The sequence below is a fragment of the Eptesicus fuscus genome, chromosome 3, assembly GCF_027574615.1.
Source record: "Eptesicus fuscus isolate TK198812 chromosome 3, DD_ASM_mEF_20220401, whole genome shotgun sequence".
Lineage (NCBI taxonomy): Eukaryota > Metazoa > Chordata > Mammalia > Chiroptera > Vespertilionidae > Eptesicus > Eptesicus fuscus.
Genome location: NC_072475.1, coordinates 41,604,833 through 41,874,981, shown reverse-complemented (window position 1 = coordinate 41,874,981; position 270,149 = coordinate 41,604,833). Strand labels below are relative to the sequence as shown.

At 44.6% G+C, this 270,149-nt stretch overlaps 3 protein-coding genes, 1 long non-coding RNA gene, 4 other non-coding genes and 1 pseudogene across 9 annotated transcripts; 2 read left to right on the top strand and 7 right to left on the bottom strand.

The window, feature by feature from the left end:
- Nucleotides 1-21,822: 21,822 nt before the first annotated feature.
- On the bottom strand, nucleotides 21,823-32,093 carry LOC114231823 (uncharacterized). 2 transcript variants are annotated; one of them, XR_003617817.2, is made up of 4 exons: nucleotides 31,926-32,093; nucleotides 28,210-28,376; nucleotides 26,575-26,708; nucleotides 21,823-21,968 (listed from the first exon to the last, which is right to left on the bottom strand). It is a non-coding gene; the product is annotated as an uncharacterized LOC114231823 (long non-coding RNA). The 2 variants fall into 2 exon arrangements; XR_008555538.1 differs by having other exon boundaries at nucleotides 26,606-26,708.
- LOC129148628 (small nucleolar RNA SNORA63) lies at nucleotides 25,446-25,576 on the bottom strand. Its single transcript, XR_008555630.1, has one exon. It is a non-coding gene; the product is annotated as a small nucleolar RNA SNORA63 (small nucleolar RNA).
- Nucleotides 26,109-26,293, bottom strand: LOC114231850 (small nucleolar RNA SNORA81). Its single transcript, XR_003617838.2, has one exon. It is a non-coding gene; the product is annotated as a small nucleolar RNA SNORA81 (small nucleolar RNA).
- On the bottom strand, nucleotides 26,794-26,924 carry LOC114231839 (small nucleolar RNA SNORA63). The gene has a single exon (XR_003617830.1). It is a non-coding gene; the product is annotated as a small nucleolar RNA SNORA63 (small nucleolar RNA).
- Nucleotides 32,094-82,040: 49,947 nt separating the features above from the next.
- Nucleotides 82,041-82,603, bottom strand: LOC114231822 (prothymosin alpha-like; annotated as a pseudogene).
- An 8,394-nt stretch (nucleotides 82,604-90,997) lies between these two features.
- On the top strand, nucleotides 90,998-240,672 carry MCF2L2 (MCF.2 cell line derived transforming sequence-like 2). The gene is given in 26 exon segments (XM_028146668.2): nucleotides 90,998-91,122; nucleotides 93,661-93,780; nucleotides 105,074-105,190; nucleotides 107,670-107,819; nucleotides 113,806-113,930; nucleotides 114,509-114,623; nucleotides 115,070-115,189; nucleotides 124,742-124,933; nucleotides 127,652-127,843; nucleotides 133,627-133,804; nucleotides 140,557-140,648; nucleotides 154,013-154,098; nucleotides 190,970-191,036; nucleotides 192,041-192,156; nucleotides 193,288-193,357; nucleotides 198,757-198,849; nucleotides 200,911-201,003; nucleotides 204,154-204,225; nucleotides 206,222-206,347; nucleotides 212,391-212,606; nucleotides 213,171-213,263; nucleotides 213,420-213,498; nucleotides 227,776-227,820; nucleotides 230,549-230,637; nucleotides 231,088-231,223; nucleotides 240,563-240,672. Coding segments are annotated over 26 exon segments (2,982 nt in total). The 5' UTR covers nucleotides 90,998-91,032.
- LOC114231845 (small nucleolar RNA SNORA38) lies at nucleotides 145,227-145,357 on the bottom strand. Its single transcript, XR_003617835.2, has one exon. It is a non-coding gene; the product is annotated as a small nucleolar RNA SNORA38 (small nucleolar RNA).
- On the bottom strand, nucleotides 160,121-161,278 carry B3GNT5 (UDP-GlcNAc:betaGal beta-1,3-N-acetylglucosaminyltransferase 5). The gene has a single exon (XM_008142349.3). It carries the CDS (start codon nucleotides 161,273-161,275, stop codon nucleotides 160,142-160,144), a length of 1,134 nt encoding a protein of 377 aa, XP_008140571.2. The 5' UTR covers nucleotides 161,276-161,278; the 3' UTR covers nucleotides 160,121-160,141.
- Nucleotides 240,673-242,756: 2,084 nt separating the features above from the next.
- Nucleotides 242,757-261,236, top strand: LAMP3 (lysosomal associated membrane protein 3). Its single transcript, XM_028146666.2, has 6 exons — nucleotides 242,757-242,805; nucleotides 247,639-248,390; nucleotides 250,403-250,531; nucleotides 256,625-256,682; nucleotides 258,907-259,077; nucleotides 260,663-261,236. Exons 1-6 carry the CDS (start codon nucleotides 242,757-242,759, stop codon nucleotides 260,806-260,808), a joined length of 1,305 nt encoding a protein of 434 aa, XP_028002467.2. The 3' UTR covers nucleotides 260,809-261,236.
- Nucleotides 261,237-270,149: the final 8,913 nt, after the last annotated feature.

The following is a 270,149-nucleotide window of genomic DNA, read 5'->3' as shown; positions in this document are numbered from 1 at the left end:
GAGAAACATCCATCAGTTGCTTCCCGTATGCACCCCAATCCGGAATTGAACCCAAAACCTCAGTGTGTGCCCTATACCTTTTGTGTATGAATCAACAACCTTTTTGATGTATCGGATGACACTCCAACCCACTGAGCAACCCTGCCAGGACTGACCAACTTTTCTTGATGGCATGCACTCAATTTTTTAGATAGTGATTTGGGTCCATGTCCCTGAGATCCCACCCTCCTGGAACCTTCATTTTCAGGGTCCTTTTAAGCCCTTCTGTTTGCTTTTTGGATCTGCTTGGCACAATTTTGATTCAAAGAACAGAGTCAATCCTTCACTCTAAGCACTAGAACTTTCAAATGAGCTCACTGGAAATTCATTCTAATCCCCAAGTTGGGGGAACAGATTAAGAGATCCTGTTTCATACGCTGTATTTAAGCAACAACAATGGTAACAACATAGTAACTGCATTACCCAATGTGCTTTATTTTCATCATATGACTTCAAATCTCTTTATAGAGTTTTATTTCATGTCAGATGTGGCACACATATTGTGCTTGTACTTCTCGGCAGTTTGAAATTTGATAGTGGATTTAATTTTCATAGAAAAGTTATGGCTAGAAGGAGCTAAAATTCAAAGCAGGTAAACAAGACTTGGAAAATTACAAGATTTGTTTCTGCTTAGATTATTGAGGATAAATATAAAGGCATGTTGGTGTGTGCAAAGCTCTGTGCCTTAGGGTCACATGTGATAGTTCCCTACTATGAAAGTAAGATGGGAAAATACAAGCATATTTGTGGAAATTTAGAACACACGTATCACTTACTCATGAGCACTAATAACCTTAACAAAGCTCTCAATTTAATTTAGTTCAATTCAGCAAACACTCAAGGAGTTCTTTATGTTTGTCCAGCCTTGAGGACACCAATGAATAAGACAAATCCTTACCGTGAAGACACTGAATAAACAGGTAAATAGGCCACTTGAAAATATAATTTTTTTCCATCAAGTTAGCGAGAGAGAAAGAGAGAGAGAGAGAGAGAGAGAGAGAGAGAGAGAGAGAGAGAGAGAGAACATGTATGTAAAGCTATGAGGCTACATCCAAGTCTTTATTGTCCTTCTGAGTGGTCTCTCTGAAAAGCTGTGCACTTAGGTCAACGATAAGGCCACTGCTTACGCGTTTGTCTTTCTTTGACACTGCCTTCAGAAACTATTTCTGAGCTATAGTCATATTCCAAAAATGGTTTCAGGGAAGAACTTCCAAATAGGATATCCAATGGCAGCATCACAGCCACACATGAAGGGCCACCTCAGAAAGAGAACAGTCCTTGTCTTGGCAGTCCTTTAAGAAGAGAAGCCAGCAAATTTTGAGACTATCAGTGCTAGGAAAGTGAAGATTTAGGACCTCTGTGTTATCAACCTGGTTCTAAATGCGGGACCCAAGTTTCAGGACTAGTTCAGAACACCCAAATGAAGACAAGGGAAGAACTCTATATAATGTTTATATCATCAGGTACGCAGGTGACTTGGGGTAGAAATCTCAGGTGCCTGGCTCTCAAGAAATAGGGATTCTTGATAACGGCATGGGTCAGTGGGCAGATAGATCCATTAAGATGACCCAGAGTTCTGCACTTGAAGCTGCCAGTCTGTAGCTTTTAGGGAACGGGAAAAGTTCCAGTCGTTTTTGAGAAACTTGGTAAGTATAAATGTCCAGGCACTAGCCAGGGATAGAAGCTCTTAAGATCTAATTTTCATTCTCAAATAAACAAATATCTAGTGTGTTGCAAGTTAACTGTCATAATCCACACCACCAGCAGGGGAATGAGGCAGATTGGTGCCCTGTGAGCCACAGCAGACTGGATCTTGAGGCAGGTCTGATGGACAGAGCACCTCTGGATGGGAGGAAGAGGATGAGGCAGGAGGAGTCAGGTCTGAGAAAAATGATATGAGGATCCCTGGAGTTTGTGAGCATGACTCCATTCTCAAGAAGGGAAAGAGGTGAATAAGGAGGGGTTCTGGCCAAGGGGGTTCCAGGAAGGAATCCACTTCTTAGAAATGAGTCACAAGTTAAAGCAGGACTAGCAATCAGACCCATGGTAACCTCCCTGGGGCCTCTGAGCTGCTTGATTGGGTCTCCTACCAAATTGGACCTAGAGAGAATGAGGCCCAGAAGCTCGGGTGGGACTTGAAGGGCAGGTTAATGGACCCCAGTTGACAAGGCTGGTCTAAAATGGGCATGGAGCTAAGCTCACCCAATCATCAACAGGTAACTGTTCTCTTAGCTTTCATCACATTCTGCTGTCAATGACTTCACCACCACCCCTCCCCCACCCACCCCCGACACACACACACACACACACACACACACACACACACACACCTTGAACCCAAAGCAAACTATGCTCTCAGGGAAATACGAATACCCTTTGCTTATAGCTGTGAAAAGTGTAGCTTTCCTATTTATAAAAGTCTTCGAGGTACTGTTGTTATTTACTTATCCTACTTGATTTTGGAAAAGAAAAATACTCAATAGAATTTTCAAAGTGGTTAAACAGCACTGGGATTTCTTGTATAAAGTTCTAACTTGGGATTGCAAAATAATTTTGTCCCTTAATATCTGACCTAGATGTTGTAATAAATCTCATAACATGAAGAGTCAATCTTCATGAAAATTCACAAATATTTCAAACATGTCTCTGCAAAACCAGTTTTGAAAAGTTGGATTTTCATATTCATAGGTAAAAATAGCCCACACTTAGTTAACCGAATCCTTTAAGTATTTTGGTTACATAGGTTTGTATTTTTTTTAAATGATCAAATTAAGGATATTGTTTTTGGTAAATACACAAATAAAGTTTTTATTTATTCAATAAAATGTGTTTGGAATGTATAAGAATATGTTGTAGACAATTACAAGGTGATTTTTTGGGTGTGTTTTGGTTGACATGAATAAGTGGTATCTGAATAGAAATTAATTTAGGAGATGGAAATTTAAAACATTTCAGTTGGTTCAAGAGGATTTAAATAAATTCATAGGATAAGCTTAATCAGATTTGGTTTATAAAATGGCAAAAAGTAGACAGCATTTGTCCCTGAGCCTTTCATTACTTCTCTGAAGAAGCTTTACCAATCCATGCAAACTGTGATTCTCAGTCTGCTCAGTCTTAGCTCTTGTTACAGGAGGCTCCCCTCTGGCTTTCTGATTTCTGATCTGTAGGGAGCAGCTAGGGTCAAGCCTCGGACTGACCTGTGGCAGAGCCACATACAAATCCCAGCTTGGAGGGCAGAGACCTCCTAGCACAATTAAGCTTGACCCTACAGTCCTCCCTTGTTCCTAGGTAGCTAATGGGAGGTGCAGCAAGTGCTGCAAAAACAAGGCTTGAGTAACGAAATAGATTTGAAACTCCCAAGAACATTGTAAACATGTTGACTTCTCTCCTTGTTTTGCTTTGTGTGCTCTGACGATAAAAAAAAAAAGCTTCGGCTTACAGGCTGTGTCCCTGTTTCCTCATCCAAGCACAGTGATCCTACCTAGCCCCAGCTGTATTCTCTTGTCTGTCTTCTTTAATCCTTCACTGCCCCTCCTCAGGTTCATCCCTGGCTGTGCTGGGTGCAGTTCACTGGTCTGACCTCTCAGCCTGTGTCAGCCAACCAGTGTTGTCTCTGCAGCCTTATACGACCTGTTCTTTTCAGATCAGAGCCCTGGAACGTGGCATAAGAGACAGAGCTGTGGTTCTCAACCACTGGAAACTTGTCATCAATTTACCTTGTTTTTGATTATGATGAAAGGTCCTATGCAATTGAAAAAGAAAATCCGAGGCTTTAAGGAAATGTGGGGTCACTTGAATAGCTTTAGACCATTCCACCTGGACCTCCTTAGAAACAGAGGTTACTTGCTCCTTCTGGGTGGAAGCCCTTGGGAAGCAGCGCCCCATCTCACAGTGGGTGCATTCTGGAGTTCATCTTGGGCTATAGATCAGACAGCCAGTATACCCGCTGTGGTGAGTCAATTGGAGTTTTGACCTAGTTTCACTGCTGAGATCCTCCAGTTTCCCTGCTGGATCTAAGTGGTAACCTGATGCCTGGTTAGCTGTGCTGGGGCCTGGCACCTGCCCAGTTTTTTTTGGCTCCTTCCCTGTTCCTGGTGCTCTCTGCTGGTGTGTGGTGTCCCAGACCAGCCTAGCCTCCCTTTCACTTGGACCTCCTGTAGGATCTCAGTCCTCTTCTACCTCCTGTGGGCCCATGCCTCCTTTTCTGTTCCCGTATGCCACCATGATTAAAGACGCTTGGTGCTGAAGACTAATTCAGGTCAGGCCCACCCACCCCCATGCTGCCCAGCATCAGCCTGCCTGCTTACCCACTACTCTGGTTTCACTTACATGTTTGTTTCTAGCACCAAGAATTTGTCTTTTCTTCTGTACACTCAGATGTCACCTATCTTATGGATTCCTCATGCCAGGCTACCTTGACATCCATGCCTACCCCATCTCTGGTCATCTGCCTGGTTCCCTTGCCTGCTGCTTCCCTTGTGGTCTCTGAACACAGAAACCTCATTTCCCTCCTTGTCTTGACCTCTGGCACCATAGTGTCTCTAGGGTGTCCTAATTTCTGAGGTTTAGAGAAAGAACAAAGAAGGATATAGGTCTTCCTGGCTACACACATACACACACACACACACACACACACACACACACACACACAAATATATATATATATATATATCTCCTGTATAATAATAGCCTACTATGCTAAGTGTCCAGTTGTCCATTCAACCAATCAAAGTGTAAAATGCTAATGATATGCTAAGGCCACTCAACCACTTGCTATGACATGCACTGACCACCAGGGGGCTGACAGTCGACCAGTCACTATGATGTGCACTGACTACCAGAGGACAGATGCTCTGACAGGTAGGTTAGCTTGCTGCTGGGGTCTGGCTGATCAGGACTGAGCAAGTTGGGACAGACAAACCCTGGAGCTCTCCTGCAGTCCCTCCCCAGCTGGCCAACGTCTGGTGTCCCTCCCCAGCCCCAATTGTGCACAGGTGGGTCTCTTGGCCTGGCCTGCGCCCTCTCGCAATCTGGGACCCCTCGGGGGATGTCAGAGAGCTGGTTTCAGCCCAATCCTGCAGGCCAGGATGAGGAACCCACTGGTGCACGAATTCGTGCACCGGGCCTCTAATATATATATATGTTGATTTCAGAGAGGAAGGGAGAGGAAGAGATAGATAGAAACATCAATGATGAGAGAGAATCATTGATTGGCTGCCTCCTGCACACCCCACACTGCGGATCGAGGCCACAACCCGGGAATGTGTCCTGACCAGGAATCAAACAATGATCTCCTGGTTCATAGGTCAGTGCTCAACCACTGAGCCATGCCATCTGGGCCTGGTTCTGTATTCTTTAGGAAGGTTTGTGTGTAAGGAAATTTTTCTGCTCCCTTAGTCAAACTAGCCCAGTTCCTCCAAGCTTGGCAGTAGAAGGAGAAGCTCCCAATAGGGACAGACTTGGATCTCATAGTCCCAACTCTTGTCCCTGGAAGGAAAGAGTCCCGTACATGACTCTTCACTTAATTTCCCAACGGATGTCACAGACCAGGCTGGATCAGCTAAGTGAGACTTTCCTGGGGACTTAGAGATGATACAGGGAAATAGCCCAGGAAGGAACAATCTGGACAATGAGGATGACACGATTCCTCCATCCCTGAGAAGCAGTGTTTGTCCTGAGGAGGGTGTGTGTGTGTGTGTGTGTGTGTGTGTGTGTGTGTGTGTGTGTGTGCTGTCACAGATAAGCTATGCTGGACATTAAAGTGGTGAAAACAGATTCTATTCAGGAACTGCTGGCAGTAGGGGAAGCTGAGTCCCATTCTGATTTGTGCAGAGCTCACAGGGTGCTTGGAAGGGAAAATGAAGGACAAGGGAAGGGAGTGAGCTGGGGCTCAAGAAGAGTCAGGGAAGTGACAGAATGACAAAGGGTTGGTCAGTAAATGGGATTAGGCAAGCTGTGAAGTTGGGGTTCTGCCCTCCCACAGAAACTGGGTGACAGAGGCCCTGTCCTTCTTGATGATGACATTGCACAGGAATGGCTTTCAGGACCTTGAGAAAGACTCCTGGAGCGGGAGAGACGTACAGACATACCTCAAAGGGCAGAGGTGGGTGTTAAACACTTCTCAGACCTTCTTAGTACATGCTTGAAGAAAGGGAGTCAGGGGCCTATCATCAGGTCTTGCCCAGAACAGATGGTAAATTCTTTTGACAGCCTTGAGCTTTTCCAGACAGGAACTCAAAGGGGGCCTGGGTCCCAGGGATGAGCTTTTCCAGACAGGAACTCAAAGGGGGCCTGGGTCCCAGGGATGAGCTTTTCCAGACAGGAACTCAAAGGGGGCCTGGGTCTTAGTGCAGGGGCCTGGATGGAGTGTTTGTACAAAGAGTTTTTGCAGCTCTCAGTGCCCCACGTGACAGATACAGTTAAAGAGACAGGTGTGCCCACTGCTGCTGGGGATATCTTAACAGAGAAACAACATTTTTCTACAACCCAACACAAGCTCACTATGAGATCAAGCGTGCCAACACCCCACCTTCTAGAATATTCTGAAGACAGCTAAAGAGAAAAATAATACTAAAAACTTCTTTCAACCTTTATAGACATAAATTATTTTCAATTCTATTTTTTTTAAATTCTGTTCACGACCCATTATATTAATTTCATCCCCCGCCAATGGGTCACAAGTCACAGTCCACATCCGAAGAACAGAAATTTGGGGCCGCAGATCTGGGCAAAGGTAGAGCAGGGCGAGGGCGGGGAGGAGGTTGGTTTCTAACATAGCAGAAACTCCAGGGTAAAAATCACAGACTGATTTGTGTGTGTGTGTGTATGAAATTCTATTCTTTCATAATAAAGATATAGTAACAGGAGCAGATGGTCCTACTAGTATTGAGTAATTTCCCAGAAATGTGGGCCAGAGCAGGAAATGTTCAAAGAGCCTGGGACAGCGATGAAAACAGTCTAGGTACAAGTGCTTCCTGGTAGTAGATTGTTGCATTCCCAGAAACGGTCACTGGAGAAAAAGACCATGTGTTTGACTTTGTTCTGCGGAGTCATGGACATTAATGAAGAAAGTAATGGGGTGGGTATTTGAGCAACAAAGACTTCCTGAGCCCTCTTCCAGATGTGACTCGGGGGCATCTGCTGTGACCCCAAGAGATGCCTCCTTAGGGTGATTGTCCAGCCCGGGACCCCTATGCCAGGAGCAGATGGTGAGGATGAGGAGTGGTGGTTCTGCAGGAAGCCATAGGGGAGGATGGGAGCAGCCATGCCCTTGACCACCCACCCCTCCCTGTGTGAATGCAAGGGCTGGGTCTCTAGGGTCTGAAGCCACTGTGCCCCAGAGAATGCCAGGGGCCCCAGAGCCACGGCTAGGAGGGTGGGACTGGGACCTGGCTCTGGCCTCAGTCATTCACAGAACACCCACAGCCTGGGGTAGGCAGGACTGCAGGCAGCTCTGACATGAAGGACCCACCCCACAAGTTCTAGCTACTTTGCAGGGTAAGTGGCACCTGGAGTAAAGTGATGACCTGGCGCTGTAGGCTGCTGCCTCCTCTGTCCTGTGGGCCCTGCAGGAGGAGGAAGGGCTGCAGCCTGGCACGGGGGGCTGACTGCATTGTTTCAGGGTCATCTGGGACATTCCCTGCCTCCAGGTGAGGATTTTCCTGAGCCTGGAAAGAGGAAGGATCCTTCCAGCACTGCCAAGACTCAGATGCCACCTCCCTGCTGGGGACTGTCAGCGCCCAGGGCTTTCTCGGCTCATGGTGTCACAGGTGAGGGTGAGGGACACCTGGGGCCTCGTAGGGCCCCCAGTGTGGTCTAGAGCAGAATTTTCCATACTCCTTAGAGTGCAACCCAAGAGAGATGCAAATTTTACATCTCAACACAGTGTGCCCACATAAATATATTCATAAAATTAAAACGTAAGTTTAATACTTTCAACAATAAAGATATATTAAAACAAAACAAAACATGTTTATGGACCAATATTACCCTCACAGTATCTATTCTATTCTACTATTTTATTCTGTTCTATTCTATACTATTCTCCCCTACTCTGGGAGATAGAGGAGGAAAGGGGCTGTGTCACCCATAATCACCTTGAAAGACCTTTTGAAGGAGAGTTTAATTTTTTTATTTAAAAAAATGCTTTTATTGATTTCAGAGAGGGCAAGGGAGAGGGAGAGAGAGATAGAAACATCAATGATGAGAGAGATCGGCTGCCTCCTGCTCACCCTCTATAGGGGATGAAGCCCGCAATCTGGGCATGGGCGCTGACCAGGAATCGAACTGTGACCTCCTGATTCATAGGTTGACGCTCAACTACTGACCCACACCGGCCGGACAAGAGTTTCTTCTGAGACCCACTGCAGATGCTCTGTGTGTGATCTCAGGTGTCTCCCCCAAGGGCCCTGGGCTCTGGGCAGCAGAGACAATGCCCTATTCACCCCGTATCCCCCATGACTCCTGGGAGAAACCAGACTTGGTAGGACCTGGCAAACCTTGGAGAAAGCCCCTCCGTCAAAGCTCCTGGTTTTACAGGGAGGAAAGTGCAGCTCGCGGGCTGCCGTTGCTGTACCTCTGTCACGTCCACATTTCACCCCTTCCTCCTGGGCTCCCTGGCCATGGGCTCTGTGGCACTGAGCGTCTTGGGTACGAAGCCTTGGGTACTGCAGAGGTGGCAGCGCTGAGGGGACCCCAGAATCTCGGGCCCAGGGTCTGGCAGGTCACAGGCACATGACGGAACAGGTGAGACCCCCAGTGCCCGGTGGGGGGAGCAGGGGCTTTGGAGTCAGACCCGAGAGCAGTTCTACTTCGCCAAGCGCTCACGGCTGTGTGATCGCGGGTAAGCCACTTCACTTCTCTGAGCACCAGCTCCTTGTCTCTAAAATGGGGGTGATAGTTTCTCTTCTGTAGGGTTGGTGTGAGAATTAGCAAAAATGTGTACAACGTAGAGCGCCTGGAAACTCAAAGTGGGCACGTGCTGTGATGATGGTAGTAATTATGACATTAGCTAGAGGATCTAAGAGCAACTCTGGGTACTTCAGCTGTGCTGCTATTACTTAATCTGGGGGGAGATTGGGCTGCTGTTGTTTTCATTCTAGACAAAAAGGTAAATCCTCAGAAACACCTAGAGGAATAATGTTAATGTAAGAAACATTCAAACCTGTAAAGAATTTTTGTGAGTTTATTTGAGCCAAACTGTCGACAATTGCCGGGAAGCAGAATCTCAGCTACTGAGATAATGTTCCAGAGAGTGGCAGTTTTTCACCTTGTTTTATACATTACAATCAAAAGAGGAGATGTAAGTGGGTAACATGAAATCCATTGGCGATAGGTTAGGGAGGCAGGAGAAAGCAAAGTAGGGAACCTCTGGGATTGGATAAAAAGTAAAATGATAAAATGATAGACACATGCTTCTTTTACATAGGTGGGTACAGGATAATTAACAGTCAGCAATTAACACGATAACAATAAGTGAGGGAATTTGTGGTCTGGTGCATTGGTTGTGCCCTGAGAGGTCCAGAAAAAGGGAGGTTACCCTGACATTCCAAAGGTATGTTATCATAGATGCAAAAAAAACAATAAGCTCAGTTAAGATCAAAGTTGATCTTTGTCAGGGAAGATACTGGCCTGGGACATGACTACCCACCATAGACTGCTTTTACTTAAAGTTCTAATTTCAGACCATCCTTTGTGGTTACTGTAGGCCTATGAGTTTGCAAGGCCACCACGCAGGCCTTTCCTGAGCTTGTCAGGTTAGCATGTGGTCCCTTTTCGTCCAGTCATTAGCAGCCTTGATAATAAAAGGAGAGGAAAAACACACCCTCACCCACCCTGACCCCCTTCCCCCCAACCAAACCAGGGACACAGGCCCTTGCCAAGTAGCCAACCAGGCTACAAAGGATAGTTGCATTCTTGGAAAATGAACTGAATGACTCTGGTCCCAGACAGTGTCCAACAAGGACTGTCTGGAGCGGTCCTTGTCCACAGCCAGAATAAACACAGAGTGTGCTGACAGAGAAGGACCACATGAATGGGAATGTGGACCATGCAAATTCATGCTCCTATGACCTGGGGAGCATTCCCCCTTCCCTCAGCCGACCTTCTTCATCACTATGTGATTTAGGAAATTTAGTTTCAGGGCTTAGTGTTTAAATCCTAGTATTGTCTTTTTGCTTTACTAATACAATGAAATCTTTTAACTAGAAAATATAATAGGGAGTTTAAAATTAAATTATGCTGGTTAGAAAACATTTTTCACGAATTACAGACTTTGGAAACCAAATCCTGACCATCACTTCTTTTGCTCTAAGTTTGGCTTTTCCCTTGCTGTCCACTAGATGGCAGGATGGGACTATTCTAGATCCCACTAGTTCAGCGGCAACTCCTCCCACACAGATTTAAATTGAGGACACTATTTTTGTTTTGATTCCATCTAATTTTTCGTTCAGAAAAGACAGGTAAACAATTTATGCACAACTTTTTAAGGACCCTCTCTTGCACATAAATGGAGCTTCGCCGTTTCCCTGTCTCCCGTATTCAATCTGCACAGGGAGACTAGAGGTGGTTGTTCCCATTTTGTTACGGAAAAAAACACCACTATCATTTTGTTGCAGGGACAGTTTGTAGGTAAGAGCTCTGACATGTGAGTTTCATATGTGACTACACTGGCCAAAGGAAGAATCTGGCTGAGAGAGAATCTAGGGAAGCTAGCCTCCAGAAAGAGACCTCTTTGGGGTGGGTGCCCAGGTGTTCGTTCCTGGCGGGGATGGCTGCTGTGACAGAGCTCTATGCTTCTTACACGAAGAAGCAGGAAACATCTGGATAAACGAATCCGCACAAAGCCTGGTCCAGAAATGAAAAGCAGAAGCTGTGGGATGGAGAAGCCGAGATTACAATCACCAGAAGCAAAGGGGTTCCTTCCTTCCCAGTCTGATCAAGGACCCAAATAAGTCAGCCCTGGGGCCCTGTATTCAGCATCTACCAGCTATCTGGCCCTTTCCAGAAAAAGTTTGCCAACCCCTGAGTCAGACCAGTGTTATGTCCCTGTTTTCCACATCTCTCGTATTCTAATCATGCTCCAGTGTTCAGTTCCAATCCCACCCTTCGGTAAACCTCTCATGAATTCAGCCAAAATCAGAATCACAGCTTTGGTCTTGTTTCCCTGTCAAAATAATTAATGCATTCACCAAATATTTATTGACTTTCTGCTATGAGCCAGGCATAGTTATAGGTAGTTAGGATAGAAAATTGAACCGGATACACTCCCAGTTTTTCGTGAATTCATAATAATAGACAAGATAAGAAAAACACACACAGTACAACAGAGAGTGAGAAGGTAATAGTGCTGTTTACACAAGACTTGACACAAACTGGAGGGACATCTAATTTAGCCTGGGGTGGGGAAAGCCACTGGAAATATTTAGTGACTGAAGTTTGAACGGAGTCTTGGAAAAAGCAGGCGAGGGGAACAGGCGTGGTATGTGTGTCCCAGGGGAGGAGAACAGCGTGGAGGAGGGATCAGAGATGTATGTTCTCCTGGTGGTGAATATCTCTATTGGTGAATATCTAAAATCTTACTTGCTGGCAATGAAAGAAAAGCCAAAATGAAACTAGTAGGGTGTTACAAAAATACTGGGATTCAACAGACCACAGTTCCAAGTCTATTTCTACAACTAAATGCTGGATAGCCTCGAGCAAGTCACTTCCTTCCTCAGCGTCTCAGTTTCTTTATGTATAAAAGAGCTGGACTAGATCCTCTTTACTACTCTTCCTTGCTCTATAATTATTCCCTCTCTATATTTCTATTTCTAAAAAATGTTACAATGTGATCTTTGGTCTAATAGCGCCTTGCTTTTTCTTTCTCTTTTTAAAAATATATATTTTTATTGATTTCAGAGAGAAAGGGAGAGGGAGAGAGAGACAGAAACATCAATGATGAGAGAGAATCATTGATCAGCTGCCTTCCACACACCCCCACTGGGGATCGAGCCTGCAACCTGGACAACCCGGGCATGTGCCCCCGCAGGCCAGATTCCAGCAGGCGCATCCAAATAACTACATAATGTTCAATAAAGAGAAACATCCCGAAATGATCAATGTGCTTTCACCTGGGTTACATTGAAATACAGGCGGGTCTAGTGCAAAAGCCCAGAGGGTGAAAAACATGAGTATTTAATATTCAAAGAGCCACAAATGTTTAGAAGAGCCCACCCCTTCTCTAGGCCTGTTTTCATCTTTACGAGCCCCGCAGATATTCCATTATTATACTAATGCCTCTACTCCCAGGAAGAATGTATTCCACTCAATGTGAGTGTACCTCTGTGGGACATTGTTCAATTTTCCTAACAATCTTTCCCTGCAAATCTGCAGGGTCAATAAGGTGTTATTATTGTGCTTTAGACCATTTGACCAACCAGGATTAAAAAAAATAAATTACACTATTTCATATCCCCTGCATGTCACAAGGGCTTTAGTTATTGGCTCTTAGGAAGTTTTAGCATAAGAAAATTCTCAATGTGGAAAAATATTTTTAATACTCAACCAACAGTCCACTTAAGAAAAATGCTTATTATGAATCCCAGGCAGGCTTATAACTGCCTTTGAAATTGGTTTGAGTAGGATTTGAGTCACATATGCTCCATAAAGGAGGCAATAAGCAGTTAGCAATTGTTAACCAGCCTAGTAATTACTAACTACAAAATTAGTAATTGTTAACTTAGTAATTGTTAAGCTGAATAACTAAAGTAGGCAATGAGCACTTAGAAATTATTAACTAACTAGTGGCCCGGTGCACGAAATTTGTGCATATTAAAAGGGGATTAATTAGAGGAAATATTTTAATATTGCTATTTGCCCTTTCTCTATAATAGAAGTGTCAGAGATGAAAGAAAATTAGTAAAATGCATATGAAAATCTTCCTCCTGTCAGAGTCTGGGGTGCACCACGGGACCCAGAGTCAAGTCCCTGCCTACCCATGTGCGCCTCAAAACTGCACGAGACCCAGACTCGGCCAGCCCCTGCATCCCCAATTAGGCTAGATCCAGACCCGGCAGGTCCCACACTTGTCAAGCCCTGCCGGGTGGGGGGCACAGCCTAGGGTCCCCTGTCAAGCCCCACCAAAAGGCGGGCACAACCTCAGGTCCCCCGTCAAGCCCTGCTGGGCAGGAGGCGCGGCCTTAGGTCCCCCGGCCTTGCGCCAGGGTGGGGGGGGGGGTGCAGCTTCAGGTTCCCTGGCCTGGTGCCAGGGTGGGGTGTGCGGCCTGAGGTCCCCGTCAAGCCCTGCTGAGTGGGGGGGCACGGCCTGAGGTCCCCTGTCAAGCCCCATGGGGTGGGGGGGGGGTGCAGCCTCAGGTCCCTGCTGATTGCTCGTTAAGGCTCGTTTTGGGAACTCAGCCTCCGCTGTGGGTGCAGCCATCTTGTGTTACAGAAACCCCCGCCTCCACTGTGGGCACCACCATCTTTGTGGTGGAGTGATGGTCAATTTGCATATTCCATCTTTATTATATAGGATAAGAAAAGGAAAATTGAGAATTCTATTCCAATTGTCCTTAAAATATCAGCACAACAAAACTTAAGTGTAAATTTCCAAAAACAAATGGTTGCATCTGGGCCAGGTCTGCAGTCCCCTTATCATAGTCAGTAACTATTTTCTGGGCACCTCCTGTAATTTTCTTGGTTCTGCCCCATCACAGGACCCAAATTGTTTTACACAGTTTAGAGAACTGTAGCAAGGATGATACTAATTGTCTTTTATTTATTTTTACTAGAGGCCCGGTGCACGAAATTTGTGCATGGCAGGGGGGGAGAGGGTGTCCCTCAGCCCAGCCTGCTCCCTCGCCAATCTGGGACCCCTACCGGGATTGGGCCTAAATGGGCAGTCGGACATCCCTCTCAAAATCCAGGACTGCTGGCTCCCAACTGCTTGCCTGCCTGCCTTACTGATTTCCCTTAACCACTTCTGCCTGCCAGCCTGATCACCCCCTAACCACTCTCCTACCAGCCTGATTGATGCCTAACTGCTCCCCTGCGACCTGTTTGCCCCTAACTGCCATCCCCTGCAGGCCTGGTCACCCCTAACTGCCCTCCCCTGCCGGCCTGGTCCCCCCCAACTGCCCTCCCCTGCAGGCCTGGGTCCCCCCCAACTGCCCTTCCCTGTAGGCCCAGTCGCCCCCAACTTCTCTCCTCTGCCAGCCTGGTCACCCCTAACTGCCCTCCCCTGCTGGCCTGATTGCCCACAACTGCCCTCCCTTGCAGGCCTGGTCCCTCCCAACTGCCCTCTCCTGCTGGCCATCTTGTGGCAGCCATCTTGTGTCCACATGGGGGCAGCATGTTAGAGTGATAGTCAATTTGCATATTACTCTTTTATTAGATAGGATAGAGGCCTGGTGCATTGCTGATTTGCCCTGAAGGGTGTCCTGGATCAGGGTGGGGGTTCCCTTGAGGCATGGGGCAGCCTGGGTGAGGGGCCTATGGTGGTTTGCAGGCCGGCCATGCCCCCATCGACCCAAGCGGAGGCCCTGGTATCTGGGATTTATTTATCTTCTATAATTGAAACTTTGTAGCCTTGAGTGGAGGCCAGGGACGGCCAGAGCGGGTGGAAAGCCTGGTTTCCTCCATTGCCGGGGAAACCCAAGCCTCCTGCTCGCTCCATGGCCGGCCACCATCTTGGTTGGGTTAATTTGCATATTCATTCCTGATTGGCTGGTGGGCATGACTTGTGGGTATAGTGGAGTGATGGTTAATTTGCATGTTTTATTAGTGTAGATTGATTTCGGAGAGGAAGGGAAAAGGAGGGATAGAAACATCAATGATGAGAGAGAATCATTGCGTGGCTGCCTCCTGCACGCCTCCAACTGGGGATCAAGCCCACAACCCGGGCATGTACCCTGACTGGAATTGAACCAGGACCTCCTGGCTCATAGGTCAATGCTCAACCACTGAGCCATGCTGGCCGGGCCCAACTGTCTTTTAAAATATAAGCCCTAGTCAGACAACATTCAATATCATCCCTGCACAGATGTCATCGTTCACTCAAGTTGGCCGTGCCCTCCTGTACGAGGCAGGAGATGGAGCTAGAGGCAGCCCCCGGAAACGTTCCCAGAACCCTGATGGCCCTGGGAGTGTGAGGTGTGTGTCTGATCTGCAGCTGGGGAGGGGAGAGAAATGCTGGCAGGACCACTGCCAGGGAGTGGGCCCAGGCCACTGCCACTGGGGCTGCCTGGGCATGTGCAGCCTGGAGGGAGAACTGTGCCACCTCACTCCACCCCAGTCCTCTCTCCCCACCCCTCCCCCAGCAAGGCTGCCCCATCCACAGCACAGCTCTGCTGAACCAAGGAGGGTCCCAGCCCCTAGGACCTGCCTCTCCGAGGCTGCCCCTGTCCGTGTGGGGCCCCCGCTGAGGTTAGGTGGGCACATAGAGAGGCCGTGTGTGTGATTAGGAGATGATCGGTGCAGCAGGCCCCTGCCCCGTGCAGAGGAGAGAAAGCAAGACAGTGGGGTGAGCATGGCCTGCAGTGAGTGCCTGTATCCTGGGCTCCCTGCATCTCCCCGTTCCAGGTGTACCCGTGTGGCTTCATGCAGCGGCCAAGCCCTGGAACGGAGGGAGGATGCGGAATGTGCCAAACCACAGGAGCAGAGGCAAGACTGTGGGGGAGGGCGAGTGCCCCAGTGTCAGCGTTGGGGCTGCTGGCATCAGGGAGGAGCACACTGGGGCCATTGTCCTGCGGGCGGGCTTCCTGGAAGGGAAGTTTGAATGTGTGATGACCGTTGGAGCGTTCAGCACACATTCAACTCAACCAATGGTCAGTACATACGTGTCCACTCTGTGCAGAGCCTGTGGGGGACTCTTCCTGGGAACTGGAGACGAGCAGGACGTGGGCTCCCCCCTCAGGAGGTCTGAGGCCTCTCAGAAGAGCGGGGAACAGATCCGCAGACAATTTACACAGCGACACAGTGCCAACCGTTACTGACGCGCAACGCCCTGGGCTGGGCCCGCTGGTGAGGAGAGGATTCTGGCCCTTCGGACAGTCAAGTTCCATCCAGTCAGCGTTTCACAAACACGTGTTTGGGTCATGCATTTTAGACGTGTCAAGCTTAGGACTTGTGTGACACATGTAAGTGAAGACATTCACGTGTGGAGCTCAGAATCTATAGAAAAACAAGTCAGGGATAAAGGCCACGGACGAGACCACCAAGGAGCAGGTGTGGGAGGAAAGCCCAGCCAGAAGGACTGGGTGGAGTGGCTGGCGGGCAGCACAGGAGGAGGCAGCCAGAGACGGTGCGTTATGTGAAGGGGCGATGCTGTATTGACAGAGACGTGAAACACAGCAGGTCCTTCTGCAGCCATGGTGATGGGGTGCAGCATGAAGGCGCCTCTGCCAGCTCACCAGTGAGAGGCGTTTTCTGCAGCCGAGGTGGCATAAAACGGTGTCCACCCAGCCCCTGAGGATTGCTGAGCTCGGCCCTTCGCGCATGTAATGGTTATTGCAGTCAGGCCTCACTGCACCCTTCCAGGCAGGAATGGCCGTGCGGTGTACAGAGGTGGGTCACTTGCCCAGATCCTGTGGCCGGCAGGAAGGTCAGGATTCCAGCCCATCCCTCTCGCAGCTCAGGCCTTGCATGAACACTCACCATTTTAGAACACAACCTGTGGTGTGTCTGAGTAGGACAGGGCCTGTACAGAGTCTGTGAGGATATCTCCTACCTAACAGAGTCCAGAAAGTGCAAATTACCCGAACCAGTCAAGCCTGGCTCTGTGCTTCAGTGGGGTTAGGCGCGAAGCAGATCAGCTATCAACCCTGGTATGATGTTCTCTTGGTTTCAGGTCTTGGTCATCTCTTTTCACAGCTAATGAAACTCACCCTATTTACTGAACTTTTCCCCTAAGTCTGCTTCTCTCCACCACTTCTCTGCCTTATCTATCCCTCCTAACTCTGACATGCAAATCACAGCTCCTCTCATCTTGAAGCCATCACCTTGGTGTTACAAAGTTCTTTTCTAATAGTTCTGTGGTTCCTTTTGTGCTGCAAATCAAAGTCTTACCTTCCTTCCTTTAAAGCAGCCATGGTGCCATCTGCTATCCTCATTTTAGTCAAGTTACCATCATCACTGTTCTCTGTTTATTTCCACTGTATTTCAACATCTTTGTGTCCTCTCTCCCAATAGAAGTAACGGTACTTTGTTCTGAACCATGAAGCCTTCTGCTCTTTTTTCCTCTTTCAGGGGCTTCCTTGGGAACGCAGGCTGCTGCAGGAAGCCGCCCCAGACTGCTGCCCCTCCGTGCGGTGTGTATACATGGGCACCAGGGCCGGCGTTCTGGGCCACTCTCATCCACGCCCTCTCCCCTCCTCCCAATAGAAGCTCCACATCCTCGCACCAATGACCTGACTTATTATTCAGAGAATGTTTATTTATGTGGGGTTTTAAGACTACGTGAAGTTTTTGTTTGTGTGAATGTCACTTTGGGGGTAGGGTGTAGTTCTATATGGTCTTTTGAGCGCAAGTCTGACACGGGGACCTGGACTATAGACTTGTGTGAGCATTTGAACATACACAGAGTATCTAACAGAGTGGGCAGAGCCAAGGAACAGATGTATTTGTTCTCTCACAATGAATCAGCTTATTTGTGGGTTAATGCCAGTGGGTTTTTAACAAAATACCAGCTATAACTTATTACTCTCTGAGGTTTGATGGGCAAATAGCATTTTATACTGAGGCAAAAAAAACCTGTCTATTTTGTACTGGGACCAAATAATATGAGTACTAATTCATGGGCTCTACAGAAAGAATGGAAGGATTGAAATATACGATGCAACTGTAGAGAAAAATAAAAGAAAAAAATAAAGCAATCGTAGATTTAAAAGCAGTTTTCATTTTGCTTGCTAATAACTGAATGAATTGGTGGGGAAGGGAGGGAGAGCGATCAGCAAATAAGGTTATGTAGATAAATTTCCTCTTGAGACATACCTGATTAGTGTATCCCTTTCTCTGCTCTCCCAGTTCTCTCACTCTCTCTGTCCCTCAGCAGCATTTGCCACTTCAGGTTCCCATCCCCACGTGGACCATTTCTCTTCCTGGGGGGAATCCGGTGTGTACACAGTGGAGGACAGCTTTGCCCCTTATCTAGTGAAGCAATGTTATTTAGCAAAGTAGAGATGGAGGGTCAGGAAAGGGGGATGTTACAAAGGAAGTGAGAACAAGCTCGGACAAGATGCAGGCGGGAGGGAGCAAAACCTAAGTGACTCTAAACTTCAGACAGTGAAGCAGGTTCTCTGCCTTCTTGGGTCACTTCTCTTGGCCCTGCCCCCCCTGCTCCCCTGCCCTCCCATCCTGGTGGGAGCTCCCGGAGGGCAGCCTTGCCAGGGCCGGGAAGGAAGGGTGGGGAGGAGCTCAGGGAGGGACCAGGATCTCAGCTGGAATTTGTGGAGGTTACGTGGTGAACCCCAAGTCTCGGGACTTCAGTTCCTTCTGTAAAATGTGGAGATGATTTCTCCCTCATAGGCTGTTGTGAGAGGTAAAGGGTTAGAACATGTGTAAGGCATTCCAAACGTGCCTGCTGTACAGTGAACACACCCAGGTTAGCCACTGTTGCTAGAGTGGGCAACGGAGAAGTCTGCTCCTTAAGTGGGCAAGCACAAAACAAGGATTGTGTCTAAAAGAGCAGGCAGCCCTGGTCAACCAACAATTGTGCTCAAGAATGAATACAGAAGGCCAAGCCTAGGAAAGCAAATGTTTGACCTTTACGAGGCCTACTTTATAGTTCAGCTTCTTTGTTTCAAAATTTGCATAATCAAGCTCGTTAATGGAAAATTTTAATGTTTTAGCATAATGTCTTTAAAATATAACAGTACTCTATAATCCCCACGGAACCAGTATCCTTGGCAAAGACTCAGGGCTTGTCTGTGTGTGTTTGTTCATTCAGCATTTCTGCCTTTAGTTTTCCACACCAGTGAACAGAAATCCACCCCCACGTGTAACTGGTGAGGAAAAGGAAACACTTGGTTTATGTCCATGAGGATCTTGTTGCTGAGCGCACACAGATCTCAGGTGGCCAAGAGTGAGAAATGGTAATGTAACCCATTTCCCCTGTGCCCACATCCATGCCAAGTTGGAATTTAAAGTCTTTGGACTATCACTGAATCAAGAACTAACTTATTCTTTGTGGAGGCATAACCCCAAAATGGCCCTAACCACAGCGTAAGCTAACATTTCATTGCTAAAGTCATAGTCACGAAACACCCAAGACAGTTACTGAGTAGAATTTTGTCTTTTCTAGGAGTCATATTATTGAAACTCCCTCAAATTTGAATTAATAAGTGATATAACACTAAGAGCATCCTTAATTTCCCATACTTAAAAAAATGAGTTATAAATTCAACTTCAGGTTGTCCCCTTCCTATGGAGGCAGATAGGATTAAGCCAGTGGTCAGCAAACTGCGGCTCGCGAGCCACATGCGGCTCTTTGGCCCCTTAAGTGTGGCTCTTCCACAAAATACCACGTGCGGGCACGCACATACAGTGCAATTGAAACTTCGTGGCCCATGTGCAGAAGTCGGTTTTCGGCTCTCAAAAGAAATTTCAATCATTGTACTGTTGATATTTGGCTCTGATGACTAATGAGTTTGCCGACCACTGGCCGATAAGCAATCACTACTACACAGCAACCATTTATGCTTTTCAGCACCAGGACAGTGGATTTACTGAGACAATCTACCAAGTTGAAACACAAGCTTTCCAGTAAATTCTGAATGATTTTTGATTTCTTTGAACATGCCCATTTGGCTCCTGGACTGGTTTTAACAGGGGCACATTTGTTTAATGGGGAGCAATAGATCTCCAAAACAAGCTAGGAAAAGAAATTTATAGAATGTGGAAACTGATGTAGCTAGCATAAAGAATTTATAGGTAATTTTCTCTTTCCTTTGCCAACCTTGGGACAGACCCAAGAATTATCCTACCATGGGACTTGAAAGATTAAAAGTAAAAGGTACAAAATAGTAAAATGGACTCTTACTGTAACTGCCTAGAAATCCTCATCATGGGGTACTTTGAATATTGGATTTTTAATGAGACCACAATTCCTATGAAACTAATCAAACTAGAATAAGAGAACTAAAATTTGAATGTATTTCCATACAGAAAATATAGGGATATTCAGAGGGGTAGGTTTCATTATAATACTTTATTTCCCCAATAAGGAGGAGCCTGAAGTCAGAATGGAATATTAAATTATTTAGTTATTTTTTTCCCCTGATAGTCCTAGTCCTACTCCTTTAGTCTTCCCTTTGGATTACATCACCTACTTCTATGAACATTGGGGTTTGTTTTTGTTATGGCAATGCTCAGAAGGGAAGATGGTCCTTTTACAGTAGGAGAGAATTTCGGATCCCTCTACTGGTTGTTTCTTCAAATTGCAGGTCTGCACTCAATGGGTCAGAATTTTTTTTAAGTGAAAATCTGTATTGGATATAGTTAAGTGTAAGTGTTTTTCAGTGAAACCTGTTTCCATTATGTATAGATGAATGCAGAATCGAGATTACTTGCCTGTCTGAAACATTCAGCACCCGAGGGCTGCATACAGTCAGCCACAGGATTAGGGTGAGGCGAGTGAGGCAGGTTAAGTAAATGTTGGGTAGGATCCTGTCTCTATTTAAATTCTGATATTTTGTTTATTGTGGATTTTTGCATTAATTTTAATTTTTAAAAAGAACTTCACATTTAAATAGGATTGATTTTTATTACTACACTTTTTTATGTCCCCTTAAATGTTATGCCTCAAGTGAGCGCCTCGCCCTGACCTTCAGTGTGCCTCAGAGAGGGAATGGAGGGTGGGAGTCTGGGAATCCGACACACATGGGAATGAGAAGCTGACACTGTGTGACTCTTCTCCTTTCTCTCTGAGGCAGGAAGTAAGTGCATCAGCTAAGAGTGAGGAAGACAGGCCTCGGAGACGGGGAGACTTAGCAGGGCTGGTGAGGAGACTGGGAGAGGGAGAAGGTCGGGACAAGTGGAGGACAGCCACACAACATGGAGTGCCCTGCCCACAGCTGGGTATGGCCATGGGCAGGGATGCTGCCTGCCTGGGTGTCACACCTTCCCCAGCAGCCTGGCGGGTGTTGTAGGAGCCGAGAAGACGGGGTGACCTGAGGTCTGGGGCTGTTGGGGTGGGAGGACGGGAACCGAGGAGAGGAGGGTGAAGGTGCCAGATGGTTACTCATCCAAGACAGGGAGGTGGGACAGGGGCTTGCTGGGTGGGGTGAGGGAGTTGGGGGCAGGGAGGTGTGGGCAGAGTGTTCTAAATGAATATATAGAGGTTGTGGTTGAAGATGAGTGTACTGGAGAGTATGTGGATTAGAATTTAGAATTTAGAGGGAATGAAGTTCCAAGCGAAGCCACATAAAGAACTTTCTTGCTGATAAGTTGTCTTGTATGTAGGGGGGAGGAAATGTGAACACACTGGTGTGTACATCATAAAATAAGGGTTCCTTAAACTTCCGAGTGCCTTTTAAAAAAAAAAATATGTGTTTTTATTGATTTCAGCGAGGAAGGGAGAGGGAGAGAGAGATAGAAACATCAATGATGAGAGAATCATTGACTAGCTGCCTCCTGCATGCCCTCTAATGGGGATCAAGCCTGCAACCATGTGCCCTTGATCAGAATTGAACCTGGGACCCTTCAGTTCACAGGCCGACACTCTATCCACTGAACCAAACCAGCTAGGGCATAATGCGATGTTCTGATGATATATCATAGACTTGTATACTTGAAATCTACATAATTTTATTAACCAATGTCACTCCAATAAATTTAATTTAAAAAAATTTCCTCCACTACAGTGTGGTGGAAAGTCTGAGTGTCGTGAAGAACGCTCGTCTTCTTCAATACTTATGGCCACAGTTTTCCTCCCAATGTTCCTCCTCCTGCCAACTCTGAACAGAAGAAAAGTTATTCATGTGAATATTACTTACCAAATCCTACGTGAACTACTAACAATATGAGCTGCTTGTTAACCATCAGTGGTTATTTTCTTGCCAAGTTTATACAGAGTACTTGTAATTGGAGCACTAGATGCTCATCAAAATATCTAGGGAAAAATAAAAGTCTTCTTTTGTAGTTAGTACCAAAGAATTCATCTGGCTGCAAGAGCAGATTCTATCAGGCATCTTGAGTATTATTATTTATAAAACAGAGGACAGCATTGTGTTTGGGGCAGTGAAATTAAATCCCATACCAAAGTGGGCCAAGAGCAGGTGTCAGCCTGGGACAGATGTCAACACCAGGGACAAAACAAAAAGAACAGTCATGCTACCCTTTGAACATATTTGGAACTATAAACTGCAAATACAAATTCTGGATTGTTAACTATCATTTAGGACTATGCTGTCCAATATAATAATCACTAGCCACATATGGCTATTTAAGTTTAAATTAATTAAAATTAAAAAATTAAATAAAATTCAGGTCCTCAGTTGAATTAACCACATTTCAATAGCCACATATGGCCCATCACTGCTGTGTTGGGCAGCACTGACAGAGAACATTTCCATCACTGCAGAAAGTCCTATTGGACAGACCTGATACAGCACTTAAAACTTTTCCAGTATATGTAGGGTTTTTTTGGGGGGAAGGGGAAACTCCAAAAATTTTCTATGGTAACCCATATTTATCAGTGTTTTCTGATCACCTCATACAGTATAACATAACACAAATCATTGAAATATGTTTACCATCACAGCTCTCCACTCTACTGATACACATAATACAACCAATTAAAATGTGTTGGCTGGATCAAATAACCAGGACAAGAGAAAAACAAATATGGAAACACTAACTCTTTATCCAAATATATTGTTGCACTTATGAATGCACTAGAGGCCTGGTGCACGAAACTCGTGCATGGAGGGGCGTTTGTCCTGCAGCCCAGCCGGTACCCTCTCCAATCTGGGACCCCTCGAGAGATGTCCGACTGCCCGTTTAGGCCCGATCCCACTGGGATCGGGCCTAAACGGGCAGTCGGACATCCCTCTCACAATCCAGGACTGCTGGCTCCCAACTGCTTGCCTGCCTGCCTTCCTGATTGCCCCTAACCACTTCTGCCTGCCAGCTTGATCACCCCCTAACCACTCTGCTGCCAGCCTGTTTGCCCCCAACTTCCCTCCTCTGCCGGCCTGGTCACCCCTAACTGCCCTCTCCTGCAGGGTTGATCACCTCCAACTGCCCTCCCTTGCAGGCCTGGTCCTTCTCAACTGCCTCCCTTGAAAGCTGGGTGCCTCCCAACTGCCCTCTCCTGCTGGCCATCTTGTGTCCACATGGGGGCAGGATCTTTGACCACATGGGGGCAGCTATATTGTGTGTTGCAGTGATGATCAATCTGCATATTACTCTTTTATTAGATAGGATAGAGGCCTGGTACAGGGGTTGGGGCCAGCTGGTTTGCCCTGAAGGGTGTCCCTGATCAGGGTGGGGTTCCCTTGGGGCGTGGGGCGGCCTGAGCGAGGGGCCTGTGGTGGTTTGCAGGCCGGCCACGCCCCCTGGCAACCCAAGCTGAGGCCCTGGTATCTGGAATTTATTTTCCTTCTACAATTGAAACTTTGTAGCCTGGAGCGGAGCCAAGCCTGGGGCTCCCTCTAAGGCAGGCAGCCATTTGTGTTGGGGTTATAAGTGCGGAAAGCTTTGCTTCCCCTGTTGTCACCGGCAACCCTGGCCTGCTCTCTCAAGCTCTGTTCTGCCGCCATTTCTGTTTGAATTTGTTTACCTTCTATAATTGAAACTTTGTAGCTTGAGTGGAGGTTTAGGCCTGGCAAGGGCAGGCGGAAAGTTTGGCTTCCTCTGTTACCTAGGAAACCTTGCTCTCTGTGGCTGTAGCCATCTTGGTTGAGTTAATTTGCAGACTCGCTCTGATTGGATGGTGGGTGTGACTTGTGGGCGTGGCTTGTGGGTGTGTCGGAGGTATGGTCAATTTGCATATTTGTCTATTATTAGATAGGATGCCCCAAATCAGGCCAATGCCATTTCTGAGCCCCACCTTGTCACCTATTCTCATCAACTATTATATATTTTTATTTTTTAAAAAATATATTTTATTGATTTTTTACAGAGAGGAAGAGAGAGGGATAGAGAGTTAGAAACATCGATGAGAGAGAAACATCGATCAGCTGCCTCTTGCACACCCCCTACTGGGGATGTGCCCGCAACCAAGGTACATGTCCTTGACCGGAATCGAACCTGGGACCCTTGAGTCCGCAGGCCGACACTCTATCCACTGAGCAAAACCGGTTTTGGCAACTATTATATTTTTTTAAACAAAGTTAGTTTTACATTAGTAGCAAGATATAATTAAATTTATGTAATGACTCTGACTGTGCCAGAGTCAATAAAATTGCTACCAGAAATGGTGAGAAAATCCCAGTTATAGAGTAATCACCAAGAAAGCACAAGAGTTGAGCAACATGACTAAATAATAATAATGATGATGATGATAATAATATATAAAAAGACTTGTGCAAGTTAAGACAACCAGATCTAATAACATTATTGATTTTTAAAAAAAATATCAACTGTATAAAGTCCACAATCTAGACGTTTTATTTCACATTTGCTTTCCCTCTGTGTTCTGATCAACCATGAATCTTCCAAAAGTACCATTTTAAATACATCTTATCACATTATTAGGTGATATGATTATTTTCTTGATTCTTTATCTGATATTCGAGGTTGTATGCCCAACAAAAATCACACTTAAAAAGCGATACATGATGGCAATTCACCGGAATAAAAACAAGTTATTCAATGAAGATGGCAAATACTTAACTAAGAATATAGTTTTCACAAGTAGTGGGCAGATCATAGTTTATAACCATAGATACTAGTTGTACATAAAAATCATGAGCCTGAGACATGATAGCATATATACACATTCTGATTAAAAATAAACTGCTGAGCACTCTTCTGGGCCATGGAAGAGTCATGAACTGCACAGCCGGCATAAAGCTCGCTGTGGAGTGCTGTCTTTATCCTCCCTACATAGCTTGAACTGACAAAGGTGACTTAAAATTTTCCCCTCAAAGCCAACTGTTGGGAGATATTATAATTAAAAAGGAATTGAACTCCCAATAAGTCATAGTAATCAAAATGTGGTTTGTCCCTTATCTCAATTCCTTCTTGAAAATGTTTCTTTCTGTTACCACCTGCAAAGTATTAACAGACTTAATGCTCAAGAGTCGCTGGTTAAACAGACAAGAATGGTGAAGACCTGGGAGGGGCGGGTGCGTGGAGAAGGGGTCAATGGGGAAAAACAAACAAACAAACAAACAAACAAACAAACAGGACATCTGTAATACTTTCAACAATAAAGATTAAAAAAAAAAAAAGAGTCCTTAGTCCACTCAGCATTTAAGCTGGGAAACATGTGTGAGACCACACATCCCTGGCGGCTACAGCACCACGGCCACAGGGCTTGGAAGGAAACAGTTTTATTTTGAGCAGAGTGCAAAGACAATGCAGCACTTCGCAGCTACACTGTAACTAGATCCTGCTTCTATTTATTAAGGAAATAATTAGATATTAACAGTGTCTTAATTAGCAACAGCCCTCTTATCACATCAGAAACTGAAATTCCTGGCACATATTTTTCTCAGAAGCCAGTCTAGCCAATTTGGCTCAGTGGCCCGAGGACTGGCCCGAGGACTGAAGGGTCCTGGGTTCGATTCAGGTCAAGGGCCTTGATCCCTGGCCCTGGTGGGGAGAGGGTGGCAACCAATTGAGGTCTCTTTCTCCCTTCCATTCTCTCTAAACTCAATGAAAAAATATCCTCTGGTGAGGATTAACAAAACAAAACAAAACAAGAAGCCCATCTACCTTTGCCCCGTGTTCTGAGAAAGAACAGCCCATGTACTTGCTGGTCTCTCATAACGCACAAAGAACATACAATTTCCTTCCCTACAGTATTTTAGAGTGAAATCTCAGAGTTCATCTCAGAGTCACAATAAAAAGCCATTTGATTTCTCTCATCCCTACCATTGGAAGAGACCAGTTAGAAATTCATTCTGTTAATTTCACCTAAATACAGATATTATTGTATCTAATCTAAGAATAAAATACCCTGGACTTAAAAAAAAAAGTTAATCTTAGTTTTTCTACTACCTGATACCATTATTTTCCTTCTTACGTTTACTCTGCTAGCTTTACTACAAATACTATACATAGACACGATACTAGGTTCTGCTATTTTAGCACAGAGCTTAAATAAGAAGGTTAAAAAAAAAAAATCCTGGCTAGGCCGGCTGGTGTGGCTCAGTGGGTGAGCATTGACCTGTGAACCAGGAGGTCATGGTTTGATTCCCAGTCAGGACACATGCCAGGGTTGTGGCTTGATTTCCAATGGGGGGTGTGCAGGAGGCAGCTGATCAATTATTCTCTCTCATCATTGATGTTCTATCTCTCCCTCTCATTCTCCCTTCCTCTCTGAAATCAATACAAATATATTTTTTAAATCCTGGCTATAATTTTTAAATATATCAATTAAAATAACATTACCCTCTTTCAAAATTATTATAAAATGTTGAACCTTTCAAGGGTCAATTCTTCCTTCTTCACCAGAATTTGAAATGGATCTCATGAACTGATGACTTGCAACAGATCGACTGGCATCAGGCAGAAAGCAGCACAACCTTAAAAAGAGACAATAACTAATTATGTTGACACATTAATTAAGCAGCTATAATAGTTTTCATAAATAATACTTGGAGAAAAAAAATGTTTGAGACCAAGCGTCCCTGTCTTACTACGGAAATGAGTCAGACAGAGATTGTAGGAAACACTTACTCTCAGCAGGGGGAGGGACAATATAGCACTTCACAGCTATATTGTAACAATTAACCCAACCTGCCAGCTACAGAAAAATCATGTCATACCTCAATACTTGTATTTAATTTCTGGTAAATCTCATGGATTTGATCTTTTCTCTCTTGGCTCAACATATTTATTTGCCTCATCCAAAAACAAGCATCTTGATCCATTTTGGAAAATAAAAAAATAAGTCTTACTTAAGTGTGGGTTGTGCATAGAGCCTTCCTTCCAAAAATTATGGTATGGAGCAGGAAGGGAAGAGGAATGTTACAGTGGAGAAACCTCACAAATACTACCTAAGCCAGGTGATCAAGGTCAATACCAAATCAAACCCTTGATGTAATGAGAAAATGGCACTTTAACTCTGTGGTCTTCCTCTCCAAAATCCCTAACCCAAGTCTAACCTTAAGAAAAACATCAGGCCCTAACTGGTTTGGCTCAGTGGATAGAGCGTCGGCCTGCGGACTGAAGGGTCCCAGGTTCGATTCCGGTCAAGGGCATGTACCTAGGTTGCGGGCACATCCCCAGTAGGGGGTGTGCAGGAGGCAGCTGAATCGATGTTTCTCTCTCTTCAATGTTTCTAACTCTCTATCCCTCTCCTTCTCCCTTCCTCTCTGTAAAAAATCAATAAAATATATTACAAAAAGAAAAACAGCAGACAAATTTCAAATGTAGGGCATTCTAAAACTATCAGACCAATACTCCTCAAAACTGTCAAGGTAATCAACCCAGGTGGGATCCTGGAACAGAAAGACATTAGGTAAAAATCAAGGAAATCTGAATAAACTCTGGACTTTGGTTCAAGATAATGTACCAATGTTGGTTCATTAATTTAAACAAATGTACCCTACTAATATAAGATGTTAATAATATGCATAACTGGGTGCAGGGTATCTGGGAACTCTCCGTACTATTGTCTCAATGTGTCTGCAACTCTAACACCATTCTGAAAAAATAAAGTCTATTAAAGAAAAGTCTTGCCAGATGGCGTGGCTCAGTGGTTGAGCACTGACCTATGAACCAGGAGGTCATGGTTTGATTCCCGGTCAGGGCATATGCCCAGGTTGCGGGCTCAATTCCCAGTGTAGGGCGTACAGGAGGCATCCAATCAATGATTCTCTCTCATCATTGATGTTTCTATCTCTCTCTCCCCCGCTCCCTTCCTCTCTGAAATCAATATAATATATTAAAAAAAAGTCTTAGTATTACCTCTAGATATTCATGCATGGCAATTAGTTTAAACAATTAAGCTAATTATTTTTCTTTACCATATCCCACATATGATGGTAAAAAATGCCCTAGGAAAAACATGGTAATACTTACAAAGATATCCTCTATTTAAAGTCTCCTGTTCTCCCTGGAGTACCAATAACCAGTATGTGCTGGGACAGTCTGCATTTTTGCATTTCATTTTTGAACACCAATTCCACAAAGCAGGCATGACAAGTTGTTCCCAGACAGTATTCAAGAGCCAGATTTACCTTTTGGATCTAAAAGTCAAAAGCTTTAAGTTATTATGCTGCAGAAATAAAGGCTCCATCAAATGATTTCCGAAGCACATGGCTAAATGCCGAACTGTTCATATTTAGTTTAAAATTCTGGTCTGCAAACAGCTTTTATACAGCACAACACAGAATCACTTCCAAATTTACAACTAATCAAACTGCTTCATGATAGAATCCTTTTAAGTGTCTCATTTTTAATGAGATTTTTGTGCCTTTTCAAACTTGGGATCCTGTTTCTTAAAGATAATTAAAGTATCAAAACGAACATTTCCTATATTATTCTTCTATGTGTAAGACATGTAAATAGAGAACAAGCTCTGATTACAGCTCCAAGGCAAGATGTTCTATATGTATCATTCACTTTAAAAATAAGTACCTGTTCAATAGGAAACTATAGAGCCTTGATCTAAATAAAGCCTACAACTTTGTTGGGGCCCAGGGCAGGCCACCCCAAAGTGTTCCACATGGCATACTGATTACTTTGAATTAAAGCTACTTGACAAGCAGCTGGTGCAAGAAGGGCCCACTGACGCTGGCTTGTTGCCTTGCATGCAGGAAATACACCTCTGCAGTTAGAGGTGCACTCCTTGCTGCAGGGAAGCTGAGGGAGACACCCTCATCACTAGAGGTAAGGAATCCAGGGCCGAAAAGCTTACATAAACAAACCGTGTTACTCCTTCACTAACTTACTGCCCAAGCCCAAACTCACTAAGGAGCACCCCAACCTAAGTGTATTTATCTTGTCACTTCTTAAAAATATATATATTGTTTCTTTGTCTAAAAAAGTAAAAAAAAAAAAAAAAAAGCTGGCTGGTTCATCATTTCTCAGAGCAACTTTAGAGTGGAGAGTCCTCACAAATATTATTTCAGACAGGTGGTCAAAGTCAATACCAACAGTCAAACCCTGGATGTAATGAGATCCCTGTGATGGGAGAGGGAAAGGAATCAGAGCATAGACTTTGATGGAAGTTGGATGGGCGCAGATGAAGGTGGATGGGCAGATTTCCTGGCAGGAAGCTTAGCTCAGGTATTCTATTTTTCTCAATAACACTGAGATCTTTGTTGAGAATGGCTTGTAGGAGATATCAGGGTTTTGAAAAGAGTGAAGAGGATTTGATACAGCAGTTGCATAAAATGGAAGAATGAAAGCCCAGGTGAAGTTGACTACCATGAACTAATTTTTTTTTAACCAAATTTTCCCAGTGTACCAATTTCTCCAGCTGTAGGCACAAAGAAGACATATAGTTGGATTCATCCATGGTTGAAGTTTTTCCTGGCGGATAATCTAAGAGAAACATGCAAATTAACCATCACTCCACTACGCCAAGCCATGCCCACCAGCCAATCAGGAGGGAATATGCAAATTAGAAGGCCAAAGATGGCAGCTGCCCAGCTGTCCAGGCGTGGGATGGCTGGGCTGGGCAGGACTTCTGCTATGAGAGGGAGAGCAGGGGAGGGGGGGCGAAGGGATCTACAGGAGCAGCACTCTGGTCGCAGACAAGACGAAGACGGCAGACTCTGGCCTGAGTCTGCAGCGAAGACGAAGGGGCCTCTAGTATCTAATAATCACTGATAGCATTTATAAATCTTGGGGGTGAGGGAAAAGGTTTTTGTTAGTTATGATATTACAAATAAACCAAGGGCCAGATATGTTAAGGGACATGTTTATGATCACTTGGGTAATAAAGAGTGGTTGCAAAAATTAAAACTTGAATCTTCAAAATTACATATTCCTTTCTAGGTGGTGAAAATGTTTTGTAGTTTTTTGGAGAAAAAAAAATGAGAAAAGTTCCCAAGAGGAATTTCAGGGAATAGTTTATAAGAAAACTACTTTAACAATGTACACACTGAGGATATAAAACAATATACAAAAACATAAAAATTCTAAAAGCTTGGCCTCTAGTTTTTAAAATATACTCAGTATACCTCACTAAAAACAGCCACTGACTATACACCCATTTTCTGACTTCAACCATAGCCCTGTAGTCATTTTTGATGCTGATAATGTTTCTTCCTATTTACATAAAACACAATAAAAATGAAACTATATAAATTACACATGAGGAGCAAGAAAAGATACAGATATATAAATATTTTTTATATTAGCCCAGCTTACAGATATTTGATCTGATAAAATTGTTATATTATAGACTAAAATATCTGCTTTAATTATTATTAAACAGTATGTTTCTTTTCCCTGAAGTTCAAGATATCCATAATAATATCCTTAATTGCTTGGCTTTTTTCAACTTAAAATTTAAAAATGTAATGATTATCTAATGATTTATGCCAAAACCCCACACTTATTAAAAGTCCAATTACAATGGCTAATAACAGGTAAAATTACTTTTAATGTCCCAGACAATGGACAAGGATTTAATACAACAATCCCATGAAGTGGAAATTATCGTCTCTATTGCAAAGAGGAGGTAACTAAGGCCCAGTGAGATTATATAATTTGCCTACTGCCTCCAAAGTGCTGGAGCTGGGCTTTGAACCCAGGTGTGTCCCATTCCACAATTTGAGCTTCAGCTTTTATACACTATGCTACTTCAACCCTACCTTTACAGTGATGTATGGATCGCTTGCAACACATATGAATATACCCTTCCCCACTGACATCAAAGCCAAATGACATGCCACTGTGATTTAATATATAAAATATATTTTCAAAATCACATAGTAAATAACTATTCTTTGGCAGTTTAATACAGTTACTTCTTCCCAAAAATATAAAGTAAATGCCACGGCGGGGAACTTGAATATAAAACAACTCTTCAGCCCTTCTGAACGATAAGTTCGCTTTCGTTAACTAGATTCATTCCAACAATGAGGAAGAATTCCCCAGGAGTCTTCCTGTGAACCGCACCCTGATGAAGGACAGCAGAACTGAAATGGGCTTTGAAGGCGTCCTGGCCGCCCGCTTCAGGTTTCATCAGAGCATGGATGAGCACCGCACTCCCCACACAGGGAAGGCTTACTCTGCAAATGGTTAGGGCGTGTCCAAGTGTCATCATTCTTGCCTGGGGTTGCCAGGTACACAAGAGGACGCCCCGTTAAATTTCCGACAAATAACACTGTTTTATATTTTACTTTTATTTTATATCGGGGACATACTTATGCTAAAAGATTGTTTGGTGTTCATCTGAAATGTAACTTTAAAGAGCATCCTGTATTTTTATTGCTAAAGTTGGCAACCAACCCATGGCGAGGTGCGCATAAAAGATGGCAGGCCCGGCGCCATTCCCCGCACCTCGTACATGGAGAAACTGAGGCCAACGGCAGGCTGAAGGGTGGCCGGTGGGAAGGGGAAGAAAGGGGAGGGCTGGCTGTAGGAGGACTCCCTCCCGCAGGTGGAATTGGAAGCAGACTTCCCCGACTTGCAGATTCTTTCCTCTCCTCCTCCTCCCCTCCCACCCTCGGGTACCCGCGCATCTCTCATTGCTAAAAGGGGGCCAAACAGCACAGGCAGGAGCCCTACCTCCCCGTCTCCTCCCCCACTTCCCCGCCCCCCCCACCCCCCACCCCCAGTACCTCGGGCGCAGCAGCGGCAGCGGGCTCGGGACACGCTGCCGCCGGGTCCGCTCAGTCGCCACCAGCAGCACCGACAGCACATAGGTGGCCGCCATATCCCTGGATCCCAGCCGCTAGTAGACGTGCAGCTCAGACGTCCTCCCAAGTCGTCCCTCCATCCCGCACCGAAGCCTCTTGTCCTCCTCTGGCCACCATCCAGGTCTGGGCCGAGAAACAGGCCAATCCGAGCGAGGCACTCGAGAGGGCGCGTCGCCGCTCGAACCAATCGGAGGACCGAGCAGGTTCAGTGGCGCTCGGCCAATCGGACCGCGCGCCCGTCGCGTGTGGTCCCCGCCTCCTCCGCTGGGCTCCTGCTCCGAGGGGTTTGCCCCGCCTTCAGCCTCCTGAGCGCCCTGGGTGCCGGTCCCTCTGTCCTGCGGTCGGCCTGTGGGTTCTTGCTCTCTTGGGCTCCACGGCGAGGAACCCTCATGACCTTTCATCTTTAGAGCCGCTAAAGCACAGAGGGTGGCTGTCGTAGGGTATAAAAGAGTGTGGGATAAGAATACAAACTTTTGTATTTTCAAGAATGTGAAAGGCATTATTTTTAAAAATTCTCTTTTTAATCATCTCAAAAACAAAATTACAGAATTTTAAGACAATTTTTCTATAATGCTATTTTAAAAAACTGAGACATAATTGGTATATATTGTATAAGTTTAAGTACGTATACAATGGATTTATTTGATACATTTATGTATTGCAGTAAGATTATCACGATAGCCATAGCTAACACCTCTATCGTGTCACAGATTTATTCTTTTTTTTTTTGTGGTAAGAATATTCAAGATCTAATCTCTTAGCAACTTTGAAGTATATAATACAGTGTTGTTGACTGTAATCACTATGCAGTACATTAGATCTCCAGAACTTATTCAACTTCTAGTTGCAAGTTTGTGGACTTTATTTTTTTTTAACCTTTTTTTGTAGAAAGCATTACATATTGGACTTAATTTTTTTAATAGAAGTTTTAGGTTCACAGCACAATTGACCGAAGATAGAGATTTCCCATATACTACTTGCCACCACACATGCATAGCCTCCCCCATTACCAACATCCCTCACCAGAGAGGTGCATTTGTTATGATTAATGAACCCACATTGATACATTATAATCACTGAAAGTTATAGTATATATATATATATAGTTTTTGTTTTAATAAATCTTTATTGTTCAGATTATTACAGTTGTTCCTCTTTTTCCCCCCTATAGCTCCCCTCTACTTGGTTCCCACCCCCTCCTCTGTCCTTACCCCCCCCCCTCACTGTCCTCATCCATAGGTGTACGATTTTTGTCCATTCTCTTCCCGCACCCCTCACACCCCTTTCCCCTGAGAATTGTCAGTCCATTCCCTTTCTATGCCTCTTATTCTATTATATTCACCAGTTTATTCTGTTCATCAGATTTTTTATTCACTTAATTTTTAGATTCACTTGTTGATAGATATGTATTTGTTGTTCATAGTTTTTATCTTTACCTTTTTCTTCTTCTTCCTCTTCTTAAAGAATACCTTTCAGCATTTCATATAATACTGGTTTGGTGGTGATGAACTCCTTTAGCTTTTTCTTATCTGTGAAGCTCTTTATCTGCCCTTCAATTCTGAATGATAGCTTTGCTGGGTAGAGTAATCTTGGTTGTAGGTTCTTGATATTCATCACTTTGAATATTTCTTGCCACTCCCTTCTGGCCTGCATAGTTTCTGTTGAGAAATCCGCTGACAATCGTATGGGTGCTTCCTTGTAGGTAACTAACTGTTTTTCTCTTGCTGCTTTTAATATTCTCTCTGTTTCTTTTGCTCTTGGCATTTTAATTATGATGTGTCTTGGTGTGGTCCTCTTTGGATTCCTTTTGTTTGGGGTTCTCTGCACTTCCTGGACTTGTAAGTCTATTTCTTTCACCAGGTGGGGGAAGTTTTCTATCATTATTTCTTCAAATAGGTTTTCAATAGCTTGCTCTCTTTCTTCTTCTGGCACACCCATAATTTGGATGTTGGTATGCTTGAAGTTGTCCCAGAGGCTCCTTACACTATCTTCATATTTTTGGATTCTTTTTTCTTTTTGCTTTTCTGGTTGGGTGTTTTTTGCTTCTTTGTATTTCAAATCTTTGACTTGATTCTTGCGATCCTCTAGTCTGCTGTTGGATCTCTGTATTTTATTCTTTATTTCAGTCAGTGTATGCTTAATTTCTAGTTGGTCCTTTTTCATATCCTCGAGGGTCTCACTAAATTTATCAGCGGTTTCTAGAAAATTCTTGAAAAACCTTATAACCGTGGTTTTGAACTCTATATCCATTAGTTTGCTTTCCTCCATTTCTGTCATTTGTGACCTCTTTGTTTTTGCATTTTGGCTGCTTCCCTGTGTTGACAGAGTGGCTTTGTGTGCTAGGTGTCCTATAGGGCCCAGTGGCTCAGCCTCCCCGTTACCTGAGGTGGACACTCTTGGTGCACCCCTTTGTGGGCTGTGTGCACAGTCTTGTTGTAGTTAAGTCTTGATTATTGTTGGTATCACTGGGTGGAATTGACCTCCAGGCCAATTGGCTGTGAGGACCAGCTTAACTATAATGGGAGAACTGCTGTGCTGAAGACATCCTTATGAGGCAGGACTTGCTTCAGTGGGGCTTTGGTGCTCACTGAGTCTTCCCCCTGAGTGTGTCCCTTATGGATCTGAGGAGTTGTAATCTGGAGGGTCCCACTCTGACCCCTGGGTATACTGGCTCTTGGATCTCCAAGGAGGTGCTAATTTAGCCTCTGCCTGAGGCCACCTAGCAGGAACTATGGAGAGATCTGCAGATTCCTCTTCTTTGTTTGGGGTTTGGAGGTGCCCAGATGAGCTCCAGCTGTGAAGCAATGCAAGCTGCTGTGGGGCCTTGCGCCTTCTTTTGGATGTTCTGGGTCTCTCTGACTCAGCTGCAGTTTGTTAGGTAATTTTAGATTGCAAAGGGCCAGGCCATTCATATGCAAAATCTTCTGGGCACAGCTTGGGTGGGGTGGGGTCTCAGGGAATCGACAGGGCGGAGCAAACAGCTATGGCTGATCCTCAGCTCTGCCCTAAGAGGCCCCGGGTCTCAGTGTCCCATGGTAATCGCTGCAAGCACCTCTGAGAGAAAGCCGCCCTTGAGTTCCGCCCGATGCCAGATAGTCCAGTTTCTCCCCTTATAAGTCTGGGTCCCCAGAGTCTCGCCCAGAACTGGAGTTCAGAGCAGTTGGGAGTTTGTGTCTCCCTCCCGATTGAGAAAGACAACTGCGTCCTCAGTTGCCAGCCCTTTCCATGCACGTGTGCACGCGCTCGCACCTTCGTACCTCTGCACTTCACTTCTGCACCTCCTCTGAGTCTCAGTGTGCTTTCCTCTTTCCTTCTAGTTGTAGAATTTCCACTCAGCCAGCCTTCCTGTGGTTCTGGATGATGTCCGTTTTGTCTTTTAGTTCTAGTTTTGAAGTGGTTGTGCGAGGCAGCAATTTCAGGTGTTTACCTATGCTTCCATCTTGGTTTCTCTCTATAGTTTATATTAAAGTTCACTCTTGGAATTGTACTTTTATGGGTTTGGACAAAAATTTATAATCCTATGAAGAGTAGTTTTACTGCACTAAAAATGGGATCTAAAAGTCCTGTGTCTGACTATTCTTTCCTCCCTCCCTCCATAACCTCTGGCAATCACTAATCTTTTTACTGTCCCTATAGTTTTGCCTTTTCCAAAATGTCATATAGCAGGAATCATATAGTAAGCAGCCTTTCAGATTGTCTTCTTTCACTTAATATTTATGCATTTAAGTTTATTCCATGCCTTTTCATGATTTTTTTCATTATTATCTTAATTTTCATATACAAAAAAGATAAAACTTGAAATAGTTCTAGATTTTTCCTCCTATTCTGTTGAGGTATGGCTGCTTCTTCACACATCGGAGGGGGAAGAGGAACTACATTCACATCAGTTTATTTTAGGACCCAGTGCAGAGTTCAAGCAGCAAAATCCCAACTTAGCAGAGCTAATTTCAAATTTGACACTCATTTCTAAAATTACCACCGGAAAGAGGAACAAAGAGCCACTGCAAATGAATGAACTATGATACAATGTTCTTCCCCAAATGTCTTCATTTTACAACTGTAATTACATGGATGTCTGCTTTAGGCCATTTTCGATGTGTGTGTGTATATAATCTATGATATAATATATCACCTATATCACACAAATATAGTCAACTAATCTTTGAGCAAAGGAGCAAAGGCAATTCAGGCTGATTTTAGGAGACAGAAGATGACAGTGGAATGACCGTCAGAATGGTGTGAGCTCAGGTGACTTTTTTTTATTGTTAAAGTTTTACATATGTCTCCTTACCCCCCCCACCCCCCGCCCATTGACACCCTCCCTTCCCACCCCCTCCGCAGCCATTCCCACCTCCAGGGGAAGTCCCCAATGCCCCAGTGTCTGTGTCCATTGGTTATGCTAATATGCATGCATACAAGTCCTTTGGTCGATCTCTAACCGTTCCCCCCCCCCCCCCCGCCCTCCCCTGCCATTTGTCTCTGGATCTATTTTTGTTCATCAGTTTATGTTGATCATTATATATGAGTGAGATCATGTTATATTTATCTTTCTCCTACTGGCTTATTTTGCTTAGTATAATGCTCTCCAATTCCATCCATGTTCTTGCAAATGGTAAAAGTTCCTTCTTTTTTATAGTGGTGTAGTATTCCATTGTGTAGATGTACCATAGTTGTTTTTAAAAATATATATTTTATTGATTTTTTTACAGAGAGGAAGAGAGAAGGATAGAGTTAGAAACATCGATGAGAGAAACATCGATCAGCTGCCTCCTGCACACCTCCTACTGGGGATGTGCCAGCAACCAAGGTTCATGCCCTTGACCAGAATCAAACCTGGGACCTTTCAGTCTGCAGGCCGACGCTCTATCCATGGAGCCAAACCGGTTAGGGCCATGTACCATAGTTTTTTAATCCACTCATCTGCTGATGGGCACTTAGGTTGTTTCCAAATCTTAGCTATTGTAAATTGTGCTGCTATGAACATAGGGGTGCATATATCTTTTCTGATTGGTGTTTCTGGTTTCTTTGAATATAGTACTGGAAGTGGGATTACTGGGTCAAAGGAGAGTTCCATTTTTAACTTTTTGAGGAAACTTCATACTGTTTTCCACAGTGGCTGCACCAGTCTACATTCCCACCAGCAGTGCACGAAGGTTCCTTTTTCTCCACATCCTCGCCAGCACTTGCCATTTGTTGATTTGTTGATGATAGCCATTCTGACAGGTGTGAGATGGTACCTCATTGTTGTTTTAATTCAGGTGACTTTTTCACTTATTGGGTTCACCTATCCAGTTATTTGTGTAGTAGGTGGCATGTGGTGTGACCCTCTCAGACAAGGATCACTGTCTTGTCCTGCATATTAGAACAGTTGGGCTCACAACTCAGGGTTATCCTACCAGTATTTATCTCATTTATTCTCTTTGGTAGTTGAAATTACTGACAATGGCATCTCATCTCTAAAACTTCAGTATGTATCTCTAAGAGAATAAGGACATTTTCTTACATATCTACTATACCATACTTTCCAAATACAAATCTCCGCAATTTGGACCAGTTTTGGGGGGAAAAAAAAGAAAAGAAAGAAAGAGAATAGAAAGTATTTCAGGGTTTCAGATGTAGTAAGGAAAAAATTGTTCCATATAACTTTTCTTTTAATTACATGTATGTATGTCTACTGTGTCATGATATAAAAGTTGTATCACACTGTGGTGTGCAGTCTAAGAAGTTTGAAGAGCCCTGCTGTAGGCCAGTGGTGCCCTAACTGTGGTCCTAGGACCAGCAGCATCAGTATTCCTGGGACTTGTTAGACATGCAGATTCTCAGGGCCCATCCCACACTACTGAATCAGAATCTCTGGAAATGGGATTAGGAACCTGGATTTTTAAAAAATCACCTGGACAGTGATTCTGCTAGTTTGAGAACCACTGATCTAGACTAAACTAGATGGCCTCAGTGGTGCCTCAGGCATCCCTCATCCTCACATGTGGCACCCAAGGGGGGTCCTTTGTCTTTTTCTTCATTGTCAGAGGCAATACTGATAGTCCACTAACAGGGAGGTGGAATCTACCTTGGCAGTGTTTGGAGGATGGTTTCTCTTTGCAAACTCAGGTGAACCCTTACCTGAAAGAAGAGAATGGTCTAGCCGAAATCGGTTTGGCTCAGTGGATAGAGCGTCGGTCTGCGGACTGAAAGGTCCCAGGTTCGATTTCGGTCAAGGGCATGTACATTGGTTGCGGGCACATCTCCGGTAGGGGGTGTGCAAGAGGCAGCTGGTCGATGTTTCTCTCACATCGATGTTTCTAGCTCTCTGTCCCTCTCCTTTCCTCTCTGTAGAAAATCAATAAAATATATTTTTTAAAAAAAGAGAGAATGGCCTAGATTCAGAAGATGCAGTTTGTACCAGCAGTATCTGTAAATGAGACTAAATCCCTTACAGAGTTATTGTGAGGCTTAAAGGATGTTTGTGAAATACCTACCATTATAATAAGCACAGAGCAGTCCCTTGTCATATAGCGGTGGTAGTTGCTGTACTTAACACTGCCTTTCACAACTCTGGGCATATAATTGATGTTCAATAGATGTGGCTGATTGTTGGTAATTAATTAATTGGAGAGGGAGGTGGGCTATTCTGGCTTGTTCCTTAATCTTGCCATATTTTAGAGGAGGGATGTAGATCACAATTAGGAAGGAGAAAAGGAAGTAAGGAAGGCAGGAGGGTGGGGAAGAAGGAGAGACCAGGGGCATGTCCACATTTATAAGAGCAATGGAGATAATGACTATTTTCTTGGAGGAACGAGTTATGAACTATTGAAAGCTATGAGCTCATTTCTTTTTACAGGACCTCAGAACTGGAGAAGGGAACTTTCAGATCACAGACGACATCCCTCGCACACACAGCCCCCAAGACCCAGGTGAAGCAGTTCAGGCCCTGGGAGAGCATGTGTTAGAGATGTGGGACAGAATTGGTTTCTTTCTTTTTTAAAATATATTTTTATTGATTTCAGAGAGGAAGGGAAAGGGAGAGATAGAAACATCAATGATGAGAAAATCACTGGTCAACTGCCTCCTGCACGCCCCATACTGGGGATTGAGACTGCAACCTGGGCATGTGCCCTGTCCGGAAATCGGACCGTGACCTCCTGGTTCATAGTTCCATGTTCAACCACTGAGCCACGCCAGCCAGGCCAGAATTGGTTTCTGAGGATAGGCACTGCCTACTACATCTTGCCATGAATTCAGCCAATTCATTTCCGTGGGAACCTTTGAAGAGTGTGAAGGTACAGGTGTAGGAGAGGATAGCAGCACTCTGAGTGTGATTTATTTTCTTTCTGTCTCTTTTTGCTTTCATTCCCATTCAACTCCATGGTGTTTGGAGTTGGGATTTATTTATTTAACCAGAGGCCCGGTGCATGAAATTCATGCACTGGCGGGGGGTGTCCCTCAGCCCAGCCTGCACCCTCTCCAATCTGGGACCTCTCGGAGGATGTCCAACTGCTGGTTTAGGCCCGATCCCTGAAGTGGCAGTCGGACATGCCTCTCACAATCCAGGACTGCTGGCTCCCAACCGATCGCCTGCCTGCTTGCCCCTAACCGCTTCTGCCTGCCAGCCTGATCACCCCCTAACCACTCCCCTGCCAGCCTGATCGATGCCTAACTGCTCCCCTGCTGACCCAATTGCCCCCAACTGCCCTCCCCTGCTGGCCTGGTCGCCCCCAACTGCCCTCCCCTGCTGGGCCTGGTCACCCCTACCTGCCCTCCCCTGCCAGCCCGGTTGCCCCCAACTGCCCTCCCCTGCCGGCCCAGTCGCCCCCAACTGCTCTCTCCTGCTGGCCATCTTGTGGTGGCCATCTGTGACCACATGGGGGTGGCCATCTTGTGTGAGGGCATGACGGTCAATTTGCATATTACCTCTTTATTATATAGGATACTAGAGTCCCAGTGCATGAAATATGTGCACAGGTAGGGTCCCTAGGCCTGGGCAGCCATCAGGGTGGATCTGAGCCTTCTTTCCCCTGGCTGCTGGCTGGGGCCTTCCTTGTTCTGCCCCGCCCCCTGGTGGTCACCGCACCACATAGTAAGAAGTCGAACTCCCGGTTGGTCAAACTCCGGAGGGGACAATTTGCATGTTAGCCTTTTATTATATAGGATGTATATTGTTTAGTATTAAGTGGAGAGCTGAGTTTTCTGGCATTTTCAGAACACGTGGGTGGCCCCAGTACTCTGGCAACTGGATATTCAGGGTCCCCAGTTATGGGGTATTGAGGGACCACCAACTGACCAGATTGGGTTGCGTAGGCTCCCCTCCCCCGCCGCGGGCTCTGCTGACGGGGATTTTTTTCCTTCCCGCCAAGCGGCATCTGGAGCCACCTAAGGAGGCCGAGGGACAGCATCTCCACCCGACAGCTGCTCGGAGAAGCGGCTCCTGGAGGGATGGGGGAGGAGGGCCGCATGGGTGCGGTGCCAGGCCTTTGCAGATGGAGCGGCGGCGCACGGCCCAGCCGCACGAAGGGAAAGGCCCGCGCGGTAGAGACGGGCACCCACCCGCGTGCCCAGCCCTGTCCGGGCTCCAAGTACGGGGGTGTCCAGTGGACGCTATGACTGCGTGAGAAAAACCTCCAACCGAGGGGGGAGCACAGACGCCAACCGCTCCCACCCCTCCGCAACAGCCCCGAGCCGGCTGCCGGCCACCCCCCAGCCCTCCTTCCCGAATCCTGGGGGGCTGGCCCGCCTCTCCCACTCAGCGCCTTCTCACCTCGGCTCCTCCGCAGACCGTGGAGGGAAGGAGGGGCGAGCCAGGAGGGCGCACAGCGGGCGCTCCGAAGCCGGTGCTGGCGCCAGCGCCCAAGGTGCCGGCTCCTCTCCCCACTCCGGGTCGCAGCCCCACGCGAGAACGGGCTGCGCTCCGGCGCGTGCGCGCCTCCCCCGGCGCCCTCCGTGCCGCCCGCGACGGGGAAAGGTGGGCGCCGAGGCGGGAAGAGCCGGGCGCGCGGCCGGGCGTGGGGTGGGCGGCGCGGAGCAGCGGGTCCCGCGGCCACCTCCGCCCTCCGCCCTCCCAGGCTCCGCGCCGCCCCCGAGAGCCGACCGAGCATCCCCACCTCGACCCTCCGGAGGTGGCGCCGGCGACCCGACGGCCCAGGACCGCAAATCCAGAAGCCGCCCCGCTCCCTCGGCCCGGGAGGGAGGCCCGTTGCGCAGTTACAGGGAGACTGGAGCGACTTGCTCTTCCCAGCTCCGGAGCTGCCATTCCCTCTCTCCAAGCCAGACGTCGCGTTGGGAGAGCTGCCCGACTTAACCTGTAAAATAATCCCCCGGCGGGCGTGGCTGGCATCGCCCCCGGCCCTGGAGAGGTGGCCTGCCTGGCGGTGACTCTGGTTTGTGCCCGAGGAGAGCGAGGAAGAGGGTGAGCGCAGAGCATCCTCCGGAGGAGATGCCCTTTGAAAACCATCCAGAGCCGCAGTAGAAACAGTTGTTTGGCCAAATGTTATTGGGGTTAAAAGAAGAAATGGCTCCCCAAGAGCTCACCCGGCGACTGGCCACAGTGACCACTCACGTCGGTAAGTGACTTTTTTTTTTTTCCTTTTCTTTCTTGCATTTTATTAATGAAGGGTGGGGGCGGAGTAGGCTGGGGTCTCTTCTCCCCCTGCCCTCACCCGCAGCCCAGGGGCGGCGCCCTCCCTGCGAAGGCCCTGGGGCGCGTGCCCCCTGCGCCTGGGCCTCGCTGCTGCTTGGGGCGGCCGGTCCCAGGCGTCCCTGGGGGTTGTCCAGTCTGTTGGGTCTTACACCGCGAGCTCTGCTGAGCTGTTGAGTCTCCATTACCTGCTTCTGGCCAGGGCCGGGGATGGGGATTTGTGTCGTAGTTTACCAGGTAATGGGAACAGGAGGGAGGAATGCAGGTGTTCCCCGCAGAAACCACTGCCAAACCGCTGGAGGCTTGTCGTGAAATGTGGGTTCTTCCTCCACCCCTTCCCTGGACGCATCCAGGGTGAGAGCCTTTGGATGGGTGTGACTAGAATATCGGGTCATTTTCTCTGGTGCTCCCTTCACTTTGAGACCCTTCCGTGAATGCTAATCAGTTTTCACTGTAGCGTCTGGAAGTTTTTAACCTGTGTTCCACGCATTTGTTAGAACTGCCTTCTTGGTGATTATATGTGAAATCTTAATTGAATGACTGAGTCATCATTGCTCTTTGAGGGCCCAGGCTAGCGCGTGTTAAGTACAAGAATGATGGCCCTAGCCGGTTTGGCTCAGTGGATAGAATGTTGGCCTGTGGACTGAAGGGTCCCGGGTTCAATTCCGGCCAAGGGCACATGCCTGGGTTGCAGGCTTGATCACCAGTAGAGGGCATGCAGGAGGCAGCTGATCAATGATTCTCTCTCATCATTGATGTTTCTATCTCTTTCTCCCTCTCCCTTCCTCTCTGAAATCAATAAAAATATATTTGAAAAAAAAGTACAAGAATGATGTACATCTTGAATGATACACATGTGGGGATATACTTTGTGAAGATGATTTATATGGAAAGGCCCAGTTTTGATGATTTTGTTTTCAAAAGTGTGTCTAGTGCCAAATGTGGCCACTGAACTGTTTCTTTCTTTCTTTTTTGTCTTTGAGAGAAAAGGTCAGTAGAGTCTTGACAAGGAGGGCTGAATGTGAAATATTGCTGAAGGCAGGATGAAATAAGGAGAGAGGTACCTTCTAAGAAAAGAGAATTTGTCATTTGCAAGATATTGAGTGCTGAAATGACTGTGTCAAATACCAGCCCATGCATGAAATTGTGGTGTAGAGAAAGATCAGTGGTTAGGGGGTATGACCTGTTGGATTTGAGTCCTTCCCTGGATAAGCAATTGAATGTCAGGCTGAAAAATGGGAGGTTTAATAATTCTTTCTTACTCACTCCAAGGCTATTTGTAAGATAATGTGGGTAAAAATACCATCTACACTGTGAATGTGTTATTGATCATATCCCTGTGCCACTAACGGTCTTGGGCAGGTCACTGGGCCTGGAGGGAGACCTGGATGATAGATCTCGAAGATCTGGTAGGCAGTATTCCTTGGCTAACACTAGGCTGCTTGTGGGGTCAGGCTATGGTATACTTTGCTCACCTTGCTACCTCCCTCCTCCCATAGTCAGCTCCGTATAGGATACAAACATGAATTTGTGTAGTTTCTGCCCTCAAAGAACTACTACTGACCCCTGGCATTTGTGCCCTTTGCAACATTCGGTCTCCTGTGTAATCTCACAAACCTGTGAAAGAGGTGGAGTATCCATTATCCCCATCTTACAAATGAAGGGATTGAGACTTTGGGAGGTTCATATTTTATGGTCTCAGGGGTAACACAGGGTAGGCTTGGGACCGGAAGGCAGCTCTTCCGATGCTCTGTTTGGGGCTCTCATTGAGGGGGGTCTCTAACCCTGCAGTAGCCCCTGTCTTCATGGGGACTTGCAATAAGTAGCCAGTAGAACTTCTGCTAGGATGGATGGGCTCTGCATTTGAGGTGTGTGATCATGAATTGGGGAAGGGTTGGGAAGAGAGTAAGGTTGTGGGGAAGAACATTCTCCTGGTCCTATCCTACTCAGCTGCATAACAGTATGAAAGCACCATGTGACTATGGTGTTCTGCCGAGTCGGGGTCACCGTCCTCCCCATCAACCACAGCACCGAGGGCAAGGTCCTGGTGGCTGTGGAGATCTCCATCTTGGCTTCAAGTGCTGGATTACTGGGCTGCCTTTTTACCCCAAAGTACTGTATTATTCTGGTAAGACCTGGTAATAACTCTTCAAAAGGTTTAAGGAATAAAATAGGTCCCAGGAGAAACAGGCATTCAAGTTTTATCTCATAACTCTTTACCACATTTTTAGACTTTTGAAAAACAAACCACTGAAATGTTATATCTCAGTTATATATTCCAAAAAATGTGCTTCCGTATTCATTGTCCACCTCTATCTCTCAGCCAGTTCCTCCTCCAGTTGGGATTTCTGCTCTTTCCATGATCCCTGAGATTTGAAGATTCGGGTCTGGGTCCTGTTGATTCAGTTTCTGAAATAGCTAATGAGTCTCTTTCCTCATGTCCATTCCCACAGCTACCTGTCTCTGACCTGCTTCAGAAATGCATTTCCTCCTGACTAACCATTGTGTAAGCCTCTTGCCTCTCCTGTGTTTGCCTCTAACCTATACCAGGAATTACTGGTATGAAAACAACAACACGGCACTTGTGTATTACAAAACGTTCATGATACTCTTACATAGTTATTCTCTGTAGCCTGGAGTACAAGCTCTTTATTGTTTGGCACCTTTTAGTCTTCTCTCCTAATACTTGGCTATCTCTGTATCTATGATTGGTCAACTTGGGCTGAGTCCTTCAGCTTTGTTCCACTATATTTTCTGCTATATGTGTTCCCACCTCCAAACATTTTCTTCTGCTTTCCCTCCATTTGGAATGACCCTTTTCATATATTTCTCCTCACAGAAAGAGTACAAACCTTACAAGTTCTGAAATTCATTGCTTCCTTCTTCAGGTATTTCCTTTCATCCTGTCAGTGGGACACAATGAGCCCCCTTTCTGATTTCCTAAGTAGGTTTTGTTCTATTCACATGACACCTCTCATACTCTTCCTTGTATTATGGTTAGTTGATTATTTGTGTGCTTATCTCGGCTCCTAGACTCCTCATTACTTACCTGTGTGGCCTCGTTACCTAACACAGGGTCTCCCTCTATGAAGATGCAGAATAAATATTTGCTGAATGTATGAAGGATTGGTTGTGCCTTCGACTGGACCTTGAGTATTCAGTAATGTCAGGCAACTTTTAGACTTTTAAGGACTGAAGTATTTGTGGATAATTCTTTTGCTTCTTAAGCTCCATTTTTCAAGTAAACATTAAGCCCTTCAGATTTTTTTTTTATGTGATGTGGCTCACTCCTTCTTTGGATTTTGTTAGTTTGTCAGGGACCCTCATAAAATATGCAGTTCACATGTGAACAGTGTCCAGATGTGTTTTTACCCATGCAGGACACAAGTGGGATTATCTTCTCCCCTTTATTCTGGACTATAGAGTCACATTGGTTCAATTACAGAATTTCAGAATCAGTAAAGAGTTTGATTTTCCCCACCTCGTCCTTTTCAATTCTTGAATCCTCTCTGCAAGTTTTTGCTGTACTGCTATTTATATGCAGAGGTGCTGCCTAAGTACACGTGAAGTTTCTAATACAGCTCAGATTGCTCTAGGGTTTTGATAGACAGACTACATATTGCTCACAGGGGGCTTCCAGTCAGTGGAAAATCTTAGTCATCTAGCTGACTGGTGTGAGTAATCCCCCATTCAGGTTTCAAATTTCAAGTCCAGTTCACTCTCTCAGATTATCATCTCATATTAGAGGTAATGATTTTGATCTTACTCTATTATTGTTCTAAAATAATTTAATGTGTTTGGCTATACCCAATTAAACTGTGAGGCAGAAAGGAATAGCCTTTGAGACATTCCTTATATAATTGGAGATTGGATTGGTGGCTGTTTTGGTGACAAACTCACTACTTTTAGGATGAGACTGGCATTGATAATATGCAACCAGAAAAAGAACAAACTGAGAAATTAAGCCCATGACTCATTTTTCTACAATGGAATAATGACTGAAATGGCTAGGATCCTCAGCTGTTGGTGCTGTAGGCAGGATCTAATTAGAGTATTTGCTGCTTAGATAGGAATGAGTCCAGTGGGGACAACTAGACATGCTGGAGTAATGACTTCATCTATCCCAAAAGTGAATTAACTGCATCTGAGTGATTTTTTTCTATTGGGCTCTCTAGACACTGTGTCTAGGACTTATGGATTCTTCAGGGTCTATTAAAATTTTTGGAACACAAAAATTGATTGACAACTAAATTGCAAAGTGCAAAATAAAATTTAAGAAATGCCTAATTTAAATATCTATGAAAGTTCTATTACCCATAATAAAATCATATTTCATTGCATTAAAAAACAATACATAGTTACAATTCTACTATAGATGTTCCTCAACTTATGATGGGGTTATATCCTGATAAGCCTATTGTAAGTTGAAAATGCATTTAATACACCTAACCTACTGAACATCATAGCTTAGCTTAGCCTACTTTAATGCTCACAGAGCATTTACACAGAGGAAAATTCAACATCAGATACCCTCACTGGTGAATTATACCAAACATTTAAAGAAGAATTAATACCAACTCTTCACAAACTCTTCAAAAAAGAAGAGGAGGGAATATTCCTCAGCTCATTTTATAAAGCCAGTATTACCCTAATACCAAAACCAGACAAAGACATTACAAGAAAAAAAACACAAAAAACTACAGGCCAATATCTCTTACGCATATAGACACAAAAAGCCTAAACAAAATACTAGCACCAAATCTAGCAACATATGAAAAAGAATTATACATCACGATCAAGTGGGATTTATCTCAGGAAAGCAAGGTTGGTTTCGTATCTGAAAATCAACTGATGTAATATACCTTAATAGAATACAGGAAAAAAACCCACATACTAGTAAACATCTCACTAGAGGCAGAAAAATAATTTGACAAAATTTCATACCTATTTGTGATTAAAAAAACACACAACACACTCAACAAACTAGGAATAGAAGGGATTTTCCTCAGTTTGATAAATGGTATTTAAAAAAAAGCCCACAGCTAATATCCTAATTAATACAAAATGACTGGAAGCTTTCCCATAAAGGTCAGGAACAAGGAAAGGATGTTTATCCTCACTACTTTCATTCAGCATTGTATTAGAGATTCTAGCCAGTGCAATTAGGCAAGAAAATGAAATAATAGGCCTCCAGATTTGAAAGAAAGAAGTAAAACTACTATCTGTATTTGCAGATGACATTTTGTGTACAGAAAATCCTAAGTAATGCACTAAAAAAAAAATACAAAAATACTAGAATTAGTAAATGAGTTCAAGGTTTCAGGATACAGGGTCAATATTAAAAACAAACTATTTCTAAACAGTAGCAATGAACAATCTGAAATGAAATTAAGAAACAATTCAATTTATAATACCATCAAAAAGAACAGAATACTCAGGAATAAATTTGATAACAGAGGTGCAACACATGTACTCTAAGAACTATAAATCATTGTTAAGTGAAATTAAAGAAGCCCTAAATAAATAGAAAGGCATTCCATGTTCACAGACCAGAAGACTTAATTTGTTAAGATGGGGTATATTCTCTAAATTGTTCAACAAAGACTCCAGAGTGAAAGTATATACTGATTTTGTAAGTGAAAATTACTTTTCTTTAGGAAGGCTTATTTAAATGGGACGTATTCTTGTGATACAACATGCCTAGTAGGCCATGAGCTTTTATTGTTGCTGTTGTTGGATAGTGTTTTTGTGTTTTATTTGTTGATGGGTAATAAACCATTCCCAAACAACCATGTAATTATATCTCATGATTCCCTCAAGTGGTTGTAATCAGATGGCAACTGGGGCTGTATGGCTGTCACCACGATATTCCCTCAAGTGGCCTCTCTCTACATGGTGGTATCTCATCTTTCAGGGTCTCCCCATGTGGCCCTTTCTCCAGCAGGGTAGTCTGTACTTCTTACCTAGAAGCTCAGGTCTCTGATAGCTACAAAGCAGAAGCTGTTAGAACTTTTTTTTGTTTGATTGTTTGTTTGTTTACTTTTGTTAATCCTCACCCATGGATATTTTTTTCATTAATTTGTTTAGAGAGAGTGGAAGGGAGGAGACACAGAGAGAGAGAGAAACATTGATGTGAGAGAGACACATCAATTGGTTGTCTCCCACACGCATCCAGACTGGGCCAGGGATCAAGCCTGCAGCGGAGCAAGGTATATACCCTTGACCGGAATCGAACCCGTGACCCTGCAGTCCAGGGTCTGACTCTCTAACCTCTGAGTCAAACCGGCTAGAGCAAGGACTTCTTGATAATGGCCTTCAAGTCTCAAGTTACTTCCTCCAAAGCCTACTGGTCAAAGCAGTCCCAGGCTCAGCCCAGATATAAGGGGAGGGGTCATTCCTCCCCTTCTTACTGGGAGGATGAACATGCCCACCCAGGAAGGGGTGGAATTGTTGTTTTTTTAAAATATTTATATTTTCTATATTTATTTTCTATGGCCACTTTAACAAATACCACAAACTTAATGGCTTAAAGCAGCACAGATTCATTTTCTGGCAGTTCTGTAGCTCAGACATTAATACAGGCCTCAGTGGTCTAAAACCAAGCTGTCAGCATGGTGGCATTCCTTTCTGGAGGTTCTTTTTCTTGCCTTTTCCAGCTTTTGGAAGCCGTCTGCAGTCCTAGGCTTGTGGCCCTTTCCTCCATCTTTAAAGGCAGCAACATCTGGTCTTTTTTGTGTTGTCGTCTCTAAGGTTCTCTCTTTCATTTTCCTCTTCTGCTTTTAAGGACCTTGTGATTATATTGGGTCATCCTTATTTTAAGGTCTTCTGATTAGCAGACTTTAATCCCATCTGCAACCTTCATTCCCGTTGCCATGTAACCTGACCTACACAGCTTCTGGGTATCAGGACACAGATAGTTTGGGGATGGGGAGGAGGAAGGCATTTTTCTGCCTACCATAGTTGCCACCTTGGAAACTAGCTACCTCATTGCTTCACTGAGCATCGGTGATGACTGTGACTTATGCCTTTGAATTGTCCATACTTGTTTTTTTTTTTTTTATTGTTTAAAGTATTATAAATAGTAGTACCTATGTCTCCTATGTCTCCCTCTTTTATTCCCAATTGTGAATTGTCCATATTTGGATGGTGAAGGCAGAGAAATGGAATTTCAGTTTATTGGTAACCTGAGTTGGGTGTTGGATTTACTCAGATATAATGTGGTACTTTAAGGTCTGAGTAGATGCCACTGTATTTATGATGTAAAATGCCACCAAACAAAAATTAACCCAAATGTTGTCATGATAATAACAGCTACTCATGATATAGAGAATGGTCATTTATTAAGTCAGGATTCCTTAGAATCTGTGTAAATAATATTGATTCTAGAGGTGATCATTTTCTGTACTGTGGAGAATATCAATGATAATTCCTGCCTTTCCAGAATGAAGTAAGGCTGTACCCAGGCTTTGCCAGCAAACAGCTGTGTAGCTTTTAGCACATCACTTTGCCTCTGAGTCTTGGTTCTCTTGTAAAGGAAAACTATCATTTAAAACTTGAGGATTTACTTCCTTGTCTTTAAAGTTGTAGACATAATAAGTATGTAACACTTAGGAATAAGACTTTGTTAAGGAAGAAAGTTTTAGGAGACCTGCCTACTTGTACTTCCTTAGGGAAAAAAAAAGTCCGATAAAGTTACAATGGCAAGGTAACAGCACCACCGTGCACTTTTGTTTAGTATAGAAGAGTGCCTATATGTAGAGGACTTTACCATGAGGGAGGATCAGGTACAAAATATACATGTTTAGTCATGTGGGTCTTGTCCAGCTTAGAAGAGTTACTTCTGGATTTCTCTGTCCAGTTATCTGATCCCAAATCTTGCCCAGCCCAGGTTTCGGTTTGTGTGTCGGTTTTCTGTTTGTTTGTTTTTACCCATTATCCGATCAGTTTGAATTCATTTTAACGCTTTTCGTACCCAGGAAAGCTGTAATTAATCCAGTGACTGAGGAGATAGAGGCCCTCCTGCAGGCTTCTCCTTATTTACATAACCAATTTAAGACTAACCACCTTTACTGAGGGCCTCCCTAGTCTTGACATGGCCAGGTACCCGTGTCTTAACCTGGGGACAGGCTGTGAAGGAGTGGCCATGACCCCTGCCTGTGGCTATAGGCCCTGTGAGGGCCAGATCCAGGCCTCTTCCTCCACTGCTGCAGCCCTAGTGCCCTCCCCTGCTCCTCGGGTATCCTGGGGGCTAGGAATAATGAATGGATGTCCTCCTAGCGCTGACAGAAGAGTGGGGAGGTTGCTGTTAAGCAAACATAAGAAAACTTTAGGCAGAGTCAGCCATCTGTCCATCAGTTCCCAGTCTCTCCCTCATTTCATTGGGTCTTTGCTTTTCTGACTTCTGCTTGTACTGCCTTGCTTTTGCATCGGGGTGACCCAATTGTGAAATTTAACTCTTTTCCCCAGTATCTCAAAACTTATGTGTATAGAAGATTGGGAGGTGGGGTACAGGGGAGTCTGTCTCCCTCCCTCCTTCTCTCCCTCCCTCCCCTCTCTCTCTCTTTTTAAGTGTTTTTATTGATTTTAGAGAAAGAGGAAGGGAGAGAGAGGTAGAAACACTGATGAGAGAGAAACAATGATCAGCTGCCTCCTGCATGTTCCCCACTGGGGATTGAGCCCGCAATCCAGGCATGTGCCCCAACCAGGAATCGAACCAGTGACCTCTGGTGCATGGGTTGACACTCAAACACTGAGCCACACTGGCTGGGTGAGGGGAATTTTCTGAAGATGGGAGTTGAGATGTTTATGGTCTAACACATAAACATGAGTGGTTGGCAAACTGCGGCTCGCAAGCCACATGCGGCTCTTTGGCCCCTTGAGTGTGGCTCTTCCATAAAATACCATGTGTGGGCACACAGGTACAGTGCGATTGAAACTTCGTGGCCCATGCACAGAAGTCGGTTTTCGGCTCTTAAAAGAAATTTCAGTCGTTGTACTGTTGATATTTGGCTCTGTTGACTAATGAGTTTGCTGACCGCTGGGCTAACATACAGATACTTGAAATGAAGCTGGAGGCATCATTATTTTAAAATGTCCACTGGCCACCCAGCTTCTGGGAGTTTCACAGGCTCTTCTGTTCACCATTTGACTGGCTTCTTCCTTCCCCAATGGCTCTCTTCTCTTCCCTCTTTCTCCCTGCTTCCCCCCCCCCCTCGCCGCTGCCCCCACATGTGAGGAAGATCTGACACAGGCCTTAGACTAGAAAGGTGGGTCTCCTGGACCCACATCCCTCTACTTTTTATTCCACTTTTGTTTCCATTGCAGTATTTCTCTCTCCAGCAACCAATAGAACTCTTGCTTGCAAAGGAGGAAAAATTCCTCAGGCGGTGAAATGGGATTTTAGATCTTGACATATGGTATAGAAACGAGAAGGAAAATTCCACTACTCAAGGGTTTGCCCTTCAGGTATGGTGTGAGCATTTTTTCCCTAGTCCTTTGTGAAAACTAACCCAGATTTTAAAGAGAAAGAACATGTTCATAATTTTCAGTAGCTTTGTGGTATAATCTTTTTTTAAACATGGTAGAAGAGCCCTAACCAGTTTGGCTCAGTGGCTAGAGGATAGGCCTGCGGACTCAAGGGTCTCGGGTCAAGGGCATGTACCTTGGTTGTAGGCACATACCCAGTAGGGAGTGTGCAGGAGGCAGCTGATGGATGTTTCTCTCTCATCCATGTTTCTAACTCTCTATCCCTCTCCCTTCCTCTCTGTAAAATTCAATAAAATATATTTTTTAAAAAATGAAACCCATGGTAGAAGAATTGAGAGCAGAATGAGCATTATGTGGTACTTCATAAGGACTTTAGAAACTATCCTTGTAAAAATAATACATGGTCTGTATTTAAAGTTTGGAAGAATCAGTATTAGATTTCAACTCTCCCCAAATTGATCTATAAATTAAATATAACTACAGTCAAAAGTTTATCAGGTTTTTTGGTAGTAATCAACCAGTAGATTCTAAGATTTAGAATTAGCTAAAAGATACCAAAATAGGCGAAAAAAACTATAATTTTTGCTTAAAAAAAAAAAAGAACAATGTTGGAGGACTCACAGTACCTAATTTAAAGACTTACTATGAAGCAAAATAATCAAGACATTGTGGTATTAGGGAAAGGACAGAAGCATAGATCAATGGAAAAGAATAGAGAATCTAAAAATAGTCCCACACAATATGATTAATTGATTTTTGACAAAGGTGTGAAGGTAGTTCAATGGAAAAAAGTATAAATGCAATTTCAACAAAAGGTGCTTGAAAATTAAGACATCTGTGTACAAACAAACAAACAAAAAAAAGTACATTGACCTGTACCTCACCCCATATACAAGAATTAACTCAAAGTGGATCACGGACCTAAATGTAAAACAGAATTAGAAATCTTTTAGAAGACATAGGAGAAAATCTGTGTGACCTTGGTTGGACAATGAGTTCTTAGGTTGACACCAAAAGTAATATTCATAAAAGAAAAATTGGTTGCCCTGGCCAGTGTGGCTTGGTTGAGTGTTGTCCCGTCCACCAAAAGGTCACCAGTTTGATTCCTGGTCAGGGCATATACCCAGGTTGTGGGTTTGATCCCTGGTTGGGGGTATACGGAGGCAACTAATCGATATTTCTCTCTCACGTCAATGTTTCTCTCTCTTCCTCTCTTTCTAAAATCAATTAAAAAAACATAAAAAAGAGAAAAATTTGTTAGACTTCAGTAAAATTTTTGTTCCACAGGAGACACTGTTAAGAGAATGAAAACACAAACCACCAACTGGGAAAGAATTGGGGAAATCACCTATCTGACAAAGGACTTGTATCCAGAATATATAAAGAACTCTTAACAATAAATAAAAATGAACAGCATAATTTTACAATGGGCATAATTTTGAATGACTACTTTACCAAAGAAGATATACAGATGGAAAATAAGCACATGAAAATATGCTCAACATCAGCAGTCATTAGAGAAATTGCACACCTATCAGAGTGGTTAAAGAAAAAAGACAATAAAAAGTCATGGTGAAGAGGGAGGGACTGGATCTCACACAACTGTGGGTGGGAATGTGAAATGGTACAGCCACTTTGGAAAACATTGGGCAGTGGCTTACAAAGTTGAACACTTACTATACAACCCAGTAATCCCACCCCAAGAGAAATGAAAATTTACAGTCACGCAAAAATCTGTATGTGGCCGAAACCGGTTTGGCTCAGTGGATAGAGCGTCGGCCTACGGACTCAAGGGTCCCAGGTTCGATTCCGGTCAAGGGCATGTACCTTGGTTGCGGGCACATCCCCAGTAGGGGGTGTGCAAGAGGCAGCTGATCGATGTTTCTCTCTCATCGATGTTTCTAACTCTCTATCCCTCTCTCTTCCTCTCTGTAAAAAAATCAATAAAATATATATATAAAAAAATCTGTATGTGAATATTTATAGAAGCTTTATTCTTTATTGCTGGAAACTGGAAAGAACTTAAATGTCCCTCACCTGAGGAATGGATAAACAACCTGTGGACCATTTGTACAATGGAATACTTAACAATAAAATTATTGATACACATGACAACATAAATAAATCTGAAATGCATGATGCTAAGGGGAAAGATGCCAAACTTAAAAGGTGCATACTAAATGATTCCCTTTATCTGACATTCGGGAAGGGCAAAATTATAGGGATGGAGTGGTTACCAGGGATTAATGGTGGGAAGGAGTGATTTGACTACAAAGGGATGATGGAACTATTTAGTATACTGATTGTAGTGATGGTTAAATGACTTCATGCATTTAAAATTATACACCAAAAAGAGTGAATTATTCTGTACTAGAGGCCCAGTGCATGAATTTGTGCACAGGTGGGGTCCGGCCGGCCTGCCCACGACCGGCAGGATCGGCCAGGGGGAGGGGCTGCGGGCAGTTGGCCAGCCTACTCTGCCCCTGGTTGAACTCCTGGTTGAGGGGACAATTTGCATATTTGCCTTTTATTACATAGGATATTAATTTAAAGACAAAATTTAAAAAGCACTACCAAACAAAACCCAGAAATTTTTCTTAAAGTACTTTACATGCTTTTAACACTAACAAAGAACTGTCTATAACAGTGATGGGCAATCTTTTGAGCTTGGTGTGTCAAACTCCGCCAAAAAACTGAGCATAACTCAGGTAGTGTGTCACTTTGAGGAAAAAACATTATTTCGCAAATGTTTCATCCTCAGGAGCAGCAAATGTTTCATCCTCGGCATGTGGCCGCCTTAGCGGCCGCGTGTCATCAGAAATGGCTACGCGTGTCAGTGCTGACACGTGTGTCATAGGTTCGCCATCACTGGTCTATAATCTTCAAAAGCCTTCTGATATAACCTATTTGAGAAAAGATTTGGCAGTTTCTTACAAGTCAAATATACACCTCTCCTTTGCCTTAGCAATACCATTCCTATGTGTTTATCCAAGAGAAATGCAAACATATGTCCACACAAAGACCTTTACATGAATGTTAACAGCAACATTATTCATAACAGCTTGAATTGGTGGTGGGGCGGGGGGGGGGATCCCTGAATGTCTATGAGCAGGAGAATAGACAAACTGTACCATCCATATGATGGGATCCAACTCGGCAATAAAAAAATGAATGAACTACTGATACAACATGGGTGAATCTCAGACATTATCCTGAGAGACAGAAGCTAGACACAAAATAACATATATACTGTAAGATTACAGTATATGAACTTTTTGAACAGGCAAAACTAGTCTTTATTGAAAAACGAATACAACAGTGGTCAGTCGCTTGGGAGCTAGGTGTGCCCAGGAAAGAACATGTGAAGTCCTTTCTTTTCTGTGGATGGAAATGCCTTCTATCTTGAAAGGGGTATGAGTTATATGGATGTATCCAAATTTTTATTTTTTAATAAAAAGGGTCTTCCAGTTTCTTCTTGGCCAGCTACAAGTCTTACTCTGAACTTTAAGCTTGAATCATACGAATAAAAATTAGAAGTTTGTATGCAAAATTATTTATTACTTATCTGACATTTCACATTGTGCTCTTTCTTTAAATATTAGAGTACAACATTAATAAGCAAAACTATTAAGCTTGAAGGACCAAAATAAAATGCATTATGAAAAAGTGGCCTCCCTCTGAATATACCACATTCTGCACAGCACGGTTCTGAAAGGTGAACTCACTTTTCCCCAAGAGGTAGTAAGTTGGGGAAAAGTTGTGGTCAGATCAAAGAACTTCCTTTACTACAGTCATGATAATGTATTTGCACCTGATCTAGAAGTAGTTCAGGAGATAATCTGCATCCCATTTTAGGATTTGAACCTTTACCATTGTTGTGCTAAACCGTGTTGCACAGATAGTACAACATATCAATGTTGCCTAGACAGTGATTTCTGTTGGCTGCATTGTTAATTCTCTGGATTGTATTCCTTGGCTGCCTGAAGAGGTTGGAAGAGAAAGAGGGGAGAATTGTGGCCTTGAATAAATTTTCTTCAGAGCATTCTATAAAAAAAGTATCCCTGTCTATTATTTTATTTTATATACCCAGTAGCCTGCTGTATGTCTCATGATGTGATCCCTCTAAAAAAAAAAAAAAATCTGATTCTCATGGACTTTAGGATTTCCCTCTCTATCCCGACATCCTCATCCCCCAGTTTTCCTTTTATTTCCAAATGAGGAAATCTGGTAATCTGTTGGGCCTGTAATCCTGTGAGCACTCACCAATCCAAAGGATCAACTCTCAGCAATGAAATGACCTTGAGTGAACTTGAGAGAGATTAGCCAGGAGAAGGGAATGAACAGATCTGTGTGAGTGCAGTGCTGAGAGGAATGGAGGGAGAGTGCTGCGGGCACCATCCCCTGGAATCCAATGGCTTCCTGGTGTAAGAAGTGTGGGCAGCAGGACCCGAGACACTTACCTTACACCTCAGTGCGGATAACAGAAGCAGAGATGAGGGCTTACCACCATTTCCTAGAAAGCTGCACTAGACTAGAATATATGGCAACAGAAGGTACTGTGAGAGCAATAATGCTTTTCTTTTATGTACGTTTTGTTATTTAGCCTTATTCTCAATGGAACAATAGCTTAACTAACAAATTTTACATTAAGAAAATTTACTTTGCAATGCTGCCTCTAGTTTCCTAAGAAGTTTAAAAAGTACTTTAAAAAAAAAGCATTATTTTTTAAAAACTATTAAAAATTTTGTAGATGGTCGTTTATTGAAAATTTATAATAAAAAGAGATGTCCAAATATTCTGGAAAAAATCAGTCTATAAGATGAAATGTGTAAGTCTGAACCAATTTCAAAAGCATATATGTCTGTATCTGTACATATTGACTATTCTATAGACATTGATATAACTAATTAATTTTGGAGGAAGGAATAATATGGAGTTTTACTTTTCTTATTTTTGTTGTATTTTTACATTAAAAAAACAGCAGCACTCCAGCATATATTCCTGTTTTAAAATGAAAATAAGAATTCAGATTATGAAATACATGTTCCTGAAGAAAATGTGAAATCTGAAGAGAAATGTTAAGTCTGAAATGCTAAGGCTTCATGTTAGACATATGAGCTGATAACAGCCTGGTGGTTTAAGAATAGAAAAAGGAGAAAACACTTCCCTGCAGTGGGCTGCGTGAGAAGAAACACATTTCTAAGCCTGCCTTACATGTATTTGGAAGCCAGTGCTCTAAGAGCTAAAGCAACGACTTTTTGTTTCTAAGACTGCTGCTTTTACGGATGGGCTTATTAATATACTCTCACTTTTTTTTTTGCCCTGAAAATGTTAATAATTCATTCTCCTCCTTGCCCCACCAACCCCACCCCTGCCCTGGATCACAGGCTAGGAAAGGTGATTAAAACCAATGTCTTTGTCCTTCTCATTACTCTTGCTTTATTCTTGGAACCTATTTCTTCAAGAGAAAAGAATTATTGAATGGAGAAATGTGCTTTTAAAATAAATTAACCATTCTTGCCACATACTCTCTTTTTAAAAAAAAATTTTTTATGGTTGACAGTCCCCTATCCTCCCCTGCACACGCCTTTACCCCCCCTCTACCCAGCCGCTGCCCCTTCCCGGCCTTCACCACACTATTGTCTGTGTCCATGTATTGCTGTATATACTTTCTACTTGAGACATGATTCATGTTTATACTACATTCTATACCATATAATTGTATTCTCAAACGCAAGGGCTACTATGTACTTGCTACTTAAGAAAGAACAACTTGTTAATCAGATTTTGCTTTCCACACTTAAAACACTTACATAGGTGCTCGCCTATGCACTTGCATAAATCCTTACAGGGCTTGACTTCAGGTATAAATTACTGCCTTAATTTTCCTAAAGTTAAATCATAAGAGCTTTACAGCTTTGTTAATAGTAAGGAGAGGAAGTAATTTGAAAGAAGAATATGAAGAATTTCTGAATCCTAAACTCACCGCATTACATATACTATTGTTGCCTTTCTTCTTCTCCCCACTATAAAAGGTTGTGAAAGGTTCACCTACAGGCTTTGGCTGTCAATCACTTTATTCTGTCTGTGACTCAAGACAGTAATGAAAGTCTGAGTATCTTAATGCAAGTTTTAGGAATGTGTAAGTGGCCTTTCTGACATTACTGCTATTGTATATTTATGGGGTGCTGTTAGTCAACTTCTTGGCATAATACTGCTATCTTGGGATTAAGGGAACGAAACTCAAGAGATGACACACTGATTGAGATGTGTGTTGACCAAGACCCATATTTCATTTAATTGTTGGGGGCCAGGGAGAGTCAGCAGTGGAGGTTTGCTTTTTCCCCTTTTTATTTTTAAAAAGAATGAACAAAGTGTGTTTAAAATAATATCATAAAATGAATTCATACCTGTATGGTAGGGTAACACAACTGCAGCAATCCTAAATTTCAGTGAATTTATGCACTCGAATACACTGTCCCATGGTCAGAGGGCCACTTCCCTCAGTGTTTTGGGGACCCTACCTGCTTCTATTTTGTGGGTCTGCGGTACTCTAGCTTCAGAATTGTCACCTTGCAGCTGCAGGAGGGAACGAGACAGTGCTGAAGACACATCCACCTCTTAAGTACCCTGATTCAAAAGTAACACATCATTTTTATTCATTTCCCATTGGCATTCACTAGTCACAAGGAGATAGGGTGTGTGTGAGGGAGATGGAGTCCCTGATAGGCAGTCACCTTCCAGTGGTAATTCTGTTGTATAGGAGAGGAACTGTGAGTTTTTGGTGGGCAGTTAGCTATCTCTGCCCCAATTGCTCATTGCAAAAATTCGAATAAGTCCCTCTCTTATGTATATACTAGAGGCCTGGTGCACGAAATTCGTGCACGGGGTTTCGGGGGGGTGGGGGGGAGTCCCTCAGCCCGGCCTGCCCCTCTCACAATCCAGGACCCCTCGGGTAGGGTCCCTAGGCCTGGCTGGCGATCAGGGCCCATCGGGGCTTTCCTTCCCCCAGCTGCCAGCAGCTGGCCCTGCCCCCACCACTGCCACTGCTTGCCATCTGTGCGGTGCTTCCCCCCCATCCTCTGCCACCATTCGCCTCCCTCTGCGGGCAACAGGCATGGGGTGCAATCACTTAGCTGGCCTGGGCCTTTCTCTGTGGGGCGATCGATCGTGGGCTCCACGATCAATTGCTGCACAGAGGGTGGCCTGACCCTCCCTCTTTGGGGCAATCGCGGAACCCCCTCCACCCCTCCCGATCACCTGCCTCACCAGTCGCAGAGGGTGGCCTGGGCCTCCCTCTGCAGGGTGATCATGGGGCAATGGCGGGGCCCCCCTGACCAATCACATCGCACCCACTTGGCTGGCCTGGTGCCAGTGTGTGTCATAGCATGGTCGTCTGGAAGGTTGTCTGGATGGTCATTCTGCTGTTTGGCCATTTGGTCTATTTGCATATCACACTTTTATTTTTTTTTTTTAAAGAATTTTTTTTTTTTAATTATTGATTTTTCTTTCTTTCTTTTTTTTTTTTTAAGTATTTTATTGATCTTTTACAGAGAGGAAGGGAGAGGGATAGAGAGTTAGAAACATCGATGAGAGAGAAACATCGATCAGCTGCCTCTTGCACACCCCTACTGGGGATGTGCCCGCAACTAAGGTACATGCCCTTGACCGGAATCGAACCCGGGACCCTTCGGTCCGCAGGCCGACGCTCTATCCACTGAGCCAAACCGGTTTTGGCAACACACTTTTATTTTTTAGACTAGGGGCCCAGTGCACAAATTCGTGCACCTTGAAAGGAACTATGGGCTGTGAGGCTGCGGTGGGCTCAGGGGCGGGTCTCGGCTCATCCTCCATGCCCCTCCCGCCATGGTCCCCAGTCCCTTGTCTGCCCGCAGCCCCATTCCCGCCACCGCCACTCCCATATGCTGACGGTGCCAGCCCCGCTCACACCCGCTGATGGCACAGAGCGATTGGGGCGGGCGCCAGCAGCGGGTGTGAGTGGGGCCGTTGCTGGCAGCGGGTGTGAGAGGCGGCTGCCAGCCCTGCCAGCCCCTCAGGAGACAGAGAAGCTCTGAGGGGCAATTGGAGCTGGCAGTCGCCCCTTGCACCCGCTGACGGTGCTGAGTGATTGGGGCTGGTGCCAGGCGCCAGCTGCGGGTATGAGCAGCTGTTCCAGCACCGGCAGTGGGTGCAAGCGGGGCCAGCACCAGCAGTGGATGCGAGCACTGGGCGGGACCGTGGGAGCAAAGAATTTTCAGTAATCACCAGAGGCTCGCTCTGATGACAGCGACCAGGGCCCCGCCTTGATCTGGTGCCCCTGCTCACCTGCTCCACCATCCTGCTGCGGCCAATGCCCGCCATATTCCATGCTCTGCCACCTGCTGCCGATGCCTGCCATGTTCCGTGTGCGACCCCTGGTGGTCAGCGCATGTCATAGCGACCGGTTTTTCGGTTGAGTTTTTCCGCCGTTTGGTCTATTTGCATATTACCAGTAGGATTTTATATATATACTAGAGGCCCAGTGCACGAAATTCGTGCACGGGGGTGTGTGTCCCTCAGCCCAGCCTGTACCCTCTCCAATCTGGGACACCTTGAGGGAAGTCAGATATCCATCTCAAAATCCAGGATTGCTGGCTCCCAACTGCTCGCCTGCCTGCCTTCCTGATTGCCCATAACTGCTTCTGCCTGCCAGCGTGATCACCCCCTAACCATTCCCCTGCCAGCCTGATTGCTCCTAACTGCCCTCCCCTGCAGGCCTGGTCCCCCCCAACTGCTCTCCCCTGTAGGCCTGGGTCCCCTGCAACTGCCCTTCCCTGCAGACACGGTCGCCCCCAACTTCCCTCCTCTGCCAACCTGGTCACCCCTAACTGCCCTCCCCTGCAGGCTTGATTGCCCCCAACTGCCCTCCCTTGCAGGCCTAGGTCTCCCCCCGTAACTGCCCTTCCCTGCAGGCATGGTCACCCCCAACTTCCCTCCTCTGCCGGCCTGGTCACCCCTAACTGCCTTCCCCTGCAGGCTTAATCACCCCCAACTGCCCTCCCTTGCAGGCCTGGTCCCTCTCAACTGCCCTCCCCTGCTGGCCTGATCGCTCACAATTGCCCTCCCCTGCTGGCCTGATCCTTCCCAACTGCCCTCCCCTGCTGGCCATCTTGTGGCGGCCATCTGTGTCCACATGGGGGCAGCCATCTATGGCCACATGGGGGCAGCCATCTTGTGTGTTGTAGTGACGGTCAATTTGCATATTACTATTTTATTAGATGGGATAGAGACTTGGTGCACAGGTGGGGGCCGGCTGGTTTTCCCTGAAGGGTGTCCAGGATCAGGGTGGGGGTTCCCTTGGGGCATGGGGCGCCCTGGGCGAGGGGCCTGTGGTGGTTTGCAGGCCGGCCACGCCCCCCGGCTACCCAAGTGGAGGCCCTGGTATCTGGGATTTATTATCTTCTATAATTGAAACTTTGTAGCCTTCAGCGGAGGCCAGGGCAGGCCAGGAACTTGGCTTCCTCCATTGCCAGGGAAACCCACGTCTCCTGTTTGCTCTGTGGCCGCAGCCATTTTTGTTGGGATTTATTTATCTTCTATAATTGAAACTTTGTAGCCTAGAGTGGAGTCCAGGGCCGGCCAGGGTGTGCGGGGAAGCTTGGCTTCCTCCATTGCTGGGGAAACCTAAGCCTCCTGCTCACTCTGTGGCCGCAGCCATCTTGGTTGAGTTAATTTGCACACTCACTCCTGATTGGTTGGTGGGCGTGGCTTGTGGGTGTGCGGTAACCACTAATTAGATAGGTTAAAGACTGCTGGGGCGTGACTGGTGGGCGTGGCTTGTGAATGTAGTGGAGTGATGATTTGCATATTACTCTTTTATTAGATAGGATGATTACATAGTATTTTATTGTATGGCCATATCATAATTTATTTAATTGATCCCCTATTAATGGACATTTGCACTAGAAGAATAATACTGTAAAAAACATCATAGTAGCCAATTACTTTAAATTTGTGTTAATATTTCTTTATATTAAATTTCTAGGCATGAAATTTCTTGGTTAAAGACTGCATATTTAACATTTTGAGATATTCCCAAATTAATCAACTTTTAAAAAGTGCCTATTGATACTTTTACTTAGCAGAGGTATGGTCAATTTGCATATTACTCTTTTATTAGATAGGATAGATATGTAAATTTCACATAAATGATAATGTTCTGCTCTGTATCTTTCTTTTTTTAAAAACTTAGCATATTTTGAATTTCCTTACCTGTTAGTACATATAGATTTATCAGATTATATTTAACTAGGGGCCCGGTGCACGAAATTCGTGCACTGGGCAGGGGGGTCTCCTCAGCCCAGCCTGCCACCTCTCACATACTGGGAGCCCTCAGGGGATGTCCTACGGATGGCTTCCCTTTGTGGGAGACAACCAGACTGATCAGGGAAAGGCACCAGCCACATCACCCCGCTGCTGGAGCCACTGCCAGTCACTGCAACCACCTTTAGGCATTTTCAAGATGTGTCTTTCATAGGATATGACATTTCTTTCTTTCTTTCTTTCTTTTTTTTTTTTATCCTCACCTGAGTATATGTTTCTATTGACTTTTAGAGAATGTGGAAGAGAAAGGGAAAGACAGAGAGAAACATCAAAGTGAGAGGAACACTTTGATTGGTTGCCTCCTGCATGAACCCTGACCTGGGCCCCAGCCAGGGAGGAGCCTGCAACTTAGGTACATGCCCTTGATCAGAATTTAACCTGGACTCTGCGGTTGGCAAACCTAGGCATTATCCACTGAGCCAAACCATGTAGGGCAGGTTATGACATTTCTTAGCCCTCCAGCAGCGGACCTTTGTTTTTTTTCCCCAGGAGTGTGGTGGAAAAGCCCTAGATCACCTTTTTGGATTCTTATACCCAAGTTACGAAGAATATTACCAGTGGCATACAGGGAGCTTAGCCAATGAGCTGTCAGAAAAGGTGTTTCCTTTGTAGTTCACACCTATCTCCTCTGATCTCCGGCTCCGCCCCTGCCAAGGCCTAAAGCCTCCAGCCCTTGGCAGGGGACCCCCAGCTGGCTCCGCCCCTGGCCAAGGCCTCACGCCTCTGTTTGAGGCTCGGGCCCTGGGAAGGGACCCCCAGCTGGCTCTGATCACCCGGCTCCACCCCCAGCCAAGGCCGCAAGCCTCTGTTTGAGGCTCGGGCCCTGGGCAGGGACCCCCAGCTGGCGCAATCGCCCGGCTCCACCCCCAGCCAAGGCTGCAAGCCTCTGGCCGAGGCTTGGGCTCTGGGCAGGGACTCCCAGCTGGCTCCGATCGCCTGCAGGGGACCCCAGCTGGCTCCGCTCACCCGGCTCCACCCCCAGCCAAGGCCGCAAGCCTCTGTTTGAGGCTCGGGCCCTGGGCAGGGACCCCCAGCTGGCTCCGATCGCCTGCAGGGGACCCCAGCTGGCTCCAATCTTCCCCTCTGATCTTCGGCTCCAATCGCCCAGTTCTGACCATGGCCGCTCTCCGAGGCTGCAGCCATCTTGGTTGGGTGTATTTGCATATCGCTTCTGATTGGCTGGTGGGTGTGGCTGGGGCGTGACTGGTGGGCGTGGCTTGTGAATGTAGTGGAGTGATGATTTGCATATTACTCTTTTATTAGATAGGATGGTTACATAGTATTTTATTGTATGGCTATATCATAATTTATTTAATTGATCCCCTATTAATGGACATTTGCACTAGAAGAATAATACTGTAAAAAACATCATAGTAGCCAATTACTTTAAATTTGTGTTAATATTTCTTTATATTAAATTTCTAGGCATGAAATTTCTTGGTTAAAGACTGCATATTTAACATTTTGAGATATTCCCAAATTAATCAACTTTTAAAAAGTGCCTATTGATACTTTTACTTATAGAGAATCTGCCTATACTTTTGCCAACTCTATATGCTATTTATCTTTAGAATAACTGCCAATTCATCAGGCAGAAAAGATCTCATTCTGTTTTAATTTACATTTGTTTGTGAGGTTAGACATCTTACATGTATATATTCTTTGACTGTTATTTCTTCTGTGAGTTGTCTGTTCTTTGTCTATGCCTATTGTTTTAGTTTCCTAGGGCTGCTGTAACAAATGACCACAACCTTGATGGCTTAGATTACAGGGTTGGGGAACGTCCAGGCAGCAGGCTGTATAAGGCCCGCAAGATCATTTGGTCTGGCCCTGCCAAGGCATTAGGGGTGAATTAATTAAATATTTACACGGCACTCACCATATACGAGAAATTTTTAAAAACTTCTCTAGCTATATTAACTCAATTTTTACAATAACCATACTAGGTGGATATATTATAATTTCCCCTATTTTCAGATCAGGACATTAAGGCACAGGGAAGTTAAGCAACTTGCTTGAGGTAACTCTGCTGTAAATGGCAGAGCCAGGATTTGAACCCAGGCATTGTGGCACCAGAGGTCATGCTCTTAATCACTGCACTTGATGTCCTGTTATGGCCAATAGATTGACCCAATTCCATTTGTTAATAATCTCCCCAGACCCCACTTGAAATGCCACTCTTTATCATATACTGCTTTCCAACATATAATCTCTGTCCTGCTCCTGGGTCTTTCTAAACTCACAAGTTCTATCAAAGTTACTTCTAAATATAAGAGAAAGAGGTAAGATGATGTCAGTGGGGCATTTGTGAGCAGAATTTCAAAGCAAAACACCAATGCATGACAATAACATGGGTGTTTGAGAAAAATCTATTGTATCCTTGGGATCATGGCTCAAAGAAGTGAATGATAAATTTAGTTGGCTTCCATTTGAATTGAATCTATTTTATTCAAACTGCTTCCACATGTTATTTTAAATTGGGTAATGCATGTAAACCTTATAGCACAGCACCTAGTAGGTAGTAAGTGCTCAATAAATGGTATATTAATCCTCACATCAGCCCTCTAAAGAAATATTATTAATTATTATCTGTTCCCTTTTCATAGAGGAAGAACTTGAAGGTGGAGGGGCTGGTCAGTGGCAGAGCTGGGTTGAAGTACAGTTATTTTCATAGTATCTGAATGAATGAATTAATGAGAGAGGAAGGAAGGAATGTTAGGTCAAAGTCTCCAGGGCTTTTTTTTTTTTTTAATCCTCACCCAAGGATATTTTGTCCATTGATTTCTAGAGAGGGTGGAAGGGAGGGAGGAGGTGGGGAGAAACATTGCCTCCCATGCACGCGCCCCTACCAGGCCTGGGGAACCTGCATGTGCCCTTGACCGGATTCAAAACCCTAATCCTTTGGTTTGTGAGCTGTTGCTCTAACCACTGAGCCAAATCAGCCAGGGCTACAGGGCCTTTTTTTAGAACAAAAGTAAAGTTGATATCCATCATATTGCTCAAATGTCTAAAATGCCGATTAATTTATGTTAAGATATTTTTTTCTATAAGGTGCTTTAAAAAGAAATGAAACTCTTGGAAAAATGCCCTGTTCAGTGATCATTAGTCATGTTGATATAGTAGGCAATTAGACAGACTTGAGCAGAATAGGACCGATAGGCCAGGTACAGAAGGTCACCAGGGCAGAAAGCCCCAGGTGCCTAGCTAGGGGAAAAACTGGGAAAACAAGTATTGTAGGATGGGCCCTCACCCCCAGGGTAACTTTTCCACCCCTACCATATCACTAGTCATGAGGTGTAGATCCCCTTAGAGGAGCAACAAGGGGGCCCGTGCACAACCACTCCCTTAAGCATTAAGCCCTCAGGGAAATAAGGTTCTGACCCGCATCAAGTAATCTTAGGAACAAAGCCTTGGGTGTGCTGATTGCAGAGTCAGAGTTTTGGTCAAACTAGAGATAACATCTAGGTCTCAGTGGTGTTTTAGCTCCAGACCCAGAAAAGTAGCAAAACCAGATGAAGCTACACCATGGCTGACAGCAGGACCAGCTGCAATTGTTACCATTGCAATTAACAAGTTATTAATAATAGGAAAGGAGCCAAAGGGAGGCCAGACAATATATGCACGGCCATCTGGGCAGCTTCACCGGGAAGCTGCAACTTCACCCTCCCCGGGGAAACACTGGTTCATTCCCTGCACATCACTGGGGGAAGGGACCAGACAAACGGGAAGATGGGCGCATGCACAGTCAAGTTGGGTGACATAGGGAAGGAGCCTCTCAGTCTAACCTGGGACAGAGGTCCATTGGCTGTGGGGAAGCACGGGACTTGTTTGGAAAGTGTGTAAGGAGGATTCTCCGAAAGGTCAGGGGCCTCTGGGGGGAACCTTGCTGAAGGCGGCAGCCCCTACCTTGACTTTTCTAAACAAGTCCGAGCCCCCCCCCCCCCCCCCCCCCCGGTGTTTTACTGGAATCTCTACGTTTAGTCTTTAAACCCAACCTGGTAGAAGCATGTGCTTTCTCAAGGATACTTACCCTGCTGATTGTATCTAGAGGTTAATTTTAATTCAAGCTGTTGTTGCAATAAAAGCCTAAGGAGGCAGGCAAGTGAGGCTGCTTTGTTCCTAAAGCAAAACAGCCCCTAAGCCTTCTCTTTCACAGAAACATGTGTCAGAGTAATCCATTCATCCATCGCTCAGGGTCTGCTGGTCAGCCCCGGCAATTGGCCAGAGTAAGTGGGGCCACTGCAAGCAACCAAAATCTTAGAAGGTTAAAATCCCCAGACAAAGGAATTATCTCTCTCTTGTTCCTCTGGTTTTGCTCCTGTTTCCCTGCATTCGCCCATGTTCCTAGAAGCCCCACACAATGGACTGATGCAGACCCCACACACAATGGGCTGATGGACTATAGCTAGGAACACAAACTAAGTTAGCCTGATGCTAGACTGCACTGTGCTCCAACATGGAATAGAAATTCTGGGCAACAGATTTAATCCTAGCTCTGCTGAAAGCAAAACAGGACTTTTTTCTTGGAGGGTGGAGGGAAATGGGACCTTGGAAACACAGGGGTTTAATTCCACAGAAATAAAGCTTTCTACAATACCTTATTCTTCTGTGCCAGTCTTAGAAAATTCCTTTTCTCGTGACATCACAAGAAGCTCACTTCTTCTCACAACTGGTGGGGAGAAGGAGGCTCCCCACTGATAACACAATCGCTAATGACCCTACCCTAGGGCTGACCAATCGGTAGAGACCATGACCCTGAAAGACACACCTGGAAAGCTGATGAATATTCTATTGAGATTCTCCCCGGAGGCATTCCCCAAAACAGTGATGGCGAACCTATGACACGCGTGTCAGCACTGACACGCGTAGCCATTTCTGATGACACGCGGCCGCTGAGGCGGCCGCATGCCGAGGATGAAACATTTGCTGCTCCTGAGGATGAAACATTTGCGACTAGACTAGAGTCTTGGAGTTAGTTTTTTCCTCAAAGTGACACACTACCCGAGTTATGCTCAGTTTTTTGGTGAAGTTTGACACACCAAGTTCAAAAGGTTGCCCATCACTGCCCTAAAATCATCACCTTTGAAAACCCTCAGCATGAAGATCTCTCTCTCTCTCTCTCTCTCTCTCTCTCTCTCTCTCTCTCAGATGTCCATGCCTTTCCTGTTCCTTTCTTCCCTCAAGGTGCACACCTTTGCTCTCTTTGTCCTAAGCTCTAAGGGCTCTTCTTTTTCCTCTGTAACCTATTTTCTGAGTCCACGCAGCCCTACTGGCTCACTTCTTCCCCTCTGGCTTTCCAAATAAACTTCCATTGCCAAACTCAAGGACTGAGGTCTAACTCTGCCAGAAATATCTGGTGCTGTTTCCCCATTAACAATATCAAGTCTTCTCATCTCTTCATGTTCTACCCAAGACACTGTTTCCAGTTGATAGTCTTGATTGGATCCAAGGCTGGAAGTGGGCTAAGCATGAGATAATATAGGCATTAAGGGGCCTACACTGAGATAGGGCTTGAGGTGTGCTGGGTGGACAGGTAAGCAGGTGCTCGAGCCAGGGTTAATTTGTTTCCCAGGGTGCAGACTACAAAAATAACACAGAAGAAAACGTTTGGCCAAAATTTACGCCATCTAGGCCTCAGTTTTTTTTTTTTAAATATATTTTATTGATTTTTTACAGAGAGGAAGAGAAAGGGATAGAGAGTTAGAAACATCGATGAGAGAGAAACATCGATCAGCTGCCTCCTGCACACCCCCCACTGGGGATGTGCCCACAACCAAGGTACATGCCCTTGACCGGAATCGAACCCGGGACCCCTGAGTCCGCAGGCTGATGCTCTATCCACTGAGCCAAACCGGTCCCGGCTAGGCCTCAGTTTTAAGAATACCTTGGATGCATGTGGATGATTATTTTTATTGAATGATAATAGAAGCAGACTTGGACCACCCAAATAAAACCCTTTTTCCCCCTCTTTAGCTGCATTTTCATAAGCAACAGGAAAGGGCCAAGAATAGCCTGAGGCCTTGGAGTCCATGTGTGCTGGCTTCTCTGTAGCCCCAGCCTTAGGAGGGTTTGTTGGAAAGGCCCCCTGCCCAAGCCTCTCCAGGGAATCAGAATCTGCATTTAAAACCCAGGTGATTTAAATATTCATTATCATTTGAGGAGCACTGCTCTGGGGGAGTATTGATAAAAATGCTGGTGGGGCACTTTGAAATCTAGTGCTAAAACTTGAGGGCTTTATGGAAAGGAGGAACTTGGTATTTTCACAGAATTTCTTAATTTCCCTCAGGGCATTTGTTGATTTCCTTTTATTCAGAATAGCCCAGGCACCAGAGCTGGTTGCACGTCTTCAATAGTTCTGAAGGGCTACAGGAGAACATTGCTAATGAAACTCTTTGCATAGAAATGTCCACCTCTGTAGTGCTTGTCTTACACAAGGGTACAGAGTGAAATGTCAGTAGAAATTATGAACCTTTTTTTCTGTAATGGAAAAAAAAAAAAAAAAAGGAGAAAGGGGACTTGGATAAGTATTCAAAAACATTATACCTAGTAATGTTTCACCAGTTCTCAAAGCAATTTTAAACAGGCATTTGCAGAGCCTGGGGCAAGAGTACAAATGGAGGCTCACATACCACAATTCAATAAAATATATTCTATCTTCTTACCTTGACAAACATATCCCTCATAATGGTGTAGGCGGTGGGAAGGGCACCAGGTGTCTGACTGGTGGGGTCAGACCAAACCTGGGTTCAGCAACCTCGTTGGTACTTGGGTTCTGGCCAAGCCCAGACTGTAGGAGAACAGGTATTGGGTAAATCACAGAGGTGGAAGTAGTTGCTAGAATTAATGGGCTGAGGAAACAAGTTATAGAGGAAAAGGAAGGGCCCTTGGAGCTTGGGAGTGAGGAAGGTGATGGTAAAGGTGCCCGGGACACAGAGGGGGGAGTAGGAAGAGAAAGAGAAAAGAACTGGTGTGCTCCCAGGAGGGAGAGCACACTGGGTCCTCCGTCCTAAGTATTTTAAGGGTGGGCATTTTAGAGGAGCTCTCAGGGGAAGATCGCAATAGGATATGCAGCAGTTTTCCTGGTGAGTCCTTTCAGGGTTGTGGTCTTCACTGATTGGCCAGCACCGTCCTTCAATGCAGCTGGTCCTGAGGCTGGTTTTGTTGCTTTCTGGGCCTGGAGCTGACATACATCTTGAGGCATAGATGTTATCTCTAGGGAAGAAAGGTCAGGAGGTCCAAACTGCATGATCAGTGATTTACTAAAGATTAAAGCGTCATCCTGGGGGTGAGGTCCTACCCTACAATTGATTGTCCATTGCTAGGCACCTGGGGCTTTCCACCCTAATGACCTTCTGTACCTGGCCCATCATCTATGCTCTGCGCATGTCTGTCTAACTGCCCACAACAATAAGAACAACATTAAAATATGTTTAAAGATATGGTTTATATATGACTAAAAATCAGAAAAGGGCAAATTGACTAAATTGAATTATTGTGTGTCTGAATGTCATGTTGATTATCTGGTGAAATTTGGATTAGCAATAACGATATGCACAATCTGTCATTAATTAATCCATAAAGCATTTTTTTTGCCTTCATCTCAGCAAAAGCACTATATTGTTAGCATTGAGATTTCCACATAATTTGAGCTCTGTTGAGAGCAGTGATCTGAAGTAAATGTGATCTAAATCAAATGTAATTGTGTCCAAGGAGTTCAAAATTTGAATGTTTGCATAACGAATTGAAAGGAAAAAAAAGAATGTTGATGCTTGGAAGTATTGGACATGATCTTTCATTATATAAGAATCTAAACACTAATGCCACATGAGAGGATGAATTCAACAAATTAATTCATTTGTCTTTTCTCTTACCTAAGCACTCCCACTGCTCAAATCCTCACCGCTCACATCCTCCCAGCATTCTGAAGCAGTGTCTGTCCCTGATAACAGCAATGGCACGGCTGGAAAACCTTCGTAGCATTGGGATACAGTCACCTTTTCTTTTGATGATATAGACCAAGAGATGTGAAGTATTTCCCTGGGGAACCAGTGCTGTTAAGACAGTAGATGTTTAGAGCTATGGTGTGCTGTGCCAGCACTGAGGTCTGGATTTTGAGTAACAGAGGCACCCATGTGGTCTTTAACTCATCTCTTTATGGGAGGGAGGGTTGTGATATGGCGAGCTCTCAAAAATGTGGGGCCTGGAGCAGGGGTCACAAGGAAACTTTCTGGGTTGATGGAAATGTTCCATATCTTTTTTTTTTTTTTTTTAATATATATATTTTATTGATTTTCTACAGAGAGGAAGAGAGAGGGATAGAGAGTTAGAAACATCGATGAGAGAGAAACATCGATCAGCTGCCTCTTGCACACCCCCTACTGGGGATGTGCCCGCAACCAAGGTACATGCCCTTGACCGGAATCGAACCTGGGACCCTTGAGTCCGCAGGCCGACGCTCTATCCACTGAGCCAAACCGGTTTCGGCTGTTCCATATCTTGATCTGTGTGATGGTTACATCCGTGTAGATGTTTGTTAAAATTCATCAAACTATGCACTCAAGATCTGTGCATTGTACTGCATATAAATTATACTTCAATAAAGTCCTGTTATTATTAAAAAAATAAAGGCTATCAGAGCATGCTTTTGTCTATGTGAACTAAAAGGGGTAACCACAGTATGATTCCATCACTCTAACACAAGTATTTCATGTACTCCTTTTTCATATGCCTGCATGCATGTACATAAACACACCACATGCTTTCTTCTTTTTTTAATGTAGCTGCAATCCCACCACATGTATGATTTTTATATCCTTGATATTATACTTTAAATCTTTCTCTGTGGACATAGTGCACATAATTATTCAGTGGTCCTTGACTAATGATGGTTTGACCTGATGATTTTTTTACTTTAAGATAGTCATTTTCTGAAGGCAGCATTATCTGGATACCAAAACTAGTTAAAGACATTACAAAAAAAGAAAATTACAGGGCAATATCCTTGATGAACATAGATACAAAAATTCTCAACAACATATTAGCAAACTGGATTCAACAATACATTTAAAAGTTTAGACACCATGACCAAGATGATTCATCCCAGGAATGCAAAGATGGTTCAACATTCATAAATCAATCAATACAATATATCACATTAACAAAATAAAGGATAAAAACCATATGATCATCATAAAAACCAATAGATGCAGAAAAGCATTTGACAAGGAACATATCTTAACATAGTAAAGGCCATATATGACAAACCCATAGCTAACATCATATTCAATGGTGAAAAGCTAAAAGCCTTTCCTCCAATATTAGGAATAAGATAGAGATGCTTACTATCACCACTTCTAATTCAACATAGTACTGGAAGCCCTAGCCACAATTATCAGGTAAGACAAAGAAATAAAAGACATCCAAACTGGGAAGGAAGAAGCAAAACTCTCATTATTTGCAGATGACATGATACCAACTATAGAAAACCCTAAAGACACCACCAAAAAACTATTAGAACTAACAAATGACTTCAGTAATGTTGTAGGATACAGAATCAATATACAGAAATCTGTTGTTTCATATACCAATGACAGACAATCAGAAAAAGAAATCAAGAAAACAATCCTATTTCAATTGTATCAAAAAGTATAAAATACCTATGAATAAATTTAATCAAAGATGTGAAAGACCTGTAGTCTGAAAACTATAAAATATTGAAGGTATAAATAAATGGAAGGATATACCTTGCTTATGGATTGAAAGGATTAATATTGTTAAAACTTCCTTACTACCTTAAGTAATATGCTGATTCAGTGCAATCCCTATTAAAATACCAATGGCATTCTTCTCAGAATTAAAACAATGGAATCTTAAAATTTATTTGAAATCACAAAAGACCCCAAGTAGACAAAGAAATTTTGAGAAAATGAAGTGGGGGATATCATGCTCCCAGATTTCAAACTCTACTACAAAGCTACAATAATCAAAACAGTATGACACTGGCATAAAAACAGATATATCGATCAATAGCATAGAATAGAGAACCCAGAAATAAACTCTTGCTTATATGGTCAAGTAATACATGACAAAGGAAGCAAGGGTATACAATGGGGTAAAGTCAGTCTCTTTAATATGTAGTGTTGGCAAAACTGGACAGGTACATGCAAAAAATAAAAATTGACCACTTTCTTGCATCATATACAAAAATAAACTCAAAAGAGATTAATGACTTAGATGTTAGACCTGAAACCATAAAACTCCTAGAGGAAAACATAGACAGTAAACTCTGACATTGCTCTATTTATTTATATACCTCCTCACGCAAGGGGAACAAAGGAAAAATAAACAAATAGGACAATATCAAACCTAAAAGCTTTTACACAGCAAATGAAACTATCAACAAAGTGAAAAGACAACCTACTGAATGAGAGAAGATATTCATGAATGATACATCCAATAAGAGGTTAATATCCAAACATATCAATCCAATAAAAATATGGGCAGAGGACCTGAATAGACATTTCTTCGAAGAGGGCATACAGATGACCAACAGACATACTAGTATGTAAAGATGCTCAATATCACTAACATCAGGGAAATGCATATAAAAAAACATAATGTGATAACATCTCACACTTGTCGGAATTGCTATCATCAATAAATCAACAAATAACTAGGTCTGGCAAGGCTGTGTAGAAAAGGGGACACTCATGCACTGTTGGTGGGAATGTAAATTAGTGCAGACACTATGGGAAACAGATGGAGATGCCTCAAAATATTAAGAATAGAGCTGCCACATGATCCAGTAATTCCACTTCTGGATATTTATCCGAAGAAAACAGAAACACTAATTTGAAAATATATGAACTCCTATGTTTATTGCAGCATTACTAGTAATAGCCAAGGTATGCAAATAATCTAGATGCCCACCAACAGATGAATGGATAAAGAAGATATGGTATATATACAATGGAATATTATTTAGCAACTAGTGGCCCGGTGCATGAATTCATACACATTGAAAGGAAATTAATTCGAAAAAATATTTTAATATTGCTATTCGCCCTTTCTCTATAATAGAAGTGTCAACTAAATTCACAATCAACAATGACAGATCGAAACACACGCGTGTGACTGGCACCAGTGAGAGCTTTATATGTATCACGCATGCACGAGTCAATTTAGCCTTTTATATGTATAGAATAAACTTGCTTAATTAGACCTGCTTTCTGATTTAGCTAAACTTTTACCAGTCCAGTGAAGCACCCCAACTTCTCTTTCATGTAATTGTCAGCAACACAGCAATAAATATCAACACGAAGCAGATTATTATTGTAGATCACACAGGGAGAACAAAGGGTAAAATATTTAACTGTAGCAGTGTTTGCCTATATTCTGTGCAGTGAGGAAACCTTAAGTCATTTTCAAGGTCCACCATTTCTTACTTCTTTTCAGTTGGGTCAAGTTTCTAAACTTTCTAAATCTCGGTTTTCTGGCTAATGAAAAGAAAATAGAATTCTACCGAGTCTCCTATCTACCTACTCCAGGACTTTTGTAAGGATCAAATGAGATGAGGCCCGGGAAAACGCTTCACAGACATTTGTTTAAAGTGTAAATGTTTCCACCTGTGTTCTTGGGTTGAAAAAACTGCAAGGAGGCTAGTTGCTAGGGAGAGGAAGTCGGGTGTTGCTACATGACGTCATTACCTTGAGCCCACAGTGACCGTTTCTGGGTTGGGCTGGGCTGTGGGCCACATTTTGCACCAGGGGGTCTTGGCAGCATTGGCTACGATTTGGTGGGGTGTCGCTCCGGGGTGGTGGGAGGGCCTGTGTCCCACTTGGTGGAAGCTGAGTGTTGGTTTCTTGGCGCCAGGTCCATGGTGCTGGCCAATGCACATCATGGCAGCTCCTGCATTGAGCATCTGCTCCCTGGTGGTCAGTGCCTGTCATAGTGACCAGTCGGATGGTTGGACACTTAGCATATCAGCCTTTTATATATACAGATAAAAAAGAATGAAACCTTGCTATTTATGACAACATGGATAGACCTAGAGGGTATTATGTAAAGTTAAGTAAGTCAGACAGAGAAAGATAAATATGTATGAACTCACTTATATGTGGAATCTAAAATAAAAACCCAAATAAATAAACCAAACAAAACAGAAACAGAATCATAGACACAGAAAACAAGTTGATAGTTACCATAGGGGAAGGGACAGAAAAAAATGAGATGGGCATGTACAGGATAGGGAATATAGTCAATAATATTGCAGTAATCTTTTAAATGATGACAGATGGTTACTAGATTTAGCATGGTGATCACTTTGTTAGGTATATTAACCCTATAATAAAAGGCTAATATGCAAATTGTCCTCTTGGGAGTTCGATCGCTTTCTATGACATGCGCTGACCACCAGGGGGCAGTGTGGAACATGGAGGGTGACCAGCGGTGGCAGAGCACTGAGGGAGCAAGAAAACGAGGAGGTGGGGAGGCTGGGAGGCGGGGAACTTGATCGGCCCTGATCACCTCAGGCCTAGGGACCCTACCTGTGCATGAATTTTGTGCACCGGGCCTCTAGTGTTGAGTAACTATGTTGTATACCTGAAACTAATATAATAATGTGTGTTAACTATATTTTAATGAAAATAAAAATAATTAAAAAACAAAATGGTGCAAGGGATGGTTGGCTTACTCGCTTCTGTTGTCCCCTTCACATCTTACTTTTTTAATTTAAAGTGTTTAATATAAAACACACCTTAAATATTGAGGTGTAACAATAATAAATTGCATTTATGATCTTAGTTTTCTCTGAGATAATTGCCTCTTAAATATGTTCCCTCATGTATGAAAAAATAATAATCTATCTCTAATTTTGAGTAGACTACTGGGCAATTGTTTTCTGTAGCTAAATACTCTTTAGCTACATAACCCCTGTTAGTGCTTAAATTCTTTATGTGGTTGTAATACTTTAAAATTGTGTTTGAAACAGGTGAGAGAATTGTATAATGAACCCCCATGGACCCATCAACCAGCTTCAGTGATTATCCATATTTTGTCAATCTGCTTTCTTCTCTCCTGCTCCCTGCACATTTTTGGCAGGAAGGAATGCTGGAGTACTTTTAAGCAGGTCTTAGACTTCACATACTTTCTCTGTTAAATACTTTACTTTGTGTATCTAACAGGGAAGGCCCTCCCTTTGTGTAAAATATAACGGCAATGCCATTATTGCACCCACAGAATTAATAGTAATGTAGGAGTTCCTTGAATTTTTGGTGAATTCAGAGTACAAAGAGTATTGGGCTGAAGGAACTCTGGCCTGAGTTTACCCCCTTTCCTCTCCCCGCAAAAAAGAGATGTAGAACTCATTGAGGAAGGGTCTTTGGATTTAAACTGGCACTTGCCCAATCCCTTATATGACTTTCAGGAAGCAATTATGGGAAAGACGTGTCCAGAGCAATGCAGATAGCCAGCATTTACTGGATACCTACTGTGTACACCTCCATATGCATCATCTCCTTCAACCTTCACACCAAAGCTGAGAAGTAGAAACCATGGCTCTAGGAGGAGCTTCCCAACTATAACCTCTGATTGGTCAACATTAGAATATCCCAGACTGCATATGAATTAATAGGAGATTCCTATTTAGTGTTGGTGCACAGGTTTGTGCCTTAATCTAACCAAATGTTTAACTGTGGTAGAAATAATTAGTTCATTCTTTGAGATTCCCTGGAAACAATTACATGAGGATAATAGTATCTCAGGCAGAGAGAACATGAAAATGGCTTTCGCTTCCCCGCCCAGGCTAAGGGATTCCGCTGAGTCTTCCCCTCTCTCTACTCCCCCTTTCCCTAATGGGTAGAACGCAAATTATAGGGCTAGAGGACATTTGTAGATTTGAATTTTTGTCTTGGAAACCTATAACCTTTTATTCAGTAAGGATCATCTCTAAATAGCAAAATAAAGAAGTGCCTCCTTAAACATGCTTGGCCATGGGAAGAGGCCCCTTGAAATATTCCAGAAAGAAAGAAAAAATGGAAGCAAATATAAGGGAGGCAAAAAGGAAGGAAGGGAGGGAAAGAGGAGGGAGGAAGGGAGGGAAAAAAGATCAAAGAACCTTCATAAATCTAGACTGATTTTATGACCCAGCTTGAGATGAACTCTGATAACTTAAATTGTGTTCAAAATATCCTTCTGGCCCTAACTGGTTTGGCTTAGTGGATAGAACGTCAGCCCGTGGACTGAAGGGTCCCAGGTTTGATTCTGGTCAAGGGCATGTACCTTGGTTGCGAGCTCGATCCCCAGTAGGGGTCATGCAGGAGGCAGCTGATTGACATTTGTCTCTCATCGATGTTCCTAACTCTCTATTCCTCTCCCTTCCTCTCTGTATAATCAATAAAATATATTTTTAAAAAATATCGTTCTGCAGACTCAAAGGAGTAAGCAGACACCTAAGTACCTCCCTTAGTAATGAGACCATTAGCAGGTTAACTGTGAAGCTACTGAAGCTTAAACTTCAGGGCCCAATCCTTACACTGATCCCTCCCAAAACCTTGGGAGAAGCTCTAGAAAGGGGTTCCTGTGCTCATGTGTATCAGCTTCAAACCACTCAAAACCCAGACCCATGCATGCATCTCAGGAATAGAGTTTTCAGGAGAATCATGTGTTCATAACCAACTCTTGATTCTTGATAAGTCTCACATTTCCCTAGTAGTAGAGCTTTCTTCCTTTTACTTTCTCTTTGTAATTTGCAAGGATTTAACCTAATTTGTATTTCATTTATGCAGATGAAATTATGCAGCAGGAAATCAGGCCCTTGTTGGCAGTGGATATAATTGAACAGCTTCACAGACAATTTGCCATTCTTTCAGGTAAGGGGCTAATTCATGTGTATTTCTAGATTTTATTGGGGGTTCTGCTCGGAGGGCCCAACCTCTTGAATCTTGGTGAACGTTATACTCGAGTCTCAGTCATCCCTTAAGCCTCACTCAGAATGGAAGGAACGGGGGACCATCCAGCTGCATTGGGGGTGGGGGTGGTGTGGGGGTGGGGGGCGAATCTCATGGATGTCATTCCTTTAGCTGTTGGGTGCAATTTGATCTTTCTCGAGGGAGTACATTTCTTCGAGATTGTAAAAGAACAGAGCTGAAAAGATTTTGAGGAAGAAAAAGAAATAATTACTGACAATAGCTGCCACCATGATGTTGTTCTAAGATCCAACCTTAAGAGAGTCTTGGTTTTAAGGGTTCATGAATATTGCTAAGATTGTTTGTTCTCTGAGAGATTTGTCTTGTATCCTTAGCTCCTAGGACCTAATTTTAATATGTTGTTGTTTTTTTATTAAGCATTTGATTGGGAATAGAGAGAGGCTAGTATGGATAAAAGGCTAGAAATTTCCTGAGCCTGGGCACAGCGCTGAAAAGTTGTCATCACTAGATTATTATTCTTTCTTATTCACTTAGTGAAGGGTGATATGACATTAATTACTGAAACTGGAAGTACATACCAAACCCTAAAATATAGTTAGACCAAACTTGGGAAGCATGGGATAGTGAGATTAGATGTCCTTAACACATATCCCAGAGGAATAAGGTAACAAGTCACTATCCTTATCTTTTTAAAATATATATATATATTTTTATTGATTTCAGAGAGGAAGGGAGAGGGAGAGAGAGATAGAAGCATCAATGATGAGAGAGAATCATTGATTGGCTGCCTCCTGCATGCTCCCCACTGGGGATGGAGCCCACAACCTGGGCATGTGCCCTGACTGGGAATCAAACCGTGACCTTCTGGTTCATAGGTTGACACTCAACCACTGAGCCACACCAGTCGGGCACTACCCTTATCTTTTATAGCTCCTCTGAAAAAAGCAACAAAGCCATCTTAGTTACATTGTAGATAGAGTATGTAGTTAGTGTCAATTTTATTCTACAACATGGGATGTAAAAAAAGTCACATTTCTTTCTTTTCCTAAATTATATTTAATCTGCTCTAAACTCATTCTACTGAGTTTAAGGGAAATTTAAACTTTGTTTTTTAGGTATGTTTCCCATCCCAGAGTAGTATCCTAGGTGGGGACATCTTATACAATCCAGAATACCTGGTGAATTCTCTGGTCTTTCCTCCACATTGGTCACTACTCACATAGTCACTGGGAGCTACATATGTGCAGGGTGTTCATGTTTCTTATTTCTGCCTGCTTCACCAGTGCTTCGAACAGAGTCTGAAACATATCAAAATTATCCAAGTCCTCCTGGTCTGTCCTGTGAAGTCGGACTGTCTGATCATTGAATCCCCACTCTAGGCACCACAGTCTTAGCCCTGGAGGGAGTGCCCAACCACCCTCCTGAGGAAGCCCTCTCATAGCTTCCCACGGGGAGCCTAGGATTGTGCAGAACCAAAGGCAGGATGGGAACTGTCTCTGGGTGCTGGGGTTCTTGTCCCAGCATTAAGAAGTGTTCAGCAACCTGGAGAAAGGCTGTGCTAGATCAAGTAGGAGTCCAGAGATGAAAGATAGTTTTGAGAGGCATGGGGGTCAGAGGAGCTTCAGCTAAAGGAGCTAAAGTTTCCCCTTGACTCAGGACCCCATGCTTTTTGTTAACACAAATTGTCCTAAGGCAAGGTGGAGATATACACTTCAAAGGGTAGGGTACAGAAGCATTGTCAGATTGGGAAATAGCTTACAGCTGTTCAGGTGTTTGGCCAACAGGAGGCAATAACATGTAGATTAAGATGCCCTGACCTGTCTAGCAGCAGAAAATTATCCTATTCAGGTTTGGGGAAAGTGCCTTCTAGCCACTCCAACAGGTAATTACATATGTGACCCAGCCCTTGTTGAGCCCCCAAGTTTCATCAACCTTTTGATAAAACTCTTGTAATTATGACATGCTGAATTGGCTCCTGGCATCTGGGTTTCTGGCAACTGCTGCTGTGGCCCTGCACCACAGAAGACCCCTCGGCCACCAGTGTGCATCAAGGTCTGGAATAGATGATGGGGTGGGACAGGGTGGATTCCTACAGCTTTACACCCAAACTCTAAAGCCTCAGTATATCCTATCTAATAAAGAGGGAATATGCTAATTAACCCTCACACCATCGCAAAGATGACGGCGCCCACAGCGAATAAGGAGGAATATGCTAATTGACTGCCCTGCCCTCAAAGATGGTAATACCCACAGCCAATAAGGAGGAATATGCTAATTGATTGCCCCGCCTGCAAAGATGGCAGCGCCCACAGCCATAAGATGGTGGTGCCCAGTCCCATCAGCCCCCCAACCACCCAGAGCTGGCCTGAGGCACAGGCAAACCTTGAAAGGCACAGGCAAACCTTGAATGGCGGCTGCCCAGCCACCCAGGGCTGCCCAAGACTCAGGTAACCAAGGCTGGCCGAAACTTGTGCTGCCAGCAGTGGCAGCAGCAGAGGTATGATGGGGCATCACCTTCCCCTGATTGCCGGGTCACCTCCTGCCCCCGAGGGCTCCCGGACTGTGAGAGGGGGCAGGCTGGGCTGAGGCAACCACCCCTCTAGTGCATGAATTTTCATGCTCTGGGCCTCTAGTGAGTATATAATTACACAATGGCTCATCTGGGGAAGGAGTCCAGAGAATGATTAACTTATATGTTTAATGATCCAAAGTGATCTCCTTTGAGTATTATTGAGGCATTTCTTTCTTTTCTAATTTCTTAGAGGCAGAATAGGAGAAACAAACTGGTACCCAACAGCCCTAAATAAGGATTTAGATTCTGCTACTGACTAACTGTATCACCTTAGGCAATTTTCTTCTCAAGGCCTCTGTTTCCTCTTATGAATAATGAATGGAATCATTGAAATTTTGAGGATTAAATGACATAATGTATGAAAAATGCTTACTATTGCATGTTCCAAATACATGTTTGACCTTTTTATTCATGATATATTTTAATCCCATAGCAATGTTTATTTTAGTATATTACAAAAAATTGAATCAACAGAAACAGAAATCAGATTGGCGATTGCCAGAGGTGGGGTTGGGAGGTGAGCGAAAGGGGTGAAGGTGGTTAAAAGGTACAAACTTTGTTATAAGTTCTGGAGATGCAATGTACAGCATGGTGACTAGTTAATACTGTACTGTATGTTTGAAAATTGCTAAGAGAGTAAATCTTAAAGTCTCACCACAAGGAAAAAAGTTGTAACTATGTGAGGTTATGGATGTTAACTAAACTTTTTGTGGTGACCATTTTGTATTATATACATATATCAAATTATTATGTTGTACACCTTACACTAGTACAGTGTTGTCAATTATGTCTCAATAAAACAGGAAAAAACATAAAAAACCTTCGTGATTATATGTAAAGCAGAGTTAGAGTCTAGGATCAGATCACTATAAATGGGTTTTTCACTTACATTGAGATTCTAGGAGGACATTCAGAAATCACATAGGGTGTGGGACAGTTCTTGATTATGTAGGACAGATCATTTAGTATCCTAGGCCCCGAGACTTCCAAAGTGCCTCCCAGAGAGTGGGGCGGCCATTGTTTCCAGTTAAAATCTTTTAGGAAAGAGAAAGGGAAAATAGATACTTGAAGGCAAAGGGCAGTAACTGCCTCCATGTCTCTCCCATTGTTGATCCTCAACGTCTTTCCATAGGATTTCCTAGCATTCCAAATTCTCTTCTGTATGATGAAGTCTTTGTGCCATTTAACGAACAGGTAAAATTTATACTAGGAGCAGTGAAGTTTATTTTATTTAAGTAACCGTTTTACTCAGTTACAAGGCGTTTGGTTTTCTTTATCTTCCTTGAATGGGACTTTGGCACTTTCTTCCTTTGGTATTTCCACGTTTCCTCACCAGGTGGCACTGAATGCTTTGTTGTGGGTTGTCCATGCTGTAGGGAGGCTCAGCTTTGTTTCCTTAGTGCTTCTGTCTGTTAAGACTAATAATATTCAACAGCAGGAGGTGTCCTCAGTTGACCTGGGGAGGTGGTGGTGGGCCTCTCTTCTCTGGTGTTCAGTGTTGCTGTTAACCAATCAACAAGAAAACTCCACCTACCTTTCTCCATTTAGGTGTGAATAGCTTTAATTCATAATTAACGATAAAAAGTGAAGTCATGACACCATTTAATGACTTCACTTCTTGGTTCCCTGGAATGTTTTAGCATTCTTTGGGCAAATATTGGTTATACAGTTCATACAGTGTTATAATGCGTCTAAATTTAGCATTCCTAGAAATGCAAATTCTCTTCACTTACGTTTCTCTGGAGCCTCCTTTGATTGTGAAACTGCAAAGTGGAAGAATGTTAGGTGAAAGCTGATACTACCCTGATCTAAATTGTTTTCAGTCACCGTAAAGAGGTAGCTCACTCTCCTTGTCAAAGCTTGATATTTCGTGTAAACTTTCAAATAAGCATACAGGATTAATAAAGAGGGACTTCCTGGAGAAGAATGACTAGCCATCCAGACAAATCTCACACGTTTCATTTGTTAGTGATGTATCTCTGAGAGCCCAAGACTCACTCACAAAAACAAAACTCACAAGAGACTTGTGTAACCACATTGCTGACTTTCTCTTTATGTGATATAAATAGTCATGCTTGCTCAATAGCGCATTCTCTCCCTTGAAGCAGATTTAAATGGAATGTTAGAGTGTAAGCAAAAGATGCCTATCAGGCGTGGACTCAGAGCAGCAGGTGGGTTCATGTAATGGTGGAGCCATCATATAGACTGCCCCTCTTCGTTTCTCTTAGTCTCTCAATTTCTGTAATTTCTTCATTGATCCCACACCCACGTTAATCTCACAATCCTCACTAACCACACCCTGCACTGATACCTGTTTCTTAGACATGTGAAATACATGCAATCATTTGTAGCAGTTGGCTATGCTTGGGAGCCATTATTCCTCTTAATGTAGTTCCCCTCCACGGGCTTAGCCTGGAAGGCGCTCACAGCTCACCCCTGTGGCTAGGGCACAGGTTTCCCCGTTGTCTCTGTTCTCAGTGCCTTTGTATTGCAGTAATTTTTTATTTGTTTGTTTTTTGTTAGAACAACTAACTCAGCAAAATAAAATTCCCATTTATTGTTGGACAACATTGTTTCACACATACATCAAACAAGCCAAAAAAAGACCAAAAATAGCAACTTCATAAAAAAAAAAACACCGGGGGCGGGTGGGTGGGTGGGAATGAAACCTTTTTATCTTTGGTCTTTTTAATCATCTCATACAAAGCAACTACTTATAGTACAGCTAAGTACATACACAAAAAGTTACTGGAATGCTCAGAATAAGATGGTGGGTTTTTTGTTGTTGTTGTTTTTGCTTTTTTTACAAGGTTTTTTTTTTTCCTCCTTTGAGATTATAATGAACATGGTCACACCACAAGTAAAGTCAGAAGTAGGACAGAAAATGCTCCAAAGGCTGGTTTGGTCATACCAAGATCATTGAAAATGGCTGATCCCTACCAATATGTACAAAAATATAAAATGTAAATAAAAAATACAAACAAATGTTCATTTATAGAATACTTTTAAGAAAAAAAGTAGGGCCTTGGAAGTTTTTGGTTCTTTTCTCCTCCCCTGTTGCAAATTCACGTGGTTTTGGTAGGGTGGTGGCGAGTGCGTGCCATCTGCAGGTGGCGGTGCCCCAGGTGGGTGGATGGGTAGGCTGAGGGACTCTCTCCGAAGGTGACCACCTTTAGATTCTGAGACGGTAAGTGGAAGGTGAATAGATCACGAAGGCCTTTTTTTAAAAATGTTTGACTTTTCCTCTTTTGCTGTCTAGTCATCCTCTCATCGGTCTTCTGCTTCTTGGTGTCAACATCGTCACCCTCATCATCCTCAGCTGCCCGTTTGCCCGTAGCTGCCTCAGCCTCCTCACCTTCATCTTCGTCCTCTTCCTCCTCCTCCCCCCTCCCCTTCCTCTTCTTCGCCTACCTCATGGTCAGCCTCCTGCTCCCCATGTTCCTCATCAGCGTTCCCATTCGCAGGTGCATCTCTTCCATTCTCTGCCTCCTCACAACGTCCTTCTTCTCCTTTAAGTCCTTGGTGGTGATCTCGGAGCTGGTGTCCTCAGCCGCGTCTGACATATGGGGCACGACGGTGATCCGACGCAGCGGATTTTTATAAAGCGAGAGATGGAGGACTCTGGGAAAGAGAGAGAGGCAGCTACAGGAGCAATGCAAAGATGGCTTTTCAGAGCAGCCAGTCTCAGGAATTTTTTACAGCCCTTTTTGTCCAAAACCAATACCAAACAGTTAAAACAACCAAGTCTACACATTTTAACAACTCAGTAGCTGTCTGAAAAAAAATAATAATACTAAGAATTTCATTCTTTGGTAACTACAGTGATCTCAAACTTTGGAATCAAACTAAACATCACTAGCCTCCCTTCCTGTTCTACACTCACTTTCATCCTGCACTTGCTTTTATCCCAGCAGCCACCTCAAACCACCTCCACAAAGATACAATGCTATTCAAAAGAATTTAGTGTGATTTTTTTGTTGAAACTGTGAACTACCTCAAGCTAATATCATGCAGAGCGGGTGACAGATGCCAACTATTGTTTTTCCCCTAAAAATTTAAAATATTCATGGTGCCTCTGTGAGTTCACTGTGGTTCCCTGGGTACCTGACGCACAGGAACCATGAAGCTAGAATCTAGTTGCTAGGAGATGGGGAAATCTATTCAATTTAACCTGGTAGCCTCTGCTCCAATGAGCTAAATATTTAAATGTTAATTGTACATTTTTATTCTCACAGGGATGTCTTATATTCCTGTTTATAAATTATCAAAGTGCCGGCAGCTTATTGTGCCTTCATTAATAGTAATAACCATAATGGTCACTATTTAGTGAGTACCTATATGCAACAAGCACTCTGCTAAGGAGCTTTTCTTATGTTTTCACTTAATTCTCACAACACCTTTTGAGGTAGGTACAAGTATTACATATATATATCCTACGTAGGTTAAGTGTCTTGCCTAAAAAAACATAGAAATTAAGTGGCAAAGTAAGATTTCAACCAGGTTACTGATTTAAGAGTTAACTCTCTTAACTACCATTTTAACTTTTTAATTTAGTGACTACAAAAAAAGAACAGAAGTATTATGTATTTGTGCTGGTGTTCTTTACTATTCTACCTATGTTAAATAATTAAATCAATATTACCTTTCACACAGCAACTACCTTCAAAGGATTCAAAAATCAGATTCTCACCATACCACCGAGCAAGCATGAACAACTTGTTTAAAATAGTTCAGTGTCAGACTTCCCACATTCTACTCTGAAGTCATATAGATAGAAAATGGGAAGCCAATACACATCTCCTGACTTGATATTAGTCAGAGTCTTCTGTCTGCAAGAGGCATGACATGAAACCACTGTGCTAACATCTTGACCACCCACTTTTGTTGCAGGAGGCCGAGGGAAAGATGGTGCCCCAGTCATCACTTTTCCAGAGTTTGTGGGCTTCAAACACATCTCAGATGAGGACTTTCTGAATGTCATGACCTACCTGACTAGCATCCCCAGGTGAGCTGGACACAGTGTTCTGTTGCCTTCTTCGTCACTGGCTTTATTCCCCATTCCCCGTGTGGCAGGGCTGGGTTGAGATGTAATCTCCCATGAGCACAGCTTACACTGGCATGTAGAGTGGTCCATTTCTCTTATCCATCAGTCACAGACAAGGGATGTGGAATGAGACTAGAAAACAATGATAAGCGAGTATCAGTTCTGTTCATACAGTGCACAAAGGAGGTACTTAATAAACATTGTTGAATGAATGAAATATTGATGGAACAGCCCTGGCTGGTGTGGTTCAATTGGTTGGCCATCGTCCCATGCACCAAGAGGTCGCTGGTTCGATTCCCAGTCAGGGCATATGCCCAGCTTGCGGACTTGATTCCCAGTAGAGTAGGGGGCATGCAGGAGGTAGCCGATAGATGATTCTCCCTCATCAGTGTTTCTCTCTCTTTCGCCCTCTCCCTTTTCTCTCTCTTAAATCAATAAAAACATACTAAAAAAAAAGAGAAGTATTGATGCAACTGCTGAAGCTGTCTTTGTTCCTTCAGGTTCATTGGTCTAGATTAAGTTGATTCTGGCTTCCTGGGTCCTGTTATCTGGGATACATGGCCATTGCTCAAGGAGCTCAAGCCATGTTAGGAGTTATTTCATTTATCTCCACTAAATAAGGAATTTAGGGGCAAATTTTATAATTGTCATTGTCAGATGGAGAAACTGAGGCATGCGGCAAGGAAATAGAAAGGCCAGGAATAAAAATTGTGTTATAGCAGAGACCATGGCAGAGATGTTTTGGGGCATCTGCTACTTCCACCCTTTGCAACCCACGTCACACTTTTTTTTTTTTGGCTTAAGTAGCAGAAATTTATCATCTCACTGTTCTGGAAGCTGGAAGTCCAAAATCAAGGTGTTGGTAAGGTTGGTTCCTTCTGAGGGCTGTGAGAGAAGAATCTGTCCCAGGCCTGTCTCCTTGGCTTGCAGATGGCTTCTACTTTTGTCTCTTCACTTTGCCATCCCTCTTTGTGTGCCCATGTGTCCAAATCCCCCCTTTTTATAAGGACACCAGTCTTACTGGATTAGGGCCCACCCTAATGACTTCACGTTAACTTGATGAGCACTGTAAAGACCCTATCTCCAAATAAGGTCACATTTTGAGGCACTGGCGGAAACACAACTTAGTCCACAAAAGGAACATAGCAGGTCTCACATCTTTATGCCAAGTGAGTTAATATACCTCCCAAGGGATAGAATGTGGGACAGAGTTCATATTGCTAACAATCATTTTACAGGCAGAGATAGAGCTGGGAATTCTTAGATAATGCTGTGTCTATTCCCCAGAAGAGCAGACTGGCCCCACTCTCCATGGGTTTGTATAGTTTATGATATAATCTCTTACTTAACTGCTGTGTGGTTTGGAATCTAGACAACAGTGTTTCTCTCTCTCTGTCTCTCCCTCCCTCCCTCTCTCTCTCCCGCCCTTCTGCCCTCCCTTTCTCTGTGTGTGTGTGTGTGTGTGTGCGCGCGCGCGTGTGTGTGCGTGTGTGCTATTGCACTTGCTTGCCATTTGTTGTCTGAGATTTAGAGGTCAATGCCTGCCTTGTGATTGAAAGGCCACCAGAGATTAGGAAGTTGCTTAGTTTGCTTTAACCAAATCTACTCCAAAGATGATTTTTTTTTTTTACCCTTCTTACTTTTTGAGAGAAGGCTATGGGTTTATTTTTAATGCACTTCTTTGAAGTTCATTACTTACATTTTATTTCACCATTTCTCTCCCTTTCCTCCTCCCATCCCCACATATGGTGTCCATTAGGACACGGCTTGGCTGGTGCTGTTCTCTCTGTAGGAATGCCTTTCCTATCCTTCTAGGACTGGCTTAACTCCTACACATTCGTCAACCCTCAGTCTGATGTCATTTCTTCAAGGAAACCTTCCCTGACCCCAACCCTGCTCACCCAGACTTTTTATTTCCACAGAACCCAAAGCTTACCCCTTGTAAACACCATAGTAGATGGAAATGATTTCTACCTCTTCCATTAGACTGTGAACTACTCCACTAAATAAGGAATTTAGGGGGAGGGGGGTAATGTTTTCTTTTCTTTTCTTTTCTTTTCTCTTCTCTTCTCTTCTTTTCTCTTCTCTTCTCTTCTCTTCTCTTCTCTTCTCTTCTCTTTCTTTCTTTTCTTTTCTTTTCTTTTCTTCTCTTTTCTTTCTTTTCTTTTCTTTTCTTTTCTTTTCTTTTCTTTTCTTTCTGTAGCCCTAGCATAGTGCCCAGCACATAGTAGGTTCTCAAGAAGTTATGTTGGTCAAATTTCCAGTATGGTATGATTCATTCAATCTAAAAGTATTTTTATGGGGCGAGAAGGTGGACACTGACAGAGAAAGAAGAACCCCATTCCTCACTCCTGCATTGACCTCAAGGGTTTTAGGGAGTCGAACTTGGTCTCCCTCCTTGGCTCAGTTGCATCCAAAACGATCACCCATCAGCTTAGTACTTTCTCCTTCTGTGGGGAGCAGTAAAGAAGACAGTGAACAGGGAGGTGGGCAGCAGGTAGACACGGCCCCCCCATTATATTTGTTTCAATCTCACTGTCTAATTTTACTGAATCCCTGGATGTAGTCATGTGCTAAAAGAAATGGGTGACTTTCATTTTGTACTTGCAGCCTTTTTGGAGTCACACGAGGACCATACATTGAATGCCATCTAAACCAGGGTAGAGAGAAGCATCGAGGGGTAGAAAGCCTTATCTCACAGATGTAGAAGATAAGACAAAACAAGGGGCTACTTTTTGGCCCTTATTTCTTTGTTCTGCTCTATGTTCCTTATATAATTGTTAGTAAACTTGGGAGTATTTTTCTTTCCTGGAATGCTGTTTGTCCCTTGAGAAAGAGTGCCCACTTGACCATTCATTCCCCTTTCCTCTTCCTAGCATTTGCTCAGACTGTCTCGCTGCCTCACCCTTTGGTTTCAACATAAAACAGAGACATGGGAAAGCCTGAAAGGGCAATTTGACCTTATTGTCCAGTTTCCATTTCAGGTTCCTATTTATCAAAATTCGTAATTGCTTCAATGTCACAATGGTTACCAGGCATCAGAGCCCTGCCTAGTTGCAAAATCTTTATGGGCAGTTGGCAAAGGCTTCATGACACAGAACCAGGAAGAACTGGTACAGTCAAAGGAGAGAATGACAGGATATGTAGGACAAGAAACAGTGTTCAGATAATAGATCTATTGCTTTCCTCTTCTCTACCTTATTCATTTCTCCTCTTATCCTTAATATCTTCTTTCTTGTACTTTCTTTCAATTTGCTTAATTTTTGTCATTTTTTTGAGTTGAAAATTATATTTTCATTTTTATTTTATTGATATAAATGTTTAAGGTTATGAATTTTCTCTGATCTCTCCCTGTTTGTAATTATTTGGAGAGCTATGTTATAGTATGTGTTCATTTGCTTAAAAACTAATTTTTTTGGAGGAATTTTTATTATCTAAAATGTTTTTATAAAATAGACTTTTTTTTTTAGCAGTTTTAAGTTCACAGCAAAATTGAGTGGAAAGTTCAGAAATTTCCCATCTATGCCTTATCTCCCAAGGCAAACCTTCCTCATCATTAACATCCCACACCAGAGTGGTACATTGTTACAACTGATGTACCTACATCGACACACAAAGTCTATAGTTTATATTGGTGTTCACTCTTGATATTGTACACTAGAGGCCCAGTGCACAAATTTGCACACAGGTGGGGTCCAGCTGGCCGGCCCTGATAGGGGCCCATTGGGCTAGGCTAGGGGGTAGGGGGGCTGCAGGCGGTTGACGGGCCAGCCCGGCCCCCTGATCAAACTCCCAGTCGATGGGACAATTTGCATATTAGCCTTTTATTATATAGGATACTATGAGTGTGGACAAAAGTATAATGGCATGTATATACAATTATAATATCATACAGAATAGTTTCACTGCCCTAAACATTATCTGTGCTCTGCCTGTTTATCCCTCCCACGTCCCCAACCTTTGGCAACCACTGATCCTTTTGCTGTCTTCCTAGTTTTTTTGTTGTTTCCAGAATGGTATATAATTGGAATCATACAGTATATAGCCTTTTAAGATTGACTTTTTGTTCATAATCTCAGACTCCAGCCTGGCAATTAACAGAGTTTATTGAGGAAACTGAAATATGAGGTGTGTCTCGAGCAGTGGGGACTTGAAGTCACTATATAGAATTAGAGAACCATAGAATGACAAAGCTGAAAGGAGTGATTGAGACACACTTGTGCCAGCCTACCATTTTGCCGATAAAGATGCCAAGAGATGCTGAAAAACTGGAAAGCATCATGAGTTCTTTACGTCTCAATTTAGAATAATATTAAACACAAACAGATAACAAACCATAGGTCGATCATTTTTTTTTTTTACTCCTATACCAGGAACAACCTTGAGCACTGCTCTTCAAAAGAGCAACTGTCAATAAACATGAATGATCCTAAAGAGTAGTTTGATTTCCTTCCGTAACAAGCCCCATAAGCAGGAGCAGTGACCATCATATTAGTGTTTGGAATTAGGTATTTGAATTATGGTCCCCAGTCATGTTTGTTTTCCAGGTTTAGCACTGAAAGTGGTGTGTCCCAGGAAACTCCTCAGTCCTGGACGAACTGGGATGGTGGGTTGCCCTACATTGGACTCAGTTCTTATTTCACTGTTTGACCAGTTCTTTTTTTCCACAACTTGAATTTATTGGATTCTTTCAGTTTTTAAACTGAGTTAAAATTTGCATATAGTAAAGTATACAGATCTCGACTGTATATATTTACCTGTTTACATACCATGTAGTTAAGAAAAATACCACATTCACCATGAAACCTTCCCGGCATTTTGGAGTCAGAACACATTCGTCTCTTCTTTTGTGTTCAGTCTGCTGTTAAACAAATCTGAGTTCTTAATTTCAGTTGTTGATGTTTTGTATTTACAGCAGGTCTACTTGGTTCTTCATTATAGATTTTAATTATGCTCTGTTGAAATAATCCACTTTGTTTATCTACCAATATGGCATATTGACCATAGTTATTTTGAAGTTTTTGTCTGCCAGTTACAAAAACATACATGAGACAGTATCTATTGACTATTTTATCTCTTGATTATTGGTTACTTTTTCCTGCTGCTTTGCAGTACCATTCATTTTTTTATTTTATGCTGGATATGGTGGATGATATGTTGTGGAGGTTTATCTACTTACAAATAATTTTAGATTTTTATTTGCCAGGCAGTTAAATTACTGGTGGATCACCTTGATCTTTCTGGGACCTGGTTTTAGGTTTTCTTAGGGCAACTCCATTTCTGTTTTGTCCTTACTCCTAGAGTATGGCCTTAATCCTATGGCAACTCTGATGGTGTTTCATTTATGCTAGAATGCAGTCTTTATAAGAGTTTCACCTGAATACACAGGGTGTTCACCAAAGTCTGTCCCTTCTGGCTGGGCCTAAACACCAGTTGTCTATCTCCAGAATGTGCACGTTTCAGAATTTCTCATCAGTTCTCACATGTGCAGTAGCTATTCTCTGCCAGCCTCCTGGAGTCTCACCTAAACTTGTGGGGTACAGGTCACAAGCATTAAAGTGGAATTTCCCTGAAGTCTTCTGGCATTCCCTCTCTGAGGATTTTCTTCTTGACAACCACCCCCTCAAATCCTGGTCACTTTTCCACTCATAATCTCCAATCTCTGCCTCTTCCACCCAGTGAGACCACCCCTCCTTGCATCATTTCCTGGAAAATGTTCCCAATAAGACAGCCTGGGCCAGAATGGGGCTGTGGTAATGGGTTGGCCTAGTGATGCTTACATCAGATATGTACTCATATTTTCTTACAGATTTTGCTTAGATCTTCTGCCTTATTCACCTACAGAAACTTTTTAGAGCAAAGCTCACCTTTTCCCAATATTAGAGAATTATTGAAGGCTTATTCTAGGTCAGATACTTTTTGTATACTTTATGTCTTATATTCTCCATAACATGCACATAAGAAATAGTAATAATAGTACTTATACAGTATTACCAAATGCCAGGCATTGTTCTGAGCATTTTATACATCTCATTTAATATTTTACATATTCATTTAATCCTCACATCAACCCTATAGATAGGTACTATTATTGTTTTACAAATGGGTCGTCTGAGAAGCTAGACTAAGTAATGTCCCCTCCAAAATACACAATCTATAAATGGGAGAAGCCCAGGGTTCAAACCTTGGCAGTCTGGCTTCAGAAAATGTGCTTTCAGTCACTTTACTATTGTTGGTGGTGTTCTCATTTTACCGATGAGGAAACCGAGCCTTAGAGAGGCTAAGGGATCTCCCCAGTGTCTCATTGCCAGTAAGTGGCAGCACTAGGATTGGAACCAGGCCCCAAAGCCCTTGCTCTTTCCTCTCTACTTCCTCCCAAAGAGAGAAAAAAAAGTTTTCCCTAGTAGGACTTTATTTTAAAAGGATTTTGTGAGAATACTATTGTGGGGTCTTAAGAGGAGACCAGGCAGCTTCCTTTTGGTCTTCATAAATATCTTCTCACGCACATGGTTTGCTGGCCGTTTATGGCCAGGCACTGGGAGGGAGTCGTTTTTCCCACTGACACGTGTTATTTCTGAGCACCTCTCGGAATGACTCCTAGGGGAGGACATTGACAGCTCCCTGAATGCCAGTCTTGGGAGTGGGGCGATGGCAGAGCTCCGCCTTGAGGTCCTCCGCCTACACTGGGACAGGTGGTACTCAACTGACACGTGCATCTTCTTTCAGGCATGGGCACGTGTGCTCTTGGGTGTTTCACACTTTGCCAGCCTGAAGCAGAGGCCTTGAGAGGGTTTGAAACACCAACCATCTCTGTGTTGTTTAGGCTGCCAGGTGAGAGGAGGAGATGGTTCCTTTGTCAGGGAAGCCAGACCCAGTTACTCCCTTGTGCTGTGCAGGGCGTTTACACATGATCCTGGAGCGCCATGGAGGCTGTAGACTGCATCCCCTGAGGAAGCCGCCCAGAACCTGTGTGTCTCACCTGGTCTCTGATACTGACCACCCTCTTTTGCAGCATGGAGGCTGCCGGCATCGGGTTCATCATTGTTATAGACAGACGAAGGGACAAGTGGAGCTCCATAAAAGCATCCTTGACACGAATAGCGGTAAATATTTATTTTTGTGCTTTTTTTAATAAAAGTAATTTACGTAGTCTATCCAATTATTTCATATCAAAGTCACAGGGAAAAAGGTGATTATTTTATGCCAAATTTTGGGAAGGTCTTTGTTATGTCACACCCATATCCCCTCTGCTACCTGAAGGTCACTGCAGAGAATTCCTTTCCATGTCAAAGGCTTCCTGAGTCTCTCTACTTCTTTCTCTGGTCACTGAAGAGGGATAGGTAGAGAATGCTGGGAAGTTAATGCCCCAGGAGTGACCTACAGCTATTGAGTCAGAGAAGTTGGTGGATAGATACCCCAGCTTCAGTGGGATACTTCTGAGGTATATTCCATATAGTATTTCAGAGGCTCCCAACCTTTAAAAAAAAACAACAACAAAAACACACACACAAACAAACATTTTTATTGATTTTTAGAGAGAGAGAAAGGGAGAGAGACAGAGGGAGAAACATCGATGTGAGAGCAGAACATCTATCCGCTTGCAACCCAGGCATATGCCCTGACCTGGAATCGAACCGGCAACCTTTTGGTGCATGGGGATGACACTCAACCAACTGAGCCACACCAGCCAGGGCCTCCCAGCCCTTCTTGCCCACAGCAATCCCTGTTTTGATGTATTGGCTCTCTAGCCATCACTGTCTCACCCCCCACCAACTTCCTCATGTGCTGCCTGGGATCACCTCCTCACTAAACTCTTTATACCCAAATCCTGTCTTAGAGTTTACTTTGGGGGTCACCCACTTTAAAACAGTCTTCTTTTCAGTATTCAAATTATTTTTTTCACATATTAGAAAGACACAAGCTAAACCAGACAAAATGATATTTAAGTAGCTTGATTGAAGGTGGGCTTACTTTTGGCATTAAATTGTACAACCTTGGATGGGCTTCCTTTTGATCTTAAAAGCCTGATTTTTATCCCTGTTTGTTGCCTTTTAGCAAGTAGATGTATCCTTTCTCTGTAGGGATCTCAGACCAGAGAACTCAGTCACATGGGCAGGCAGAGACACCTCAGGGCAAACCATACCAGCATTTCCACCAAAGCATGGACTCCCTGGGGCAGTTGGGACTGGCTGAGGAGGATGGGATATGGCAGGGTGGTAATGTGTGTAAAGAGGCTCAGACAGGAGAGAGACATTTGAAATCTCACTTATGCCTACGTGCAGAGGCAGCCACACACACAGATCTGCACACATCCCTCAGACGGCTTTAGAGCCTCAGCCATACACAAGGAGTGTCTCAGCTCATTTCCTGCCATGACATAACAAAATGCAAGGTTCTGTTTAGGACGTTGCATTTCAAACATGGGAGAAGGGAAGTCTCCCTTCCTTTGTGCATGGATTGTTTGACCCCTTTGGTTTAGTTTTGGTTACAGGATTTTTTGGGGGAGATAACTACAACGATGGTTGACGACCGGAGGATTTGGACACTTGACAGTGCCCATGACTATTCCAGAGGTCTGACCTCTGGGGAGTTCTGATTTCCCAGGATCCATATAAGACACCTGAATCATCTAATACTTGAGACTAATTTGTCCAAGAAAAACATCAATCACTTATGCATAAAAGATACCATAGTGCAGGATCCCTGGCTACCAATCAGAATCTCTTCATGTACTCATTGAAAATACAGATACCTGGACTTCATTTAAGTCCTAAGGAATCAAAACATTCCAGGCAAAGACCAGATTTTTTTTCCTAACAAACACCACGGGAGGTTGCTTTTGGGAACCACTGGAAGAATAGAAAGCCATGAGGAAAGGAAGAGTTGGATTCCTAACTTGGCCACTAAGTTGTTATATGAATCTGAGTTATCTCATTTCTCAGGACCTCGCCACAAGATGAAGACAATGCTTCCGGAAAGCAACATAGCAATAATATGTATCAGAAACCCTAAAATACTAGGCCTTTTACTCAGTAATTCTTCCAGGAAGCTATCTTAAGAAAATGTTCCAAAATACGGGTAAAGATGTTCATTTCAGTGTTATTTTAAAGCAAAAATGTGGACAAGCCTAAATCACTAGCTATAAGTAATAGTTAAATAAATTGTGCACCCATGAAAATATTTCTAAATAATTTTTAATATCAAGCATAAAAGCTCATGGTATTAATATCTAGTGAAAAGAGTAGGTTACAAAATATTTCTATAATATGAGTTTAACCATGATAAAAATGTTTAAGCAGAGAAAATAGCTTATAAGTAATGGGGTTAAAATATTAAAAATGGTTATGAGATCATAAGTGGTTTCCTTTTTCTAATGTATAATTTTATTTCCCAATTGTTCCATAAAGAGTTTGAATTGTTTTTTATAATCAGAAACATTTTTTGTGTGTTTGATTTAGTTTGGTTTTTATGGAATGGTTTGGATTATCTGATCGCTAAGATCTCTTTAGCTCTGAAATGTGAAATATATTCAAATTCTTTGGCATCCATGGTGTCCACTTTAACTTTGTCATTTGTGATCTTAGGCAAGAGGAGTCCAATGGATGTGATATTTGCCCTGACTCTTTTCATGACCCTTCCAGGTAGCATTTCCTGGAAACTTGCAGCTCATATTCATCCTTCGTCCATCTCGCTTTATCCAGAGGACAATCACTGACATTGGAATTAAATACTATCAAGATGAATTTAAAATGAAAGTACCGGTGAGCATGACCTTTTATCTTGTCTTCATTTAGTTGGAGCAAGTGGAAAAGATGGCACTGGAGCTGTTTTTAAAATCTATATATATATTTTTATTGATTTCAGAGAGGAAGGGAGAGGGAGAAAGAGATAGAAATATCAACGAGGAGAGAGAATCATTGATTGGCTGCCTCCTACAGGCCCCACACTGAAGATGGAACCTATAAGCTGGGTATGTGCCCTGACCGGGAATTGAACTGTGACCTCCTGTTTCATAGGTCGACGCTCAACCCCTCAGCCATCCTGGCCAAGCTGGAGCTGGGTTTTTAAGAAGGTAGGACTCCAAAGGTAGAGAGGGAGAGAAGGACAGCTGGGCAGAGGAAGCAGTATGTGTAAGGACTTGGAGGAAGGAAGTACACACTTTCTGTGAAGTTCAGGGGGAAGCCCCTTGTTGTAATATATATATATATATATATATATATATATATATATATATTCTTTTGAAAGAAAAAGTAGAATTAATGAAATAGGTCTTTCATGTAAGGATAAGGGTCTGGATTTTATTTAGTAGGCAATGGGGATCCAGTGAAGGTTTTTGAGTTGAGTGAATTGGGTAAGTGGTACTGGAGTCACATAACTCTGAAGGTGGGTGTCCAAGACTGTAGAAGGAGACTGAAGGATGGAGGGAAATTGTAGTAGTATGGGTGAAAGAAAATAAGGATCTAAAATATGGGGGTGACATAAATATAGGCAACTGTAGAGTGAAAATAAAAACCAACATTGTGGCACTTACAAAAGGAAATCAAACTAAAGATTTTATCTATAATTTTAGTAGAGATGTGGGGATAACAGCACTTTCATGCTTTGCTGATAGAAATGAAGTTGGTAATAATGAAAATGAAGGACTAATTGGCAGTATTTATAAAAAATTACCGAAGATAATTCAATGGAGTCAGGAACCAAGATGGCAGCAAAGTTAAACAACTAAACTGCCGCCGCGCACAACAATTTCAAAAATACAACTAAAAGACAAAGCGTCTACCACCCAGAACCACAGGAAAGCTGGCTGAATGGTAGATTTACAACTAAGAAGGAAAAAGAAAGAACAAACGCGGAAGGGCTGAGACACAGTGGGTCCTCACAGCCAATTGGCCTGGAGGTCAATTCCTCCCAGTGACACCAACAACAATCAAGACTTAACTACAACAAGGCTGTACACACAGTCTAAAAAGGGGTGCACCAAGAGCATCTACCTCAGGTAACTGGGAGGCTGACCCGTTGAACCAATAGGACACAATAGGACACAAAGCTACCCTACCAATTCAGGGAAGCAGCAAAAATGAAAATGAGGAGGCAAAGAAACAGATCCCAAACAAAAGAAATGGAGGAGAACAAATGACTGGACATAGAGTTCAAAACCCGGTTATAAGGTTTTTCAAGAATTTCATGGAAAAAGCTGATAAATTTAATGAGACCCTTGAGGATATGAAAAAGGTCCAACTAGAAATGAAACATACACTGACTGAAATAAAAAATAATTATACAGAGACCCAGCAGCAGACTAGAGGAACGCAAGAATCAAGTCAATGATTTGGAATACAAAGAGGCAAAGGACACGCCTCCAGAAAAGCAAGAAGAGAAGAGAATTCAGAAAGTAGAAGATAGTGTAAGAAGCCTCTGGGACAACTTCAAGCGTACCAGCATCCGAATTTTTGGGGTGCCAGAAGAAGAGAGAGAACAAGACGCTGAAAACCTATTTGAAGAAATAATGACCGAAAACTTCCCCCACCTGGTAAAAGAAATAGACTTACAAGTCCAGGAAGCACACAGAACCCCAAACAAAAGGAATCCAAAGAGGACCACTCCAAGACACATCATAATTAAAATGCCAAGGGCAAAAGACAAGAGAGAATCTTACAAGCAGCAAGAGAAAAACAGTTAGTTACTTACAAGGGAGCACCCATACAATTATCAGCTGATTTCTCAACAGAAACTATGCAGGCCAGATGGGAATGGCAAGAAATATTCAAAGTGATGAATAGCAAGAACCTACAACCAAGACTACTCTACCCAGCAAAGTTATCATTCAGAATTGAAGGGCAGATAAAGAGCTTCACGGATAAGAAAAAGCTAAAGGAATTCATCACCACCAAACCAGTATTACATGAAATGCTGAAAGGTATTATTTAAAAGGAGGAAAAAGAAGAAAAAAGTAAAGATAAAAATTATGAACAACAAATACATACCTATCAACAAGTGAATCTAAAAGTCAACTGAATTAAAAATCTGAAGAACAGAATAGACTGACGAACATAATAGAATCAGGGGCATAGAATGGGACTGGATCGATAATTCTCAGGGGAAGGGGGTGTCTGTGTGGGGGGTATGGGAAGAGACTGGACAATATCATACACATATGGATAAGGATAGCGAGGGGGGGAGGTAAGGGCAGAGGGAAGGGTGGGAACTGGGAGGAGGGGAGATATGGGGGGGAAGAAAGGAGAAACAATTGTAATAATCTGAACAATAAAGATTTATTTTAAAAAAATTACCATGTAAACACTCTTTGACCTACCTATAAAAGTTATTCTACAGATACTTTCATACATGTGCACAAAGCTACAGATACAATGATGTTCATTACCAAATTGTTTGTAATAGTAAGTAATTGGAAACAGCTTAATTCCAAACAACAGGGACTGATTAAATAAATTATAGTCTACCCAATTGGTTAAATACTTTGCAGCTATTGAAAGTAGTAAGGTATGGTACAAGCACAGTGGAAACAGTTGGCAGTTCCTTATAAAGTTAAACATATACTTAACTTATGACCCACCCAAGAGAAATGAAAACATCCTATCTAATAATAGACAAATATGCAAATTGACCATACCTCCGACACACCCACAAGCCATGCCCACAAGCCACACCCACCATCCAATCAGAGCGAGTATGCAAATTAACCCAAACCAAGATGGCTACAGCCACAGAGAGCAAGGTTTCCTAGGTAACAGAGGAAGCCAAGCTTTCCGCCTGCCCTTGCCAGACCTAAGCCTCCACTCAAGCTACAAAGTTTCAATTATAGAAGGTAAACAAATTCAAACAAATGGCAGCAGAATGGAGCTTGAGAGAGCAGGCCAGGGTTGCTGCTGGCAACAGGGGAAGCAAAGCTTTCTGCACACCCTGGCCAGGCCCACCCCCTTAAGGCAACAAAGTTTCAATTATAACCCCAACACAAATGGCTACCAGCCTCGGAGAGAGCCCCAGGCTTGGCTCCACTCCAGGCTACAAAGTTTCAATTGTAGAAGGAAAATAAATTCCAGATACCAGGGCCTCCGCTTACGTTGCCAGGGGGCGTGGCCCACCTGCAAACCACCACAGGCCCCTCGCTCAGGCCGCCCCACACCCCAAGGGAACCCCCACCTGATCCAGGACACCCTTCAGGGCAAACCAGCTGGCCCCTACCCCTGTACCAGGCCTCTATCCTATCTAATAAAAGAGTACTATGCAGATTGATCATCACTGCAACACACAATATAGCTGCCCCCATGTGGTCAAAGATCCTGCCCCCATGTGGACACAAGATGGCCACCACAAGATGGCCAGCAGGGGAGGGCAGTTGGGAGGCACCCAGCCTGCAAGGGAGGGCAGTTGAGAAGGACCAGGCCTGAAGGGAGGGCAGTTGGAGGTGATCAACCCTGCAGGAGAGGGCAGTTAGGGGTGACCAGGCCGGCAGAGGAGGGAAGTTGGGGGCAAACAGGCTGGCAGCAGAGTGGTTAGGGGGTGATAGGCTGGCAGGCAGAAGCGGTTAGGGGCAATCAGGAAGGCAGGCAGGCAAGCAGTTGGGAGCCAGCAGTCCTGGATTGTGAGAGGGATGTCCGACTGCCCTGGGATTGGGCCTAAATGGGCAGTCGGACATCCCTCAAGGGGTCCCAAATTGGAGAGGGTACAGGCTGGGCTGAATTTCGTGCACCGGGCCTCTAGTATGCTTATAAAAAAGCATGTACAAGAATGTCCATTAGCAGGTGAATGAGTAAAGAAATTGTGACATAGAAAGGTAAGTACTGTAAGATTTCACTTATATGTGGAATCTAAAAACAAAATGAATGAATAAACAAACAAAAAACACAGAAAACAGAAACTGACTCATAGATACAGAGAATAAACTGATGCCAGAGGGGTGGTGGTAGGGCTATTGGTGAACAAGGTGAAGGGGAATAAGAGGTACAACCTTCCAGCTACTAAATAAACAAGTCATGGGGGTGCAATGTGTATAGCACAGGGGAAAATAGTAAAAAATATCATAATAACTTTGGTGACAGATGGTTACTAGACTTATTGTGGTGATCACAGTATAAGTTATATTAATGTCTAATCACTATGTTGTACACCTGAAACTAATATATTGCATGTCAACTGTACTTTAACAAAAAATAAATTAAAGCCCTAGCCGGTTTGGCTCAGTGGATAGAGAATTGGCCTGCAGACTGAAAAGTCCTGGGTTCGATTCCAGTCAAGGGCACATGCCTTGGTTGTGGGCTTGAACCCTAGTAGGGGGCGTGCAGGAGGCAGCCAATCAATGATTCCCTCTTATCATTGATGTTTCTATCTCTCTCTCCCTCTCCCTTCCTCTCTGAAATCAATAAAAATATATTTAAAAAAAAAAAATAAATTTAAAAAAGAAAGTGTGGAATATTCATATAATGAAATAATATTAAGTAATAAAAAGGAGTGAAGTACTGATACATGCAACAGTAATGGGCGAATCTCAAAAATATTCCTTTGAGAGAAAGAAGTTAGACATTAGCAAATACATACTCTATGATTCATTTTATATAAATGAATGAATATAAAGTTCAAGAAGAGGCAAACTAAGCTATGGTAGATAGAAAATCAAACAGCAGCTGCTGTTAGGGTATGGGGAAGTAGAGATTGATTGGAAGGAGGTGTTAGGGAACTTTCTGGGAAAATGTACTATATCTTGACTGGATGGTGTTACATGTGTGTTTACATTTGTCAAAACTAATTTAACTATACCCTTAAAACCTGTACATTTAAAAATGTAAATGATATATCAATTGAAAAATGTAAAAACAAAAAATAGAAAAATAAATAAGATAAATCTATAGTGTTATAAAAAATTTCTAATATATATTTTTTGTTTAGTTGGGAATAATTTCAAACTCATGAAAACAACTTTAAGAATAAGAATAGTGCAAAGAATATTTCATGATCTTTACCCAGATTCATTTACCTGGTAGCATTTTAATCCCCATTTGCTTTATTATTTATTATTTGCTTCTCTATGTGCATTATTATATAGATATGTACATCTCTTTATATATAGTACATATTATATTATGTTTTTTTAAAATATATTTTTATTGATTTCAGAGAGGAAGGGAGAGGGAGAGAGAAATAGAAACATCAATGATGAGAATCATTGGTTGGCTCTCTCCTGCACACCCCCTACTGAGGATTTAGTCCACAACCCTGGCATGTGCCCTGAGAGGGAATCAAACCATGACCTCCTGGTTTATAGGTCAAAGCTCAACCACTGAGTCATGCCAGCCAGGCCATATTATATTATGTTAATATATCATACATGCATTATATTAATATATAATATGTTAATACTATGTAATATAATACATGATATAATACATACATAATATATTTATTTCTATATACTGTAAATAATGTATTACATATATTAATATAGCGAGAGGTAAATATACATATAACGATCTATACATACATATATGTAGTAAGTGATTGAAAAAAAATACAATGCCCCAAAACAAGGAATTTGAACTTGTTTGGTCAAATAAGCATTTGACCAAATGTCATATGTGTTTGTTTCCCTGGTTGTGTATAAAACACACCTCTCCATGTGATAATATGTACACAGATACTAGTACATATGTGATTTATGCCCTGCTTCTCACATGGTACATCTATATACTAAGGAGAGAATGAACACCTGCTTTATCTTGATACTATGTCTTTTTAGCTACTTCTGTTTGTGGTAATGTATTGATTCCCTATCCATTACACTTTTAATTTTAAACTAAAATCAACTTTTTAGAAAACTCTTAGTCAGCTAAACTATTGGCACATTTAGCAGGGTATTTTTTAATGCAAAAAGTTTATTGTATAAGATAAACTTACAGAGAAGATTGCATTCCTCTCACAGCTCTGCTGTGCCACAGAATTCAGAGTCCTAGGTTACTATGCTGATGGACTCAATCTTCAAAATATATTTTGTTCTTTTTATGACAGTTCAAACTGTTTGTTGTCTTCTTTACTTTGTTAGTGAAACATGATTGTGATATTAGCACTTTACTTTGTAGCATCCTGTCCTCTCTTATTATAACACTAGAGGCCCGGTGCATGAAATTTGTGCACAGGTAGGGTCCCTAGGCCTGGCCGGTGATCAGGGCTGATCTGTGGGGCGACTGGCAGGCAATTTGGGGGTGGACGGGGGGCACTGGCACCCACCTTGGCTGGTCTGGGGCCTGTGGGCTGGGGGAAGCTCCTGCATTGAGCATATGCCCCCTAGTGGTCAGTGTGCATCATAGTGGCCGGTCATTTCACCATTTGGTCGATTTGCATATTAGGCTTTTATTATATAGGATCTCCCTGCTCATTTCTAGTGAGATAATAGTTATATTTTCACAGGTTGAGTGAGGGGAAAGGAGTTCATTTTGCCTGATTCTTACAAGAACCAGGTAGACCGGGATATAATAGTAGTTAAGTGACTTAGCCTCGCTGTACCTTTAGCCAAGGAGAGGGTTGCTCTGAAATAGCAAAGGGTTTCTGAGAGCCAATTGCTGGCACCGATCTATTCTAGAACAGCTATCCTCATAGCAGCCTGAGAAAATTATGTGAAGTGGCTAAGGCTATGGTCATACAAACTGGTTTCTTAACATGGATTGTGTGACAGAATACAGGAAGGGCTTCTTTCATAATGATAAGATCACAGATCTCTCTGAAAGAACAGCTTTAAGCAATTATACATAAGAGCATAAATGTATACTGAAAAGGAATAGATAGGACATTCTTAATCTACTAGAGGCCCGGTGCACGAAATTTGTGCACGGAGGGGGGTTGTCACTCAGCCCAGCCTGTACCCTCTCCAATATGGGACCCCTCAAGGGATGTCCGACTGCCCGTTTAGGCCCGATCCCGCCGGGATCAGGCCTAAACGGGCAGTCAGACATCCCTCTCACAATCCAGGACTGCTGGCTCCCAACTGCTTGCCTGCCTGCCTTCCTGATTGCCCCTAACCACTTCTGCCTGCCAGCCTATCACCCTCTAACCACTCTGCTGCCAGCCTGTTTGCCCCCAACTTCCCTCCTCTGCCGGCCTGGTCACCCCTAACTGCCCTCTCCTGCAGGGTTGATCACCTCCAACTGCCCTCCCTTGCAGGCTTGGTCCCTCTCAACTGCCCTCCCTTGCAGGCCGGGTGCCTCCCAACTGCCCTCTCCTGCTGGCCATCTTGTGGTGGCCATCTTGTGTCCACATGGGGGCAGGATCTTTGACCACATGGGGGCAGACATATTGTGTGTTGCAGTTATGATCAATCTGCATATTACACTTTTTTTAAAAATATATTTTATTGATTTTTTACAGAGAGGAAGAGAGAGGGATAGAGAGTTAGAAACATCGATGAGAGAGAAACATCGACCAGCTGCCTCTTGCACACCCCCTACTGGGGATGTGCCTGCAACCAAGGTACATGCCCTTGACCAGAATCGAACCTGGGATCCTTGAGTCCACAGGCCGACGCTCTATCCACTGAGCCAAACCGGTTTCGGCTGCATATTACTCTTTTATTAAATAGGATAGAGGCCTGGTACAGGGGTGGGGGCCAGCTGGTTTGCCCTGAAGGGCGTCCTGGATCAGGTGGGGGTTCCCTTGGGGTGTGGGGAGGCCTGAGCGAGGGGCCTGTGGTGGTTTGCAGGCTGGCCATGCCCCCTGGCAACTTAAGCGGAGGCCCTGGTATCTGGGATTTATTTTCCTTCTACAATTGAAACTTTGTAGCCTGGAGTGGAGCCAAGCCTGGGGCTCCCTCCGAGGCAGGCAGCCATTTGTGTTGGGGTTATAATTGAAACTTTGTTGCCTTAAGCAGGTGGGCCCGGCCAGGGTGTGTGGAAAGCTTTGCTTCCCCTGTTGCCCGCGGCAACCGTGGCCTGCTCTCTCAAGCTCCATTCTGCTGCCATTTGTTTGAATTTGTTTACCTTCTATAATTGAAACTTTGTAGCTTGAGTGGAGGCTTAGGCCTGGCAAGGGCAGGCGGAAAGCTTGGCTTCCTCTGTTACCTAGGAAACCTTGCTCTCTGTGGCTGTAGCCATCTCGGTTTGGGTTAATTTGCATACTCGCTCTGATTGGATGGTGGGCGTGGCTTGTGGGTGTGTCGGAGGTATGGTCAATTTGCATATTTGTCTATTATTAGATAGGATAGCAGCTCTTCTAAAAATGTACATGCTGGTTATGGTACAGTAAAGCTGGTGGTGCCCAGTAGGAACTGAGAATGACCTTGAAGGCGGAAGTTTATTATACTCACAGGTCTCAGAGAGGAAGTCACCTCCTGTCACCCAAGTCCCTCGGGGGATGCCCAGGTTTTGCTCAGAAGGCAGAAGCAGGATGAAGGGGGAAACCTAGATCAGAGTCTTTATTGGGGTTTCCTTGGGAAAGATGAGAAAGCAGAGTCCTGCCAGTGAGGTGGCATGGAAGACCTGGACCTGGCACGATAGGTTTCTGAAACTCCAGGCTGTGGGGCAAAGTTATTTCTGCCCAATACGATGTTGCATAATGCTATTAAAAAAATCCCAATATTACCAAAGCTGCTACTGTTCTGAGAAGAAAAAAGTATTTTTCACTTGATAATTTCCTGTTATGTGTCCTACTAGAGGCCCAGTGCATGAAATTCATGCACGGGGGTGGGGGGAGGTGGGTCCCTCAGCCCAGCCTACACCCTCTCTAATCTGGGACCCCTCAAGGGATGTCTGACTTGGTGGGATCGGACCTAAACAGGCAGTCAGACATCCTTCTCACACTCCAGGACTGCTGGCTCCCAACTGCTCGCCTGCCTGCCTTCCTAATTGCCCCTAACTGTTTCTGCCTGCTAGCCTGATCACCCCCTAACCACTCCAATGCCAGCCTGATTGATGTCTAACTGGTCCCCTGCCAGACTGTTTGCCCCCAACTTCCATCCTCTGCCGGCCTGGTCACCCCTACTGCCCTTCCCTGCAGGGTTGATCACCTCCAACTGCCCTCCCTTGTAGGCCGGGTGCCTCCCAACTGCCCTCCCCTGCTGGCCATCTTGTGGTGGCCATCTTGTGTCCACATGGGGGCAGCTATCTTTGACCACATGGGGGCATCCATATTGTGTGTTGGAGTGATGGTCAATCTGCACATTACTCTTTTATTAGATAAAATAGAGGCCTGGTGCAGGGGTGGGGGCCAGCTGGTTTGCCCTGAAGGGTGTCCCGGATCAGGGTGGGGGTTCCCTTGGGGTGTGGGGCGGCCTGAGTGAGGGGCCTGTGGTGGTTTGCAGGCCGGCCACGCCTCCTGGCAACTTAAGCGGAGGCCCTGGTATCTGGAATTTATTTACCTTCTACAATTGAAACTTTGTAGCCTTGAATGGAGGCTTAGGCCTGCAACAGCTCGCAGAAAGCTTGGCTTCTTTTGTTACCAGGGAAACCCAAGCCTCCCTCCTGTTCTCTGTGGCTGTAGCCATCTTGGTTGGGTTTATTTGCATACTCGCTCTGATTGGCTGGTGGGCGTGGCTGGTGGGCGTGGCTTGTGCATGTAGCGAGAGTGATGGTTAATTTGCATATTACTCTTTTATTAGGTAGGATAATTTCCAATTATAGAAAGATTAAAAATCTTTTTGAAACTCCAAAAAGTGGTTTAAATTTTTTAGGAAAGGAAGACACAGATGGATTCACATTGTTTTTCTGTTTTCTTTTTCTCATATTATAAAAATATTTTTAAAAATTCCCCAACTCTTTTTCAGAAATGAAGGAGAAAGTCCTGGGCCAATGAGTTAACAGAGTGCTCTGTGCAGTCATATCCCACTAAACCTTAGTTCCGTGAAGGCAAGGCTGTCATGCTTGCTATTTTATCCCTCAGAGCCTGGCGTTTATTAGAAGTTCAATGCATATTTATTGGATTAATACATCAGTTTCGTTTTTACCTATAGACTTTAGGCCCTAACTTAATATTGTTTTCATTCCAAAGTGGACTTACCACTTGACTAATATGATATGATAATAGAAGAAAGCCTATATTCTTTTTAAAGATTACATTTTTATTGATTTCAGAGAGAGGAAGGTAGAGGGAGAGACAGAGAGAGAAACATCAAACGGGTGCCTCCCGTACGCACCCCGACTGGGGATCAAACCCACAACCTGGGCATGTGCCCTGACTGGGAATCTAGACGATGACCTTTCCATGCACAGGATGACAATTAACCCATTGAGACACACCAGCCAGGGTGAAAGCCTGTATTCTTATGTTCTCTGACCAAGAATCAATTTTCAAAATAATCAGCAAGGAGTGAAGAAATATAAGGTCATTAGGTAAAGGCATCAGAGGACACATTTCAGAGATAGGAAGGAGGGATCCATGCTTCTGATCAGGAGTGACTAGGAGGTGTGGTGTATTGCCTGGGACAGAGAGCCAGGGCCCTGCCTGGGGGCAGTTTGGACGGTGTCACCTTCCTCTAGATGTGTGGGCATTCACTCACGGGTGTGTTCATCAGCAGGATTTTTAATTTATGAAAACCCACTCCCTGTTACCTCCAGACCTCCTCCATAAGGGTAAATTGGGGGTACATCAGCATTCTTCATGGGAGTGCATTCGTGTAGTGAATCTTCTCAGTACGCACTCCTCAGTTGGTCCCTGTTTTCTAATTTTATTTTGATATTCACCAGCCCACCCGTTATTGGGGTTCTCATCACGGATGTTTAGGTCTCGGTACAGCACCTGATTTCGGTGGCTAAAGAGTAGACCTTAACCTCAGAACTTGGGACAAAAATTCACTTCAAGCAAGACCTGACTTCTAGGCAGCTTAGAACGGAGCTCCCTGATCCCAGTCGCCGTTTTGTCACAGACTATTCCACACTTTGGCTGGCGTTCTTCTCTCAAAGGGGGAAAGTGGCAAGGGACTTCCTCTGCTGGACATCATAACCATTTTGGATATAAATCTCCGAGAAGGCAGAGTTGACGTACTACTTAACAGTAGAATCCAGAGGAGCTACTATTTAATCATCTGTGAGGAATATATTAATTTGTTTCCTCTTATAGATCGTTATGTTAAATTCTGTCTCTGACCTTCAAGGCTACATTGACAAAAGCCAACTGACAGAGGACTTAGGGGGAACTCTGGAATATCGCCACAGCCAGTGGATCAATCATCGAACTGTGAGTACCAACTTGTGTGCCCTTTTCAGCGTCTCTCCTTGTTTTCCCGAAGACAGGGTTGTTTAAGATCAACTGTTGGGAGGTCATTGCCTATGACTACCTACCACTGGGGAGGTTGGGTTTCCCAAGCCTCAGGTTGGGAGAAAAGTAGGGTGAAGGGAAAAGGCTGGAGTTTCTCCTGCTGACTCCCTTCACCTCACCTGATTGTCTGGCATGGGAGTCTTGGGGACTCGACTTAGAATGCACCTGGGGAATTTTCAAAGAACCAATACCTTGCTACAGCTCAGAGAAATTAATTTATTTGAGTTGGGATGGGTCTCGGTCATTCGTGGCTCATGGAACTCCCCAGGTGATTCTAATGTATAGACAGACAGGAAGCTGTGAAAGTACCTGACTTATATAGGGTTTTACTTTCCCTACTTATTCATATTTGTGGCGATTATGCTAAACTAGAAGGGTCAGAATAACTGAGGAAAAAGTAAAATTGAACCTCACCAAATAATGTGTTTCTATAAAAAGTTGTCATGTCCATTCCCCTGCTCTCTTAGCCCCTATGCCCTTGAAAAAATTAGGTTTTCTAAGCAAAATCAGAAGCTCCATGCCCACCCTGACGGCAGCGTCAGCATACCTGTCTGTATCTGGTCACTTAGGAAACAGGTTGCCCAATACCTGAACTACATTTAATTAGTAGTTCAAATTAATTGCAATTTTTTTTAAAAGGGAAATTTAAGAATGAAACAAAATAGATTTCTAACAACACAATTTCAGAGCAACATATTCTAGTCCCTCCCTCACTTCTTCATATGCCATGTAATTCCAAAGAAGGCACGTCCCTTCCCAAAACGTAGAAGAGAGCCCATGAACTGGGCAAGAACCCTTTAAACTTGTCATCAGTTTCACCATAATGATGGTGACTCCAAGAGAATCTTATTAAAAAAAAAAAAAAAGAACGTAAAGTTCTTCACAAACATGTAATTCTAAATAAGCCTAAATATGAGATATGGAGGGAAACTAATGTAGAATGTCATGTATAAATGTGATGAAGGTCGTCCAGGATGCAATTTCTTTAAATCACATAAAATGTGGAACTTGGAGTGCTTCTAGGCTTTCTTTCTTCACTTTCTAGAGTTTTAATACATTACTTTAAAAATTAAAAGAACTTTTCTATTGCACCAGCTTTACTGGGCTAGCCAGCTCTCCCTTTTGCTCTGATTTCTCTATCTGTCCTTTATTGTATTATGCTGTTCATTTTTTCCAAATTGCCTTAGATTTTATTTTATTTTATTTTTTGAAATAACACAATCTCTTTGCTCCTACCATTCATCCATTCAATAGTTGTTTGGGCCACCTGTTTGCCAGGCACAGTACCATGCCCTGGGGGAAGAGATGAATGTGGCATTGTGCTTAACCTTCAGGGACAAAATTGTCTCAGGAGCAGAGGGAAGTGGGCGAGGCAGGTCCAGTCTGGCTGAGTGGAAGGACTTGGGGGACTCTGAACAGTTGCTCACCTTCAACTAGCTCTTCTGATGGTCAGTGCCACTTTTTCTAGGTTAGGCCAGGTTTTCTACAGCACTCTGCTAAAATGCAGATATCTCACCTTGGATATTAGCTGCGAAGTCACTAACTCATTAGCAGGTATTCCTTTAATGGCAGAATAGGGTCTGTGAGTGGAAGGGACACAGGATAAGGTACATTTTTGTAAAGGAAAAGGCCCCCGTCTCTCCCCACATGTGACAGAAATGACTCAGTTAAAGGTCATGAGAGGCAGCCTGGCTGTGTGTGTGTGCAGGGGATGGGGCGGATAGAGAGCCATGTAGGGGCTAGAAGAGAAGGAAGGGTTTATTAGAGGAGGGGTAAGTGGTCTTGCCCTTTATAGCGTTTTATCTAGTGTAAATCCTGAGCCAGATTTAATGTTACATGTTTTGTTCTTTTTTAAATATATTTTTATTGATTTCAGAGAGGAAGGGAAAGGGAGAGAGAGATAGAAACATAAATGATGAGAGAGAATCATTGATCGGCTGCCTCTTGCATGCCACCAACTGGGGATCGAGCCCACAACCCAGGCATGTGCCCTTGACCAGAATCAAACCCGGGATCCTTCAGTTCACAGGCCAATGCTCTATCCACTGAGCCAAACTGGCTAGGGCTAATGTTACATGTTCTTAAGGTAACAAACAGAATTCTGAAATTGAAAGAGCTTACCTTGTTTGAATACTGCTTTCCTTCCTTTCTTACTGCCCAAGTAATAGGATTTTGAGCAATTCACTTGACCTGTTGAAATTCCCTTTTCTATAAAATGGAGATAAAATACCTTCCACTCTGGAGTTTTGAGCTGGTAGACAAATGTAGAGCACCGAGTATAATACTTGGTCCTTTGTAGGTACTCAGGAAGTGGTAGCTAATTCTACTGTCCTTCCATTGATATAACATAGTGTGAATGTTAATCCTGCCACACTGTTATGATTGTCTGACCTTCCAGGCCATTGAAAACTTTGCCTTGACATTGAAGACCACTGCCCAGATGCTTCAGACGTTTGGGGCCCACCTGGCCGCGACAGAGCTGCCCAGAGGCGTGCCGTCTACTGCAGAGCTGCTCATGTCCCACACAAAGCAGCGGGACAAGCTGCAGGTGAGTGGTCAGTGGCCTCTCACAGTTCAGCCTTTGTGCCAGCAGATGGTCAGCCTCCTGGAGAGAGCTGGGAGCAGAATTAAGTTATCTTCTTCCCTCTTCTCCAGTGACTTGGGAACCATCGAACATCTTCAGCCTTTGGGGTGGGCGGTATGTGAAGAGAAAACCTCTTTGAGACTGGATGGTGCATGTAGAAGGATTGCAGTTAAGGCCTGTGAGAAGCATACCAGCAAAGGGAAACTCATTCCAGCTTTGTGCTGGCGAGATGAGGTGGGCGAGCATCCCTTTAAGGGCAGCTCAGGACAGAGCAAGATGCAAGAGGCTGAAAGTGCAGTGAGAGCAGGAGTCAGCTTTTGAAGCATAAGCTTTTCTGGGGCTGTTGTGAAATCTGGGGCTGCCTACCAAGCTGACATATTGCTTCACTTTCCAGGGATGTGTCTTTTTATTTGGGGATTAACTTGAGGAATAGGACTAGGGAAAACGCTCTGAACTGGGTTTAAGGAGAGGCACCTATTAAGTGATTCACAAAAAATACGTCAGAACTGTTTTTATGAGTTGCTGACGAGGGAGCTTAGCAGGTTCTTTCATGCAGTGAAGGGAAGTCTTCATGGATGGGTGTCAAGCCATTTTCTGCCTCCAGAAACACAAACAGACTGAATACGGAATCTATTATTTCATAGAAGACCAGAACTCAAGTGGGCAGCAAACTGAGGATTAGCAGGTTGAGACAGCTAGGCATTGCTTGTACTCCTGCTGCATGGAGCTTGGGAAGACCTGACCCAAAATCTGCAAACATGCTTTGCTAAGTGGTTGATTTATTTGTTCATTTATTCAACATTTATCGACTACTCCACACTACATGCCAGGAAAACAAATAAACAAAGACTGCAAACTCAAAGAACACATAGTTTAGTTAGGGGAGTCTCAGAGTCTCATTAATGAGGCAAATGAATTCTTCCATGTGTCGGGGAGCACTGTTTAATTCTATTTTTAAGGAGGTTGCTAGCGAAAAAAGAGTTCAAAATCTATCCCAAGATAACTCTGAGTCACCTAAAGATCTGGCTGGGAACTGTGTGAAAGCCGGAAAGCATCCTGGAAGCATTTAGATAATCTTCCCTAAAAATATCCCTTAAACGTTTGACCTTTTTCTTTACCCAAGTTCACCTCCCATGATTCTTGGAAGAGATGGTATGGGGTGCAGAGGCCAGGTCTAGGGTGCCTCTGTGAAGTCTGCCAGAAAAGGGTTGGTGGTCCCGGCCCACAGGTCATAGACTCTGGGAGCCTGTAGAGCGGTCAGCTAGTATACCTATGTGATGTTGAGAATGTGGAGCATGGCAGGAAGGCACTGGGCACAGAGCTCCGGGCCTGGGCTCATGAGCAAGTGTGCTCTCTGCCTCAATCCAAGGATGGTTTGGAGAGGTTGTAGAAGCACTGAGATGACAATGTGGTCAATCGGGGAGGTCTCTGGGGAAAAGGTAAAACATTTTCCATTTAAATGAGGACACGTATCTGAGGGGTGAAATCAGCTAGGGAGGTCCTGCTGTATGCGCTGTGAGGGTTCCCGGGAAAGGCAGATGGATGGGTGTTCCATCATGTCTACACAGGCGAAGCGGTCCACAGAGGGAAAGGGGGGAAAAGAACCACCCTCCAAGATTAAATAAGGCCACTTCCTTGGGCATGGCAACAAGCTGTTGTTGGTATTAAAACACAACCCTGCACAAAGAAGGCTAAAACTTCCCTCTGATTATGTGGTGGAATAACTTTGTAGATCCACATAATTTGCAGTATTGTCTGACATTGGTAAGAAATTACTTTATACTCTGTCTTATCTGAATTTGGTTAAACACCCATGTCTAACCAATAAGACAAAAGAAAGGAATTTAGGAGATTCCACTTAATTAGCCTTTTAATAAGAAAGTAAATGCAAAGTCTTACATAAACTAAACTGTTATATTACATTTATATTCTGTGCTGCCCTAAAATCATGGAAAAGACCTATAATTATTTTAAGATAAAATTCCCAGAGTTTAATTTGTCCAAGTCTTTATCTTGAGTAAGAATATTAATTGAATTTAGATGAAAATATAATTATTCTGTCTTTATTTTGCCAAGTAGTATTAATATCCCTTTAAAGACAATACAGAGGGTTTTTTAAAGCCTTTTTGTGATTGCTAATTTTTGGTCTAACATAAATTTTGATTTCTTGGTTCCTTATCTTATAAGTTAGAAGCAGAAATACCAAGATAATTAAACTAGGGTTACATTTTTCCTTTTTTTCCATCCAAAAATGCTTTAAAGAGAGAAAGGGTTTATATCTTGAAAAATAATACGTTTAAACTTTTATTAAACGCTTAGTAACTTTTATGGTTATTTATACATATTATTTTATTCTTATTAGAGCATATTACTTATCAAACATTCTATAACTAATTAAACAGTTTTTCCATTTGGAAAGCACCTTTTCCAAGTGAAAAACCAATATAAGATTCATTCCTCAGAACAGTGAATTTTTAAAGCTACTTAAATAGATATGTAAGTTATAGTGTATGATTTACAGCTTTCTCCCAACCTGGAAAGTTTTTGTCTAAACAGAACAGCATTAAGAAATTTGGCTTGATAGCTTGATTCCCTTTCTCCTGGGGACTTTTGGGATCCCTTACTTTATTTTTTAATTTTTTTGTTAATCCTCATTTGAGGATATTTTTTCCATTGATTTTCTTTTTCTTTTCTTTTCTTTTTTTTTAGAGAGAGTGGAAGTGAGGGGGAGAGACAGAGAGAGAAACATCCATGTGAGAGAGAGAGACACATCAATTGGTTGCCTCCTGCATGTGCCCTTACTTGGGCTGGGGAAATCAAGCCTGCAACTGAGGTACGTGCCCTTGCCCAGAATCAAACCCATGACCCTTTGCGGATGCTCTTACCACTAAGCCTGTGGTCGGCAAACTGCGGCTCGCGAGCCACATGTGGCTCTTTGGCCCCTTGAGTGTGGCTCTTCCACAAAATACCACTGGCCTGGGCGAGTCTATTTTGAAGAAGTGGCGTTAGAAGAAGTTTAAGTTTTAAAAATTTGGCTCTCAAAAGAAATTTCAATTGTTGTACTGTTGATATTTGGCTCGGTTGACTAATGAGTTTGCCGACCACTGCACTAAGCTAACTGTCTAGGGCTTGGGATCCCTTATTTTAGATCCACATAAGCACCTAGTTGCCTCTAACAATCAACCAATCAAAATAGGAGGGTCATCGAATTTGAGAACTTTTGCAGCCTGGCTTCATTTACTGAGTCTTTATGGAATTAGAATAATTCTAATATACTTATTTTGACTTCTTCAAAATTATCTTCCAAAAACATCATCTCTTCTCTTTTGGCTACACTGGTATATCAAACCTTGAAATAACTATATGAAGTGAAAGAAGCAGACACAAAAGCCACATATTGTATGATTCAATTTATATGAAATGTTGAGAATACACAAATCCCTAGAGAAAGCAGATAGATTGGTGGTTGCTAGGGGCTTGGAAGAAGGAGAAATGTAGAGGACTGCTAATAGGTATGGGATTTATTTTTGGGGGTGATGAAAATGTTTTGGAAAAATAACCCACGAAATTATATACTTTAAAGGGTGAATTTTAAGGTATATGAATCATATCTCAAGTTTAAAAAGAAAAGATCCTTGGGCCCTAAGACAACAATATGCTAACTACAAACCCAGTGCAGATATGTACTTTTCTTACCCTATTTATGACCCTACTGTCTTATTCTGAGCTGCTCTTGGAAGCAGTTCACAGAAATAGGCAGTTTCCCTCCTGAGCCCCCAAAAAGGTGATTCTCACCTCTTTTCTGGTCTTATTTAGGCCATAAACACAGGGCATTGGCCTTCCACACTTAGGTGCTTTAGTCAACTAAGACACTGTACCATGTGTTCATTTAAAGAGGGTCAGACTCTCATTTTTGTTGTTGTTGCTAAAATAAGAAGTTTAACAGACCCATAGGCCTTTTTTCATCATGCAAGGAGAGAGGGGAAAGTGCCAATGGTCCTTCAATCATGTGATAAGCAATCTTTACAAATATGAATACTGCTTAGTAGACAGTATTTGTTCCATTCAGTATTCATTCAGTTTTGTTCAGAGATGACAATTCCATCAATATTACCAAAGTAACAAATAGTCAAGAAGACAATCAGAATTTCATAGCCTCTAGAAATAATCTAATAGTCTTAGAAGTTTTTAAGAATCCTTGGTTCAGGCATTAGCCTGCAGCCTGCCTGGTGCCTGGGCACTGGTCTTCCCCTGGGACCCCAATCTGCATGAATTCACAGAGACACATGAATGGATAACATCAGCAAATGGTACTGGAACAGTGTATCTCTCTTCCTATCTCCCTCGGCAATATGCCTCTTCTTTGTTGGGCCCCTCCACGTTTCCTCCCAATTCTGTATCATGCACACACACACACACACACCCCTACAGACTATATATATTTCTAATAATGGCTAATGCCAGAATACTGCAGGAATGCTAGAAGCTCGGGGGCAGTTAAGAAACTGAGTGAGAAAAGAAGCCAGGACTCTTTTTAGTGGGTAAGAAGAGGAGGGAAAAGCTATGAGTACTACTAATGAGTGCTTCCCCCACTCCCAGGCTTATCTTGTCTATTCACCTGTAACCTGGTTTCCTTTAGACTATTATTAATTCATCCAACCTACAAATATTTCATGAACATTGGTGAGATAAGAAGAAATGAGGGCTGATACCTAGAATGGAAAAGAAGGGATATATCCAGTTCTCAGGCAGAAATACCAGCCAAGTGGCCACCTTGAGGCATTACCTGCAGTGGACAGAGCCACAGCGGGGCTAGATCAGAGAAACCAAATCTGTCATGAGGCTGAGAGTGGACAGTGGAAGCCTTCAAGTGCGTGAATACTGGAATGGGGTGGGAGACAAGGAGCAAAGGCATGCCGTTGAGAGTGCCGGACTTCTTTGTGACCAGAGTGAAGAGTATAAAACTCCTCCCACAGGGAATAAGCTGGAGGTTGTGTGAAGGCTGGAGGTGGCTAGGCCTGGAGGAAGAGAGTCAGTGTTTATGTGCACAGGTGTGACTGTTCTGTAACCATGGGACTTTCACTCTCAGCATACCAGACTAGCATCGTGTGTTACCCAGGAATCAAAACCAGAACCCCTGGGAGCAAAGTTCTAGGCCAGGCTTCACCTCTTTTGCCTTGCCCCATGGTTAATGTTCAGGGCATTGAGACACCTGCACTGTGTGAGCAGGGGACAAGAGCTGTTGGATTTGGAAGGAGATAGCCTGACGCTTCCCCAATTGCAAAGCCCTAGGTCTCCATGTACAAAGAGCAGAATAGAGTTGCCTTGGAAGTATGAATCTTTCCACATCAAACTGAAATTGCCATCCACCTCTGCCAAGCTTTTTGGAAGGCAGCCATGCTAACCACTATACCACCAATGCTCTGTGCCAAGCTTTTTGGAAGTAGGTGGAAGGAGAGCAGGTGTTCATTGATGAGACCAAATGAAGTTTGTTTGTTTGTTTGTTTTTTCTTTTTTTCTGGTTAACTAGCAATTGTTGCGTTATTATGTGTGACAGTTCCCAGCATTTAACATTCATTATCTGCCATTTTCTTGTTTCTGGTCACTGTCTTGGATTCGAACCATTTTTTATTAACTAACTTTGCTTTTAATTTACAACAGCTTGAGATACACACAAAATTTAACAGTTGTAGCTTTTGGAGAGGGAAAGTAGATGGGCTGTGGACAAAAAACTAGCTTTTTCCCCATATATATCCTTTTGTATATTTTTAATTTTGTCATGTGTAGTATTAGCCATTACGAATAAATAAATTAATTTTATAAATAGGCAGCTTTAATTGTTAGCATTTAATTCCCTGAGTGAAAGGTATACCATTTTCCATACTCCGAATCTACCAAGAATTTTTTCCATTAATTTCTTATAAGAGAGACTATATTTCTCTTTCTCTAGGATGAGCTAAAATTACTTGGAAAGCAAGGGGCCACATTGCTGTCATGTATTCAAGAACCAGGAACCAAAAGTCCCACCAGGAAGCTCAATCCCAATCAACTTGAGAATGTAGCTACCATGGAAAGGTGAGTGAAGGTGGAATATACTTTTTTAGGAGAGAATAGAACTAGATGATCTGAAACAACCGAGGACAGACTAGAACAGATAGTCTTGGGTCTTGGTAGGGTCAAGAAAGAATAATATTAGAGGCAACAATGGGAAAATGATGGTACCCATCTGGCATCCAGCTATAGAGATATTTTTACGAGAATGCCATCCCGTCCTCTTATGAAATGCTGTCATCCCAGGATTTCAGGGGAGATGGTAGTATTGGTTGAGTTTCATTTCCAAATTACAGTTTGTCTGGGTGATGTGCTTTGTCAAAGAAAAAGCATGAAAGTAAGGTTACCGGGGGCATGTTCTAAGCACAGCCGCTGAAGCAAAGTTTCTGCCTGGCAGGGAAGGTGTCCTGGTAGAAAAATGGAAGGTATGGGAAGCCGTGGGACCATGAGAAAGCCATAGGTGACACAGACTTTCAGGATAAGGACATTACCACAATTTAAAACACTGACTAAAGACATAGATGTTAGCTACATAAACCTACACAGACTCCTGTGGAAATGAGAGTTAACCACAATGTCGCTTTCTCATTCTTTCTTGACAGGTTACTAGTTCAGTTGGATGAAACAGAAAAAGCCTTTAGTCAGTTTTGGTCCAAGCATCACCTGAAGCTTAGTCAGTGCCTACAACTACAGCACTTTGAGCACAATTTTTGTGAGGTATTCTTTCCTTGTTTCATAGAACTTCCTTTTATGGTTTGGTGACCTCCAGTTCTCTCTTCTGCCTTGAACTCTGTGTGTTGGGGTTTCTCTCCCCCCCCCCCCACTATGCCAGCCCCCTCCTTCCTCTCAGACATCCTCTTCTCACTTTTTCAGTGGGATACTAATGTTCTAGAATCCAGTTTCCCTACTGGCATCCATGGTATTTCAGTGGTAGCTTATCTTCCTTTCTGATTGATAATCTGTTGAATGTAGCTTTACTATTCCATCTACATGTGTCTCAGCAACCCCACCCCACCCCTGCTTCATCTGAAAGCTAATGAGTTGTATATCCATTGGTCCTGAATCCTTTTAGGACTTTTGAGTTTTCTTAGAATACAGCAAACCTCTACCTCCAGGTGGATGCTCATTGGCTTACTTCTGGACTGTTCTAATGTGTCTTGTAGGTTAAGCTTGCCCTGGACAACTTGTTGGCAGAGCAAGCAGAATTTACAGACATCGGAGACAGTGTGATGCGTGTGGAGCGACTTCTTAAGGAACACAAAAAACTGGAAAGAAAAGGCCAGGTTTGTTTTTTTTGCCCTTTTTTGTGGACTGGGAAGGTAGTCACTGTGGACAGTGACAGATATGCCCACTCATTGTCGGAAGGTTGCCAAAGGACACAGGAATGTCCAAAGCCTGGCCTGTCAGTCACCCCACTCCAACCCATGGTCTCCAAGGAGATGTGCACATGAACACCTATGATGAGTAATGCCTGCCGTGCAGAGTTCCCTTTAGGCTGCAAAGCACCCCATTGAGACTGGAGGCTCGGATGGGGTGAGAGCTCTGGGCGGCCCTGCCCTCCTCAGGGTATCCCTACCAGCGGAGGAGCAGCAGGGTGGGGGGGCAGGTGACAATGGGCACATTACCCACTGGGCTGGATATGGAGGTCTGGGCTGGGGGTTGGTGGTAGGGAGGGGAAACTTCAGAAGGGGAAACCAGAAAAAAAAAAAAAAGAACAACTAGTTTGAAACAAGCAAGACAGTGAAAAGGGGGAAATGGGTTCACATAAGTTCTGCTGCTAACAGAGTTGGCAGTGCTTTCTCCTTTCTCAGGCCCCAAGAGCTGTAAATATCAAACTTGCAAAAGAGAATGTATTTCTCAATTCTCTTAACAGAATTAAACAACTTTCCAGATCTTCACACAGGTCGGCACTCAGCAGTGATTCTATTTTAATATATTAGTCTTAATGTGACTCAAGAACGCTCAGTCGTCTCTTGCCAGAGAAGTTCCTTTTTGCTTTTCTTTGATTAGCTTCTCTGTATTTTTGTCTCTTGGGGAGCAAGTACTCTATGGTTAGCACTTACTTTCTGAGCTGGTCTAGAGGCGTGTTTCCTGGATAGTACTTTTGTAGTACTAGATAGTTGCTTTTCAAGGTGTAATCCCTCTGGCGAGCAGCATGGATATCACTTGAGTGAGAACTTGTTAGAAATATGGAATTTCTGCCCCCATCTCAGAATTGGAATCTACATTTTCATAAGATCCCCAGGTGATTGACATGCACAGTATAGAGACACACTCCCTTATGAATAGTAACAAATGTAAGCTAAGGCCACGCTGGTTCTAAGAGCTGTCAGCTGTGGATGCTGAGCTGGAGGTCTTCCGCGCCTGCGCAAACACCCAGACCCACCTGTGCACGAGCTTTCACTCAGGAATCCCATCCTTCCCTAGTGTGCAGTTCTTGTGCTATCCGTGACCACTGATAGCTACTCGTACACACTTTGGTGTTGGAGGCACAGTCATCAGAAATGTTTGTCAGCCCGGGCTGGTTTGGCTCAGTGGATGGAGCTTTGGCCTGTGGACTGAAGAGTCCCAGGTTTGATTCCAGTCAGGGGCATGTGCCTTGGTTGCGGGTACATCCCCAGTGGGGGATGTGCAGGAGGCAGCTGATCTATGTTTCTCTCCCATCGATGTTTCTAGCTCTCTATCCCTCTCCCTTTCTCGCTGTAGAACATCAATAAAATATACATTAAAAAAAAAAAGAAATGTTTATCAAACAATGAAGGGATACAATTTCATGTATCTGATATGCTTCAGTTTCATATGTTTGTGAGGTGTTCTTTCATAGAACACAAAAAAACAATTTTATGTAATTTTAGTTTTTTCAAAAGAAATCCTTATTAAATGTATATATGTATTATATATATATACACACACACACATATATATATATGTATATATATACATATATATATATATATATATATGTATATATACATACACACACACACACATTTGTATATTAGAAAAAAAAGCTTCATCAAGCAAGCCCAGTACCTTTATTTTGGGCTTGAAAAATGTGGCCATAGCTACCATGAAGGTAGCTTACCAACTTACCAGGTATTCACCAGGTATTCCTTGCCCAGGGTTCTGTGATTACCAGAAAGTCAAGACCCTGCTTTCATTGAGCTTACATTCTACTGGAGAGAGACAGAAAAGGGAAAAGTAATCCTATATAATAAAAGCCCAGCAACCAAACAGGCGAACAACTAGAAAAACCGGAATGACTGCGGCCCCTCACCCTAGCCAGCCCTGCCCCCATCGGGGCGGGCCAGCTGGACCCCACCAGTGCACGAATTCATGCACTGGGCCTCTAGTCTAATAAATAATGCTATTAGATAGTAACAAGTGGTATGAAGAAGATAACAGGATTTCATAGAAAGGGATTGGAGCTGCTACTTGAGCTAGGGTAGTCAGGAAAGGCCTGTCTAAGAAGGTGACTTTTGATCTGAGAGCTGGATAGCCATGCAAAGATTTGGGGGATAGCCTTCAAGGCAGAGAAGCTGCAAGTGCCAGGTCTTGAGGCAGGAATGAGGTTAGTGAGTTCAAGGAATGCAGCTGGAGCAGAGTCAGCCAGGTCAGAACAAGGTGGGAGCAATGGCTGTGAGGATTGGGTTTTATTCTCAACCTAGTCAAGTTTCTCAGCCTCTCTGAACATTTCCCCTCATCTGAAATAGTAATTCCCACCTCACAGAGTCCCTGGGAGGACAGAATGAGTTAGGGCTGTAGTGAGTATGTGGAACATAGTAAGTGGTCAGAACTCAGAAGCTATTATTATTATTCATTCATTTCAGTAGAGTGACCTTCCAGCCATGCAGCAGTGGCTCCTAGTTTATATTTATGGAACGGGAAGCCACTGCTGGGTGCTCTGGATTGTGTTTTAAATAGTGGGTTTGGGTCTGCATGACTGCATCCACATTCTCTCATCTGCCCACCTCCTTGGACTTGTGATCCTTGGTACATACTTTAAAGATCGCTGACTGGAGCTGGGCACAACCTATGGTCACGGGACATAGGAATACTCTGTGAAGCTATGACACATCTTTCCTGGACAGAGTTCCGGAACCAGCTGGACTAACCCACTGCAGGCAAGCCCCCCATTTGGTTTTACCCATCTGTGCCTTGCTTGCCCCGTCTTGTACTTATTTTCTAAAGGATGCAGTAGATCTATTCCCCTGCCTTTGGGTGAACTGAGTAAAGCTATCTTCTCATAACCAGGTGCTCAGTTTTCCAAGGGGCATTGTTTCTTCAGATGAGAAGGCCTTGGCTAATCTTTGCCTTTGTTCCGTCAAGTGTTAAGGAACAAGGTGATATCTGGCTAGAATCTGTCGAAATTTGCTTAGGGTTTGCCCTTCACTCAGTACTCAGGAGTTGACTTCCCTCCTGACATAGCCACACACTGGTTTCTGGCTTTTTACTAACTTCCTTATTCTGTGCAGTGATATCATCCTCATGGGGAACCTCGGAGCCAGCTCACTCTGCATTCCTGTTGCATGATAATTGAGCCTGTTTCTTTATCTTGTTCCAGTTGGAGGGTGTAGCAGTTCTTAGAGTGCTCCTTTTTTTATTCTGAGAAACAATGGCCCCAGCCCCGTCTCCTACTTCTAAAAGCAGAATTTGCTGTAGAGTTTTTGGCTGGGAGGCATGCTGGGGCCTTGGGTGATTAACTAGACAGGAACAGACCAGGACAGGGCAGGTAGAACCAACCCGATTTCAGCCTTTACCTCTCCCCGCAATGCTAGGGGCCAGCAGTTACACTATTGTGTCCAAGAAGGCATGTAATCCAGCTTGTTAACCTCTCAGGGACATATTCTAGCATGACTCTGTGTGTGTGTGTGTGTGTGTGTGTGTGTGTGTGTGTGTGTAAATTTTCAAACACATGCAAAAGTAGATTGACTAGAACAATGAACTCCCATGTATCTATTGCTCAGTTTCAATAGCCATTAATGTTCCACCTTTTTTGTTTCACCCGACCCACTTCCCCATACATACATTCCATCCTATGCCATTATCTGTGGGTCCATCCTGGGCTCCCTGATAAGACAGCATCACCATTTCTCACCATTTTCTTCCACAGTAGACACGCTCATCTTTCATCCATTGTAGCAGTAGAGTCCTTGGGGGAGAAAAATAAGCTGCAGTTATAGTAAAGATTTTTGAATTACATATTGCAATCTGACTAGCCGGCATTCTGGAATTTTCAGCATCTAAAAGGTTTGTGAGCAGAGCGCCATATTTCAGCAATTTCTTTCTCACTATTTCCTTTTTACTTTGGTTTTATTGCCTATTTAACATGAGCAGGAGCTGTATAGACTAAAAAATAAGCTGTGGTTTGGAGGTTTTACAGTAAAGTTCTTTGGAGGATTTGATAGTCGTGGTTGTACAGCCATTATTCGTAGCATATGTGGGAGGCCAACTGGGCTGGAAAATGGTAACACAGGCTGTTAGAGCCAGACCGAAACAGATTTTAAAAAACTCAGCTCTAACAACTACCCGCTATGCGACCCTAGGAGCCTAGTCAAGTTTCTTAGCCTCTCTGAACATATCCCCTCATTTGAAAAAATAGGCAATACTAATTTCTACCTCACCGAGTCCCTGTGAAGACAAAATGAATTAGGGGTGTAGTGAGGACTTAATGAGTATCTAGTACGTAGTAGGTGGTCAGAACTCAGAAGCTATTATTGTTATCCATTCATTTCAATACAGTGATCTTCTAGCCATTCTCACAGCTTTCCTCAGTCTCACATGTTTTAAGAACAGTTCTGGAGGGTGAGATGCCACACGCCAAGTGAAGGGCATGCTGTGATTGCCACAGGGCTCTTGGAAATAGCCTGTGATGCAGTTCGCCATTCCCAGAAAACTGGGGCCATTCTTAATAAAGTAGGCAGCTAAATGTTTTGTTTTGTTTTTAAAAAGTCAACAGAGATTTCCTTGGCAAGTTTTCATGCTTCTATACTGACTAAAGTCAGAGAGGTTTAATCAACCCCATGAGGTCTCTGAGCTTAGGCAGCACCCGTGTGGCCATTTTCCTGTGTGTGGTGGTCAGAGCCAGATTCTGCAGCCAGGCTGTCTGAGTCTGAAGCCTGGCTCTGCTCTTCCTCCCTGGGTCACCTTGGCCATTGTGCCTCCACTCCTCTCTTGTAAAGCAGCACCCATATTAAAGGGTTTGTTGTGACAAGTGAAAGAAATAGTTTAAGCGTTCAGATCAGTGCCTGGCAGGTAGTCAGGTCTCATTGAATGTTAGCTGTTGTCATTGACATCACAGAAGTGGTAGAGTCCATCCTATGCTACAGGATGTCTCCCAGGTTCAGTGTGCAGTGGCCGAGCAGTCCCAGTAAGAGTGTCTCATTCATTCTTTGCTGGGGCTGAACAGCAGACACCGAGTGATGGATGAATGATTATTCTGACACAGGATTGCTGTGAAAGAGAGGGCTAAGGGACTGCCTGGCTAAAGGAACCTGACAGCCTCATTTGCCTGCCTCTTCAGGCTTTTATTGTAATAGCAGTTTGAGATAAATTTATCTTTTAGATACAATCAGTAAGGTAAGTAATCTTGTGGGGGACACGTGTGTGCAGTGTCCTTTAAACAAGGACACCTAAAGATTAAGCATAAAGATTCCAGTAAACACCTGGGAGTCTGCACATGCACAGACTTGTTTGGAAAGGTCAATGAACAAATTAGGGGTTCTGCCTTCGGCCAAACTCCCCTAAGTCAGAATTCCGATAAACAGGGCGGATTGCCTTCAGTAGAGAAGCAATCTCCTTTTTTCAGAATTTTCCTCCTTACAAACTTTCAAACCAAATCCCGTGCTTCCCCACAATTCTTCATTCGTTCTGCAAGTATTTACTGATATCCTGCCATGCCAAGCACTGTTCTAAGTTCTGAGGGCACAGCAGTCAGCAACACAATTCAAAATCCGGCCTGAGGAATCCCCATCCCAACCTTCCCTCAGGGATGGTGACCAGTGCATCTGGACCTTTGTTGTTCAGAACTATCGCCCTGGGTGTTTACCCCAAGTTCTTTTAAATAGCCACTGCTTGATTTGTATACCATTGCTCCTTGTGTTTTGCACAACAATTATTTATATTTAAGTACCTAATTTGTGCTTTGTACCGTTTTAAGTTGAATAATAGCTGGTATGTGCCTGCCAGGGTCTGTGGCATGGTGAGGGCAATAGATAAGTAATCATAATACAGTGAAATGTGTGCTCAGATCAAGAAAGGCACAGAGGAGGGGCATCAGAATAAAATGGTGGAGTTAGAGAACATATCCTAGAGAAGATGAACTCTAAAGGATATTTTAGATTTAGCTCCAGAGGAGTGTGAGTTCCACAGGAGGGGGGAGGCAGAGCAGTTGGGGGCAGGGGTGATGAGGGAAGGATGAGGCTTTCTAGGCAGAGAGAGCACGGAGAGAAGGCATGAGGTCTGAGCTGCCTGAATATTTGGGGAACTACAAATGGGCTGTTAGTGGGGTTACAGCAGAGGATGGGGGTGAGGGAAGTGGAGGATGAGGAGGCACAGGTTTGAGCCTGATAATGAAAAGCTTCTTATGCATTGCTCAGGAGTTTGAATTTTCTCCTGAAGACTGTAGGGAGCAAAAAGGACTTGAAGCTTGGGAGTGATGTAGACATGATAAAATTGGAATTGCTGCTTCGTCAGTAGTGTGGAGCATGGTTTGAAGGAGAACAAAGAAGCCAGCTGTCCAGGCAGAAAGCGTGAAGGCCTGAACAGACAGTGACAAGGAGTTGGTGGAGAAGGGCTCAGAATTCAAAAGTTATTAAGAAGGATGTGGGCCCTGTAGGGCTTGGTGAATGACTGGCTAGGTAGGGGGAAGTGGTTTTGAGATTGTTAAAACCATGAGCCATTGTAAGTTAAGAGAGAGGCCAGTTGTCATCACCAGGAGTCATCATGACTCCTTGTGTTACTGTAAAAAGTTAAGCCAGGGCAAAAGGTATACTGGATGCTCACCATGGTCAGCAAGGGTGCATATGATCTCTCTGCTCCCAGAGACCTCTGGGAATGTGGCAGTCATCTGCGGTGACTCACAGGTCTGTGTTATTTCACACAAATCCAGCCAAGCAGATGACTGCATCATCTAGTGCATTGGCCCATTCATTAATTCATTCATGCATTCATTATATTGAATATTTATGGAGCTTACATATTGGTGGGAATGAGTAAAGGAGGGATAAATTGTACGTTGAAGTAAACAGAGATACTTTCAGATGAAGGAAAGTGTAGTTAGAAAATGAAAACAAAGTGAGGGAGAGGGTCTGGGTGGGTGGGTTGCAGAAAGTGGCTTTAGAAACAGCAGCTAGAGAAGGGCTGGCCAGGAGGTAAACTGAGAGCTTTGAACGGAAAATATGGCACATGTAGTTAGAACAAAGCAAGCCATGCAGAGAGAGGGAGATGTGTTTGCTGAGCAGATGAGGTCAGAGCAGACAGTGAGCTATGGTTACAGGAAAGGGTTTATAGGAACATATTTCTTAAACCCCCATAGACTTGTCCAAACCAGATCTTTACCTTTTCTTATCTTCCGCTCACTCCCTGCTCTCCTCAGGAGATCCCAGGGGATGGGACTGAGGCAGGAGCTGGTTTGGCTGCCAGCCTTGTTGAAGCCACATCCTTTACCTAGATGCCTACAGTAGCCCCTAGCTGGGCCCCCTGCTTTGGGCCCCTCTCCTCAAAACCTCCAGTGCTTCCATGTCACAATGAGTAAAAGCCAAAGTGCTGACAGTGGCAGCAAGGTCCTCCCCAGTCTGGTCCCTCTCTTTCCTCACTATTGCACCTCCTACGCCTTTCCTGCTTACTGCTCTGCTCCAGCCACAGTGGCTTCCTCCTGCTACCAGAACACGTCAAACATGCCCAACCTCTAGGCCAAGTACCGCATGGCTTGATCCTCACTTCAGGTCTTGGTTCCTGTGTCAAGGGTTCTCAGGATTTGAAGATTTGCTAGGAGGACTCACAGAATTCAGTATACCCATGGTTATAATTTATTACAGTGAAAGGACACCAAGCAAAATCAGCAAAGGAAAGGTGCAGGGGGTGAACTCTGGAGGCTGTCAGGTGCAAGCTTCCAAGAGTCTTCTTCCTGTGGTGTCCCATGGGATGGACTTAACGCTCCCTGCAGTGCATTGGGATCACACTGTAAAATGTTGTCTACCAGGGCAGCTCAGTGCTCAGTGCTCAGAGTTTTTATTGGCAGCTGGTCACGTAGGCAGCCTCTGCCTGGCATATACCAGAATCCAGACTCCCAAAAAGACAGCAGGGGTCCAGCATAAAGCATATTGTTTGCCCCGTTTAGGTATGGTGAGCCATTCTCCGTGGGGATGATAGGAACCCTCCTGATGTTCCTAGAAGCCATCCAAGGCCAACCTTGCAAGCAGGCCTTTCCTAGGATAGTATTCTTTCCTAGAGAGCACCTGCTCAGTGGGCCCTTCTCCCACCGTCCTGTTTAAAATAGCAACTGCTCCACCTGCACTCCTTGTCCTCCCCCTCCCTGTTTGATTTTTCTTCATGGCACTCATCACTATCTAAGATATTTGTTTATTGCTTGTGTCTCCTATTAACATGTAAGCTTCATAAGGGCAGGGGGTTTTGCTTGCTTTGTTTCCCACTGAACTCTCAGTACCTGGATGGTGCTTGGCACATGGTAAGCCTCAATAACCTGTGAGGATTGAAAATGGGAAAATATAGCACATGTGGTTAGAGCAAAGCAAGCCATGCAGAGAGAGGGAGATGTGGTTGCTGAACAGATGAGGTCAGAGCAGACAGTGAGCTATGGTTACAGGAAAGAGTTTATAGGAACACTAGAGGCCCAGTGCATGATTAAATCATGCACGTGTATGGTCCCCTAGGCCTAACCTGCCATCCAGGCCATATCCACTGCCCCACAAAGCCTAGCACGCTCCGCGGACACTGCTAGCAGCCTGCTCCCCGCTTTTGATGGCAGGGGGTCCGCTGGTGCCGGAGCGGACACACAGCTCCCCGCTTTCGATCGCGGGGGAGCTGGGTGCCTGTCCGCTGGTGCACCAGGCCTTTCAGAAGCCTCCAGCGCTGTGGAGGCTTCAGAAAGGCCTGGTGCCGAAGGGGACAGGCACCCAGCTCCCACGCTTTTGATGGTCCACGGCGGGATGTGGGCTCGCTGCCCCAGAGGCCCCTTCTGTGCCGCAGCACAGCCATGGCGCAGACGCCCCGAGTCCCGCCCGCCCCCCGCGCCTCCTGGCCAATCGTGGGCATAGCGAAGGTATGGTCAATTTGCATATTTGTCTATTATTAGGTAGGATATTTCTTAAATCACATGACTCCCCATAGAGTTGTCTAAACCAGATCTTTACCTTTTCTTAACTTCAGCTCGCTTCCTGCTTTCCTCAGGGCCATGTGTTTGTCCTTTTTTCTTTTCCACTTAGTTGACAGTGGAATTCAGAGTCTCCTATTCTGGGCAGTATAATACCTCTGCCCTAGAAGTTATCACATTGTAATCATTTAATTATTTGTATAATTTATTTAATATGTGAGTTCTCCATTAGGCTGAAAGTTTCTGGCTTGTTAACACTGTCCTCAGTGCCCATCCCAGAACCCAACAAATACTTGAATGAATGACTTGTTTTTCTTCATAGTGACAATGGCCCTGGATTAAGCCAGATTTCTTGGGAAAGGAAGAGCCTGCCCAGATTCCCCAGCCCCAGATTTTCGGCCTAAACCCTGAACCAGCATCTCCTTAGCCTCCCTCTAGGATTGGAGCACACAGTGTCAGGCAAATATCAGCCTCGTCATGACTTGGCTGTAATGCTTTGCAGGAGTCCTTGGAAAAGGCCCAGCTGCTTGCAGTAATCGGGGACCAGTTCATCCAAAGCCACCACTATGCAGCGGACTCCATCAGGCCCAAGTGTGTGGAGCTCAGGCACCTCTGCGATGACTTCTTCAATGAAAACAAGAAAAAATATGACATTTTAGAAAAGTCTTTGGAATTACATAGACAGCTGGACAAGGTGAGCAAAACAAAGCTGTGACCGTGATGTCCGCAGAATTTTCTGTAAAGCAGTCTTAACAGACTTGACCTCCCTGACCCACATGGATGCTGAGAAGATAAAGAACTTCATGGAAAACAGAGCTCAAGAGGCATTACAAGTTGCAGATTCTAGGTCAGAGGAGTACTGAAGGTCAAAAGTGCCTCAGTCATCCCACCACATCCTATTAGAATGAATTGAGTCTGTTTCCCTGGGTGTGGACCCAGACTTAGAGAGTATGCTCTGGCCCTAGCTGGTTTGGCTCAGTGGATAGAGTGTCAGCCTGCAGACCAAAGGGTCCCAGGTTCTATTCCAGTCAAGGGCATGTACCTTGGTTGCAGGCTCCTCCCCAACCCTGGCCCTGGTTGGGGCACATGCAGAAGGCAACCAACCAATTGATGTGTTTCTCTCACATCAATGTTTCTCTCTGTCTTTCCCTCTCTCTTCCAATCTCTCTAAAAATCAATGGAAAAATATCCTCGGATGAGGATTTAAAAAAAAAAAAAAAGGGTGTGTTCTGGCTTGGCCCTGTGGGACATTTTTTTGATTCCCCCTCAAGCATACAGAGACTGAGCCCTATATTTGCAGAGTGCTTCTTCTCATCTGAAGGCCTCAGATTGTGAATCCTTTGGGAAAAGCTTAAGTTATAATGACCATTTGTACATTCCTACCATTTATAGAGGACCTATTAAGTTCCCAGTGGGAGCATAATTATGTCATCTATTTAATCCTCAAGACAAGTCATGAGGAAGGTATTAATGGCCTCATTTTACAGAGGCGGAAACTGATATTCAACGTGGTTAAGTCCAAGGGTTGCAACACTTAGTGCATGAGAATTGTCAGGTGAGCTTGCTATCTTTCAGATTCCCTGGTTTACCACTCTGGAGACTGAGATTCAGTAAGTCTGGGGGCGATGCCGTAGAATCCGTGTTTTCAGCAAGGGCCCAGGTGATTTTGGTGCAGGTGGTACAGGGACACACAGAAACCCTGGGGTAAGTGACGGCCTGAGACCGCACATGGAGGAAATAGGGGATTGCAGATTTGAAGTCAGGACTGCCAAGTTCAAACCCCAGACTCCAGAGACGAGACAGCAATGCTGTGTGAGCAGAGGGCTCACAGGGAGGGAGGGAGGCCTCTGGTGCCCTTTGGCAGTGATCTCTTGGACAAGTGCCCAGGCAGCAGGGGCAGTGACTTTTGGAGCCTTCCCTGTCAGCTGTTCCCAAGCAGCACGTGGTTCATGGCCATGAGTGGGGGAGCTCCATTCCTATAGCTCTTTCTCTGCGGTGACTGGGGGCACCTACCCAGGCTGTTTACATCATCCCATTGCCAAAGGGATTTTAATGTCAGTGAAATCCAGCTGTTCCAGAAGCAAGCGGCTCAGAAGGACCCAGTGCGCAGTCTGCTCTGTGGGCTGAACTCTCTGCAGGATCAACTACTGTTTCCCTCAGTCCACATCTGCTCCAGAGATAACAGCCTAATGCTGAGCTGAGTGTGTGTGTGTGTGTGTGTGTGTGTGTGTGTGTGTGTGTGTGTGTGTGTGTCTGGGAAAGCAAGCAGTTGCTGTGACTGCAGAAGACCCCAGCTTAATGCTTTCTGCAGATCTAGGCATGATGTTTCAAGACAAAGTTTTCACAGTATATATTAAAGCATGATTTCCTATTACTTCGAAAATCCAAAAATGTACGAAAGAGGAGGGAAGAAGTTACTGGTGGATGCCTACACATCCTACTTCCCTTCTTATCCCCACACAGTGATAATTATTAACCTTTAAATATATTTATTGGTGTGTGTGTGTGTGTGTGTGTGTGTGTGTGTGTGTGTGTGTTATTCTAAAAGTAGTACACATTCAATGTAGATAATTTAGGGGGGAAATAGAAGACAGATTTAAGTTGCCTGTAATTTCCCACTTAGCGGTAACTCCTTTGGAGTGCTTTTCCCCTGTATAGTTACTTGACGTAGCCCTTCAGGTCACCTGGAATGGAAATGCAGGTGTACTTGCTCTGGCAGCTCATGTAAATATTCAGGGATCACCAGGGCCCTTGTCTTTCTGTGCACATCTTTAAAAAGTTGAACTGTTAGAATTCATCACCTACCTGGTTTCATCCCAGCATTCTGGAAAGTGTGAGTACTGCTGTTCTGAGTTACAGAACTTTTCATTCTTGGATGCTTCCCTGGGAAAGACAAATGACAATAAGTGCAAATGTGGACAGAGGAAAGTCTTTTTGTTAAAAGGACAGTCCCTCCTGCAGCAAAACATGTAGGGGACAGGTCTGATGCTTCATTAGTTACCTTGTGCTCTTGTAACCAGTTAGGAGGTAAGACAAGTGGCCTAGAAGGTCAACCCGAAAAATCATTGGTTACATTTCTCTGTAGTGAGACCAAACTTAGAAGTACTTGCCTTTCTCCTCCTGGAGGGATAGTAATTACTGTCAGTAGAAAAGGGCAGAATGTTTACACGATTCATTTTATTGGTTGGGTGACATCCCTGAGAAGTGGGCAGATGTAAAATTGGTTTGGGTTGGTCCACCTCTACAGCTGTATTTACAGGGGTTAGACCTCTCGACTGGATGCTGTCCCACAACAAGTTCCCAGTTCCTCAGAATCCTGGTAGACCCAGAGGAGCTCAGACCTCCCAAGGGACTGTGGTGGCTGAGCTGTGGTCAGGCTAACTGCACAGGGCACTGTGTTCCTTTTCCAAAGGTCAGCCGGTGGTGTGAAGCGGGAATCTACCTCTTGGCTTCCCAAGCTGTAGACAAGTACCAGTCTCGAGAGGGTGTTGACGTTGCCTTGACCGACATTGAGGCATTCCTGGACACAGCGAAGGAGTACCAGCTGCCCAGCCCCAAGGAGATTTACAACCAGTTTGAGTTGATTCTCACCCCTGATGTAAAGGTAATGTTGGTGGGTTATTTTCATCCTGTGGTTTGGAAGGAGGCACTGGGGGCCTTTGCCTGTTGCTGAAGAAAGTCCAGGCAGGATATCCTGAGCAGGTTAACCAGTTCTTGAGCCCTCAGGGGGCCTTTTAGACTCCTGGCAAACTGCTTCTGGGCAGACTGACCTTCCACAGTCTGACTCAGTCATTCATTTCCCTACAAATCTTCACGAGCATCTCTCATGTATCGTGCACTGTGCCAAGAACCAACAGCAAACAGAAATAGACACGGTTCCATCCCGCATGGAATTTACAGGGTAGTGGGAGAGGCTGACATTAATAAATGTCAAACACAAAAACACAAAAATGTGTTCGAAGCTGAAATGAGTGCTCTGGAATTGGGATTCAGGGTCCTATCGGGTATGTGACAGCGGAACTTGACCTGGACCGGGGGTCACTTGAAGCAAGGCCTAGAGAACGAGTAGAGAAGATGGGGGTCCTTTTCAGTCCGAAGGAGCAGCGTGTGCAGAGGCCGCAGGGCTGGAGGGAGCCTGACGCAACTGCAGAACTCAAGGGTCAGGGTGGCTGGAGTACAGAGAGCAGACAAAGAATGTTTGGGGTAAGATTAGAGAGGGAAAGACGAGGTGGGGCTCTGTGGGCCATTTTAAGGAGCTTGGCCTTTCTTCTAAGAGCAGCGGGAAGCCACTACAGAATTTAAGCAGGGGAATAACTTGATCTGATTTGCATTTGAGAGGAGCACCCTTCTGTGAAGCCAGCGAGTTTTGGCTAGCAGGCCTTTCTCTGACACACCATCACTTTGCATGTACCTCTGCTCGAAAGGCTTCTTCACCTCTTTTGAGTCATGGACCCTTTTGAGAATCTGATTCACCTATTTTTAGGGAGCTTGATGTAGGCAGTTTTTACAAAGACACAGGCAGGATTTAGGGAATCCAACAGGGATGGTGAAGCCCCTTGGGGCTAGCAAGAAACAGGGAGCAGTTACCACCCCTAATCCTGAAAGGCAAAGGGGACCTAGGAAGTGATGCAGCTGTGACTGTAAGAGAGGCAGCTAGTAAGGGCTGTGGCCTTGGGCAGAGGAATACTAGACACTGGTGGAGAAATATATGCCACTACACTGAAAGGTCACAGGTTCGATTCCCAGTCAGGACGCATGCCCAGGTTGTGGGTTCTATCCCTGGTCAGGGTGCATATGGGAGGCAACCGATTGATGTTTTCTCTCTCTCCCTCTCCATTCTTCTCTCTCTAAAATAATTTTTTATATAAAAACAAACAAACAAACAAAAAACCCCGGCTGTAGCCGGTGTGGCTTAGTGGATAGAGCGTTGGCCTGCAGACTGAAGGGTCCCGGGTTTGATTCTGGTCAAGGGCATATGCTTGGGTTGTGGGCTCGATCCCCAGTGGGATATCTGCAGGAGGCAGCCAATCAATGATTCTCTCTTATCATTAATGTTTCTCTCTCTCTCTCTCTCCCTTCTCTAAAATCAATAAAAAATATATATTTTTAAAAAAGAATAAAATAGACCAAAATATCCCCAAAGCCCATCTATTCTTTTAGTTTGAAGTAAAATTCTGTTATAAGATTAAATATCCTATGTGTCAGAGAATGTTTTATCCACTTTGTTGTCAAAACTGGTACTTGACACATATAGAAATATTCCAAGATATATGTATATATACAGGTTGGTATAGACCCATGGTTCTCTTTACTTGGCTAGCAGAGAGGGCCTAGAAACAATGAGACACCAATAGCAATGAGCACACCTAGCTCCCAGAGCTTGGTTTCTAATACTATTCTCCAAGAAAAGAGGCTCCTTGGAGATATGACTGATTCTAGGACTGGGGCAGAATATATACAAGGTGATCTTGGAACATCTTATAATGTCAAAAAGTAAGGAATTGCTAAAAAGCAAAACAAACCACAGTGACGGGACATAGGAGGCAATCGAAAGAGCTCCCCATGGCCAAAGCCGGAACAATCTGAGCAACATGATCGATAGAATAGTATTGGATTACAACCCAAAGTATAAAATAGATCTCCATGAATCCATGCTGATATAAATAAATGATGGAATACATAAATAAATAGATAGGGGGGAGGAAACTAATCTCACATGCAGAAGAATTCCAAATTATTTATGTAGATACTTAGCCCCCATGGAGATGGAGCAAAACTTCCCCATCCTTAAGTGGGGGCTACACGTAGTGACTTTCTTCCAAAGGGTACAGTATGGGAAGGGAGAGATGGAAGAATGACTTCACAGTGGAGAAAACTAATACACGACCTCAGCCAGGTGATCAAGGTCAACATCAACAGTATTAAGTCATGCACATGGTATGATGTGATGTGATAAAAATGGCACTTCTGTGGTCTTCCCCCCCCCAAAAAAAAACACACATAATTTCAGTTTAATCATGTAAAAAACATCAGATAAATAACAACCGAGGGACAGTCTACAAAATAACTGATCAATACTCCTCAAAGCATCAAGGTCATCAAAAACCAGGAAAGGCTGAGAACTGGTCACAGCCAAGAGGAGCGGAAGTCATGACAACTAAATGTAATATGGAATCTTGATGGGACCCTGGGGGAGAAAAAAGGCACATTAAGTAAAAAGTAAGGAAACCTAAATAAAGTTTGTACTTTATTTAATAGTAATGTACCTTGTTTAATAACTTTGTACTTTATTTAATAATTTTGTACTTTATTTAATAAAGTATATACTTTATTTAATAATTTTTTAAAAATCAGAATAATGTATCGATATTGATTGATTAATTATAACAAATGTACCATAGTAATGTAAGCTGTTAATAATAGTGGAAACTGAGTGTGGAGTATATGGGAACTCTTTATACTATTTTGCAATTTTTCTGTAAACCTGAAAAATTCTAAAAAATAAATTCTAAAAAATAAAACTTGTTTCTAAAAAGCTGGTACTCTAAGTCTAAAAGGTTGAATCTGCTACGTTTAAGACATAATGATTATCAACACAACATCAGCCATTACACTGTTGTTCTTGTAGCAGCCACCTGTCTCTGAGGCTCCTCGAGGCATTTCCCTAGTGCGTGGCGATTGAGCTGCCCCCTTAGTGCCGCTGTTTTGATTTTTCTTCCTCATTCACTCTCGGCGCCCCGTGTAGAGAACGAAACAATCTCAGTAGCAAGTAGCAACATTCAGTTCTTCAGATGTTTACTGGGTACCCAGTTTGTGCTTTATCCTGAGAATACAGTCCCGTACAGAGCCCGCAGTCATGGTGCTGACAGTGGAGTAGAAGACAAACGTTTCCTCAGCAATGCTCCCAGGTCCAAGAGCATATAAGATGGGAGGGACAGAGGGGCACACAAGGGAGGCAGTGGTCAGGATCAAGTATGAAGAGGCAGGTGCTGCAGGATGAGGCATGAGGTGTCACTGCAGGGCTTTTTGAGCAGGTGAGTTACATGATCAGATTTAGATTTCAGAAAGATAATTCTGAAAAAAAGAAAAAAAAAAATAATTCAGATTGTGGTGTGGAGAGTGGACTTGCAAGTAAAAATAGGAGAAAGGGGGAAATGCAGTTGTTAATCTTGTACCCACCTCCCCGTGGTTTGAGCTTAGGAATTTAGGGTCTTTTCTGAATGCCTCAGTTTAATTCAGTGAACCATTTGCAGGGTTCACTCTGGGGTCTTAAGGGATAGATGCAAAAGGGCAAAGATGATTCAAGTCCTGTCCAGTCCACATGGTGAGTCGTTGGGGTCTAGCATGTGGCACTGGCCTCACACCAGGGCTGCACAGCGTCCATCACCAATTTGAGAGTCATTCATTCCGTCAGATTTCTTCTTTCTGCAGCAGTTAACACCCACGTCTCAATTTCCTCACACTCATCACTGGGCCACAAGGGCAGGTAGTAGTGGCTGATCACCAATTCTAATCACCATCAAACTGACATTGCCATCACCCTGACATAAGGGAATTTGGTTTCTTTTGGGACTTGGACTCATAGCCGTGTTCTCAGAACCTCCGGTGCATTGTTCAGCCGTGCTTCCTGAGGCCAGGGGCACATTCTCTGAAGAGACTCTTTAATCACAGACCCTGAACTTAATCTAGTCCAGGGGTCCGCAAAGTATAGCCTGTGGCCAGAGGGGCTTGCCATCTACTTTTGTATGTCAAGTTCCATCAGAACACAGCCACACTCATTCGTTTCTGAATTCTCTATGTTCTATGACTGCTTTTATGCAGCAACAGCCAAGTTCAGTAGTTACCTCAGGGACCAGATGGTCTGCAAAGCCTGAAGAGTTTTACTGTTTGGACCTTTACAGATAAGTTTGCCAAACCCTAGTCTAGACCAACCTGTCCAATAGAAATACAGTGCAGCCTGGCTGGTGAAGCTCAGTGGTTGAGCATCAGCCCAGGAACCAAGAAGTCACCGGTTTAATTCCCCGTTAGGGCACATGCCAGGTTGTGGGCTCGATCCCCAGTGTGTGTGTGTGTGTGTGTGTGTGTGTGTGTGTGTAGGGGTGTGTGTGTGCAGGAGGCAGCCAATCAATGATGCTTCTCTCTCATCAAAGTTTCTGTTTCTCTGTCTCTCTCCCTTCCTCTCTAAAATCAATAAAGAATTTAAGTGTTATTCAGTGTGACTCCTTCTCTCTATGTAAGTAGGAAAGAAATAAACTGAAGAAATACCAGGGGAGAAATGAAACTCACAGACATTCCAAAACTGACTATGTGTTCTAAAGCAGGGGCTCAGGAAATAAGAAACAAGACCCAAATGTCTTTGAGTTTCACCAAGGCCTGAATTCAGCTGAATGTTTCTTTTGGCCTCACTTGCAACATGACATCCCTCTAGCTCTGGTGGATCAAGGAGAGTGGGTACCTTTTCTTTGTCCTGCTGACTCTGGCATCTGTCTCGTGGATGATTTTAACCATCAAAAAAGGGACCCAGAATTAGAAGAGTTATTCAGGGTGCTTTGAGGATGCCTAATTCTGAAAGTACAAGCTCAGCACACACCCACAGAGGTTGCCACATTTCGCAACTGGAAAAGTAAATTTGTCTTTTTTTTTTTTTTTTTTTTTATGCTGGGCCATCTTCTGAGGGAAGGAGCCAGTATCTCGGAGGCAGGCCAGAAGTGTCAGTTATAGAAAAACTGTTGATGAGAGAAACATCAACGATAAGAGAGAAACATCGATCGGCTGCCTCCTGCACTTCCCCTACTGGGGATCGAGCCTGCAACCGAGGCATGTGCCCTGACTGGGAATCGAACTGTGACTTCCTGAGTCATAAGTTGATGCTCAACCACTGAGTCATAACAGCTGGGCTGTTGTGTGTGGTTGTTGTTGTTTTTTTTTTTAACTAAAGGTGCCTGTGGTTTCCTTGACCCTGTTTCAGAACTTACCCAATTCTTTCCCCAAGAACACTTAAACTCTTTTTCTCCATCAAGGCCTTAATTCATGGTGCATTCCTTATTTTTAAATTCCCCTGTTCTGTAAGTTGGCCTAATGCCCTTCATCCATGGCCTATGGTATCCTTTTCTACATTAATGGACAGGGCTGAGTGAACATTTACCCACTTACCATGTATTTAGTGAGTACTACCCTGTGCTGGACATGCAGTAGTGAAACACAGTCGTTGCCAATCAGTGGGAGATTCAGACTCCGAGAAGCACATTCTGGTGCGAGGTGAGACATGGGATGACTTGCCTATAAGGGAGGTTGGGCGTGGGGAAAGGGGGAGAAGGGTGAAAGGGAATGAGTCATGTCCTCAGGCTCAGTGCAGAGCAACCTCATGATTTGCTTTTGTTCCCGCAGGCCAACACCCAGAAAGTCCTGCAGAAGCTGGGCGATGTACAGGAAATTTTTCAGAAGAGGCAAATGAGTCTGATGAAACTGGCAGCCAGACAGACTCGTCCAGTGCAACCGGTGGCGCCCCATCCTGAGTCCTCCCCAAAATGGGTGTCACCAAAAACCAGCCAGCCTTCCGCCTTGGGTAGGTGGTTTGGGGAAGGAAGCTTGGTGGCTTTGTTTCATCGATGCCCATAGGGTAGACATTGTTTAAGATGAGCAGTGGTTGTTGTTTTGACAGATAGTATTTAAAACAAACCACAGGTATAAAATACTACAGGCATTGAGGACTCATATAAAATTTGATAAAACTAAGTGCCTAGATGCAAGGAGAAGCTCACAGTCTAGCAGAGGAATAATATAAATGCGCAAGTAACATCTGCATAAAATAAACTCCATTAAGGACCTTTAAAAAGTCCCACCAGATTCTATTAGCAATGGAGTGGTAAAGTTGATTCTTCGAAAAGATTAAAGAAATAGATTAAGTCCTTATTACAATGCCACATAGGTTTCTTTTTGTTTTTATTTAATTTATTAGAGGCCTGGTACATGAAATTTGTGCACGGTGTGTGTGTGTGTGTGTGTGTGTGTGTGTGTGTGTGTGTCCCTCAGTCCGGCCTGCACCCTCTCCAATCTGGGACCCCTCGGGGGATGTCTGACTACTGGTTTAGGGGCATTAACTCTAGCCATTAGGAAAATCACACAAAATGTCCTTGACATACAAACAGTGTGGTTTTATGAGTTGTTTTAATAATAATGGCCATTCCTTTCAATAATATCTGCTTACATACAATACAGCTGGTACTATGTGAATTCAGAATGTTAATATCACAAAATCATAGAAGGTTGTAGTGGAAATAACCTTGAATTGTCTAGTCCACACTTTTATAAATATTGGAATTCCCTTTTCAAATATTTTGAATGCTTTTTGTCCTAAGAAGCTTAACCAACTTTTGTGGCAACCCATTTTCTGTGAAAGGACTGGGGGACTCTGGCAGCAGGCGCATGGGTCCAGCCGCACTGCGTGCCTGCCGCCCTCCCCTAGCGGAGCTGAAAGGACTGGGGGACTCCGGCGGGGCTGAGGGGACTGGGCGCTGCCACCTTGTGGCTATGGGCACCTCCATCTTTGTGATGGTGTGACTATCAATTTGCATATTCCCTTTTTATTAGATAGGATTGGGATTCGAAAAACCATACAGGTTTCAAGTGTACAATTTCATAAAACATCATTTGCATATTGCATTGTGTGCCCATTGCCCCAAGCAAAGTTTCTTTCCCTCCCTTTTCCCCCCCTTTGCCCACCTCCACCTAGCCTCTGGCTATCACCACACTGTTGTCTGAGTCTATGGTTTATCCCTTTACTTTCTTTCATCCAATCCCCCAACCCTCTTCCCCTCTGACAGCTGTCAGTCTGTTCCATGTAACCATGCCTCTGTTTCTATTTTGGTTCTCATTTATTTTGTTCATTAGATTCCACATGTAAATGAGATCATATGGCATTTATCTTTCTCTGACTGGTTTATTTAACTTAGCATAATAATCTCCAGGTTCATCCATGCTGCCACAAAAGGTAAGAGTTCCTTATTCTTTACGGCATTCCATTGTGCAAATGTACCTCAGCTTTTTTTAAAAAAAATGTATTTTTATTGATTTCAGAGAGGAAGGGAGAGGGCGAGAAAGATAGAAACATCAATGAAGAGAATCACTGATTGGCTGCCTCCTGCACGCCCTCCACTGGGGATTGAGTCCCCAACCAGGGCATATGCCCTTGACCAGAATCAAACCTGGGACCCTTCAGTTCTCAGGCCAACACTCTATCCACTGAGCTAAACCAGCTAGGGCCACAGCTTTTTTTATTCACTCATCTACTAATGGGTACTTGGGCTATTTCCAGATCTTGGCTATTGTAAATAATGCTGCAATGAACATAGGGGTGCACATATTCAATTTTGTGTTTGGGGTTTCTTAGGATATATTCCCAGAAGTGGGATCACTGGTTCAAAGGCATTTCTATCTAATATTTTGTGGTAACTCCATACTGTTTTCCACAGTGGCTGCACCAGTCTGCATTCCTACCAGCAGTATACTAGAGTTCTCTTTTCTCTACTTCCTCACCAGCACTTGTTTGTTGACTTATTGGTGATAGCCATTCTGGCAGGTATAAGATGATATCTCATCATGGTTTTAATTTGCATATCTCTGATTATTGAGGATTTTTTCACATGTCTATTGGTCATCTGTATGTCCTCTTTGGAGAAGTGTCTATTCAGGTCCTTTGCCCATTTTTTGTCTTCCTGGTGTGGAGTTGTATAAGTTCTTTATATATTTTGGAAATTAACCTATCAGATGTATCATTGACGAATATGCTCTCCCATTCAGTGGATTGTCTTCATTTTGTTGATGGTTTCTTTTGCTTTTTAGTTTGGTGTAATCCCATTTGTTTATTTTTTCCTTTGTTTCCCTTGCCCAAGGAGATATGTCAACAAAAATATTGTTATGAGAGATGTCTGAGATTTTACTCTCTAGGCTTTCTTCTAGGGCTTTTATGGTTCTGTGACTTACAGTTAAGTCTTTTATCCATCTTGAGTTTATTCTTCCACATGGTCTTGATTACTATAGTTTATTACTAAGCCTTGAGATCAGGTAGTGTAGATCTTCCAACTTTGTTCTTTTTCAAGATTGTTTTGGCTATTTTAGGATCTTTTCATTTCCATATACATTTTAGAATCCTCTTTTGATTTCTGCTGGGCTCATGATTGAGATTGCACTAACTATATAGATCACTTTGGGGAGAACTGTTATTATACCAATATTGAGTCTTATAATTTCATAAATATTATATAATTTTCCATTTATTTAGGTCCCCTTTCATTTCTCTTGGCAACATAGTAGTTTGTAATGAAAAGATATTATGAATTTAATGTTTTTTAACCCTATAGTAAATAGAATTACCATATATAACTCTTAATAGGAATATATTTCTAAATGGAAATACAATCATGTTATCTATGAATAGAGACAATTTTACTTCTTCTGTTTCAATCTCTGTGACTTTTTCTCCCCCATGGCTTATTCTAATGGCTAGGACCTCCAGTATAATGTTGTATAGAAGTGGTAAGAGCAGACATTGCTGCATTTTCCTAATATTAAGGGAAAGAGTTCATGTTTCACTTAAAGTATGATGTTAGTAAGTTTTTATAGATATCTTTTATCAGGTTAAGGACATTCCCTTCCATTCTTAGTTTGATGAGAGTTTTCATTATGAACGATTGTCAAATTTTTCAGATGCTTTTTTTTAGTACTATATATGGAGATGATTATATGATTTCCTTCATTTTGTTAATATGGTGCATTACAGTGATTATTTTGAAGTGTTAAAACAATCATACATTCTGTGAGAAACCACTCTTGGACATGATGCATATGTTATTTGTTGCTTCATTATTTGAAATGCCAGTTACTAAGAAAATGCACATTCATAGTTGCTTTATCTTCCCGATGTACTGGCCCTTTTATAATTATAAAATGTCTCTTCTTTCCTCCTTATCTTTAGAAAAGCTATTTGTCTTAAAGTGTATATTAATACAGCCATCACAGCTTTCTCATGCTTAGTGTTTTCATGAGACACTTTTCCCATTCTTGTATTTGTTTTTCTTTTTAAAGTATATTTCTTGTAGGCAGCATATAGTTGGATCTTGCTTTTTAAATACATTCTGTCAACTTCTGCCTTCTAATTGGAGTGTTTAGTCTATTTATATACAATGTAATTAAGGACACAGCTGGATTTAGAGCTACTATTTTGTTATTTGTGGTCTACTTGTCTCATGCTTATTTCTCTATTCCTTTTTTCCTACGTACTTTTGGGTTAGCAAATTTCTTGTAGTCTTCCTTTTTAATCCCTCTATTGACTTTTTAGCATACATACATCTTTGCATTGTTTCCCCCCAGATGTTTCTCTTAGGGATTATCATTATGCATCCTTAATTTGTGTCAATCTACTTTGAGTTAATGTTGTAGTAAAATGTAGGAAATTTGCAGCAGTGTAGTTCCACACACCTCCCACCCATCCTCTGTGCTATTCTTATCATAAATTTTGCATCTACATATGTTAAATCCCCAATATTGTGTTATAAATTTTTGCTATAAGCAATCATGTATCTTTTAAAGAAATCAAGAGAAAGGAAAAAAATATATATATTATTTTATATTTACCATCCTAGTCACCATTTTCAGTATTCTTTATTTCTTTAACTGAATTACCATCTTGTGTCATTTCACTTTAAGATGAAAAACTTCTTTTAGCATTTCTTGTTGTGCAGTGCTGTTTGCAACAAATTCTTTCATTTGTTATTTATCTGAAAATTATGGGAACTTTTGATAATTCTCCATTCAGTACAACTGTCTCTTATATATTCCAATTTTCAGAAGTAAGCCTTGTAAACAGTTTAGTGCATTTCTTTCCTGAATTTCCCATACACACACACATACACAACACACTCAACACACACACTCAGACACACTTACAGGCACACACCACAGATACACACAAACACTGACACCCATGGAGACATCCCTCTTGGATGGCTGGAAGCAGGACTTGATTCTCCTGATCTCTCATCTAGGGCTCTTTGCCAAAACTAAATTATGTTTACTTCTAAATTATTAGGAGTAAATAACTTTGCCTCCACCACTTTGTCTCTCTCCTTATTTTAAGGGATATGTGTTTGTTACAAATAAACAAAGCAGGAATGATGGATTATTTCTCAGCTTTTCAAATACATGATTTCAAAATAGGTAATGACCCTCCTCAAGTAAATAGATCTTCATCACGTCTGCACGGGTACCGTTGGCCTTGGTCCAGCAGCGTGCTCGTTCTGCAGAACAATCCTCTGCTTTTGTTTTGGAGAGTAACCGCTGAGCGTGGACTCTACTCAGGCAGGTCACTAACCGGATTTTCAAACACATTTGTCTTCATAACTGAGTCTGTGCCAAGATAAACTCATTTCACAATGTAAGGAACATGGGTAGGGAGCTTAGAGATGGGAGCTGAAAGGTCAGCTCTGACTCTTGTTAGCTGGTTGTCTTGGGTACCACGTTTAACCTCTCTGAAAGGAAATAAGGAATGTGAAAAAATATTTTTAATGCCATATAGCTATAATAATAGCTAAAATGTACTGAGTGCTTACCATGATCTAAATACTTTGTACATATTAACTCATTAAAGCCTCCTAGTGACCTGATCCAATAGGCTTTCTCATTATCCCCCACTTTCTGGTTGAAGAAGCTAAGGCACAAAGACTCCTCTATAATGTGTGTCTCATAGATGAAAGAACAAGATGTAAATGATGGCGGTATGGCTCCCACATCCCTGCCCCTAATTTTGCCACTGTACTTAATAGTGTTAAGGGCAGGTGCTTCTCAGTCATGGGTTTTGCCAGTTATAGTGAATGCGTCCCTGGAATCACTCAGCTTTCAGAGATCCTGCAGAAAGTGAGGAGGCCAGAGGGTTGTCCATTGTTGTAGAGTAGCTTCCGTGGTCACATAACCTGGGGCCGCAAACATGTACTTCACTACATAGTTCAATGTGACCTCCATGAAAAAGCCATGGCAAGGCTAAGCTGCTTCCAGTTGGCTCACAGAACCCGAGGGTAGCCAGGGGCTTCTGAAAGTTAGATGGTCAACCTCCATCAAGGCCACCACAGAGAAGAACCAGGATGATACAACTGTGACATGAGATGGATGGATGGCATTCTGACCGTGGGACCTAGAGATGCCCAAATCCTGTCCCAGCTTAATCACCTGTGTCCTGTGAGTTTCTCCAGGGAACTATAGATACAAGGTAGTGACGCTGACAAATAAGAATGGAAGTACCACTTTCCATATGAGCCGTGTAGCCATCACCCGCAGTGCAGTCCTCTCAGTAAGTTCCAATCTTACTGCCAGTGGCCATAGAGCCTGAAAAAAAGTTATCTCCCAGCTGTCTGAGAAGCCAGTGGGAAAGGGAAGCAGGGAAATAGAGTGACGGAGAGCGGAAAGCCAGAGCAAGGAAGCCGAATCCCCCCCTGGCTCAGCCACTGGTTCTTCCCACGGTCGTGTTATCCACTAATAAATGTGATTCCATCTTTTCTGGAATCTAACTGCCAGATCATCACATTAGCAACAACTCCTTCTGGCGAAGGCATGCATGGACATCCCCTCATAAAATCATAGTATGAGTGTGTGTGTGTGTGTGTGTGTGTGTGTGTGTGTGGGAGAGAGAGAGAGAGAGAGAGAGAGAGAGCGCAAGAGCATTTCAAAGACAATTATAAGGAAATATACCAAGTGGTAGTGTTCAAGTATAGTATGATTTTAGTAGTATTCAAATTTTCTATAATAAGCACAAATTAATTACCTGTACAATGGAAAAATATATTCAGTAGTATGTGATACCTAGACTTGAATCGGCTTTTCAAATCCAAAAATGACATCAAATACAGTACAAATGATAAATGCTCAAGCAGCAGTGCATAAAAGAATTTGTGAAGTTTGAAAGTCAAGGAAGATTTCATAAAGAAAGTGATACTTTAGCTGGCCTTACAAATAGGAATGAGGGAAGCTATGGTTTTTACCGCATCACATCATTTACTGATTTGTCGTGGTTGGATGTTTCAAGTGGTGTTGGATGTGACTTTGTCTCTTCAGATCAATGTCAAGTGCCCGGGGTCAAGGACTCTATTCTACGTTTGTATCTCTCCTTCACCTCCACGTTTCCCTACCACCTCAGAAACCATCACAGCAACTCAGTTTAGTCTTGCTTATCAACTGCCTCAACACAGTCCAGCTGTTGTTCAGGCTAAGCGCTGAGTTATTTATAAGCCAAATCACCAAATTAATGGCCAGTTTTCTTTGTCCCTTTAGCTTCTCTTCAGAAAACATCTGAGGAACCTTTTGCAGAGACGGATTTGGACTCCCTGGTAAAGAATGATGACAAGACTAAATATGAAGGCAAGGTAAGATCACCTTCCTTTTACCGGTAGAGGTTTCTGACATGAGAGAATGTTGCTGCCATAATTATTAATAAGCCAGATTTCCCTGTTTCATGCCTATCATCAGCTCCAGAAAATATTCCTATAAAGGCATGTAGCATGGACTAGTGCTCCCAAGAGCTGAGGTTTGTAGGATTTCTTCCTTTTCTTTCTTAATTACAACTAGATATGGAAAACTGGTCATACACATAATTGTTGGTAGATATTGTTTTATTGAAGGAAGTCATTTTATTCATTCTCATAATCTGACTTCATATTTAAAATTGGTAGAACAGTCTTGGCCAAGTGGCTCAGTTGGTTGGAGCATCATCCCATACACCAAAATGTTGCTGGTTTGATTGCTGGTCAGGGCACATACCTGGGTTGCGTGTTCATTGCCCAGTTGGGGTGCGTGCAGGAGGCCGCTGGTTGATGTTTTTCCTCTCTCTTTCTCTCTTCCACTCTCTCTAAAGTCAATAAGATATATCCTCAGGTGAGGATTAAAAAAATGGTAGAACAGAGTATAGTTTATGTATAAAAAGCACATGAAAAAAATTGCATAGAGCTTCACACACACACACACACACACACACACACACACACACACACAGAGTGCATGTTTAACTGGTGAACTCTGAGTAAGCTCTATGTATTGTGCCAATGTTATTTTCTTGGTTTTAATATATTCTATTTATGGGGATGCAAGGTTGGTACAATATCTGCAAATCAATTAATGTGATACACCACATAAACAAAATGAAGGATTAAAAACCACATGATCATATTAATAGATGCAGAAAAAGCATTTTATAAAATTCAGCACTGATTTATAATAAAAACTCTCAGCAAAGTGGGAATAGAGGGAACATACCTTAATGTAATAAAGGCCACATATGACAAGTCCACAAACAACATCATCATATCAATGGGCAAAACCTAAAAGTGTGTCCCTTAAGTTCAGGAACAAAACAGGGATGTCCGCTTTTACCACTCTTATTCAACACAGTACTGGAAGTCCTAGCCACAGCAATCAGACAGGAAGAAGAAATAAAAGGCATCCAAATCGGAAAGGAGAAAGTAAAACTCCTTTAGTTAATAAAGGAATTCGGCAATGTAGCAGTATACAAAATAAATATCCAGAAATCAGTGCATTTTTCTACACCAACAGTGTTCTATCAGAAAGGGAAACTAAGAAAACAATCCCATTCACAATTCATTCAAAAAGAAGAATACCTAGGAATAAATTTAACCAAGGATGTAAAAGACCTGTACTCAGAAAATTATAAATCATTGAAGAAACATTGAAGAGCAGCAGTGGGAGTCTTATTCAAACAGCTCATAGATAAAACTAGTAATTCTTCCCATATAGCCCCAAGCATACTAGTCTGTCTTTACACCGTTAGCCATAGACTGGCCCCTGAGTCCCACAGCTAAACCTTTGTCACTCAGTCTTGCTGGTCCCAGATCACTTCCACTGGAAACCATGAGCTCACTTGCTTGTTTTCCTCAGTGAAGGTGGTATGCCTGTCCGATGGGAACCTCGTGGTTGCTCAGGTTGTTGGGGTGCCAGTCCCATTTCCCATCATGACTCCCATCCTGGTGCTCCAGAAAGTGCATTCCTTGGAGGAAGCAGAGCAGAGTTTCAGGGGAGAAGCTGTGTGTGGTTAGTAAATGCTGAAACCTGAGGAAGCAAAGAAGCTGCAGTTAGAAAACAATGCCTCCCAACCCAGCTTGGTGCAAGGCTGCCTGGGACAGGACAGGCAGTTTCATGCCATTGACATTTGTTATATTTCTTCATTTCTGTAAGCGTTTAATTTCTTTAAGTCAAATAAACAGCTCTTTTTATCCAGTCCTGAAGAATGCACTCCAAGGAGCTGCATTCAGGGATCAAATTTGAGTTTCCCATAGCCGGCACATTTACATATGAGACAAGCAAGGCCAATGCACAAAGAATACCAGACCAGGGATTGTCACTCAAGGATGTCTTGTATTGTCCTGCAGGCATTCTTCAACCCTCCAGACTAAGATATAGTTTGGGCCCTTAATCCGGCATCCTGGAGGCAGTGTCTGTCTGACCAACCAGAAACCAAGCGACCCAGAACCAAAACTACCTGGTGGTCAGTGCACGTCATAGTGACCGGTTGTTCCGTTGTTTGGTTGTTCGACCGTTTGGTCTATTTGCATATTAGCCTTTTATTATATAGGATTCACTTATGCTTATGAATTAAAGCAAAAGTATATTACTCTGATGGAAATATGGGAAATCTCTCATTCAATGCAATATACAGGGGTAATATTCAAGTTAAAGGGGGAAAAAAACCCTACTCTTCTTACTTTTTTAATGCATCCATATGTAATCATTTACATGACCAGAGCATTGATGGGGAAACCCATGAAGTGTCCCACAGATCAGATACGTATTTTCAGTTCATCAGAAGCACCTGGTCATCTACAGCTATTTGTAATTAGATGGCATTTCCATAAAAGCAAAATGAGCCCCACAAGTTCCCATAAAGAAAAGCCTCCAATGGACTAAGGAGCAGCGGGGAGCAGCAGCGGTGCCAGCGGAGAAAGGCGGCCCCTGTTGACTTCTTTGCAGTTGGCTACATGTATCTGATTGGGAGCCTGTCAGGCTCATCCTGTTTTCATCTGGTCTGCAAAGTACATTTTAACATTTAGCAAAAATAGCATTTGAAAGAAGGCCCAGACCTGGACACCCTTGTCCTCTCTAACACATAGGTTAGTAAGAGGGAGAGAAGGAGGTGGACTGACACGAAGAACAGTCATTGCTGCATGTGTCCTGTGGCCACTGTCCAACACAGATGACCAAGACGGAGCGAACATGCATCGGACTCCAGGCGACAATTCTGACATCCTTTTGGCTTTCAGCCTAGAACTCAAAGATGAAATGAAACTACAGCCAGTCTAGAAGCGTGAACCATAACATTGTGACAAATGCCCTTCCTTGTCCTCAAGACTAAATGTTCACAGAAAAAAAAACAAATCTATAAACCAACACCATTCATGATTGCTACTAGGGTCCCTGATACTCACTGCCTGACACATAATCACGATCTGATTTTATCATCATCGGATTCAAAAACGGTGTTCCGTCAGTGATCCTTGTCATTCAGGTTCGCAGGAACTTGGCAAATTAAACGTGACAACGTTGCCGAGACTCTCTGGGGACCATGCGGCAGCCGCGTGGCCATGCGCTGACCTGGTCTGGGAGAGCCCTGCGGCAGAAAGGTGGAGCCTGGCTGTGGTTGCTGGCCGTGGTGATGTGGTACTTCCTGTCCTTCCCGTGGCCAGCTGGAAGCTGAAAGCATGACTCATGGGGCTGCTTTCCCCGGCTGCTCACATCACATCACAGCCTCTGAGGAGCTGGAAAGAGGCCAGAGGCAGATGAGAATTCCTTGTTCCTGAGGGAACCCTCAGGATGAAGGAAGTGCTCCTGGCTGTGAGTGCCAACAGTGCCCCTGGGCACCTATTAGCATGATTGAAAGTAGCAGAGGCCTTTTCAGGCTCTGAGCAAAAACTTACAAGAACAAAAAAAGCCGAGGCTGGAAGAGGTGAGGGAATGGCTGCTGACACTGACTGAGGGCCCGACATTGTGCTGGGCGGTGTAGGGGCCCCATGTCATCGCAAGTCCTCAGCACCTTGTGAGTGAGATGATGTGTGTCCCTGTCTTATCCCTGATGCTGTTGAGACTGAGAAGTTCAGTGAGTTTCCCCAAGGGTCATGCAGCTAGTATATGGTGGAACTGGGATTTGAAACTAGCCATTTATGTAATAGCAGTTTACTTACCTGTCTAACTTAACCTATCCACCTGATTACTTAATCTACTTACCTAGCAGTTTGCCTAAACTCTCATACTCTAGATTTCCTCATCTGCAAAATGGGGATTAGAAAAAGTAGCCCTAGCTGGTTTGGCTCAGTGGATAGAGCGTCGGCCTGCAGACTGAAGGGTCCCAGGTTCGATTCTGGTCAAGGGCACACGCCTGGGTTGTGGGTTCGATCCCCATTGGGGGCATGCAGGAGGCAGCCAATCAATGATTCGCTCTCATCATTGATGTTTCTATCTCTCCCTCTCCCTTTCTCTCTAAAATCAATAAAAATATATATTTTTAAAAGTAGCCTCACAGATGGTCTATTAAATGAGAAATATATGGAAAGCACCTTGCACGATGCCTGGCATCGAGCAGGTTCTTGGTAATTTTAGTTTCCCATTTAGTCTAATGTTTATAGATAGAATGTTCTGTGTAAAAGATGAAAAGGAGCTGAAGGAAAGTCAGATGCAGGTCCTAAATTGAATATCTTTTCCTCATCTCAAATATGTACCTTTTTGCCCAAAGATAACAGATTAGGGCCCAATTCAGTTACTTTCTTTCTCATTCCTTTGAATCCCATGAGCTTTCATTTGCCTTTCTACTTCTCAGCAAGAGAACTATACGAACTATAAGTACATTTCAGTGTTCACCTTCCATGATGTTTGAAGTGTAGTCATTCTTAGAGCTAATAAGAGATTCAGAGAATCCACCAAGTTCTTTTTTTTTTTCTTTTCTATGTGGGATGGTTGATCTTGAGCCTGCAGGGAGCAAGCTGGCTCCAGACTTCTCAAAGTCCACATTTCTTTGCCTCCAATTCTTACGTGTCCAAAGAAAGGGAACCACAGACACGCCTTTGTAGGAGGGTTCCACGAAATTCTTGAGGCAGTCCCCAACCAAGCTCTCTGAAGAATTTCTAGAATGAAGATTCTCAAGGTTCCCTATATACTGCAGCCCTGTGAAGCTTATTAATAATGCAGCTTCTCTGGCCCCATCCTCAGTGATTCTGACTCAGGAGTAGGGTCCAGGAATCTGAAATTTTAACTTGCACATTTGGTGGCAAGAATGCAGGTGCTACAAGGACCACCTTTGGTCACATTGGCTGGAGGCTATATTCATAGGCCATGAGGACTTGGGATAAAGGTGAACTCATTAAGGTGAATATGGAACTCTTCGGATAAGATAGAATCCAAAATTCAAGGCAGGAGGTCATGATTAGATTAATATAATCTATGAGAATGTATTTTCACTAAAGGAACTAAAAAAAGAGAAAATAATAGTAAGACCACTGTTGGCTTTTCTCTTTGACCAATAAAAATTTGACATAACTGAAATATTTGATAGGTCCAATTAGGGTAGCTTACTCAGCTCAATTTAATATATAACAGAGCAATGTTCTGGGTCATGTGGAAACAATTCTAACATGGGCTTAAACTTACGAAACTTACAAGTTTCATGAATGAAACAACTTATTTCCAATAATTATAAAACAAAATGATATATCTCTGAGAAAAAGGAACATAACATATTAAAGGGCAGTGCATAACAAGTATATTTGGAATGTTTTTAGGAGGTGGCATTTGAACTTAACTTTAAAGAATAAATACAACTTTGAAAGATAGATAAGATGGAGAAGGACATTCCAGGAAGGGGCACAGGCTATTCTAGGAATGGATTGAGAAAGCTAGGAAGATAGACCAAAGACAAGTTGCTGAAGGCTTTGGTGGATGGTTGCTGCCAGGGAGGGCACCTATGTATTGGAAAGATAGCTCTGGTGGGATAATGAAAAGGAGATTAGATGAAGGTAGGCAGACTGACCAGCTGCCCATGTTTGTCACGGTCTAGGTGAGTGTTGAGAGCCTACTAATGGCAGCATCAAGAAGGGAGATGGACAGGGTTCATACCCAGTAATCCAGATGTTCTCCCAAGCACCTGGAATACACTGCATTGTCAGAGAAAGTTTGATGAATGAAGAAGTAGATCAAGGCAGAGAGGAAAAGGGAAAAGACTTACTAAGGGAATAAAGGGAGATATTGAAAATAACGTTGAGGTTTTCATTTGGATTCCTCATTGGATGAATTTGTTGACCACTATAGAGTATTCAGGGGGAAGAGTAGAAAGTGAGGTTTTATGAAGGCTGAGTCCAGCATTTGTAGAGTTTTATAGATCTACTAGAGGCCCGGTGCACGAAATTCGTGCACGGAGGGGGGTTGTCCCTCAGCCCAGCCTGTACCCTCTCCAATCTGGGACCCCTCAAGGGATGTCCGACTGCCCGTTTAGGCCCGATCCCTAGGATCGGGCCTAAACGGGCAGTCGGACATCCCTCTCACAATCCAGGACTGTTGGCTCCCAACTGCTTGCCTGCCTGCCTTCCTGATTGCCCCTAACCGCTTCTGCGTGCCAGCCTGATCACCCCCTAACCACTCTGCTGCCAGCCTGTTTGCCCCCAACTTCCCTCCTCTGCTGGCCTGGTCACCCCTAACTGCCCTCTCCTGCAGGGTTGATCACCTCCAACTGCCCTCCCTTGAAGGCCGGGTGCCTCCCAACTGCCCTCTCCTGCTGGCCATCTTGTGGTGGCCATCTTGTGTCCACATGGGGGCAGGATCTTTGACCACATGGGGGCAGCTATATTGTGTGTGGCAGTGATGATCAATCTGCATAGTACTCTTTTATTAGATAGGATAGAGGCCTGGTACAGGGATGGGGGCCAGCTGGTTTGCCCTGAAGGGTGTCCCTGATCAGGGTGGGGTTCCCTTGGGGCGTGGGGCGGCCTGAGTGAGGGGCCTGTGGTGGTTTGCAGGTGGGCCACGCACCCTGGCAACGCAAGCGGAGGCCCTGATATCTGGAATTTATTTTCCTTCTACAATTGAAACTTTGTAGCCTGGAGCAGAGCCAAGGTATGGTCAATTTGCATATTTGTCTATTATTAGATAGGATAACAGCAACCAACACCCTTTCTTTCTGTTAGCTGGGCTAACTCTACCCCAGAGGCTGTGTCCTTCCCCACAGCAATGAGAGTCAACACGTTGGCTTTGAGGTTATGTGGAAAACATTTGTGAATTAAGTTAGGGACCAAAGATTACTCTAGTAAAACACTTTTTCCAAACTGGTGATTTTATTTCGGTTCTAAGATTTACAGACATATAAAAATTAAATTACATTGACATTTATGCATTGAGGTTAAAATTACATGAAATCAAACAGCCAAAGAAAATTCCCAACGTATTGGGGAACTTCTTTTTAATGTTCTGATATACTTATTTCCTTCACATTTCTTGGTTTGGAAATGAGAGAAAGGTACCTTGTGATGTGTTCCTCACTTTTTGATAATTTATTCAGAATTACAGACTTGCAAATCATTGTTAAAATAATGTTGCAACATTTGCAGTTTTTTAAGGAGTCATTTTCCCCATAAACAAAATACTACAAATAGTGTTTAGAATATTCATTCAGCCTATAAAAACCAGCTTAAGTGGTAAAACGTTGAACTACTTACTAGCAATGCTAGCTGGGAAATTTAAGATTATAGGTAAATCAGACCCTGGAGAAATTTTGAAATAGGCAATGTTTGCATGTGGGACCCATTCCCCTATCTCTCTCTAATCATTTCCCATGTCCCACAAAGCATAAAGACCGTTCCAGCCTGTCTCCTTCAGCCTGCCCTTCTTCTCCAAAGGGCTTCGGTCTATAAAATGTCCTAAAACCTTCCTCTCTCCTCCCCTCCCTTTTGAAAGCCCCGCCCAATGCAGCTGATCTGGACTAGAGATAGGAGAAAATCTGAATGAGCTGGTTCACAGCAGTGTGTGGATGATGAGTGAAAGACAGCCCCTTAACCCTCCAAGTAGGCACTTGCCATTTTTAAAGAGGCTGCCCTAGTAGCCAAAGGAATCTTCGGGCCATGCCTTCTTCAGGCAGTATCCGTGAAGAGCAGGACACGGCGAGATGTGCTGGGAAGGGTCAGAGAGAGGAAACAAACAGGGCAGACCCACCAGCAGGGAATCCGCTCCCAGGATAGATTTTCTAAGTGGTTCTTGTTTTTCAAAAGTTCTTCCTATTCTCCACATCAGAACCACTAAAACTCAAAAATAAACAAATAAAAAAAGAGAAGGTTTCTCCTTTTCCCCCAGGAGGTCCAGCTATGGAGAAGGGGAGGCAGAGCCAGCCCGTCCAAGGCCGGTGGTTTCCACTCTGGGCTGTGTCTCTAAGACCATCGGACTGAGGCCAGAGAGGACTGCCCGCTGGAGAGGTCGCCTTTCCTGTCTTTCCCGCTATCCTCACCTGCACCCCACCGTTCTATAATCTCAGTGGTTCTTGTCATAACACTGTGTTTATTATCTTGGGTTTTTATAACTTTCTAGAGGCCCGGTGCACGAAATTCGTGCACGGAGGGGGGTTGTCCCTCAGCCCAGCCTGTACCCTCTCCAATCTGGGACCCCTCAAGGGATGTCCGACTGCCCGTTTAGGCCCGATCCCACTGGATCGGGCCTAAACGGGCAGTCGGACATCCCTCTCACAATCCAGGACTGCTGGCTCCCAACTGCTTGCCTGCCTGCCTTCCTGATTGCCCCTAACCGCTTCTGTCTGTCAGCCTGATCACCCCCTAACCACTCTGCTGCCAGCCTGTTTGCCCCCAACTTCCCTCCTCTGCCGGCCTGGTCACTCCTAACTGCCCTCTCCTTCAGGGTTGATAACCTCTCAACTGCCCTCGCTTGCAGGCCTGGTCCCTCTCAACTGCCCTCCCTTTCAGGCCTGATCCTTCTCAACTGCCCTCCCTTGCAGGCCGGGTGCCTCCCAACTGCCCTCTCCTGCTGGCCATCTGTGGTGGCCATCTTGTGTCCACATGGGGGCAGGATCTTTGACCACATGGGGGCAGCTATATTGTGTGTGGCAGTGATGATCAATCTGCATAGTACTCTTTTATTAGATAGGATAGAGGCCTAGTACAGGGGTGGGGGCCAGCTGGTTTGCCCTGAAGGGCGTCCCGGATCAGGTGGGGGTTCACTTGGAGTGTGGGGTGGCCTGAGCGAGGGGCCTGTGGTGGTTTGCAGGCCGGCCACGCCCCCTGGAAACCCAAGCAGAGGCCCTGGTATCTAGAATTTATTTTCCTTCTACAATTGAAACTTTGTAGCCTGGAGCGGAGCCAAGCCTGGGGCTCCCTCCAAGGCAGGCAGCCATTTGTGTTGGGGTTATAATTGAAACTTTGTTGCCTTAAGTGGGTGAGCCCAGCCAGGGTGTGTGGAAAGCTTTGCTTCCCCTGTTGCCGGTGGCAACCTTGGCCTGCTCTCTCAAGCTCCATTCTGCCGGCCATTTGTTTGAATTTGTTTACCTTCTATAATTGAAACTTTGTAGCTTGAGTGGAGGCTTAGGCCTGGCAAGGGCAGGCGGAAAGCTTGGCTTCCTCTGTTACCTAGGGAACCTTGCTCTCTGTGGCTATAGCCATCTTGGTTTGGGTTAATTTGCATACCCGCTCTGATTGGATAGTGGGCGTGGCTTTTGTGGGTGTGTCGAAGGTATGGTCAATTTGCATATATGTCTATTATTAGATAGGACACTGCCAGAAAACGCTTAACCTTAAACACTTCTTGGAATGGTCACTCTTTCTTACCTTAAATGGTTCAACCCCTTATCTGCCTGACCTTTTCTCAGAGTGAGGTCTAATAGCTTCTCCTTTTAAGAAGTGTGATAATAAATAATACTTTCATCTTAAATTACCAGACATTATCACTTCAAAAGAGTTGGAGCTGAAATTGCTTTCCAAGCATCCCGACAATCACAAAATGAAATCATTTAACTTCAAGGAAAGCTAATTTCATTCAGTTCAAATGTTGCTATCCCTCCTTTTGGGAAGAAAAAGAAATTTTAATAATCAACTGAAAACTAGCTATTAAAGAATATGGGTACTTTTAAAACGTTGATGAATACTTTTAAAAAGATATATTCTTCAGAGAAATAAAAAAATTTTTTTTACAAAATTCCTTCAAGTTAGGAACGTATCCTGTTTTCCTTAATTTTAAAACATCTTTCTTCAAAATATAGGGGAAACAAAAAAATTAGATTATATGCTTGTTGGGAAGACACAGGAAGTCATATGAAGGGTACTGCTAGACAGGCTGTGTGGGTGGTGGTGTCACTTTGACCTGGGAGAGAGGCTGGGGTGGAAGTGAAGGTGTGGGGAGTGATGTTGGGCCCACAGCAGTTGCCAGGCTGCCTGCCACCTTTTTTCTTCAAAATAAAATGAACATAAAGGGGACGGGTCTTTTCCACCTGATTGGCCTCCCAATAGGGTAGTTTATGAGTTGGTTCCCTTTTAAAGCACCAGTTGGCTGAGAAGATGCTCCCTTTGGGATGCCCTGAGGACAACTCCAAGTGTTTTCCCAACACTACCAAGCAATTAACTCAATTCTGACACTGTCTACCTGGAAGTAGCATTAGATCCCACAGGTTAAAGCCTTAGTCCTATAAACCTCCCTCACCCCCTTAGACACCAGTCAGAGTCCAGGCTGTCACTGGTGCTTCTGACTAAATCACCTATAGATCAGAGGTTCCCAGGGTCCCCTCTTTGGGTTAGGTTAACTTGATTGAGCAGCTCGTAGAACTCCAAGGAACATTTTACAAGATTATCAGTTTCTTATAAAAAGATATAATTCAGGAACCGACAGATGGAAGGGATGCATAGGGCAAGGTATGTGGAAGGTGCTAGAACTTCCATGCTCTCTGAGTAAGCCACTCTACCCCAATCTCCACATGTTCACCAACCAGGAATCTCTCTTTGGGTTTTTGTGGAGACTTCATTGCATAGGCATGATTCACTAAACCATTGGCCATTGGTGATTGAATTCAATCTCCAGCTTCTCTCTGTTCCCTGTGAGGGAGTGGTGTGTGTGTGTGTGTGTGTGTGTGTGTGTGTTGGAGGGGGCCGGAGGGGGGGGTGGGTAGAGGGGTGGTGAGACTTGAAAGTTCAGACCCTCTAATTATGTGGTTGGTTTCACTGGTAACCAGCCTTAGGGCCTTTCTAGAAGTCACCTCATGAACATAAACTCAGGTGTGGCTGAAAGGGTTTCTTATGACTATCAAGAATCTTTATTGCTCTTATTTAGGCAATTCCAAAGGTTTTAGGAGCCCTGTGCCAGGAAATGTGTGTGTGTTATGATGTAAATGCTTTTCTTATGGGTGTGGTCGAAATTTGAAAGCCACTGCACTGAAACACTAATCTGTCTAAACCTTAGCAAAAACCTTAGTATACAGGCATGCCTCATTGTATTGTGCTTCACAGATGTTCCATTTTTTACAAATTGAAGGCAACATCCTCCACCAGCAAAAAGATTACTACTTACTTTATTTTGAGTCTTGCATTATTGCCATATTCTGGAACAGTACCCACACCATCTCCAAGGTATGCCTGTAGTTAACAACCTACTGAGGTTTTTATTAGAGCAGTCCTCAGATCTGCTGTGGATCCTTCCCATCACATCTCAACCGTACCAATGTTGTACTCCATCACACGGTTGGCAGAGGACTCTTCCTCTGCCCTGACATCAGCTGTCTGACGTGTAGCCACAGGAACATGGGTTGACACAACCAGTCCATGCCCAGGCATTTCGGGAAGCTCATGAGGACACCATGCATGACAAAGTGTAATTAGAGGGATGTCATCATTTAGTGTAAAAGATGACAAAATCCATATCTACACCTTGAGTCATCGTTATTTTCCCATCACTAAGTTGTCATGAAATAAGAGACCCTACAATGCACCACACTTACAAAGATCAATAGAATTGAAAAGAGCACAATTCATTTTAGCAGTTTCATGGTGAGAGGAAGTTTTGTTAATAACAGCGGTTACTCTATACAAAGGCCCTGGATTCATATGAAGGATCCAAAGATGAATAAGGCTGGGGCTCAAAGCCCAGCAGGCATTTCAGGGAGAACTAGAAAAGGATGCAATGGGAACATTAACTGCCATGGTAATTAGTTCAACATCATCTAGAAAATGTGAACCAAGAGCTGTCTTGGATAGTGTGGTGAAAGTAACTACATTGGTTTGAATCCAAGGATTGGCATTTACTTCTCTATATTAACTGAAATGAAAAATATATCCTTGTCTCTGGTCAACTATATGTAATAGAGGAAATGAAAAATTTAGATTCTTACTGAAATGATATCCTACTTTAAAAGAAAAATATATATAAACTTGGAATGTAAGATTCCCTTTGTATTTTAGAGCTGAATTAGCAAAATTAGTGTCCCAAATACTTTATTTGTTTGCTTGCTTTCTGGATGTGATACCAGATTCAAGAAGACATCTATGAAAAAGATGGAAGACCCGTGATTTCCTTTCATCTACTGGACATTTTTTCATTGCTGTCCCTGTGGCTGGCATTGTGGATACTAAGGGAACCTTAACTTTGTTGCTAATCGAGGGAGAGGACTATCTTCTTACCGTCAATAGGTTGAGAAGCATCTCACTCCCACCTGTTTTGCAAGACTTCCCATCAAGTTTCTTAGTCTGGGAAAAGCTCATTCTTCAACTACCAGCTCTGATTTACCAGGAATGTTTATGTTTATTAATTAAATTTTCCTGAACTTATAATTCTTTTGCAAGAGAGCCCTTTCCAAATCTATCCTTTCTTTCATCAAATGTAAAATAACTCATTTAAACAGAACCTGGCAGGCAGAAAAACTCAAATGATGGCCAATTATCTATTTGCTCGTTATTTGTTAACACTTTTATGATAGGCTCATTGCTACCAATGTTATACCAATTCACTTCCTTGTTAAAATTATATTTTCCTGACATCAAACTGAGCAGAAAGTCTTGCCTCTTTTTGAGAATTAAATGCCTAGTATCGTTCTGAAAAAGAGCCACAGCCTCACTGAGGTAGACAGTGCATAGGGGCCGTGGCAGGATGTTCAGTGACCTTGCCCAAGGTCTCAGCTGGCATGTTGTGTGGCAGGGCTTTGTTCCACAGCTTCGGGCCTGCGCTGGTGGCCACATCGCGCATCCTAAGGAACCAGCTGCGTTAGGAGGTGGAGTGCTAGCACCGACAGGTGATACCGAGCCTGTGAAAGTGGACACCAGACCTATGTCGTCTCTGCCTCTAGCTCTTTCTGGCCTCAGGCAGGTCGAAACTTCTCCAGACTTTGATTTCTTACCCAAAAGAGAAGAAAAGGAATGAAGATATTTTGTCAAATGACCTCTTTATCTTTCAGCTCAAACTCTGAACCGTTTTTTTGTGTGAATCATCAGGGAAGAGGGAGGAGAACAATGTTAATAGCCTATCATTAAGGAAAAGGAATACGTGTTTTTCAGGATGAGTTTTCATTGTTCCTAAAAGAATCGTGAAGGGCCAACAATAACAGATCCACAGAAAGAAAAAGATGAGAAACTGGATATGATGTTCATCTGGAGAAGTAAAAGCAAAATCAATACCAAACAAAGAAATTGGGGGAAAGAAAGATACAGATTTAGTGCTTCCCCCACAAATAACATAGTGTATCTTACCAAACTTTCTTTCACTTCAGAATGAAGAAATACTTGAATGCAGTCATGTTGGGGAGAACCCTGAGCAGGAGCAGCCCAACAGTCCTGAAAATCTTTCCCCCGGCAGGTAAGATTGCAGATCCCTTTAGAGAAGTCATTTTTAACCCCTTGGGGTGGGGGGATAGGGTAGAGTATCCTCTGTTTTAAATCTCATCACTTATCTTTCCCAGATAAAATCACAGTTATTCTATATACTAACCTTCATTTATCTACCTGAGAACAAAACCCATGGATCTCATAAAAGCAACAAGCAAGAACTGAAAATGATATCTTATAAACCACATTTCCGAGGATACTCAGTGTTTAAAAAAATGAATTATCAAGAAAATTGTAAATGCAAACTATTGTTGCTATTAATTGAATTATTGGTTTAAAACTACTTAAAGGCAATAGGTCCCCAAAAGACACAATTTATACAAACTTAATGTTATTTTTGACCGACCGAAAGGTGTTTGCAATTCATGTGAATGCTTAGCAGTTCAGTGGAAAAGACCAAAAGCAGAAGGGGAAATTGATTTTTTTTTAAATCCTCTTTTTAGAATCCCCATCATTACCTATCTCTGTTCTAGCACTCATCACATTGTTTATACTCACACCATTCGACTTACTGACTTGTGAGTTGTTTTTATTCCCAGGGTCTGTCATGTTTAGCTCTTAACATGCCTCTAAAAAAGTGCCTGTAGAATGAATGAACAAACATCTTTAGGAACGTGCTTCTTGATTAAAGCCAGTATTAATTTAATTAGACTACTTGATATTCTTTCACTTTAAGGTAGACTCAAGGAAACAGGTAGGCTCTTACTGATGGAAATGTATCTTTGAGTCTAAGTAAATGGCTGAATTCAGCATATCTGAAAGTGTGTTTAGTTGAGTTGTCTCTGAAAAGCAGTACTTGGCAAAGTGTTCTCTTGTTTTTCTCAAGTGATGGTATATCTTTTGGGACTTTTCTAACTATTACTACAACCTACCTACTTTTATCTTTATAATTTTACTTTTATAATTATAAATCTTATCTTTATAAAAGTATTAGTTAAATAGGCCCTTTAATTGAACTATTAATTAAATTAGTAAATGAATTCATTTAATTTGACTAAATAGGTCCAATTAAGTGAATTGTTGTATTAATTTACAGTAGACCATTAAATCATACTTCTAATGAGAACTACAAAGAAAAAGTTACAGCATTTAATGAAACAAAAATATCTTTATGATTCTTGCAAAAGAACTTTGAGAAAAGGCAAAAATAGCTAGTGGATTAATCATAAGACAGAATTTATAAGACTACTGTTTTTACCACCAGCCTTGAATACCTTAAAATCACTAATCTTTGCTGCAGCAGTTTATATTTTCTGATTCACTTTTGATTTTACACATTTGCATATTTATGCATAACTAATACAAATTTGTTGGGGCTGAAGTTGATAGATACAATATACTTGGTATATGGCAAGCATTCAGATTTCATCAAATAAATTATAAACTTTTAAGTAGTATAGGTGAAATGTTATGTCAGATAATGTCCATTAGGGTTCTGAGTAATTAATCTTCTTTTCATATCTGGATGGCTTGCCAAAATGACATTATTATATTTAAAAAATAATGATTTTAAAAAATTTTTATTTTATTTTTATTTTTTAATTACTTTATTGATTAAGGTATCACATATTTGTCCTCATCTCCCCACTCCCATCCCAAACCCCTCCCACACATGCCCCCACCCCACTGGTTAGGCTCAAATGCAAACACACAAGTCCTTTGGTTGATCTATCTCCCTTGTCCCCACCCTCCCTTACCTTCCCTCTGAGGTCTGACAGTCTGATCGATGCTGTTCTTGTTCATCAGTCTATGTTGTTCATCATTTCCACTAGATGAGTGAGCTCATGTGATACTAGAAATACACTTATAGGAACCGAAAATGAGACAAGCAATAATAGTTATGCTGAGAGGCAAATGAATCAGTCTATAGTGAGTTTCTTTCTGGGCCAACAGTTCTTTGAAAAATAATGATTTTTAAGCACTGTGCAGTCCCTACCTTCAGTTTTAGTTGGAAAAAACAACACATGAAACAATTAGTAGGTAATAGTAATATATGTGGTAAGTGTACATATATGAGGGGGGACGCAGGAGATGCTTTATAGAACAGTTAAGTTTGAGTTGCCAAGATTTCAGTAGCTATAGGAGAAAGTGTTTTTGGCAAGGGAAATGAACTTGCCCGTGTGTCATGAATGAGATTTGTGATGGATAATAGTGGCAATGGAAAAAATAAAGCTGTAGGGAATGAATAAGGAAAGGAACATTACATAAGGCCGTGGGGAGCAGGTAGAAGAGACTAGACGATGCTGGAGGCAGTAAGGAGCCTTGGAGGTCTGGAGCAGAGGATTACCGGAGAGAAAGCTGTGACCGAGGCTTGTTTCACTGCACCATGTGGTGACTGCAGGGAAACAGCCAGGGAGCACCTATCCGTTCTGATTATTACAGCAGAATGAATCACCTTGCATATCAAGAGTTCTCTGGTCTGATTTTCATTGCAGCTATGGCGTTCAACTGAAGTCCCACATATAGGTCAAGTTCATTAATTCTTCCAAGAGATCATCATTTGATTCCAAACTACAAACCCCCAACCATGCCTTGCAAGAAAAAAGTTTTACTATAACCAAATAATTCAGATACTTCCAAGTTTTAAAAAATATATACAGAATGACTCACAGCATATTCTAAGAAGTGAGCAGGAATCAGGTGAAAAGCAGATGAGAACATACTATGTATAAATGTACTGAAGCACCAAACACTCCAAGAGGAACCTGAGAACATTCCTGGCATTAAAAGGCCAGGGCTAAATTTTAATCTATTTTGAGGTGGCTAAGGATATCAAATAAAAGGAAAATACGACCATTTCAAGTGGTGTCTTAAGACACTATGGCTACATGTTACTTTAGCCCAGCCTAAACAATCTAGAATTCCCTCACTTAGACGTTCCAACCTAAGTCATTTAACAAACAAAAGGAGCATTTTAGGGGCTCCAGTGTGCGGAGGACACATCTATCCTAGGCACAGCAGCAAGTTGGAGTAAGACTGTGTACCATAGACCTCTCTGACATTAAAAAGAACAAGCTGATTGATTAGATACAAACAAATGGTGTTCACACAGGATTTTAAAAACCCTTGTGGAAATACACATCTGCTGACAATTTTCAAGTTGTTTATTGTAAATCACAGATTTATTTATTTTTTAAAAACCACTAATTATTTTAACATATAAGCAAGATTCAAATAATATAAATATTTAACATTTTGGTATAAAATTAATATGAAAAAGAAAGATGCAAACCACCAAGAGGTAAAACGTTTTTAGCAATAACACTGTGTACAACCATCTTCTACCCAAGTGACCGTCCAGGCTGAGTGTTTATTTTCCCTTTGTTTATGAGTTTTCAGACAGCCCTGCATTGGAGCACCAAAGTTGTACCTTCCTTTTTAAAAGGCGGGAATCCTTATACTGTATTTACAAATAGTCTTCTCAGTACTTTAAGTCTGATGAAGGAAGCATCTGGCGATTTCCTTCTTATTAAAAAAGGAAGTGCCTTCATATTTCCTTTAAATTTAAATCTGTTCTATTCTAAGCAAAAAGAAAAAGATGAACACAGTTGAGGAGAGCTCTTTCACGAATAAATTAATTGTTTCACAGAAGTATTGCTGTAAACAAACAAGATCATTTCAATGGCCAGGGAGACGCTGATAATTTTCAACCAAAGAAAAATTTAAACAGTTACAAGTATAGCAGCTATACAGGGTGTTGTATGGCCAAAAGGCAAGCAGTTATTAAAGACTCAGCTAATGAAAATTAATTATAAATCTGCTTTGTCAAACTGTGCTTTTATTCTCTTGTTTTTTAAATTGGTCAGAAATTTCAAGCTGTGATCTAAAAACCCCGAATCTACTCTGAAGGGAACTATAAACTACAATGGTTGACACTGTAGTTTTGACGTTAGTTAAGAATTCTGAATTATCTCAGCAATCAATGTAAACAAGCCTCAATTTTCAAAATAGAAAAAAAGATTTTTGTAAACATTAAAAAGCTACCTGCAAAAAAAAAAAAATTATATATGCCATCATCTAGTTGTGTTTACTGAGGATTCTTTTTTTAGTTCTCTTTTGTTTTCCACGTTTCAAACATCATCTAATTACACGAGAGACTTTTCGTTGTCCCCAACAAGCACCTCTGCAGACAAAGGTTCTATAATCAGTACAATTGCTTTTGCTGAAGTTGCTGTTTTGGCTTTCAGATGATCCCCCTAATAACAGACATCACACCATTCTTTCTGCAGTGAGGGGAGGCTGTTGGCACCGTGGCCACCTTTCTACCCTGCTTTGTAAAAGAAATGAAAGTCACTCTATTCTATCTCAGCCACATCTCCTTGATTATAAGGAACACTAGCCCAGTGCATGAAATTCGTGCACGGGAAGGATCCCTAGGCCTGGCCAGTGATCAGGGCCGATCTGTGGGGCTGCTGGCATCCGCCTTGACTGGTCTGGGGCTTGCAGGCTGGGGGAAGATTCTGTTGAGCACCTGCCCCCTGGTGGTCAGTGTGCATCATAGCGACCGGTCATTCTGCCGTTCGGTCAATTTGCATATTAGGCTTTTATTATATAGGATGTGGCTTTACAAATGCTTTCAATCTCGTTCTGACAACTTTCTATCTTTCATTCTGACTTCAAGTTTAAAATATTTAAAAGCCAAAGATTCGTCTAATGGTTATTTTGATGAAATCGATTTTTTTTAAGATACTATAGTTTTGGTATGATGTTTAATACTCTCAATTTTAAAATCTGAAACTGGAATAAAATACTGTGGTTTATGAGACCTTGTTGGGGAGGAGTAGGCTAATTTTAGTAACCATTACAATAATTTAGATATTAAGAATTTTATTTTATAATTTATAGAGAAAAGTTTTTAATGTTCTACCTTTCCTTTGGAAGTCTTCATTATTTTATGCCTCTATGCAAACTACATTCAAATAACTACCTTAAAAACAGACCGATATTGAATATTTAAGAACCAGTTGAAAAATTCATTGAATTAAAGTTAATATCAGCTTATTTGAATTAACAAAGATTTCTTCCTACAGAGGGACCCTATGGGTAGCAAGCTGCCATGTTTTGTGTCATTTTCTAATGATAAACTATATATATGTGTGTGTGTGTGTGTGTGTGTGTGTGTGTGTGTGTGTGTATGTGTATGTGTATATATATATATATATATATGTAGTACCAGTTAGGGCAGAGCTAATGACTTCTCCAATTTTACATTAAACTTTGGGGGGGGGGGGGAGACATAAATATGTTTTAAATGGCCCCAACACTATCTACATGGATGTGACAATAAGTGATTTGGTTGTTAGTAAAGAAATTGTGTACAGAAGTCCTCATTTAACATTATCGATAATTGGAACTGCAGCGGAACAATGTATAATGAAAAAAATTTTACAATAGGCTAATTGATATAAACAAGAGTCAATTTCCTACAAAATCTCATCAATGCTATAATAAAATGATGCTTGACAAAACCAGGATATTTGAGGACCTGCTATACATTTTCCTAAATCTCCTCTGAAAAATACGAGGCTTGCTTTTACCAGATGCAATACTTTCTCTTATGCCAATCCTCCGCTGCCTCCACCATTTCCATCAAGTGCTCTTTAATAAAAATTAACTTATATACCTAGTTTAACAATATATTCCTGTCTTTGAAATGGTATACTCTACATTCGGTTGATACTTTCCAATGCAGTTATTCTAACACTATGGTTCCTTAATAACTTCTTTATGCTGCAAATATACGTGTGACATTGAGAACTTGAATTTCCCTTTAGTTTTGTTTTCACAAACCTTTTTTAAATATAAATTCCTTGAAATGGGTTTAGGCAATGAAGTAGATAACGTATACTGAATAGCTTCTACAATCAAAGAAAACTTCTGGGAGACTGCACTTTCAAAATATTTCTTTGTTTTGTTCATATTCATCTTTCCCTTAAGGTGTAGACAAACATTTAAAGGTTTTTTCATCCAGGCTTGGCTCAGTGACAGTGGAACCATACAACATTCAAGTACTATTAGACAAAGGCAGCCCTACAGGGATATGTGTCCACATAGGTCAATTTGCAAAGGAGAACTATTTTCATTATCCTGCAGTATACCTGGCCAAAAAAACCCTTTGCAACTGTTTTCACTTTAGGGCCTGTGGCATCCTCCCAAAGGTCCTGGAGATCTTGAACATGTCCATGGGATGTCATCATTTTATCGTAGATGCAGGGATGATAAGGCGTTTTCCCTTCCCCAGAGAAAAACACATGGTCTTGTGGTACTATCCCCACCTTATTGGCACAGAGGCCCATGAACACATCATCGATGTAAAGACTAGAGTTGAGTGTCTGTGAGGCCTCATAGACTTTGGCAGCTACATCACTCGAGATCACGTAGGCAGCCCCAGCAGTGTAGTCAGGGTAGGCTGGCCACTGGTACATTTCATAGGAGACGTAGTATTTGCTGTGTTTGTTTCTCACGGGAGGGGCACCACGATGAACTCGACCAATCCAAAAGTCTTGAACACCCATCTGTTCTAAACTTTGGAGGTATTCAATAAGGTTTGGCATGTGAATAAATATGTCATCATCAGCAGTCATAAGGAATTTAGCATGTGGACAAAAGGTATTGGCCCAACTGAACTGCATAAGTAATTTAAGAGTAAGATTGTAGAAAGAATCGGCAAAGTCTTGCTGAATTATATCATTGTGCATCTGGTCTTCCCAAACCAATTTCCTTTGCAGTTTTTCTCTCGTCAGTGGGTTAGAAGGTGTTCCTAAGGCAAACAGAGTTTTGATGTTGGCATTGAGTTGAGACCGAACATACTTCTCATTGCCCCACGTTTTCCTGATGGTAGAACGTCGACCGTAGTTTTCAGGAGCCGTCTTGACAAACAGTAAAAGGAGGACATCCTGTGCTTGACACTTCTCCTTGTGATTAATCAGGTACTGGTAGCGAGGAGCCCCATCCTCGCTGCGCTTCAGAGACAGGCTCTCATTCACAAAGTCGTAGCTGTTTATGAGGTATCTGTAAGAGTAGGATTTCATATGGCTCACAATGTGGTTATCAAATGGTTCCCAAAAGAACATAAGGCTCAGTATGAAACAAGTGGCAAATAACTGGACAAACTGCCATTTTTTCACTCTTCTGCCACTAACAAACATTCTGACGTCCGTTTTTAGTTAGGCTCCGTGTTAAATGGGCATTTGCTTCTTCGAGACCACAAAACTTCGTGCTCTGTAGAACCGATGTTCATCTTAAGACAGGCTGGTCATTACAAATGTAAATGGAGCTTCTTATGTCACAAAATATCTTCTTTGAAGACCATTTTTGCTGAGATTGCAAAAGAATGGAACACACTATAGAATGAGGACGCCGGCACATCAGTATGTCCCCACGCCGGCATCATTCATCGAGTTCGGTGACTGGCTTCGAGCAGGTATCCCACGTACTTCCTTCTGCAGAAGTTAAGTGTAGCCTATTAGAGTAGGGATGAGAAAAGATGACAAGTGAATGGGTTGCTGAAAAGAAATAAACTACTCATAATTTCTTACAAACTAAATATAACTGGACTGACCTGGATAGGGTAACGAGGCAGCAAGCACATACAGCTGGAGAGACATACAGCTGTTTATTTTTTTAAAGGGGAGTGGAGGGAAAAAGAAAGAAGCACTCTCTACTTTCTTCCCATTCAGAATACAGAGCCCCTTTTCTCTCCTCAACCTTAAAAAAAATCAATAAATAAAAGCCCTCTAAAATGGCTATCATCTTATATACTTAAAGTTTAAATCTCTCAAATGGGTACATCCAAGACTATATTGATTTGAAATAGAGTCAGGATGAAAGTAACTATACAGTTCAAGGCAAAACAGATGAATGATGAAAAAGGTACAGATCCAATAAAGCTTGCCCCAGGCCAGGCAGGAATTAGAGGAAGATTTTTTTTTTAATCAAGGTTCATAATCAAGGAGTTGAGATATGTTTCTCAAAAGCAGAGTCCAAACTCTCTGTAACCAAAATGACTTTGTGAGGTCCAAATCTATGCAGTCATGTTCTTTCTGTACTTTTTCATTTGGAAACTCAAGAGGTACTTCAAATTTAACACATTCAAAACTAGGAAGCCATAGGATTATAGCCAAAAAGTGCTGTATTTGTAGTCTGGAAATCTGACCAGTGTGGGATCAGCCACCTACTATTTGTTGCACTGTATCATGCATCTAACTCAGAAATCTGAAAAATTGGAATAACACTGCCTAACTCAAAGTCTTTATGTAAATTAAAAGGGAATATACATATATATATGTAGAGAGAGAGAGAGGGAGATAATTACCTGACACAAGACTGCCATTTCTAACCCATTCTATTGTCTTAGCCCCTAAAACAGTGATGGGCAACCTTTTGAGCTTGGTGTGTCAAACTTCGCCAAAAAACTGAGCATAACTTGGGTAGTGTGTCACTTTGAGGAAAAAACATTATTTCGCAAATGTTTCATCCTCAGGAGCAGCAAATGTTTCATCCTCGGCATGCGGCCGCCTCAGCGGCCGCGTGTCATCAGAAATGGCTACGCGTGTCAGTGCTGACACGCGTGTCATAGGTTCGCCATCACTGCCCTAAAACCTGCTGATTCCATTTTCTCCTTATTTGTGTCTGACTGTACTTCATGCATCTATGTCAGATATCTGAAAGTCTCCCCCTTTCCTCCATCCCGTATCCGGTTATTTAATCCTGTGAATTGCTTCTTCTAAATCTCTCTTCACCCCCCTCCCCTTCATGTCATCATCACTTCTCACCAAGACCAGAGCAGCAGACTAAATGACCCCTGGCCAACTCTCCAGTCAGTGACCTTTCTAACACTCAGATCTAACCAGGAGACTAACTGAGCCCTTTTTTAAAATACACATTTTTATTGGTTTCAGAGAGGAAGGGAGAAGGATACAGAGATAGAAACATCAATGATGAGAGAGAATCCTTGATTGGCTGCCTCCTGCACACACCACACTGCGGATTGAGCCCGCAACCTGGGCATGCGCCCTGACTGGGAATTGAACCATGACCTCCTGGTTCATAATTTGGTGCTCAACCACTGAGCCACGCCGGCTGGGCCAATTGAACTCTTTAAACCCTTCAGGTGCTCTCCATGGGTCAACAATACCAAACGATTGGCTAAAAGCTCAGGCACACTTGCTGTTTCATACATGCCAGTCTTTGTGCCAGCAGTGCTGTGGCTGGCAAGCCCGCCTCTTGCCAATAAGAAGTCTACTGATCCTGACTGAGCTCCATGTCTGTCTCTGGGAAGTCTGACCTGGGGCCACCCTCTACCAAAGCTGTTTCTTATCTGTATTACCACAGCACCTTCCCACACCGATCTTCCAGTACTGAGACTTTTATCAAACTGCCACCCCCAATTACACTGTGAACTCTGTAACACAAGGCAGGATGCTGTAGGTAGCCTACCCTCAGCACCCAGGTTGGCATCTGACACTAATAGGTGATCTCTGCCATAACCGGTTTGGCTCAGTGGATAGAGCATCGGCCTGCGGACTGAAGGGTCCCAGGTTCGAGTCCGGTCAAGGGCATGTACCTTGGTTGTGGGCATATCTTCATTGGGGAGGCAGCTGATCGATGTTTCTCTCTCATTGATGTTTCTAACTCTCTATCCCTCTCCCTTCCTCTCTGTAAAAAATCAATAAAATATTTTTTAAAAATAGGTGATCTCTGGATGTTGGTGAAAAGAACCATGCTGGGGGTGGAGCCACCTTTCAATCAAACAGCTAGTCACTTGGGAAGAACTGGGGGTCAGGATGCCCAGCCAGTCATATACCCTCTCTCTTTTTCCACCACTCGGAGACAGCACCTTCCTCCCTGAAGGACTGGGTTGACACCTCAGTCTCCTGGGCTTTCTATAGACTGACAGGGAAAGGACAATGCAAGCTCCACATGGTCCAGGTTGGCTGGGTAGCTGAACCCCCATCTGAAGCCTCAGGGCAAAGGCCCCACTTCTGTGCCCAAAGACCTCACCCTCAAGTCCCCCACCCTTTTGCACCTGATGTGAAACCATGGGCACACACTGTGAGCGTCCTGCAGCACCCTCCTAACCTTGGCTGCGGGGCTTCCTTCGGACTTCAAGCCTTTGGCACCCAGCCATATTTGCCATCACCCAGATTACTCCATGTTAAGGTGGCAACTGCAAAGGGTGAGAAATACTGCCATAAGGGACAGACCAACGATCAGTCATTTCTGCCTTGGTTTGGCTGGTCATAGACGGCATGCTCTAAGCAGGGTGAGAAAAGACAGCAGGAAGCATCAGTGTCTGAGGCTGGCATCTGCCTAAATTTGCAAAATCACATTCATTGGTGGGGGCCTGGGGAGACTTCCTCTCAGGCATAAGAGTGCTCCTTTAGATCAGGGCCCACCTCTGCAGGCTGAAGTTCCCTTTGGCCTCCTCCACCAGACATACTGAAGGAATTGGAGGCTTACCACAAAGTAACAGAGAATTCTTAACAGCAGATTTTTAAGACAGCATGTGTTTAAGAATTCTGAGAAAAGCCCTAGCCGGTTTGGCTCAGTGGATAGAGCATCGGCCCTCAGACTAAAGGGTCCCAGGTTCAACTGTGGTCAAGGGCACATGCCAGGTTGTGGGCTCGATCCCCAGTACGGGGCATGCAGGAGGCAGCCGATCAATGATTCTCTCTGATCGTTGATGTTTTCATCTCTCCCTCTCCCTTCCTTTCTGAAATCAATAAAAATACATTTTAAAAAAAAAAGAATTCAGAGAAAATTCTCAGTTGAATCTAACCTGAGGTTTCTCTTCCAAAGACCCTGGAAAGGACACGAAGGAGTAACCTTTGGAACCACAGGCACAAACTAGCTTCCCCTATCAGAGCAGCTGTGCTCAGTCTGTTCCAGGGCTGCCTGCCTCGGCACACATTCACAGCGGTTGACAAGTCTGACCTTCTTGCTAGACAGTCAGTCCACAAGCCTAACTCCTCAGCTTCCTCGTGTACGCTTGACTCACAGAGGCCCTGGCATCTCTCCAACGAACTGGGGTCCATTACTCATCCAGTGGGTGTGTTGCTGCTGCTAACGTCACTACAACCTAGCAGCCAGCCCCTAACATTTACTTTATCTCCTGTCCTCGCCCCACATATGTATTTACCTTAATTTCCTATAGTTCTTCAACTCTTCCCAACTGGCCTCAAAGAGTCAGAACAGTTTTATGAAAAAAAATGACAAAGAACCTGTCACGAAGCTAATGACCCGTGCTACTTACTTAGGTTCTGGACCACAAGTAAAGCCCCGAAACAAGAGGTCTTCACCTGCATGGGCTTGAATTGTTTACCCACCATTTATATCAACCAGAAATACATGCCAGGGATCGACCTGATTGGATGAGGGGGGAGATTTGGGAAAGGTAAACTACTCCTTTAGAGTACCCAGCTTCTTTTTTCTAACGAAAGAACCCCTGAACGCCTCCAAAATGAACATAGTCACCAGGCGGCCTTTCCCAAACCAAAAGCAAGAGCACCTCCGGGAATCTACATTCACTAACGACAACTAGACCATGTTGCCCCCGGCTCTGGCTTTGCGAATGGAGACCACGCACGTGCACCTGCCCCCCACTCTTCGGACTCGCAGTCTTACAGCTTTTCCAGAGCACATCTAGCTTCCGTGTTCAGCCTGCAGGAAAGGGAACCGTGCAGAAGCCCACAGACCTGCCCGGCCTGGGGAAAGAACATGCTGGGCCTTCCAGGGAACAAAGCCATCCCAGACAATGCTTGCAAAGCTCAGCACGGCCACACACAGAATGCTGGGGGTGCAGCTTCCTTTGTGTGCCCACAGCTCGGTGCAGTGACCAATCAACAGGCCGGAAACTCCAGGGCTACCCTGCTTTGGGGCGAGATTTATTGTGTGACCTCGGGCACCCCTCACTGCACTCTGACTTGCAAATGGGAGGTGATATCACTGTATGGTTAATGAGGGGATAGAGAAGTTACAGGGGACTCGGAGCCTGCTGGAAATGGGAAACAGGACAAAGAACTGCTTACAGGAAATATGCAAATATTCAGCATGTAACTTGGGTTTGCTTCTATTAGGATGGGGAAGGAACAGATATCCTTAATATTCTCCTTCCTAATAGACAGGAGTAATCGGAGGAAGAAAGAACAAAAGTAGGAGCATCAGAAGAGAAGGTGGCAGACCGCATCCCAAATACCTTTTAGTCTGGGAGCTGTGCCCCTCAGTTACTCTTTTTTTTTTTAAAATATATTTTATTGAGTTTTTACAGAGAGGAAGGGAGAGGAATAGAGAGCTAGAAACATCGATGAGAGAGAAACATCGATCAGCTGCCTCCTGCACACCCCCCCACTGGGGATGTGCCCACAACCAAGGTACATGCCCTTAACCGGAATCGAACCTGGGACCCTTCACTCTGCAGGCCGACGCTCTATCCACTGAGCCAAACTGGTTTCAGCTACCCCTCAGTTACTCTTAACTGCGGGGCACAGCTCCTTAAACTCCGCTGGAAAAACCCAGTTAGGGCACGTACAGGCTACCAGTTTCCCTAAACGACCCCCGGTTTTGTCCTACTTCACCCATGCCGTCAATTCATTTATTTGTTGAGTCTCCTTTTGTGATCCTAAAATATCATGCAAACCTGCTATACATTTTGAAGTTTTAATCAAGATGGTGAGGTGTGCACTTTAAGTTCCAGTTAAACAACCTCGGTGTCCAGTGTTTCGATGAGTCCTACAAGTATCTGAGTACTCGCTGTGGAAATAGTTGTGCCAGGCCGAGGGGGAGCCGTGAAGTAGTATTTTATAGTCTCCAGTCTGAGAGCATCTGCAATCTGCTTGAGACAAGACTCATGGTGCCCACATGAAAGCACAGCTCTCTGGGGTGACAGTCAACATGCCACAGAAGGTACAGGCCATGTGTCAGCTCCAGGCACAGTCAGAGTTGTCCCAGGGAGGAGAGATAGTGACAGCTGGTCAGAGGGCCTGAGGACAAGCAGGAGGTAGGTGGCTGCAGGAAGGAAGGCAGTCTATTTCAGGCAAGAAAGGAAAGAATCGCCCTAGCTTAGTGGTCGGCAAACCGTGGCTCACGAGCCACAATGCGGCTCTTTGGCCCCTTGAGTGTTCTAACGCCACTTCTTCAAAATAGACTCGCCCAGGCCGAAAACCGACTTCTGCGCATGGGCCACGAAGTTTCAATCGCACTGTACGTGCGCGCCCGCACGTGGTATTTTGTGGAAGAGCCACACTCAAGGGACCAAAGAGCCACATGTGGCTCGCGAGCCGCGGTTTGCCGACCACTGCCCTAGCTGGTTTGGCTCACTGGATAGAACATCACCCTGCAGACTGAAAGGTTCCGGGTTTGATTCCGGTCAAGGGCACATGCCCAGGTTGTGGGCTCGATCCCCAGTGTGGGGCATGCAGGAGGAGCCGATCAATGATTCTCTCTTGTCATTGATGTTTCTCTCTCTCTCCCTCTCCCTGCCTCTCTGAAACCAATCAAAATATATATATTTTTAAATGTTTAAAAAGAAAGAAGGGAAAGAATCGCAGTGTGGCCAATATCGGAGAAACAGGGATGAATTTGAAAGCAGGGAGGGTGGGGCCTGCACAGGCAGAAGAACCTTGATGATAAGGCAGAGGAGCCAGTGAGTGCTCAGGGCAGCAGGAAGTCACAGAAGGTTGTGTTTTTATTACTAGCTCCCTTGTCAAAACGAATTAAGCTTTTTGCAATATTCGGATTGAGAAGGAACAGAGTCCTTAATAGTCTCCTGATCTGGCAATGGCATGTGGTTGGGGTGAAGATGAGTGTACTGGAGAGTGTGTGTAGTAGAATTTAGAGGAAATGAAGTTCCACGTGAAGCCACATACAGGACTTTCTTGCTGATAACTGTCTGCGCGTAGCTGATAATTGTCTTAATATTCGGATGGGGCTGGCCGTGGCATGCGGGATGGACGCAGAGGGCTGGAGACCAGGGCACTGGCTCATCGGGGCCTCGTGCTGACACGGCACAAGGTGAAGAGGACCCAGCCTGTGTGGTGGGAGTCGGGGAGGGAGGGATAAAGAAGACCCTCAGACCCTCTCAAGGAAAACAGAAACCCAGCAGCTGAGTGACCTGGGATGGGGATCAAGGAGGAGGTGGAGGGGTGGGATCTAGTTCCAAGCATGGCTGATAGAGGAGGGAAACTGGTTTCATTAGTTAACGTGAGGGGGGAATGTGTTTGGTTTTAGATTTGTATTGAGTGTGAGGTGCTGGGGACACAGCGGGTAGAGAAGTCCCGCAGGTAATGAGGAGGAGGCAGGCAGGACTGAAGATGCGGTGGGCGCTCTGAGCATAGAGAAGACACTCGGAAGTTTAAGGAACCCTTATTTTATGACGTATGCACCATTGCGTTCACATTTCCTCCCCGCTACACACTTCCTTTACGTGGCTTCGCTTGACACTTCATTCCCAGTAAATTCTAAATTCAAGTATACTCTCCAGTACACTCTTCAACCACAACCTTTATATATTCATTTAGAACACTCTGCCCACACCTCCCTGCCCCCAACTCCCTCACCCCACCCAGCAAGCCCCTGACCCACCTCCCTGTCTTGGATGAGTAACCATCTGGCACCTTCACCCTCCTCTCCTCGGTTCCCGTCCTCCCACCCCAACAGCCCCAGACCTCAGGTCACCCCGTCTTCTCAGCTCCTACAACACCCGCCAGGCTGCTGGGGAAGGTGTGGCACCCAAGCAGGCAGCATCCCTGCCCATGGCCATACCCAGCTGTGGGCAGGGCACTCCATGCTGTGTGGCTGTCCTCCACTTGTCCCGACCTTCTCCCTCTCCCAGTCTCCTCACCAGCCATGCTATGTCTCCCCGTCTCCGAGGTCTGTCTTCCTCACTCTTAGCTGATGCACTTACTTCCTGCCTCAGAGAGAAAGGAGAAGAGTCACACATTTTTAGCTTCTCGTCCCCAGGTGTGTCACGGATTTCCCAGGCTCTCCATTCCCTCTCTAAGGCACACTGAAGGTCAGGGCCAGGATCACTGAAAAGTGATGCAAGTATGATTACGAATTAATGATGCTCCTCCAGAAAGTTACAATTATTTTTTGAAAAAGCCTAAGTACTAAGTATATACCTTTTACATTTAAACTTTTATGCCAAAGTCCCAGTGAAACACAATTTTTGTTTCCAGTCGCGGTATATCACAAAAGGAAAAAGGATATTTTCTGTCCCATCTTTATCTTACATTTTGTTTTACATTTCAAGAATTTTTACCTGGCTTGTGTGATCATCTCCTCCCTGTTAAACTCAGCTAGGACCAATCCTCAGCAGCCAAACTGCCATGTTAAAAGAAATCGGGAATAAAAAGCCCTGAATTTACTGGAAAGGCTATAATTTGATTTCCATAGATTTTTCTTATTACATTAGTTGTAGTAATTTGTGCTAAAAAACACAACTGGTTTATGTTTAGTACTCTTTACCTATTTTATTTGCTTAAGAAGGAAGGAAGCAATCTGAAATTTGAATACACAACTCACATATTCTCTCACTTTTATTTTATTATTTAATCAAATTGGGTGTTGCACTGGCTGGTATGGCTGAGTTGGTTAAAGCATCGCCCGTACACCACAAGGTGGTGGGTTTGATTCCGGGTTGGTACACATACCCAGGTTGCGGGTTTGATCCCCAGTCAGGGCGCGTGCAGGAGGCAACTGATCAATGTTAGTCTCTCTCTCTCTCTCTCTCTCTCTCTTTCTCTTTCTCTCTCTCTCTCAAAGCAATAAATTAATTAATTGTTTTCAATATAAGGCCTGTAAAAAATTCTACCCAACAGTTATTTTTAGGTGTTTTTGTGGCTGTAAGTAGCGATGAAATTTTTGCTCAAACCTTGGACAAAGATTAGAAGTTATTTGGAGTTGTTATCCCTCCACACACACACACAAAAAAAACACATTTAAAGAGTTAATTCTTGATTCAGTGTTGGTCTAAAGTCTTTCAATGCCAACACAGCAAGCATGGATGTGGGACAGAGAAAAAGCGAGGTTATAAAACCAACCATGTGAATCCAGTAATAAGCCTCACCCATATAAACTAAGTTACATGTTTCTTTATTAGTCACACAAAGGTATAGATTTCTGTTTGCTGGTTATGGGCAAAATAAAGACAGGGAAATACCAAGTGAACAAACAAATAAAGACAGGCCCTAAGTAAAGACAGGTGCTAAGGAAACTGGTAACACAGGACTACAGACTAGATATTATATTCCAGGAGTTATATTAAAAGTCATTAAAAATTTCCAGTAACGAGTCTGAGTATACAGAATTTGAAACAAACGAAGAAGCTGAACTATAAAGTAGGCCTCGTAAAGGTCAAACATTTGCTTTCCTAGGCTTGGCCTTCTGTATTCATTCTTGAGCATAGCTGTTGGTTGGCCAGGGCTGCCTGCTCTTTTAGACACAATCCTTGTTTTGTGCTTGCCCACTTAAGGAGCAGACTTCTCCGTTGCCCACTCTAGCAACAGTCGCTAACCTGGGTGTGTTCACTGTACAGCAGGCACGTTTGGAATGCCCTACACATGTTCTAACCCTTTACCTCTCACAACAACCTATGAGGGAGAAATCATCTCCACATTTTGCAGAAGAAGAAACTGAAGTCCCAAGACTTGGGGTTCACCACGTAACCTCCACAAATTCCAGCTGAGGTCCTGGTCCCTCCCTGAGCTCCTCCCCTGCTCTTCCTTCCTGGCCCTGGCAAGGCTGCCCTCCGGGAGCTCCCACCAGGATGGGAGGGCAGGGGAGCAGGGGGGGCAGGGCCAAGAGAAGTGACCCAAGAAGGCAGAGAACCTGCTTCACTGTCTGAAGTTTGGAGTCACTTAGGTTTTGCTCCCTCCCTCCTGCATCTTGTCCGAGCTTGTTCTCATTTTCATTGTAACATCCCCCTTTCCTGACCCTCCATCTCTACTTTCCCTCCTTCCTTTTCTTGATCCCAGAGCACCCAGGGACCTCGTGAGTCCGTGTCCTTTGGGTGCATAAAGCCTTTCCTCCACAAAAAAGATTAGGGTATTTAAGGAAGGGGAGCCGAAGTGGCCAAGGGGGTTTAAAAAAAAAGAGGTGAGAAGGAGGGAAGGAGAAAACGTATAGGACTCAGAGGGCATGATTTAAGCAAGTATTTGCTGAATAAGTATTGGATGAAATGAAAGAGTCATACAAAGCTGAGGTCAAATTCTGATATGAAAACTAGTGATTTAGAAATAAGTTGACAATCCAACCCAATACAAACCTATTATATAAACTATACATATAAGCCTGTTGTCCGAAGGCAGTTCATATGTCCTGTTCCGGACATTATATTTGGGAAACAACATTTGATTGAAGGTCTACAGAGTTCAAAAATAATGGTGTAAAACACAAGGTGTATATATAATCAGCATTTATTATAGTAAGTTAACTACCATTTATTAAGCGCCTACCCTGCTTCAGGCATTATGCTGGGCAGCCCTGAAAGTAGATAATGCCTGCATTTAATTAATTCAACAAATATTAATTTCCTCACTTTCGGTGTGGTAGGTGGGATGCTAGGAAGGCTTCAGTGATGTTTCCAGTGTGTGTGTATCCATTACCAGAGTGAGGAAATGTTCCGGTGCAACCTGGACTCGACCTGATGGAGGCGAGAGAGTGAAGCAACCAAGAGTTTCAGAATGTGAACAAAAGTGGACTCATATTCTGGTGCTTCCATTTACTGGTCACATGAGCTTGACTTGTCTTCCAAACCATATACCACACAGTGTTTTCTGAAGGTCATTTGAGATAACTGACCCCCAAAAATGGTGCAGATCAGGTGTTAGGTATACGCTAATTTCCTTTCTCTAGAAATTGTTCATGGGTCTTTACCGTGATGGTTTAGACAGCAGATGGCTGGTAGTCTTCGGGATTATTTTCCTTTAAAAATCATGAGATAAATTCTTAATATTCTTCTAGCAAAATATTCACTAGATATGAGTTTTTTAAAATACGGATCTGATTGCTAAGGGCACTTACTACTAACATCTAACAACGGTCTTCCATTGTCCTTGACAGGAAAGAACAATATGGTTACCACGAGCCCTTAAAAATACATTTTAATGATGATGACAAAGCCAAAGGTTATAAGACCCTGTGAATTATGGAGGAAACCTGATTTCAGTCAACCTTTTAACTTACTTTGTCTAGAGAACTATCAGAAAGTTGTAGAAAGAATTAGAGGAAAAGAATAAAATACAAAATATGAAATCTTAGGTGGACCTTAAGCTGTGTAGTAGTATTTTGAACTGGGAAGTTTATTACCTGCAGATTTGGTAGAACGTTCCTTTCTGTAGAAAACTGGCTTCTTGGGTCAAAGCCTTCACTATGGACGATAATCGTAAAAATTACAGATCAAAGTCAGCCTCTGAATTTCCAGCATTAAAATGTAAAAAATCACTTTTGTTTATTCAAAGTTTGATTATCTTGCCCTGGCTGGGTGGCTCAGTTGGGTGAAGCATCGGCCTGTACGCCAGAAAGGCTGCAGGTTCAATCCCTGGTCAGGATACGTAGTTTGGTGCATACAGTTGGGGCGTCTATTGGAGGCAACCAGTTGATGTTTCTCTCTCCCGTTCTCTCTTTAAAATCAATAAAAACATATCCTCAGGTGAGGATTTAAGAAAAAGTTTGGTCATCTCACTAGACCAACTTTCTTATCTTTAAACATGGTAAGATTCTTATACCTCCTATGTACAAGGCGGGACAAAGTAGGTTTGCAGTTGTGAGTACAAGAAACAGAGTTTAGTCTTGTATTATTATTTATTAAGTATTTTATTATTTTTTATACAAACAATTGTAAACCTACTTTTGCCCCACCCTGTGTATGCATACTGTGGTCATCTAGATTTACACTGTTCTAGCTAAATCTTTGCTAGCAAAGATTCTATGTCAAATGGCAGAACTCTTATAATGATACTAGAGGCCCGGTGCACAAAATTTGTGCACAGGAGCGGGGGGTCCCTCAGCCCAACCTGCACCCTCTCCAATCTGGGAGCCCTCAGGGGATGTCCTACTGATGGCTTAGGCCCGAGCGGGCCTAAGCCGCAGTCTGGCCTCCTTCTGCAGGAGGTGACCGGGCTGATCAGGGGAAGGTGCCACCCCCATCACCCCACTGCTGCTGCCACTGCCAGCCGCCGCAGCCACCAAGGTGTTTTCATCAACACGGGACTCCAGTCCCTTCACCACAAAAAAATGACAACTTTCTTTAGGCATTTTCAAGATGTCTCTTTCATAGGATATGACATTTCTTCCTTCCTTCCTTTCTTCCTTCCTTCCTTCCTTCCTTCCTTCCTTCCTTCCTTTCCTCACCTGAGGATATTTTTCCATTGATTTTTAGAGAATGTGGAAGAGAGAGGGAAAGACTGAGAGAAACATCAATGTGAGAGGGACACTTTGATTGGTTGCCTCCTGCATGAGCCCTGACCTGGGCCCCGGCCAGGGAGGAACCTACAACCTAGGTACATGCCCTTGACCAGAATCAAACCCGGACCCTGTGGTTGGCAGGCTGAGGCTCTATCCACTGAGCCAAACTGGCTAGGGCAGGATATGATATTTCTTAGCCCCTCCAGCAGCAGACCTTTGTTTTTTCCTCTAGGAGTGAGGTGGAAAAACCCTAGATCGCCTTCTCGGATTCTTATTACCCAAGTTACCAAGAACACTGCGAGTGGCCTAAGGGGAGCTTAACCAATGAGCAGAAAAGGTGTTTCCTCTGCAGCTCACGTGCAGAGGCGGGACTGCCGGTGCGCTGTGGCTGGCAGGCCCTGCTGTCTGCGGGCCTGCTCACTAGCTCGCCATGGCACCTGGCAGCCAGGCCCTGCTGTCTGCACCTGCCTCCCCCCGCCCACTGGGCCGCCAGCCTTGCTGTGATAGGAGTTTGTGGGCCGCAGGGGCAGGACCCAAAGGTACTCTATGCACTTCCTGGTGACTGGTTGTCCATCTGGTCGTGATGGTCCTAGGCTATTATTAGTATAGATGCTGTGCCTCAGTTTCTAGAACATAGATACAATATGTGCATCGCCTCATAAAATTATTCTAACAATGGAATAAAATAATGGCTATGGAACTATACCCCCCCCCAAAAAAAAGGTATAATATGTGACATCACATGCAAACCTTAGATCTATTCAATTGAGCATATACAAAATTCCAAAAAGATAGGATACATTTTGTTACTTTGAGACCATTTCTTTCTGAATTTCTCCCAGTTTCTTTCTACTACCATGTCCTGTTTTGTTACGTAGATTCTAGTGCAGCTGATCCTCAGAAAGAACTCTACTTTTACACTTTGAAAGTCACCAAGTGCAATGATTCTAGCTAGCCAAAGTGACCCATTTTAAAAGATGACCCATTTCAAAACCCATGAGTTATGATTCAAGCTGTTCTATATTTGAAAGTTATTTTCTTTTCCTACAATCTCATCATTTGAATCAGTCTTTTATAAAAGGGAAAGTCGATCTCCATTTTAGTGAAATATAAAGTTTATTTGCTATAGCCTACACTTTATTTTGAAAATTCTTCACCTTTTGTGATTGTTTTGCAGGGAGGGGGCAAAGCACTTATGTCCAATATCATTTATGCCTTTTTTTTAAATTTATATTTGTTGTTGTTGTTGACAGTATTACAGATGTCTCTGATTTTCTTCCTTTTTTGCCCCCCTCCACTCAACACCCGCTCTTCCCCATACTATTATATGTAATCATCTCTCATTTCTCACTTCCTGGGGAACAGTTTCTCTGAGCTTGGCTTGATCTTCCCCTGTCATAGCACCCATCCCCATGTTAAGGCGTCAGGGTGAGCCCCTACAGGACTCATGTGGGTTAGACTGAGTCAGCCTCACACTCAGAGGGTGCTCAGTAAATACTCAAGGAGAATGCCTGTGGGACAGGGGGGAGGGGGGGGAGAAGGAGTGTGAGAGAGAAGGATCATTTTAAGTATATACAGGAAATATTTTAGATATTGAGTGTATCTTGCTTTAAAATAAGAGTTGACCCCAAAAAAGCAGCCCCCATCCCCTGAAACAAGAGATAAAATCTACCCTAAGTTTGTTTTGAGAAAGTAAAACCTTAGCTGCTAATCACCAATCCCCTTTCAGGAAGTTCAGGATGGGACCTTTCCGCGCCACTACTTAATACAACTACCTTCAGTCATCCTTTTCTGGGTCAGTTTCAGCTTCTCACATCTCTCTCCCTCCCCCCATAGGGACCAGGCAACCTTTCCCAAAATAAAGACACAGAGGAACAAGTCCAATTCTAATAGCTGTCCTTTCATCGGAGAGTTACCCTAAATATGAGCGACAAGCCACCACCCACCACTGTGTAACTTCAACGTAGGTGTCTCTTCAACATAACCCATAACCTATGCAAACCAACACTGGGAAAGAAAAAATATGGGGTGTGTAGTCAGAGTCAGATGAAAAGTTGCTGCTTTCACCTATATGGTATGTCACTTTGGGATGCAAAATAAAATTCAGCAGAGTAAAAAAAAAAAAAGAAGAGTGGCAGAGACCTTCCCGCTAGAAAGAGGTCTCCTTCCCCAGTGCCCCCAGCCTGCCCATTTCCTCGTCTCCATTTCCCCAGCCACGAAAGCTTCCTCAGTCTGGCGGCTCCTAGTTTCCACCCCGACGCAAGCTTCCTACCCGAACTCACCCCTGCAGCCTCCCGGGCAGCGCAAGGTTGGGGGACCCCCCGCCGGAAACTGAGGCCTGGGGTCTCCCGCGCTCGGGCGGGTCTCAGCAGCGGGGCGCGGGGCGGGGCGCGGCGGGCGCCTCGCTGGAGCTCCCCCGGGTAGGGGAACCCGCCAGACCCCGGGGAACTTACCCCCCCAGCGGAGCTCCGCGCCCCCCAGCCTCACTGCGCCGGCAGCACCTGGGCGGCGGCTCGGCCCGGGCTCCCGGTGGTCGGCGCCCGCCCCCAAGCAGCAGCGAACAAAGGCGCTCGGGAGGAAACGCGCCCCCCTTCCCCGCCGCGCTTCCCGCGGCCCCAGCCCGACCCCGTGGCGCGCGGGGCCGCCCCGGCTTCCCGACGCCCAGCCGCGCGCGCCCGGCCCCGGCGCGCACTCCAAGCGGGAGTCCCGCAGCCGCCCTCCGGAACGTGCGCGCCCTCACCTCCTGGCCACCATCCCCTCCCCGGCTGAGAAACCTCGTCAGGTCCGGGGCGGACGGAAGAGACGGCGGGTCTGCTTTCCTCGGTCCCGGGCTGCTCCCTTCGGCGGCGCGGCGCGGCGGCCGGCCGGGCAGGGGCGGGGCGCAGGCGGGGCGGCCCCAGCCGGGACGGCGGACCCGGAGCGGCTCTGGGTCTCGGTTTCCCCGGGGCACAAAGAACAACTCACCAGGGAGTTGCGGTTTCCCCCCAGAAGCGTGCTAGGGCCTCCCCGACTTGGTGGTCAGATCGGGAGGACCACCTCTCCTCCCCGCGGCGGGGTGGGAGGGCCGGCCCCCGTTCAGGACGCCGTCGGCTGTTGGGCAATTTTTTTTTAAAAAATCGGACCATCGATCTCGAGTTAATGACCCTGAAGCAACTGGTCTCGATACAGTTTCACCAGGAGATATTCGTTAGACTAACCCTCCGTTCGTTCGGGGCCAGCGGCAGCCACGCCTGCCTGGGAGGTGGGTGTCGGCTGCGCTGCAGTCGCCCCATCATTTTAGTGCCTCGTTTAGACCGCCGTTCCCAGCGCCGGCCGGGACCGAAGGGGCTCCCGCCACACCGCGTACGCCAGCAGCTTCTGGGGATCGAAGGGACAGGAGAAGGAAGCGCTGCGGAAAACTACAGCATCACCCCAGCGGTTCGTTTTAAGAAATGCAAGGCAGAGAGGGGAATCCCCACGACTGGACTCCCAAGCCCCGTTCGTTTCCAAGAGCGCTTAAAGCAAAACTTACCGAATGAATCCAAGCCCAGCTCCTGGGACTCCCAACCCGGAGGTCGGCTGTCCTCCCGAGGGTCGAAGCCAAGGCCCTGGGTCTCAAACACAAAACCTGCCCGCCGGGTCTTGGGCAAGGGCCTGGGCGGTCAGCGCGGGCCGGACTCGCCGGCTTCCTCCTCGGGGGAGCCGAGCGGAGTGGGCAGAGGAGAGCGGACCCAATCAGGGGGCTCGGGCGGAGGGCGGGGGCGCGGCACCCGGGAGGCTCTCCCACGGTGCGGGCTGCGGGCGCGAGTTTCCTGCACCCCCCGGCGGCGTGGGTCGCGGCGAAGCCCAGCCCGGCTTGCCCCTCCGCCGCCACCCCGCGCGGGGGTGATGGTGTGCTGCTGCTGCTGCTGCTGCTGCTGCTGGTAGGTCCCCCCGGATTCAGTTCCAGGGGTGCAAGACCACTCCAGGAAGTGCTTCCCGGCGCCTCGCCTCGGTCGTGAGGTGAGGACACGTCCTCAGATGATCCACTGTGAGCCAGAATCCACAGGAGTGTCCTCCTGGAGCTGTTTTTCTCGCTCAAAGTGCTTAATGCACACCTCTAGACAAAAATCAGAAGAATGTAGATGTCTTCGGAAGGAGAGGGTTAACTAAATCCTTTCTGTGTCTGGTTTCTCGTTCCTCGGATGCTCTAGCCGTCTTCCAGAACAAACATTATCACTTAGCAAACGTCATCATTTAATATTACCATTAACATTTTGAACAACTTTTTCATTGTGCAGATTTCTGAACATGAGAGAAAACGAAAGACTAACCCACATCAAGTAAATTAAAAAGCTTTGTGTTTCTTATTGTAAAAGGAACAAGACAGGTAATGGGTTCACAGTAGGTTACTGAATCCGAGTTTGAAATTGTCGTTACAGTATTGTACCTGTTATTTCAAACTAAATTTTCCAGATGGCTTATAACTGCTCTCTGTAAGCCCTTTAGCTTATTTTGAGCCATACAATTATTTTTTTAACTAGTAGCCCGTTTGCACGAAGATTCGTGCAATAGACCTTCATTCACCTGGCTGCCTGCACCGGGGACCCAGGCCTTGGATGTGGCCACCGCCTTCTGCCTTCTTTCAGGGTCAGGGCTTGGCCCCAGGCGGTGGCCTAGGCCACACCCCCACGTCCCTGCAATGGTTTCCTGGTGGGCACGGTTGGTGGGCGTGGCTTGGGCATAGCGAAGTTGTGGTCAATTTGCATATTTGTCTATTATAAGGTAAGATATGTATTACCCATAGAATGACTCAGCACTGCTATTATCCACTCAGATTATAGTGCCATATGCATGTCACAACACAGACAGAAATATTTATATAATGTGATTTATAAGGGGTTCACTGACAGGGACCCGTAAGGAAACTGACTCATTGTTAGTGCTGTGCAAATCACCTCCCTTCTTAACCTATGCAAAATAAAATCCTGACAGTAATTTCACATACATTCTTCCCATCTGTCATATGTGTATGTCATATTTATGGGCAAATGTTCAATTACCTTTATATTCCTTTCAGGCCATGTGGAGCCAGGCCCACATAGGTCCATGTGTTAGCCCAAGAGCCTTCCACATGCACAAGCACGGAGGACTGTTCCACAAGAAATACAAAGTAACCAGAACATTGATATATACACGCAAGTCGCATATTCCTATCATCCTATATGGAAATAGATGCCCCAGGCAGGTAAATAATTTCCAATGTAAGTCAGGAGATTGATGAGCGGGAGGCGGAGAGATGGGGTGGATGAAAGATGAGGATGAACAGAGGGGCCCAGAACGTCTGCCCGGGTGCCCACTGTACACACCACACAGGGAAGGGACCAGCAGTCTGGGAGGCTCCTTGGTTCATGTGGGAGGATTGCCTACCCCAGGCTGGCTCCCCATCCCACCCCAGAGGGGGAGAAAGAGAATGATAGGCTTGATGGGTAAGAACAGAGCACTCAATTTATTTAATTGGGAGGAAGTGCGTGAACATTTTGAAATTAACTAGAAATAAGATTAGATGAGAGTGGTGACGCTGATTTAACCATCTCAAAGAAAGAAGACAGGGTCGCCTTGCCCTCTTTATCCACAATCGCTGCTGGTGAACAAAAACCACTAGGATCGGGAATTTGCTTCGCAGAGCACTAGAGAACAACAGAAAGTACTGGAAAAAATGAGAGGAATTGCAATTTGCATGTTAGATTTAGAAAGAATAAGATAAGGCAGAGAAAGGGCAGAGGAGAAACAGATGTGGGAGACAGGACCAGAGAATAAGGCAGAAGGGCATGTCTCACAACTTGTTGGGAAAGAAGACTTGAACCCCAAGTACAAGAGAATCTAGGAGATGGTGGGAGCAAGAGACCGGAGAAAGAAGCATGCCTTACTGAAATAATGGAGAAGCAGTTTTGATGGCTGACTAGCTTCGCGCCTAACCCCACTGAAGCACAGAGCCAGGGTTGCCTGGTTCGGGTAATTTGTACTTTCTGGACTCTGTTAGGTAGGAGATGCCCTCACAGACTCTGCATTGGCCCTGTCCTACTCAGACACACCACAGGCTGTGTTCTAAAATGGTGAGTGTTCATGCAAGGCCTGAGCTGCGAGAGGGATGGGCTGGAATCCTGACCTTCCGGCCGGCCACAGGATCTGGGCAAGTGACCCACCTCTGTACACCGCACGGCCATTCCTGCCTGGAAGGGTGCAGTGAGGACTGACTGCAATAACCATTACATGCGCGAAGGGCCGAGCTCAGCAATCCTCAGGGGATGGGTGGACACCGTTTTCTGCCACCTCGGCTGCAGAAAACGCCTCTCACTGGTGAGCTGGCAGAGGCGCCTTCATGCTGCACCCCATCACCATGGCTGCAGAAGGACCTGCTGTGTTTCACGTCTCTGTCAATACAGCATCGCCCCTTCACATAACGCACCATCTCTGGCTGCCTCCTCCTGTGCTGCCCGCCAGCCACTCCACCCAGTCCTTCTGGCTGGGCTTTCCTCCCACACCTGCTCCTTGGTGGTCTCGTCCGTGGCCTTTATCCCTGACTTGTTTTTCTATAGATTCTGAGCTCCACACGTGAATGTCTTCACTTACATGTGTCACACAAGTCCTAAGCTTGACACGTCTAAAATGCATGACCCAAACACGTGTTTGTGAAACGCTGACTGGATGGAACTTGACTGTCCGAAGGGCCAGAATCCTCTCCTCACCAGCGGGCCCAGCCCAGGGCGTTGCGCGTCAGTAACGGTTGGCACTGTGTCGCTGTGTAAATTGTCTGCGGATCTGTTCCCCGCTCTTCTGAGAGGCCTCAGACCTCCTGAGGGAGGAGCCCACGTCCTGCTCGTCTCCAGTTCCCAGGAAGAGTCCCCCACAGGCTCTGCACAGAGTGGACACATATGTACTGACGGTTGGTTGAGTTGAATGTGTGCTGAACGCTCCAACGGTCATCACACATTCAAATTTCCCTTCCAGGAAGCCCGTCCGCAGGACAATGGCCCCAGTGTGCTCCTCCCTGATGCCAGCAGCCCCAACGCTGACACTGGGGCACTCGCCCTCCCCCACAGTCTTGCCTCTGCTCCTGTGGTTTGGCACATTCCGCATCCTCCCTCCGTTCCAGGGCTTGGCCGCTGCATGAAGCCACACGGGTACACCTGGAACGGGGAGATGCAGGGAGCCCAGGACACAGACACTCACTGCAGGCCATGCTCACCCCACTGTCTTCCTTTCTCTCCTCTGCACGGGGCAGGGGCCTGCTGCACCGATCATCTCCTAATCACACACACGGCCTCTCTATGTGCCCACCTAACCTCAGCGGTGGCCCCGCACCGACAGGGGCAGCCTCGGAGAGGCAGGTCCTGGGGGCTGGGACCCACCTTGGTCCAGCAGAGCTGTGCTGTGGATGGGGTGGCCTCGCTGGGGGAGAGGTGGGGAGAGAGGACTGGGGTGGAGTGAGGTGGCACAGGTCTCCTTCCAGGCTGCACATGCCCAGGCAGCCCCAGTGGCAGTGGCCTGGGCCCACTCCCTGGCAGTGGTCCTGCCAGCATTTCTCTCCCCTCCCCACCTGCAGATCAGACACACACCTCACACTCCCAGGGCCATCGGGGTTCTGGGAACGTTTCCGGGGGCTGCCTCTAGCTGCATCTCCTGCCTCCTACAGGAGGGCACGGCCAACTTGAGTGAACGATGACATCTGTGCAGGGACGATACTGAATGTTGTTTGACTAGGGCTTATATTTTAAAAGACAGTTGGAATCAGCCTTGCCAGCTCTCTGACAGTTGTTATCAGCCTTGCCAGCTCTCTAAACTGAGCACAATGATTTGGGTCCTGTGATGGGGCGGTACTGAGAAAACAAGAACATTACAGCAGGTGCCCAGGAAATCGCACTGACCATGGCATGGAGGCTGCAGGCCTGGCCCAGATGGAACCACTTGTGTTTTACACTTAAGCTTGGTTGTGCCGATATTTTAAGGACAACTTAAAATAGAATTCTCTGTTTTCCTTTTCTTAATAGTTAAAAATGTCTAACTGTTCCTTGCCTGCTTTATGAAGCCTATGTGGTCCAAAGCCCACTCAAACCAGACAGATATAGGCCTACCTGAGATTTATATTGAGTTAATTATTTAAAACTAGAGGCCCGCACCCGTGGGGTCCCTCCGCCTGGCCTCCAGGCATCGGGCAAAACCGGCTCTCCGACATCCCCCGAAAGGGTCCCGGATTGTGAGAGGGCGGTTCTTGGGTGATGCACCCCAAATCGGGCTCCCTCCTCTCTGGCTCCAGGTGCGTCACCCAAGAACTGCAGCTGCCAAGTCACCGCAGCTCGGCAGCTCCTGCATTGAGCGTCTGCCCCCTGGTGGTCATTACGCGTCATAGCTACCAGTCGGCCGGTCGAAAGGTCGGGTTGTCATTTAGGCTTTTCTATAAGCAGACCATCGTTCGTTAAGAGCTAGAAATAGTTTTGCTGTACTGAGATTTTTGTTTCATGTAACAGTCCTTCTAAGAAGGCAACTCTCAAGTCCTTGATAAATCATTTGATCTGAAACAATATATTTCATCATGACTCAGTCTTGGTTGATCTGATGACCAAGGTCATAAAACCAAATATTAAACATTTTGCTATTTGAACCTGCAAGTACGGGGTTAAGGAATGCTGGAAAGAGAGAGAAATCTGAGAGATATGTTCTATTATAGTAAGTAAACAAACCTCTTGGGAGGAAAGGAATTAATAGGATAATAAGCTATATGCAGGGGAGATAAAGATACAAATAGGTCTGCAAAAAAAGAAAAAAGGTATACAGGGCAGAGAAAGCAGTGTGGCTCTTCCCAAGCTTTTTTATCTTTGACTATTTTATACATTCTTCTGTCTTTGGGATTTTCCTTTTTTTTTTTTTTCAATAGATTTCTTTTTATTTGCATGAAGTGGAAGCTTATTAACTGTTTCACAATTTCTTTTCTTTACTGAAGATTACTGAGTAATTTGGATACTCCTGATGGAGTTAGTACCATCAGTACCCTTTCCTATGAACTGAATGGATAATGGTTTTCCTCTCAGCAGTTTTCCATGAATTTCCTTGGTGTGCCAGCAATCTCTCGCACATCTTGTTATGTTTGGATTGAAGATGTGCCTGTGGACCATGGCTCTGAGACTTCAGACCAATTCCCTGAATCCTCAGAACACCCAGGGCCTGAGCCAGTTCCCCCCACCATCCCACCTGTGTCCTTCCTGTCACTGACGGAGCTACGCTGCAGAATATTGGGTGCTGCGTTAGTGGGCTGACATTCACTCTTGGCACATCAGTTCCCCCGCCGCTGGTTTTAAAGCTAGAAAGCCTATACTTGAACTCTTGCTGGCAATGCCTAGCCAGCAGTTTGATCTCAATCAAATCGCTTACTGCTGTGAGTCTTAATTTCCTCCTCTGTGAAATGAGAATAACAATTAGTACCTACTATTACTCACAGAATTGGCATCTGTCTGTTCCTGAAATCTGTCATTCATCCATCCCATACATTTATTGGGAATTTACCTGCTTGGAAGTCATGGGACAAGGATGAATAAGACAGGACATCTGTCCTGGACGAGCTCTTTATCAGGTGTTGGATGGCTCAAGGAATATAACAAACACATTGAAAAAAAGACACCTTACTTCACACCCAATGGGCTGGCTATTATTTACAAAATGGAAAAATAGTAAGTGTTAATGAGGATGTGGAGACATTAGAACCCTGGTGCACTGATGGTAGCACTACAAAATGGTACAGCTGCTTTGGAGAACAGTATGGTGGTTTCTCAAAAAGTTAAAAATAGAAATACCATGTGATCCAGCAAGACCATTTTGGGGCCTCTATTCCAAAGAATTGAAAGCAGGGACTCAAAAAGAGGCTTGCACAGCAATGAGCATAGCAGCATTATTTGCAATCGACAAAAGGTGAAAGCAACCCAAGTATCCACCACCAGATGAGTGGGTAAAAACCATAGTGGTATATATAAATAATGAAATATAGCCTTAAACAAGGATGACATTTTGACACATACTACAATATGAATAAACCCTGAAAATATTATGCTAAGTCAAATAAGTCAGACACAAAAGGACAAATGTTGTGTGACTAGAATAGGCAAATTCCGAGAGACAGAAAGTAGAATAGAGGTTACCAGAGGATGGGGGCAGGGAGGAACGGGGAGGTTAGTGTTTAATGATTACAAACTTTCAGTTTGGGATGATGGAAATGTCCTGGTAATGGTTACACCACATTGTGAGTGTACTTAGTACCACTGAATTGGACACTTAAAAATTGTTTAAATGGTTTAAGTTTTGTGTCATATATATTTTTGCAACAATTAAAAAAAACCTTTATAATGCCTAACGTTACACAAATGCAGGATTGTTAACTTGAATTAGATTAATGGGATTGTGTTTATAATCAACCCCTCTTTTTTAAAAAATGAAGTATGCATGAAATTACTTTGTCATTCTCTATTATGTGATACTGAAGAGCAAGCATCCATCAGATAAACTTTAATAATAATTTATTTGTACCCCATCCTCTTCCAAAAACAATTTGAGGTAATTACATTAGAGTAATGAGATAAAATCTAATTAACGTAAGACAAAATATAGAAACAGATACAAAAGTGGAAAAGCATGAACAGCTACTGAGCAAAACTGTTAGCCTTCCAGGAACCAGGGAACTATTCATATTCATCAGACCTTTTATAAATGCTTAAAATATCATTGGCTTCAGCATGATCATTGTATGAGTCAGAGCAATGATTTTCAACCTTTTTCATCTCTTGCTACACATAAAGTAATTACTAAAATTCTGCAGCACACCAAAAAATATCTTTTTTGCCCATCTGACAAAAATAGGTATAATTTTGATTGATTTACAAAATAATAATAGTAATTACCTACTCTTTGCTTTAAAGTGACTTTAAAAAAAAATCAGTATCTGCCCTAGCTGGTTTGGCTCAGTGGATAGAGCATCAGCCTGCAGACTGAAATGTCCCGGATTCTATTCTGGTCAAGGACACATGCCCGCGTTGTGGGCTCGATCCCCAGTGGGGGTGTGCAGGAGGCAGCAGATCAATGATTCTCTCTCATCATTGTTGTTTCTATCTCTCTCTCTCTCCCTTCCTTTCTGAAATCAATAAATATATATTTAAAAATCAGTATCCATATTTGTATATGAGGATTTCTGGTACCAAAAATGAACCAAGCAGACACAATCTTATTATTCGATGTGACCAATACAATATATATTTATGGTCAAAGACAGGGCATTCACACCAAGTGACTATTGTTGTATTGGCTGTTGTAATTTTTTTATTTGACAATCTAAGGGAAAAAAGTCAGTGCCCCTGACTAAATAGTCAGGTATTGCATGTTTTCAAAATTCTTGCAGCACACCAGGTGAAAATTGCTGGTCCACATAAAGTGTTCTTTGTTGTTACCATGTACAGTTTGGGGAATTTATGGAAACAGAAGAGGGATGTAAAACTAAGTCTGAACCTATTCTGTGCTTAATGAAACAGGCTCTTGGAGAGACACCTGCCCTGCTGGCCAAATCAACCTCCCAACACCTTCCCCCGGGCTCCTGCATCAAGTCTGCACGGTAGCCTGGCTTGACAGCATCCCCCCCATCTGGGCTCACCCTGCCCTCATGCTCCCCCTCCAGACCCTTGTCCCAGCAGCCTGGTTCCCACAAGGCCCCAGTGTAGCCAGGATCCTACACATGGAATCCTTCTTCCTGTCTTTATGGCCAAGTCCTCAGCTCTTACTGAGGATGGTTCAGATTTCCCCTTCTCTGAGACCTCTCCAGCCAGGTTGAGTCCCCTTCTCCTTGCACTCTTCTCTGTACCTGCTTGCTCTCTACTCTCTGGTATCTTATCACACTGACCTGGAGTCATTGGTTTCTTGTCTTTGTCACTAGACTAAGAACTGACTGAGGCCTGGGATTATGGTACATTTCTCTAGCTCAAGTGCCTATTTTGGTGCCTGGGTCATAGTAGAGAGCCAATAAGTACTTGGATCTAATTATTTTTGCCTGTGAAACAATGATGAGACTGTAGTACTAAATTCAGCTGAAGCTGTTAAAAAAAAGTTTTCATGGAAGAAGGAGGATTGAAACTGAGTTTTCAAAAATGATTACAATTTTGAAGGGAGTATAAAATAATGACAACACAGGAATAACTAAAGGAGGAAAAGTGGCTAAAAGGAGTGGATCAGATCAGTATTGCTCAACTGAATAGCAGAACATCTGTACTAGAATCATCTGGGGTGCTTGTAAAGTTACAGATTCCACCTGTCACTGCCATCCACCACTCCTCATTCTGAGTCTGTAGGTCTGGATTTATCTTTAGTGCAAGAGTCTTATCTTGTAAATGGAAAGTCTTGAAATCTTGGAGGGACTGTTGGCAGTTGTGGGCACTTGAGAGCCATTTTAAGCCTTTAAAGAGGGAGAATGGAGGCGCGATGGAAATGGAGTTTTGGGAAGGGCATACATAGACTGGTGGTTTGTGAAACAGATTGACGAGAACGAGTTCTCAGAGGCAAGGATGAGATGTTAGGAGTGCACAAAAGTATTTAAGAAAAGAGGAATGCTGAGTTTGCTCCATACTGGCAGCACCAGAAGTAGAGAGGAAGCATGCTGAGAGATGAAATGATGAGGCTTGGTGACAGACTGAATATAAGCGATAATGGAAGGATGGAGTTTGAAATGACAACTGTTTTGGGGACCTTAGGAAAATGGCAGACCCACTGATGTGCATGCTCTTGCTATCTAATGAGTTCTATTTCAAACATGAGGTGAATGAGGTGTCTGGGAGGCAGCCAGGTGAAGATGTGGCTTGCAACATGGACTTGGGTGTGACCAAAGGTCTGGGAGAAAGATAAGGATGTGGGAAAGCCAAAAGCATGAGGGAAGAGGAAGGAAGGAAGCCTGGAAACCTGAGTTCAGACCTTTGGGGAACAGCAGTGTTAGACAGGAGGCAGGTGAAGCAAGGAAGCAACAGAGAGATGTATAAAGAGAAACCAAAGGAAGAGAAAGGTTTAAGAAGGTGAACATCCATTATGTCAGAATTTGAGAAGGATAAGAACAGAACTTCCAAATTTGGCAAAGACAGTAAAAAGTGAAAATCTGTAATACTTGCCAATGTATGTAATGTGATCTATCATCTATAATAATAAAAGTGTAATATGCTAATTAGACCAGACAGCCAAACGACCTTCCAGACATCATTCCGGATGAAGCTGCGGTGGCGGAGGCCAAGGCAGAGGCAGTTAGGGGCGATCAGGCAGGCAGGCGAGCAGTTAGGGGCAATCAGGCAGGCAGGCAGGCGGATGGGTGGTTAGGAGCCAGCAGTCCCGGATTGTGAGAGGGATGTCCGAATGCCAGTTTAGGCCTGATCCTCCAGGACATCCCCTGAGAAGTCCTGGATTGTGAGAGGGTACAGGTCAGGCTGAGGGACCCCTCCCCTCCTGTGCACGAATTTTGTGTCCCAGACCTCTAGTATTAGGTATAAATGAAAATTGATGATAAATTGTGTTTACAATTAATGAGCAAAAATATACTTCTGACAAACTGGTTCCCAAAAGGATACTCTTCTATTGGAGAGCCGGGACATTGGGGAAGGCCAGTAAGAGGCAGGGAGGATAAGGAGCTAGGGTTAAAAGGTGGAAAAGATTACGATGCATGGACAAAGAAAAACTTATCAGGAAATCCTAACATGTACGTACTTCAATGATCTTGCTCACCAAATAAGATTGCATTCATTATTTTAAAAGGTTCCATCCTTGCCCCTTGGTTATGGTATCATCTGAGACAAACATGAGGTGTCAGATAGCCAAATATGGTTCCATATTTGAAGGTAGCATAAAACAAACAATCATGCCTCCATTTCTTCCCTAATGTCCAGGGTAGGAGGTGGGGACAGATCCCCTTTTAAATGTAAAACAAAGAGCCGGAATGTGCAGGAGTGTAGAGTGCATTAGTGCCGGCTGATCCAGCAGGTCAGCCCCACCTCTGGGTAGATATCCATCAGAACTTAATTGCTTGAGGTGTTTAAAGGTTTTAAATTACTTGGGAACTCCCAGTGTTTTCTGTTCTTCATCTATATATGTATACTTGGTGACTTTTGGTGTTCAATCCTTGAGAGTCTTTTTCTATGATCAAAGATATGTGCTTTGGAATAATAAAGCAGGCAATCATCAGGTAGAAACATAAAATTTCTCCCATTCTATCCTTATTTGAAAGGAAAACAAAGGAGAGTAAAGGAAAAAGAATGGCTAACAGTGACCCGAGGATTATTGTTATTTTTAACTTGAACTCAAATGTAGGTGGCCAGTGTTCAGGGGACTTCTTATCATTGGAGTTTTATCCGTTGCACTCACACAAGTAAAAAGAAGTAGTGACCCAGCCAGCATGGCTCAGTGTTTGAGCATCAACCTATGAACCAGGAGGTCACAGTTCAATTCCTGGTCAGGGCACAGGCCCAGGTTGTGGGCTTGATCCCCAGTGTGGGGTGTACAGGAGGCAGCCAATTAATAATTCTCTCTCATCATTGATGTTTCTATCTCTTTCTCTCCCTCTCCTTTCCTCTCTGAAATCAATAATTAAAAAAATAACAAAATAAAAAACAAACAAAGAATAAAATGAAGTAGCTGGATGTGATCCATGGTCTGTTCTCCAAACTATAACCTGGGATATAACCTGATGAGGGATTTTTTTTTCTTCCAAGTTGTGAATATTTTTTTGTGTCAAATTCTTAAAAACTCCTAAGAGTCTCTAAGTTCTTACATAACTGTTGGGCAATAATTTGGATTCCTGCTCACCACCTAGTTATTTCTACCTTTGGACTTCATTTAATCACCAATTCATCCTTAAACGGACTTGCCAAGTCGCCTAAGCCCAGTGCTTCATGAGGGCATGAGAGGCTGGCTGTAAATCTGGTTTTCTGTGAATGCTTCACTGTTGCTGTGGTTCTACTTGATGTCATAGCTCATAGAAATAGATTGGTATCAAGGCCTGTGTTTCCTTCTGACAATCATTTCAGGATGATTTATAAAAAGCGAGGAAACCTCTGATTCAGTGACTGTTTGCTAAGTATGATCTTAAAGTAACTTTCTTGGTAGTCTTTCTCCTTGAAATCGTATCCTCTGTCAGTGACTGTCCTTCATCAGTCTTGTCTTATAACAAGCTTTTATAAATAGATACAAAGATTGTCATTTTAAAAATAACTGTTGAGCTCTAAAATATGTAAATTGTGGGATTTATATATAGCCTTCAAATAGGGTTTACATATCATTACCTCTAGTTACACTCATTTTAAGGTGCCATGTAAGCCATTCCTTCAATTATAAAAGTGGTAAATGTTTAAAGTTTTTTAATCTAATATTGTAAAAAAAAAAAAGTGTAGAGTAAAATGAAGAAATTCTCCTTCCCTGTTTTTCAGCTTTCAGTACCACTCTCCCAAAGCAATCACTATTGACAGTGTCTTAAGTTTCTTTGTATGAATTTTCTAAGCATATATAGTTTTACATATATGTATGCGTGTACACTCATTTTTATGCAAATTGCACACTATGCATACTTTTCTGCATCTTGATTTTTTAAATTCACTTAAAATGATTGTCAGATCAGCATTATTCAATTGACTTCGTTCTTTTAAAAACTGCATGGCATTTCCTCATAGGTATGTACCATAATTGATTGACAAGCATTTAAGTAATTTCCCACATATATCTGGTTGTTGCTGTTGCTCTCATAACAAACAATACACATTCTTAAAAGTGGAATTACTGAGTCAAGGAGCTCGCGTTTTCGATGTGACGAGCTATTTCTAAGTTATTGCGCACGGATGTACACTCCCGCCAGTACTGTCTGAGAGTGTTTCCACACCCTCATCTATCGGTCTTCCTTTGAGATTTGAAATTTCTGCCATGTTAGTAGTTGAAAATTATTGCTTCTTTTTACTATGTCTTTGTTAGGTTCGTGTGCACTGAGCGTTTTGGGTTTTTTTTTCTTTTTTTCTTTTCTTTTTTTTTTTTTTTACATAAGACTAATAGCTATTTGTGTATTTGTGTGAATTTCCTAAGTCATGTTCTTTATTTGTCTCTTGCCATGTCCATTTTATGAAAGGAGAAGAAACCATTCACTAGGCTAGGTTACCGTTTAATAGATAACCGCCGACAGTTCACAGGAAACCATACGTGTGCATACGCTACTCGTGAACACTTGTACAAACACTGACTGACTCACGTGGAGGCCTGAGAGAAAGCCTGGGAAGGAAGTGTGGCCTCACAGCCTGAGAAGAGAGAGAAAACAGTCTGTCTAGAGGTAGATGTGGGAATCTAGCCTCACTCCATTCGTGTTCTATTGCTGCATAAAAATGGCAGAAACTTAGCAGCTCCACTCACAGTTTCCCTGGCACAGGCGTCCGGGCACAGTATGACCGGCTTTCTGCCCAGGTCCCACAGATTAAAATCAAGCCATTGGCTGGCTGTGCCCAGTGTCCTAGGTTCACGCCATTGTATTTGCAACTCAGTTGCTTGCAACCATAGGACTCAAGTCTCTGTTTCCATGCTATCCATCAGCTAGAGGCCACGCCCAGCTCCTAGAAGCTGCCTCTGCTCCTGGCCACGCGTCCCCTCCAAAGCCAGCAAAGGAGAATCTCCCTTATGTCACCTCCTCATGCTTCCAAGCTCTCTACTTCTAGACCCAGAGCTAGAGATTTCATGGGATAAGGTCAGCTGATTTGCAACAAATCAGAATGGCAAAATCGCATCTGAGCAGCACCTAAATTAGTGTTTGATTGACTGCCTGGGAGAAGGTCTGTGTATAGCAGGGGCCAGGTATCTTGCAGATCATCTTAGAATTTTGCCGACCTCACTCCCCACCTGCTTTCCTCCAGGGAAGCAGACGGAGCTCAAGTCATTTGGCTGAGGAAATCAATCCCCCTGAAACATCGAATGCCAGAAGAAGGGGGCATAACTGGCATCTATCTAACCCGGTGCACAAAATACACCCAAGTGGGTGAAAGATCCAAGTGAGCGATGAAACAGAAGAAAGCTAGAGCTAAAATCTAGGAAACTACATATACAACATAGGGGTCAGGCAAACTCTCCTGACCAAGGATCCAAACCAGGCATTTCCTACTCCACCATCTGCCCTCTTGACGCCCACACTGTAGCCCACCCGAGGACAAGTCAATCGCTAGCTGCACACCCGGGTTTTGAATCCTCCGACCTTGCCATTTCCTCTAACGTCAGTCTGATCAGAGTGTGGTTTTGTGAGCTGTTGGCCTTGGGTAGTCCATACAACAGGATGAATTGACTAAGTAAGTGAGCCACTAAGAGGAAGTATTGATGAGCATTATTCTAAAAGAATCCTAAAACATTGTTCCTCCCCCCTCTCTTTCATCTTCCCACCTGCTGCTGTGATTCAGGTGCCTTATACGTGACTTGCTTGAGACTGAAAAGGTTTATATAAAAGAAATGAAGAGCATAATTGATGTAAGTAGATTGGGGAGGGGGATGTTAAACATGTATTCAAATTGAAGAAATTTTGTTACACAGAGAATCAAAATAGTTGCCATGTGTCTCTGGAATTCCCCCCAAGGTTTTAGGTCTTATAATATTGCAAGTGTTTTTCCAGCTGGAATAAGCACATTCTTATGACTATTGATCCATGTAACTAAATACCTTCTAAAGGATTGTGCCACTTCATACTGATTCTGGTACTGCTCAACCAGGTTCACCATATGCTTGCCAAAAAGTGGATATGGTCATTGACATGTTTTTGATAATTTAATAAGAGAGAATTGTTTCTCATTGTTTTAAGTAGCACATTTTTCTTACTAGTGAAGGGCATAATCTTGAGGAGTAAATTATGTGTACAAAATTATAATATAATCTTTTTACCATAAAATATCAGAAAACCAAATATCCAATTAAAAAGGGAAGGAATGGTTAATCAAGTCTAACATACATGCTAATTATTTTGTAACAGTTAAATAATAATGAAATATTATTCAACTGTTATAAATAATTATTTTGAATAATTTGTAGCAACACTGAAAAATGCTTACAAGATTACATTAAAAACCATATATGTAGAAATTTACAAGCAGACTTTAAAATATATGTGGCAAAACAATGCAATTTATTTATGTGTGGTGATTATAACGACATAAAATAAGCTTCTAAAAGTCATGCAGGAAATATAATAAAATGATAGTAATTGCAACAGGTCATAAAATGATAGGTAAGTTTTTAAACATGTATTTGTTCTTCTTGTAAAAATGCCTTTTTATTATCATTCCCAATAAACCATCTTCTTCTGAAGATGGACTGATGGAGGAAAATAATATCAAAAGAATCTGATGAAATGGCTTTCAGGAGATATGTGTTCTATATTCCCCAATGATTTTATGAAAGTTGTGTTCCCTGGAGTAGCGAATTCGGATCATCTTTCCTATGTTCTATCTGTAAAACCTACCTTGTTTGCGCCTCTGCAGGGATATATCACTCCAATGGATTATATTTGGCTGAAGCATCTGATTCCAGACGTTCTTCAGAACAACAAGGACTTTCTCTTTGGGAATATTAGAGAACTTTACGAATTTCATGACAGGTACACAATCATTCAAATTATCAGGAAAAAAATGGAAAGTAAGAGAAGGCTGGGAATCAGACCGATGGAATTTGGCCGTGGAAGTACTTAGATAGTTTCTGGCTTACGCAAGTAGTCCGGAACCCGCGGGTTGGGATGGGATGTGAAGGAGGGGAGAAGTGCCACAGGATCCCAGCGGGGGAGAGGGAAAAGACATTAATGGAGCCTGAACGAGGTGTCAGGCATCCATGTTGTATTGGTGCGTGTGCTCTTTTGCCAATGTATCTATTTGTGCATCAGCATTTATTGAGCACCTGCTGGGTGTCAGGCACTGTGTTCCGCATGGTCCACAAAGATGACCGTACCTATTATCAAAGGGCAGTGCTGGGACCTAGGGTGTCAGGAAATGCTAACCGGTCCAACAAGTTGTCCTTTTAGCCCGGGGCACTTTACATGCCGAGTTCTAGAGAAATGGAGGACAAAGGGACTTTGGAAATTATTTTCCAACCCTTGCATTTTGCAGATGAGTAAACCTCACTTCACTCACGGGAACGACCCCAAAATGACACATCTAATTTGCCGGAAGGGGAAAGAGCCTTGGTTGCTTCCTAACCACATCTTGTGTCGTCGATTGGTCTGTTGTCAAAACTGAAATGGAAATCTCATTTTCTGATACTTTCCCTGGGAAGTTACGTGGCCTCTCGTAACCTCGGGTTTCTGAAACCCCATCTTGCAAGGAGGTTTGGTGGAAGATGAAATGAGCTATTGTGTGTGAAGCGCTCGGCGTATGCCTCTCTCACAGGAAGCTCACGGTGATGGCGGTGATGGCGGTGGGCAGCAGCAACAGCAGCCGTTCTTATTAACGCTAATGGGCGGCAGGAGGCATCCGAGCATCCCGTCGGCAGTGGCTCGTGCTTAGAATTATCAGGGAATTTAATGTGGTTGTTTGAGGGAATCCTACCAACGTCACAGAATACACTTTTTTTTCTTCCAAGTCAGTGTGTTGACGATGAACCAAGAGCAACAAAGTGCAGAAAACAACATTTTTCTAGGCACCTCTTAAAACCTTATGTGATTTTACTTAAAAAAAATTTTTTTAATGCATGTAAATGTCCTTTAAAAAGCATTATTATACTTCTTCACCCCCCCTAGGACTTTTCTGAAAGAATTGGAAAAGTGCACTGAGAATCCTGAACTTCTGGCTCGTTGCTTTCTCAAGAGAGTAAGTCTGTGTTCCTAAACAATCAGAATAACTGTGTGATTCAAGTCAGCCCTTAATTTTCTGTGTAGGTGGCAAGGGCTAATGGCAAGGCCAATGGTCTGAAAACACATCTGCCTTTGGAATGTGAAGCAGAAGTCCGTTGCACAACTGCACGCGGTGTGAGACAAATCCAGTTTGACTGAGCTCACTCATAGGTGGGGGCCACTTATAAGCCTGGCTTCCGGCAAAGCCCAGTGAAATGAAAGACTGGCCCCCAGGCAACCCAAAGCAGCTGATCCTGAATAACTCCGCGTGACTAACCTAACTCTTTTAGGACCAGAATCACACTTACATTCCTCACTAGTTGTATTAGTTCTCTCAAGAGAAGTAGTACTGATGTAAAACTGAAAATCCCTGAAAATATATTGACTTTCATTTGATGTTTTATAGCATAGAGGGTGGTTAGGAAATGTTAACTCTATGGTGGCCTCTCTGACGTGTAGCATCCGATTTGTGAATTTCCTGTTCTACAACAACATTCGTCTGACGACCTCCCCTTCCCACCGCACAGCCCTCTTCCCATCAGGCTTCTCCGCCCCTGCTTTGTTTGGGCCAGTGGTGCTCCCTGGGTGCTGGCACCCACATGTTCCCCTCCCCGTAGGAGGACTGCAGATGATCCTGCTGCCCTCAGCTTCCCAAATCTTTCCCATTTCTTCTCTCTTAGCCATTCTTTTCCATCTCTTCCTTGTTTTGTTTTTTTAATTTTTTAAAATAATTTCAGAGAGGAAGTGAGAGATAGAAACATCAATGATGAGAATCATCGATTGGCTGCCTCCTGGAGGCCCCCTACTGGGGATCAAGCCCGAAACCCGGCCATGTGCCCTTGACTGGAATCGAACCAGGGACCTTTCAGTCCATAGGCTGACGCTCTATCCACTGAGCCAAACCAGCTAGGGCTCTTCCTTGTTTTTATTTTTTGTGAGTCTGAGACAACTGATCAAAGAACTTCCAAATTTTTAAGCCACCCAAATTATGACTGATGAGTTTAAGAGAAATACATTTGTAAACTGAGAGCAAGCAAACAAGAATCCCTAGGTTTCAAGGTATTGGACATCGTGGAAAAACAGAGCTTTCAGCCCCCAGAGCTCCTAACCAGCTTAGAAGGCCCCTCCCTCCATGGCCCTGCATGTGCTTTCCAAACATCAAGTGCTGGAATTCCAGGTAGCACACTAAAAACTGTTTTGTATTCAATCTCATTATTTCCTTTTCGAATTATTTTTACAGCATTATTAGTGTTTTTTCTTACTTTGCAACTTTGCACTCATCAAGTCACCAATGTGAAATCTAGTTTCATAGTTTAGAAATATTTTATAAATGCTTATATCATTACTAGAGGCCTGGTGCACAACATTCGAGCACTGGGCGGGGGGCGGGGGATTCCTCAGCCTGGCCTGCACCCTTTAGCAGTCGGACATCCTTAGCGCTGCCGTCCTGCCATTGCCGCTGCACTCGCCAGCCATCAGCCCGGCTTGTGGCTGAGGGAGCGCACTGACCACCAGGGGGCAGCTCCTGAATTGAGCGTCTGCCCCCTGGTGGTCACTGCAAATCATTGTGACTGGTTGATTGGTCAATTTGCATATTACCCTTTTATTATATAGGATTGCAAAGTCATTTACATTTTTTGAGTGAGAAAAGGACCAAATTCCTATGGCGGAAAAATGGGTCTAATCACATAAAAATTGTCTAAGTATGAGGAAATAGTCAGGGAGTTTCTAACTAAATATCTTTTCTTGGGTGAATTCCTCTCCTACAGTTATACCAGCTTTTTATAGTCCTCCATGTTGGGAGACACCTTAGAAATCATTAACCCAGAATGCAAACTCTGTATATAATCCTATATGATTATTGATGTTGGAGATAAAATTCAGGTAATAAATTCTTATCTTAAAATTGCAATTATCTAATCTTTGAGAATCCTAAGGGTATTAGCTACTGCTGTGAAAGACTTGTATTTGTTAGCCAATAAGGTGGGCCTATCATCCTTTATTTACTACTAGTGGTCCAGTGCACAAATTCGTGCACATTGACAGGAAATTAGTTAGAAGAAATATTTTAATATTGCTATTTGCCCTTTCTCTATAATAGAAGTATCAGAGATGAAAGAAAATTAGTAAAATGTACATGAAAATAATATATAAATTGATTAATAAAAACCAGTAACAACATGATATAATAACAAATATTTTCCATGAAAATTTTACTGTCAGAATCCTCGTTTATCATTAATTTTTTAAAATATGCCAGGTATTCTGGAAAATTTATATAATTTGGAAAAACTTTGCCTTTGCTACAACATCAAATACATTTTCCATCAGATGGTTTTTCATCAGAGAAATTTAGGGATAGGCAAAATTGACATGTAACAGTCATTCCACCACAACTGTGTTAGATAATTGCATCTTCATTTACCTCATTTTTGCTATGAAGGCAATTCCTACCAGTATAGGTAGTACTTGTCGATGACTATTCTCCAGACATATTCTGTCTACGATGTTGCTTTCTTTCGGCTTCAGAGGTACATTATGCCAATAGTTGTTCTTTAAACATATTCTGTTGACGACGTCACTTTCTTTCAGCTTCAGAGGTATGTTGTGCCAATAGCTGGTCTTCAGATACATTCTGTCGATGATGCCAGCTTCTTTCGGCTTCAGGGGTACATTGTAGCAATAGTTGGTCTTCAGACATATTCTGTTGACAATTTCGGCTTCAGAATGTCAACAAAAACGTGATGTCATTACCCAGCGCCCACAGACACCTTTTCCGGGCTGGGCTATGGGCCACATTTTACGCCATGGCAGTGTCAGCTGTGATTTGGTGAGGCCTGTGTCCCACTTGGGGAAAGCTGCCCCCGAGACCAAGCTCCGTGTAGAATATTATTTGTCAGTGGTTTACTTTGATTTCCTTTGCTCTCTGGAAAGAGCATGGGATGAGACTCAGGAAACGAAACTTCTTATCTAGATCAAGCTGCTAGCTGTAAGTCACTTAAACCCTTAGAGTCTCACTTTCCTCCTCCATACAACAGGCTTAATAATACCAACACGTAAAGTTGTTGTGGAAGTCAAATAAAATAATGCATACAGAAGGGTTCTACAAAGTAAAAAGTGCTGTGACAATAAGCTACTATTTATTGGGTACTCTGCATGTATCAGGCATTTGTTGAGAGGTTTCTATACATCATCTCATTTAATCTTACAACAACCATAGGAATTGACTGCTGTGGTGAGCCCACTTAACAGATGAGAAAACTGAGGTGTAGGAAGGTTAAATGACTAACCTCAGGCCATATAGTTTATAATTGACAAAGCCAAGAACTGAACCTGAACCATCCACCACCAGAGCCCACAGTCTTAATTCATAAGCAGTCGTGTCTCCCTGTGTGAATATGAGTTTTTGGTAGTAATTTTTTTAGCCTCCTGATTTATTCTATAAGGAGGTGAGGGGAATCGGGCACTTTCATATGCTGCTGGCTAGTGCACATCTCTTCTCTAAGGAATTTTGGACTGAAGAGCAAATTGAAGTCGATAGTTATATTTCGGTACTTGGCCTGTAATGTCCTGTGCTGTTGCTCAAAGTACAGACACATAACCAAGGTGAAGGTTTCAGGAACGCAGGTTTCAGCTCAGCTCCCATGTGGAGACCCAGGTCCATCCGTTACTGGGAGAATTGGGGAAAGGTGGCTGACTGTTACTGGGTGGGAAGCTGTATCTCCAAAGTCTCCTTCAGCTACTGAGAATCTTCTGGTGGTGAGTGTTGAAAGCAGCAAAACCTTAAATTCTTTTAGGAGCTAACAGTCAATGTCTTTGTGCTCTGACCGACCATTTGTAGATGAGATGCCTGAATCAATGTGTAATGTTGTATAAGCCTGGGCTTCAGGATGGCAGAAATGTGTCCCACCTCTCGTCTACTATGCTTTGGGAGCCACTGAGTTTAACAAATGCACTCAGCCGAGTGCCAGCGCACCAAACACACTCCACAGACAATTGTTGAGTGAATGCATAATGAATATGTTATTGTTAAGCTTTGAATTCTTATTCTAGTTCCTTAACCCCGTGGTCGGCAAACTGCGGCTCGCGAGCCACATGCGGCTCTTTGGCCCCTTGAGTGTGGCTCTTCCACAAAATACCACGGCCTGGGCGACTCTATTTTGAAGAAGTGGCGTTAGAAGTTTACATTTAAAAAATTTGGCTCTCAAAAGAAATTTTAATCGTTGTTCTGTTGATATTTGGCTCTGCTGACGAATGAGTTGGCCGACCGCTGCCTTGACCAGTCTGAACAGCATTTCTCAAGGGCCACCTCTCTTACTAAATGTGTGTGCGCGCACGCAAAGAGAGTACAAAAGACAGAGTTGCTATAGTTCTTGTAGTGAAATGACCACTTACAATCCATCGGGAGAGGGGAAGAGGTACAGAAATGGAACTCATTCACCAGAGCCGTGTGTTTAGAGTAGAAGAGACAGCGCTGACACAGTGAGGGGAAGAGAGCCCACACGCATGTGAAGGACATCACAAACTGGCCGTTAGCGGGAAGAGAGGGACGCGAAATCTGAAAGGAAGAAACCACGTGGGCCTCTCTGCCAGAGCGGTGTGGCTCTGTGGCAAGCACAGCGCCCATGGACCAGGCTCTCCTGATGGAGCAAAGCTGCAGCTGGCTTCACTGGCGTAGGGTGTCCTTCCCCTCTGGGATATTGGCAGATGTGTGTCCGCCTCATGCTCTCAAGGTCGCGCAAGCACTCGGATCGCTGCTGGTCTCTAGCTCTGAGATAGTTGAGTACCTTTTCCTTCTCGAATCTTGTGCTGCAGGTTGAAGGCGCTGACTAAGGCATAGCTTGCCACTTTGGGGCTTGCCCACACCATTTAGATCTGTGTGGTTTTGTCTGAATGGTCACATTTTCCTGCTGGGGTGTTTCTCTCGGTTGTTTTTTCATGGTTTTTTTTTTTTTTCCTAGAATTGGAGTCATGATTATGATAAATAGGAGAGAGTGTTCCGTTTTACCACTCAGTAAACACCTTTTTTTGGGGGGATGGGGGGAGGGAAAGAACTATTTAGGGGAGACATTGGTATTTTGAATAAAAAGCAGAGGAGAAACAACACAGATCAAGACCGACTCCTGTTCATGAACCTCCTGTAACTGCTCCCACAGCACTTTGTTCCCATCTGTATTTAGTACGTATGGCTGTGTATTGCCCCCATCCCCTCCATCACACACACACTCCAACGCAAGGCCACCTGACTGTGCATCCCCAGCTTCTCACGCATTGAAAAACCCGGGCTTGTTGGATGAATAAATAAACTGTATTATCCTATCCACTTCCTGAAAAATACCACCTGATTAATGTGTTTGAATTGTTTTTCCCACTCAGAAAGAAGATCTCCAGATATATTTTAAATACCATAAGAATCTGCCCCGAGCTCAGGCAATCTGGCAAGAATGTCAAGACTGCGCCTACTTTGGGGTAACGTTGAGATTATAAGGTCTCCCACAAACTGTTTTCTCTGAACAATGTTTATGTGCATCAAAAATAAATTTTTTTGTTTGTTTGTTGTAATTTTTTTTATTTGACAATCTAAGGGAAAAGAGGTCAGTGCCCTTGACTAAACAGTGAGATATTGCATATTTATTACTTTTTTTTAATTTTTTAAATTTCTTTATTGATTAAGGTGTCACGTATTTGTCCTCATCCCCCCATTCCCATCCCACACCCCTCCCCACGGATGCCCCAACCCCCTGTTGAACTTAACCATTGGTTAGGCTCATATGCATGCACACAAGTCCTTTGGTTGATCTCTCCCCTCTCCCCCCACCCTCCCCTACCCTTCCTCTGAGGCCCGATAGTCTGATCGATGCCTCCTTGTTTCTGGTTCTGTTCTTGTTCATCAGTCTATGTTGTTCATCATTTCCCCTAGATGATCGAGATCATGTGTCACTAGAGATATACTTATAAGAACCGAATGTGAGACGAGCAATAATAGTTATGCTGACAGGCAAATGAATCAGTCTGTAGTGAGTTTCTTTCTGGACCAACAGTTCTTTTGAGACCCAATTTCAATGTCCACCAGTTCCTTATGTGTACATGTCAGCACTGACCCCTCAGCTCTGGATGGTGGACAAATGGTGGTAATGCATGTCCGACTCCCTCTGGTTTGGTCTCGGCCGGACCCAGGGGCACGGCCTCACCCGGACTCAGGGGGCGCATAGCCTCACCTGGACCCAGGTGCGTGCGGCCTCACCCGGACCCGGGACCCAGCCTCACCCGGATCCAGGGGCACACGGCCTCACCCAGACCCGGGATCCAGCTTCACCCGGACCCAGGGGCGCATGGCCTCACCCGGACCCAGGTGCACTGCGGCCTCTCCCAGACTCAGGGGCGCGCGGCCTCACCCGGGCCCTGCATCAAAAATTTTTTAATATATTTTTATTGTTGATAGTATTATAGATATCTCCCATTTTCTCCCCTTCTCCCCCTGCCTCCCAGCCCCTATCCACCCCACCCCCAGGTCTTCACCACCCTATTGCCCATGTCCGTGGGCTGTGAATACAAATATATAAGTTCTTTGGTTTCTCTCTGCTTGTTCCTCCAACCCCACGTCGAGGTACGTCTGTCCCATGCCTCCATGCTCCGGGTCTTATTTTGTTGGTCAATTCATTTTGTTCATTATGCACCAAGTTTTTAAAGCTATCAAACGTATGAACTGGGCAGAGGCATTTGGCACTGGGACTTACATTTATTGAAAGTCTCTTCTATGCTGAAGTCGTACGTTGGAAGTTTGGATGCTGCCCTGGGTCTCTGTGAGCAGGTCTGCGAGAAGCCCGGTGCAGAAACCAGAGTCCTCTTCTAAGATGGTTTTTGAAAACAGAATTAAATCCAAAAGATTAGACATTGGGACTCTCTTGAATGATATCATAAGCCATCATGTATCCTCCAGACTCAAATGACCTCAGTGGGCCCCACCACGCCCAAACTCACAGACAGGCTGCCTCCTGTGTAGAAGGACCTGAAATGCCCCACTGTCTTCTAAGGGCTTGCCTTCTAAAAGAAATAAATGGCCCTGCTTCCCTAGTTGCCTATAAAAAATACCAGCCAAGTTGTCCCCTTCCCGCTTCCTTTCACTTCACTCGCTGCTCCTGAAGGACTGAGCAACTCAGTAGCATTAGGAAACTGGTCAACACCGATACCCCTCTCCTCTCGTCCATGAAGAGCCCACTCATTTTTTGTATTTATTTATTTTTTTAAATAAATCTTGATTGTTCAGATTATTACAGGTGTTCCTCTTTTTTTTTCCCCCCATAGCTCCCCTCCACCTGATTCCCCACCCCACCCCATGCCCTTACCCCCCCCCCCCGCCACTGTCTTCATCCATAAGTGTTAAGACTTTTGTCCAGTCTTTTCCCACACCCCTCAGACCCCCTTCCCCCTGAGAATTGTCATTTCTTGTATGTAAATGCCGCCACCTTTGTTCTCTCTGTGTGTGTGCTGTTTGTTTTGTTTGATGTTGTTTCTGTTTGTTTTTGAAAGGTATGCCAGCGCCAATTGGATCACAATCTCCCTCTTTTCAAGTATCTTAGAGGCCCAAGCCAGAGACTTATAAAATACCAGATGCTGTTGAAGGTAAAGCCAATGAGACAGTGCTTTTCTGTGTTGGGAAAACAGATGCATGCACTAAGGTGATCACGTGGAGAGTTGTGACTTTGTCTTCTGAGGTAAAGTTTCTGTCCGTGGAGCTTTTTCTGTCCTCCACGTCTAACGCGGCCCTCCTCAATGAGGGGGAAGACCAAGGAATCGTAGAGTCCAGAGGGACCTGGGAGCCTTCCCACACATATTGTTTACTTAATCCCGCAACCAGATGTGTCAGACAGGCTCTGGAGCATGAAGAAACCGAGGCTCGCGGAGGTTAAGCTCGAGTCCAATATTCCGCTCTCGGGAAAAGTTAGCTCTTTCATCTTTGCCTCGACAGCCCCAGCCTAGGCTTGCACTGGCTTTGTTGCTACCAACTGGGATTCCCGGACCTCTCAGGCCTAGGTCTTCTCATAGTGAATGAGGATACCAGACCCTCCTCCTCGCTGCGGAAAGCAGTGAGTGATGCGTGCAGAGAGCTCGCCCAGCGCTGAGCCCCATGAAGCTTCGTGACAGGTAGTGCTGTCTGATGCCTGGAGATGTCACGCCCGTGTGGGAATGAGGACGATGGCTCACTGCCTCCCAACATGCGTAGTAACTGTGAGCGAGTAATGACACAGCATCCTCTTAGGGCCTCGCATGCCTCTGACTGTCCCATCCTTACTCTGGTCATGAAGTCCTACCCCTGGGCCCAGGGAGGAGAGGGCGGGACCTAAGGGAGGCTGGGGAAGAGGGGGGCTTCACTCCCAGGCCTGGCTGCATCCGGGACGGAGGGCTCCAGTGTTCCCTCTGAAGCGATGTGGACACAATAGCTAAGTTCCATTTGCAGAGGACCGTGGGGCACAGTGACCAGAAGCACAGAGTCGGGAGTCAGACATCCTGGGTGTGGATCCGGGCTCTGACAGCTGGGTGAACTCAGGCAGGTTCCTAACGGCTCAGTCTCAGGCTCCTCCCCTGTAAAAGGAAGGTAGTAATGACACTTGCCTGGTATGCTTTTTGGACTCAGTAAAGGAGGGAATACATGTTACAAATACTTGGAAGATTTTGTTAGCTTTATTGAGGAAACAAGAGACGGAATCATTATAAAATCTTCCTTGGGGGTCTGTGCAAAACCATGGGAGGCGAGTCAGGGCCGGCCAGTTTTTCCCATGGAGGAGCCCGCTGGATGGCCGGAAACACACGTTTAAACCCCTGGCAGGCCTATGAAGAAAGGAAGGCCTTTGTGGTTGTCTCCGTCCTGAGGAACTGAGCTCCTGCTGCAGCTTCTTTGAAAGAGCATGGATGTTGGGCTGACTGCCTCGTGGCTTTGAAAGGATTGTAGAATCCTGGTGTGGGAGAGCTGTTCTAAGTATAAAAGAAAGGGGAAGGAATGACGGATTATACCATGAAGGACAGACACATGAAAAAATGGGGAAAATATATATTAGCAAGAGATGTGACCAATGGTCAGCATGCTCAATAATGAGCTCATAGAAATTAATAATGAAACAATAAAAAAGGAATATCCATGAAACGCTTACTACGTTATCTGAGATGTTATGAAAATTAATATTCATTACCAAGAGTTTTTTTAGTACATAATGTCTAATGAGTCAAAGCAAGTTAATTAAGCATTATTAATGTAATTATCAGCATACATTGCTATCAGCAACAGGAGCTCCCTTTCATTGAACGCATGATTTCTATCAAACAGGCTGAGTGATGGATGGAAACTACCAAAGTTTTTTCTTTAATCCTCACCCGAGGACATTTTTATTTTTATTGATTCCAGAGAGGAAGGGAGAGGGAGAGAGGGAGAGAGAGAAACACCGATCGGTTGCTTCCCATACACACCCTGACCGGGGATCCAACCCAAAACCTGTGTATGTGCCCTAACAGGGAATTAAACCCACAACCCTTCAGTGTGTGGGATGATGCTCTAATCATTGAGCAACACTGGCCAGGACTGGAAACTATCAAATTTAATGTAGAGAATTTTTCTTCCCTGGATTTTGTTGAATTAAGATATGGTTTGCAAAATGGTGCAATATTTCTTTCCTGTAAGTTTTGCTTATTACAAAGCTTTTCTAGAATAGGTACCGGTACTCATGCTGATTTCTTGTATAAACTAACTCATATCATAAGAGCAAAATTCATTTTTCTTCTTTTAAAATTTTAAGTAGGCTACTATTTAAAGGAATAATTAATGGGGAGAGGTGGGTAAATGTTACAAACGTTCAGCTATAAGATGAATAGGGTTTGAGGATCTAATGTAAAACATGAAGTTTGATAACACTGTATTGTGTAACTGAAATTTGCTAACAGAGTAGACTTAACTGTTCTCTCTCACACATACAAATGATAACTATGTGAGGTGAGATGGATGTGTTAATTAACTAGATAGGGGGAATCCTTTCACAATGTATATGTATATCAAATCATCATGATGTACACTTTACATATCTAACAATTTTATGTGTCAGGTATACCTCAATAAAAAAGAAATTAATAATAAAAAATGAATAAAGAACATAGGCATTTTACAAAAGAAGAAATGTTTCATAGCAAACATTTTTTGAAAGTTCTACCTCACTAATTATCTGAGAAATTCAAACTAAAAAGCAGTGAGGTGGGATTGACCTGTTAATTCAGTTGGTCAAACTTTCTGATTAAATGGCTGGTGAGCAAGGTTTTATAAGTGGCTGGCGGGCACATTATCCTTCTCTAAGGAACTTGGAAATATGCATCAAAACTCTTAACATTGACAATTCCACTTCTAGGAAGTTATCTTTAGGAAAAATTACAGAACCAAAATATTTAACAATAGAGAAGATGAATCAATTACGATTTATGTGTAAGACACAACGCTGACACAATCAAAACCATGTTTTTAAAAGTATATAATGTCATGAGAAAATAAACATTCATGATACGCTGTTGAGTGAGAAAAAGCAGGCTACATAAGAATGTGGCTAATAAGATATTATTTGTGCAAAGAACACTGTGCCAGATAGATAATTCATTCTTTCCCTCTTACTCGTGACAGACAGACAAATTTGCATACATTCTCAGTTACTTTAGCATTTGTCTGGAGATTGTTTGTACAGTACATTTAGTTGGCATTCTACTTTTTGATTTTTCACTAAGGCTTTTGGGTTAATGCAGGGTCTGCTGGATTTTGAGTCTCCTGAGGATTTGGAGATAGACCCAGGTGACCTAGAAGGAGGTTCGGCTAAGGTACTGGATGCTAAATATTGTTTTATATTACTGTTAATGGTGTTTGCCCAAGGGTGGGAGGATTTATGGCGATTTTGTTTTCCTTGCTTAAGATCTCGATTGTTTAAGTCTTGTAAAATTGTATGTATTTCATAACTCATAGTCAGGAAGAAACAAAATAATTAAAGGCAATTTCAAAGTGGAGATTTGTAGCAGGATAAATGGTATTGCATTTTCTTCCTTTCACACAAAAATGTTTTAACAGGAATACAAACAGGAATGTGTAAAATGCATACACAAAAGACTGAAAGTAAATGTGGTAAAATCTCTACTGTGGTTTTCCTGCACGGTATGATTATGAATGATTTTTATTTCTTCCTTTGTTTATCTAATTTGTATACATTGTGTCCCATTCCTCTCCAAATATGTGTGTGTGTGTGTGTGTGTGCTAAGAGAGACAGCCAAGGTTCCCTTGAAGGAAATGGAAGCCAAACCGATTAGGAAGAAATTTGTGGCTTAGAAATGGCCTTTCTTTTAAATTTCCTATTAAATACTCCTGTTTTAACAAGAGAAACCCGAGGCATGTGTCTCAAAGTTATTTGCATGCCTTCTCTGCTCAGAATGTGTGTGGGGGACCCCTTGAAATTAGAAGCTCAAGACACGGGTGATGATTTTACAGTCTGGAGCTAGGGGAGCTGGCCTGAGGGAGAAGGACTTAGTAATGTTTGTAAGTCTTTTTCTGAGCCCTACATTACCAAAGCACAACTAGGAAGGAGAAAGAATAGAAGCAGTGGAGTCTCTAAAGTTGCGTTTTACATGTTGGGTGAAGAGGATGCTGCCTGGTGTAAGAACTTTCAACCCTTTGCTGATGTTATTGTGAGGTCAGGTGAGCCTGCTGTCTTTCCCCAGGACCAGAGCATATTCATTACGAAGGCGAAGGTATGACTCCTGGGCAGGTCATTCAGTGGAGGCAGCATGATCTGCTCCATTCATCAGCTCTGTCACTCATATATATCTGCTCTAACAATGCTGCTCCCTGCTGCTTCTGCAGAGGTTAAGGAAATAACACAACCCTTCGCTGACATCATGCAGTAGAGGACAAAAAGGGGTGGGGCTCTATGGGGCAGCAAAAAGCTATCTGTTCTTTGTTGTAGAAATTGGTGTGTTTAAAAAAATGGGAGGGACCAAAATCTTTTTGTTTGCATTTACTAGAGAACATCAATACGTTATGTAAGTAGTGGGGAATAAAATACTGAAAACCTGAGCAAAAGCCTTTCAGGCTGTAAGAACCATCCCTCGTATGGCCTAAGTGTCACAGTGCTACCAGTGGAAACATTGGTTTCTTGAATTAGCAGTTCAGGCTTTTCCACTTAATGCTGAGTCTTCACGTTTGGGAGGTGCAGACCTCCTTGGTAACTTTAAAGGCAGTAGCGTGTGAGGGGAGGAAGGGCAGAGCTATGGAAATGCAACCCTGACAGCATTTACAGGTAAATCATTAGTCAGCCTGCCCTGGCAGCCCATTCTTTGTCTCTCTGGGAGTGTAAAACTATTCTCCTCCAGGAAGGTTTTAAGTATAACTTTGCCCATAGGAATAAGGCTCTCACATTCAATACAGGAATACGAATCGTACTTTTCCACAGGCCGCAGGGGTAGGAGTATAAAGGAGAGGGCAGTCAATTTAAAGGGGCTGTGTTTTTGGTTTTTGTGTTTTCCTGCTTCAAAAAAAAAAAAAAAAAATCCCAGTATGTTTCTTATAGAGCAGGCGTATAATGCCCATGATTTTATGAACTTCATTCTTCCTTAGTACAACCTACAGAAGTGTGGTTGATGGTAAACCAGCAAATACCGTCAGCCGCCATTCTTGGCGAGCTGGAAAGCAGATCGGTGTCCCCGCCGTCTCAGTCTCAGATACGTCGTGCTGGCTGGATCCGTGGCTCCTTATCTCTGTCCTCTGTTCCATCTTCACTTGGGACATGGCTTACCTTTTGATTTCCTACAAGGCATTTGGTTTCCACAGGCTGGGCCGAAGAGGACCCAGGCTCCCGCGTTCTTGGCTGAACTGCAGCAGGCCTTGGCCATGATGGAGGAGTTGATCAAGTCCTGTGAACTGGCTGTGGGTCTGGCAGCCGTCACTGGATGCCCGGTATGTTATGTCCCATAACACTGGTTGGAAGGTTTCCCCTGAGAGGCAGGCACCGTGTAAACAAGGTAGGAGATGCTGAGGCCAAGTCGGAGAAACGATTTATGGTAAAGGATTTTGACTCTGGGAAAGTATCCTACACCCGTCAACACACCTGTGCTCCCAGAGTCCCAGCAGCCCCTCAGGGTTTTCAGGAATCTTGTGTTCCTCGTGGTCCGGAATGTGGAGCCTGGCCTGTGCCCTGGAAAAACCAGGAACTCAGGGGCCAGGATGTGTCTGGGCAGGGGAAATTGCTAAAAGGGTAATTTATTTCGACTCCTGGCACTATTAAAATTTAAAAGATTCTCCTTCTTGATCAGATTTTCTCCATGAAAATTACTTTGAAAATGGGGTGCTAAGTGAAAGTCTCACCCCATTTTACATCTCAGATCCCAGAAGAGGCCCAACAAGCATGTATTATTCTTGCCTTCATCCAAGTGGTTGAAGGAAAATACCAAGAGAGGCGATGCTGGGAGGTTGGGCCATCTCAGCTCTGGCATTCGTGTTGTTCCTGAGCAGGCGCGTCCTGGGCATTCCAGACAAACCATCCTCCACGCTGAGTGCTGGAACATAAGTAATATTCATCGGGAACATACCGAGTATTCATAGTCACTGTGAAGTGCTCTAGATGTTAGCCCAGGAATGTTAGTTTTCTGTCATTGTCATAACAAATCACCACGAGTCTGGTCGCTTAGAACAGCACCAATTTCTCATCTTATGATCCACGGGGCAGAAGGACAACAGTCTCACCAGGGGCTAAAATCAAAGTGTCTGCCTTCCTTTTAGGAGACTCTAGGAGAGAATCTGTTCCTTGTCTTTTCCATCTTAAAAAAAAAAACAGCCACAACAAAGATCACCCACGTGTCTTGGCTCACGGCCACTGCCTCACTTCAAAGCAGCAACATCACACTCATTGAGTTCTCACGTTGATTGCATCACTCCGACCCTTTCTTCTGCTTCTCTCCGACTTTTTAAAGACTCTTGTGATTACATCGGACCCACCCAGGTAGTCCATGATAATCTCTCCACCTCAAAGTGAGCTGATGAGCAACTTTGATTCCATCTGAAACCATTCGGCATGTATCCTGACCTACTCTCAGATTCCAGGGATTAGGGCCTGGACCTCTTTGGGAGGCTGTGCTTACTGTACAAGGACCAAGCATTCTGCATTTCAGATACTTTCCTCCTTCTTCTTTCCCCCCCCCCCCTGTTCATTTTTACCTGTTTTTATTGAGGTCTGGGAAGATGAGATGACCTTTCTTATCTTTCCTTGTCATAAATTAAACCATGCAAATTAAGAAGGGACAAAAATTGTGATCTTTTTCTTTCCTTCCTGTTATTTCTCTGGCCAGCATTTCAGAAACAGCCCCTGGGTTTGCTGTGATCCAGGCAGGGAAGCTGTTTCTGTCCCTGGCACTCAGCGCACTGTTTACTGCTGATGCATGATTCAGGGGCTACTCATGAGCCACACGGGGTGAGAACGGACCCTTTCCTTGGTATTAATTTTTCCTTCTTCAGCTGAAGTCAAGGAAGCGATTTGTTTAATCGTTTGGGGACATCTTTCTGTTGTTTTCTTTTTATCTTTGACCATGTGTCAGCTGCCCCTATGGAATACCCATTTGCCTGAATCAAATGTTACACAGGGCAGGAAACTCCCAGCTGTTCTTCTGAATATAAGTAACATGAGAGGAGGAAGTTATGAGAAAAAAAATGAATGAAACGTGTGTAGATAGCTATCTACTTTAATTTTCCTCCAAACGGCTTGTGTGCAAATCAGATGAACCAGTTTATAGAATTTTGGAGATTTTACAGCACGTGCAAAACATCTTTTTCCCCCCATGTGTCCTCAGAATGGCACCTTTGACATACACTCCGTGGTTTCTTTATTTGCTAAGGCTAACTTGCTTTACACCTCGTACATTAGCTAATTTATCGTGACAGTTTTGTATAATTCTATTGGATGATAGAGCAGGCATTGGAATTTTCAACTTTCTGCTTCAGCAGCAGATCCATGGAAAGAAGAGTTAACTCGCCCAAGATCACGCGGTCATCAGCTTGCACTGTGTCTTGGATCTCTTCACTCCCTAGCCAGGGTACCACCCTCTCCACATACTCTTCATCTGGTTCTGTTTAGAGTGTACTAACAACTCACCTACTACTAACTCAGATCCAATGAAACTGAGAGTCTTGGACTCAGCTTTGTGGAACTTTATCACAAAGTGTTGTACGGGTGAATAAATCTAGCTTCATCTCTTAGTTTCTCTACTTGACATCCAATATTAACCTGGTTTTGTAAAGGAAAGAAATTGAACTTCAGTGGGTGACTTCATAATTAAAGCAACTAGGGGGGAAAAAAATCCCTTCTGATATTTACATTTTTCTCTTTGTGTATACTCAATTCTTGGCTTAATTGAATCACAAAAACTTTTTTTAAATTATTTTTTAAAGAAAGGTTGTTTTATGGAACACTGAGATTTAATATACTTCCCTCTATTTGCCAAAAAAAAAAAAAAAAAGTTTCCCCTCTTCAATCCAATGTATAAAATAGAAAAACATTTAGAGTCCTTTTAAATCCTGACTTGCCAGGAACAAGTTTCAAAGTTGAATAGTAAAGGTTGAATAAAACATTTTAATTTTCTGAAACAAAGTTTATAATATATTAAAGGAAGTATTTTTATTGCAAGTTTATTGTGGGCTAGGCCCATGTATTTTGTTTCTAGGTTACTTTCCACTTTCCTTAACATTTGTTGGCTACAGAAATAAGGCTGAGCAAACAATCTTAATGACTCAGTGGGATTGCCTTGCCCATCTTCCCACCCTCACGACACCTCTAAGTAGAGTAAATGAAGATTAAATCCTATTTAAGGCACCTTGCCTGGCACCTGGTAGGTGCTGAATACAGGGCCCCAGGGGTGACTTATTTGGGTCCTTGATCAGACTGGGAAGGAGGTAACCCCTTTGCTTCTGGCGATTGTAATCTCGGCTTCTCCGTCCCACAGCTTCTGCTTTTCATTTCTGGACCAGGCTTTGTGCGGATTCACTTATCCAGACGTTTTCTGCTTCTTCGTGTAAGAAGCATAGAGCTCTGTCAGAGCCACCCCCCGTCTTCCTGGAGGCTAGCTTCCCTAGGTTCTCTCTCAGCCAGATTCTTCTTTTGGCCCGTGTGGTCACATGTGAAATTCTCATATCAGAGCTCTGGCCCACAAAATGTCCACACATGAAAATGGTGGCGTTTACTAGTTTATTTTTGCCATCATTTCCCATACGGAGGAGTACTTTTCACTTGCTCATTTGTGTGGGGTGTACCCCCTAGCCTATCTCTGAGTTCACATCCATTAGATTCTTCAACACACCAAAGTGAGGGCCACACCATTACGTCACTGGTGGAAAAAAACTGGTTGGGGGTATATTCATTTCCTGGAGCTGCCGTGATAACACACCACATATTGGGTGTCTTAAAACCACAGACATTTATTTTCTCATGGTGCTGGAAGTTAGAAATTCAAAATCAAGGTTCTCTCGGAGGGCTCTTCCTCCTTGCTCCTGTTTCTGGCAACGCGTGGCATCCCTTGGCTTTCAGCTACATCACTCCAATTCCTGTCCCTGTCTTCACGACTATCTTCTATATGTGTGCGGCTCTGTGTCTCTGTTTCTTCTTCCCATAAGGACACCAGCCTTTAGGTTAGGGTCCGCCCTAATCCAGTATGACCAAATTTTAACTAATTACATCTGAGATTCTGTTTTCAATACAGTCACGTTCTGAGGTCCCAGGTGGACATGAGCTTTGGAGGAGATGCTATTCACTGCATTAATTCCCTCGTAGTGCTGAGCACTCAGCTTCATGCCCCACCCCCCACCCCCGCCCCCGCCCCCGCCCCCGCCCCCGCCCTCACTAAATGCCAATAAATGAATAAATACTTTCTAAGGGACAAATATCGGTAAGAGGTTGTGCACGTGGTCTCTGGCTTTGGGACCAACTACAGTCTGATTGGAAAGAAAGGATATACATGGTTGAAAAGATGGCCCGGGTCATCCTTGGTCCGGCTCTGAGGAACCTCCTTGCCTGCTTCCCCTTGGCAGTGGCGGCCTCCACACAGACATGCATCCTGACTGTTTAATCCTATCAGGGGCATGGCTCTGACAAAGCTTATGCAAGACGACCTGGAGGATATGCAGCTGGTCTGTTTCAGCTAGACTCACACCCAGCAATCGGCCCCAGTGACTTCCAGTGATGATGGACTTACTGGAAAAGTTGACCGCAGAACCTCAGGTAGGGTCAGGACAGTGGCAGCGCCGAGCTCCCAGAGGTGGGAACTGGGCAACTCCAGGCTCCCCATCAGTTCTGGGGCCTTGGCCTGGAAGGGAGTTGAGGTTCTCACCTATGTGCTCTGCCTCTCCGCTCACCAGGCAGTGACTGGGTCCGTCCATGTCTTTTCCCCTTCCTCATAGTTTCCGGTGACTCATCTTCCTTATCATTCATTCCACCACCTGCCCTCTGATAGAGCATCTCACAGCTGCAACCCCTGCTGCTCACCGCCTCCTCCTCAGGTCTCTTCAGCTGAGATAAGGATCAGGTTGGCTGTTTGGCATCTTTTTCACACGAGGCCCCTGGGGTCAGGGGCTGGCACCTCCCTGGCCCCACATCCTTTGATCAGTTGCCTCCCAACATGCAAACGGCTGTGGCTGCAGGAGGGGTGAGGAGGAAAGTGCAGAGGTGAATAAGGACAGAAACATCGCTGTCCATGGCTGCTTCTTTGGCCATGGCCTTGGCAGACACCTTACTAAGATGGCCCTGCCCTCTACAGGTCATTGGAGAGAGTACACCTGGGCTTGTTCACACCCCCATTGTTCTGGCCTCTTTTAGAATTGCTTTTACAGCTGTGCCTATGAAGTGATGCTCCACCTTCTCCAGATGTGTCCTTAGAAACTGCTTTACCTAAAATCCATTCATCCCTCTACTCTGGGATGTGTTTGAGGGGGTGCTCAGTATTGGACTCAGTGACCCTGTATGTATGAGGACTCATGGGAGAAATGTCTCTCATGTCTCATTAACAGGAATCCGTGCGTTTCCTGAACAACTGGTTTGGGTATGTCTTGGGACATAATGATTCACATAACTCCCTGTGCTTCCCTCTGTGCAGTCTGCTGGGAGGTCAGAGCTGAGTCTGCAGCAAGTGTACATGGCTTTATTGCGTGGGTTTTATGTACAACCTTTACATCTTAAAAAAATTTTTTGCCCTAATTTCCTCAGTTATTTTCTGTCTGCAGGGGTGGGGAAAGTCCAGCCCACGGGCCATATAAGGCCTAGGAAATCTTTTGGTCTGGCCCTGCTAAGGCGTTAGGGGTGAGTTAATTAAATGTCTGACCAAAGATAGCAGGCTAATTTTTAAGTTGATAATTTTGTATGGCCCGCGGAATGATGCTATAAACATCCAATTGGCCCTTGGCAGAGAAAGGTTCCCCACCCCTGCATTAGGTCGCATTAAGCTTTCTCCTTTCAGAACAAATCTCATGATCCCAGGTTCTCATAGACATGAAGCAGATGTTAGCTAGCAGATGGAGCACGTGGATTATCCGAGATCCACGATGCAGCAAAAAATTCTGTCTCTTCTGAGCATAATTCCCATGTTAACCGCTTGCCCTCGTTAAGTAGTGTCATGTCTCAGAAACGAAGATGCGGACATGGAATTCTGCTAGCTAAAATGAATTACAAGACAACACCTCAGAGTCCCAGTATCTTTCGTTCCAGTATATCCAACTTGCTGTAGATGTATCCCCTTGCGCGGCTGAGCTATTTCCTGATGTAACGGAGTGGTGTCGGCATGCTCAGTGAAGCTTACAAGGTTGCAGTTTTGATTTAGTGGCAGATTGGCCTGAGTGGCATTTCTAAGGTCCGTGGGCCTCAGAATAAGCATGATTTCTCCTTTGAAAACAGACCCCTCAGAGTTCTTTCCCTGGCGAGTCATTGAGCAGCTTCGCTTTGTGTGTGTGTCTGTGATCCTTGAAGGAGGACATCCGGGAACTGGGCAGGCTGCTGAGGCACGGCGCGTTCAGCGTCTGGACAGTGCACAAGGAGCGCTCCAAGATGAAGGGTTTCATTCGGTTTAAGCCCAGCCAGAGGCAGCTCTATCTATTTGAGAGGGGAATCGTGTTCTGCAAGATACGGATGGAGCCCAGTGACCAGGGCCTGGCCCCTCATTACGGCTTTCAGAAGTCTGTGCAGGTAAAGGGCTCCTGTCGCAGCTGGGGGCCCGCACACCCTATGGACAGAGACATAGTGATCTGATTTCACAGGCAGGAAACTGTAGCATAGAGCGCTGAGGCTCACTCACCAAATGCCACACCACAGAGCCACAATCCACACCCACGTCTGCCTCCAGAGTCAGGGCTTGGAATCAGTCAGTAGACAGGGCAGAGCCGGAGTAGAGGGGGATTTTGTGCTAAGTGGAGGGAAGGGACCTATTTCCTCCGGGCACAGGAGTGAGAGACTTGGTGATGAGAGCCTGTGTTACGGAAGAGGTGATCTTTGCTTAAAGGTTGCGGCTACCGCTCTACTGATAGAAAGACACAGTCTGTTATCCTCTGAAACAGATGAGGCAGTTGGCTCTGTACCAGATTGTGTTTTACGCTCCTTGGAGCCATTAGGAGAAGAGAGCAAAAACACTTGGAAGGAAGATGGAAGAAGAGAGACATCAGGGGTAGAAAGGATTAGGGTAGCTGACAGTGGTGACAAGTTTGAAATCAGAAAACGATGGTTTAGAAATTTTTTCTTCTTTCTTTGTAACAGTGGGCGACACTTTCAATTCACCAACTTGAAAGGGGGAGCAACAGAAAGTTTGAACTTGTCAACCGAAATGGACTTGAGAAATACATCCTGCAGGTAAAGCTCGGGTCTTCCCCAGAGGGGTGCCCGTGGCTTGACAAGTGTTTTCTATCATCATTGTTCTAACTCGGTCCCCCCGGAGAATGAAAGCGCTGTGCAATTCCTCCTCCAGGTGATCTGATACTCACAGTGTTTTCTTATCTGTCATTGCAGGCAGCTTCCAAAGAAATCAGAGATTGCTGGTTTACGGAAATAAGTAAATTATTGATGGAACAACAAAACAATAATAAAGGTAGGCTTACCCTTGCTGACTTTAGTCTGGAGAGTTATACTGTTTCCGACCTAGTGGCGGGTGTGCAGATTGGAGATATTGTTAAAGAAAATAGTTTGCCAGAGAAGTAACTGTAGCCACACTTTTGAGTATCTGGAAGGTAAAGGGCTTGCTTTTTTGTGGTTGTGTGTGTGTGTGGCCCTTGTAGTTACGTTCCCCCTTATATGTAATTGCCAAGATTAACTTTCTCAATCCAATAGCCCAAAGCCACCCCAGAAATTGTTCATGGAAATTTAAATGGCCAATATGACTTTCAGAAGCTGTACTACTTTTTTAAAAAAAAATCCTATCTAATAATAGAGTAACATGTAAATTACCATCACTCCGCTACACCCACGATTGGGTGGCGGGAGGCTGGGGGGCGGGACTCGGGGTGGCCTATCCGGCCATTGAGAGGCATGGATCCGCTGCCACTGAGGGGGGCTACCCTGCTGTTGAGAGGCGCAGGGGGCAGGAGTCCCGCCCCCTGCGCCTCTCAACGGCCACTGAGGGGGCCTGCCACGGACACCCAGCTGCGCCTCTCAACGGCAGGGTAGCCAGGTGTCCGCGGCAGCCCCCCTCAGCTGCCGTTGAGAGGCGCAGGGGGCGGGAGTCCCACCCCCTGCGCCTCTCAACAGCAGGGTAGCCCCCCTCAGCAGCCGCGGACCATCAAAAGTGGGGGAGCTGGGTGCCTGGTGCACCAGCGGACAGGCACCCAGCTCCACCGCGAAAAGCGAAAGCGTGTAGGGGACCTTACACGTGCATGATTCAATCATGCACTGGGCCTCTAGTTGAAATATAATTAATATACAATTCACTCTCTTAAAGTGTACAAATCATTGGGATTTAGTCTATTCATGAGGTTGTGCAACCATCGCCGCGTGACAAATTCCAGAATATTTTCACCCCGCCCCCCCCAATAAAACCATGTACCATTATCACCCGTTCCCCATCTCCTCCCCCCAGCCCCTGACAACCACTGATTTACCTTCTGTCTCTATGTACATTTTTATTCCGTACATTTTATATAAATGGAATCATATAAAATGTGGCACTTCCTGTCCAGTTTCATTCAGCCTAATTTTCTCAGTGTCCATCCCTGCTGTAGCATGAATAAGTGCTTCACTTTTTTTTTTCCACAGGTGAATAATAGTAGTGTATTGTATGGACATACCATATTTGTTTGTCCATTCACCTGTTGACGAAGAGTTGAGTTGTTTTTACTTTTTGGATATTGTGCATAATGCTGCTATGGAAACTTGTGTACACGTTTTTGTGTGACCCTATGTCACTAATTCCCTGGGTTATATATGCCGGGCCATATGGTAACTCTACGTTAACTTTCTGAGGAAGTTAAACAATTGCCTCCACTCATTTTCTATAAATGCCCCTGGGGAAAGGCTTTTTACACTAGCCAAGCTTTGAATCGGACCTAATAAAGACAAATTTGCAATGAGGGTATCGCAAGGAAACCCCAGACAAAGGAATGATGACAGTTCTCTGAGATGAGACTTTGAAGGAGCTCCTGTCCTGTGCTGTCCCTCCTGTGGCAGCCAGATTGCTAAACCTCATCATGATTGCTAAAGCTCATCATGATTGCTAAAGCTCATCATGATTGCTAAAGCTCAAAACGATTACAGGTCCTTGGTGTCCAAGGCTGTCACCAAGAGTCGGGGGCAGAATGGGACAGGGCAACTGAAACACCATACAGCTCACTGTTCACACTGAAACGCAGCCATTTCTCTTAAATCAATGCTGTCTGGAATGTTGTCAGCCTTTGTTTAATTCCCAGTGTTCTGAAAATACAGTTTCTGGCTACTTTTGCCAGTTTTTTTCCATGCTTTCATGTAGAGTTTTTGGAAGAATATAATATTTTTTGCACCATTTTCACAAATGTCACTTGCTGTAGTCCTTTTAAATAATTAAAAGTCATCTTTGAGTGGGCTTCACCCTGTCACTTTTTTTTTTCAATATACCCTCATTACAGCAGGGATATTTTGGAGAACAATCCAAAAGTTTCATTAATTGAGTTTTAATATTTCCTTTAGGTAATGTTGCTAGGGTTAAGAACTGTGGATCTCATATGGAAAATCTGTTTCCTATCATTTATACTGGCAATGTTGTTCTGCACTTGGTAAGGAAAATTATATAAATATGAAAAGATAAGCTTTATCTCTGGAGATTTAGCAGGAATGCAACCATTTCATATCCTTTCTGTGTCTGCTTTGATCGTCAGGTGGTCAGGAGGAAGCGAGGGTGAGTGTGCGTCATGTAGAAAAGATACGTTAAGAAGTGTGCCTGGAAAACCACCATGTGGGTTTTCTGTCACAACCAAGTGACACAGTTCTCGATTTAAACTGTAGGCCTCTGCCAGGAAATAGTAACAAGAATACATAATTGATTTTAAATTATATAAGTATAAGATGGGGGAAACTATGAGGGGACAATTTGCATATTAGCCTTTTATTATATAGGATATATACTAAGTGTATTTTATGGTAATTGAGTATGAGTGCAAGAGGCATAAAATAGAAAGCTGTAACATCCCTAGTAGAAAAAGTTACTGTTTTCCCCAGAAACAACATTCTAGTCACACAATTGTTCCAGAAACCCTTCCTCCCAAAGACCAGTGTTTCACAGAGGTTGGTTTAAGGACAACCTGCATTAGAATGACTTGGAGGGCTTGTTACATATGCAGCCTTCTGGGTCCTACCCTAGATCTGGGGAATTAGAATAGTGAGGGTTAATGTCTAGGAATATGCATTTTATCTTATTAAAGTTTCTGGACAGAGACCTTAAACTACTATTTTTAAAACAGTTCTATTGAGGTATCATTAACATAATAAATGCACATATTTAAAGTATACAGTTTGATAAGTGTTGACATATATATAAACCTCTGAAAGCAGGAACACCATCAAGATAATGAACACATCACCCCACAAAGTTTCCTCGTGCTTTTTAAAAATATATATACTTTTTTATTGATTTCAGAGAGGAAAGGAGACAGAAACATCAAAGATGAGAAAGAATCATTGATCACTGCCTCCTGCACACCCCCTACTGGGGATTGAGCCTGCAACCCAGGCATGTGCCCTGACCAGGAATCGAACTGTGACCTCCTGGTTCATAGGTTGGTGCTCAACCACTGAGCACCACTGGCCGAACTCGTGCTTCTTTTTTATTACCTTTCTCCTGCCCCTCCCTCACCTCCCACTGCTTTTCAGGTGATCACTGATTTTTCTGTCACTATAGATTAATTTGAATTTTCTAGAATTCCATAAAGAGAATCATATAACATGTGCTTTTTGGGACTGGTTTCTTTCACTCCGCATACTTATTTTGAGATTCACTCATGCTTTTTAGTGTAACTATAGTACATTACTGTGTAGTATACCCTTGTTTGGATATACCCCCATTTCTTTATCCATTTACCTGTTAATGAACATTCGGTCTGTTTCCACTTGGGGGGGGTGCTATTTTGAATAACGCTGTTATGAACATTCAAGTACAAATCTTTTGTGAACATGTGTTTTCATTTCTCTCAGGTAAAATGCTTAGGCCATGTGGGAGGTGCGTGTTTAACTTTCTAAGAAATTGCTAAACGATTTCCTTATCTTGTCACAGCAGTGTATGGGAGCTTCACTTGCTCCCCCCATCCTCACCAACACTTGGTATTGTTAGTCTTTTTAACTTTAAGCTTTCTAATAGATGTGTAGTGGTTTGTCATTGGGGTTTTAATTTGCTTTTTCCTAGTGACTAATGGTTGAGCATCTTTTCGTGTGCTTCTTTGCCATCCAAATATCCTCTTTGGTGAAGTGTCTGTTCGAATCTTTGCTCATTATTTTATTACTAGTGGCCTGGTGCACAAAATTCATGCATGGAGGTGGGGGGGTTCCTCAGCCTGGCCTGCACCCTCTCCAATCTGGGATCCCTCTCACAATCCAGAACCACTGGCTCCTAAGCACTCACCTGCCTGCCTGCCTGCCTGATGCCCCTAACTGCTCCCCTGCTGGCCTGATGCCCCTAACTGCTTGCCCCTCCTGGCCTGATCCCCCTAACTGCCTATCTGCACTCCCATCCTGGCCTAAACCCCCTAACTGCCTATGTGCTTTCTCTTCCTCTCCATGCCTTCAGACCCCGGAACAGGAGTGCTGAGAGCTCTCCGCCGAGGCCCCGCCCCCGCCCTGATGCCCCCCTCCGGGCGTGGAGGGTTTGTGCGCACTTCTGCCCGGCGGGGCTGGGGGGGCGGGCCGCTGTGGCCTGTCCTGACACCCGCCTCCAGCCTCATGTCCTGGTGGCACAAGTCCCCGCCCCTGTCCCCACCCACCAACTCCTTTGCCCCTGAAACAGCTGATCTTTCCCTCACCCAGTCAGATAATTTGGGCTCCGGTGGAAAAAGTGAGCACTTAATGGGGACATAGTTTATTCCTTAATTCAGCATTAACGGCGCTAACTGTGGAAAGTGGGGGGGGACCCAGAATCAAGGCTCGCAGGGAATGCGGCGGGAGGGACAGCAAAGGGGAAGAGGAGGCCAGGGTCAAACCAGCCAGGACTGCAGAAATGTTTGTGAATTGCTAGGAAGATAAGGCAGATCTACACACTCTCATATGTTCTTATAGTATTCGCTCTAAGTATACATGTGTGTATAAAATCCATATGGAAAACCAAATCAACTTGGATTGCTTTTGAGAATGCTGATTTTTTTTTTTTTTTAAATCTCAAGCCAAGGGACTCTGCAGTTTGAAGCGAGTGCTAGGTGTGTACTGAGGTCTTTTTAAAAAGTGTCAAATTTGTACACAGTCCATATTAATTCTACATGAATTCTTTTATTGGTATTTTTAGCACTTAACTTATTACCAGGGATTTTCAATTAAAAAACACACACACAATCAGTTCTTCAACCCCACTGCCAGCCTGTGGCATCGTTCCTCATGCTTGCTTGCTGTGTTGTCAGGTGAGGTCAGACCTGCCATTTTGAAACCTCCCTTAATTACCTTTTTTCCCCCCCCTGGCTGTTCTCTTGAGCTTTCAAATGAGAACTTCCAAATCTACTGCTACTTTCACCGGGCTGCCCCGCATCCTAGTTTACAGAGTCAGCAAATATACCAGCTTCCCTCATTCCCTGATCACCATTCTTCCTCTCTTCATTTCTCCTTGTCTGGGAGGGACACCCACTCACACCTCTTTCAGGGTTAAGTTCTCTCCGGTGCTCCTGCCGACTTAGAAACTTTCTCATCTGTAATTCCTCTCCCTATGCAAGGAACGCAGCGGGCATTTCATAAACGCTTATCGAATGAACTTGGAGACTGTGATCCAGCTCAGGGGAGAAGCTCCCCACTGACCCTAACGGAGGCACCTATGACCTAAAACAAAGAGAGGACAGAGGCGGGAAGGAGTGAGGAGACGGCTGAGCCCCTCTCTCTCCCCTCTGTATCCACTGTATCTTACGAAGCACTCCAGTACAGAATTTAACATGCTGTGTTATAATTTTATGATGTGATTTTTTTTTCCCCCTCTCCACCAGAGTATGAATTTTTCTTCTAGGGCATGAAAGTTGTCTTATTAGTTTGAGCTTCCCTCAGGCCTCATAGTATGCAAAGGCCTGGCACTTGTATAGGTGCTGAATAATCACATCAGGCTAGCAAACGACTCGGATGAAATTTAGCTGAAGGTACATTTTACCCATCTCTGACCTCCAGGGTCCAGTAAGTGTTTATTTGTTGAGCTAATCTAACCCCCAAAGGTTACTATAATAGTTGGCATTTCAGGACAGAGGAGGGAGAAAGAGGGAACTATTGTGAGCCAACCAAACAGCTCTTAAGAGGATGAAAGGGGATTCTCCCACTTTAAGACTGACAGCCAGTTAGATGTTAACTGTAGCATCCAGCAAGTGGTGTCCCTTGACCGTTCCCCTGTTGAATGTCACGCAGCCAGGGCAGGTCTCAGACTCTAGTGAAGGAAGAGGAGGATGGAGGCGCCTGAGGCTAGGAGAGCCTGGTGAGCCAGCCCCACTCCAGCGAGCACAGGGAGGAATGCATATGCCATTCTTTCCAGTGTTCGGTGTCCATGGACAGTTCTCTAAGCAAAGGCAAGACAGTGGAGGCCTAGCTGGCATGGCTCAGTGATTGAGCATCGACCCCTGAACTAGGACGTCATAGTAGGGGCACATGCCCAGGTTGTGGGCTCAGGGGAGCATGCAGGAGGCAGCCGATCAATGATTTTTCTCTCATCATGGATGTTTCAATCTCTCTCCCTCTCCCTTCCTCTCTGAAATCAATACAAATATATATTATTTAGGAAAGCAAAAGTACAGGCCTGAGAAAAGGGGGGGGGGGTGCTAGGTGCTCAAGGAGAGCATGCACTGGCCTCCTATATCTTGAGGGTTTTTAATCTGTTTTCTAAAGGCAGGAATTTTAGGGGAGGTCTCGGGAGGATCTCAGTGGAATACTCACAGCTTTCCAGGTGTGTTCCTCAATATGCTGAATCATCAAGATGAGCGTATAGAGGGGTCAGGATCATTCTCTGGTCAGTTTCATCTTAAGAATGTCACTGAATGCCCCAGCCAGGCAGCTCGGTTGGTTGGAGTGTTGTCCATCTACCTAAAAGACTGTAGGTTTGATTCCCAGTCAGGGCAAATTCCTAGGTTGCCAGTTTGATCCCCGGTTGGGGAGTGTATGGGAAGCAACAGAGCAATGTTTCTCTCTCACATCAATGTCTCTCCTTCCTCTCTCTTCCTTCCTCTCTCTCTAAAACAGTGGTTCTCAACCTTTCTAATGCCGCGACGCTTTAATACAGTTCCTCATGTTGTGGTGACCCCCAACCATAAAATTACTGTTATGAATCATAATGTAAATACCTGTGTTTTCCGATGGTCTTAGGCGACCCTGCTAGCGGTTCTCAGGTTGAGAACTGCTGCTGTAGAGCCTAAGACCATCGGAAAACACAGATATTTACATTATGATTCATAACAGTAATTTTATGGTTGGGGGTCACCACAACATGAAGAACTGTATTAAAGGGTCTCAGCATTAGAAAGGTTGAGAACTACTGCTCTAAAAAGAAAAAGAAAAAAGATTAATAAACATATCCTCCGATGAGTATAAAAAACAACAACGTCACTGAAGAGGGACCGAGGCAGGTGTGTCCCAGCACAGCCTGGAATGTGTAAACCATTTACTCCTAAGTGTCCTTGGTTAGGGAAGATAAGACCTTGAGATTTATTATCTGACTGTAAATTACTTGACCAGTTTGTTCAGCCATCTGTCTCAGTTTCCCCATTCCACTTGCCCAAGAATTTTCCTAGCTTCTCACTATCCTACCTCAATGTGGAATTTTTATATATTGTTTTCCATGGATACTTTGTATTGGCTTGTGAAAACTTTTTTTTTAAAAAAAAAGGTAAAATCATATTTTTATCTCCTAAATAATTGGCTTTATCCCTCAATACTGTCTCAGATCAAGCCACATCCCAGCTTCCTTTTCTATTTTGAAAACCTTGAAATGAAGGAAGACCGACCCCTGGTATTGGACTCCTCTTTCGGAGGGCCCTACAGATGAGTAAAGTATATACTCAGAATTCCATTCTCAGCCTATAGGTTATTTATGTAACAGGAGACTCTTCCGATTATCAAAAACTGTTAGAAAACTGAGCCAGCAGCCTTACCTGGTCATAGAGTATGTTTTATTCTTCAGACATTTAGCTTCTCTTTTTTTCATGTGCCAAGAATCCCTTAGAGAGAGCTTTCAAAGACCCTTTGCTTAAGAACAGAGGGCCAAGATGGCCACAATCTACAATCTGCAGATGTGAGCAAATTGATAGAGTTCAACTTCTCCTTCATCCCAAGCATAAGGATGTGGATTTGAACCGATGTGTCCATATGTCTGTGTGTAGCTGTGTGTGCGCACACATGCATGCACACACTTTCAGTGCTAGGAAAGCAGGATGGTTTTAGAAGACAGAAAAACAACAGTGGGATGACTATTAAGTCCACGTGAGCTTTGGTGATGCTTTCACTGGTTAGGTTCATACAAACTGTCAGCTCGTCAGGAGATTGACCAAACCTCAAACAAAAACCCACAAAAAAACAGTTACGTTGTGAAAAGTAGTACAATTCACTGAAAATATTCACAAATGCTGGTGAGGATATGGAGCAACAGGAACTCTCATTCATTGCTGGTGGGAATGCAAAATGGTACAGTCAGTTTGGCAGTGCCTTACAAAAGCTAAAGATAGCTTTGCCGTATGGCCCCACCATCTAACTCCTTGGTATTTACTCAAATGAGTAGCAAACTAGAGTACATCCATACAATGAGATATTATTCAGCAACGAAAAGAAATGAGCTATCAAGTCACAAAAGACATGAGGAAACTTGAATGTATATTGCTAAGTAAAAAGAAGTCAGTTTTTAAAGGCTATATCCTGTATGATTCCATCTACATGACATTCTGGAAAAGGCAAAAGTATAAAAACAGTGAAAAGATCAGTGGTTACCAGGCATTTGGGGGCGGGGGCACGAATAGATAGATGGAGCACAGGAGAGTTTTAGGGCAATGAGACTATTTTGCATGACATAATGATGGACTATGCATTGGTCATCACCCATAACTATGGGCACAAAGAATAAACCCTAATGTAAACTATGGGCTTCAGTTAACATGCATCGGTATTGGTTTACCAATTGTAACAAATGTATCACCTTAATGCAAGATGTGTGTTTTTTTTAATATGTTTTTTCTTGATTTTTAGAGAGAGAGAGAGAAATGTTGATGAGAGAGCAACATACTGCCTCCTGCATACCCCCCATTGGGGATAGAGCCTGCAACCGGGGCCTGTGCCTGCCCTGACTGGGAATTGAACCGGTGACTTCTTTGTGTATGGGTCGAAGCTCAACCACTGAGCCACACCGGCTGGGCACAAGATGTTAACATAGGAGAAGCTGTGTGAGGAGAGAATGGACATGGTTTATACGGGAATTATCTGTACTTTCTGCTCCAATTTTCCGTAAACCTAAAACTAAACTCTATTAATTTTTTTTTCTTTAAAAAAAGAAAGCCCACACGCAGTGGTACAGAAGAGGCTGTTGACACCTTGCCCAATTCTTTCCATCAGGCGGGGGCACCCACTCTCCAGCCGCTGTGAGGTTAGCTGCTAACAGCTCACCGCTGTGGCATTCTGAGAATTGCCCCAGAACTCCGTCACCAGGCACTTCCTCAGAGGTTATGGTCTCCTGTAAGGGATGTGTCCCACATCCCTTCCCGACCTCTTCTAGAACAATAACTAGCACCAGCCAATGACTGAATGACTCATCTGCCTCAAGATGGGACATTTGTGGTACCATACCTGCTCCAGGGTTTTCCAGGGCATCAGGCTGATGCTAGACGTCAACGGAACCCACGCCTATAACTGGCTTCTTTCCTTCTCTGTCTTTTGCCCTCATTGCCTAACAGTTTCATCTAAAAGCCCTTTCTCTATAACTTGCTTGCATAATCTGCTTCTGAGAAACCTGACCTGAGGCTGTTAGCACCAGTAAAGGTCCTGGAAAGGATGGGATTCCGGTGTTGGGCTACTTGCTGGCCACCCCATCGTGAGTGGCAGGTGCTATTGATAGCCCTGGTTCCTGGCCGGCTGTAGCAGTCCGTTTGCTTAGACCAGTGGTCGGCAAACGCATTAGTCGACAGAGCCAAATATCAACAGTACAACAATTGAAATTTCCTTTGAGAGCCAAATTTTTTTAAACGTAAACTTCTTCTAACGCCACCTCTTCAAAATAGACTCGCCCAGGCCGTGGTATTTTGTGGAAGAGCCACACTCAAGGGGCCAAAGAGCCGCATGTGGCTCGTGAGCAGCGGTTTGCCGACCACTGGCTTAGACCTTCACCTGGGGTGACCTGGCATCGGAAGTAGGTGGACAGCTGGTGCAGTGTCTGAGAGGTTTGGGGGAAATATCAACGGTCAGGACTGTGGAATTGGGATGCTTTTGCTGAGCACCACTGATGCATTGAAAAGAGTGACAGGCTCAGATTAATCAGCAACTGAGAAGCACAGTATGAGACTCAAAGGACCTCTCTGCCAATGTTCAGCCCCTTATCTCCTATAGCACAGTACTTGAGAGAAGGATGAATTCCCAGCCAAGGCAAGTCTGCTGCCTGATCATAGTGGGCTCCTAGTGCAAGAGATGAGCAGGTAAGGCAGGCCCTGGTAGGAAAGACATGGGGCCCTAAAACTTGGGATGAGGAATGTGGGTACATGTCCTTGCTCCCATGGGCTGGCAGAAGTGGCCCACTCTCCCTCGTTGGAAGATAAACCCTTCTCCTCCCCTCGCCCCCCAAGATTATGCAGAAAAATCCTCACCTCTTCCAGAACAATAACTAACATCAAATTACAACATGATCTGACTGGGAAGAGGCCCATAGACGTATGGACATAAGCTCAAAACGTGAGGATCTTTGAATCATGCATTAATGCCCACCAGAGAATATCCATTGCAGAAAAGGTACCAAACAACCGAGGTCACTGGATGGCTTAGCCAGCAAGTGCCAGCCAGCTTTTCCGTCAGCACCCAGTGCCCGCACAGTGGGCTTCTATGTAGAGAGGTCTTGGCAGCAGAATGGGAGGCCGTGCATGGGTCCAGCAGCATGGGCTCCCTGCCATCAAGGCTGATGTAACAATTCCACTGTTGACTGTCCAACCACCAGCACGGAGATCTAAGCTGAGCCCCAGCTGGATACCATCCCATGAGTTGATTTCATGAGACCCCCTCCAGGCTGGAAAGTACAGCGATTCACCCTGAGTGGGGTTGACCCGTGTGCTTTCCTGCCCACAGTGCCTCAGTGAGCATCACTGCAGGGACTCGCGTGGTGTCTCCATTGCTTTGATGGAGAGACGCAGCGTGTGCATAGATCACAGAATGGACCCACCGGTCCTACCACACATCACCCCGCTCAGAAGAGCCGGCCTGTCAGAGCCGTGGAGTAGCCTTTGGAAAGTGAGGATGAGCAGCAGCATTGGGCATGACACTGCGGGGTGGGGATGCTAACCTTAGACCAATGTCACCAGGCCCCCACGAGGCAGAATATATGAATCTGGGAGCCAAGAGGTCAAATGAGTTGTGACCTTATTCATTATCACACTCCTGTCAAATATCCACATGGGGAATTTGTCCTCCCCGTCCCTGCAATCTCAGTCTCAGTGGATCTAGAGGGAGTGGTTCCCAAGAAGAATATTGCCACCAGGGGGCAGAGTAAGAGTCCTACTTAAATCTCTGCCTCCCTCCTGCTGCTGCAGTTGGTCCTTGGATTCTGTCTTTCAGTCATCATCTCCTCCCACTAATTCCACATCCCCCTCCTTCTCTGGCAATTCTGCTAGTGACATGTGTAGTGGGCGCCCCAGACTCTTGTCTGGCCATTGTTCTTGTTCATTTGCTCATTTACAGTTACAAGTGATGGCGTGGGAGGGTTGTAAAATGTCCTGGTGCCAGACAACTTCCTCTAGTAACAGCCGACATCCTCATGATGATCAGTTAGTTCCTCCAGGGTAGCAACTGCTTTCTCTGCCCGCCAGTCTACTGGCGTGAGGACATGGTGATAGGATTCCTCATGCCAGTAGCAGTAAGGCCTGGGTGGGGGAAGCCTGTAGGGTGGGAATTCTCCTGAGAACCCAAGCAACTTCAGGAGGAACAGTCACAGAACAGATGAACATGCTATTCCTGGTGCTACTGGTGAACGTAAAAGAATTAAGTAGCAGTATTTTACTAGCTTGAGTTGTGCTGAAAATCCTGAATTCTGAATTCAGTTTCTGTCCCCGATTTGCAAAGCCTTGGCCTTTGAAGGATACATCACATTTGAATAACCATTCTGCCACGAAGATATCAGAGGAAGAGACTGTCTACTGACCCTTTTAAGGCACAGCTCCCCCTCCCTCCGATCCCCGTATCTCCCCCGTCCCCCTGTGCAGGGTGCAGGCCTAATTGTGGGTCCCTTGTCTGGTCCCTCAGGGTCTTGGTGGTGAGAAGAACTGCTTTAATACCTGTAAACACTCTAGTGTAGCACTTAAGGGTTGTTTGCTGATACCTGTGGGGTTTCCTTTTAGATCTAGATAATGTAGTTACTTTCATTATTTTTATTATTACCTTATTGTTGTTCAAAACTTATTTCATGCACTCTCATGATGAAGAAAATAAGTTCTAGCAAACAGTCATTTCTGGTGAGATTGCAGGTTATTTTAGATGCTTGACCAATTGGTTTTAACTATTTTAAGTTTCCTTTTCTACTTATAAAAAGAATATATATGTAGATTATCAAAAGTTTAAAATATACAGAAATGCAAATCAGACATAACCTAGATAACCACTGTAAATATTTCGCCTCAGACATTTTGTCTATAAAAAAATGCATATTTTAAAAAAATTTGGAGCCATACAAATTGGGGGGGAGGGGGAGCTTTGTATTTTAGTCTTACTGAAAAATTCACATCAAATCTCTGAGGAAATGGGCAAGGCTTTGACTAAGCTCAACTAGACACATCAGCTTGTCCTCCCACCTACCACCCCTCTGTGGGCTTACTCCAACCCAGACATTTGAGAGCATCTGGTTGTTGAGCTAGAGGTGGTTTCCCAGTTGTAACATTTCTTTGACTCCAGTTCCTAGTAGCTCTGAAAGACTAAGACAGCCAGCTCAGACTTCCCTAGAAGCTGGCAAGAAAGGAAGGGAAAGAAGGTGGGAGGGAGGCACACCACAAGAATTCGTGAAATCTGAGAACAATTGATTGAATGCTTAGGAGTGATTCCCTTCCTTTGGGCCAAAGACAGGTTTGCAAAGGAAATGGGAGCTTCAGATATAGACTGGCCTAGATGTCCAAGTTCACACTCTGGGCCACCAAGCAAACGGTATCTTTCCAGCCTAGTACCCACGGAAACATCCTAGGGAGAGCTCCTTTGTGAACGCGGGAGAGCTACTGGGATGGGTTAGGCAGAAAGTGACCCCTTGCGTTAACCCCTAGATGGCCAAGAAGGAGCTTAGTGAGCAGCACAGCACAACAGTTAAGGGTTCGAGCACTGAAGGCTTACAGACCCAGCTCAAATCCAGCTCCATCTCTTTGGGTGAATTACTTAACCTCTTTGTGCTTAAGGTCTTTTCATCGTTTATTTTATAAAATGGAGGTAACGCTGTACAGTCTTTCTGTGAGGATTAAATGAGATGATTTAGGCATTTTGTTAGCATATTATCTTGGCGATGAAACTATGGCTTTTCCCTTGCTGTCCACTAGATGGCACAAAGGGACCGCTGTAGCTCCAGCGAGTTCAGCGGCAGCTCCTACCCCACAGGGCAAACTATTTTATTTTCCTTTAAACTAGCCTTTTCTCCATTCTTTACAATTTGAAATAGCTTTTTAAGGACCCTCTCTATCACATAAGCTGACGTACATCATTTTCACTTGGGGGATGGGGTGGTGGTGGTGGAGAGCTGCCTTAAAGTAATGCCCAAGCCCCTGGAGGAACGAATGTGGGGAACTAGTTGCGAAAGATAACATGTGATAGAGATGGTCCTTGAAAAGCTATGGCAAATTGTAAAGAATGGAGAAAAGGCTAGTTTAAAGGAAAATAAAATAGTTTGCCCTGTGGGGTAGGAGCTGCCGCTGAACTCGCTGGAGCTACAGCGGTCCCTTTGTGCCATCTAGTGGACAGCAAGGGAAAAGCCATAGTTTCATCGCCAAAATTGGTAATTTGCCAAAAAAACATTGAAACTCACCAATGGGTTCACTTGTTAATAAACTTCATTCAGTAGTTTAAGCAAACGAAAAGAGTAGGATTCTTAAACATTAAGTGCTAAAACTAAACCTAAACCCCCCAAACCATTTAGGAGGTAGGTGCTCTGTGCTACAGAGACCGCCCACCGAGGGAAGGGCGGCCACCCCAGTCCTTACCAGCGTGCGTTTTCATGGCCCACCTCCCCCATCCTTCTTGTCCTTCTCCACCAATCTGCTTTATGCTTATTCCGGTGCATGAACTGGGGCGTATCTTCCCAACATGCTGCCAGGCCTTGGCTGGTACTGGAGCCAACGTACCATTCGGCTCATTTTCTAAGAATGCAACCATCACTTAAAGTATTGCTGTACTCCAATGGAACATCTGTCCGGGGCCTATATGTTTGGAGTGGTTTCTCTGGTGTGTGTGTGTGTGTGTGTGTGTGTGTGTGTGCTCTGTGTTTCCTTTTTAAAGCCATTTATTTATTACCTTTATAATTTGTTTCCTCCCCCAGATGTTTATGAGGATGAAGACAATGGCAGACAAACCTCCCCCAAATGTGAGTAACAATGGCCTCTTGGAGTGCTGTTCTGAGAGCTTCTCTGAAGTGTCCTTGTAATTACGATTAACAGCAACCATCACCGTGTTGTCTGTTAAATTCCTACCATGTGCCAGACATCTGTAAACATTTTTCTCACACCAACCCTACAGAATAGACACTATCACCCCCATTTTAGAGACAAGGAGCTGATGCTCAGAGAAGTGAAGTGGCTTACCCGCGATCTCACAGTCGTGAGCGCTTGGCGAAGTAGAACTGCTCTCGGGTCTGACTCCAAAGCCCCCGCTCCCCCCACCGGGCACTGGGGGTCTCACCTGTTCAGTCATGTGCCTGTGACCTGCCAGGCCCTGGGACCGAGATTCTGGGGTCCCCTCAGCGCTGCCACCTCCGCAGTACCCAAGGCTTCGTACCCAAGACGCTCAGTGCCACAGAGCCCATGGCCAGGGAGCCCAGGAGGAAGGGGTGAAATGTGGGCGTGACAGAGGTACAGCAACGGCAGCCCGCGAGCTGCACTTTCCTCCCTGTAAAACCAGGGGCTTTGACGGAGGGGCTTTCTCCAAGGTTTGCCAGGTCCTACCAAGTCTGGTTTCTCCCAGGAGTCAGGGGGGATACAGGGTGAATAGGGCTTTGTCTCTGCTGCCCAGAGCCCAGGGCCCTTGGGGGAGACACCTGAGATCACACACAGAGCATCTGCAGTTGGTCTCAGAAGAAACTCTCCCTCAAAAGATCTTGTGAGATGATTGTGGGCGACCCACCCCCTCCCACAGCCCCTTTCCTCCTCTATCTCCCAGAGTAGGGCAGAATAGGACATGATAACGGTTGAGCCCTAGCCGGTTTGGCTCAGTGGATAGAGCGTCAGCCTGCGGACTGAAGGGTCCCAGGTTCAGTTCTGGTCAAGGGCACATGCCTGGGTTTTGTCCCCAGTAGGGGGCGTGCAGGAGGCAGCCCATCAATGATTCTCTCTCATCAGTGATGTTTCTATTTCTCTCTCCCTCTCCCTTCCTCTCTGAAGTCAATAAAAATATATTTTTTTAAAAATAATGAGTGTTGAATAGAATAAAGACATCACACATTGTGAGAGTAATATAGTTCCATAAACTTGTGTTTCACTTTATAAATGCACTTATGTGGGTGCGTTGTGTTGGGGTGTAAAATTTGCATCTCCCTTCAGGTGCACTTAGAAGGAGCTGGAACTTGTCAGGTCTTTCAGTTCCCAAGTTGCCTCCAGCCATGCCCACCGCAGGCTGTGGGGGTTCTACAGCTGCTGGAGGCCAGAACCCCCACCCCCATCCTCCCAGCGGGTGGCTTTCTGGTCTCTGGAAGCAGCATTGTCTGGGCACTGAGACCATGGACCCCGGAGATCCAGCCCAGGGTGTGGCCCAGGGCCTGGCTGCTCCCATGCCCCCTACAGTCTGCCTGCAGGACCAACATACCTTCTCTCACAGTCTGCTCCTGGCATAGGCATCCCGGGGGGTGGGATGATCGCCCTAAAGAGGCACCTCTAGGGGTCACAGCAGATGCCCCTGAGTCACATATGGAGGACGGTGGGAGGCATCTCCCAGAATCAGTCTCTCATTTTACCCTCAACTGCCTCACCCCTACCACGTGCTGGGACCAGGAATTAAACCAGGGTTCCTGGAGGCCTCTAGGAGGGGGCTGGCGGCAGCTCCCATGCTGCTCACACAGCCCCCACTGGCCTGCCCTGGGGGGCCCTGGGCCCCAGAACACAGTTTGGGGGGACTCCGGGTAGCAGGTTGGGGACCTCCCACATGACCACTGGCTGCTCCCCCAGATAATGAGCCTCCAGTGCACCCCCAGCTGCAGGCTCCTTCTGCTCCCCTTCAAGGCCATTACTCTGCCCAGAAGGACCTCCCTCCGCGTGTGTGGCCCCCTCCCTCTGCGTTCTCACCAAACGGAAATTCTCCAGCCATACGCCAGATTCCAGGTCCCTCTGCCCACTAGGCTGACACTGGCCTGGGGCTGCCACGTGGCATCTTCCTGCTGCCTCCGTAGCCTGCCGGTGAGCGGTGTGGAGCAGAGCAGGAATGCTGTAGACTCCAGCTGCAGTGCTTACGTAGGGGCCAAGGGAATTTCTCCAAGTGATTATTCCTCTTTTATCTCAGTTTCTTCATCTGTAAAATGGGCTAAGGCCCTGACACAGTTGTCCTGACATGCCCCCAGGCGCGAGCAGCCTCCACAGCGTCTCCCAGCCCTGGGCACACAGCAGGTGCACAGCGGTGACTGTTGGTTAATTAATCCATTCATTGGAGAGAGAGGCGGGATGTGCCACTGGCCCCCTGATTTCCTCAGGGGCGGTGCAGTGACATTGGCAGCGGCTGCTAAGGAAATGGGCAGTCACCAGGGGAGAGAAGCAAGAGCAAGAAAGGGAGGCGGGTGGAGAGGTAGTCAGGCACAAAAAGAGGGAGAGAGGTTTTTTTGTTTGTTTTTTTTTCTGGGAGAACAGGAAGGGGGGCTATGAGCAGCGTGGACACGACTTCTCAGTCACAGTTACAGAATTCAGAGCTGGAAAGGGAACCTGGAGATCGCAGACCCACCCCTCCCCACCCAGGGGAAGCGGTGCGCCCCGGGAGGGTAGGGGTTAGAGGTGGGAGTACGGGCTCCTGGGACAGGCGCTGCCCCTCCCTGGCAGCAGGGCCCTCCCCCCCTCTCCCCCCCTCTCCCACCCTCTCCCCAACAGCCCGCCCACGTTCTCCCCTTCTCCCCCCAGGCTGCTCCAGCGGGGCGTGCATCTCCGCGGACGCCTTTGAAGAAGGCGAAGGGGCAGAAGACATGGAGAAGGAGAGCAGCGCTCTGGGTGTAATGTATTTCCTCTCACCTCTTGCCCGTTCTCCCTCATTCCTGTTCCGCAGCTTCCCCGGCCGCCTCTTCCTCTCCCGCCCCCTCGCCCTCCTTTCCCTGACTCTCCCCTTTCAGGACCTGGCCTCGTCCGGGAAGCTGAGGCCACGGCCTCTGCAAAGGGGCGCGGACCTCGCAGCCCAGCGCGTCCTCCCTCCCCGCACCCGACACACACACACACACACACACACACACACACACACACACACACACACACACACCGGCTCCTTAGCGACGCGCTGGTTTCTGGCGGGAGTGAGGGGGACGCCTGTCGGGACCCTGAGTGGCCCCGTGGGCGATCCTGGGTGGGCGAGCCGGGGTGCACCCGCTCTGCCAGGGGGAATCCGCGCGTGGGCCGGGCCTGGCACCCCAGCTAACTCTGGGGGTGCACCCCTGCCCCCGCCCTTCCAGCTCTCGGGACTTTTCCAGTCGGACGACAGTTGTGACACCTGTCCCCCCAAGGCTGCTCTGGACACGGGAGAACGCGTCCAGGGAGAAACGGGAGGTGGCGATTAGAAGGACACGCGAGTGTGGCCGAGGGAGAGAGGTGGGTACGCGAACGCAGTAGCCAGCGCCTCTCGGACTTGCTTCGTGGGATTCCAGGGCAATGGGCGAAACGGGGGAGGGGTGGGGTCTCGGCCCTGCGGGGAGATGACTAATGTCTGGGCAGACGCAGCGCGGGCGGGCGAGGGCGGGCTGCCCGGGGGGGGGGGGGGGCTCCCCAGAAAACTGGCCCTCCTTCCAGACAGCCGCGCCTCCCGGCTCCGCAGAGCCGCCCGGGCCGTCCTCCGCGGAGGGGCCTCGGAGCCCGCGGACCCGCCTCCCCAGCCCGGGCCAGGGCCGCCTTCCCGGGGACTCGGGGGCCGCCCCGGCCCCGCCCACGGAGAACCCTGCGCGAGCGCGGGGCCCGGTGCGGACTCGCGGAGGCCTGCGCTAAGGAGACGGGCAGCCCGGGGTCCCCGGGTTCGCGCGTGCGGGACCCGGCAGTTCCCAACGGGGATCGTCCTGGGCGCTGGAGGGTGTTTAGCGGCATCCCTGGCCTCGCCTCTCCCCGCAGGTGCCACAGCACCCACTGACCCAAACTGTGGCCATCAAACACTGCCTTCAGATGCTGCCCAATTCCTCCCGGAGCGGGGGTACGGGGGCGGGGGTAGCGGGGGGCGGGGTCCGTTGAGAACCGCTCCTCTGAGCCGGAGGACCTGAGCCGCCCCACCCGACGGGGCGGAAGACTTGGCCCTCCCCCCCCCCCCCTCCCCCCGCGGCCTCCCCGCCTCCGGTCCCTGCGGGGAGGGGGTGATGCTGGCGTTAACTTTGTTCCAGGCTTGTTTCGTTCCACAGAGGAGTGGTTGGTTACAAGTTAACTTCGGACGTGTTTCTGTTTAGATTTACTCGTTTTTGAATTTATTTTTTTTTTTTTATTAGTTTTTAGTTTTACAGTTACTTAAGGTCATAGCTTTAAAGTGACCTGTTGATAATGTTTTTATTTTAAAGATTCGGTTTTTTAGTTACTCATTTTCAGTTACTTGTAGTTATTTCGTTTTAAGAATTATATTTCCAAATTAGTTATTTGACATACTCTTTAGAGTAAAATGGTTTTAGTTATTTTAGGGTTTCCTCCTAGTTATTTAGTTTTAAAGTGACTTATCTTCACCGTTGTTTAGTTATTTGGGGTTCTGGGTTTTTTACTTTTACATTTTTGTCATTTAGGTTTTTTAGTTATTTTGTTTTAAATTATTGCATTTTCTTAGTTACTTCTTTTCAGCTATGTCTTTGCCATTTTAATTTTTTTCTGTTCTGTATTTTTATTCATTTTATTTTCAGAATTGTTTACTTTAGAATTTGTCAGTCAGGATCCAATCAACAGAGAGACACTATACCAGTTCTTTTAAGAGAGAATTTAATATAAAGAATCATTATTCAACTAGTAGAGATTTTTAAGAGAAAATCAAAAGTGATAATGAGATGTTATGGAGATTCTAACCGCAAGAAGCAGCTCTCCCCCCAAGAGCTGAGGGAACGAAGGGGAGGCTGGGGTTCCCCTCTGAGGAGAAGGCACTGCCTGATGGGACAGGTGTCCCAGGAGCTGGGTGCAGAGGAGGGGTGCTCCCGGCTGTGGCTGCTGCCTCTGAAGGGCTGCGATGAGGCTGGTGTGGAGGGCTTGGGGGAACCACCTTGGATCCCAGGGTGAAGACCAGTTGCCAGGGGAACGCCAGCGGGAACCCAGGCACATGGGAAGGAGGGTGGCCCCTCTCCTCCTCTAGCCTCTGATCCATCTGCCCTGTGGGCTGAACCGGACAGGGAGCCGCTGGTGAAGGGGGCATGGCGCGTGGCCCAGTACCACAGAGCAGAGAACAGAAGCGCAGGCCCGAAGCTGAGAAATCCCAGCTAACCCCCAGCACGCTGGGCGCTGGAGTTATTTAGTTTTAGTTTTGGATCGAGTTAGTTTTGGAATTGTTAGTAAAATTGATCTGATTTTAACTTTTCGCTGGACGTGAGGTTTGGCCGAGTCTTCAGTCCCTTGGTTTGTTTCTGGAATGGAGTGGGTAGCAAATACGGGGAGGAGCGTTTCCTGTGGGGCTCAAGAATATCACTTAGGTTTAAGAAAAACAAAAAAAAGTGACTCACTTTGCTCAAAAAAAAAGCCCTTTGCCAAAACTGGTTTGGCTCAGTGGACAGAGCGTCGGTCTGCGGACTGAAGGGTCCCGGGTTCGATTCTGGTCAAGGGCATGTACATTGGTTGCGGGCACATCCTCGGTGGGGGGTGTGCAGGGGGCAGCTGGTCGATGTTTCTCTCTCATCGATGATGTTTCTAGCTCTCTGTCCCTCTCCCTTCCTCTCTGTAGAAAATCAATTAAAAAAAAAAAAAAAAAAAAAAAAAGCCCTTTGACTGAGGGCAGAGGCTAAGGGACAGGCTACTCAAGGAGGGGCCGTCGGCACCTTCGTCCTGCAGAGTGTTCTTTGAAATTTTTCAAAAAGTTAAGCTATGTTGTGCCCGCCCCCTCATGCCTCCTTTCCTGACAACAGAGTATCTTTCTTGATTGAGTGAGTTTCAGATTTGTGGACAACATTTATTATTCGCACAACAAAATAAAGTTCTTCCCAAATCTATAGGAAATTTTATTTCTTCTTACCTGCATTATTTTCCAACACACATTGTTCCATTTTCACCATTAAAACATGTATGCATGCATGTATGTATGTATGTATGTATGTATGTATGTATTCGCTCATTTTACTCAACACCTACGGCATTTCCTCCTGGGCACCCCTGTTCTCAGGAGGCGCTGCACCAGCGAGACCAGGGAGGTGTGAGGATGAGTGCGAAGCGCTCAGTCCAGTGGGGGAGACAGATGTGGAAGCGGATCATCACAATGCAGTGTGATGCTCTGAGGGCGCAGAGCCCTGCCGCTGATCCGGTGGTTGGGGAAGGGGTGGCATCTGAGCTGGGTCCTCCAGGGCGTTTTTCTCCAGGTGAAGGGCACCCTGGTGGTGCACAGGCACAGAGGCACGCCACGCACAGCAGGGAGGATGGACTGACCCGGCTCAGAAAGGTGCTGCCATTACCTGGTGCTGACAGATGCGGCCTCATGGAGGCCTCACAGCCAGACTGCAAGAGGGTAGGAAGTAACAAACATCAGGAGCCAGTGTGCTCCCTGATCTTACCGCCCCAGCCACAGTTTGCAAGGCCCTCTGACTTGCCCTTCCTGGAGTTCTTCAGCTGCTTCCTGGCTTTCTCATTGGTCCAGCCACCCCTTCCCATGTACCCTTGGAGGTGAGTCCCACCTCCCTCCACCTTTTGGTTCCTGTTTCTTAAAACATCTGTAGAAAAGGAGGGGCATTGAGACCAGCCAACTGTGACTTGAGGTGAGGTCAGATGTGACTCACAGGTGAGGGCAGCTGCAGAGGAGGCACAGAAGAGCCACTGCGGGGTCTCAGGGAGGTTCTGCAGAGCAACTTCGTTAGGCTCCTGCATAAGCAGCCCTGACCTCCTCTGCCTGCACTCAGCAACCGTTGAAGGGTTGTGGGAATGTCCTTCCCAAAGGTGGGAACCTGCTTTAGACCCAACCCAGCTTGTGAATCCACAGACTGGGATTTTTAAAAATAATTCTTATTGTTGAAAGTATTACATATGTCCCCCTTTTCCCCCCACTTAGCCCCTCCAGCCCTGCCCCTCCTCCCCCACCCCCCCCCCCCCCGGCCTTCAGCATCCTATTGTCACAGATTGGGATTTTTTTAAAGCACACAGAGCCTTCTGCTGCAGGAACAGCACTGGACATGTCTACCCAGTCACAAGAGAGTATAATCTATGCTGGCATGTTTTCACGCTTCTTACAGGCAGTCTTGATGCAGGTTTCTCAGCAGACTTCTCTGCTTTGGCCTCTCCCATTATCAACTACAAGATACGCGTTTCTCAATGAGGATCTGTAAAACTAGAGCTGGACAGAAGAATCCTCAGGGTTCTGACTACTAGAACAGTCGGGAAACACATCACTTGGATCCTCCGAAACACCTTTTCCACTGATTAGCCAGCCACTGATTACAGAAACACAGCTCAAAGCTTTCTCCATCCTTTGGACCGTTGTTGTTTTCTGACTCTTGGAAAATGATCACACTTGACGGTGCTGGCTGAGTGCAAAGTGCCCAAACCCCCTGGCCCCCCAGGAAGACCCTCTCCACAAGCCTCACATCCCAGGGGGGCGGCCAGAGGAGCCAGTGCGATGCCAGGCCTCGTGGCTGGTGTTCCCAGATGTCTCCCCTAGGTGCTCTGGGTGGTCCTCTCTGGCCTTCCATCCGGCCTCCTTGTCCATGCCCCACCTTGCTACTCTGCTGGCAGGTGTCCTCTGAGAGAAAACTGGGCTCGTGGTGGACTGTGGGGTGGGACAGTGGAATAATTCTCGTCAAGCCATGCCAGATACACAGTAGGTCCCCAGCAGACACTGCTTTCCCTGCCTCAGGGCCTGGACACACTGCTCACTCAGGAAATAGACTTCGTAAAGGCGGGGGAGGTGGCTCCTCTGTGAACGAAGTTTGTGTCATTTTTCCATTTAAATACATGGAAAAGACTCCAAACCCATCAGATAAAGTCCTCCATCCTCCTTTCACAACCTGTTCAAACCACCCGTGGCTTTACAATGTTGCCTGTTGCCCACTAGAGGGACCCAGAGTTCAACAGGTCGCTGGGGCGTCGCCCCAAATGCCAGGGCTTTGGCTGAAGCAGTTGCACTAAAAGTGGCCCTGGGGAACTGAAATGTCAGTGCTGACATGTACACATAAGGAACTGTTGGACATTGAAATTGGGTCTCAAAAGAACTGTTGGCCCAGAAAGAAACTCACTACAGACCGATTCATTTGCCTGTCACCATAACCATTATTGCTTGTCTCATTTTCGGTTCTTATAAGTGTATTTCTAAGAGCACATGATCTCACTCATCTAGGGGAAATAATGAACAACATAGACTGATGAACAAGAACAGACCCAGAAACAAGGAGGCATGGATCAGACTGTCGGGCCTCGGGGGGAGGGTAGGGAAGGGTGGGGATAAAGGGAGAGATCAACCAAAGGACTTGTGTGCAGACATATGAGCCCAACCAGTGGTTAAGGACAACAGGGGGGTGGGGGCATGTGTGGGGAGGGGGGTGGGATGGAAATGGGGGGACGAGGACAAATATGTGATACCTTAATCAATAAAGAAATTTAAAAAAATAAAAAATAAAAAATAAACAACTTTATACTCTCAAAAAATAAATAAAATAAAATAAAATAAAATAAAATAAAATAAAATAAAAGTGGCCCTGGGTCTGTAAAACCTGGCGGGAGTCTGAGTCCACACTAAACACCAGCCGTGCACTAGGGAACAATTAGAAACATAGATTCTCTACACCAGCATTTCCCAGAATACATTTTGTAGAATAGGCAGAAGAGTGTAAGAGTTTAGCAACAACATTATCTAATAATAAATACATGTTTAAAACATGACATAGCCTGTTCCTCTCTCAGTCGGTTCCAGCTAGATTAAAGGATCTGAGAACTCTTGCAGAAAGGAAAGTGTGTATACTTTTGTTAAACTCATCATCTCCCAAGCTTATTTGAACCCTTTTCTTTGTGGACTATAATATCCCGTGTGTATGGGTAAAGGGAAAGGTTAAGCTGTTGTAACAAAAAGATCAAGCAATATAGTGACTGAAAGAATATCCTTTCTCACGAAACAGCCCTGGTTGGGTATGCAGGCCGCGTGGCCCCACGGGGTCATCTGGTGTCCCAGGTTCCTTCCTTCTGGTTTTCCCACCATTCCCTAGAGCATTGTTCTTGGCTGCAGAGTCCAAAGCAAGTCTGAGAGGGTCCGATGTCCACTCGCAGCAAGCGGGGAGAACTTGGCAGATGGCATGGGCAATGTTGGAAGGCCCGCCCTCCACAAACGGCACACACCTTCTCTTCCTTTAGTGAAAGCCTTGTTGCGTGGCCACAGCAGCTACCAGAGGGGCTGCGAGTGTAGCGAGGAGGACATTGCCCGCCTGCGATTTTATTGCTATGTGTCAGTGTCACCCAGCCAGCCTGCAGCAGAGCAGGGACTAGAATCCAGGTCTCCCAACTCCTACCCAGGATTCCAATTACCACATTAGCATTGCTTACCCCCTCATCATGTATGAAGTGCCTCTTGAGTTCCAAGTTTATTGTCAGATGGGGAGAGAAAGCTTTATACAACACAATTTCACTGATTCTCTATAAAATACCAATTGCATCTTTAATCTGCTAGCAGTTGTTATTTATGGGTAAATTTTCGAATATGGCTATTAAAGTAGCAAAACCTATAGGTTTATATCATAATATTTTAATTTGCCAGAGAACACATACAGCGGGTCCTCAAACAATGTTTCATTCAATGTTGTTTCACTGATGTTGTTAAAAAAAAAAAATCGATTCCTGCCCCGGGGCCACTGTTTGTATGGAGTCTGCAGGTTCTCCCATGTCTGCGTGGGTTTTCTCTAGGTACTCTGGTCTCCTCCCCATCCCAAAGATTTGCACCTGAGGTGAGGTATCTAAATTGTCCCAGGCCCTGGCTGGTATGGCTCAGTTGGTTGAGCCTTGTCCCATGCTGGTTTGATTCCCAGTCAGGGCATGTGCAGGAGGCAGCCAATTGCTGTTTCTCTCTCTCATCAACGTTCCCCTCTCTCTAAAAATCAATAAAAACATATTAAGTTGCCCCAGTCTGAGTGAGGACAGGTGTGTATGAGTGGACGAGCGTCCCGTCCAGAGCTGGCTCCTGCCTTGCACCCTGAGCTGCAGGGGTAGGCGCCAGCTCCCTCTCCACCCTGAACTGGAAGAAGCAGGTTGGAAAATAGTTATCTTCCTTGTTTTTATTCATCTTTCTTAAATGTATGGATAGTTCACATTTATCTTACTCTTGAACATTGGAAGTATTTGGAGTCTTTATTTAGAAGTTTTGTGATGTTTTTATTCATCTTTCTTAAATGTATGCATAGTTCGCATTTATCTTAATCTTTAATATTAGAAGTATTTGGGGTCTTTATCTAGAAGTTTTGTGGTGTTTTTGTAACCAGAAATATGTCATAAGGACTTAACTCTTGTTTATATCAATGAGCCTCTGGTAAAAGAAAGTCGCAGTTTCCAAGAACCTATTTCTAACATTAAGTGAGGACTTACTGTGCTATGGGAATAAACAAACATAAGAGGAACAGAGTATAACAATCTTGAAATGGAACCCAAATACATCCCAGAGTTTAGAGTATGGAAAGAGGCATTTCAAATTAGTTCTGAACAACAACAACAAAAAAGATAAATTACGTGTGAAAGTGTTGCTGGGATCCCTGGATAGCAATGTGGAAAAAATAAGTGTTTACCTCAGCCCTCAATATAATTCATATTGTTCAAATATGTGACTTAAAGGAATCATGAAAGTCAAAGCATTTAAAATATAATGTTGAATAGGGTAAAGTCTTTCCAGACAAAAACTGTAAGAAAACTAAAAGAAAATTTTAATTAATTAGGCTATGTAAGAAGCAAAAACTTATATGTAGAAAAAAGTAAAATCATAAATACATTTTCTTAAATCTCACCTGAGGATGTTTATTTGTTGTTTTTGTTTAAGAGAGAGAGGAAGGTGGTGGGGGAGAGAGAGAGAGAGAGGCATTGATCCATCTATCTGTTGCCTCCTGTACATGCCCCAACCAAGGATCGAACCTGTAACGTAGGCATGTCCCCTGACAGGGGATCAAACCCGCAACATTTTGGTGCACAGGACAACTCTCCAACCAATTGAGCCACCTGGTCAGGGCCATAATACATTTTTAAAACATATGGCTCTGACTATTTCCTTGGTACATAAAGAGCTTTTACAAATCAATAACAACTAGAGGCCCAGTGCACGAAATTCATGCACAGGTAGGCTCCCTAGGCCTGCCTGGCAATTAGGGCCGAACAGGTTCCCCTCCTCCCCGCCTCCCCATCTCCCCGCTTCCTCCTTCCCTCACTCCCTCAGCACCCCACCGCTGCTGGTCTCCCACTATGTTCTGCGCCACCCTCTGGGGGTCAGCACAAGTCATAGCGATCAATCAAACTCCTGTTCTCCTGGTCGAACTCCCAAGGGGACACTTTGCATATTAGCCTTTTATATATATAGACTAGAGGCCCATTGCACGAAGATTTGTGCAATAGGCCTTCTTTCTCCTGACTCTGGCACCGGTTTTCCTCTGGCACCTGGGACCCAGGCCTTCGCTCCAGCCGCAGCGGAGAAGCCAAGCCTCGAGGCTAGGCTTCTCTGCTCCAGCCACAGCGAGGCTTGGCTTCTCTGCTCCGGCCGCAGCAGAGAAGCCAAGCCTTGAGGCTTCTCCACTCCGACCGCAGTGGAGAAGCCAAGCTTCTTCAGTCTTCAGTCATCTTCAGTATTCAGTATTCAGTCTTCGCTCGGGCCGGAGCCTTCAGTCTTTGTTCTGTGCCTGTGTGTGCAAATTAACCTGCCATCTTTGTTGGGCTAATTTGCATGCTCACTCCTGATTGGCTGGTGGGTGTCATGGATGTACAGTCAGTTTGCATATTTCTCTTTTATTAGTGTAGATAATAACAACAATAGAAAAAGAAATGAGCAAAAGACATGAATATACACAGGAAAGAAATTTAAAATCCAATAAATATACAAAAAGCAGCAAAACAATAAGATAATCTTTTTTCATTAACAGACAGTCCAACATTTATAACTTTGATAACCTCCAGTATTGGAGAGACTATAACAAAACCAATACTGTCATACACCACTGGTGAGGGTGTAAATTAGTACTAGATTTTAGGAAACAATTTGCAATGGCTATCAAAATTTAAAATATGTATATGCCCTGACCGGTTTGGCTCGGTGGATGGAGCATCGGCCTGCGGACTAAAGGGTCCCAGGTTCGATTCCGGTCAGGGGCATATACCTTGGTTGCAGGCACATCTCCAGTGGGGAGTGTGCAGGAGGCAGCTGATGGATGTTTCTCTCTCATCAATGTTTCTGACTCTCTGTCCCTCTCCCTTCCTCTCTGTAGAAAATCAATAGAATATTTAAAAAAAAAAAAAACATATACATTTGATCTAGCAATACCACTTCTAAGAATTTATTTTAATGGTAAACAAATCAACAAAGATATATAGATATAGACAGGTGTTTGTTTTCACATTGCTCTTAATGGGAAAACAGGTAGGGGAAGATGGGGAACAACCTAAATGTCGGTGGTAGTGTTAAAATTCATCCCCAGATTGGTACTCCTCCCTTTGAGTGTGGGCAGTAGCAGTGACTCTGATCAATAGAATGTGGTGGAAGCGAAGGTAACAGACTTTCAAGACCAGGTTATAAAAAGCATTTTGCCTTCTTCCTCATTCTGCCTCTTGAGTTAGTCACCGTGGAAGAAGCCAGCTACCGTGTTGAGAAGACACTGAAGCTGCCCCATGACGAGAGCCACACGCAGGAACTGAAGCCCCTCGCCCGCCCACAGCCACGTGAATGAGCCACCTGGGAGGTGGGCTCTCCAGCCCCAGCCAGGCCTTCCAGCGGCTTCAGCTCCAGCTGATTTCATGGCTGAAACCTCATGAGAGACCCAGAGCCAGAAGAACCCAGCTAAGCTGCTTGTGATCATGAGATAATAAATGTTTGGTTTAAGCTGCTAAGTTCTGGGGTCATTTGTTAAGCAACAATGGATAACAGATATAATATTAAATAATAAAAAGCTGGCTAATAAAGTATTGTTCTGACATAAATTGGAACTCCATGCTGCTGTTAAAAATAGTATCTTCTGCTTGAGATGTAAAAAGCTGGAAGGAGTACTATCTTCATACTTGCAAGATTTTAAAAAATCTGGAAAATACACAAATTCACAACTTTTCTTGAACTCATGAGAGAGCTGAGTTCACAAGGCAACATCTAACCTGAAACTTAAGGAAAAACATTTTCTTCCCCTTCTTCTTCCCTCTGCTTCTATCCCCACAGGCACGAATCTCCTAAACTCTAAGGGTCCCTATGAGACTTGCAACCAGGGGAGCAATGGGCAGCGGAAGCTCCTCCCAGGCTTACCCCTGACCCTGTCTCTCTTTTTTTTTTTTTAAATATATTTTATTGATATTTTACAGAGAGAAAGGGAGAGGGATAGAGAGCTAGAAACATCGATGAGAGAGATACATCGACCAGCTGCCTCCTGCACACCCCCCACCGGGAATGTGCCCGCAACCAATGTACATGCCCATGACCGGAATCGAACCTGGGACCTTTCAGTCCGCAGACCGACGCTCTATCCACTGAGCCAAACCAGTTTCGGTTTGAAACTGTCTCTAAGGCCCCTTTTCTCTGACTTCTCAGTGAGCCCAAGCAGCCCAGCCTGGGCTCATTTCCCCACCTAGTCCCTCTCCTGTTGCTTCTTCTGTCCTAGGTCCTTCCTTGTTTCACTGTCCCCACCTTAATAAACGTCCTCTAAAACTCACCTGGACTCATGTTGTGAGATGTTCCCTGCATGAAGTCAAGCACCCACACACTACCAGCCAGCCCTAGCAGACCCGCTCAGGGCCAGGGCCCCTTCCCAGCAACAGTCTTCTTAAGTGCACACAGAACATTTAACAAGACAGACCGTTGTTATGGGATGAATTGTGACACACACACACACACACACACACACACACACACACACACACCTCCGTGTTGTGTTGATCTCATTCTATTGATAGTAATACTATAGACTACGGATGTATATTCTTCACTCAGACTCATAAGCCTGAGAGATGATCCTCCGTTGTTTTGTCTAATTGAATAGAGGAAGGATATAAGACATGAAAAGGTTGCCTTTCAAAGATACTGAGTAGTTTTTGTGTTCCAGGAACTTTGGGTTTGTGAAACCACCTGGGAACAGGCATTATTTTCTCGGTTATACAGCAGGAGAAACCGAGGCTCCGCGGGGTCACCCAAGGTCGTACAGCTTGGGGGGTTGCAAAGGCCAGGTTCTAACCCACATCTCCCTGACTCCAAGCTCAGCTTCTCCTGCTCCTCACCAGGTGAGGCCCCACGTGAGGCGGCCGTGGCTGCCTCAGACATTTAGTGAGCACACGGAGACGGACCATGCTCTAACCACTGAGCTTGTTTAAGACTCCTGCCCACCCTCATGACGGAGGGGCTGACTGTCTCCTGGCTGAGAGGCGTCTCTGGCTTAATTCAAGGTCTTCAGGAAAATGAAGACCCACCGTAAGAGAGAATGGGCGGGTGCTGCCTTAGACCCCCACCTCTGGTGGAGATATGATCTCAGGTGCCCTTCAAATTGGGGGAGAGGGGTATCCCCACACCCCATCCCCCACCCTCACAAACCCTAGAGCCTGAGATGGAAGGGCCTGCTTTCTCCCCAGGGCCACTTGTGGTTCCCTCCCCCGTAGGGAGGGCCTTTCAGCTACTTCTCACTATGTAAACCACCGGCTTCTCGCACCTCACCCCAGAGAAGGAGGAAGCCGCCCAGGAATTAGCCTCGGGCCATTCAGACGAAAACCCAGCTGTGCTGAGTGAGGCCGAAGTGCAGCAGCACCAGCCCTCCGGAGTCCCCCGCCCGGGCTCCCAGCCATGCCCTGGCAGCTCCCTGCAGCGATGGCGCTCTTCCTGTCCCTGGCCGGTGAGTGACATACATGCCTTTGCACAGGGACCCTGCCATGCCTGGTCCTAACTGCATTTTGGTGCCACTGACCGAGGCGAGACAGGACAGACTGGGGAGCTGTGGTAGCGCCCGTTACGGGGGGTATGTGGCTCCCAGCGTCTTGGCTCCTCATTAGCTTACACAGGTGGGCGCACTTCATGGTTTCCCAGGGCTTCCACGTGTGCACTTGTTTTCTGTGCGTTGGGCAGAGCAGGTGGCAACCCGGGAAGACGGTGACGCTGGCCCTGGTTCCCAGATGGGTTTGGGGCACCTTCTCAGGGAGAGTCTGTAGAGATCGCTTATATTTAAGAGCGGGAGACCGGAGCCGGGACTTAGCAATGGGGCTCTTGCTACATTGTCTGGGGAAAGCACACCGTGTCTTGCTTTTCCTCTAATGGAAACGCCACGTTGATGTTATATGGGCAGTGAATTGTGAAGATGAATGAGGTGTGACCTGACAAACTGCGCCATTTCCCCAAGTGGTAAGCCAGGGTGTCAAAGAGCCTGTGTGGGAAGCTGAGCTTTCAGTGACCATTTTATGTCCCCCACCCCCTGCTTTCACCAAGAGCGCTTTCCCTTTAAGACACGGAGTCCCCTTGGGTGCCGGGATCAGGTTTGCCAGTGAATCCACAACTCCTTCCAGAGCCACTGCACTCAGCACGGGAGGGAACTAGCTCCCTCCACACGGCCCAGCTGACAGGCGCCCATGGGGACACAGTGGCACTGCAGTGTGACATGAATTGTTAGGGGAGTTGGGTGGAAGGATCAGACCAGCTGCCCTAGTCCATCCTGTGCATTCTTGTGCCACATTCTCAGAATTGGAGTTCCACATTCTGTGGGAGGCAGAAGGGAAGTCATCATGTCACTTCGCAGGGCAAGCTCATAAAAAAGCAAAAGGTCTCTGCCTGGCAGTTGGCCTTGGTGAACTGGGCGTGAGAGCCAGTTCGATGGCTGACCGATGACTGACAGGTCCAGGAGCCATGGGTGCTCGGTAAACGCAAGTGTGAGAGGCGATGCTGCGGCTCCTCGGAGGCCACCTGAGTGAATGAGGCGTGCGAAGGTGCCCCCTTTGCCACACGAGGGTCCTGAGGCCGGTTAGGGAATTGCCCGTGGCCACTCCGCTGGCCAGAGCGCTTTCTCAGGGCGGCAGCCCGGAGACCGGCATCGCGAAAGCCCGGCTTGCGGCCCGGGCTCTGCACGACTGCACCTGCACGCGTGGGTTCAAGAAATATTTGTGGAATCGGAGGTGAGAAAGCCATTCGACACTTGGCTAGGAGAGACAGAGCTTCCCGGTAAACTAGCTGTGTCACTTCGCTTCCCTGCTCTCAGATTCCTCCCTCACGGAATGAGGGCATCACGTTGGTGTCATTTAAAGCGGCGGTCACCCACCGGTGGCCCGTGGACCACTGGGGTCCGTGAGGTCCGACAGGTTGGCGACTGCTGATGAAAAGTTTGGGTTCAGCTGCACGTAAGAGACAAGCCCCAAAGGACAGTAAGTGAGACAGGATAAATGTTCCTTTCTCTCTGATGTGAAAACAAGTCCAGAGGAACTCGGACCAGGTCTGGTGTGTGTGTGTTGGGGGGGGAGGGGGGGCGGGGCTCATGATCATGGACCCACCATCCTATGTGCGACTTCTGCCCAAAAGGTCTCCTCGTGGTTCGAGACGTCTGCTGCAGCTCCAGCCATCACATGCACAGGGCCGCCCCAAGACCTGCCCGGCCTGCTGCTGTGCCCCCCCCCCCACCTCCCCGCTTCCCACAAACCTCCTTCTGTTCCCGCCATGCTGACCCCCTGCTATCCTGCAGACACACCAGGCTCTGAGGCCTCGGTGCCTTTGCAAATAGGCTTCCTCCGACCTGGGACACCGTTCGCTTCCTTGTCTGAGGAACTCCTCCTTCAGTTGGATTCTTCACCCCCGGCCCCCCAGCCCTTGTCACATGGAGGGGGGTGGCCCGTTTGTGTGTCTGCCTCGTGAGGCTTTGAGCCCCTGAGAACTCAGTGCCCCCAGCGCCAGCATGCAGCTTGGCTCCCAGGAGGCTTCTGGGGGATGGGGTGCGGCGGGGAAACCAAACAGAGGCTACCTGGGGAGGACTGACCGGCTGGGAACACCCAGAGGAGAGGCCCTTGTGTGGCCACTGGCTTTCCCAGAGCCTGCAGGTCGTAGGAGAACCAAAACCTTCTCACGCCTCTTCCTGCAGCTCATTCCCTGGAGGAGTCCCAGTCAGTAATGGGTCAGGCTCTGGGGTACGCGTTTGCTGAGTCTCCTGAATTCCGGAGAGGAGATGCTGGGTGGTGAGGGGCTTGGCAAATCCGTGTGTGGACTCGATGGCTGTGTGGTTGTGTTTAGTAGAGGGAGGGGTCGACAGGTTCTGAGTTATGCCCTGCCCTTACTTCTGCCCACTGCCTGTATGTACGTATTTTAAGTGTTGGCATTTTTAAAGATATTTTTTTATTGATTTCAGAGAAGAAAGGGAAGGGAGAGAGAGGTAAAAATATCAATGATGAGAGAAAATCATTGATTGACTGCCTCCTGCACTCCCCACACTGGGGATCGAGCCTGCAACCCGGGCATGTGCCCTGACTGGGAGTCAACCCTGGTTCATAGGTCGACACTCAACCACTGAGCCATGCTGACTGGCTAAAAATATGTTTTTTTTTAAAAAGGAGTTTAGGGGTGATTTTCATTAGATGTGAACTTTAGGACTCTATAAATACCATCAGAGAGAGATCTCCTTTGTCTTTTCCCAGTGTTTTCGCAAGTCACTGCCTAGCACCAGGCAGCTATGTCTCCAATGAGTATAAAAATGCAATGAAATCACAGCTTTGAAGACACAAAGCCATCTCTCACTGTACCTCATCACAAACTCCCAAGGAACATCATCTGCACTTTGTCCCCTTTGCTGGCTTGCTAGGTGCCTGGAGGGAGATAAGGATAGAGCTATTGGTTGAAAAGAGCCACAGGCCTTCAGTCCTTCAGGAAAAGGACTGTGACAATAATACACACTGCTTAATGCTCCATGAAGGCTTTCACTTAAACCAACTCTTTTGAGCCTTACAATCATCCTAGAGGTCTACAGTCCTCTTACCCTCATTCACTCATTCAGTTATTTATTCATCCCATCCATATCCACAGAATGCTCCCTATGCACAGACACTGGTGGTGAAAAAATATGCACAGTTCCCACCTCAGGATTGCTTTTAATCCAGTGGGAGAGATGTGCAATCAACAAATAAGTCAATAAGTAAACATTTAACCACAGCTGATATTCTGCTGGGACACACTGTCTGGCCAGGCTTATCGTTAAATATTTATATTCTATCCCCATATAAAATTACAAGTTGTGATCAGTACAGAGAAGGCAACAAATATAACTCTGTGATGGAGAATCACGGAATGGGGAGCTAGTTTACATAAGGGGGACAGGGAGGACTCTGAGGAGCTGACATACAGGGCGGGCAAAGGTAGGTTGAGAGTTTTAAGTATGCAAAACACAGTTTATCCTTGTATTATTATTTATTTACTAGTGGCCCAGTGCATGAAATTCATGCACGGGGGGGGGGGGGGTGTCCATCAGCCTGGCCTGCACCCTCTCCAATCTAGAACCCCTTGGGGGATGTCTGACTGCCGGTTTAGGCCTGATCCCACAGGATCAGGCAGTCGGATATCCTTTCGCAATCTCGCAATCTGGGACCACTGGCTACTAACCGCTCACCTGCCTGCCTGATCGCCCCTAACCACTCTGCCTGCTGCCTGCTCACCCCAACTGCCCCCCACCGCCAGCCTGCTCGCCCCCAACTGCCTTCCCCTCCTGGCCTGATTGCCCCTAACCACCTCTGCCTTGGCCCTGCCACCATGGCTTTGTCCAGAAGGACATCCGGAAGGTTTCCCAGAAGGTCTCCCGGTCTAATTAGCATATTACCCTTTTATTAGTATAGATTAGTTACCATATTATTTATTTATATTATTGTTATTACTTTGTATTTTTACTTATGACTTATCTTTAGGTAATGATGGCTGGTAATCTAACCTACTTTTGCCCGCCCCTTATAGACCAAAACATGAAGGATAGCCCACCAGGTGTATCAAAGCCATTATGGCTTAATTTTCTTTCTAACTTGAGAAAGGCTAGGCCACTCAGAGGTTAAGTAAGGAAATGACAGGAAATGACCTATATTTAGAAAAACTGGCAGCAAGATAAAACATGAAAGGGTACTGAATCTCCCATCATTGGAGGTCATTAAGCATAGAGAAGATGAACACATGGCCACTCACGGGTCCAATTTACACACCTGATTAGGGTTTGGACTAGAAGATCTTTAAAACCCCTTTTGAATCTGGGATTATATGGTTTTATGCAAACTATACAACTCTGTGTCTCTTTATTACCACTCTTCACACTTCCCCAGTTGAATCAGGTCCACACAGCCGTGCTCTACCCAGAAACACCCTCTTCCCAGGAACTGTCTTCACAGGTGAAGATGGGGAATGAAGAACGGACACTTCGCTGTCTTGCTGAGTGTGATCACTTGGTGTGTTAGTACCACACCCCATCTAGTCAAGGGAGGTTGGATAGAGAAGACACAGGGGTTGGATGCAATATGATCACATCCTTGTAAAAAAGACATGGGTACCACCAAAACATGACAGTGGTGGCCTTGTGGTAGAATCTCGGGTGATCTTCCCTTGACTGTTACATGCTTTTAACTTTCCCCCAAATCTGGAAATAGGCATGCTATTTTTAATGGAGAACGGGGGAAGACCTTTGTGAGCTGTTAGTTGAGTGTTCTCCCTTTTGTTTCCCAATTTGCAGTGATTTTGCATCATGGCAGTCAAGCAAGAGCAACAGGGTTTCCAGAAATCACTGGCTCTTCTCAACCCACACGAGCAGCAACAGTACCGGCCACAGCAAAACCTTCTTTCCTGCAACTGACTAGCCAAGGGCCTCACAGAACTACAGCAGCAAGTTCAACGGGTGGTCACGTCCCCTCTCAAACCGCTGCCACAACCTCTAACTCTGAGACCCCAACCACACACACAACAGTAAAAACCCTAACAACGGCCTCTCTGATAACTACCAACAGCACCCCATCCACCAGCCCAGAAATCCACACTCTAGGCACAACCCTGGCCACACCCAACAACTCACACACGGCTGCTCCCGTCACCGAGGCTACCATCGGCCCCAGTGCAGCTCCTGGCTCACTGCCCCCCACCATCACCCCACCAGCCCACACAACTAGACCCCACCCATCGACTGTCAGCCACACAGCTGGGAAGACCACCCAACCCAGTAGCCAGACCACCCTTCCAGCCACTTTGTCCACCTCACCGCACATCGACACAACCAGTCAGAAGCCCACTCAACCCACCCATGCCCTGGTCACAACCACAGCTGCACACAATGCCACCCACACAGCCTCACCTGCCACCATGGCTCCAGGGCCCACCCTTGCACCTCAGCCATCACCAGCCAAGACTGGGATTTATCAAGTTCTAAATGGAAGCAGGCTCTGTATCAAAGCAGAGATGGGGATAGAGCTGATGGTTCAAGACATCGAGTCGGTAAGTTGGGGCCTCGGGACTATAACACTGTCTTCAAAAAGTTTGAGTGGAGTTTCCTTGCCAAGAATGAGCATTCCCCTGCATCCCGCATCTTTTAATGAAATAAATAGTGTGAGCACCTCTTTCTCCAAGGTGCTCCATTAAAACAGTGGTCGCCAACCTTTCAGACCTCCACGGATCACCGGTTGGCGACCGCTGCTCCAAAGGTTTAGGTGAATCTGTTTTAGAATCTGTGTAAAAATAGAAACCGACAGCGACAGCTGGGAGAGAGAAAGGCACTCAGCAACAATTTAAATATGCACACCTGCCACAACCTGCACAGCTGGGATTCAGGATCTGAAGGAGGGGCCGACGCACAAGTGAAAACACTAGACAAGAAATATGAGTTTAGAAGGCATGGGGGGGCCAGGTGGAGACCTCTCTCTTGGAGAGGCACACTGAAATCTGGCCTAGTCTGCTTTTTATTCAGTTTTAGATACACATCTTGCCCTCAGTAAAGCATGGCAAACAGGTAGCAGACAGACCATCTCTAAGGTCAATAAAGATCAGTAAAGGTCAGTAAGGTCCAGTAAACATTTATTTTGAGGCTATTCGGTCAGGAAATTGCTTTGAGCCACTGCTATCTCAGCACAGCCCTGCTAACGCCCAAGGTCCATCGGCCTTCCGAGTTCCTTGGTGCACTCTTATGACAGTACTAGTGGCCTGGTGCATGAAATTCATGCAATGGGGAGTGTCCCTCAGCCCGGCCTGCATCTTCTCCAATCTGGGACCCCCCCCTGTGAGATTGGGCCTAAACCGGCACTTGGACATCCTTCTCGCAATCCAGGACCACTGGCTCCTAACCGCTCACCTGCCTGCCTGCTTAATCACCCCTAACCACTCTGCTCGCCCCCAACTACCCCCCCCCACCAGCTTCTTGCCCCCAACTGACACCTCCCACTGGCCTTCTTGCCCCCAACTGCCCTCCCCTCCTGGCCTGATTGCCCCTAACTGCTTCTGCCTCATTGGCTTTGTCCAGAAGGACGTCCATCCAGAAGATCTCCTGGAAGATCTCCCAGTCTAATTAGCATATTACCCTTTTATTAGTATAGATTGGGAAAGCGGTGGCTTCCCGCACACACCCCTCACTTTTAGCCACCATAGGCAGAGCATTGGGGGTGCTCAGTGTTGATCCCAACCTGGCCCTACCCCGCCCCGCCCGCCCGATGGCCTCCCAGCCTCAGCAACTTTTCCTGTGAAGTGAGAGGTTTGGATTAGGTGATTTCCGTGGTTCCAGCCAGCTGGGACATGAATACGGAAAATCCAGATTAACAAGAAGATTGGAGAGGATAGAAGTGAAACTGAGATGATTTGATTTACTAAAGGAATCACCACAAAACTGTACTTTCTTCTTTTGTACAGTTTTTTTTTTTATTATTGTTGTTGTTCATACTCACCCAAGGATATTTTTCCATTGATTTTTAGAGAGAGGGGAAGGGATGGGGAGGAACAGAGAGAGAGCAACATCAATATGACAGAGACACATCAATTGGTTGCCTCGCACACCTGCAACTGAGGTATGTGCCCTTGACCGGAATTGAATCCAAGACCCTTCAGTCCACAGGTCGATGCTCTATCCACTGAGCCAAACCAGCTAGGGCTTTTTTGCATAGTTTTTATGATTTCAAGCAGAACTTCCACATTTGAAACTGAAGTACATTACATAGCAAATCTTTCCTGCAGTACTTTTCAACATGCGTAATTTAACAAAAATTAACTTCCACACAGTTTATCAGGAATACAGGTGCCATGAGTTATCTACCAAGGAGCTCCTCTCTGAGGGAGAACTCCTTTAAAGGATCCTTTGAACCTAACAGTTTGGAAATGTGAGGTGTCATGCAGGGACTTTGAAATTCTCAAGTGAAGCCCCACTAGCCTTGAGTTTCAGGCTCACTCATTAGTCTGTGCTTTTGCTTCCCCAGCTAGACTTGTCTTCTATATCGACATGAGCTGATCTATTTTACCTGGTTTAGGTTTTTTCACCTCAGAGATACTTCAACATCGACCCCAATGCAACTCAAGCCTCTGGGAACTGTGGCTTCCGAAATTCCAACCTTCTTTTGAATTTCCAGGGCGGATTTGTGAACCTGACATTCACCAAGGTGAGGACTGAGCTCTTCATACTAACTGGCTTCAACATCTCTCTCCCTCCCCCTCCCCCTGGGGCCCAGTGGTGCAATCCCACACTTCACTGTGAGTTCCAGGGAAATAGATCTCAGAGCCTTTTGAGATGTTCTCTGATAAGAATGAGGGGCATGGAGATGGAGAGGAGGAAAGTGTCGACATCTTATATTTGCCTTCTCCCCCCTCCCGCCTCCTCTGTGCAGCTCAGAAGGCCTTTCGAGGCCTCTTGGGGGAGACTTGGCCTCGGGGAACCCAGCAGCAGGTGCCCTTTGCAAACCACCCAAGGAGGAAGTTGTAGAGATGAATAGACCCAGTGGAGTTCCCAGTGAGCACCAGAGAAACAAGATTATTCTAAGACCAAAACCAAATGTCACAATGGGTCTTTCCAGCCACAGCAGGCAAAATTCAGGGACTAACCAGGCCCTGGGTTTTCTAGATCATATCCTGGAAGGGCGTACACAACAGAGTAGAATGGAAAGAGCATGGGCATGAAGCCAGGGTGTCACTTGTTCTCCTTGTGACATCAGGCAGGCAACTCAACCTGTCTGAGCTTTATTTTATCACTTGAAAAATGGGGGAAGGGAATTCTAGTTCACTTCTGTGAAGAGCATTGTCCAATACAAGGAAAGTAGATGTTCAATAACCAGGAACTATGATTGAACTATGAGAGAGAGAGAGAGAGAGAGAGAGAGAGAGAGAGAGAGAGAGAGAGAGGTCAATTTGTTGTTTCAGTTATCTTTGCATTTATTGGTTGCATCTTGTATGTGCCCTGACTGGGGATCGAGCCCGCAACTTTGGCATATCAAGACGACACTCCAACCAATTGTGCTACTTGGCCAGGGCTGGTAATTTATTTATATTTCTTACTTTTAAAAAATAAGCTGTTTTAAATTGATTCAATTAACAAAGATTTTTAAGTAGAATAGAACTTAATGTTGGCAAGGACACATATAACCAAGTGCTCTCAACATTTCTGGAAGGAGTTTGCATTTGTACCCTATGACCTTCAGTCTTCTATGTCTTTTTCCACATCTTGTAGTGAAAATATTTTTCCACTTTTCATGTGAAGGGAGATTTCCATTAAATCTGCATAAGAAAAACATTAGAGTAAGTATGAGATGATAAGTGGCAACTAATAAGGCCTCTGTAGAGAGAGACAAAAGGAAGGCTAGGGAGTGCCCTACTACCCTGGGGGGGACGGAGGGGGGGGGCAGCCACGCCACAGCTGAGGCTGGTGGGGCCAGTGGTGGGACTGGCATCTAGCCCGGGGCACTTGTCACTGTCTTTTATGGTAGGCCCTGCCCTACTGCACCAGTTATTAAATATTATACACATTACCTCTATCAGGTGCTAATGAGACCAAGGTTGCCCGAGCTTCTGATTGTTCAAAGGAAGGCAAACATTCAGACCCTTTTATAAAAGCACATGATTTTTTAAGTGTTGCCAACACATTTTTTATAATTTGAACACTCTCCTGGCCAAACAAAACATAGCTGTGGGCCAGACTTGATCTGTGGGCCACAGAGTGGTGCCTTCTGCCCTAATAGGTGAGTTGTGTGAAATGCATGAAGGCAGGAAAGTCATCTAGATTCTTCCACAAGAGAAATGGCTCAACAGCTCAGTCAGCTACTTTTCAAATATTGCTGTATTCTACACCAGTGTTTCTCAATAGGCGCAGCAGCAACATTTGGACTTAGATGAATCTCTGTGGTGGGGGCTGTCCTCTACCTTGTGGGGACACCATCCATGGTTTCTACCTACTAGATGCCAACCCCAGTTGTGGCAACCCAAAATGTCTCCAGATAGTGCTTAATGTCCTCCTGGAGGCAAAGTCACCCCTGGTTGAGAGCCAGTGCTCTAGAGAAAAAGAGAGCCTTGGAAAACAGGAGTATATTTTAGTTATAATATAATCGTATCTCATAAAAGAGAAACATGCAAATTGACCATACCTCCGCTACACCCACAAGCCAATCAGGAGCAAGTATGCAAATTAACCCAACAAATATGGCAGCAGCCACGGAGCTGGAGCAAGCAAGAGGCTTGGGTTGCCCTCAGTGATGGAGGAAGCCAAGCTTCCCACCCACCCTGGCCTGCCCTGGCCTCCGCTCAAGGCTACAAAGTTTCAATTATAGAAGATAAATAAATCCCAACAAAAATGGCAGCAGCCACAGAGCTGGAGAGAGCAGGAGGCTTGGGTTGCCCCTGGTGATGGAGGAAGCCAAGATTCCTGCCTGCCCTGGCCTGCCCTGGCCTCCACTCAAGGCTACAAAGTTTCAATTATAGAAGATAAATAAATCCCAGATACCAGGGCCTCTGCTTGGGTTGCCGGGGGGCGTGGCTGGCCTGAAAACCACCACAGGCCCCTTGCCCAGGCCACCCCACACCCCAAGGGAACCCCCACCCTGATCCGGGACACCCTTCAGGGCAAACCAGCCAGCCCCCACCCATGCACCAGGCCTCTATCCTATCTAATAAAAGAGTAATATGCAAATTGACCATCACTCCAACACACAAGATGGTTGCCCCCATGTGGTAAAAGATGGCTGCCCCCATGTGGACACAAGATGGCTGCCACAAGATGGCCAGCAGGGGAGGGCAGTTGGGGGGGACCAGGCCTGCAGGGGAGGGCAGTTAGGGGTGACCAGGGGAGGGCAGTTAGGCTGCAGGGGAGGGCAGTTAGGGGCAATCAGGCTGGTAGGGGAGCAGTTAAGCATCAATCAGGCTGGCAGGAGAGTGGTTAGGAGGTGATCAGGCTGGCAGGCAGAAGCGGTAAGGGGCAATCAGGAAGGCAGGCAGGCAAGCAGTTGGGAGCCAGCAGTCCTGGATTGTGAGAGGGATGTCCGACTGCCCGTTTAGGCCCGATCCCAGGGATCGGGCCTAAACGGGCAGTCGGACATCCCTTGAGGGGTCCCAGATTGGAGAGGGTACAGGCTGGGCTGAGGGACAACCCCCCTCCGTGCACGAATTTCGTGCACCGGGCCTCTAGTTGTCCAAATAAGACTCTCATTACCCATATCATTTCCATGTGCCCACGGACAAGCTGCTCACTTTCTCTGAGCGTTTCCTCTCCTGTGTAGTTCACCTAGCCCAAGTGCAACTGCTAAGTATGGTCTCTGGCCCATAGTCGGGTTCGGAGAGGTAGGTTTCCTTTCTTATTTTCTTTAGTTTCATTTTTTTAAAGAACCGAAAACCTTTCTGTGACAATTCTCATTTGATTGACGTGACTTGCTGAAAGTTGTTCAGACCCTTCAGGTGCAAGATAAATATACCTTCCTTCCCCTGCCAACTTCCTTTCTGCCAGATCGTTTGTTTTAAAAACACCTTTCAGTAACTTTGGGTAGAGTTCATTTTTCTGTGCTCAACACAACGCCTGGTTGGCAGGGCAGCTCCAGGGCATGGGAGAAACCAGTCACCAGCGGGGAGGGGCACCAGGGCTACGCAGGACCTTGGCCAGCTCAGGTCTGTAAGTCTGTTAACCTGCCTCGTGTTTCCAGGGGCCTGCAGAGTCCTCTTAGCTTACAGACTCCTGAGCACTCTTACCCGCGTAGAGAGCACTATTTAGAACTCCAAGTATATGGTACCATTTTATGCTCTGTTTTCCCTTTCACTTTCCCTCTGCCTGGAATGCCTCTTCCACCCCTCACCCCCCTTTTTCATTCATCATTTAAGATGGCTCAATTATTTTCACCTTAAGAAGTCTCCCCACTCCACCTCCATCCCAGATAAAACTGGGAGACGCTTCGCTTGGTTCCCAGAGCCTCCATCTGTTGTTCCGCCACCTCCATTAGGGCCCTCATCGCACATTCTGCCATCGTGAAGGCAAGTCTATGACATTCACATTTCTCTCTCTAGTATGCATATAAGATCTCTGGTTAATCTCTTCCCATCCTCCCTCTTCCCCTTTCCCTCTGAGATTCATCAGTCTGTTCCATGTTTCCATGCCTGTGCATTGAGCATCTGCCCCCTGGTGGTCAGTGAGCATCATAGCTACTGGTCGAATGGTCTACGGTCGCTTAGGCTTTTATATATGTACTAGAGACCCATTGCATGAAGATTTGTGCAATAGGCCTTCCTTCCCCTGGCTACCAGCACCAGTTTTCCTCCGGCACCTGGGACCCAGGCCTTTGCTCTGGCTGCTGCCTTCTGTCTTCGCTCCGGCCAGAGTCTTCGCTCAGGCCAGAGCCTTCAGTCTTCTCCGCTCCGGCCAGAGCGCTACTCCTGTAGCTCCCTCCGCCCCCCGCCCTCCCCCTCATAGCAGGTGTCCTGCCCCACCTGGCCGCTCCACGCCTGTGTATGCAAATTAACCCGCCATCTTTGTTGGGTTAATTTGCATACTCACTCCTGATTGGATGGAGGGTATCGTGGAGGTATGGTCAATTTGCGTATTTCTCTTTTATTAGTGTAGATATAGATAAAGCATCCTTTCTTCATGTGAGGATGGATCAAGGAGATGCCACAGGAAAGGGAAACTGTCAGGAGGTCTCATGTGGCTCAGAACTGGCCTCAACCACTCTTTTCCTGATGCTCTTTATATCAGTCTCACATGGCAGCCCAAGCAATTTCCCAAAGTCATGCTCATGTCCTGTCCTGCTTAAAGCCTTTCAATGGATCCCCCTGCCTTTAGGATAGAGCAGGGGTCTTGCAAGAGTGACTTTGGGCACTGAAGTGCATCCAAGTGTCTCTTGCACTAAAAGGGAACCCAGATAAAATCTGAATAAACGGTATGTGAAAGCAACCCGAGAAGGGACAGGCTCACAGATGTTCCCTGCTAAAATGAATGCATGGTCCAAGCACATTGTTCAACTCGCCTTTGAGACCTGAGACTGAGCACCTCGAAGGAAGGAGCCAGGTCTTATTCTCCCCAGACTTAGAGCAATGCCTGGTCTAGAGTGAATGTAAGAAAGGTCAAAGGCTAGATTTGGAGACAGGCAGCTTGAGGTCATATATTTTTGCTACCTATTAGGGCTATGACCTTGTGCAAATCTAGGGTTCAGTGTATCAATAGCAGTGACCTTCTAAAAGCGTTTGTATTTCTGGAACCCTTATATTGTATAAGGAATTATTTCATCCACTAACAATATACAAATGGGCTGTAATGTAGTCAAGATAATTATTGTTAAATTTCTTTAATGCCTAGATTTGAAACTTCTAAAGGTAATTCAATTTGAAATTCTGGTTGCTCTACCATTTTTTGCACCTCTTATTTGTGGATAGTTTTCTAATGAATGTTTCAAAAACAATAACAATGTTTAAAAACAATAATCACCTACTTTAAAAAATAAAAACCTCTTTTTTTAACTTAATTTTTCATATCTCAGTTTAGTTACCTTTAATGTCCCACTCCCTCGGTCTCTCCAGAGGTTATTGGGCTGTTTTGTAATTTGTTTGTTTGTTTTGTTTTCCAAAAAGGACAATCTCTGGGTATAAAGCACTGCTTTATATTGCTGAGCACACACCCTGGGGTCCTCTTGTAGAGAACACCTAGTGATCTCAGGGTAAACCATTTCTTCCCAGCATCGCTCACTGTGGCCGCAGGTAACCATTTTGGAAACATGAATCCATTAATCTACTTAAAGTACTTGACACTCTACCCAGAAAAATTCAGGCAAAATTTTGCATGCACTATTTTCCCCAGAGAGTTTATGGACCTGATAAAATCCACCCACGGTAGCCTTAAGGATGAGTGGTCTCAGTTTGAATCCCAACATAAAACATTAATTACAAAAGCTTACTCCAACCCATCCAGCTTCCAGATGGATTTACATTTTCTAGGGGGAAACTTGGCGCAACTGAAGGGACTCAACTTGTACTGGTGGAAATTTCATGTCAGGCTTTAGCAACAAGCATACAGTAGGGAAATTTTGGGCCAGGGGCAAGCCATTACATATTGTTTATTTATCGTGTAGTATACCTACTTTTTTTTGGCAAATTTCAAACACAATTAGGGCTCCATACCATCACAGCCCAAACCCTTATATCAACGATTTAATAGCTGGGATCCTGTTTGTACGCCAGAATCATAAACATAAAAACAGAGATTACCCAACGATTAACACAGTGATGTTTTACAGGATGAAAACTCATATTATATCAGTGAAGTGGGAGCCTATTTGACCGTCTCAAATCCAGGTAAGAATCTAGAGAAGGCTGGTCTGTCAGCAAGGACACTGGCTCTGGTTAGCTCATTTTCCATCCCCTTGAATTCTTGAGTCTTTGATGCCACTTTTGAGAAACAGTCTGAGAGAGTAGCCCACAGTATTTATAATTTGGGGGAACTTCGTACACCTTTGCGTACTTCAGTTTGCTCATCTGCTCCCAAAGGAGGTTGGACTACATTAGGTCAGAAATCATTATCAGCAACTCCTAAGAGCATTTGGACAGATTTGTTGTTGATGGTGCAGTTGGTTCTATATTGTAATCATGCATTCATCCCATAAAAACGTAGTTAGTGCCTGCTAGTGCCAAGCACTGGAATACAGTGGGAATCCATTATTATCTAAGCGTATCATCTCTGCTCTCAGGGAACTTTCATTCCAGAAGGGGAGAGGGGACCGTAAACAGACACATTAAATTATAATACACAGCTAAGTAGTGATAAGTTATATGAGCAAAACACAAGCAGGGTGGGGTGGGAGGACTGGGAAGTTACTTAGGTAGGGCCTTAGGGGAGCCCTCTGGGGAGGAAGGCCTCTCTGAAGAGGTGAGGTTTGAGCAGAGAGATATGGGGACTTCTGGGCCTGGGGGAGCTCTTTCCAGTTGGCAGGAACAACGGGTGCACAGGCCCTAAGGAGTGAACATGCTGGTGTGTTCAGGGACCAGTAGAGACCAGTGAGCAAAGCAGCAGGTGAGGTCTGAATGGCAGCCAGGCCAGGGCATGCAGGGCCTGTGGGCAAAGCAAGGCGAGGACTGTGGAGTTTATTCTAAAGTGTGAAAGGATGCCATTGGAGGGTTTAGTGTAGAAAAATGACATATCAGATTTACATGTCTAAAGGTGCATTTGGTTGCTGTATGGAGAGTTGCCCAGTGGGGCAAGTTGAGAGAACTTCTACAATGTTCGCTCCCAGAAAAGCAATGCTCCCAATCAAGCCGGGGAGTTTCTCAGAGGCCTCAGATGTGTGTGTGGAAAGCCAGGTTTCTATAAAAGGATCATTAGTGGGCACCTCCTCTGTGCCAGGTACTATACTAAGAGTTTTCATGTCTGTTTTCTCCTTTTGAAAATTCTATTATCTTCGTAAGGAACTTATACTAAAGAGATATGCCAAGAAATGAAAATGTGGAGAAATGTCTATTTTATTAATTAATTAACTTATTTTTTAATCCTCACCCAAGGATATCTTTTCCCTTGATTTTTTAGAGAGCATGGAAGGGGTGAGAAGAGAAGGGGAAAGAGAAAGAGAGAGAGAGAGAGAGAGAGAGAGAGAGAGAGAGAGAGAGAGAGAGAGAGAAATGTGAGAGAGACACATTGATTGGTTGTCTCCCGCTCACACCTGGACCAGGGTGGGGATGGAACCTGCAACTGAAGTATGTGCCCTTGGCTGGGAATCAAATCCTGACCCTTTGGTCAGTAGGCCGGCACTTTAACCACTGAGCCAAACCTGCCAGGGCAAGAAATGTCTATTTTAAATATTAACTATATTATATTGATATTGTTCAGGAGGGTATTGTCAATGATTATGGGTAAAATGTAAGTAGGATGTCACAGTCAATAACTCACCTTCACATACATTACCTCGCTTAGACGTGTATACTCATATCGGCTGGGAATAAATACTGTGACTGCTAAGATAAGTTAGCTGATGTTATCACTAGGCATGGACCAAATTTTAGCCAATAGTAGGGTAGTAATGTCTCAAGAGGCAGGGGAAAGGAAAGTAAGGCCAGAAAGTAATTTAGAGGCTGAGGGAGGAGATAAAACAACTCCAGATCCCAATAAGCAAGGCTCAGCAGTAGCACTGGAGCTGTACCCGTATGATAGCACAGGAATGATAATGCTCATGTAGGTGATGGTGGGGCTATTAGAAAGAGTAGTTAGTTGTAATGACCATTGTAATGTTAGCAGGGGGCGGGTAGTAGTAGCCTACCCTGGGATATAACACATGATAGAGTAGTGTACACAGATAATTCAGCACGTCATGTAAGACATTTGCATGTACAAATGCAAGAGCCTACAGTAACTCCAAACAGAGCACCAGAAAAAGTCCCCGAAACGCAGGAGAGTGGTGATTTTTCATGAGGAGAAAGCCACATCCAAGGGAAGGCCATATAACTGCACATGGGCCACCCAGCAATAGCTGGGACTCAACAGATAATATGCTGAGATTCCCATATGCCTTTATTTCACCTTTGTTTTCAGAGAAAATTTACCAAGGAATGAAGAGCTCTGTGATGATGTTTGAGACGGTGATCGGGCATTCCTTCAAGTGTGTGACTGAGCAGAGCACCCAGCTGTCAGCCCACCTTCATCTGAAGACAATGAATGTCCAACTTCAAGCCTTTGATTTCGAAGATGACCACTTTGGAAATGGTAAGTTAAGGGTTCGCCATGTCACAAACATAAACCTCAGAGACCCATGGGTAGTTTCAAGGTCTGTTTTTTTGTTTTTGTTTTGTTTTTTGTCTGAAGTTGTCAAAGGAACAAGAATCACATGAGCTTTCTAGAACAGTATGATTCCACAAAGCTCTTAGGGAAGAGCTCCTACCATCCCTCCTACCATCTCTCTATGAGTCAATACCAACCACAGAACCAGACACCTTAACCCACTCATGTCTACTGCTCTCCCATAGCAGAATATATTGTCCTTGTCTGAGTCATTTAAAGACACACACACACACACACACACACACACACACACACACACAATAAGCCAGAAAACACCATCTTCAACCTCCCTTTGTAAGCTATTGAGTACTAGTAAACCCAGGTGTGTTTGGAGAACACTTTAAAGATCCTAAGTGTTAGTGATGTCTAAAATTCAAGATTGCAGAATAGATTCTTTCCCACTTACAGAGGGAAAAGAGGAAAATGCCATGGTCCAAGATAGAAACATACTCCGTTGGACCCCCTCTTCCCAATTACACTATTTCCTCATAATGTTAGTTTCCATGTAACTTCTGCTTTGAGTTTTAACCACTGCAGAGGGAAGCGGGTCCTAGAAGGAAGGCCAGGAGCAGACCAGGGTAACTTCTCCCAAAAGCCCCTTTTGCCACTAGAAGAACGGGGCTACAAGGATTTCTACGTATGTCCAGGCATGGAACTTCAGTTCCTGAAACATCCCTCTCATAATAACTCAAGTGTCAATGCTCAGCCTGGTCACAGAGCATGGTCACCCCAAACAGTAGGCTCCTAACTCCCACATTCTCACCCCCTCCTCCCTCAAATCCTGGAGCCCCCGGCTGTCCAGCAGCCCCGCTAAGAAGCACAGAGTTTGAATGGGAAACTTGGGCCATGTGATTTGGGGCACGACCCTGTCTCCAGAGTTGGGAACCATGGGTCCAGGGCTTACCGTAACTTGGGAGTCAAGACACAGTTCTGCTCCTGACCCTCTAGACCAGTGGTCGGCAAACTCATTAGTCAACAGAGCCAAATATCAACAGTACAACGATTGAAATTTCTTCTGAGAGCCAAATTTTTTAAACTTAAACTCTTCTAACGCCACTTCTTCAAAATAGACTCGCCCAGGCCATGGTATTTTGTGGAAGAGCCACACTCAAGGGGCCAAAGAGCCGCAAGTGGCTCGCGAGCCGCAGTTTGCCGACCACGGCTCTAGACCAAACCAATGCTTCTCCAAGTCAGATCTGCCTCCCAGCTGCATCAGAATGACGTGGCCCCACCTCCAACCCACTGAATCATAATTTCTTGGGCGTGGGGCCTAGGTATCTACAATGTCATATACTTACACTCCTTAAGTGGCCCCAAGCACACAGTCAGATCATTGTGCTGACCCCTCCCCTCCTGGTTTGCACCCATCAGTCTGTAGGAGGCAGCAGGGGGGAGGCCCAGCAGCTCCCCCTCTCCCTTGGTTTCCTTCTCTGCAAAGCCGAGGCAGGCAGGGGCAGGATGGATCCCCAGCATCGTGGCTAGCCTGTAACACCTGTTACTCTGACTTCAGTTACAGCGGATGAATGCTTCAATGACAGAAACAAGAGAGAAATCCCTGTGGCCGTGGGCCTGAGTCTCGCAGGACTGCTTGGCGTTTTGCTAACAGCATGCCTGGTGGCCAGAGAGAGGCCCAGTAGAGGATATGAACGCATGTAAAACCCCAGCTCCTTCAGAATGTGGGGGGTTAAGGCCTTGGGAATTCTGGCTTCATATTCAGCCTAAAGCAAAGGGATTGACTTTTCTAGTTGCCTCTCCCACCTTCCCAGTCTGATTAAGAGACCCAGCTTTGAACCAAAAGGCCACCCAAAGGCTGGCTAAAATGCAGCCCCTCCTGCTTTCTCCTGTTAGTGTGGGGAGGCCTGGCCTCCTGGGCTCAAATTCCACCCTCCACACCTGATAATATGGGCCTGGCAGTGAGCATTGGGAACAAGCGGTAGGGACAGGAGTAGGGTGCTTGTGAGGACAAAGCAGATATCCAAAGGGAGAACTGTGGGAAGGACACTTTCATATTGCATTGCTTTTTCTTATCCATTTTTAAGAGTCTCACTATCCAGTATTTGTTATGCATATTACTTTTTTTTTTAAAAAAATCCATTTCAAAATACATTCTAAACTGATTTTAAACTCGTGGTTTTGCCCAAATTTTGATTTACTTAAATTACAGATAGTCTTAATAGACTATCATTTTTAAAAAGACATGTTTTGCACTACTGTAATGTACCATTAGTTAAAAACTAGAAAGCTTTCTAACCTTCCATTTTTTAAAATGTAAAACGTGTACTTAAGATCTTGGCAAACAAAAGAAGCTCAATAAATGTTAGTTCTCCAATTCCTTCACCTTCATTTGTTGTCTGTCTTCTTAACACGTTTTTTTTTTTCTGCTTTGTCTCTATTTTTCTTATTCTAGTCTATCCTCATAAACTGGTTGATTTGGGCCACTGTGGGGTGGGTGTGGCTGGGAGGGCCAAGCCTGAAAACAATCAGAACTGGCCAGCAGGAGAGGTAGATCTACCCAGATTGTGTCCCACTTCCCTTTTTTAGCAAACATTTACCAAAAAAAGTTATAAACTGGGAAATTCCTGATTGGGAGTGATTGCTATCTGGAGGGAAAGTTCTACTAGGAGAAGTGGGGTTTTTATGTTAGAGAAAGAGGAGAGTCATAGCTGTCTGGGTGTTAGCCGCTTTTACTAACAGGAAGTTTCTTGTTTTGCTACACTTTCCAAAGGTGCTACTCATTCTTCTTCACAGCAGGTTTAGGAAAGTTGGCCACAACTCCACAGCCACTGTTTATCTAGGACGTGTACTGGCTTTCCCTTGAGGTATTTCAGCTCTCTCCACTTTCCAGAAGTGAGGCGGTGGGGAGTGCCCACAGCAGCTTCAAGAAGGTTCGAGAGCCCCGGACAACGTCAGGAGTGTCAGGAAGTCCTTTAGAACAGGAGATGTTGATGAAAACTCTGGGATGTGAGGACCCGGTGTTCTCCAAAGTGACTCAGGTTCAACAGCGAGGCCTTGGCTTTGGAGAGATGCCATCTCTCTCCATGTGCCCCTTGTTGGGGCCCGTTTCTGGTCCTGCCTCCGGCGGCCTTGAAGGTTCCGTACTGCAGAGCACGAGTGGTTTCTTCAGCCTGCCACTAACCAGAATGACTAACACAGGCTTCATCTCCTAGTGTGTCAAAACTTCTCCACAGCCGATGGAATTCAAATCAAGAGGAGAGGGATAAGGGAGCTCGTTCACTTAGGTGTAATTTTTCCTTTCTATCATCTTTAATGAGTTCTTTGCGGTGATGGCTGCTCCTTAGACTCCTGTTGTCTACCTGACCCCACTCCCCCAAACTAATTATCTATAAAATTATTTTGAGTTAACATTCTAGTAATCAAAAAGAACAAAGGTTTCATTTGAATAACTAGTAAATATTGGGTAACCCCTTTCCCACTTGGGTGTTGGGGGTGGGGTCCTTACGATAGCTTAAGAAAAAGAATTTTCTGAGACTTGCACGGGAGGATGAGTGATTTTTATTTGTGTGGAATTACATCCCTGGGCTTCCCAAGTCCCATTTTCCTTAACCCAGTCCTGGAAGAAGAATAGCTGGGGCTTCAGCAGGGCTAGAAGTAAAGCCAGTGTCCAGATTTTTCGCTCCATGTTGGAATTGGGTCCGGTTTAACATTAGGCTAGTTGCAGTCCATTTATCCATTCTGCGGGGCCCACGTGGCTGTGGGCCATGGGGTGAGTGCAGGGGGGCCAAGAGAGCGTGCCCCCTGCAACCAGAGTCCCAGGGGAACCAAGAGAACCAGGAGCTTAGAGAGTGAATGCCTTTGTTTAGTGGATTAAATATTCCAAATCTCCCCGTGCTTGCAGTGCCCACGCCTACTCTGGCCAATGACCTGTTCCCAGGGGTGACTGGCAAACACCTTCCCTAGGTCACCCAGACTTTACTGGGCACATGTCTATTCTCCCCCTGTCCAGTCCCTTCCCCAAGCGATCTGTCAGGGACAGACCACTGGCTTCCCGGGGTGTGTTAACCTGCAGCTTCTGGCAAAGCTGCACAAATGGCATGCCTACACTGTTGGGCCTTCCCTTCGCTCCTTTCCTGATATTAATAACTAGGTTCATTACCACAGTATCATTTTGACACAATTTCTTTTACGTAAGCACATCACACTTTGCAGAGAGCACACCTGGAAGAAAATGGAATTGCTGAGAAGATAAGGTTATCTTTTTTAATCCTCCAACAATCTTATATATTATTGCTTACTTTACGAAAAGGGGAAATTGCAAGGTTAAGTAACTTACCCAAGTTCACACAGTTAGTTAGTGGTGGAATTAAAAAGAGTCAAGCTAAGGTTTGACTCCAGAGCTCAGACTTCCTACTCTAGCCTGCTTTCCAGTCTGCCCTCATCAAACCTTACCTGCTATATTGTATTTGTTTTTTCTCTTAGTGGACGAGTGTTCCTCTGACTACACAATTGTCCTTCCCGTGATTGGGGCCATCGTGCTGGGTCTCTGCGCTGTGGGTTTGATTGTCTATGGAATCCGCCTAAGGCGTGAATCATCTGGATACCAGAGAATCTAATTGGTGCCCAGGGGAAAGAAAACAATGGAGCTTAGAGAATGCTTTCATCGTTTCCAGGGTATTGGGGGCTTCCCTTAGAGTGTGGGTCCTTCCAACAATGTCAACCACCTTTCACAAAAACCGAGTCATTTCTGATTTAACTTCAAACAGCACTTCAATTTCTAGGTTGTTGTTGTTTTTTTTTCATTTTATGAAAGACCTAGTGAGCTGTTTAAGAGTATTTCCTAGTTTCCTTCCAAATATTTTAACCATTGGAGGTCAACATTTGAGATATATTAAATTAACATGATTTATGTAAAGTAGTATATGCCTCCAATTTACCAAAGCATCAAGCGTAATTAATGCTAGCTACCAGTGTTCACATTGGGGATTTTATTCTATCCTTGATTTTTTTCCATTAAAAAAAAAGTGCCTCGTTTTGTCTATAAAAATGGAATCACAATATTTTACTACTTATGTTTTATATGACAAACATATGCCTGGCAATCTACTAAATCCTTTCCACTTTAAATGGCCTATCAAAAAGAACAACATTTTACAGGTAGCCTAGGTTTTTTATCTGACACCAACAAGAGGAACAAATCAGCTTTACTGTTTATATGGACGACTTCTGTTCCACAATCACTAAAGACTAAGAATTAGATAGCTCTGAACAACAGAGTAAAATAATAAGCAAGGAACAGTAATAATGACCCTTAATTATTGAACATATGTGTGCCAGACACTAGGTATACATAATTTAATTTATGTAATTTACATCACTTAATTCTCATGGTTCATAGAACAGTAAGCTCAGATTTAACAAAAATAATCACTTAAATGCCACCCAGCTAACAAGTGGCAGAGCCAGGATTAGACTTCCCATTGGTCTAGGCCAGTGGTCGGCAAACGCATTAGTCAACAGAGCCAAATATCGACAGTACAACGATTGAAATTTCTTCTGAGAGCCAAATTTTTTAAACGTAAACTTCTTCTAACGCCACTTCTTCAACATAGACTCGCCCAGGCTGTGGTATTTTGTGGAAGAGCCACACTCAAGGGGCCAAAGAGCCGAATGTGGCTCTCGAGCCGCAGTTTGCCGACCGAGGGTCTAGTAGTACCAAGGTCTCCGGTATTTTCACTACACCAAGTTGCCTACAGGAACAAATGATCCTAAGTGCTGCCCAAAGCCTCACACTGGCATATGCTCCCTGTGACAGAGGAAATAAATTTAGGTGAGGGTAGACTAAAGGAGGACTTGCCAGGCAATAAAGGAGCCTATCTTTAAGTTCTACTCACTTAAAGCAGAGGGAGGGGCTCTGAAACATCAGTCAGCTTCTCATTTTAGTGGGATTGTTTAGCTGTGGCTCTAAAGATAAAGAAATGGAGTAAAGTCAAGGTATTTTTTTTATTTCTTTGAAAACAGCAATTTTCTAACCGCTAACCAACTTTTCTTTCTTGAATGTAGATCCCCCTCTAGTGGTAACTTGCTACTTCTGCACTTTCATAGCCACATTTTCTATTTTAGTTCACTTTATTCTGTACAGCAGCCTGCCAAAAAATAATAATTTTCATGCTTGTTTTTATTGCTAAAGAAAGGAACTAAGTCAGGACATTAATACAAAGACCAAATGCCTCTAGCATTCTTTAGTAAAAGAATAATTCAAGTCACTCACCCAAGACTTGTTCTCTTACAAGTCAAGAGTATTGGCAAGGTCCTGATTTTAGTCTTAATAGAATATTGAATTGTATTAAACGTTTTTGTAATAAAAACATATTTTAGAGATTCACTTATTTCTTATAATGCAGTTTTTCTTGTATAAATATTTTTGTTTACAATCTTAGTGGTTGGCCTTGAATATGGAGGTTGTAACTTGAATCAATAGGTTAAGACATCTTGCTATAAATAATTTATTTTGTTCCATTCTTCATTGCCACATTATTACCAGGTAGGAAGACCTATTTGAGATAAAATTAATTTCTGAGAAAATAAACCACGTTAACGTTACAAATTAAATCTCTCAATTCAGTCCAGACTATCTGATTGGATTACTGGTTTACTTAAATGCTCTCATAATTCATTCATTCATTCATTTATTTAATCAACATTGATTAAGGACTTACTAAATGCCAGACACTCTAGTAGGTGCTGAGATAAATAAGATGTCCTGTATTAGTTATCTCTAGCTGTGTGACAAATTACCCCAAAACTTAGGGGTTTAAAACAACAAACTTTTATTATCTCACAGAGTTTCTGAGGGTCAGAAATCTGGAAGCAGCTTAACTGGGAGGTTCTGGCTTATGATCTCTCACCAAGTGGCAGTTGAATTGTTGGCCAGAGCTGCAGTCATCTGAAGGTTCAACTGGGGCCGAAGGATTTGCTTCCAAGTTTACACCATGTGGCATATCCATAGGGAGGCTCACAACATGACAGCTGGCTTTTCCCAGAGCGAATGATCCAAAAAGGAGACTGACAACCTAATCACAGGAGTTACACACCAACACTTCTGTTCTACTCTATTGGTCACAAGGAACACCCCTGGTACAGTGGGAGGGGACTACACAGGGTGTGAATGCCAGGAGAGGCAGAAATTGAGGAAGGCCATCTTGGATACTGACTATCCCAGGTCAATTGTCAAGGTACATACTGTGGAATTACTGGCTTACATTTCTGGGAAACTCAGGTAAATAAATTCCAGTATACACACTAAGAACAATGACTTAATAAGAATCTATACAAAGGACCCTAACCGGTTTGGCTCAGTGGATAGAGCGTCGGCCTGCGGACTCAAGGGTCCCAGGTTCGATTCCAGTCAAGGGCATGTACCTTGGTTGCGGGCACATCCCAGTGGGGAGTGTGCAGAAGGCAGCTAATCGATGTTTCTTTCTCATCGATGTTTCTAACTTTCTATCCCTCTCCCTTCCTCTCTGTAAAAAATCAATAAAATATATATATTTTTTTTAAAAAGAATCTATACAAAGGGTAATAAGAGCAGGTTGCTCTCTAGCCTGCTTCCAACTCTGCCCCATGTGTAGCACTTGCCTAGGAAAGCAACTCCTCAATCCCTGATGCTGACAGTCCCTTGATCAGCCACTGTTCAGGCTGACTTGACCTTCCATGAGGCTGATCATTGTCCCATCGCTCTACAACACTCACTGATAGCTTTTCCTCAGGGATTTATTAACTCTCCTGTCTTCTATCATGCTATAATCCAAAGAGAACTAGCCCATACAGACATCCCATGGGACATCACACCGAACCACGACATGGATAACATCATGCTCATTAGATAAGATAAGCACAAAGCAGTCAGTATGCTGAGGCCTTGGTAAGACACATGTCCCAGGAGGTTGGACACAAACCCTATAAGGATTCAGGCATTGACTACTTCGGTGAAGTTTTTTGTGACCCACGGGTTCAGGGGCATGCCAGAATATCTACTTCAAAACAAAAGACACGTGTTTTTGCATCTTGCATCCTTTCCACAAAGAAGGCAGCACAAAGCCAGGTCGGCCTCTCCAGGTTCTGGAGGCAGCATTCCACAGCTGGGAGAATCCCTCTGGCCCATTTACGAGGTGACATAGAAAGCTATCCGTTCTGAGTGCGGCCAGAGCAGGAAAGGGTGGTAAAGCAACTCCAGGCCTGCCATCAGACACTGCAATCAGCCCTGCTGCTTAAGTCATCAGTCAGGCAAACCTGATGGTGTAGAGGTGTCAGTGGCGGGGAAAGGTACAGTATGGAATTGTTGACAGTGGGAGAATCATAACACAGACCCTGAGCATTCTGGAGCAAGACCAAGCCCATGCCATTTGCAGCAGAGAAACAGCTGTTGGCATGCCACTGGGTCCTGGAACACTTGACCTTGTGACTATATATCCAGAATTGCCCCATTTGGGCTGGATTATGTCAAATCCACTCAGTAATAAAGTCAGACACGTCTCAGCAGTAGTCAACTATAAGCTGGAAATGGTACGTCCAGGTTCTAGCCCGAGCAGGTCTAGAGGGCATGAATAGGCTTCGCGGGTAGGTAGCCCAGGCCCCCGTGTCACCCACCAGAGTAGCACCAGTGCCCCTGTGGGGGGAGGGGACGCATGTCACCCTTTGAAAAAGGAGGAAAGCCCAAATTGGTTTACAGATCAGTTGGCTTGGTATGTGGGTGCAAAGCCAATCGGGACAGTGGCTGCATTACAGCCGCATTCAGAAGTGAACCCGAAAGACAGGGGGGAGGGGGATTTTCCCAGTGGGCTCAGCAGCAAGCAGGGCACTGGTCATCCAAATCTGTGTGGAAGGGAAGGTGGCCCAGGGTGAGAAATACCCGGTGTCCTGGACAGTGCCACGGTCTGGTCATCTGGTTAGGGGCCTGGAAAGAGCAGGACTGGACGTTCAGAGACAAGGCGCTCTGGGATAGAGGCATGGAGGTGGACACATCAGAGTAGGCGTAAAGTGTGAAGAGTTTTGCTTCACATGTTAATGTCTACCAGAAAGCATCCACCATGAAAGGGTCACTGAACAACCAAGCCGACAAGGTGACTCCGCCGGAGAAGTTAGCTAGCCTTTGTCACAGACCACACCAGGATTTGCAAAATGGGCACGTGAATGGGGTGGGCCTGGTGGCAGGGGCAAAAGCTCTGTATGGACTCAACAGCAGGGAACCCCACTTACCAAGGCCAGTCTAGCCATTGCAAATTAAAACCACAACGGGATACCACTCCACAACCTCCAAAATGGGTAAAATTAAAAAGATTGGCAATACCAAGTGTTGATGAGGAATTGCCATTCGTTGCTGGTAGAAGAATAAAACGAAACAACCATTTTAGGAAAACTTTTGGGCAGCTTCTTATAAACGTAAGCATGGAACAACCCAGGGGTTGGCTAACTTTGTCTGTAAGAGCAAGATAGTAAGTAGTGTGGGTTTTGTGGGCCAGTTTCTATGCAGCCACACAACTCTGCTGGTAATGTGAAAGCAGCCACAGACAATACATACACAAATGGGCATGGCTGTATTCCACTGGGCATCATTTACAAAAAAACAGTGGCAGGACCACAAGGCATAGTTTGCGGAGCTATTAATTTGACAAGTAGGTGTATATGCATGAAAAATGAGTACATATGTTCACAGAAGGAGGTGAGAAAAAAATACCTACAGCAGCTTCATTTGTAATCATCCCAAACTGGAAACAATCCAAAGTCCATCCTTAGGTTACTGGATAAACAAATAGTGCTATTTTCATGTAAAAAAAAAAAAATACGTACAACATGAATGAAATTTAAAGACTATGTTGAGTAATGGAGGTTCATTGTAAAAGTACACATTCTGTGTATCAGTTCTTATCTTTTGCTGTATAACAAGTTGCTCCAAAACGTAATTATTTATTTAAGTCACACACACACACACACACACACACACACACACACCCCTCGGGGTGGGCAAAAGTAGGTTTACAGTTGTGATGCCATTCTTTTGAGTTAATAAAACTATGGTAATAATCATAACCTGCTGCAAAGCGGATACGCCCGGGCTCCGGGCTTGTTGCCCTTGTTGGCTGCAGCCAAGGACGCCCTCCCTGCCACCTGGTGAGACTCGCAGCTCTTCACTGGACCCGCCTCTCAACCTCAGCAGCCGCCCACGCCCAAGGTCGCCAGCAGGAGCCGGGCGGGCGGGCGGGCGCGCTCCAGCGCGGAGCCCCAGGACCGCGGAAGGAAGCGGGGACGGTGGGGGCTCCACCACTAGCGCCCGCAGGGAGCCCGGGCTGGCCGCCAGCCTCGCTGGCACGCCCTCGCCTCTTGTTTTCCCTTTATCCTTGTGCAGTTCCTCCCGCAGCCAGCCAGCTTTGCTGCCGTTACTGAGGCATAAACCTAAAATTGTACGTCTTTGAAGTGTGGTGTGTATGCTTTGGCTTATGTACACACAGTGGAATGATGACCGCAGTCAGGTTAACACATCATCACCTCGCATAGAGCGCGCGCGCGGTGAGAACACTTGGGATCTACTCTCTCGGCAAATTCAAGTGTAAACACAGTGTTGAGACGATGGTCACCGTGCTGTGCGTTAGATCTTCCCATGGATCATTGTAAGACAAATTGAACTACAGGTGTGTGTGTGTGTGTGTGTGTGTGTGTGTGTGTGTGTGTGCCCTATTTTTGCTAGGTGTTGGTGCCAATGTTATGCTGACTTCATAAACAGAATGAGGAAGACTCCGTTTTCCCTGCGCTCTGGGACAGGCTACCAGCACTGGAGTCAACCACTCTTGACCACATGGGTAGGATTTCCTGGTGAGACCAGGTGGGCCACCTGCTTTAGGAAAGCTGGTTCTTTAATAATAATAATAATAACAATAATAATAATAATAATAATATATGCTCTGGTTCTGTGGGAATGGCTTGATTAGATTTTCTATCTCTTCCAGGATCTTTTCGGGTAAATTGTATTTTCTTGTAACATCATC

Excerpts from the sequence above, each read along its gene's own strand:
- B3GNT5 (XM_008142349.3), bottom strand. The coding sequence starts at position 161,275 with ATGTTTGTTAGTGGCAGAAGAGTGAAAAAATGGCAGTTTGTCCAGTTA.
- LAMP3 (XM_028146666.2), top strand. The coding sequence starts at position 242,757 with ATGCCCTGGCAGCTCCCTGCAGCGATGGCGCTCTTCCTGTCCCTGGCC. Across the intron at positions 242,806-247,638 it reads GCTCTTCCTGTCCCTGGCCG|TGATTTTGCATCATGGCAGT; the intron begins GTGAGTGACATA and ends CCCAATTTGCAG. Across the intron at positions 259,078-260,662 it reads AGATGACCACTTTGGAAATG|TTACAGCGGATGAATGCTTC; the intron begins GTAAGTTAAGGG and ends CTCTGACTTCAG.